Here is a 243,793-nt window from a genome sequence, read left to right as displayed (position 1 = left end):
ATATTATATAATTATTTTTATATTGTGAATAACTTTGTATATTACATTTGTTAAAAAACCAAACCAAACAACAACCCCCCCAAAAGAACCCCCAGAACAGCCCAGTGGTAAATATTTATCCAAACAATCCAAACCATAAGGTTTTCTAGGGCTGGGGGGGATGAGTGGGAAGTGGGGAATGAGGGACAAAGTGTTAGGTGGAAGAAATGGCCGTGCATTTTAGAAACAGCAGTAGTCCTCTAAAATGTCCAAGTTTGATTTTATAAAGGACTAAAATCTGTTAAGTCTGCTGATAATTATTCAGACTTAAATAAAGAAAATTGTGATAATTATTGAGCAGAAGTATTTACTCTTTATGAAAACGGAGTAGGGGATAGCTGTAGCTTTTCGCAAGGTATTGTACAGCACAGAAAAGAGAGATTTGTCTGTCCTATTTCCTGAGGTGTTGCTCTGAGTTGCTTTCTCATTTTTTTCTTATTCCAGATGAAGAAATGAACACATCTTTATTCTCCTGTGGAAGAATCTACTAAATGCATCCTAAAACCAAACTAAGCAGTTAGTTTACTCTTTATTTTTTCAGATCCAGGTGCTCACAGGAAATATTCGGTGGGTGGCTCTTGAGAAGGAAATGGATAGAAATAATTTGGGCACAGAAGTGGTTATAATACATGTAAAACTAGATTGAAACATAAATGGGGACATTTTCAGGTTTATGTTATTATTAGTTTTCCTGTCTCGAGAAACTCCTCAAAAATGCCCCTTCCTGACTTTGTTGTGTTTTACTGTGAAGTTCTATGAGTTTAAATTCCACTTTTATGGACTGTTGGAGATCTAACGGTCAATAGTTTGATTGCTGTTACCTTGCCACACCTAAAAGGAACTTTTGTGCTTTTAGGGAGCTGAAAGGAGTTTTGAAATTCAAAATAAGCAGAATCAAATCAAGGAGTTGTGTATAAGCCTTGAATTTGTATTTTGTTTTTCAATCCAAAAGTCTAAATCTGTTAGTTATCATCTCTAGTGATAAGTCATTGCCCCAGGAAGCATCTTGTAAATTGTGTCTCAGACACTCTGTATTAACAGATTCATATTTTGGCATTACTTTGCTATTCTAGAAAATTATCCCAAAGCTCAGCTTTTATCTTAAAAAATATTAATAGCAAATTGTACTTTAGTAGTGCCCAGTGTCTGCTTCAGTTAATGGCTTGTTGTTCACCCCTTTCTATTGCTTTGCACGTCATTTGTTCAGTAAATTTGATCAGTCTCTGTGGAATTCCTCAGGTTTTGACTTGAAAAGCTGCTGTGTCATTTTTGCAGTACCCAAAATCAGCCTTAAGCCAGTCAGACTGACCTCAAAGCAGGGCTAGCTATGCACACTGAGTTCACTTCCTCTCAAGAGGAGAGAAATAAATAAGTTCCACTTTCATTTAAAAGCAAAAGTTGAATTTGAAGATGTGTTTTTGTATCCCTGATCCTGCCAAGAGTGCTACTTTAGTAACTGAAGGTCCCCTCAGTGCATTTCTATCTGTTACTGATGGACCACTGTCTGCTATGGAACCAGAGATATCAACACCTGGTGCAGCATTTTCAATTCTTAATTGAATTTAAATGGGAATATCTTTCATCTCCTGTAATGGAAAGAGCAGATCTGGACTCGAGCATTGTGTTCACCTCAGCAGCCCACTTTAGGTAGTGTGTTGTTACAATTTCCTTGTAGCTACACACCCCCAGGTTTGTTCTCCCAGGTTCTAGAAGAAATAGCATTCAGTTGTCCTTCAGCTACTTCTGGGAACGCTGGTTCTGTGTCTTCCCTCCCAGAATCAGTAACTAGGGAGACTTTCTGTCTAATGCAAAGACTGAAATTATTTCTAAGGGTAACACTTTACCTCAGTGTCTTGACTTAAAAATTCAGCTGGTTCAGCAGCCTATGACGAGGTGACTGAGTTCAGCTGAGCTTCAGGAATTCTGAGTAGTCACTCTGTCTTTTTAAAACGATTTACCCATCTATATCACAAGGATTTTTTTCAGTCACATATTCTTAGCTTCCTCTTTCCTAACCCAAGTCACAACCTGTAAATACTTGGCAGCTGTTGGAAGGCCAAAAAGTCTGTTGTTCTATATGAGCACTAGTATGTGGCTGGTACAGGTCTGTTGAAGAAATCCTCTCACGTTGTCCATGAATGCTTGTCCAATTATGACTTCTGGTCACTGTTGCTGAAGGGAATGTGTAAGGTTTCTTTGCATATGATCACTGCTTTTGTCAGATTCAGTCTTCACTTTTTTTCAAAAATTCATCTCCCACATCCATAATACTAAAACAATGTTTGTATATGCTAAGACAGTTTTCTTTGCTTCATTTATTACACTCAATGTAGTTCTCTGAAAGCTTAGTCTCTCTGTTGTCCTTAAAATTGCTTTGAAGATCAAATTGATCTTACAATTATTAAAATTTAAAAAAAAAAAAAAACAAAAACAAAAACAAAAAAAAACATCCAGAGGAGGGCAAAAAAACTGGAGGGAGGGCTGAAAGGAATGTCCTGTGAGGAGGGGCTGAGGGCTTTGGGCTTTTCCAGTTTGGAGGAGGCCATGGGTGACCTCAACACTCTCTACACCTTCCTGAGGAGAGGAAGGTGCTGAGCTTCTCTCCCTGGTATCCAGTGACAGCATGTGTGGGAATGGTTCAAAGCTGCACTGGGGGTGGGTTTGGGTGAGATATTAGGAGCATTTCTTTACCAAGAGAGTGGTTGAACCCTCAAACAGGTTTCCTAGAGGGGTGGTCCATGCCCCAAGCCTGTCAGTGCTCAAGAGGCACTGGGAGAGTGCCCTTAGGAACAGCTTTAACATGGTCAGCCCTGAATTGCTCAGACAGTTGCACTGGATGGTTGTTGCAGGTCCCTCCCAACTGAAATAGTCTAATCCTGTTCTACTCTATTCTATTCTATTTTGATATGGGGTTTCACAGAAGTCAGAAATCATTTATCTAATAGATAGTAGTCTAAAGCTGTGTATTATTTCTGTTATTTTCTAATTGTTCATAGCATTTTTTCTTAAATTACCTCTAGCACTGGAAACAAACCTTCAGAAGGAAAAATGGATCACTGGTGTTGGCCATCAGAAACTAACAGCTTTCGACGTTTCACCCCTGAGTCCTTGGCTGCAATTGAGCAAAGAATTGCTGAGAAAAAAAAGCAGCCAGACAAAGAAAAAGAGAAGCATAAGGACCAAGGAGTTGAAGAACAACTTACTCCCCGGCTTGATCTGCAAACCGGCAAAAAGGTGCCATCCCTTTATGGGGACATTCCATCAGAGCTCATTGGGGAGCCCCTGGAGGATTTTGATCCATACTACAGTGACCACAAGGTTAAAACTTCCAAAAGCATTTCTTTGATTTAACTTTGTCTGCTGAACTCTTAAGAGATAGTAAAAGCTCTAGCTGGGAGATGCTGGGTTTTGACTGTTGTGCAGACAGGTCTTTCAACATTCCTGACATCTTTTGGAGTGCTAAGGTGTGCTCTGCTCTATGCCATGAAGAGGTGTCTTCAGTTCCAGTCAGCAGTCAGATTTTAATGATGAAGACATAATTGATACACTTCTTCGGGAAATATATTCTGGGATAAAGGATGCTTTGTTTTGCAGAGCAATTTCTATGATGCCTGTGAGGCTGAACTCCCTGTGGTATAAACAGGGCCTGTCCAAGAGTAGATCATTTTCAAATTGCAGATACTTTCACTGAATTACAAAGATTATACCAATTAGGGGAAACATATTTGAGATATTTCCAGAACTCTGCTTAGCAAACCCATGTATTTGCATTGTTGTGAATTAATTTTCTGTTATTTTATGTCTCGTTGGCTTTGTTTATTGTGCCATATTTATATTGCAAATCCTCCATGTGATTGCAAAGGGGTTGGTGTTGTTGCCTGTGGGAGTGTCTAAAGTAGATGCTGTAGGAATCCCTCCTCAGTTAAATGTCTGTTGTATGATTGCTTACTGTTGAGGGGGACTTGACCTGAAGAGCTGGAGGTTCCATGCAGTGCTGTGCTGCTGTCTTTATGAAATGACCAGCAAGGCATTGGAATATAATAATTGAAAGGGAGAACACGCAGAAGACTTTGTTCTTCCAGAGATTTGTTTTCTCCAAGTAATCAAAGCAATAGTGTTGATGAAGAGAAATTGAGGCTGATTCAATTGAAGAATGTACATTAGGAAACTGTGTTTTTCATTCATGATATCTCATTTTTACATGTAGCACAAGTACGGAGCTGCGTGGAACTTGAAGTAGCTTGAAAGGAATTTACAGTGTTGCTTGATAATTTGGGGATACTTTAGATTTTTAATTTTTCCTTTGGATGTCTGGGGTTCTGGCAGTTCTACACAATGTGTGTTTTGTAAATAAGGTTTTGTAGCCTATGAAACTATCCAAGAGTGAGATACTTCTGAGTATGACTGTGACTATTGTTACAGTCCTAGAATAGTAATTACTAGTTAATTGCTTTAAGTAGTTTAATTACTTTGACCAAGGGAATATGATTGCTTGCTCTTCATTCTTGTGATTGCTTCTTACTCTCAGACAATAATGCACTTTTATAGAGTTACTGTCTTTCCTTCCAAATATGTATGGCCAGGTCACAGCTCCAAGTAAGAAAACAGGAAAGTTTTACTCATAATTGCAATTTGATGTAGTTCTAGATACAGACTTGAAAACCTGAATATTTACTTTCTGGGGAAATTTAATTAGTTTAAACATTTCATATCCTATGAATCTTTTCTTTGTAGACTTTTATGGTGCTAAACAAACAGAGGACTATTTTCCGGTTTACTGCCACACCTGCCTTGTGTATATTTGGTCCTTTTAATCCAGTCAGAAAGGCAACAATTAAAATTCTGACCAATTCATATCCTTTCATTGGTTTCCCTTATTTGAATTTTAAAATATTCTGTACCATTTTCTGTCATTCTGTTCCTTTCTTTATATGAATGTGAACATAAACTGTGATATATATATGGCTGTGATAGAGATTTTGTAAAAGTTATATTGAATCTAATGTTACAACAGCTGAGATATTTCCATGATGTTGGTACAAGCTGATATTTAAAATCAATTTTGCAGATATTGGTGTGAAACCACCTTTAGAGGCTATTGTATGATAGTGTAGCCCTTTTCCAGAACTTGTTCGAAATCTCTGATGTGGTCACAAGGTTAAATTAAAACCACACAAACAAACAAGCAAAGCAAACCAGGGACTCCCTAGTTATTAAGATATGAAAGATGGGATTTATGGTGAACCTTTACTGGAAGCGTCTCCTGTTCTCCTAAGTTTAGAATGTTCTGAAGAGTGCCCATCTTTCATATTTTTGAAACAATATAACTGTTGTTTGGAGAATGTCAGAATGTGAAGGATTTGCAGATGCAAAACCACCAAGTGAGTAGTTTCTGCTTTTTCTGCTAAACATCTCTACTAATTTGGAATTATTAGTTCTTACAAACAGGCCCTTTTAGTGGAACTTATGTCAGACTTTGAATGTGTATTCCTAGTATTTGAAATTACTAAATTTACTATTCACTTTCAATTAAACCTTACATTTAAGGGCAATGTTAATTTAAAAAACACCCCAAACAGTTTTATTAGATGGTAGGTGAACTTTTATGAAAGAATGTTTTTTCTTATGCACGTTTTCACTGCCTACCACATAAAGTGAGAAAGCTTTCTGAACTCCTGCAGAGCAGAGGGGTGTTTTGATAATGTGTGGATATGGAATCCCAGTTTCAAAGAACATTGGTTATTATTAATGAAGCTTTTTCAACTGGTTTTCATTAATTTATGTTTCTCATCTCTTCTGTTAAACGTGTTATGTCCCACTTAAGTTCTAACTTAATTTCTCTGGAAAACACATGAAAAGTCCTGAGCATATTCAAAACCAAAGTCATTATTTGAATGCCTGTATGCTTTCTGTGTGGAAAACAGGACCTACTGTGAACTTCATTGTTTTATAATGTAGCATTTTTTCCTTAACTTACTATTCACATGTTTTGCTGTCTTTATTTTATGTACCGTGTTATTTAATTGTGTGCTTATGGCTGTACCTGATATTCCACTACCACTCATCTGGATTGAGTAAGTATCTCAGTGGCTCTGTGTTCCCTCTTTTTCCATGGATATTCACATGCAGGACCGAAAAATTTAAACAATGTGGTGATCTAATTCAGGGCCTTGAAAATTCTCAGTCAGACCTCTGAGGAAGATTGAGGATTGTTATTATATCTCCCAGTCTTTGGTGGAGCTTCAGTGCCTTTTCTCAGAGGCTCACACCATGTGCCCTTTCCTCTGTGTTGGCTAATTTTGCCATCTGCTGTGACATAGAAGGTTGCCCCATTTTTTCTTTTAAGGAATGAGCCTTTTAGAGAGACTGTGGGGTAGAATTCTAACTTAATATCTCTCCTTCTACAGCAATAACCTGAATGTCTGTTATGGTTGGCTCATGCAAAAACTAGAAAGGGATAAATGTCCATTCTGTTCTTTCTTCCTGTTTCCTGGTGACACTCCTGGGTCAGTTGTTCCCATTAGAAAGGCCTCTCTTTGTAATGTCTTGCTACCCTTTGTACTTGTGCACTGTATCCAGTGCAACTTGACTTAATGTTCTAGAATTAAATCTTGAAAATGTCCCCAGAGCCCCTTTTATCTTGGGGTAAGCATGGTGATAAGAAGAACTTAATTTTCTGTAGGTTTGCTTTCCATGATAGAGTTTTTCTCAGACTAAATATGTAAAATGTGTAAACTTTACAGGCTGAAAGTTTTGTTCAATTTTTTGTTCAATTGCTTTTTTGTTCTATTGTTCTGTCAGAATGTTGAGGCCTTGAAATTTTCCAGCCTGCTTTAGAACTCAAACACAGTGTTAAAAATGTTTGCTAAGGAAGTGTGAGCTGTCCACCCAGAAATAGTATCGTAGGCTTCTGTGAACTGTTGTGTTTACAGATTCACTATCTGAATCTTACTAGAATAAAGGAACACATCTTCTTACAGCCATGATGCTTCTGAAAGTAGTGTAACCAGCCTATTTTACTTCACATTGTCTACTTTTAGTCCATGTAGGGGCTAAATCTTAGGAAATGCCTGAATGTGCCTGAATGTGAATCCATCTCTTTAATATTTTTATTTCTATAATCCTAATATACCCTTTCCTCCTCAGAAATGTTTTTACTGCCATATATTCTATTGAAATATTGATAAAAATAGTAGCAAGAGGATTTGTTTGGAACGAATTTACTTTTCTTCGAGATCCGTGGAACTACTTGGATCTTTCTAATATTATCCTAATGTAAGTAAAACTCAGTTTTGTTTTACACTCGAGGGACAAAACCACTGATAAAATACTATCTGATGTTGCTGAAATTCCTGAGAGTGTTTGGCATCCTACCTGCTAATGAGTTACTGTGCTTGAACCACCATTTGCATATGTGCAAAGAGAAAAATAGTCATAGACTGGCTCAACATGGTTATGCTTTGACAAGTTACATCCTTGCCGTTCAGTTACATGTGGTTTCATTTTATAGGTACATTGCTACATTTGTAGCATTAGGCGGTCTTCCACTTTTTGCATCTGTCAGAGTACTGAGGACTTTGAAAGCCATTTCAGTAACACCAGGTAAAGAACAATCTTACTGCTATCCTCTCCATTTCACCAGTCTGCTGATTCTGATTCCTCTCCTGTTCTTGTCCTCAGCTTTCTGGTCACCTTGTGTGACTGCTGATGGGATCTCAAGGTGTGACTGTTTTACAGTCTGTAGTAACTCTCAGCAGCACCCTAACAGAATTATTTTAATCATCTTTCCTCCAAATGGTTTTGACAAAGGCAAATTCATTTTCTGCATTTTTTATCCCATCACTAATGTTCAATTTTAATTAGCCCGGTGCCCTTGCCTTTTTACCTTAGTCTTCCTGGAGCAGCCTCCTCTATTTGATGTGTTCTCTTAACATAATATGGTTATACCCCAATATTTCTGTTTCCTTAGCTTAATTAGCTTGCTAAAATTCATTGGCTTAAACTTCTCTGGTTTCTTCCCGAGAATGCTGACTTTACAATATTTGAGACTTTCATTTGTTTCCTTACTGACCACAGCCACTATCTGGATTCAGAGCAATACTTTCAGCAATATGTTGCATATACCATCCAGATACTTGATATGTTTCCAAGTCATACCCCTAACTAGGATACCAAAGGATGATTTCAGGGTCTACCTGCAAAAATTCATTTGAAAATCTGTCAATGACTATATATATTGTCATAATATATAGTAACTTTACCTCTTCTATGTAATTGCAAATATTGTTTTGATTTAACTCTGGAATTGTAGCAGGAATTAAACATTGAAAGTGTTTAATTTTATTGCCAAACCACACATAATACTTTTCCTTTCATATTCAGCATGGAGAACAGAGATCAAGTATAATTTGACTTTTTTTCTTATGAAAAATCCTGGATATCCCTGTCTGCTTATATCATATCTCAGATTCAATTATTCTGCCTCAGTATTGGGCTTAAGTTTATATATAAGGTATTTTCTCAGAATCCCAGAATGGTTGAGTTTGAAAGGGACATCTGGAGGTCGTCTGGTCCAGCCTCACTGCCCAAGCAGGGCCACTGAGAGCTGGTTACCCAGGACCAAGTCCAGACAACTTTTGTGAATCTCCAAGGATTGAAACTCCAGAACCTCCCTGGGTAACCCATGCCAGTGCTCAGTCACCCTCTCAGTAGAAAAGTGGTTCCTGATGCTCAGATGGAACATCCCATGTCTCAGTTTGTGCCCATGGCCTCTGGTCCCTGCACTGGGCACCACTGAAAAGCACCTGGATCCATCCTCTTTGCACTCTCCCTTCAGATTTGTGCAGACATGGAGGAGATCCCCTTTGAGCCCTCTCTCCTCCAGGCTGACCAGGCCCAGCTCAGCCTTTCCTCATGGCAGAGTTGCTCCAGTCCCTTCCCCATGTTTGTGGCCATTTGCTGGACTCTGCAGTGTGTCCATGGGCCAGAACTGGAGCCAGTAGTCCAGCTGTGGCCCCACCAGGGCTGGGTAGAGAGGAGCAATCACCTCCCTTGACCTGCTGGCCAAGCTTTGCCTAACACAGCCCAGGAAACAGTCACCCTCTTTGTCATTGTAATGTGTCTTTGGCCCAGGGTGAAGTACTTGTTTAGTGTAAATCAAACACAGAAATCTGTCCATGTTCATTAAAGTTTGTAAGACTTTGTTAAGATACCATCTTAATTTAGAATGTGCAAGATAGCAAAATTAGTGTTAGTACTAAACAGAAGCCAAAGAAGTTATGTTTCGGAAACTTAGGGAAAAATGCTTTACTCACTCCTATGCTTCGTTTTACCTCATTTAATACTCAGAAGTTACATACCAAGTTACTCTGATTGTTTTTAACATCCTTGCAACTACTGTGTCTTGTCATATGGGAATGTCACTGCATTCCTCTTCTCATTTTGCATATTATTGGATCTTATTTTTCTAGGTCTGAAAATCATCGTAAATTCACTTGTTGAATCTGTTAAGAAACTTGCTGACATGATGATCTTTACTATATTTTGCTTGAGTATATTTGCCCTAATAGGCCTCCAGCTTTTTATGGGCAATTTAAGATTCAAATGTGTCCTCAATAATACTGAGTACAATGACTCATTATGTAAGGATCCCAAGATCTATGTACCAAGTGATGAAGGTAAATGTTATTCTTTTCTCTCTTTACATAATTTGTGTATCTTCCTATGACTGTCTTGAATTTCAGAGGTATGTTAAACTATAGTTGCATGTATTTCTCCCAAGAAGGAAAACCCTTTCATTTACACGAGTCTTAATAGGAAGTCTGTGGGACAAGTGAATGTGAAATTAGTGAATCTTGGATTTGGAGAAAGATTAGCAGTCTGTGGGATAGATGGGGCTAAATTTTCTATAAGCATTTGCCTTCTAACCTGTGCATTGCACAGGGATCTAAATTTTAGGGGTACTGCACAGAGTATGGTTATTTTCCCATCACTTTTTCTGTATTTCAGGGATTTTGCCTACTTCTCACAGAGATTCTTACTTTTACCAGAGACCAAATGAAATCTTACATTGTGAGTTGTGCAGTAGAGTTGCCACTTTTTTTAGTCTGTCACAGAGACAGATCTGCTGAGAATCAGCCCTATACATCCTTTGTTGTGAAAGGATCCTTCCCAGAGCTTTGATCCATCAGGGTGTTTATCAAGTGCAGTAAATGTATGGTTTCCTGTCAGAAGGCTGTGCAAACTGACAACTTCTGATTTTATGATTCCTTGATTTATTTTTTATTAGATATCTGCCACAGAATGAATGGCTCTTCTGACATATTGCTCTGTGGGTTCAGTTCAGATCCTGAGTAAGTGAACAAAGCAGTTTTAGTACTTTCTTAATTTGTTCCTCCAGATGTCCTGTGGTTTAATTTCTGGTCTAAAGGAATGGTGAGGATTTTTCAGGACGATAGGGTGCTTATGTATCATTAAATTAAAAGGCATATATTTCACCTCAGAAAAAGAATGAAGTACAAGGATGCAACCAGTTATGTATGTACTTTGTTGCTAACCATGGGGAATGTAATGGTAAGGTAGAATGATATAAATGAGGAGAGGAAAAGATCAGTAAAGACCTGTTAGATATTAATAAACTCTCCTCTCTTCATCTTGGTGAATTATTTAAAAGTAAAAATATTTCCATTTTCCCCCTCTCTGTGTATTTGTTTGCACATATCCTACATCAGGGTAGAGTCCTAAACTAAGATTTCTGTCCAGTTTTCTCTGATTAGACAAATGGCTTTCTAGGATGGTTTGACATAAATCAGCCCTTCCGGCAGAATTAAATTGGGGAATAATGAAATGGACTTTCAGATAAACTAAACAAATCTGGTGTTGTCTATTGGGTGCTTTCAGGTACCGTTAAATCTCCAAGTAAATATTGTTTAATCTTTATCTTGGGGTTAGGAAAGAGTGCCCAGAAAACTATACCTGCCAGAAGATTGGGCAGAATCCTGACTTTGGTTATACAAGTTTTGATCATTTTGGCTGGGCCTTCCTCTCTGTATTCCGTCTGATGACACAGGATTCCTGGGAGCGTCTCTACAGACAGGTGGGTACTTCTATTACCTGATAGAATGACTTGACACATGCAATTCAGAGCCACTAGAAAAATCTCTACTGGTTTTAACCTTACTGACACCACATTTCCTTTAAAATCCATGTAAATATTAAGGAAGTAGGTTCAAGTGACTAAGTTGTAACACCTTCTGCAAGGGACATGGAATGGGAGCAATCCTGCTGGGAATGCCCATAGTTCTGTAGGAGAACACCCTGGGGTCAGTGGTTAAGAGTGAAATATGAGTATGGAACCACCCAAGGATTGGGATATACAGCAGATCCAGCCAGTGAGCTCACTGTTGCTGCAGGGAGCGTGAGGACTTGTTGCCTTCTCTGTTGTTCTTCCTTTTAAGTCCTGACTCCTCACCAAACCTTTTGGCTCAGCACATTAGTTTCAGATCATTTTTGACAACTGATACTAAAAATTTGGAGGCTTAATGTTTTGATTCCCAGAGTTGAATGTACCTTTTGAATTCTGGTGTGTTTTTTTATCAGAAATGCTATAAAAATGCATGCAGACAACTTTCTGGATCCCTTATGTCTATGCAATGCCTTTGCTAGACAAGAATTATCCTCTGCCTTGTCCATTTTAACTTTTTTTCCCATCAACCTTTTTTAAGACTTCTTTTTTAGAACAGATATAACTTCTTTTTGTCATTTGAATGTCTCAGAGCTTAATTTTGAGCCATCTCCTCTGCTGCCATTTAAGCAAATGTAAGAGTAAGATAATCACTCTCAATATTGACTCCGATTCTGTAATTATAACATCTTTCATGGTTGTTTAGATAATCCCATCTTTATTTCTGAGTTTCATTAATTTCTTCTGTAGTCACCTCTATAGCTCTTCACCGCTGAAGTTGTCTTCTCATCACTTAACCTTTGATGTTCATTTACCCGATTTGCTGAGAGATATTTAATTAATTTAATTTTAAGAATGGGTCTTATTAATTCTTCTGTGCAGTTTAAGGTATTGTTATGAATATTTGAGGTGTTATGCTAGAAAGAAAACATGGTGTGAACACAGAGAGGATTTTAAGAGCTGAAATCCATTTACTTCAAGGCTGAGGGAACTTTTGACTGGATTTATTTCTAGACCTTCTGTATAACTTGGACCAGAGGCTGATCTTAATAATTTAATAAAAATAGTTGTTTAATAAAAATAGTACAGTATGTTAACCTTTGTATTGCATAGGAAAAGAAATTGTTCAAAGTTAGTTTGAAATTGTATTGTAAACGTTAGTTTGTTAAGAATATATCACAACTTTTACCTTTTCCTCACAGACTATCCGTACATCTGGAGTGACCTGCTTTTTTTTTTTTGTGGTATTCATCCTTCTCTGCTCATTTTATCTCTTCAATCTGATCATGGCTGTGGTAGCTACGGCATATGAAGAGCAAAACAGAGATGAAAGAGAGGCCAAGAAAAAACTACTTCAGGAAGCCCAAGACATTATAAAGAAAGAACAGGTTTGTAAATTATTACATATAATAAGTGGTTCCTTCTGTTTTCTTCTGTATGTGAATTAGAGAAATGATGTTTTGAATTAAACATGTGCTTCTTGCAATACTTTCTCACACTTCATTTCTCTTTATGTCTCTATAAATGCATGTGTGTATCTATATATGTATATATGTATTTGAATATATAAACATTTCTGTGATGCAAAAAACCATCATTGAATTTTAGGATTTGCAGACCTGACATTTTACAGGAATGGCTTGCTGGCCAGTTTGTACCTTTTATGGTATTGCATAGGTGCTGCACTCCATGGTTTCCCCGTTCTTGTACACTACCATTATTGCTGTGGACAGAAATTCCTTTCTCTGGGTATTCCTTCTTCCTATTACTGTGTAGTCTCATGAAGGAAATATGAGTGGATACATTTACATCCATGAGAAAAATTGTCATTTCTGCAGTTCCCAGAAGTTGGAAGTTCCAGTGCTGACAGAGTTCAGGCCTGATTAAAAAGCCTTCCAAGAGCCACTGTGCTCAGCACTTTAAAGGTTGTCAGGCCTCTTTCTGAGTGATGGGATGCAGGAGGTCTATCAGTTGACAAGAGCAGGAATAGTCTTTAGACAGGATAATGCTGTTTGTTCCATATTAAGTTCCTTGTTGGCATCCAGGGACTGCATTAGTTTCTTTGCTGTTGTTTTGGAGAGTTAATAGACACACATCAGATTTCCACAGTGTTTCCTCTTGGCATAGTATTGTTCCAGTCATTCATACCTTGGTCTGTAGGGGACCAGGGATCACCTGTTTTTATTTCTGATAATCATTGAGTCATGGAATCATAGAATGGTTTGGATCGCAAGGGACCTTCAAGATCCTCCAGTTCAGAATGAGCTGGAACACCTTCCACTAGACCAGATTGCTCCAAACCCCATCTAACTTGGCCTTGAACACTTCCAGGGATGGGGCATCCAGAGCTTTTCAGGACAACCTATACCAGTGCCTCACCACCCTGCCAGGAAAAAATTTATTCATAACATCTAATGTAAATCTCTCTTCTTTCCCTTTAAAATCTTGTAAAAAGTTCCTCTCCAGCTCTCTGAGCCCCTTTAGGCACTGGAAGGGGCTCTAAGGTCTCCCTGGAGCCTTCTCTTCTGCAGGCTGAACGACCCCAACTCTCTCAGCCTGTCTCCAGACTAGAGGTGCTCCAGCCCTCAGAGCATCTCCGTGCCCTTGGGCAGGTCCATATCTTGCTGATATTGGGGGGGCTGGAGCTGGACACAGCAGTGCAGGTGGGGTCTCAGGAGAGGGAAGCAGAGAGGGAGAATCACGTCCCTTGACCTGCTGCCCATGCTTGTCGTGATGCAGCCCAGGACACAGTTATTTCTGGGCTGCAGGCCCACCCTGCTGGGTCATCTCAAGCTTCTCATCCACCAGAAGTGAAACTCTAAGCCAAGGCAGCAGGATGGGTTGAAAATTATTGGTAAGACCTATTGTATCCTGTAGCTTTTTATAAAAGAGACCTCTGATTTACTGCTTACAGTCAAAAATGTCAGATTTGTAGGGGGCCATGTGAATATTCTCTAACAAGTATCCAATTTCCTCATTAAGGTGTAAGGCATCACCATTTTACCAAGTTCCTCCTCTAGAGCTGTTGGCAGCTCTGTAATGTTTCCCTGCCTGACATTCCAGCTTGCCAAGCTTTACTTAGGCTTTTCTTCCTTCTAGTTTCCTTTTGACAGGATTAGTATTTTAGAAGAGTTGAACATCTTAGGATTTAGATTGAGCCCTTAGTGTTCTGTTGTCTTTGGACTCAAGGTCCTTTTCAAAGCAAGAAAAGGGAAGTAAAAGGATAAACCATAATATTCTGTAATTCAGAGACAAAACACAATATCTAAAGTGACAAGAGCAAACTTACAGCAGCTGACAAGTAACCCTGTTTGGTCTTTCCATATTGTGAATAGGATTTTGTATTCCTGTCTTTTTATAGCAGTTTAATATTTGAAAGCTAGAAATTGTTAGTGTAAAACATTCAGAGAGTGTAAGAATTTAATGAGTAAAAACTAAATTGAATATTATCCTAGTCCATGTGTTGGCATTTACCTTGTGTTAATAGACAGACCTTTGGCCTTTTATTTTACAGGAGTTGGCTGCAGCAGAAAGCAGTAAGGCCTTGCAGGTTGGGTCTGAAATGCCAGTTGGTGACTTGAAAAATTCGAAAGGAAATGAGAGTAATAGAGAAATACCTATTTTAAGACAAAACACAATTTTAGGTGATCAGGAGAAAGAGGAGCAAATATTTCATTCACAGCCTGGTCACTGCCACAAGAAGCTTGTAAGTACTTGAAATAGAAAATATATTCATTAGACTTGCATGTGATATGACAATTCTATAAGCAGAAAAGCTTTCTTTCTTTGAAGTTTTTTCCCTCTGTTGTTTTTTCTTCTTGCATTCCTTGGAATAGCTTGTTTTTTAAAACAATCTGAAAATTGTATTTTGGGACGTTAGGGAGACAGCACTATTTGGACTTGAAAGGGAAGTTGGAAGTGGCTGTCAGTAGTACATATTATTTCATATTGAAATGACTTCACATTAAAAAAAGAAAAAAAAGAAAGGAAAACCTAGAGCATGATACTGTGTGAGATGCTCTGACATAAAGTTCTTTTATTAGTCAAATAAACATAAACTGCAAGAAATATGGCAATTACCTGTGGCTCTCCTGGAGCTGAGGACTCTTCAAACAATGTACTCTCAACTTTCATTGCAAAAGAGACTAAAGATGCTAAGTCAAAGAGAAAAAAGTATATCAGGTAGAAACATTTTGGTAGGACTTAATCAGTTGATAAAGACTTGAATGGATCATTCCTCTAGTGCATATTCCTATTTTAAATCCCAGTTTCTCATCCCCAGTTAAAGACAGATGAGCAGCAGTAACGAGGTCAGTGTTGTATTTTTTGTTTTATATATTGTCACCAAAGTAAAGCTTCCTTCAATGTGTATTTAAAAAGGCATATTTATGTCATGCTGGACATAATTTTTGTATTGCCAGTTTTTCATATTCCCTTGCTATGTTACCTTCTGCTGTCTTTCTAACCAAAGAGGCAGATCCTGCTGTCCTATGATGTGTCAGTGGACTCTATTAATGATCCTTACAGAAGACAGAGGTTAATGGGTGCAGCTGCTATTCTTACAGACTTTTCAGGTTAGTCATTTTTCCTATGGGTTTGTGTAATGTGACCTGAGAGATCAAACTGTCTCAAACACTCAGCATTATTTTAAAAGCCACTTGGGGAAATGATGCTGCAAATGTAAATTTCAGGAAAACAAATATTCTCATATCTCATATAATTGTGACTGTAACTCACAGTTACCAAGGGTAAATCATGCCTGACCAACTTGATTGAAAGAAGAGAATTTCAAAGGGTGTAAACAGAAACGTTGCCCATTTTCAGAGGAACAGGTTGTGCAGTCTCTGACCTGATGGCTGGCCCTGCTTGGAGAAGGGGGTTGCACTACAGATCTCCTGAGCTCTCCTCCAGCCTCACTTATAACCCTGTCCTCAGCTATGGACACCTGTGGCTGGGCAGGTTCAACTCACAGGAAACAGGTTGTCATTGTCCCAGAAACAGTGATTTCTCTCCTTAATGCAGATCCTTTATCATCCTTTAATCGTGTAATCATAGAATCATGGAACTGTTTGTGTTGGATTGGACATTAAGGATCATCTTGTTCTTCCCCCCTGCCATGGTCAGGGACACCTTCCACTAGACCAGGTTGCTCAGAGTCCCATCCAACCTGGCCTTGAACACTCCCAGGGATGGGGCATCCACAACTTCTCTGGGCAACCTGTGCCAGGGCCTCCCCGGCCTCACAGGAAAGAATAATAAACATATGAAGAGGTGGGGAATATCCCCTGTTTCTGTCATTATGACATTTGTTGATGGTGACCTGCAATAGCCTGTGATTAGTGTAGCCTATTTTGTGTAGTAGGAGTGAAACAACTCTTTTCAATGATGCCATTCTGCTCACATGAGATTGATTTTTCTTTCCAATCTTTTCTCTGACTGATTTTCTTTTTCTTCACACTCTGATATTCCACATAGGATTATTCATATGCCACTTTCTCTCTTTCTCTGCTAGAGTCAAAATTGAAATGTCCTGCATTGTGGAAACGTTTTGCTCCAAAGTGTCTAGTTTGGAATTGTTGTCCCCTCTGGAGAGCAGTCAAAGAGAAGGTGAAATTGGTGATTTTGGATCCATTTGTTGATCTCTTTATCACAGTTTGCATTATCTTGAACACCTTATTGATGGCTATGGAGCACCCTGACATGTTGCCAGAAACCAGAAAAATGATTGCTACAAGTGACCAGGTAAGTGAGGTCTATGTTAGGGTGAATATGGAATTATAGCCCTGTATTTATACTGGAACAGTCCCATAAGGAGACAGACTTCTTGAATGACTTTTTTCTGAATTTCTTTATTTTCTTTCCAGGTCTTCACTCTGATTTTTACACTAGAAATGATCTTGAAAATCATTGCTCTAGATCCTTACTACTATTTTCAGAACAAGTGGAATGTTTTTGATAGCTTGGTTGTTTTAATTGGCATAGTGAGCTTTGGAACCAATCTGTCACCTTTCAGAGTGGTAATGATTTCTTTGCTCTTTTTTAAAAGTACGTGTATTGTATAGATTTGTGAAAGATTACAGTGAAATATCTTGTCATTATTTTCCTGATGAATCTGTTAAATCAGTTCTCTTTGTTGGTAAATAGTAAGCCAACATGAACATTTCATTAAAGCAAATATTATCTAATATTAAAGAATACTTTAAAGTATGTTTATTATACTGTGTATATTGGATACTACAAATCCTCTGGCACAGTGTGCTGCCAGGGAGATCTGACTCAGCAGAGAGTTCACTGGTTCTCTGTTAGGTCTGTACAGTGGCACTGCTCAACTAGATTTCAGAGCTACAATCAGGAGCAGATATTATCTGATTGTTTTCCTGTGCTATAGGATAGCAATGATTCCTTCACAGCTTTTCCTTTTGAGCTGAGATTTGCAAAATAACAGAGCTTTCCTCTGGGCTTAGTCTTGGCCTTGAGGGCTCTTCAGTGCTTTCCTCCATTTTGGGGAGAAAGAGGAATCATTCTGAGATGTCCATGTATAACATTGCTTTTATATTTATGTCCTTACTGCATATTTTCAATGTTAAATTTACTAATTATTTCAAAAATCTTCTTTGCATTTCAGTCCACAAGCCTAGAAATGCAGTTGAATTGTGTTTCCCCTTGTTTATCATGACTGAGAGATTTTCACAGCCCTGAATGCTAATTTGACTAAATACCTCCTTTTTACTCGTGGGGGTACATAGAGTAGGTCCCGCCTGGCTTTTCAGATCCTATTTTAAGTCTGTTTGGTGAGAAGTATAAAAAAATATTTGTCTTATTGCATTTGACCAAAACTCAGTAATTTCATAACCTTTTCCAAGTACCCGTGACCTACTTAATTGTATTCCTGTACTTTTTATTGCTATTAACATTATTACACTGGCACACTCTCGTATCTAACTTAGCACAAACAATTTGAAACCTTCCTTTGATACTTCTCTGCTCTCAATAACATTAACTGTTGGAGCTTAAGCACAGCACTTTTGCATCAAAACAATTAAAAACCTTTCTTGGGGAAAAATGACAATGTTACTGCAGTAAAGGCAGCATGATAAATGCAGGGTCTGGTTTTTATGTGGGCTGTGCTGTCTGGGCTGTGTTTGATCTTTATTTTTCTCTTGTGTTTTATTTACAGATCAGGATCTTCAAATTGGCAAAGTATTGGCCAGCCTTAAATACTCTTATGAAAATAATTCTAAACTTATTTGGTGCTCTGAGTAACCTCACTCTGGTTTTGGCTATCACTGTATTTATTTTTGCTGTACTAGGAATGGATCTTTTCGGCAGATCTTATGAAACAAACTTCTGTAAAATAAGCACCAGTGAGGATTTACGCTGGCATATGAAGGATTTCAGTCATTCAGTCCTGATTATATTCCGAATCTTATGTGGAGAATGGATTGAAATGATGTGGGAATGTATGGAAGTGGCTGGACAAGGGATCTGTATTACCTTTTTCTTGCTAGTCCTGGTGATAGGAAACCTGGTGGTGAGTTTTAAGCTGATTCCCAGTCTCTACTGAATGCATCCAGTTACACTGGCAACTGATTTTTGCAGAGGGAAACTTTATCATTTCAAGAGTATTCACACTATTCTCTTTTCTGGATGTCACTTGGCGTGTTTTTCTTCTATCTTTCTTTTTTTTTTTCACTTTTCCCCTGTCTTTCTCTTTCTAACATAAGAGGTAGAAGCAATACAAAATTATTCCCTCTACCCACAGTATAGAAGTGCAGTGCTTCTGATAATGTGGTGTCTGATGTCTTCATCTTTTGTGTTGATAGGATCCAATAACCAAACTGTTCAGTGCTTTTAATGCTTATCAACTTGTATTATCAAGAGTTTACCATACCCAGATTTTCTGGTTTGTATGACATATAGTAGATGGAATGTAAATGTACTGGAAGACAAAATCTTTTCATCTGCTTGGTTTGTTGGTCTATACCAGACCCTTTTGGATGGTGGTGTTATTAAAATTCATCTTTGCTGTTTTTCAACATATCTGTCTCCTCACACGTTATGGACATCAGAGCAGGTGAAAATATATTTGATATACCCAAACCCTCACTTCCTTCCTTTTTCTCCTGCCATTCCTTCTAGAAGGGGCCAGATGGTCCTATAACAATATTGCAATATAATAGTAAATAATTTCATGGCAATGTTGCTGAAAGCAAGACTGAGGGTTTCTGAAGTGTCTTTTCTGTTAGCGGTGGTGTCCCTAACTTACTTTAACTATTTTAAGGTGGTCAACTTGTTCATTGCCTTGGTGATGAGTTCATTGAATACTGATACCTCAGGAGGACAAGAGGAACCTGGAGAAAGGACTAAATGTCAGATTGCCCTTGCACAGATTCACCAGGGCCTGAAGTCTTTGAAAGACAGAATTCTGGATCCTTGTGGCAGAAAAATGAAAGGAAGCCTCAGAAAAACAGATAAAAAGAAGACTTTGGAAGAAATTTCTGGCAAAAACATAGAGGATAATAATTATGCCATGACAGATGTCAGAAAATACATAGACAATAATTGCTTTGACATAGAGTGTTACTATAATGAAGAGAATTCCTCAATATCAAGGAAATATGAAGATCTTTCCAGCAGTCACAGTACCTGTGTTCCCATTGCAAAATCAGAGAGTTACAGTGACAAAAGTGATGATGAGCACTCTGTAGTCACAGAAACAGAACACAGAAAACAGGTAAGAACTGTTCATATTTAAAAAAATACTGTAACTTACATCTGTAATTGCCATCTCAAAGACTCAACAGTAAATATTATCCCTTCTGTCATTTCTGCCATTTTACTTTGTTCTTCTAGTCTCCATTTTCCAAAGACATTTTGACTATCAACTTTTTCACCGTTCTCTTCATGGATAGCCCTAATTCTGCTTTGGTCTGTTTTGTTTCCATCTATTGCTGTCAACAAATAAATGAAGTTTGATGAAGGCAGACATTGCTTCTTTTTGTCTCCTTTGCCTTACACATTTTGGAAGGCAGCCTCTTCTGATGCTTACATGTCTCTTCTCAGTTACCATTTGCTGTGGTTTGGGTCATATTAGGGAGCATTGCCAATGGCATGTCTTTGGACAAGTTCTCAAAGAAGGAAAAATTGCGGATCACCTTAGAATCATCTGTGGTCATTTCAAAGATGTTATCCAGAAGCATTTGATGACAAAAAGTGCTGCAGTGGAATCTGGTCTTTCTTGGAATTTGTGGAGACAAAGGACTGCGAACTGATTGGGATCACTTAGGTCTTCTGCCTGTAACTGGAAGCATGAGGCTGTTGGGGTCCAGCTGCAAAGGTTAATTGGATACAGGAATCCATCCCTGGGCTAAATGTGTTTCTTGGGGAATGATACATTTCCACAGTAAAACCTCAGGAGGACACTGTTTGAAATCAAGGAAGAAACCATTCTATTACAAGCATTTTATGGATATCATTTAATTATCTGTAAAAAGACAAACAGGCTAGTGGAAGATTCTCTGCCCATGACAGGAGGTTTGGAACTAGTTGATCTTTAAGGTCCCTTCCAACTCAAACCCTTCTGTGATTCTAAATTTTGTGGATGTTCTGTAAAAGAATTCTGACTTTTAAGAATGACTGTCGGAAAGGTTTCCATTATTTCCTGCAGGGAGACAGATTAGAGAACAGCATAGAGAACAGCAACAGAGTTCAGGCAGCTTCAGTCAGATTTCTAGGACTCCTGAAACCATAAATGTTTTCACAGTAACACATGAAAAGCAAGAGCAAAAAGAGGTAATTCTAACTTTTATCATCTTGTGGAATATGCTAGAGATTCAAACTGTCACAGCTGTTCTCTCATTCAGCAGTGACAGGACAGGCTGGGATTTTCTGAAGAGTAGCAAATATAATGCCTGTGGAGGTGGTATATCTCTCTAGAGACAGTAATAGCATGGAGGTTTGTGTCTCATCAATAGCCATGGTTAATGGTGTAACTTAATGTATAACATTGGTAGTTCAACAACAGTAAGGTAATTTATAGACTGCAGAATTCTTTTGGGGAGGAGGGCAGGGGGATGATAAATTTCATTTATTTTTGGGTTTTTAACCTTATGAATGAAAAGCAAATAAGTTCTCCTCTTTCTCCTTCTCCCATACAGAAATGTGGTGCTGCTCACAGCTTTTCTGAAGCCAGCAGTGTGGATGCAGCTGTTGGTCTGGAGATGTTTTCCCAGACTGAAAACTCACACCTTCCTAAGGACTGTTTTGGAGAAAGTAGGAATCTTTTCTCTATTGTGCTAACACCAAATGAACCAGTGTTAAAAAATATCCACTTGGAACATGTCCAAATTAGCAGAATCTGTTTTCCTGCTCATCCCAGTGTTGACATCTGTCTTTGATTACCTGACCATCTCCTTAGACTCCATTGCCTCTCATGCTTCAATCCTGCTGCCTTTACAGATTCGTGGAGACTGTTTCTGGTGCAAAGCAGTGAACAGGAAGTTGTAATGTCTCTGCAGTGGAAAAAAGTGTAATAATCAGTAAAAATATTAATTGACTAACCTACTAGTAAGATACCATCTCTTTTCAAAACAAAAAGGAGAAATGCAGAAAATAAAGGTGCTTTTTTTTGTGCCCACAAGCCTTCCTGCAGAAGGGCACAAAAGCAACTCTCTTTTTCCCATGTATGAGTTGCTCTATTAAAAGAGTTTTGTCTTTTCTTTAGCTTTAGATCATTTCAGCCACAGCATCACCTCACAGGCAAAACAGCACATTCTTTCTCTAATCTGTAGAAGCTCTCTTTAAGATGCCCTATACTGTTTTGATTCCATGTCTCAGCATTTTCCATGGAACCAATATACTGTTCTTTCTCTTTTCAGATTGTGGTAAATGTTTCCCATGTTGTGTAGTGGATATCACTAAGCTTCCAGGCAGAACTTGGTGGAACTTCAGGAAAACCTGCTACCGAATTGTTAACCATAGCGGGTTTGAATATTTTATGATTTTTGTGATAGTATTGAGCAGTGCAGCACTGGTAAATTGCATTTAATGTCTCTAATTTTGAATCGATTGTTGTCAATAAGGAAAATAATAGTATTTGATTGATTTCTTCTACTCTGACATTCCTTCCCACAGGGAGAGATAAGAGTGTAATAAATGCATCCCTTAAAAGTGATAAGGCTTTTCCCCACTTTATTTATATATTAATATAAAATCTATATTTAAATATATGTATTTAAATATATGGAATTGTAGCTTTTCATGGAACACAGTTCTTCATACATTTGTGTGTAAATTACAAGACTAAACCAGAGTCTGAAATTACTTAGCACTTCTAAATAAAATAACACTTCTAAATGTTGAAAGTAAGGTAACTGCTCAGTAAAAATGTAGATTCAAAATCATCCAAACATTATGATTAGAATCGAAAAGCGAAGTTGGCTGTAAACTGATAGGTGAGGTAACGTTTCATTGCTGCCCTGATCAGATCCATTTCTACTCAAGAATAAGGGAATTTCTATGATTTGAAAGCATATTCACTCTCGGCTGAAAATAGTTTGTTAAATAAAATGTTTTTAGTGCAAAAGGAACATAACCAAATAGTCTGAAAGGGATCTATGGGGTAAATGTCAGAATTTTCCAAATAAAATCTGCTCTGTGTACATTAAGTTCAGGTTGTTCACTGAACTATAGATTTGAACTGCCTGCTTTAGAATTCCCATGGCAAAATCGCCAAGGGAAATCCCTGGGACTCCTGTGAGGGCTCCTCTCTATTTATGTGGAACCAAACTGAAGTAAGGAAGGAAACTGAGTCAGATCCTACAGCACATTAAGGAATAAACTGAACACAAAGCTAATTGGTACCCAGGTGCAAAATAACAAAACAACAACATCAAAGATGTTTTGCAGTGAGAACTTTCACATGTGTTGTCCTTTTGCAAAAAGGGACTTGTCCATTTTGTTTGTTTGTTTTCTTTGTTTATGAAGTTGTATGCTGGTAGGGAATTGTCTGAACCAGTTAGAACAAAGGGACACCATGGTGTCCTTGCCTTGAAAGGAAATTAAATGAGATGGTGATGACAGAAAGAATGCACAGAATTGTGAGTGCTCAGTGCTCAGAGCAAAGGAAGAGTAGTGAGGAACTCAAGTATTCCTGACTTCTTTAAGTAGCAGCAATTAAGAGTAGGTAGACACTTTAAAAAGTTAGAAAAACAGTAGTTAAAAGTATGAAAAAACATCACTGCTAATGAGCAGGTGGTTTGACTGGTAGATGGAGATCAAGGTAGCCAAGGTTTAGCAGGGAATAAGAGGACATACGATCAGACTTGCTCAAGAAAAAAGGTCAGAAATGGCAAATAGGTTTATGTACATGAATGCCAGTTGTTCTCATTTACCCACACTCAAATGAACAGTCCCATGGGCACAGGGACAGCTGTGCTCTGGAGGCATTTCTCCTAATTGTGGCACAACTGGAAGACCCCTGAGGTCCAGAAGCAGAATCACTTTTCTAACACTGCAGAACAGGAGTGCATAGGTTTTATTGGATTATACCTAGGAGCATCTCTGCTCCTTGTTTTTTCAGTGCTCTATGCTCCTGCTCCACCTTTTCCATGGCTTTTTAGACTGGATTTTTAGGCATGTCTTACGTGAAGGGGAGCAAATCAGGTCTGCTGTAATACCTAAATGAAGTGGAGATGGGGCTATAAGGTAGGGGAGAAGTGCTTGAAAGGAGGAATAAATACATTTCCAGAGGCTTGGTGAGGAAATAATGCAAGATGTAAAAGGAATTGGGAGTAGATTGGCAATATCAAAAACTTAGCAAGGCAGAGAATGCATTAAACACAAGCAAACACTGATGTGAACAGCAGCAATCAATAAAGCATTTTCCTCAAACCATGACACAAGGTTTAGGTGAAAAAACTTGTAACTCCAGGAATGGACAGTTCCAGATAAGGAGTTTGTCATTCTTTTCAATGTGTGTATTACAACTCTTCAGGCTGACTAAAGACGATTCATTTGGAAGGTCAGAGCCTGAAAGACAGTGATTAATGTGTTCAAGTCAGGCTTTAGTTTTTTACTTCTAAGTATAAAACTAAGTGGTGGTTGCCCATAATTTAGTATGAAATGGTCGTAATAAGACAAACTGTAATAAGACAAACTGTGTATTCTTGTGCAATTTAAGAATAATTTTCCATGCAACTACTGACCTGTTTTAAAACTGAATTCTGAAATTCCAGGCATTTGAAGATATTCACCTGCAGAATAGAAAAACAGTGAAAATGATCCTAGATTATGCTGATATAACATTTAGCTACATCTTTTTGATGGAGATGCTTCTGAAATGGGTAGCTTATGGATTGCGCAGTTACTTCACAAATTCCTGGTGTTTACTTGACTTTGTCATTGTATGTGTAAGTATTATGTTCAGCTTGTCATACATTTTGATTTTTGACATTTTCTATCTGGATGGATCTGGACATGCAAATTCTGATTATGAGTGAAAGACAGTTTCCAAAAGCTGAAAAACCTGCAATCCAAAGAGACCTTAGGACAAATTTAAATGGAAATTTTCAGCAGTAATCAGAAGTTACTGAAGAAACCTTTATTAGATATCTTCTCTTATGACTATTTATAAAGAACATGTAGCATAACTTCAGCAATTAGGGTTTTCTAATCTTAATAGCAGTGCTGTCCAAATCAGAGGAAAGGCATGAAAAGATCCAATGGCTGGACAGCCACACAAGAATTTCAACTAGAAGAGAAATAACAAATCATGAACAGTCAAAAAAAGCCCTAATTATTAAAATATTTTTATAATATTTTCATTTAATTTTCACTCTTAGAAAAATTTAAAATATTGAATAAATTCTTAAAAATTAATTTTTATTTCCACATCCCCATCTTAAGTCACAATAAAGAATTACTGTATATCCTCCTGAGAATAATGATGGAGCAAATGGGAATGTTTGATTTGAAAAATCCTTTCTGGTCTGGCAGTGTATATAAGTACCATAATTATCGACTTGGTTATTATATTAGCAGTAAAAAAAATTATATGGACTGGTTTTGAAAAAAAACCAAAACCAAACAGGAAAAAAACTCATTTTTAATTAGAATGAAGGAAATCCAATTTTTTTTTTCACATATTAGAAGAGAATGAAGTAAAATTATATTACAATAACTTTGAATGTGTATTTTCTTAATTTGGCTTACTGGTCAAAGATCTTGTAATGCTCAGATACTAACTGTTTGCTAACACAAACAAGGAAAATTTTGTTTACCGTTTAATAATCCCAGTTCCAATTCTGTGAACACAGCTGTCATTTGTTTCCTGGGCACTAAATCCTGACCCCAAAGATGTATCACCTTGTTCCTCTGGAAGTGGCCTGAAATCTCTCAGGACTCTTAGAGCACTGAGGCCTCTACGAGCTTTGTCAAGATTTGAAGGGATAAAGGTAAAGATATTGGGGGTCGGTGTGAATTTTTTGTAATGGCTGCATTTGAAGATTTTTTTGAAAATGACAACATAAAATTAATTATTATTTTCATTCATTTTGTCCAGGTTGTTGTCAATGCACTCCTTGGAGCTATCCCCTCAGTCTTCAGTGTTTTGCTCGTCTGTGTTGTTGTTTGGCTCCTATTTAACATTTTAGGAGTAAAATGGTTTGGGAAAAGATTTTCAAAGTGCATACTCCAGGAAGGAAATATCAGTCTCATTAATGACAAAAGTGATTGTGAGTCTCATGGTGGAAAATGGACAAATTCTCCTGTAAACTTTGATAATGTTGGGATGGGATACTTGGCTCTGCTCCAAGTGGTGAGTTCTATAAAAACATTCTCAGTTTTTTTTCTTCAAGGAAATGGGTGGAGTAGCCCAACCATGGGACACTCTATGCTTCTGTTTATCCCAGTGAAATTGGGGATATTTTTTAGCTTCCATATATATTTCCCTATAATAATGCATTTTTTTTCAGGCAACTTTTAAAGGTTGGATGGATATTATGTATGCAGCGGTGGATTCACGTCAGGTATGTCACTAAAACGCAATTTAGTTCTTTTCCCTTTTCTTCTTCCCTTTTCCATCCATGTAATTACTTTTCATCTTTGTTTGCAATATCAAATCAAAAATACAAGTGGTTGAAGGCATCAAACTACACAATGAAACAATAATCCTTGGAGTACCAAAAATCTGGAACTTAGACAAAAGAAACTGGTCAAAGTAGAGTGACACCACAAAAAGCTTGCTATGTCAGGAATGCAGAGGGGAAGATGTTGCAAGCTTTGTGCAAGTCTCTTTTGGAAACAGAATACAGAAGCTCTTGGAGGGACTGTGCAAATTTTCTTCCTTTTTAAACGTGTACAGGAGCATTGAAACAGCATGCAGCTAGAGCAGTTATTTCAGGAGTTTTTCTTCCCTATGTTTGACATCCTCACTATTTCTTCCCCCTTTGCATGTGCTGTTCCTCACTCTCTTACCAGGACAGTGTGTTTTAACTTCTCTATGTTTAACTGAATTTACATTTTTCTCACTCCTTCAGTCTCTGTGCTCTTGACTGCAGTGAAATAGCTGCTGATTAACGTGATTGCTCCTTGTAGGGCTGATCTTAGTGAGCTGGGGCTTTAGAATTGCCTCTTGTCTGGGACAGCATTCCAGAGGATGGCTGGTCACCACTGTGTTTAGTCTGAGCTGTTGTTTTTAATCAGGGCATTCACAGGATCCCTTCTGATTGGAACTGGTTCTTTATTACTGAAAAATTTGCTGAAGCTGGATTTGTCTCTATAGCTCTGTTTGTCACTATCTTTGCAATCAGTAGCAAGATAGAACAAGAGAGTGGTTCTACCTGTACATCCAGGTAAAGATGTAAATGCGTGGAAATAATTTATCTCTCATGACAATAAAAGGATCTCTTGTTATAAATTGGAAATGGTAAAGCTGTGATTATCTCATTTTTACTAATATTATTTTTCTGTTTTGTTTTTTTTTAACAGATCAATGAACAGCCAAAGTTTGAAGCAAGATTATATATGTACATATACTTTGTGGTTTTCATTATTTTTGGATCTTTCTTCCTGTTGAACTTTTTTATTGGAGTGGTTATCAACAATATTAACCAACAAAGGAAAAAGATAAGTACTAGTTGAACTCACTCAGGGTCTCCTTTAATCCTAATTTGATTAAGTGAATGCTACTTTGATGTGTAGATGTCTAATATTTTGAAATAACTGTTTAACTGGATAAATTTAAAGTAATAACGGGAGTCCTCTTTTCCTCAAGGCTTTTAGCAATTTACCTGTAAACTCTCTTTTCCTTCCAAGTCCTTAATTTGTTCCAAGTAGAGGAGGAGGAGGAAGTGGGACGTAGCTTCAGAAATGAGAAGCCAAAAATGAGTTCTGTTCTGATTCATTTAGATGTTAAAGTATCCAGAATATAAAGAAAAACTGACTAAATTATTCTACTTGGAAGACTTAAAACAAATTATCATCTTGCTCATTCAAAAAAAAGCAGACCCCAACAGGAGGTTTACAATTTCAAGATTCACTTTTGGAAGACAGAATCTCAACAGGAACCCTTTTTTATTTCCATAGCCTGATTCATACACCAAGTGTCAGAGCATTGCTGCTCTGGGTAGAGAGAGAGAGCAATAAAGCCCACAAGAAATTCTTCTGCTCTCTGCATTTGAACAGAGAAAGGATATTTGGGGGTTGAGGAACAACAGTCCAACTTCACTCTAAGAATTTCCTTTTCTAACAAAGTCCCAGTTACAGTAATCCAAACAGATAGAAACAACAGTGGTCAAGTAGTTTATAAGCCAGAACATTTACTGGAAGTTTATGGGGATGTAATCCTTTTTTCTTAGTACATGCTGTGATTGACATTTTTTTTGTCATTTTTTTCTCTGTCATTTTTTTCTCTTTCATTTCTTTGCTGATTCTCAGGAATTTTCCGTGTGATTCCATATAGTGAAGTCAAGTGGAATTTTCAGAGGTCTTTCCAGAGTGATTGAAATTGCAGATGCCCTACTGAACATTGTTGCATGTTTGTTGTAGAAAATACTGATCACTCATTGCTTTTATGATTGATAAGTGGCTTCTGAATCCTGAGTTCAAAGGGATTGCTAAGTAATACAGGGGGTGTAGATGGGAATAAGAAATTCATTGTCAGGAACCCCCTGTAGAACTGGGTCCCATCATCCTCTATTCACTTGCTTGTCCAGCAGTACATTTCTATTTCTACCTTCCCCAAAATAGAAAGTGTTTCCCTTCTTGATGAATCATATGTAATTTTTAAAATATAAAATAGATTTCTAAAACTTCAGAAAGGCTCTCCCACTTGAGGGAACTGACTTGAGAACACTGCCTAGACTAGACTTCCATGATCAAACCCCGATCAGCTCTTTCCAGTACAAAGATCAAGGGGAAAAGGAAAAATAGTGAAGACACAGTTTGTCTCTGTGCTGTCTTAGGTCCCACTCAGGACAGCTGTAACTTACTCTTTTTTACAGAAAGTTGCTGGTATTTAGGGAACTGCTTAAACTTCAGCTAAAGAACAATATTCTTTCCCTTTACTTAGGTGGAAAAGATTTATTTTTGTCTAAGGAACAGGAAAAGTACTATAATGCCCTAAAAAAACTTGGATCCAAGAAACCTCAAAAACCCATCCCAAGACCACCGGTGAGACCATCTTAAGTAGAACATGGCAGAAGATACAACGATGGTGACCATATTTGAACTCAGTAGCCCAGGCACAGGGAAATAAACTTTGCCTTAGAGCCCATCATCTTCCTCATTCAATGTAGTATTTACATTTTTATCTCTCTCCCTTAATTCCATCTAACACAACTTAGTGGGCATTACTTAGGGAAATTTATATCCTATTTGTGATCTATTCAAATGTGCAACCTGTTTATAAAGGTGCATATTAAGTGATATTCCTACCATGACCTTGGTTACTTAAGTTGCATGACATTGTTTCTGCCACTAGATTGGATTATTGCAAGTGAGAATGAATAAAAGAAATCTCCTCAAAATTCTTCTAGTAGCTTATAGTTGAATTTATATTATCGCAAGTTCTCTTTCTAAGCACAAATTACTGATTAATATTTGAATGCAGGCTGAGTCCTAGAAGTAGCATCAAGCATTTCTTGTTCTCTCCACAGAATGCGTTCCTGGGATTGCTGTTTGATATCATAATGCACAAAGCATTTGACATCATCATCATGATTTTCATCTGCCTAAATATGTTTGTTATGATGGCAGAAAATAACCAGGAAGGCACCAAGGAACTTCTTAATAAAATCAACTATTTTTTTGTGGCTGTATTTACAGCAGAATGTGTCATAAAAATGCTGGCCTTAAGACAGCATTACTTCAAAAGCGGCTGGAACTTATTTGATTTTATTGTTGTGGTCCTTTCAATAGTCAGTAAGTACCAATCACTAAATCAGGTAATGTGTCTTACCAATATTGAGCCAAATTTCAGTATGAAGTAACCACTTAGATATATTTGATAAACAAAGTCCAGATCCACTGTACTTTTTCAAACTATATGCTAATGAATTCCTTCTAAAAGGATGTATTTTTGTTTTCCCTTATATTTTTACACAGTACTAAGAGGTAAATGGAGTTTTCAGTTTTTATTTTCTCAAAATTTGTGTTTTTTGAATAATTAACAGAGCAGAATTTAATTAATTAACATCTCCAAATTACTGTACTTTATCTGTTGTCTAACTGGCTTTATGCTTTTGATGTACATGTTAAAATGATAACTGTTGTTTTCACAGTAAAAGTAAATTCATGCTAAAAATATAATTGCTTGAAAAATGAGAAAGATGTATTCAATTTTTCCAGGACCTACTTTAAAGAAGGTAGATCCTGATTGCTGATTTAGAAAGCTCAGGAAAACATAACTGCTCAGCACCATTCTAAATCTGGACCACTATTTGTGACTGTGAAAAGTCTCACTAAAACTGGCTTGGGTTTTTTTGGCTTTTCAAATAAGACTAGATGCTGATCATGTCCTCTACAAAGGGTCATAGATAGCTCTAGTTTCTTGTACACTTTATTTGGTCTGTACTTCCCACTCAAGCTCAGGTTATATCACAGAATAAAGGACAGGAAAGAAAAACTGCTCTGAGTTCTCTCTTTTGTGCCTAAGCACAGTAACCCTTTGCTGTCCCGTGCAACCCAGGAAAATGATGACTCCTTAACCCCTCTGTTTGCAATCATTTGCATTGCTGCTGTACCCTTACTCTGTTAGTGGGGTCAAAGAACGGGGTGTAATGGGGGATAAATACCAAAAGACAGTTTTTCTTTAGAATCCTCTTGGTCTTCTCTGATCTCCTTCAAGTACCAAGCATTAGTCAAAGCCTCACATTTAGCATGTGCTCAGGCCTGTAAAGAAGCAGCAGACAGCAGCTAGGAGGCAATTTCCACAGCTTCCAGTACAGGAGCTGAATGGAGCTAAAAGCATTTTTAAGTACTTGAGCAATGAATGTGTAACTTCACCAGCCCTGAATTAGAGGAACCTGGGAGGATGCAGTTTCCAAACTATGCATAATATTGATATCTTTTTAATATTGTAAGGTATTATGATTTGTCTTTCCTTTCTTAAGCTGTTTTATAAGCAGTTTCAGTATTGATGATGTTTGTGTGGAAAGTGGTGTAATATGGTCAGTGTTACTTCTGACACCTAAAGCACAGAATATAACAAAGCAGAAATAACTTTGACTAATATGCCTTGACAACACTTTGGTTTTTCTCTTCCTTCAAAGGTATTGGAGTTTCTGAAGCCTTTAAAAAACTCATCTCTCCTACACTTTTGAGAACTATTCGTTTGGTGCGAATTGGCCGAATCCTGAGATTGGTTCGAAAAGCGAGAGGAATTCGAACCCTTCTCTTTGCATTACTGATGTCTCTTCCTGCACTGGTCAACGTTGGCCTTTTGCTTTTCTTGATTATGTTCATTTATGCCATTGTGGGCATGGCAAACTTTGCCTGTCTTCCCTGGGAAGGTGGGATTGATAACATTTTCAACTTTCAAACCTTTTCTGGTAGCATTCTCTGTCTCTTCCAAATTACAACCTCAGCTGGCTGGGATGGTCTTCTGGCCCCTTTGTTAAGTGAATCTGATACATGTGCTCCAAACTTAGATTTAGAAGAGGAAGATAAAACTAACTGCAGTAATAGAATATTTGGTATTTTTTATTTTGTAAGCTATGTCATCATAAATTTTCTTATTGTTGTAAATATATACATAGCTGTCATTTTAGAGAACTTAAATGTTGCCACCGAAGAAAGCACAGATCCTCTTTGTGAGGAGGACTTTGATATGTTTTATGAGACCTGGGGAAAATTTGATCCTCTGGCAACACAGTTTATTGACTATTCTGCTCTTTCAGACTTTGCAGATGCTCTGGCAGAACCCTTGCGCATTCCAAAGCCCAATAACATCCAGCTCCTATCCATGGACCTCCCTATATTTAGTGGAGATAAGATCCACCACTTGGATATCTTGCTTGCTTTCAGTAAACGAGTCTTGGGAGAATGTGGAGATTTAGATAGTCTTGAATTATTCATTGAAGAAAATACTGTGGTTGCCAATCCAATTTCTTCCACTCTTAAAAGAAAACAAGAGGAGGTATCAGCAGTTATTATCCAAAGGGCCTTCAGGAGGTATTTGATACAGCGTTCTTTCAAAAATACATCTTTCTTATGCCGTCACAGACAGACCAGTGCTGTCTTTGGAGAAGAAATGCAGGATTAGCAAAGGCTTATTGTATCAATGCTTAATGAAAGTAGTGGCAGGAAGATACATAAATCACGGTCTGTTTCTTCCACATCTCTCCCTTGACTTTATGATGCTGTTGCTGAAACAAATAAGCTGGACACATAAGGTTACCTCAGGCTGCAGCATTTTTGACATTTAAAGCAAAGTCACTGATTTTCAGATGGAGACAATGTGTGAATCCCAGAGCATAATACTCTGAATTTAGAATAATGATGGCAGCCTTCAAGCATTGTGATTGTTCAAATTTTCAAATTCTCCTTCAAATGATTAAGATCTGAACAACTATGTCATAAATATTGGAGAAAAATCAAACCATAGAACTTTTTTCTCTGCTACTGGAGTAGATGGGTTAATTCTTTCACCTGCCAATTTTGCCCTAGTTCATGTGTTTACGGAAGAAATTCTTAAAAGATCAGTTGTAAGCACAGATTTATAAACACACAAGGCTCTAGAATAATGTAAATCTCTTTAGAGATAACCAATATTTCCAACTAGGCTTTATTGTAGCAAAATGAAATAATTACTGCACTTCTGTAATAGAGCTGATTCAGGACACTCGAGTATAATCAGCCTCTGACTTTGATGGTTTTGGGACCATCTTCCTCCCAGCATGTTTGGGTGGATTTGTTTATGCTTAAGAATTTTGGAGGTGTGTTTATATATGCACCTAAGTTTCCCAACCAGGCTTTATTGTAGCAAAATTAAATAAGTACTCCACTGCTGTAAGAGTGCTCGCTCAGGACACTCAAGTATAACCAGCCTCTAATTCTGATGTTTTGGGCAATATCCACCTCCTAGCATCTTTGGGTGGTTTCGCTTATGCATAATAATTTTATATGTGTACTTAAATGGATTTACCAGATCATCCTCAGTTGCCTGTGCTTGGAAGTTCTATATAATTTGTTCTTTGTATCATTCAGCATATGAAAATTGTCATAATCATAGCTACCAAGAGATATAACTTGAGAAAATAATAAGAATTACTGTACATAAATTTCATCATAATACTTAATTCAAATGTCATAGAAAGCATTACTTAGTATTCTGAAAAGGAGTTCATGGTATATCTTATGAGACAACATTTAATAAAAGTTAGAGGAAGCGTTTATTTGATTGATTCTGAAAAAATATACATGAACGATGTGTAATAATATTTTAGTGATTCTTTTGCAGTTTAGGTTGTTCAGATGAAGTGTCATGGTGGATTCAGAACTACTAATAAAATGTGACTGGTTTAGTTCTTCAATAAAGAGTTCAGATGCTTAACATGTTTTTGTCTGTTTTGTAGGGACTATATTCAGTTTCATTTATTAGAGGACATAATCTGTTCTTGGAGGGGTAATACAATTTTCCAAAAGTAGCTACCTATTAGCACAAGAAATGAAAATGTTTCACTTTTTACAGGGAACCAGAAAAGATTTAACATTTTGAGACCAAGAATAGCAGGAACAATAAGGTAATTACTCATTTTTTCTGTCATTTCCTGGTTTAAATACTATTAAATATGACAGTCAAATCTAAGTTCTTTTATAGACAAATAAAGGCACAGGAAAGCTAAGAGTTTAAGAGTTCCAATACAGTATGGTTTGAAGGGGCTTTGTTATGATTGAGCCTCAGCTGCCCAGGGAACTGGTGGAATCATCATCCCTGGAAATGTTCCAAAAACAAGTGGATGTGGCACTTAGTACTGTGGCTTAGTGGGCATGGTGGTGTTTGATTAAAGGTTGGACTTGATGATCCTAGAGGTTTTTTCCAACCTTAATGATTCTATGATTACTTCCAGAACCGGCTGCAGTCCAGAAAAAAAAGGTTGATGAAGAAGGTTTGCAGACCTCTTAGAATAACTCAGGAATTTGCACTCAGGAGCTGCCACACTGGGCAGAGGGATACAGAGATATTTGGTGGCTCTGCTTGAGACCTGCTCCTGTCCAGCTTGTGTTGTTTCATGCAGAGTGATGCTTGTGAGGTGAAACTCTTTATTTTGTTCTTTGAGAGCTGGTCTGAGCCGACAGCTTTTGTTCAGTGATCAGGTACCATTAGATGGCAGCATTTAGTGTAGTTTAAAATGTGGCCAGTCTTTGGTGAAAGGTGACAAACTTGCACACTTCAGCAAAAAGGTATTACATTGATTGTAAAAAAGTTAGAAAAAAAGTCTCAAAACTCTTTTTTTTTCTGTCTTGGGCTTTCAAGTTAGCCCCAGTTCTCAGTAGGTGCTTGTTCACTGACTGTTCTGGCTTTTGATAGACCTTAAGGACTGGGGGGGGGGGGAATTCTCCTGTGTCCTTGGGCTTTCTGGAAGGGTAGTTTCAAACATATCTTTACATCACTGTAAAAGGAAATGTTTCTTAGGCAAGAGGTAAGAATGCTTTGTTCTTGCGCTTTGGAAAAAAAGAAAAGATGGGAAAAGCCATATAAGAGACTTTTAAACACAAATGAATCTTTGCAATTCAAAATTATTTGTTTGAATGCAACACCAGGTTCTCTGCCCTGGATCATAATTAGAATTACTTCAAAGATGAACACTTTATTTCCATTGTAGGGGCAGCAATTCTGGACAAAATCGTACCTGACATGAACACATCCTTAGTGATTATTTTACTTCAGCAACACACAAAAGTGCCTGAATTCACCCCACAGCAAATTTAGAAGTCTGACCAATTTTTTACTATTGCTTAAGCATTAAGATAGCCTTAGCATGCAATGGCAGGGTTGAAAGGAGAATGGTGATATCCAGCTGTTGCAGCTTCTTTGTGCTACAATTGTCCAAAAGGCACTGCTGAGGCAATGTAGAGTTTCTTTAAGAAGTCCTTAAGGTGGTGATGAGGTAAGAGCAGTGAAGAGGTGGGAGCTTTTGGCAATGCTGGTATGTGGAACTGTGAGTTCCTCCAGGTTAAACTGCCTGGATATATGTGAACTTCATGAGAAGTGGTCAGGCACGCTTGGAACACAGCAGAAGAATATTCCCTTCTGTTTGTGAAGTTTGACACTTAAATCAGAGAACAGCAGAAACAAAGGAATACTGGGTGACTCCAGGTAGGAAACACTGTGAATGTAAAGCTCCTAGGAAATTCCTGAGGGCCAGCAGCATAATGCAAGCTAACTTTTCCTCCTTAATGGTGGTGCAGACCTTCATTTTACATTTCCATCTATTGCTTTTCCTGTGTAGAAATAGTATGAACCTGACCCCTGGTAAGTAAAAGTTTTTTCCTCCTTTTATGTAGCCCTGTATCCCTGAAAAACAGGCTCCACGAAGGGATTGTGAAAACTGTCCTTTTACTCTCTGGAGTTCCTCAGTTACTGCTCACCTTGCAATGTTTGCACTCTTCAGTGTTTCTTCAGGACTCAAAGAGAGCCTGTATGTAGTTATTTGAAAAGAAATAACCTCTAGTGGAAGGTTCCCTGCCCATGGCAGGGAAATGGGAACTGGAAGATCTTTAAGGTCCTTTTCAACCCAAACCATTCTGTGATTCTGTGAAAGGTACCAGAAGGAGAGTCCCATCAGGGCATCTTTTCCCTGGACAAAACAAAATATTGTGTTTGAAAAGTGTGTCATCAGCGCCATCACTTTCCGAAGCCCTCGGGGAGGTAAACATTCTGTCTCAACATAAGAAATCCCCATAAGTTTCATCTTGCAGGAAGACATCTCAAAATACATTTTTTTCACTCATATTTACAAAGAATATTTCCATAAGAATAGCATTTTCTCTAATTACCAGTCTCCTGTAATCAGACATACTATTTCTCCCTTCAGTCATATTCTGGTCCCTATTAGGTCGTACTGTGGGAAATTTCTCATCACCAGGGTCTTGTCCCTGAATATTTGGTGGATTTTCCCTTTCCCAAATCCTTATTCCTGCAGTCTGTATCATTTGCCTTTCCTCTGGAGTAAATATGGTCTCCAGAATGCACTGCATTTCCTCCCAGATGTAGATATTTGGACCTAAAAACTGGTCTAATTGTTCTGACAAACCTAAGGGCTCCTTCAACATATTACTCATTTCCTTTTCAAATTCTCCAACCTCTACACTTGTTAGGGGTACATTGACAAATCCTACCTGCCCTGGTGCTCCATGCATGGACACCTCTCACAAGGAAAACATTGATGTGGATGTGCTAAAACTAGGGGTTGTTTCTGAAGAGGGGAGTGAGAAGTTTTGAATGTCCTTTCTTCCTTGTTCTAACTCAGCGGTTCAACTTCTCTGCATCATCTGACCTGCCACCTCATGGGGACCTGCCATTCCATGAGGACCTACATTTCATGAGGACCTGCCATTCCATGAGGACCCGCCACTTCATTTCCTTTCCTTACATTATAATTCCCCCCCTGCTCGTCAGCTCCTTCTTCCAAAGCTGGGGCATTCAGTTCTCCATTGGGTACATGGGGAGGGGGTAAACGGTCTAAAGGGATCCATTTTTCCCTTTTTCTCTCTTCCCTACTTTCCATTTTCAACCCAGACAAGTACCCATTCCAACAGGAGGCATCATCACTCTCTTCTTGGTCAAAAGGTCTCTTAGCATTCACGTACAGATTTAGAGCTTGAAATCCAATCCTCTGATGACCCATATTTCATTCAATTTAATGGATTGAACCATTCAAGTCCACTCAAACATACAATACCATATCATTTTCCTTTTGTCTTTCCCCTGGCTACAAGGTATTCCCTCTTGTCCCCAGTCTCTGAGCATCACCCTCAAAGGACTGGAGCGAGGTATGCTCAGAGTGGTATCTTTAGACTCCTGTCCCCTCTTCTAATTCTTTTTACTAGGCCTTTTTCCCATATCTTAAACTCCCACAGGACTTCCTTCTCCTGGAACCGTCTCACTTTGTCCCATCACTGACCGTTTTCCTCGTGGAGAAATGGAACCTCAGTTAAAAGGGCCCCATGCTCACTTCACAGGCAGTTCTGTGTCTCAGACACACACAGTCAGTCCTGCTACTCCCATCTGCCCCAGTAGGACTCAAGGGTCGATGTTCTTCCCTGGGCCCTGTGCACAGATATTATCGGTTGCCGCACATATACCTGTCAGAGACCGGATTCGTATCTCACCAGATTGTTTGATTAATGGGTCGAAAAAAACATGTTTTCTGTTTGAGCAGGGGGGAGGGAAGGGATAGGTTGGACCTCATGGAGGTGGGATGGTGTCATATCCCTCATGACAGGCCCACATGGAGCCCACATAGGGAAGCCCTGGAGTAGCTGTCAGTCACAAACAGCCTGGGAAAACTATAACGCCCAACACCTCTTGGAGCTCATAACCCAGCCTCAGATTAGCAGGGACTGTGGGAACACTGCCTCTCACCCTGGTCTGGACCCCCCAGAGTGGCTGGTGGGTCAGACACCCCGCCTGGAGGGGTTGGCCATAAGGATGTAGCTGGTTGTAGTTGGCTTCCTGCTAAACCCCACAGACTACAGTGAAAACCTCCCAAAAGAAAAAAAAAGTGAACAGCAAAAGCTATAGCAAAAATATATATATTTTTACATATATCATAGATATATACTGTTAAAATGCTATGAACATATAAACACAGGAACCCCAAACTGCTCCCAAAAAGGGGAAGGGGAAAGAAAAAGGGACAAAAAGGGACAAAACCAAAACAGATATGCACAATCAAAAACTCAGGAACTAGCAAAATAAAGAACTAGCAAAATGAAATCTCAACACTTCCCTTAGAAAACAGAATCACGCCACACCACCAAACCGGTTCCCGGATCGGAAAGAGAAACAACAGGCCTGAACTAGGCCTCACTCCCACACGAGCAGAGCTGGCTACAGGGAACCTGTTGCCTCCAGACCTCCCTGGAAGAGAAGAGAGCGTCAGTCCCTCCTCCCCTCATATTTATAATTCTGTTTATGTAAAGGAATAGCATGGAATACCGGGAACATAGGGTACTTCCCTAGTTACAGACTGGTCTCCAGGAAGGCCTAGACTGAAACTATCACAAGGGACCAGAGCAGACAAAACCAAAGGCATGTGTTTACATCGTGTCACGATCCTGCCATTGGACTTGTGAGAGCTGGTCTTCTACAAGGCTTCGGTTGTAGCTATCTCTTCTTTTTCTTGTCTCCTCTTGCTCCCTCTGCTTCTGTTTCTTTGCTCCTTTCTTGATTCTTAGGGTGGTTTGGAGCTGGAGGGACTGGATCTTGATTTAAGTGTGGTGGAATTGGTTGGATTTTGCCTTAAGTGTTGTGGATTTGTGGTTTTATTGGAAGGGTTGTGGATTTATTGAACCTTGCCTTAAGTATTGTTGGTTGATTGGATCTTGATTTAAGTGTTGTGGATTGGCTGGATTTTGACTTAAGGGTTGTGGATTAGTACGATATGCTGGGTCAGTACTGTGGTGGAACATTTTGTCTACCTTGTATGGTGTCCTTTTGATCTTTGGCCAAGTTTCTTTATTTGCTCCCCTAAATTATTAAAGAAATTTCTTGGGAACAAGTCCCTGGCTGTGTGAACAAGCTGAGTCAGATGCACCTGCATTCAGTTAATTAGAATCAAAAAGGAGTATTTCGGCTTTAACTATGTTTTGGTAAAGAGAGTGCTGTGTTCCCAAAGCGGAAAATGGCTCAAGAGTCTGCATGAGAGCATGCATGGTTTATGCCGTGATTGAAAACAGTCGCAGAATGATAGCGTGTGAAATCAAGACATCAGGTCACCAGAGTTTTGGGAATTCTAGTTATAACTGAATGGCAACACCGAGTGCTGTTTACCTGAAGAGGTTAATAAAAAAGGAATGCAGAGGGAGCTCTGCGGAGAATCCCAAAAACCGAATTGTGGTTTGTGCAGCCTCATTTCTTTATTTCCCATACGTGGCTTATTCTCTTGATGCTGTCTCCAGGTATTAAAGAACCATAGCCAAACCATGGAGCTGGCAGCTCCCGGGGCTTGGAGTCTTACAATACCTAATCTTTTCTCCTTTTTCCTACTTCTCCTTCCCCTTTTGCTTTGAGAGTCCTCCATCCGGGTCTCACCTGAAGTCCCCACAGGGCATGACAACAAGCTGAGGGCTGCTGAAATCAGCAGGGTACACCTTCCCGTGCTCCCATTGTCCCGCTCTGCAGGGTCAGAGGTCAAGCATTTGGGACGAGCCCCCAGATGTGAGAAATACTCACTTATTGATGAAATTGAGAAATGACAAAGTCATTGAAGCAAAACTATTTATTGATAAGAACAAGTCAGCTGAGTCAGGTGCATCTCTAGGGAAGCACACCTCTCCTCAGAATGGACTACCTTTTATACTCTTCCCCAGGTGGTGAGATCCCTGTCACTTTTCCCATTGCCTATCTATTCAGGAACTTATATCCCTTCCCAGTTGCCTACCTGACTTGAACTGTCCCTTAACTTTCCCCCTTTTGTCTTTGCTTCCTTTTTTTGGGCAGGTTTTCAGTATCACCTTTCCTATTGGCCCTAGCTACTCTTTGCACTCAAGCTATAAACAGGAGCTAACTTCCCTCCCCTTCTCTCTCATGTCCATGAGGTTTCATGGTTGAACCAAAACCTTATTTCATTTCTCACAGAACCTTCCACTAAAGGTTATTTCTTTTCAAATAACTTAACTGCAGATGGGCTCTCTTTGAGTCCTGAAGAAACACTGAAGAGTGCAAACATTGCAAGGTGAGCAGTAACTGAGGAACTCCAGAGAGTAAAAGGACAGTTTTCACAATCCCTTCATGGAGCCTGTTTTTCAGGGATACAGGGCTACATAAAAGGAGGAAAAAACTTCTACTTACCAGGGGTCAGGTTCATACTATTTCTACACAGGAAAAGCAATAGGTGGAAATGTAAAATGAAGGTCTGCACCACCACTAAGGAGGAAAGGTTAGCTTGTATTATGCTGCTGGCCCTCAGGAATTCCCTAGGAGCTTTACATTCACAGTGTTTCCTACCTGGAGTCACCCAGTATTCCTTTGTTTCTGCTGTTCTCTGATTTAAGTGTCAAACTTCACAAACAGAAGGGAATATTCTTCTGCTGTGTTCCAAGCGTGCCTGACCACTTCTCATGAAGTTCACATCTATCCAGGCAGTTTAACCTGGAGGAACTCACAGTTCCACATACCAGCATTGCCAAAAGATACCACCTCTTCACTGCTCTTACCTCATCACCACCTTAAGGACTTCTTAAAGAAACTCTACATTGCCTCAGCAGTGCCTTTTGGACAATTGTAGCACAAAGAAGCTGCAACAGCTGGATATCACCATTCTCCTTTCAACCCTGCCATTGCATGCTAAGGCTATCTTAATGCTTAAGCAATAGTAAAGAATTGGTCAGACTTCTAAATTTGCTGTGGGGTGAATTCAGGCACTTTTGTGTGTTGCTGAAGTAAAATAATCACTAAGGATGTGTTCATGTCAGGTACGATTTTGTCCAAAATTGCTGCCCCTACAATGAAAATAAAGTGTTCTTCTTTGAAGTAATTCTAATTATGATCCAGGGCAGAGAACCTGGTGTTGCATTCAAACAAATAATTTTAAATTGCAAAGATAGATTCATTAGTGTTTTTAAAGTCTCTTATATGGCTTTTCCCAGCTTTTCTTTTTTTCCAATACGCAAGAACAAAGCATTCTTACCTCTTGCCTAAGAAACATTTCCTTTTACAGTGATATAAAGATAGAAAGCCCAAGGACACAGGTGAATTTTTTTTCTGCCTCAGTCCTTAAGGTCTCTCAAAAGCCAGAACAGTCAGTGAACAAGCACCTCCTGAGAACTGTGGCTAACTTGAAAGCCCAGGACAGAAAAAAAGAGAGTTAGACTTTTTTCCTAACTTTTTTACAATCAATGTAATACCTTTTTGCTGATGTGTGCAAAGTTTGACACCTCATTCACCGAAGATTTACCACATTTTAAACCACACTAAATGCTGCCATCTAGTGGTACCTGATCAATGAACAAAAGCTGTTGGCTCAGTCCAGCTCTCAAAGAACAAAATAAAGAGTTTCACCTCACAAGCATCACTCTGCCTGAAACAACACAAGCTGGACAGGAGCAGGTCTCAAGCAGAGCCACCAAGTATCTCTGCATCCCTCTGCCCAGTGTGGTAGCTCCCGAGTGCAAATTCCTGAGTTATCCTAAGAGGTCTGCAAACCTTCTTCATCAACCTTTTTTTTCTGGACTGCAGCTGGTTCTGGAAGTAATCATAGAATCATTAAGATTGGAAAAGATGTAAGGGGGGTACTTTTGAATTAGATGATCTATGGAGCATAGAGGCGTGAGAAAGAAATCATATTAGGATGTGAAACCAGCTAGAGTATTGTCCCATGTAACTTTATGGCACAAGTTAACTGTAAGGTCCGTTGCGCTTTTTAGCAAGTCAACTTGATATCCCCTATTTTCAGAGCTGAGTTCCTCCTTGGCTTTGCTACTGCAAGATGGATACAAATACCCTTGAAACACAATGGTAGAGGTCATACACAGGGGTGAGAAAGATAATGGTGAGAGGAAGATTATGTGGGCAGGGGTCATTCGCCCCTTACCCTACAGCAGGGCATGGGCAGACTGTTGCTATTACGTAATGAATAGGTGGGGTTTGGCTGCCACTCAGGCATCATCTTATGCTGTGTACTGGCCCTACGTGGTGTAATGTAGAGCTGATAAAAATGGGGTGTCAGGACTGCTGGGGTGAGCGATACTCATCCTTCCATGGAGACAGTATTGCTCTGTGGGGACGCCTGCTAAGCATGGGCACCGACCAGCTGCTGCAGATCCTGGTAGCCCTGGCCTGTCTGTGTAGGTAAGAATGGTTTATTGATAGGAAGCAACCAGGAAAGCAAATGTTTTAATATCCCTTTTATGTTCCTTTTAATTCCCCTCTATTTGGTTAATATTGTAATAAAAGATGTTCATAATGTTTTCCCTTTAATACCGCTTTTTTTACCAATTAATATTGTATTAAAAGTTGTCCGTAGTATTGTTTTAATATCCTTTTTTGGTATTCCTTTAGTTCCCTTTTTATTAGTTACTACTGTATTAAAAGCTATTCATAGTATTGTTTTAATGCCAACCGATAAAATAGTTATTTTGTATTCTTTTTTAGCTTTTGATTCTCTTTGCTAGTTTTTTTTTTTGTTATTATTCTCGCTGCAGTAAAAGATATTTTGCGGTGTTTGAATGTCTGTAGTACTTGTCTTTATTCCGGGCAGGTATCCTAATGGACTGTTACAAAAGACCTCCAAGATCATCAAGTTCGACCTTTAATCAAACACCACCATGCCCACTAAGCCACAGTACTAAGTGCCACATCCACTGGTTTTTGGAACATTTCCAGGGATGGTGATTCCACCAGTTCCCTGGGCAGCTGAAGCTCAATCATAACAAAGCCCCTTCAAACCATACTGTATTGGAACTCTTAAACTCTTAGCTTTCCTGTGCCTTTATTTGTCCTGAAATTATTTTAGATTTAACAATATTTAATAGTATTTAACACAGGAAATGACAGTAAAAATTGAGTAATTACCTTATTGTTCCTGCTATTCTTGGCCTCAAAATGATAAATCTTTTCTGATTCCCTGCAAAAAGTGAAATATTTTTGTTTTGTTGTGCTAATAGGTAGCTACTTTTGGAAAATTGTATTACCCCTCCAAGAACAGATTATGTCCTGTAACAAATTAAATTGAAGATAGTCCTTAGAAAACAGACAAAAACATGTTAAGCATCTGAACTCTTTATTGAAGAATCTAAACCAGTTGCATTTTATTAGTGGTTCTGAATCCACCATGACACTTCATCTGAATAACATAAACTGCAAAAGAATCACTAAAATATTTTATTACACATTGTTCATGTATATTTTTTCAGAATCAATCAAATAAACGCTTCCTCTAACTTTTATTAAATGTTGTCTCATAAGATATACCATGAACTCCTTTTCAGAATACTAAGTAATGCTCTCTATGACATTTGAGTGATGATTAAATTTTATGTACAATTTCCATACACCGAATGATACAAAGAACAAATTATATAGAACTTTCAAGCACAGGTAACTGAGGATGATCTCTTAAATCCATTTAGGTGCACATATAAAGACACCTCCAAAATTCTTAAGCATAAACAAATCCACCCAAACATGCTAGGAGGAGGATGGTCTCAAAACCATCAAAGTCAGAGGCTGATTATACTCGAGTGTCCTGAATCAGCTCTATTACAGAAATGCAGTAATTATTTCATTTTGCTACAATAAAGCCTAGTTGGAAATATTGGTTATCTCTAAAGAGATTTACATTATTCTAGAGCCTTGTGTGTTTATAAATCTGTGCTTACAACTGACCTTTTAAGAATTTCTTCCATAAACACACGAACTAGGACAAAACTAGCAGGTGAAAAAATTAACCCACCTACTCCACTAGCTGAGAAAAAAGTTCTATGGTTTGATTTTTCTCCAATATTTATGACATAGTTGTTCAGATCTTAATCATTTTAGGGAGAATTTGCAAATTTGAACAATCACAATGCTTGAAGGCTGCCATCATTATTCTAAATTCAGAGTATTATGCTCTGGGATTCACACATTGTCTCCATCTGAAAATCAGTGACTTTACTTTAAATGTCAAAAATGCTGTGGCCTGGATAATCTTATGTGTCCAGCTTATTTGTTTCAGCAACAGCATCAAAAAGTCAAGGGAGAGATGTGGAAGAAACAGGCCGTGATTTATGTATCTTCCTGCCACTACTTTCATTAAGCATTGATACAATAAGCCTTTGCTAATCCTGCATTTCTTCTCCAAAGACAGCACTGGTCTGTCTGTGACGGCATAAGAAAGATGTATTTTTGAAAGAACGCTGTATCAAATACCTCCTGAAGGCCCTTTGGATAATAACTGCTGATACCTCCTCTTGTTTTCTCTTAAATGTAGAAGAAATTGGCCTGTGAGATCTTTTTGATGGATTGGCAGCCACAAATTTTTCTTCAATCAGTAATTTAAGTGTATCAAAATCTCCACATTCTCCCAAGACTCGTTTACTGAAAGCAAGCAAGATATCCAAGCAGTGGATCTTATCTCCACTCACTAGAGGGAGGTCCATGGATATGAGCTGGATGTTATTGGGCTTTGGAATGCGCAAGGGTTCTGCCAGAGCATCTGCAAAGTCTGAAAGAGCAGAATAGTCAATAAACTGTGTTGCCAGAGGATCAAATTTTCCCCAGGTCTCATAAAACATATCAAAGTCCTCCTCACAAAGAGGATCTGTGCTTTCTTCGGTGGCAACATTGAAGTTCTCTAAAATGACAGCTATGTACATATTTACAACAATGAGAAATGATATAATGACATAGCTTACAAAATAAAAAATACCAAATGGTCTATTTTTGCAAGTAGTTTTATCTGTCACATTTAAATTTAAGTTGGGAGCACATGTATCAGATTCATTTAACAAAGGGGCCAGAAGACCATCCCAGCCAGCTGATGTTGTAATTTGGAAGAGACAGAGAATGCTACCAGAAAAGGTTTGAAAGTTGAAAATGTTATCAATCCCACCTTCCCAGGGAAGACAGGCAAAGTTTGCCATGCCCACAACGGCATAAATGAACATAATCAGGAAAAGCAAAAGGCCAATGTTGACCAATGCAGGAAGAGACATCAGTAATGCAAAGAGAAGGGTTTGAAGTCCTCTCGCTTTTCGAACCAATCTCAGGATTCGGCCAATTCGCACCAAACGAATAGTTCTCAAAAGTGTAGGAGAGACGAATTTTTGAAAGGCTTCAGAAACTCCAATACCTTTGAAGGGAGAAAGAAAACAAAATGTTGTCAAGCCATATTAGTCAAATTGTTGTCTGCTTTGTTATATTCTGTGCTTTAGGTGTCAGAAGTAACACTGACCATATTACACCACTTTCCACACAAACATCATCAATACTACACTTGCTTACAGAACAGCTTAGGAAAAGAAAGACAAATCGTAATACCTTACAATATTAAAAAGATATCAGTATTATGCATAGTTTGGAAACTGCATCCTCCCAGGTTCCTCTAATTCAGGGCTGGTGAAGTTACACATTCATTGCTCAAGTACTTAAAAATGCTTTTAGCTCCATTCAGCTGCTGTGCTGGAAGCTGTGGGGATTGCCTCCTAGCTGCTGTCTGCTGCTTCTTTACAGGCCTGATCACATGCTAAATGTGAGGCTTTGACTAATGCTTGGTACTTGAAAGAGATCAGAGAAGACCAAGAGGATTCTAAAGAAAAACTGTCTTTTAGCATTTATCCCCCATTACACCCCGTTCTTTGACCCTACTAACAGAGTAGGGGTACAGCAGCAATGCAAATGATTGCAAACAGAGGGGTTAAGGAGTCATCATTTTCCTGGGTTGCACGGGACAGCAAAGGGTTACTGTGCTTAGGCACAAAAGAGAGAACTCAGAGCAGTTTTTCTTTCCTGTCCTTTATTCTGTGATATAACCTGAGCCTGAGTGGGAAGCACAGACCAAATAAACTGCAAAAGAAACTAGAGCTATCTATGACCCTTTGTAGAGGAAATGATCAGCATCTAGTCTTATTTGAAAAAGCCAAAAAAGCCAAGTCAGTTTTAATGAGACTTTTCACAGTCACGAACAGTGGTCCAGATTTAGAATGGTGCTGAGCAGTTATGTTTTCCTGAGCTTTCTAAATCAGCAATCAGGATCTGCCTTCTTTATAGTAGGTCCTGGAAAAATTAAATACATCTTTCTCATTTTTCAAGCAAATGTATTTTTAACATGAATTTACTTTTACTGTGAAAACAACAGTTACCATGATAACATGTAAATTGAAAGCATAAAGAGAGTTAGGTAACAGGTTAAAGTACAGTAATTTAGAGAAGATGTTAATTAATTAAATTTCTGCTCTGTTAATTACTCAATAAAACATACTTTAAGAAAAGTAAAAATTGAAAACATCATTTACTTTTTAGTACATATAAGGGAAAACAAAATACATCCTTTTAGAAGGAATTCATTAGCATATAGTTTGAAAAAGTACAGTGGATCTGGATTTGTTTATCAAATGTATCTAAGTGGTTACTTCATACTGAAATTTGGCTCAATATTGGTAAGACACATTACCTGATTTAGTGATTGGTACTTACTGACTATTGAAAGGACCACAACAATAAAATCAAATAAGTTCCAGCCGCTTTTGAAGTAATGCTGTCTTAAGGCCAGCATTTTTATGACACATTCTGCTGTAAATACAGCCACAAAAAAGTAGTTGATTTTATTAAGAACTTCCTTGGTGCCTTCCTGGTTATTTTCTGCCATCATAACAAACATATTTAGGCAGATGAAAATGACAATGATGATGTCAAATGCTTTGTGCATTACGATATCAAACAGCAATCCCAGGAACGCATTCTGTGGAGAGAACAAGAAATGCTTGATGCTACTTCTAGGACTCAGCCTGCATTCAAATATTAATCAGTAATTTGTGCTTAGAAAAAGAATTTAAAGTCATATAAATTTAAGAATTAGTTACTAAATCATTTTTAGGGGATTTCTTTAGATCTTCAATGAAAACTCGCAGTACTTGGCTAAGTATATTCAGGCATCAAGCAAGAACATTGGTATATATATACATATTCTTATATATATATATATGTATTTATATACATCAGGAAAACATCCAGAGTACATTGTACATTGTATCGCTCTTTTAACAGAAATCCTTACTGAAGCAGATATTTTACTATAAGTAACTCTAATTAAAATGTCACAAGCGAGAAAAACTCTGAATAGTTACTATGAAAAGCCAAGCCTGGAAATAAATTTAAGGAACTAAAAGAAATAAAGCATAAGATTATCTAAAAGCAAATAACTGCCATGGGGGCATGTACTACTCTCTATTCATTTTCACCTGCAATAATCCTATCTCGTGGCAGAAGCAACATCATGCAACTTAGATAACCAAGGTTATGGTATGGTTATCAAATACTAATTTTGAACCTTTATAAACAGGTTGCACATTTGGATAGGTCATAAATAGGATATAAATTTCCTAATTAATACCCACAAACAAAGGCTCTTTTAGATGGAATTAAGCAAAAGAGTAAAATGTAAATACTACATTGAATAAAGAAGATGATGGGCTCTAAGGCAAAGTTTATTTCCCTGTGCCTGGGCTACTGAGTTCAAATATGGTCACCATCGTTGTATCTTCTGCCATGTTCTACTTAAGATGATCTCACCGATGGTCTTGGGATGGGTTTTTGAGGTTTCTTGGATCCAAGTTTTTTTAGGGCATTATAGTACTTTTTCTGTTCCTCAGTCAAAAATAGATCCTTTCCACCTAAGTAAAGGGAAAGAATATTGTTGTTTAGCTGAAGTTCATGCAGTTCCCTAAATACCAGCAACTTTCTGTAAAAAAGAGTAAGTTACAGCTGTCCTGAGTGGGACCTAAGACAGCACAGAGACAAACTGTGTCTTCACCATTTCTCCTTTTCCCCTTGATCTTTGAAAAGATGTACTGAAAAGAGCTGATCTGGGTCTGATCATGACAGTCTAGTCTAGGCAGTGTTCCCAAGTCAGTTCCCTCAAGTGGGAGAGCCTTTCTGAAGTTTTAGAAATCTATTTCCTAATTTAAAAATTACATATGATTCATCAAGAAGGGAAATACTTTCTATTTTTGGGGAAGGTAGAAACAGAAGAGTATTGCTGGACTAGCAGGTAAATGGAGGATGATGGGACCCAGTTCTACAGGGGGTTCCTAACAATGAATTTCTTATTCCCATCTACACTCCCTGTATTACTTATCCCCATCTACACTCTCTGTAGTACTTAGCAATCCCTTTGAACCCAGGATTCAGAAGTCACTCATCAATCATAAATGTGGCAAGGGAAACCTCCTTTCTTTATTGGACATGGTGGGGGGAACATAATTTTCAAAGATGAGGAAAAGGCTGAGGTATTTAACATCTTCTTTACCTCAGTTTTCAACAGTAAGACAGGTTGTCCCGAGGACAGTTGGCTTTTGGAGCTTGTAGACAGAGATAAGAAGCTGAATAGCCCCCTGTAATCCAGGAGGAAACAGTTTGTGACCTGCTGAGCCACTTGGATCCTCACAAGTCTGTGGAGTCAGATGGGATCCATTCTAGGGGGATAAGGGAGCTATTAGAAGAGCTCGCCAAGCTGCTCTCCATCATTTACCAACAGTCCTGTCTCACTGGGGAGATCCCAGATGATTGGAAGTTGGTGAATGTCACGCCCATCCACAGAAAGGGCTGGAAGGAGGACCCGGGAAACTCCAGGCCCATCAGCCTGACCTCAGTGCCTGGCAAGGTTATGGAGCAGATCATCGTAAGTGCAATCACACAGCACCTACAGGATGGACAAGGGATCAGACCCAGCCAGCACGGGTTTAGGAGGGGCAGGTCCTGTCTGACCAACCTGATCTCCTTTTATGATCAAGTGACCCGCCTGGTGGATGAGCGGAAGGCTTTGGATGTGTCTGTCTGGACTTCAGCAAAGTCTTTGACACCATCTCCCATAACATTCTCCTGAAAAAGCTGCAGACTGGATGGGGGCAGTCTGTGCTGGGTCAGGAACTGGCTGGAGGGCCAGGCCCAGAGAATGGTGGTGAGCGGTGCTGCATCCAGTTGGCAGCCAGTCACTAGTGGTATCCCCAGGGATCAGTGTTGGGCCCAGTTCTGTTTAATAAATTTATTGCTGATTTAGATGAGGGGATTGAGTCCACCATCAGCAAATTTGCAGATGACACTAAGTTGAGAGCAAGTGTTGATCAGCTGGAAGGCAGGAGGGCTCTGCAGAGGGACCTGGATAAGCTGGATCCATGGGCTGATTCCAACAGGATGAGGTTCAACAAGGCCAAGTGCCGGGTCCTGCACTTTGGTCAGAACAAACCCCTCCAGTGCTACAGGCTGGGGACAGAGTGGCTGGAGAGCAGTCAGGCAGAGAGGGACCTGGGAGTTTGGATTGATAAGAAGCTGAACAGGAGCCAGAGTGTGCCCAGGTGGCCAAGAAGGCCAATGGTATCCTGGCCTGTATCAGAAACAGTGTGGCCAACAGGTCCAGGGAAGTGATTCTTCCCCTGGACTCAGCACTGGTGAGGCCTCACCTCGAGTGTTGTGTCCAGCTCTGGGCCCCTCAGTTCAGGAAGGACATTGAGGGGCTGGAGCAGGTCCAGAGAAGAGCAACAAGGCTGGGGAAGGGACTGGAGCACAAGTGCTGTGAGGAGAGGCTGAGGGAGCTGGGGGGGCTCAGCCTGGAGAAGAGGAGGCGAAGAGGAGACCTCCTCACTCTCTACAACTCCCTGACAGGAGGGGGGAGCCAGGTGGGGGTTGGTCTCTTCTCCCAGGCAACTATCAGCAAGACAAGAGGGCATGGTCTTAAGCTGTGCCAGGAGAGGTTTAGGTTGGATACTAGGAAGAAATTCTTTACAGAGAGGGTAATCAGGCATTGGAATGGGCTGCCCAGGGAAGTGGTGGATTCCCAGTCGTGGTGGTTTTTAAGATGAGACTGGATGTGGCATCAGTGCCATGATCTGGTAACCACAGAGGTGTAGGATCAAGGGTTGGACTTGATGATCTCAGAGGTCTTTTCCAACCCATCTTATTCTATGATTCTATGATTCTACTCTATGATACGGGTAAATTGCTAAAAGCAATTGAGGAAAAGAGGACTCTTGTTTCCAAAACGTGGTTTAAAATGTTATTAGTTTAAATTTATCCAGGTAAACAGTTATTTCAAAATGTTAGACATCTAAATGTCAAACCAGCATTCATTTAAATTGGAATTAGAGGAGATCCTGAGTTAGCTCAAGTAGTACTTATCTTTTTCCTTTGTTCGTTAAAATTGTTGATAACCACTCCAATAAAAAGGTTCAGCATGAAGAAAGATCCAAAAATAATGAAAACCACAAAGTATATGTACATGTGCAAGCTTGCTTCAAACTTTGGCTGTTCATTCATCTGTAAAAAAAAAAGGCAAACCAGAAAAATAATATTGGTAAAAAGGAGATAATCACAGCTTTACCATTTCCAATTTATAATAACAGATCTTGTCATTGTCATGATGGATAAATTATTTCCACGCATTTACATCTTTACCTGGATGTACAGGTAGAACCACTCTCTTGTTCTATCTTGCTACTGATTGTAAAGATAGTGACAAACAGGGCTATAGAGACAAATCCAGCTTCAGCAAATTTTTCAGTAATAAAGAACCAGTTCCAATCAGAAGGGATGCTATGAATGCCCTGATTAAAAACAACAGCTCAGACTAAACTTAATGTCCTGGTAAGAGAGTGAGGAACAGTACATGCAAAGGGGGAAGAAATAGTGAGGATGTCAAACATAGGGAAGAAAAACTCCTGAAATAACTGCTCTAGCTGCATGCTGTTTCAATGCTCCTGTACACGTTTAAAAAGGAAGAAAATTTGCACAGTCCCTCCAAGAGCTTCTGTATTCTGTTTCCAAAAGAGCCTTGCACAAAGCTTGCAACATCTTCCCCTCTGCATTCCTGACATAGCAGGCTTCTGTGTGGTGTCACTCTACTTTGACCAGTTTCTTTTGTCTAAGTTCCAGATTTTTGGTACTCCAAGGATTATTGTTTCATTGTGTAGTTTGATGCCTTCAACCACTTGTATTTTTGATTTGATATTGCAAACAAAGATGAAAAGTAATTACATGGATGGAAAAGGGAAGAAGAAAAGGGAAAAGAACTAAATTGTCATTTTAGTGACATACCTGACGTGAATCCACTGCTGCATACATAATATCCATCCAACCTTTAAAAGTTGCCTGAAAAAAATGCATTATTAAGTTTGTTATAGCTAAGAAAAAGATTACGTATAGCTAATATAAATATGTTGATAGTTGTGGAAAATGAGCAGTATGCTATAAAAAAATATGTATCACTTCTAAAGATCTGCTGGGAAGTATGATTCACTGGAGTTTAGTAAAGAGAAAAAAAATACTTCTTGAAAACTAAACAAAAACAAACAAGCAAACAAACAAAAATATTTCCTGAAAACAAAAAAAAATCATGATGCATGTGAAGTGTCTTAATGTTAATTCTTGTTAAATTAATTTTTTTTTGTAAAAAAAATAAAATGGTAAAATTTTCAGCTTAACTTGCAAATATAATGTAAAAGCATAAAAACAATTTCTAAGAAAACAGTTGACAATTCCTGCAATTTTTAGCAACTCTGCAGAATCATAGAATACTTTGGAGGATCCAGGGCATAGAACTTCAGCTAAAAAAGATACAGGCAAAACAAATGATTTGAAAAATTGCCTTTCTCTCCTTTGTTGTCATGTTAGGGAGCTCAATAAATTAGTATCCCAATCCTGCATGACTTCTACAGCAAAAGAAAATATAAATAAACTGTGCCCTGATTTTCTTTCTCATCTACTCTGAACTAGAGAAAATGAGAATATTTTTAATTCAGTAACCTGCAGACTATTTCAGGTTTAGAGTGTTAATCAAAATTAAAACAAAATTGAAAAGCCATGAAACAGAGTTCTTGATTTTACGAGTTCTTGAGTATATGCTCAAGTGTTACTTAGGAGGAACTGAGCAGGTCACCAATAAGGAAAATATATATGGAAGCTAAAAAATATCCCCAATTTCACTGGGATAAACGGAAGCACAGGGGTGTCCCATGGTTGGGCTGCTCAACCTGTTTCCTTGAAGAAAACAAAACTGAGAATGTTTTTATAGAACTCACCACTTGGAGCAGAGCCAAGTATCCCATCCCAACATTATCAAAGTTTACAGGAGAATTTGTCCAATTTCCACCACAGGATATACAATTATTTCTGTTATTAATGGCACGGATATCTCCTTCCTGGAGTATGCACTTTGAAAATCTTTTCCCAAACAATTTTACTCCTAAAATGTTAAATAGGAGCCAAACGACAACACAGACGAGCAAAACATTGAAGATTGAGGGGATAGCTCCAAGGAGTGCATTGACAACAACCTGAACAAAGTGAATGAAAATAATAATTAATTTTATGTTGTCATTTTCAAAAAAATCTTCAAATGCAGCCATTACAAAATATTCACACTGACCCCCAATATCTTTACCTTTATCCCTTCAAATCTTGACAAAGCTCGTAGAGGCCTCAGTGCTCTAAGAGTCCTGAGAGATTTCAGGCCACTTCCAGAGGAACAAGGTGATACAACTGTGGGATCAGGATTTAGTGCCCAGGAAACAAATGACAGCTGTGTTCACAGAATTGCAACTGGGATTATTAAATGGTAAACAAAATTTCCCTTGTTTGTGTTAGCAAACAGTTAGTATCTGAGCATTACAAGATCTTTGACCAGTAAGTCAAATTAAGAAAATACACATTCAAAGTTATTGTAATATAATTTTACTTCATTCTTTTCTAATATATGAAAAAAATTAGGTTTCCTTCATTCTGATTTAAAATGCATTTTTTTCCTCTTTGGGTTTTGGTTCTTTTTCAAAACCAGTCCATATAATTTTTTTGACTGCTAATATAATAACCAAGTTGATAATCATTGTACTTTCATACACTGCCACACCAGAAAGGATTATTCAAATAAACCATTCCCATTTGCTCCATCATTATTCTCAGGAGGATATAAAATAATTCTTTATTATCACTTAAGATGGTGATGTGGAAACAAAAATTAATTTTTAAAAACATACCTGATATTTTAAATTTTTCTAAGAGCAAAAATTAAATGAAAGTATTAGAAAAAAATTTCAATAATTAGGAGTTTTTTTGACTGTTCATGATTTGTCTTTTCTCTCCTAGTTGAAATTCTTGTGTTGCTGTCCAGCCATCGGATCTTTTCATGCCTTTCCTCTGATTTGGACAGCACTGCTATTAAGATTAGAAAACCCTAATTGCTGAAGTTATGCTACATGTTCTTTCTAAATAGTCATAAGAGAAGATATCTAATAAAGGTTTCTTCAGTAACTTCTGATTACTGCTGAAAATTTCCATTTAAATTTGTCCTAAGGTCTCTTTGGATCGCAGGTTTTTCAGCTTTTGGGAACTGTCTTTCACAGTAGTTATTCTTTCTAGTTATTCATAATCAGAATTTGCATGTCCAGATCCATCCAGATAGAAAATGTCAAAAATCAAAATGTATGACAAGCTGAATATAATACTTACACATACAATGACAAAGTCAAGCAAACACCAGGAATTTGTGAAGTAACTGCGCAATCCATAAGCTACCCATTTCAGAAGCATCTCCATCAAAAAGATGTAGCTAAATATTTTATCAGCATAATTTAGGATCATTTTCACTTTTTCTCTATCCTGCAGGTGAATATCTTCAAATGCCTGGAATTTCAGAATTCAGATTTAAAACAGGTCAGTAGTTGCATGGAAAATTATTCTTAAATTGCACAAGAATACACAGTTTGTCTTATTACAGTTTGTCTTATTACAACCATTTCATACTAAATTATGGGCAACCACCACTTAGTTTTGTACTTAGAAGTAAAAAACTAAAGCCTGACTTGAACACATTAATCACTGTCTTTCAGACTCTGACCTTCCAAATGAATCGTCTTTAGTCAGTCTGAAGAGTTGTAATACACACATTGAAAAGAATGACAAACTCCTTATCTGGAACTGTTCATTCCTGAAGTTACAAGTTTTTTCACCTAAACCTCGACCTTGAGGTTTGAGGAAAATGCTTTATTGATTGCTGCTGTTCACATCAGTGTTTGCTTGTGTTTAATGCATTCTCTGCCTTGCTAAGTAATTCTAAGTTTTTGATATTGCCAATCTACTCCCAATTCCTTTTACATCTTGCATTATTTCCTCACCAAGCCTCTGGAAATGTATTTATTCCTCCTTTCAAGCACTTCTCCCCTACCTTATAGCCCCATCTCCACTTCATTTAGGTATTACAGCAGACCTGATTTGCTCCCCTTCACGTAAGACATGCCTAAAAATCCAGTCTAAAAAGCCATGGAAAAGGTGGAGCAGGAGCATAGAGCACTGAAAAAACAAGGAGCAGAGATGCTCCTAGGTATAATCCAATAAAACCTATGCACTCCTGTTCTGCAGTGTTAGAAAACAGTGATTCTGCTTCTGGACCTCAGGGGTCTTCCAGTTGTGCCACAATTAGGAGAAATGCCTCCAGAGCAGAGCTGTCCCTGTGTCCATGGGACTGTTCATTTGAGTGTGGGTAAATGAGAACTTCTGGCATTCATGTACATTTGCCATTTCTGACCTTTTTTCTTGAGCAAGTCTGATCATGTGTCCTCTTATTCCCTGCTAAACCTTGGCTATCTCCATCTACCAGTCAAACCACCTGCTCATTAGCAGTGATGTTTTTTCAAACTTCCAACTCCTTTTTTCCTAACTTTTTTAAGTTTCTAGTTACTCTTAATTGCTGCTACCTTAAAAACTTAGAATCTACTTAAGTTTCTAACTACTCTTCCTTTGCTCTGAGCACTGAGCACTCACCATGGACTTTTCTGTGCATTCTTTCTGTCATCACCATCTCATTTAATTTCCTTTCAAGGCAAGGACACCATGGTGTCCCTTTGTTCTAACTGGTTCAGACAATTCCCTACCAGCATACAACTTCATAAACAAAGAAAACAAACAAACAAAATGGACAAGTCCCTTTTTGCAAAAGGACAACATAGGTGAAAGTTCTCACTGCAAAACATCTTTGATGTTGTTGTTTTGTTATTTTGCACCTGGGTACCAAATAGCTTTGTGTTCAGTTTATTCCTTAATGTGCTGTAAGATCTGACTAACTCAGTTTCCTTTCTTACTTCAGTTTGGTTCCACAGGAATAGAGAGGAGCCCTCACAGGAGTCCCAGGGATTTCCCTTGGCGATTTTGCCATGGGAATTCTAAAGCAGACAGTTCAAATCTATGATTCAGTGAACAACCTGAACTTAACGTAAACAGAGCAGATTTTATTTGGAAAATTCTGACATTTACCCCATAGATCCCTTTCAGATTATTTGGTTGTGTTCTTTCTGCATTATAAAACATTTTATTTAACAAATTACGTTCAGTCGACAGTGGATATGCTTTCAAATCATAGAAATTCCCTTATTCTTGAGTAGAAATGGATCTGATCAGGGTAGCAACAAAACATTACCTCACCTATCAGTTCACAGCCAACTTCACTTTTAGATTCTAATCATAATGTTTGGATGATTTTGAATCTACATTTTTACTGAGCAGTTACCTTACTTTGAACATTTAGAAGTGTTGTTATTTTATTTGAAAGTGCTAAGTAATTTCAGACTCTGGTTTAGTCTTGTAATTTACACACAAATGTATGAAGAACTATGTTCCATGAAAAGCTACAATTCCATATATTTAAATCCATATATTTAAATATCTTATCTAAGGGGGAAAGCCTTATCACTTTTAAGGGATGCATTTATTACACTGTTATCTCTCCCTGTGGGAAGGAATGTCAGAGTAGAAGAAATCAATCAAATACTATTATTTTCCTTATTGACAACAATCAATGCAAAATTAGAGACATTAAATGCAATTTACCAGTGCTGCACTGCTCAATACTATCACAAAAACCATAAAATATTCAAACCCGCTATGGTTAACAATTCGGTAGCAGGTTTTCCTGAAGTTCCACCACCTTCTGCCTGGAAACTTAGTGATATCCACTACACAACATGGGAAACATTTACCACAATCTGAAAAGAGAAAGAACAGTATATTAGTTCCATGGAAAATGCTGAGATACAGAATCAAAACATAGGACATCTTAAAGAGAGCTTCTACAGATTAGAGAAAGAATGTGCTGTTTTACCTATGAGGTGATGCTGTGGTTGAAATGATACAAAGCTAAAGAAAAGAAAAAACTTGTATGCCAAAATTAATCTCTTTTAATAGCAACTCATACATGGGAAAAAGAGAGTTGCTTTTGTGCCCTTCTGCAGAAAGGCTTGTGGGCACAAGAAAAAAGACTTTACTTCTATCTAAAAAAATGTTTATTTTCTGCATTTCTTCTTTTTGTTTTGAAAAGAGATAGTACCTTACTAGTGGATTAGTCAATTATTATCTTTACTGATTATTACACTTTATTCCACTGCAGAGACATTACAACTTCCTGTTCACTGCTTTGCACCAGAAACAGTCTCCATGAATCTGTAAAGGCAGCAGGATTGAAGCATGAGAGGCAATGGAGTCTAAGGAGATGGTCAGGTAATCAAAGGCAGATGTCAACACTGGGATGAGCAGGAAAACAGATTCTGCTAATCTGGACATGTTCCAAGTGGATATTTTTTAACACTGTTTGTTTGGTATTAGCACAATAAAGGAAAGATTCCTACTTTCTCCAAAACAGTCCTTAGGCAGGTGTGATTTTTCAGTCTGGAAAAACATCTCCAGACCAACAGCTGCATCCACACTGCTGGCTTCAGAAAAGCTGTGAGCAGCACCACATTTCTGCATGGGAGAAGGAGAAAGAGGAGAATTTATTTGCTTTTTATTAACAAGGTTAAAAAACCAAAAATAAATGAAATTTATCATCCCCCTGCCCCCCTCCCCAAAAGAATTCTGCAGTCTATAAATTACCTTACTGTTGCTGAACTATAAATTAAAACCACAAATAATAGGACAGAAAAAGCCAATCCCTACTCTTTGTTTCCATGGTTTTAATTTAAGAAGTTTCTTGGTTTCTTCTTGTCATCTAAACAGGACATGCAAGAAGAAGAAGACTTTCTTATGCTACAACTTTGGACAAAAGTCTGACGTCTTCAGGCCAATCCAATTCTCTTTTCACTTTCAGATACAAACCTTGTCTCAAAAGGCTTGAAGATGGGAAGGCCTAGCAGGATAGAAATGCATGTATGGTCTTGTAGCGAGTTTCTGCTGCTGGGTTTTGGTAGAGGGGATGGGGGGGCTACAGGAGTGGCTTCTGTTGGAAGCTGCCAGAAGCTTCCCTTTTTCTGCGGATCCAATGCCAATCAGCTCCAGTTCAGACTTCCTGCCACTGGCCAAGGCCGAGCCAGTCAGGAGTGACAGTAACGCCTCTGGGATAACATATTTAATAACAAAAGATTGTTGTGCAGAAGAAATTCCAGCCAGGGAATAGCAGAGTGAGAACATGGGAATAACAATGTAGACACCAAGGGCAGTGCAGAAGGAGGGGCAGGAGCTGCTCCAGGAGCCGGAGCCGAGGCCCTGCAGCCCCTGGTGCAGAGCAGGGTGGGGCAGCTGTGCCCCTGCAACACATGAGGGACCATCAGGGTGCAGAGACCCCCCTGCAGCCCATGGAGGGGCCCACGCTGGAGCAGGTGGATGCAGGAAGGAGGCTGTGACCCCTTGGGAGGCCCAAGGTGGAGTAGGGTCCTGCCGGAGACCTGCAGCCTGTGGAGAGGGAAGCCCAGGCTGGAGCAGGTTTCTCCTGGGTGGGACTTGTGGCCCCTGTGGGAGACCCACGTCAGTACAGCTCATTTGTGAAGGACTGCACCCCATGGAGGAGTGACCCATGGGACAGCAGTTTGAGAAAAACTACTGCCCAAGAGGTGGACTCACACCAGAGAGGTCCATCAAGGACTGTCTCCTGTGGGAGGGACCCCACGGGAGCAGGGGAAGGACTCCAACTCCTCTCCCTGAGCAGCGGCAGAAACAACAACTGACCACAACCCCCATTCCCGTCCCCCGGTACTGCTGAGGGGGAGGAGGGAAAACATGGAGGGAAGGAGGGGTGGGAGGAAGGTGCTTTTAAGACTGTTTTATTTCTCACTCTTTGGTTCTTATCCTGTTAGTAATAAATTTAAGTACTATCCCCACTTTAAGTCTGTTTTGCCCGTGAAGGTAATCAGTAAGTGACCTCTCCCAGTTGTTATCTCAACTCATGAATCCTTAGCTGTTTGTTTTTCTTCTCTCTCTTCTGTCCAGTTGAAGAGGGAGAGTGAGAGAGCAGCTTTAGTGGGTGCCTGCTATCTGGCCAGGGTCAACCCACTACAGGTCTACACATCTCAAAGAATTGTAATCACCGGTAGGTAACCTACACACTTATAAAACTAAGTACAGTAAGGAAAGTAAGTATAAGGAAAAAAGAATAAAGAAATCTATCAGCCATAATGTGTAAGTGCCCTGAATGGCATGGAAAGGGAAGGCATGAGGATAGGGATAAGAATGGGAAGCCAGAAGAAGGGAGAATTTCCTCTGTCGACACCCATGATGCTCTACACTAATCTAACGTCCTAGGGAATCTTCATCATATATAAAAATGCAATTATTTACATTAATGGGCACTTCAATGTTTTCAATATTATTTTTAAATATAAATATATTTCAATAAAGTATAACAAAGAAAATTTCTGGCAACTGTGCCTAAAACCAGAAAATATTAATGGGGTTGGACTTTTGGGGGTAGTAATCCAGAAAGATGCTGAACTTCCATTTAATTTTCTGGGTCATCAGAGCCATGATTCTCCACCTTTTTTTGATATGGAACATTAGAATGAGATGGGTTTCCATACCAGAAAAACCATGGTTGTTTAGGGAACCATTTCTAGAGAGCACATTTTTGTATCCAGGAATGACAGCAAACAGAATTATCCATAGAAACAAGTAGCATGTATCAGACATGCTTAAAGTCATTGTGTTTCCTGGTTAATTTCTGTTTCCTTATTTTGTACAAAATTATACATTAAGTTACACCATTAACCATGGCTATTGATGAGACACAAACCTCCATGCTATTACTGTCTCTAGAGAGATGTGCCACCTCCACAGGCATTATACTTGCTACTGTTCAGAAAATCCCAGCCTGTCCTGTCACTGCTGAATGAGAGAACAGCTGTGACAGTTTGAATCCCTAGCATATTCCACAAGATGATAAAAGTTAGAATTACCTCTTTTTGCTCTTGCTTTTCATGTGTTACTGTGAAAACACTTATAGTTTCAGGAGTCTCAGAAATCTGACTGAAGCTGCTTGAATTCTGCCGCTGTTCTCTGTGTCGTAATCTGTCTCCCTGCAGGAAATAATGTAAAACTGTTGATTTTTCACATTTTTCCTTCCTGACAGTCATTCTTAAAAGTCAGAATTCTTTAACAGAATCTAAAACATCCACAAAATTTAGAATCACAAAAGGGTTTGGGTTGGAAGGGACCTTAAAGATCAACTAGTTCCAAACCTCCTGTCATGGGCAGAGAATCTTCCACTAGCATGTTTGTCTTGTTACAAATAATTAAATGATATCCATAAAATGCTTGTAATAGAATGGTTTCTTCCTTGATTTCCAATACTGTGCTCCTGAGGTTTTACCGTGGAAATGTATCATTCCCCAAGAAATACATTTAGCCCAGGGATGGATTCCTGCATCCAATTAACCTTTGCAGCTGGACCCCAACAGCCTCATGCTTCCAGTTACAGGCAGAAGACCTAAGTGATCCCAATCAGTTCTCAGTCCTTTTGTCTCCACAAATGCCAAGAAAGACCAGATTCCACTGCAGCAGTTTTTGTCATCAAATGCTTCTGGATAACATCTTTGAAATGGCCACAGATGATTCTAAGGTGATCAGCAATTTTTCCTTCTTTGAGAACTTTTCCAAAGACATGCCATTGGCAATGCCTCCTAATATGACCAAAGCCACAGCAAATGGCAACTGAGACATGGAAGCATCAGAAGAGACTGCCTTCCAAAATGTGTAAGGCAAAGGAGACAAAAAGAAGGAATGTCTGTGTCAATCAAACTTCATTTATTTGTTGACAGCAATAGATGGAAACAAAACAGCCAAAGCAGAATTAGGGCTATCCACGAAGCAAATGGTGAAACAGTGGATATTCAAAATGTCTTTGGCAAATGAAGACTATTTGGTAGCCCTTGCACTAGAAGAACAAAGCAAGTAAAATGGCAGAAATGACAGAAGGGATAATATTTACTGTTGAGTCTTTGAGATGGCAATTACAGATGTAAGTTACAGTATTTTTTTAAATATGAACAGTTCTTACCTGTTTTCTGTGTTCTGTTTCTGTGACTACAGAGTGCTCATCATCACTTTTGTCACTGTAACTCTCTGATTTTGCAATGGGAACACAGACACAATTATTATCCTCTATGTTTTTGCCAGAAATTTCTTCCAAAGTCTTCTTTTTATCTGTTTTTCTGAGGCTTCCTTTCATTTTTCTGCCACAAGGATCCAGAATTCTGTCTTTCAAAGACTTCAGGCCCTGGTGAATCTGTGCAAGGGCAATCTGACATTTAGTCCTTTCTCCAGGTTCCTCTTGTCCTCCTGAGGTATCAGTATTCAATGAACTCATCACCAAGGCAATGAACAAGTTGACCACCTTAAAATAGTTAAAGTAAGTTAGGGACACCACCGCTAACAGAAAAGACACTTCAGAAACCCTCAGTCTTGCTTTCAGCAACATTGCCATGAAATTATTTACTATTATATTGCAATATTGTTATAGGACCATCTGGCCCCTTCTAGAAGGAATGGCAGGAGAAAAAGGAAGGAAGTGAGGGTTTGGGTATATCAAATATATTTTCACCTGCTCTGATGTCCATAACGTGTGAGGAGACAGATATGTTGAAAAACAGCAAAGATGAATTTTAATAACACCACCATCCAAAAGGGTCTGGTATAGACCAACAAACCAAGCAGATGAAAAGATTTTGTCTTCCAGTACATTTACATTCCATCTACTATATGTCATACAAACCAGAAAATCTGGGTATGGTAACCTCTTGATAATACAAGTTGATAAGCATTAAAAGCACTGAACAGTTTGGTTATTGGATCCTATCAACACAAAAGATGAAGACATCAGATACCACATTATCAGAAGCACTGCACTTCTATACTGTGGGTAGAGGGAATAATTTTGTATTGCTTCTACCTCTTATGTTAGAAAGAGAAAGACAGGGGAAAAGTGAAAAAAAAAAGAAAGATAGAAGAAAAACACGCCAAGTGACATCCAGAAAAGAGAATAGTGTGAATACTCTTGAAATGATAAAGTTTCCCTCTGCAAAAATCAGTTGCCAGTGTAACTGGATGCATTCAGTAGAGACTGGGAATCAGCTTAAAACTCACCACCAGGTTTCCTATCACCAGGACTAGCATGAAAATTGTAATACATTTCTCTTTTCCAGCCACTTCCATACATTCCCACATCGTTTCAATCCATTCTCCACATAATATTCGGAATATAATCAGGACTGAATGACTGAAATCCTTCATATGCCAGCGTAAATCCTCAGTGGTGCTTATATTACAGAAGTTTGTTTCATAATCACTGCCCAGAAGCTGCATTCCTAGTACAGCGAAAATAAATACAGTGATAGCCAAAACCAGAGTGAGGTTACTCAGAGCACCACATGAGTTTAGAATTATTTTCACAAGAGTATTTAAGGCTGGCCAGGACTTTGCCAATTTGAAGATCCTGATCTGTAAAATAAAACATAAGAGAAAAAAGGTAAGGTCAAACACAGCCCAGACAGCACAGCCCACATAAAAACCAGACCCTGCATTTATCATGCTGCCTTTACTGCAGTAACATTGTCATTTTTCCCCAAGAAAGGCTTTTAATTGTTTTGATGCAAAAGTGCTGTGCTTAAGCTCCAACAATTAATGTTATTGAGAGCAGAGAAGTATCAAAGGAAGGTTTCAAATTGTTTGTGCTAAGTTAGATACGAGAGTGTGCCAGTGTAATAATGTTAATAGCAATAAAAAGTAAAGGAATACAATTAAGTAGGTCACGGGTACTTGGAAAAGGTTATGAAATTACTGAGTTTTGGTCAAATGCAATAAGACAAATATTTTTTTATACTTCTCACCAAACAGACTTAAAATAGGATCTGAAGAGCCAGATGGGACCTACTCTATGTACCCCCACGAGTAAAACGGAGGTATTTAGTCAAATTAGCATTCAGGGCTGTGAAAATCTCTCAATCACGATAAACAAGGGGAAACAGAATTCAACTGCATTTCTAGGCTTGTGGACTGAAATGCAAAGAAGCATTTTGAAGTAATTAGTAAATTTAACATTAAAAATATGCAGTAAGGACATAAATACAAAAGCAATGTCATACACAGACACTTCAGAACGATTCCTCTTTCTCCCTAAAATGGAGAAAAGCGCTGAAGAGCCATCAAGGCCAAGATTAAGCCCTGAGGAAAGCTCTGTTATTTTACAAATCTCAGCTCAAAAGGAAAAGCTGTCAAGGAACTTTTACTCTCTATTCTTTGAAATATTCCTGTTGGCTTACTATTTACCAGCAAAGAGAACTGATTTGACAGATTCATCAGGAAAATAATGAGAGGGTACTTCACTGTAATCATTCACAAATCTATACAATACACGTACTTTTAAAAAAGAGCAAAGAAATCATTACCACTCTGAAAGGTGACAGATTGGTTCCAAAGCTCACTAGGCCAATCAAAACAACCAAGCTATCAAAAACATTCCACTTGTTCTGAAAATAGTAGTAAGGATCTAGAGCAATGATTTTCAAGATCATTTCTAGTGTAAAAATCAGGGTGAAGACCTGGAAAGACAAAAAAGAAATTCAGAAAAGGTCACTCAAGAAGTCTGTCTTCTTATAGGACTATTCCAGTATAAATACAGGGTTATAACTTCATATTCACCTTAACATAGACCTCATTTACCTGGTCACTTATAGTAATCATTTTTCTGTTTCCTGGAGACATGCCAGGGTGCTCCATAGCCATGGATAAGGTGTTCAAGATAATGCAAACCATGATAAAGAGTTCAACAAATGGATCCAAAATCACCAATTTCACCTTCTCTTTGACTGCTCTCCAGAGTGGACAACAATTCCAAATTAGATACTTTGAAGCAAAACGTTTCCACAATGCAGGACGTTTCACTTTTGACTCTAGCAGAGAAACAGGGAAAGTGGCATATGAATAATCCTATGTGGAATATCAGAGTGTGAAGAAAAAGACAGTCAGAGAAAAGACTGGAAAGAAAAATCAATCTCATGTGAGCAGAATGGCATCATTGAAAAGAGTTGTTTCACTCCTACTACACAAAAGAGGCTACACTAATCACAGGCTATTGCAGGTCACCACCAACAAATGTCATAATGACAGAAACAGGGGATATTCCCCACCTCTTCATATGTTTATTATTCTTTCCTGTGAGGCTGGGGAGGCCCTGGCACAGGTTGCCCAGAGAAGCTGTGGATGCCCCATCCCTGGGAGTGTTCAAGGCCAGGTTGGATGGGACTCTGAGCAACCTGGTCTAGTGGAAGGTGTCCCTGACCATGGCAGGGGGGAAGAACAAAATGATCCTTAATGTGCAATCCAACACAAACTGTTCCATGATTCTATGATTACACTATTAAAGGATGATAAAGAATCTGCATTAAGGAGAGAAATCACTGTTTCTGGGACAATGACAACCTGTTTCCTGTGAGTTGAACCAGCCCAGCCACAGGTGTCCATAGCTGAGGACAGGGTTATAAGTGAGGTTGGAGGAGAGCTCAGGAGATCTGTAGTGCAACCCCCTTCTCCAAGCAGGGCCAGCCATCAGGTCAGAGACTGCACAACCTCTTCCTCTGAAAATGGGCAACGTTTCTGCTTACACACACTTTGAAATTCTCTTCTTTCAATCAAGTTGGTCAGGCATGATTTACCCTTGGTAACTGTGAGTTACAGTCACAATTATATGAGATATGAGAATATTTGTTTTCCTGAAATTTACATTTGCAGCATAATTTCCCCAGTGGCTTTTAAAATAATGCTGAGTATTTGAGACAGTTTGATCTCTCAGGTCACATTACACAATCCCATAGGAAAAATGACTTACCTGAAAAGTCTGTAAGAATAGTGGCTGCACTCATTAACCTCTGTCTTCTGTAAGGATCATTAATAGAGTCCACTGACACATCATAGGACAGCAGGATCTTCCTCTTTGGTTAGAAAGACAGCAGAAGATAACATACCAAGGGAATATGAAAAACTGGCAATAAAAAAATTATGTTCAGCATGACATAAATATGCCTTTTTAAATACACATTGAAGGGAAGCTTTACTTTGGTGACAATATATAAAAGAAAAATACAACACTATCAGATCTTTGCTATAGAAGGCAAAGGACATTTCATCAAAACCAGTAAATTTCTTCATGAAGTTGTTTCCTTCTGAAAATATTTAATAACAATGTCATTATAGAAGAAGCATAGAAACATTAATGGGGCAAGGGAAAAGAATCCTTCCATCTTTCCAGTGACTGATGAGAAGAACAGACAAAAAGAACACTGGTCATCAGTTTGAATAAACTATTGTCTATTTAACGATGATAATTATTGATGATTAATAAATAATATACATTTAATAATAGGAAAAATAGTCAAGTAGTTAATAAAAACTAATGTTTTTTCCAGCACTACTAGGCCTATCTAGATCTCGACTAATATTGAACTGCCCAAAATTAGGAAATGCACTACTTTTGTTTTCATTAGAAGCCACGGAACGCTCAGCTCAGCGCTCCTGATGTGAGCTCAAGGACAGACAGGTCAACACTTGTATCTTATGGGATACACTGAATTATTATCTAATATTCAGATCATGATACATTAAAACCCACATGCTTTCTCAGGATTAAATAGACCATCATAAAGCATGGGCTACAAAGAATATGTGAGACTGAGGTAGAGAGAGTCAGAAAGAATTCCAGAGAAAGTTGGAAGGGTATATAAGTAAGGATATATCATACTATTACTTCAAACTCTTTTGATATTATGATTTTTATTAACATATTCTAGAAAGCTGTTATTCAGGGAATTAAACTGATATTCTTGGCCTCAGGGGTTTCATAATAATTATTTCTCTTTGTCATTCTGATATTTTAATGAAAAAATACTCAAAACTTAGCTGATAGAACTGTCATAGAATGGACATATCAAATGAATTTGTAATATAGTGTTAAAATGCTCATTTTTCTCTCTGTAGTTTTTCTGAGTCTAAAAGGCTCATTTAGACTATTCTAATTACATCCCAGTTACCACTGCAACTTGTCCTTTCATTCCTTTCTATTATGTTTGGTGTAAGACAGAAATACATAAAAATGTGTGTGCCAGCCTGACTAAAGTCCTCGGTTGAAAGTCTTGTTGAAATTCACAGCTGTTCAGAAGCATTCAGAGTTAGTGTTTTTAGAAAGGACAAGGGTGTTCCCCAACACTGACCTGGTTACTGCTGCTCATCTGTCTTTAACTGAGGGAAATTGGTGGATGAGGGGAAGGCTGTGGATGTGGTCTATCTAGACTTCAGCAAGGCCTTTGACACTGTCTCCCATAATATACTCCTGGAAAAGCTGGTAGCCCATGGCTTGGACAAGTGTACCCTCTCCTGGATTAGGAGCTGGCTGGAGGGTCGGGCCCAGAGAGTGCTGGTGAAGGGAGCTGCATCCAGCTGGCAGCCGGTCACCAGTGGTGTTCCCCAGGGGTCTGTGTTGGGTCCAGTCCTGTTTAACATCTTTATTGATGATTTAGATGAGGGGATTGAGTCCATCATCAGCAAATTTGCTGATGACACCAAACTGGGAGGGAGTGTCGACCTGCTGGAAGGCAGGAGGGCTCTGCAGAGGGATCTGGATAGACTTGAGAGATGGGCTGATTCCAATGGGATGAAGTTCAATAAAGCCAAGTGCCGGGTCCTGCACTTTGGCCACAACAACCCCCTGCAGCGCTACAGGCTGGGCACAGAGTGACTGGAAAGCAGCCAGGCGGAAAGGGACCTGGGGGTACTAATTGACAGGAAGCTCAACATGAGCCAACAGTGTGCCCAGGTGGCCAAGAAGGCCAATGGGATCTTGTCCTGTATCAAAAATAGCGTGGCCAGCAGGACCAGGGAAGTGATCCTTCCCCTGTGCTCTGCGTTGGTGAGGCCACACCTTGAGTATTGTGTTCAGTTCTGGGCCCCTCAGTTCAGGAAGGATAGTGAGGTGCTGGAGCGGGTCCAGAGAAGAGCAACAAGGCTGGTGAAGGGACTGGAGCATAAGTCCTATGGGGAGAGGCTGAGGGAGCTGGGGTTGTTTAGCCTGGAGAAGAGGAGGCTCAGAGGTGACCTCATCACCGTCTATAACTACCTGAAGGGAAGTTCTAGCCAGGTGGGGGTTGGTCTCTTCTCTCAGGCACTCAGCAATAGGACAAGGGGGCATGGGCTTAAGCTCCGCCAGGGGAAATTTAAGTTGGATATCAGGAGAAAATTCTTTACAGAGAGAGTAATCAGGCATTGGAATGGGCTACCCAGAGAGGTGGTGGATTCACCATCCCTGGAGATTTTTAAACGCAGATTGGATGTGGCACTGAGTGCCATGATCTAGTAAATGGACTGGATTTGGACCAAGGGTTGGACTCGATGATCTCGGAGGTCTTTTCCAACCCAATCGATCGATTCTATGAAATAACTGGGGATGAGAAACTGGGATTTAAAATAGGGATATGCTCCAGAGGAATGATCCATTCAAGTTTTTATAAACTGATTAAGTCCTACCAAAATGTTCCTACCTGACATACTTTTTTCTCTTTGACTTAGCATCTTAAGCCTTGTTTTGTGATGAAAGTAGAGAGCACATTGTTTGAAGAGTTCTCAGTTGCAGGAGAGCCACAAGTAGTTGCCACATTTGTTGCAGTTTATGTTTATTTGACTAATAAAAGAACTCTGTGTCAGAGCATCTCACCCTGTTTGGATTATGCTCTAGGTTTTCCTTTCTATTTTTTTTCCTTTTTTAATGTGAAATCATTTCAATATGAAATAATATGTACTACTGACAGCCACTTCCAATTTCTCTTTCAAGTCCAAATAGTACTGTCTCCCTCACATCCCAAAATATAATTTTCAGATTGCTTAAAAAAACAAGTTAATCCAATGAATGCAAGAAGGAGAAAAAAAATAAAACAGAGAGGAAAAAATGCAAACAAAGAAAGCTTTTCTGCTCATAGAATTGTCATATCACAAAGAAGTCTAATGAATATTTTCTGTTTTGAATACTTACAAGCTTCTTGTGGCAGTGACCAGGCTGTGAATGAAATATTTGCTCCTCTTTCTCCTGATCACCTAAAATTACATTTTGTCTTAAAATAAGTGTTTCCTCATTAATCTCATTTCCTTTCGAATTTGTCAAGTCATCAACTGGTATTTCAGACCCACCCTGCAAGGTCTTACTGCTTTCTGTTGCAGCCAACTCCTGTAAAACAAAATGCCAAAGGTCTGTCTATTAACACAAGGTAAATGCCAACACATGGACTAGGATAATATTCAATTTAGATTTTACTCATTAAATTATTATGCTCTCTGAATGCTTTACACTAACAATTTCTAGCTTTCAAATATTAAACTGCTATAAAAAGACAGGAATACAAAATGATATTCATGATATGGAAAGACCAAACAGGGTTACTTGTCAGCTGCTGTAATTCAAGTTTGCTCTTGTCACTTTAGATATTGTGTTTTGTCTCTGAATTACAGAATATTATGGTTTATCCTTTTACTTCCCTTTTCTTGCTTTGAAAAGGACCTTGAGTCCAAAGACAACAGAGCACTAAAGGCTCAATCTAAATCCTTTTCTAAAATACTAATCCTGTCAAAAGGAAACTAGAAGGAAGAAAAGCATAAGTAAAGCTTGGCAAGCTGGAATGTCAGGCAGGGAAACATTACAGAGCTGCCAACAGCTCTAGAGGAGGAACTTGGTAAAATGGTGATGCCTTACACCTTAATGAGGAAATTGGATACTTGTTAGAGAATATTCATATGGCCTATTACAAATCTGACATTTTTGACTGTAAGCAGTAAATCAGAGGTATCTTCTATAAAAAGTTACAAGATACAATAGGTCGTACCAATAATTTTCAACCCATCCTGCTGCCTTGGCTTAGAGCTTCACTTCTGGTGGATGAGAAGCTTGAGATGACCCAGCAGGGTGGGCCTGCAGCCCAGAAATAACTGTGTCCTGGGCTGCATCACGACAAGCATGGGCAGCAGGTCAAGGGACGTGATTCTCCCTCTCTGCTCCCCTCTCCTGAGACCCCACCTGCACTGCCGTGTCCAGCTCCAGGCCCCCCCCAACATCAGCAGGACATGGACCTGCCCAAGGGCACGGAGATGCTCTGAGGGCTGGAGCACCTCTGCTCTGGAGACAGGCTGAGAGTTGGGGTCGTTCAGCCTGCAGAAGAGAAGGTTCCAGGAAGACCTTAGAGCCCCTTCCAGTGCCTAAAGAGGCTCCAAGAGAGCTGGAGAGGGACTTTTTATAAGGGCAAGTAGTGACATGACAAGGGCTAATGGTTTTAAAGGGAAAGAAGAGAAATTTCGATTAGATGTTATGAATAAATTCTTTCCTGGCAGGGTGGTGAGGCACTGGTATAGGTTGTCCTGAAAAGTTCTGGATGCCCCATCCCTGGAAGTGTTCAAGGCCAAGTTAGATGGGCTTTGGAGCAATCTGGTCTAGTGGAACTAGACCTCCATCCCGAACTGGAGGATCTTGAAGGTCCCTTGCGATCCAAACCATTCTATGATTCCATGACTCAGTGATTATCAGAAATAAAAACAGGCGATCCCTGGTCCCCTACAGACCAAGGTATGAATGACTGGAACACTACTATGCCAAGAGGAAACACTGGAAATCTGATGTGTGTCTATTAACTCTCCAAAACAACAGCAAAGAAACTAATGCAGTCTATGGATGTCAAGAGGAAACTTAATACGAAACAAACAGCATTATCCTGGCTAAAGACTATTCCTGTTCTTGTCAACTGATAGACCTCCTGCATCCCATCACTCAGAAAGAGGCCTGACAACCTTTAAAGTGCTAAGCACTGTGGCTCTTGGAAGGATTTTTAATCAGGTCTGAAATCTATCAGCACTGGAACTTCCAACTTCTGGGAACTGCAGAAATGACAATTTTTCTCATGGATGTAAATGTATCCACTCATATTTCCTTCATGAGACTACACAGTAATAGGAAGAAGGAATACCCAGAGAAAGGAATTTCTGTCCACAGCAATAATGGTAGTATACAAGAAGCATGGAAAACCATGGAGTGCAGCACCTATGCAATACCATAAAAGGTACAAACTTGCCAGCAAGCCATTCCTGTAAAATGTCAGGTCTGCAAATCCTAAAATTCAATGATGTTTTTTGTATCACAGAAATGTTTATATATTCAAATACATATATACATACACAGATGCATTTATAGAGACACAAAGAGAAATGAAGTGTGAGAAAGTATTGCAAGAAGCACATGTTTAATTCAAAACGACATTTCCCTAATTCACATACAGAAGAAAACAGAAGGAACCACTTATTATATGTAATAATTTACAAACCTGTTCTTTCTTTAAAATGTCTTGGGCTTCCTGAAGTAGTTTTTTCTTGGTCTCTGTTTCAGCAAGACTAGATCTGTTTTGCTCTTCATATGCCATAGTTACTACAGCCAAGATCAGATTGAAGAGATAAAATGAGCAGAAAAAGATGACTCCCATAAAAAAAAAAAAGGAGGTCACTCCAGATGTACGGATAGTCTGTGAGGAAAAGGTAAAAGTTGTGATATATTCTTAACAAACTAATGTTTACAATACAATTTCAAACTAACTTTACACTTTTTTAAAATGGCAGAAGAGGAGATGGCTCAAAATTAAGCTTTGATACAATAAAACCCAAAAACCATGTGAGCTTCAAATGGCAAGAAGAAGATATATCCATTTTAAAAAGTCCTAATTAATAAAGGTTGATGGAAAAAAAAGTCAAAATGGACAAAAAGTTACAGAACAAGGTAGAGGATAATTCTTGGCTAGCAAAGGCATTGCATAGACATAAGGGATCCAGAGAGTTGTCTACATGCATTTTTATAGCATTTCTGAAAAAAATCCCCACCAGAATTCAAAAGTTACATTCAGCTCTCTGAATCAAAACATCAAGCCTCCAAATTTTTAGTATCAGTTGTCAAAAATGATCTGAAACTAAAGAGTTGAGCCAAAAGGTTTGGTGAGGAATCAGGATGTGTCAAGTCATTCTATCAGGTAATAAAAGTACCCACCTGTCTGTAGAGACGCTCCCAGGAATCCTGTGTCATCAGACGGAATACAGAGAGGAAGGCCCAGCCAAAATGATCAAAACTTGTATAACCAAAGTCAGGATTCTGCCCAATCTTCTGGCAGGTATAGTTTTCTGGGCACTCTTTCCTAACCCCAAAATAAAGATTAAACAATACTTACTTGGAGATTTAACGGTACCTGAAAGCACCCAATAAACAACACCAGTTTTGTTCAGTTTATCTGAAAGTCCTTTTCATTATTCCCCATTTTAATTCTGCCAGAAGGGCTGATTTATATCAAACCATCCTAGAAAACCATTTGTCTAATCAGAGTAAACTAGACAGAAATCTTAGTGTAGGACTAGACAAAAATTCTCTCCTGATGTTGGATATGTGCAAACAAATACACAGAGGGGGGAAAATGGAATTATTTTTACTTTTAAATAATTCACCAAGATGAAGAGAGGAGAGTTTCTGACAGGTCTTTACTGATCTCTTCTTCTCCTCATTTATATCATTCTACCTTACCATTACATTCCCCGTGGTTAGCAACAAAGTACATACATAACTGGTTGCATCCTTGTACTTCATTCTTTTTCTGAGGTGAAATATATGCCTTTTAATTTAATGACACACACACACCCTATCCTCCTGAAAAATCCTCACCATTCCTTTAGACCAGAAATAAAACCACAGCACATCTGGAGGAACAAATTAAGAAAGTACTAAAACTGCTTTGTTCACTTACTCGGGATCTGAACTGAACCCACAGAGCAATATGTCAGAAGAGCCATTCATTCTGTGGCAGATATCTAATAAAAAATAAATCAAGGAATCATAAAATCAGAAGTTGTCAGTTTGCACAGCCTTCTGACAGGAAACCATACATTTACTGCACTTGATAAACACCCTGATGGATCAAAGCTCTGGGAAGCTGATTCTCAGCAGATCTGTCTCTACGACAGTTTAAAAAATGTGGCAACTCTTTACTGCACAACTCACAGGGTAAGATCTCATTTCTTTACCAGATTCTCTGGTAAAAGTAAGAATCTCTGTGAGAAGTAGGCAAAATCCCTGAAATATAGAAAAAGTGATGGGAAAATAACCATACCCTGTGCAGTACTCCTAGAATTAGGATCCCTGTACCATGCACAGGTAAAAAGGCAAATGCTTATAGAAAACTCAGCCCCATCTATCCCACAGCCTGCTGATCTTTCTCCAAATCCAAGAGTCACTAATTTCACATTCACTTGTCCCAGAGACTTCCTATTAAGACTCGTGCAAATGGAAGGGTTTTCCTTCTTGGGAGAAATACACACAAGTTCAGTTTAACATACCTCTGAAATTCAAGACATTCATAGGAAAATACACAAATTATGTAAAGAGAGAAAAGAATAATATTTACCTTCATCACTTGGTACATAGATCTTGGGATCCTTACATAATGAGTCATTGTACTCAGTATTTTTGAGGACACATTTGAATCTTAAATTGCCCATAAAAAGCTGGAGGCCTATTAGGGCAAATATACTCAAGCAAAATACAGTCAAGATCAACACGTCAGCAAGTTTCCTAACAGATTCAATAATTGAATTTACCAGGATTTTCAAACCTAGAAAAATAAGATCCAATAATATGCAAAATGAGAAGAGGAATGTAGTGACATTCCCATATGACAAGACACAGCATTGCAAGGATGTTAAAAACAATCAGAGTAAAAGGGTTTGTAACTTCTGAGTATTAAATGTAGTAAAACAAAGCATAGCAGTGAGTAAAGCATTTTTCCCTAAATTTCCTAATCATAATTTCTTTGGTTTCTGTTTAGTACTAACACTAATTTTACTATCTTGCAAATTCTAAATTAAGATGGTATCCTAGCAAAGTCATGCAAGGAAACAAATGAAAGTCTCAAATATTTGAAAGTCAGCATTCTCAGGAAGAAACCAGAGAAGTTTAAGCCAATGAATCTTAGCAAGCTAATTAAGCTAAGGGAACAGAAATATGGGGGTATAACCATATTGTGTTAAGAGAACACATCAAATAGAGGAGGCTGCTCCAGGAAGACTAAGGTTAAAAGAAAAGGGCACCGGGCTAATTAAAATTGAACATTAGTGATGGGATAAAAAGTGCAGAAATTAAATTTGCCTTTGTCAAAACCATTTGGAGGAAAAATTATTAAAATAATTCTGTTAGGGTGCTGCTGAGAGTTACTACAAACTGTAAAACAGTCACACCTTGAGATCCCATCAGCAGTCACAAGAAATGACCAGAAAGCTGAGGACAAGAACAGGAGAGGAATCAGAATTAGCAGACTGGTGAAATGGAGAGGATAGCAGTAAGATTGTTCCTTACCTGGTATTACTGAAATGGCTTTCAAAGTCCTCAGTACTCTGAAAGTTCGAAGAGCTGAAACATTGCCCATTTTTTTAAACGTAGTAACGTACCTATAAAATGAAACCACATGTAACTGAATGGCAAGGATGTAACTTTTCAAAGCATAACCATGTTGAGCCAGTCTATGACTATTTTTCTCTTTGCACATATGCAAATGGTGGTTCAAGCACAGTAACTCTTTAGCAGGTAGGAGGTCAAACACTCTCAGGAATTTCAGCAACATCAAATCATCTGTGGTTTTGTCCCCTGAGTGTAAAAGAGCAACTGAGTTTTACTTACATTATGATAATAATAGAAAGATCCAAGCAGTTCCACGGATCTCGAAGGAAGGTAAATTCATTCCAAACAAATCCTCTTGCTACTATTTTTATCAATATTTCAGTAGTATATATGGCAGTAAAAAACCATCTGAGGAGGAAAGTGTATATTAAGATTATAGAAATAAAAATATTAATGAGATTGAGTCACATTCAGGCACATTCAGGCATTTTCTATGATAGGACTGGTTACATTACTTTCTGAAGCATCATGGCTGTAAGATGTGTCCCTGAATTCTAGTAAGATTCAGATAGTAAATCTGTAACCACAAAAGTTCACAGAAGCCTACGATACTATTTCTGGGTGAAGGATAGCTCACACTTCCTTAGCAAACATTTTTAACACTGTGTTTATATTCTAAAGCAGGCTGGAAAATCTCAAAGCCTCAACAGTCTGGCAGAACAATAGAACAAAAGAACAACTGAACAAAGACATATTTCAGCCTGTAAAGTTTGCACATTTTATACAGTTATTCTGACAAATATGCCATAACGGAAAGCAAACCTACAGAAAATTAAGCTCTTCTTATCACCATGCTTACCCCAAGATAAAAGGGGCTCTGGGGACATTTTCAAGATTTAATTCTAGAACAACAAGTCAAGTTGCACTGGATACAGTGCACAAGCACAAAAGGTAGCAAGACATTACAAAGAGATGCCTTTCTAATGGGAACAACTGACCCAGGAGTGTCACCAGGAAACAGGAAGAAAGAACAGAATGGACATTTATCCCTTTCTAGTTTTTGCATGAGCCAACCATAACAGACATTCAGGTTATTGCTGTAGAAGGAGAGATATTAAGTTAGAATTCTACCCCACAGTCTCTCTAAAAGGCTCATTCCTTAAAAGAAAAAATGGGCCAATCTTCTATGTCACAGCAGATGGCAAAATTAGCCAACACAGAGGAAAGGGCACATGGTGTGAGCCTCTGAGAAAAGGCACTGAAGCTCCACCAAAGACTGGGAGATATAATAACAATCCTCAATCTTCCTCAAAGGTCTCAGTGAAATTTTTCAAGGCCCTGAATTAGATCACCACATTTTTTAAAATTGTATCCATGGAAAAAGAGGGAACACAGAGCCACTGGGATACTTACTCAGTCCACCTGAGTCTTGGTGGGAGCTGACGTACAGTCATAAGCACACAATTGAGTAACACGGTACATATAATAAAGGCAACAAAATCTGTGAATAGTAAGTTAAGGAAAAAAATGTTATATTATAAAACAATGAAGTTCACAGAAGGTCCTGATTTCCACACAAAAAAAATATAGGCATTCAAATAATGACTTTGGTTTTGAATATGCTCAGGACATTTCATGTGTTTTCCAAAGAAACTAAGTTAGAACTTAAGTGGGACATAACATGTTTAACAGAAGAGATGAGAAACATAAATCAATGAAAACCAGTTGAAAAAGCTTCATTAATAATAACCAATGTTCTTTGAAACTGGGATTCCATATCCACACGTTAGCAAAACACCCCCCTGCTCTGCAGGAGTTCAGAAAGCTTTCTCACTTTGTGTGGTAGGCAGTGAAAACGTGTATAAGAAAAAACATTCATGACAGTTCACCTGCCATCTAATAAAACTGTTTGGGGTGTTTTTTAAATAAACATTGTTCTTAAATGTAGGGTTTAATTGAAAGTGAATAGTAAATTTAGTAATTTTTAATAGTAGGATTGCACATTCAAAGTCAGATAGAAACTCCACTAAAAGGATCTATTTCTACAAACGAAAACAGATGTTTAGCAGAAAAAGCAGAAACTACTCACTTGATGGTTTTGCATCTGCAAATCCTTCACATTCTGACATTCTCCAAACAACAGTTATATTGTTTCAAAAATATGAAAGATGGGCACTCTTCAGAACATTCTAAACTTAGGAGAACAGGAGACTCTTCCAGCAAAGCTTCACCATAAATCCCATCTTTCATATCTTAATAACTAGGGAGTCCCTGGTTTGCTTTGCTTGTTTGTTTGTATGTTTTTAATTTAACCTTGTGACCACATCAGAGATTTCGAACAAGTTCTGGAAAAGGGCTACACTATCATACAATAGCCTCTAAAGGTTGTTTCACACCAATATCTGCAAAATTGATTTTAAATATCAGCTTGTACCAACATCATGGAAATATCTCAGCTGTTGTAACATTAGATTCAATATAACTTTTAAAAGATCTCTATCACAGCCATATATATATCACAGTTTATGTTCACATTCATATAAAGAAAGGAACAGAATGACAGAAAATGGTACAGAATATTTTAAAATTCAAATAAGGGAAACCAATGAAAGGATATGAATCGGTCAGAATTTTAATTGCTGCTTTTCTGACTGGATTAAAAGGACCAAATATACACAAGGCAGGTGTGGCAGCAAACCGGAAAATAGTCCTCTTTTTATTAAGCACCATAAAAGTCTACAAAGAAAAGATTCATAGGATGTGAAATATTTAAAGGAATTAAAATTTCCCCAAAAAGTAAATGTTCATGTTTTCAAGTCTGCATCTAGAACTATATCGAACTGCAATTATGAGAAAAGCTTTCCTGTTTTCTTACTTGGAGTTGTGACCTGGCCATACCCATTTGGAAGGAAAGACAGTAACTCTATAAAAGTGCATTACTGCCTGAGAGGAAGAAGCAGTCATGAGAATGAATGCGAAGAGCAAGCGATCATATTCACTTGGTCAAAGTAATTAAATTACTTAAGGCAATTAACTAGTAATTACTAATCTAGAACGGCAACAATAGTCACAGTCATACTCCAAAGTACCTTACTCTTGGATAGTTTCATAGGCTACAAAACCTTATTTACAAAATACATATTTTGTAGGACTGTCAGAATCCCTGACATCCACAGGAAAAATTAAAAATCTGAAGTATCCCTAAATTATCAAGCAACACTGTAAATTCCTTCTAAGCTACCTCAAGTTCCACGCAGCTCTGTAGTTGTGCTACATGTAAAAATGAGATATCATGAATGAAAAACACGGTTTCCTAATCTACATGTCTTCAACTGAATCAGCCTCAGTTTCTCTTCATCAACACTATTACTTTGATTACTTGGAGAAAACAAATCTCTGGAAGAACAAAGTCTTCTGCATGTTCTCCCTTTCAATTATTATATTCCAATGCCTTGCTGGTCATTTCATAAAGACAGCAGCACAGCACTGCATGGAACCTCCAGCTCTTCAGGTCAAGTCTCCCTCAACAGTAAGCAATCATACAACAGACATTTAATTGAGGAGGGATTCCTACAGCATCTACTTTAGACACTCCCACAGAAAACAACACCAACCCCTTTGCAATCACATGGAGGATTTGCAATATAAATATGGTACAATAAACAAAGCCAACGAGACATAAAATAACAGAAAATTAATTTACAATGCAAATGCATGGATTTGCTACACAGAGTGATGGAAATATCTCAAATATGCCTCCCCTAATTGGTATAATCTTTGTAATTCAGTGAAAGCATCTGCAGTTCCAGCATGACCTACTCTTGGACAGGCCCTGTTTATACCACAGGGAGTTCAGCCTCACAGGCATCATAGAAGTTGCTCTGCAAAACAAAGAATCCCTTATCCCAGAATATATTTCCTGTAAAATTGTGTATTTTGTCTTCATAATTAAATCTGACTGCTGACTGGAACTGAAGATACCTCTTCATGGTATAAAGCAGAGCACACCTTAGCACTCCTGCCCCAAAAGATGTCAGGAATGTTGAAAGACCTGTCTGCACAACAGTCAAAACCCAGCATCTCCCAACTAGAGCTTTTACTATCTCTTAAGAGTTCAGCAGACAAAGTTAAAGCAAAGAAATGCTTTTGGAAGTTTTAACCTTGTGGTCACTGTAGTATGGATCAAAATCCTCCAGGGGCTCCCCAATGAGCTCTGATGGAATGTCCCCATAAAGACATGGCAGCTTTTTGCAGATTTGCAGATCAAGCTGGGGAGTAAGTTGTTCTTCAACTCCTTGGTCCTTATGCTTCTCTTTTTCTTTGTCTGGCTGCTTTTTTTTCTCAGCAATTCTTTGCTCAATTGCAGCCAAGGACTCAGGGGTGAAACGTCGAAAGCTGTTAGTTTCTGATGACCAAGACAAGCGATCCATTTTTCCTTCTGAAGGTTTGTTTCCAGTGCTAGAGGCAATTTAAGAAAAAAAGCTATGAACAATTAGAAAATAACAGAAATAATACACAACTTTAAACTACTATCTATTAGATAAATGATTTCTGACTTCTATGAAACCCTGCATCAAAATATAATAGAATAGAGTAGAACAGGAATTTCAGTTGGGAGGGACCTGCAACAACCATCCAGTGCAACTGTCTGAGCAATTCAGGGCTGACCATGTTAAAGCTGTTCCTAAGGGCACTGTCCAAGTGCCTCTTGAGCACTGACAGGCTTGGGGCATGGACCACCCCTCTAGGAAACCTGTTCGAGGGTTCAACCACTCTCTTGGTAAAGAAAGGCTTCGTAATGTTCCATCTAAACCCACCCCCAGTGCAGCTTTGTACCATTCCCACACATGCTGCCACTGGATACCAGGGAGAGAAGTTCAGCACCTCCCTCTTCACTTCCCCTCCTCAGGAAACTGTAGAGAGTATTGAGGTCACCCCTTGGCCTCCTCTTCTCCAAACTAGACAAGCCCAAAGCCCTCAGCCCCTCCTCACAGGACATTTCTTCCAGCCCTCCCACCAGCTTTTTTGCCCTCCTCTGGGTGCATTCAAGGACCTTCACATCCTTCCTAAATTGTGGGGCCCAGAACTGCACGTTGTGCCCCATGTGAGGGAGGCCACCCCTGTGCTTGCTCTGTTTGATGCACCCAGGATATAAGGCAAAACCAACTAGAAGCTCATTCATTTAAAAGAAAGAGTAATGGAAAACAAACCCCCAACAAAGATCAACACCTAATTCTTTGAAACACTCTGCATTTTTCATTGCTGAGGTCCAGCTGTGCTATTTCTGTCTTGTGAGCTCACTTATGGACCATAGGTGTTAGAGAATCAACACCCTCTTGCAATTACAGCTCTCTTCTTCAGATGCCAATATATTCCTTTAAAAAGAATATGCAAACAATAATCTTTGCACAACCATTTTGTTTGGGTTTATGGGACTTGGGTGGTTTTTCTTTTCCTCCTCTGGGACTTTCCAAGCAAGTTCAGATCTGATCAGGAACCACAGCTCAGAGATTAGAATTTGTCATGGTAACAAAATGGAAGCATATAACCAAAGAACTGGTACTTTGCCAAACCACACAGACCCATTTCCAATTGAAAGCTCAAAAGATAAAGTGAAAATCAAGATGCTCTTTCTTTTTTTTTAACTTTTAATAATTCTAAGAAGATCGAGTTGATCTTCAAAGCAATTTTAAGGACAATAGAGAGACTGAGCTTTTAGGGAGCTATATTGACTGTAATAAATGAAACAAAGAAAACTGTTTTAGCATATACAAACACTGTTTTAATATTAAGAATTTGGGAGATGAATTTTTGAAAAAAGTGAATACTGAATCTGACAAAAGCAGTGATCATAAGCAAAGAAACCTTACACATTCCCTTCAGCAACAGTGACCAGAAGTCAGAACTGGACAAGCATTCATGGACAATGTGAGAGGATTTCTTCAACAGACCTGTACCAGCCACATACTAGTGCTCATATAGAACAACAGACTTTTGGGCCTTTCAACAGCTGCCAAGTATTTACAGGTTGTGACTTGGGTTAGGAAAGAGGAAGCTAAGAATATGTGACTGAAAAAAATCCTTGTGATATAGATGGGTAAATCGTTTTAAAAAGACAGAGTGACTACTCAGAATTCCTGAAGCTCAGCTGAACTCAGTCACCTCGTCAGCTGCTGAACCAGCTGAATTTTTAAGTCAAGACACTGAGGTAAAGTGTTACCCTTAGAAATAATTTCAGTCTTTGCATTAGACAGAAAAGTCTCCCTAGTTACTGATTCTGGGAGGGAAGACACAGAACCAGCGTTCCCAGAAGTAGCTGAAGGACAACTGAATGTGATTTCTTCTGGAGCCTGGGAGAACAAACCTGGGTGTGTAACTACAAGGAAATTGCAACAACACACTACGTAAAGTGGGCTGCTGAGGTGAACACAATGCTCAAATCCAGATCTGCTCTTTCCATTACAGGGCATGAAAGAAATTCCCATTTAAATTCAATTAAGAATTGAAAATGCTGCACCAGGTGTTGATATCTCTGGTTCCATAGCAGACAGTGGTCCATCAGTAACAGATAGAAATGCACTGAGGGGACCTTCAGTTACTAAAGTACCACTCTTGGCAGGATCAGGGATACAAAAACACATCTTCAAATTCAACTTTTGCTTTTAAATGAAAGTGGAACTTATTTATTTCTCTCCTCTTGAGAGGAAGTGAACTCAGTGTGCATAGCTAGCCCTGCTTTGAGGTCAGTCTGACTGGCTTAAGGCTGACTTTGGGTACTGCAAAAATGACACAGCAGCTTTTCAAGTCAAAACCTGAGGAATTCCACAGAGACTGATCAAATTTACTGAACAAATGACGTGCAAAGCAATAGAAAGGGGTGAACAACAAGCCATTAACTGAAACAGACACTGGGCACTACTAAAGTACAATTTGCTATTAAAATTTCTTAAGATAAAAACAGAGCTTTGGGACAATTTTCTAGAATAGCAAAGTAATGCCAAAAAAATGAATCTATTAATACAAAGTGTCAGAGACACAATTTACAAGATGCTTCCTGGGGCAATGACTTATCACTAGAGATGATAACTAACAGATTTAGACTTTTGGATTGAAAAACAAAATACAAACTCAAGCCTTACACACAACTCCTTGATTTGGTTCCATTTATACAAATTTCAAAACTCCTTTCAGTTCCCTAAAAGCACAAAGAGTTCCTTTTAGGTGTGGCAAGGTAACAGCAATCAAACTATTGACCATTAGATCTCCAACAGTCCATAAAAGTGAAATTTAAACTCATAGAACTTCACAGTAAAACACAAGCAAAGTCAGTAAGGGGCATTTTGAGGAGTTTCTCGAGACAAGAAAACTAGAAGGAACATAAACATAAAAATGTCCTTATTTATGTTTCAATCTAGTTTTAGCACATATTATAACCACTTCTGTGCCCCAAATTATTTCTATCCATTTCCTTCTCAAGAGCCACCCACCGAATATTTCCTGTGAGCACCTGGATCTGAAAAAATAAAGAGTAAACTAACTGCTTAGTTTGGTGTTAGGATGCATTTAGTAGATTCTTCCACATGGGAATAAAGATGTGTTCATTTCTTCATCTGGAATAAGAAAAAAATGAGAAAGCAACTCAGAGCAACACCTCAGGAAACAGGACAGACAAAACTCTCTTTTCTGTGCTGTACAATACCTTGCCAAAAGTTACAGCTATCATCTACTCCATTTTCATAAAGAGTAAATACTTCAATAATTATCTCAATAGTTATCCGTCTCAATCATTATCAGCAGACCTAACAGATTTTAGTCCTTTATAAAATCAAACTTGGACATTTTAGAGGACTATTGCTGTTTCTAAATTGTGCAGCCATTTCTGCCACCTAACAGTTTGTCCCTCATTCTCCACTTCCCACTCCTAACCCGAACCCAAGAAACCTTTTTGTTTGGATTATTTGGATAAATATCTACCACTGGGTTTTTTTGGAGGTTCTTTTGGGGGGACCATTGTTTGGTTTGGTTTGTTTTTTAACAAATGTAATGCACAAAGGTATTCACAATATCAAAATAGTAATATATTATATAATAAAATATGCTATAATATAATCACTCATTACTTCCAAAATCAAAAATGTGTGCAACAAGCTGGACTGTGCATTACCTAAACATCTTGAAAAAAATCACCCTCCAGCATTTTTGTGAGAAATGCATTTCAGACCTCAGCGGGTCCCGCCAAGGTGTTTTCTGCTCCCTGCAACTGCAAGGACTCACTTTAACAGTTTAGGGAATAACACTTTTTATTAATACAATTTGGGACAGGTTAATAAGGTTCAAAGGTTGTCAGTGATAATACAATCTACTGATCCAGATATTAAGCAAGTACAAGCTCTGATACGAAGCAATCTGCTAATATGCTATGGGGTAAGCACAAGCAAAAGCCCTAGTTCTAAAAGCAGCATTTAATGTGTGTAGAGTGTAGTTCTCACCCAAGGCGTCCCTCTGGGGGGAGAGAAGATGGACTCAGCCCGTCGACCGATCCCAGCAGTTTCGGTGGAGGTCTTCTCCCACTTTCCCCCTGTCCACAACCTACTTTTATACTACTTTATTTGTGTTTGGGTGGAGTTTGAGTGGCTCTAGTCAGAAATACCTTTTGTTTCTGATTGGTCTACATAATGGGAGGGGGTGGTGGTTGTGGCTTGGCATCTGAGGAAGGGGTTTGATGTGGCTGTTGGCTTCAGCAGCAGAACATCTTGATTCTCCCTTGTCAGACAGGCACTGTACGGTCTCAGTTCCACAATGTTCTCCCATTCCGCTGGGATCAGAATGGAGGGGGTCACAGAGTCTCCACTTGCTTCCACACTCCGTTCTGTTCCTCTGAGCAGATGTTTAACATTGTATTGGGGAGCACGTCGACCTCAGTCTGTCCAGGGAGTTGCAGCTGCTTTTTACCCTGAAATTCTGAATCCCATCTAGGTTTAACTCTCCCCATCATCCCACAATGATCTCACTGACAACACTGTACAAATGGAAAAAGTGCTTGGGTGATACCTTTGAAGAATAATCACCTAAGTATTAATCCACGATTTTCTTTCTGCTGAAATTATAGTTACATTTATGAAAAGCAAAGAGGGATTTTTGTTCAATTGGAAATATATGTGTAAAATATAAGAAAGCAAAAGGTTCCTTGTTTCAAATGTCACTCTGAGGTTTTAATCAGCTGAACTTTCAGGCATGCATTAAAATATTGGCACCCCATTTACCTTGTAGCAAAAGCTTTTGGTTAGAAATTAGAGTTATATATTACTGTGTTTCATTCCTGAATTTCTATTTTTTATTATTCCCAGGCTATGGTGTATGTTCATTATACCTTTTACAGACAAAATCTTAAAGTCAAATACACTATCTCTTCTATACAAGGTCAGAGCCCAAAATACATTTACTGTCACACTGTGCCATATATTCCATTAAAAAATGCAAGCCTTGTTTGAGCAAAATAAACCCACAATATTTATCCTCAGATCTGAAATTGCTTGTATTTATTTAAATAAATGTATAAAGCCCGCTAGCAACAGGTATTGGACAGTAACACAAACACATTAATGGCAAGACCTGATGGTGAATATTTCTCTTAGTTACATTAACAGAATCCATTACTCTCTAAAGTTTTTTTCTTCTTTATTGAGTAGGATATGGATCTTCTCTGATGATAAGAGAGTTACTGTGGGCTTTGCTGGAAGAATTCTACTGAAGGAACTATGCTATCCTTGAAAGCCAGGCCACCCTAATGCAGGCAAACACACAAACAGTGATCAAACACTTTGCTCGATTGGTACCATCAGTGAAGGAAAAAACTAAAAGTGGTTTTGAAAGAGATAAAACCCCAAGTGTTCTGTGGGGCAAGCAACAGTAAGACGTTTTAAGTTGCAGTGTAAGTTATTTTTCCAGTAAGTAAGAGAATGTTCTTGAGAGAAGTTCAATTAAGAGAGCAGAATTTTGAAGATCACTAAAGCATCACTATAATGGCACCGTAACTGCCATGGTCAGAAGCACCCACATTTATAGGGATGCACCACCTAATGCCATGAAATGAAAAAAGCTCTCTTCCTGCACATATTTATTCTGCTGCATCTTCTCCATCCATCTGTCCCTGTGAAAAATGGGGCTCAGGGAGTAAAGACAGACTCCAACAGAGCCCTCTTTGCACACTGTAATATCTACAATTTCAAAAGAGAGAGGACAGACAACTAGATCTTCATCTGCAGCACTTTAGGACTTGCTGCTAACACCAAAACACTTAGACAGGTATCTTTTCTTGAGCTGGGGAGGGGGGAGAAACCCAGCCTCATAGTAACAAAGTTGTTTACTTCCCACTTTCATTCATTATTCCTCAGAATACTGAGCAAAAAAAGGATAAGTTTAACAACAAAAAGATAATGATCATTATAGAAATTACTAAAATTAACTTCATTACAGAAATTACTGTTAATTTAGTCACCATGGTCCTGACTTGGATCTTTCTCTTCCATTAACTGCAAAGTACAACCCTCTTCTTTTTCCTCCTTATTGCTGGAGCACAAGACAAATATTTTTTGTTGGTAGCACTACATCACCATTAGTTTAATGACTAAGAGCGTACAGATGTCAAGAGCAGATAAAAACCCCAGATTTTTGCATATTTAAATATATTTTGTAACAGTGCCCTAACTCTAAACATTAGTTGCTACTTTAAATTACAGATCAGATAAATGCAGACATTAAAGATATCAAGGCATTTGGCAGTTCCTGCACACTGCATGACCCTCTTATCCTCAAATTCTATCCAGCTGCCTCATCCACCAGCTTCCCCCTACTGAGAAATGCTCTGTGGTACAATCTGAAAATCTGTGTCTCCTGTTCAGTGGGAAAACAGACACTTCACACATTCCTCTCTCTTAGAGGGAAAAGGGTTCATACAAGATTTCTCTTCCTATTTTTCCCATTTTTGGGAATGAGACAGCTACTTCAGTTCCTCACAAATCCAGCAAAATTTACCTCCTTTTCCAATTTGATTGACCCTTTCCCTCAACAGCTCAATGACCACAGAACCCCTGGTATAAGTGAGACATCTGAAATTCACATAATTGAAAAGCTCCTTCTCACTTCAAGATACATTTGTATTACTAAGATATTATGTGTGAAATAGGCTAAAATTACATGTTGGATACAAGATCCCAGGTGGATACAAGAGGGAATAGAACATAAATTTCCAACAAATAAGTCACTGTCATCAACGGATGCATCTGTAAATCTAATCCCAAAATTTGCATACTGACCTATTCTATAGCCTATCCATGTATGATTCACTCAAGCATAGGAAGTTTGAGTAAAAAAGTATTTTACAGAGAGAAAACACACACATTTATCAAAAGTTCAATGGAAAAATAAAACTCATTTTACTTACAGGTTAAAAACTTCCAGTAACTTTAACCATAACAGTTGAAAGGAAAATTACCCAAGCCTGAGAAAAACATTTCATATTTTCAAGGAATGGATATTGCAAAACAAAACCATACCATGCTCAACTAGATCATGTCACCTACTCATGAAAAACTCTATTGAATTTCAAATAAAGTATCTTTTTGTATGCTTTAATTTAGGTTAAGTTTTTCACAGAGACAGATCACGACTGTTAATTACAGAGTTTGTTGCACCTTCTGGTTATGATTTACTGTCCATTAGCCAACACTGACCACAAGTGAGTCTGAGACAAACACAGTGATGACAATGATCCTCCATTAGAATCACCAAATTCAATCACTGTTCACAGAGAAAATCCCACAAAACACAGAAAACTCAGCTGTGCACATAATAACGAACAGGTATGAACACAGACATCAAAATACTCTCCTGAAAGCAAAACATCAAATTCTGGAGAACAGGGAGTGGAAATCGTGTCTGAGGGAGCACAGGTCTGGTAGATTTTTTAGTTTCCTTAAGATATTTACCCCACAGGAACAGAGGATGTGCCTTTTGGGCATAATAAAAATAAGCACAAATCATAACCATAGCAAAAAGCTTTTATTAACAGAAATCAGCTGTTAGTTTTGCCTCCCTACCACATGCAATGAAAAAAGCTTTCCAAGTATCTTTAGAGCTAAAAATCAGAACGTTCCATTAGTGAAGAGGAACTGTTTACGTGTTGTAAACCTGAACAACTGATTCCATGACAGACAGATTTTCTCAAAAGAAAATCATAAAGACTTACAAATGAATGAGAGCTTTAACACTCTGTGGGTCTTCAAGTTGAAGTTAAAACCCGTCAAATGTGGACCAAAAAAATGGAACAAGTATTTAACAGGACAGACAATTAAGTACCAAAACAACTTGTGAACACTTGTGGCCTTCTCAAAAACTCAAAAACATTAGTGTCTCATCACTTTAGACCTTTGTTTTTGCATCCCCACCTGGCTCTATATACATATATACGAACACATATGTACACAGGGAATTCATAACAGATTTGCATAGGGAAATAATTCTTTATAACACAGATCTGGAGCACTGTAACAGTTGTTAACTCTGATGCTTACAGTTCATAAATGATATTTCTTACAAATTTATGTCATGAAAGAACTTCACTGCACAGCAATAAAATTTCATACTCTTTGGTAATTCAAGCATTTGCATTGGATACACTTGCCACGAAAATTATTTGCAGAGATTTCTGTTGACTGCAGCTGCAAATTCAGAGAATTTGCAATCCTTGTTCCCGTCCCTAACCTAAACTGGCATACAGGGAATGCCATTCCCGCAATTTGGGAAACACTATAACCTCTGGCAGATCCCATTAAGAGTGATTTCTAAGTAATGCACACGCATTTATTCCAATACAACCTCAAAGGCATCTTTCATGGGCTGAATTAATTCAATTGCTGGCCAGAAGCTTTGGGATTCTCCTTAATTTCAAGGCTGACTAATTTCAAGAACTAGATGAGATTCCAGGAATGTCTTACAAAATATCATAACCCTGGAACAAAAGTAATAAGGACACCAGGAAACAAACAAACAAACAAACAAACAAAAAACCCAACAAAAACAAGGAGTGGGGAAATCCATCTTCTTTGTTACACTTGGAACACAGAATAACTAAATATTACATACACAATAAAACCAAAAAGGACACACAGAGAAACTGATATCATGCAAAATATCTAAAGGCATGAGTCTGTCACAGAAAACAATGAGGGGCTCTGGCAAATAAATATCTGTGAGATAAACAAAAGGTGCACCCCAGACTGTCTTAGGAAAGAATCTAAGTGTGTAAAGTACATGGTGTATTTGTCCAGACACTAATTTGTGTGATTCTCATTTCCCTTTTTTCATGCTGCACAATGAAATAAGAATCACACAGACATGAAATTTGGTATTTGTTAAATAGCTAATTGACTTTACAGAACAACAGGAAATAGCTTTTATGGGAAGTACACATTAAATGCATTGCTACACAAAGTAGCTTCAATGTGTCAAGAATGAAACTCATAAAAATTCTGTAAAACCAAACAGCTTTACAAATTAAAAACCAACAAAGAATCCATAGATTCACAGAATGGTTTGGGTGGTAAGGAACTTCAAAGATCATCTGGTACCAGCCCCCTGCCATGGGCAGGGACACCTTTAACTACACCAGGTTGCTTGGAGCCCCACCCAACCTGGCCTTGAACACTTCCAGGGATGGGGCATCCACAGCTTCCCTGGGCAACCCTCGCCAGTGCCTCACCACCCTCACAGGGAAAAATTTCCTCCTAGTATCTAATCTAAACCTTCCCTCTGTCAGTTTGAAACCATTCCCCCTTGTCATCACTCATCCTATCACTACCTGGCCTTGTAATTAGTCCCTCTCCATCTTTCCTGTCGGCTCCCTTCAGGCACTGGAAGGCCACAATCAGGTCTCTGCTGTGAGTGCACATCGATGGCTCGTGTCCAGCCTCTCACCCACCAGCACCCCCAAGTCCTTCTCCAGAGGGCTGTTCTTGATCCATTCATCCCCCAGCCTGGATTGATACCGGGCATTGCCCTGTCCCAGGTGCAGCACCTTCCACTTGCCTTTGTTAAACCTCATGAGGTTCACATGGGCCCACTCCTAGAGCTTATCCAGGTCCCTCTGGATGGCATTCCATCCTTTTGGAGTATCAAGTGCACCACTCAGCTTGGTGTCATCTGCAAATCTACTGAGGGTGCACTTGATTCCTTTGTCTGTGTCATTGATGAAGATATTAAATAACACTGGTCCCAGTATGGACCCCTGAGGGACAACACCTATCACTGATGTCCATCGGGACTCTGAGCAGTGGACCACTACCCTCTGGATGGAACTGTCCACGCAATTTCTTATCCATCTAACAGTCCACCCATCAAATCCACCTCTCTCCAATTTAGAAAGAAGAATGTCAAAGGCTGTACAGAAGTCCAGACAGACGATATCTGTAGCCCTTCCCTTGTCCATTCATGTATCATAGAAGGCCACTGGGTTGGTCAGGCAGGATTTGCCTTTGGTGAAGCCTTGCTGGCTGTCTCAAATCACCTCCCTGTTCTCCATGTGCCTCAGCAGAGCTTCTAGGAGGATCTGTTCCATGATCTTCCCAGGCTCAGAGGTGAGGCTGACAGGTCTCTAGTTCCCATAGGCCTCCTTTCTACCCTTTTAAGATGAATGCAAGGTTTCCCTTTTGTCAATCACTTGGGACTTCACCTGACTGCCAAGATTTTTCAACTATCATGGACAATGGCCTGGCAACCACATCAGCCAATTCCCTCAGGACTCTGGGATGCATCTCATCAGGTCCCAAAGACTTCTGTACATTCAGGTTCCTTGGGTGTCATGAACCTGATCCTTACAGTGGGAAACACTTTGTTACAGCAGTGGGAAGCATATGATTTAAGGTACTTTCTGGGGCAAATGTGAAATGTGTTCATTGTTTACTAACCTTTTTTCAAAGGTAAAATGAAGGCTTGTTTTATTCCGTTTAGCCACGTGTTTCAGGCTAATGGTAATTGTCAAAGTGCTTCAGATGCTGTCCTGTATAAATTATGTAGTTCTATTGGATTCTGGACTGGGGAAGAATGAGGCAATGTGAAATTTTCTCTGGAAGTAAATACTGAGCAAACTGCCTTACTACATTCCAGTATGCATTAGTCCATTAGGAGGTTGATGGCTTCTTTTCATAACACAATCATTTTCATGCATACTCTAAAGTAATTTCTTGTCTTCTTTTGAAGGTATTAAAATTCTGACAGTTTTGTGTTATTCTTCGGTAAAATGACACAATAATTTCATTCATAAAACCGAATCATCATTATCCATAATCAGCAATGGATTATTCATTTAGTAAAAAGATAATATTGTGTCTTCAAGGGCAGTCATCATCTTTTGTATATTTGATTTGAAATTTAATTTGCTTATAGAGAGAACCTTTGCTTTTTACACTTTTATACAATTTAAAAATTTGGTTTTGCTTTTTTTTAATGCATAAAAAAACTTTTAGTGGATTGTCGCTGCTATTTATGTCTACAATGCAGCGTTTGCTCAGCCTGTCAGATCAACAATTCATTAAGGTGAAAAAAAAGTACAGTGATCCCTTTGTATCACAGAAACATTGTGGTTGGAAGAGATCTCTGGAGATTGCCTAGTCCAACAAAGATCATATATACTGATGGCTGCTAAAAATGTGAGTATCACAATAATGATAATTTTCTGGTTTCTGTGTGTATGTTTATAAAGCCTGAACTAACTGCAATATTACAGAAAAAATATGGTAGGCAAGGTTTTCTTTGTTATACAGTAAATCTTTCAGTCTTCCATCATGTTTGTGTCATTCCCCAGTAGGAAACTGGTAAGATGATCCAGTCTATAACATTAGCTGTTTGCTTTTGGCTTTGGAAGAGAAGGAGTACGGTGTACATACATGAGTCTAGGGACTATTTTTCAATTTCCATGAAAATCTGATCTTCTTTAGCTAAATTGTGAATTTCTGAGAACGCTACAGTGAGCAAAGAGCTGTTGAGCCAAAAAGGAAGTGGTGGAGAACCCAACAGGCCTCAGGAATGAAGCCCGGATGTTGAGATAAGGAGAGAAGGAAGGATGGAAATGCCCAGAATGTAAGCACTGAGTGAATAATCATTGTAATAAGGAAGAGTATAAAGATTAGATTTCCCTAACCACAGTAGCTTCAAGAATGCTCTGGAACTTCCCAGATTCTTCTGCATGCTGCTGCATTCTCTCTTGTGAGGCTTGACAGTCACAGTATTCAAATAAAATGTTAAAAGCTTTTAGAAATACACTGTAAGAGTGATTTGGAGCCCTTAGAAGTATGAATTTATGATGTAAAGTTCAGATGGATCTTGTCTATAAGAGAGAAGTTGAAAGGAAACATGATAGCAGCTTTCAAATAGTTAAGAAGAAATGTGGAATAAACTCATCTTCATGTCTGTGAGGAGTGAAACAAGAAGTAACAGACTGAGATTGCAGCTCAGGAAATTCAGATGAAGCACGAGAAAAACCTTTTCTTGGCAGTGAGAATAGTGAAGCAGTAGAACACATTGCATATGAAGGTTTTGGAATCACCATCTGTTGCAACTCGAGACTAAACAGATATCTCCAGGAATTACATCGGTGGAGTTGATGATGTTTTGGGCTAAAATGGGAACTAATTGGCTTTAGGACATCACTTCCAACCCCTTTTAAAAAAATGTAATTATACAACCAGTCTACAAGTACTACAACTATATACAACAAGTAGAAAATGTTTTGCATAAACAAAGGCCTCTCTAATCCTCCAGGAAAAGCTCTTTTGGGTTCTGCAGTTGGGATAAGAGCTACATAAATTCAAGATATGAAGAAGACATGCATTTTAAGAGCTGCTAACCACTGAAAAAATCCCCAAAGGACATGGTAGATTTCACATAGCTTAAAACCGAAAGTGTTGTAGCTTATATATAATTTATGGGCATGACTCAGATGTAACTGTTTGAATTTACTGTATTTAGGCTGTCCTTTATGGGATGTGAAACTTGGTGGTTTGAAATCCTATTTAACCTTTTTGTGTGACTAACATTTCCTGGGATATCATATTCTATGTCTGCATATGCAAGGCATTCAAGTAATACAACACACTATTTTAGACTCCATCATGTCCAAAATCTGCTGTAAAAGCCACAAAAACACATTCACAGAACAATGTAAAATGAGCACAATTTTTGCTGTTGGTGTCTGAAAGTGGTGTGCCTGCAACTGCAACTCTTGCTGCTGGATTAAAGGAGACAAATTGTTATCGCAGCATTAAATTTGTCTTAGATTTGCTTAATCTAACCTCTAAATACTTGATTTTAGTTCAGTTATTAGGAAGAAATTCTTCACTATGAGGGTGGTGAGGCCCTTGCCCTGCGGATGTTGCATCCCTGGAAGTGTTCAAGACCAGGTTGGCCAGGGCTTGGAGCAACCTGGTCTAGAGGAAGGTGTCCCTGCCCATGGCAGGGGGTTGGAACCAGATGATCTTTAAAGTCTCTTCCAACCACAAGTGTTCTGTGATTTTATGAAATACTGCAGTTAAGGACCGACTTTGGCAAAGCACATTTCATTTCAGAATCTGACCCTCCACTTGCAACTACGATGAGGACACTGTGCATTCTGCAGTGCTAGAGAAAGTGACCTGTATCAAAATAAGAAACATTTAAATTAGCAGAAGTAATTAAGTAATCATTATGTCTTCTTAGGGTTGCAGCCAGCATTGAAGAAGAATGGCAATACCTGACCCAACACCACTTTGTCAACTAGACTATAGCACTAATTTCCACATCCAGTCTCTTAATCATTTCCAGGGATGGTGACTCCACCACCTCCCTGGGCAGCCCATTCCAGTGCCCAGTCACTCTCTCTGTAAAGAACTTCTTCCTAATGTCTAACCTAAACTTCCTCTGGTACAGCTTAAGACTGTGACCTCTTGTCCTGAAAAAACAAAAAGTGTCCCGGAGGCACTACAACACCGTGATGATGTGCTGAGCAGCAGGAACAACCTCTGGGTCCAACTCCCGCGCCCAAAAATCCATTTAATATAAAGTCCTCTCATCAAGGACACATCAGATATTAAACTGGTAAGAACCGAGAAGAGCACTTGATCTTAGTCAAAAGGCCACAAAGTGATGCTCTAACCAGCACCCCTATCTCTTATTTGGCAACACAACCAGGCTGTCCCACCCCCACACAGGAACCCTCTGGTCATTATTGGCATATGCAAAACTCCTGATTAAAAAATTATCCAATTATTATTGACGTATGAAACTGATTTTCTTTATTCGAGTGGGCCCTTTCTTATTTCAACACAGGCCTTTTGGCGTCGCTTGGGGCAGCACAGAACAGGACGAAGACAACGAATGAACAACAGAAGAAAGGGGAGCGCCCCGACTCGCCCTGAGGGGCTCAGGGGGCCGCGCTGAAGGAACATGGCGGGACCGGCGGCCACGCCTCCTCTTGGCCCCCGCCCCTTGGCCCCGCCTACACCACCGCCTCGTATAAAAGCCGCGGGTGGGCGTGGCCCCGGGGGCGGCATTTCCGGTCGGACATGACGCCACAGTGTCAACATGCAAGATGGCGGCGCATCACCGGCAGAACACGGCGGGGCGCCGGAAAGTGCAGGTGAGGGCGCGGCGGGACCGCGGTGACTCCGGGGAGAGCCCGGCGCCTCGCGGGGCTGCGGTAGCGCCCGCGTGGTGTCAGGGCGTGGGGGTTTCCACGGCAGCGCCGCCGCCCCCTCTTTCACAGCAACGCTGCGGTGAGGGGAGGCACCGCCACACGCCCCCGGTGTCGCTCCCCCGCCTCGCTGGCCGCCGCGGAGGGGGCGAGCGACTGCCTGAGGCACCGCGGGCGATGAGCCGCTGCTCGCTGCCCGGCGGGGTCGGGACCCGCAGGAGGCAGAGCTGGACCAGCCCTGATCCAAAGCACAGCGGGAGGTGAAGTTGAAACCGAAAGAACTGTGACCCGCCACCCTCCCCGCAGCCCTGCCTCAGCTGTAACGTGAATTTCCAGCAGCGGCAGAGCTGCAGGTTCCTGCCGCTCGCTCGGCTGTGTCCCGCGCCGGGGGTTTCCCTCTAGAGCAGGGTGAGAACAGCTCCTCGGGTGTGCGTTGCCTGTCTGGAACAGCAAACCCAAGGGTAAGGCAGGAGTGCCCAGGCTGGCAGGTCCGAAGGGAATTTACTGGAAAGATGGGCAAGATTATTAACAAGAGCTTGTAGTCTCAGGACAAGGGGGAGCGGGTTCAGTTTGAACGAGAGTAGGTTTAAATTAGGCATTAGAAGGAATTCTTTATGTGTGGCTGGTGAGACATTGGAACAGGTTGCCCAGAGAAGCTGTAAATGCCCCATCCCTGAAGTGTTCAGGACCAGGTTGGGTGGGCAACCTGGTCTAGTGGAAGGTGTCCCTGCCCATGGCAGGGGGCTGGTGCCAGATGATCTTTAAAGTCCCTTCCAACCCAAACCATTTTATGATCTGCTTTACATCTTACCACTACTTTGACTTCTGATTAGTATCTTGTTTCTGTTAAACACTGGCCATTTGCACACATGAGCAAGGAACAGGACTTTTTCTGTTTAGAATTCAAAATTTTGTTCTTCCCAGCTCCAAGCAGCATTTGCTGAAGGAAACCTTTGGCATAGGCAGCCTGGAAGGTGTAGAGCACACCTGAGAGAGAATTAGACTCAGAGGTGTGGGCTCGTGTAGTTAGGGGTACATTATTGTAGCCTTAGTGGAGACTGGAATTACCAATGTGTACAGTAAAAGTCATGAAAATGGTTTTATTTTATGGTCCTCAATGCTTTGCTGCTCGTTTGTGCTGCTACCAGCCCTTCAGGCATTTTTACAGCTTTCACTATGGAAAAGATTTAATGCTTTATCAATGTGCAAAGCTGCCCAGTGGCAAGTGCAAGTTTCAGCTGTATCTTTCCACTGTGATCAAATGAAATATTAATTAGGCTTGGAATAGCATTAAGATCCTTCCAAACAGAGGTGGGTTTGGTTTTTGAACACACCTTTTGAGTTTTACCACACAGAGGAAATGTGCACCTCTTTAGAGCCTTTAGTGTTTTCTGTGGTTAAGGGAAGCACTCAGTCAATACTGTATAAAGAATTCGCTTACTCTACCAGAAAATTCCTTGGACATTTTTTAAAATACAAAAAATCCAAAGCATAATATCCCTTTATTGACTTCATTGCCTCTGCCGTAAACAAGTTTTTGCAGGTTGCACTTCTAAGGAAGGGGATTTTATTACACCTTGATATTTCTTTGATGTAGTCCTATTTATGAAGGAGTACTTCCCTGACAGCAGCATGCATCAAAGAGCACATTATTTCCTTTTTTACTACTACATTTGTTTTCTAAGCATTACTTAGCTCAAAAGCTTGTTTTTACAGGTGGGTTTTGTGCTGGTTTATGATGTCTTCTTTTCTGTTCTCATTGTGTTATGTGACTATTTTTTTTTTCACTTCGTGTACTGCTATAGTGATCTGTGGTCTTAAGTGGTGCACCAGAAGTCTAGATCTGCAGTTTTTTGGTTACATGTTTTCCAAAGAAGCTGTGAATGCCCCATCCTTGGAAGTGTTCAAGGCCAGGTTGGATGGAGCTTGGAGCAACCTGGTTTAGTGGAATGTGTCCCTGCCCATGGCAGGGGGTAAGAACAAGATGATCTTTAAGGTCTCTTCCAACCCAGACCAATCCATGATAAACATTTATAAAGCCTTGAACAGAAGCTGTTGGTTTTTTCTTGCCCTCTTATTTCACCTGCTCGATCAGAGACAGGATTTTTTTCATGTAGTTGAATTTTAAGTGGCTGTTTTATCCATCAACTGCTACTGGAAATATAAAACCACTCACAATTTATTTTGCTTCCCAGTGGCTGAGCATTTAGGATGCTGCTACGTGTAACTTTTCAGGGAGAGGCAGACAGAGGGAGAAATTTGTCCCAAACATACAAGACTATGAGAAGCTTTTTCAAAAAACACCTCTCGGGTATGGAAGTACTTGATTACTTACATGGATGAAGTTTATGGAAATCAGAGCTATTAATATCTTGGATGCACTAGTTTTACTGGTAAGCAAAACCATCCAAAATAGTCAGTTTAGGGTGTTTCTGCATATGTTACTAAGGATTTAATCAGACTAGATGCTTTAGGCCTCAAAATAAATTCTGTGCATAGAAAAAGGAAAGAAGTTGAATTATTTAAATGGAAGCCAGGCATTTGAAATGTCCAGTGGCAGGTGTTTCTTAAGCATAGCTTGGCATGTCTGAAGGCTGCAGGAATGAGGTTGTCTGATTTGGGAAGAGGATGAGGATGCAGAGGTGTGTCAGACACTGCTGTTGGCCATATGCTGTACTTTCAGATCTGTTCCTGGGAATTAAATCAAGATGGAGCCACTTCTCAGCAGGTGGCTTGAAGTAGCTGCCCTTAAGGGGTTGCGTTGTATCTGCTCTGCCAAAGTTGCTCCCTGGCCAGAATAAATTTACCCCCACACTTGAAACATGTTGACAACGTGTGGGAATTTTGCCATAACTGTTTTGGATCAGCATCCTTATAAAATTATTGAATTTTAAGTACTTTTTGTCTTTAAGTCTTGTACAGAATAAGATGATCTCATGCCCTGTCCCTAGAATTGTTCAAGGCTAGGCTTGATGGGACCCTGAGCAACCTGGTCTAGTGGAAGGTATCCCTGCCCATGGCAGGGGAGTGGAGCAAGGTGAACTTTAAGGTCCCTTCTAACCCAAACTGTTATAGGATCTCATTGCACTGATTTGGTCATCTTTATGTGCTACTACTTCAACTTACTACATTTTATATGTGTTATTTTTAATATTTTATACATAATAAATATACAAATTATATTTATAAATTATATTTATTTCATATAAAATGCTTAAGCAAACAAATAGCCAGTAAGTTGATTACACTGTAAAAGGATAAAATGATTTTTTTAATGCCTTCCATTACTTTTATTCTAGAGCCTGGGGACCCTGATAAGAATTCAAATAATGTGTTCTTAATTAAAATCCATATTTTTAGGGATACTTATGCTCTACTAAGATACTAAGGCAATAGATATTTCTTTTCTTGCTACTTGACTGCTGCTTTTTCTCTCATTTTGAATGCAATTCCTGTCACATCTCATGGAATCCTCCAGTGATTTTGAAAATTTTCTTTTTTTTTTAAATTGTTCACAATAGTATTTGTCTTGTGGAATTTATTTTTTTTCCACTTAAAACCAAGGGATGAGTGTCCTCAGAGCTCCACTGGTCAGTGTTTCCTCCACATGATGGTGTGGTGGTGTTTTTATTAGTAGATTTTACCCATCTATGAAGGTAAAATCTGTTATAGGCATGTCTTGTAACAAGGGTAACAAGGCTCCAGATCAGCTGATACACTCATCCAGGCAAGAAACACATCGTAGGTCCTACACAAAATTCACTTGTCTTTATGTTCTGAAATGCATCTGTTGACAGAAGCTTTATCTCTGGAGCTTAGGTAGTCATTAAAATGATTAATCCTGATCCATTTAGGGTACTGAATCCCATAAACTCTTTATACTGAGAGCCCATCCCCTTGTGATGTTTGTGCTGTGCTGCTGTGAAAGATTCTTGTTCATGGGGGAGTTTATAAAAGCTGCAGCAGAGTTGCTGTCAAAGGCCTGGGTCATTATTAAAATATCTCACATCCCAGGAGTCCTGTCCCTCTCAGATGGTGGCAGTAAACCCCTGGTGATCTGTGTCACAGTCAGGGTTGTCTCTGGTTTGCCACTGACTCTGGGCACAGCAGTGATGGTGCTCCAGCCTGTCCTGCTTGGAACAAATACCACTGAGTGCTCAGAGCTGTCACTTCCTGGTGACCTCCACAGCCCTTTCCAGGCAGGACACAGGACCTTATACGCAGAGATAAAATGTGTGTGCTCCAGAGCAGGTGAGAATTTTATCACAGCAGTTTCTCCATAGCCAAAATCTTACTGCTTTTATGTTCTTTACACATGCTTGTGTACACACGTACTTGAATATATACATTATATTTTGTATTTGTTTGTATACTCACCAGAGTTACTAACATTTCTTATTTCTATAATCAGTGACACTCAAAAACCAACCAAACAAAAAAGGCACTTTCTGACCTTCCCCCCCCCAAATAGGAATATAAAGGAGAACACGTGGGTTATCAGCAACCTTCCTCTATTCTTCTTAGTGAATTTTTTTAGTTTAGTGGCCTTGGCAGGTGTGTCCATCATGCTTACACAAGTGTCAGCTCTTTTAAATCAAGTTACTGTTGCTTTTATTGATCCTTCTTAAGTTCCCCGTGCATTTCAACAGATTTTGTGAATCCCTTAACTTTTCCCCTCTGTGTTAATATAGAATTAACGCATTTGAGTACAAGCCTGGATGGTTCTGATGTTATATCTCTCTTTCCAAAGGGTTCCTTGAGGTGTTCAGCAAATGTCTCATGAGGTTATTTTTAGTTCAGCCACATATGCCATGAGTCTTGTTCTGGTTTTGTTAATATTCAAGATGTTTATTTCAGTCTCAATGACTGCTTTGCAGGAGTGAACCTTTTAACATTTTTTATTCTGGATGAGAAAAATTCATTAAGCATTTTCAGTATAAGAGTGGGCAATTGCTTGGATATCATTAGGCCTCCAATATGAGTTGGAGAGTTCATTTTTTGCCATAATCATCTTTTTCAATTCATGCTTTCTTCAGGACAAGTGGTTTGCCTTGTCCTTGCCTGACTGCTCAAATCACAGTATTCATGTGAAATGTTGGTGTGGTATCCCATCAACTTGCCAACCACAAAGTAGGTTTCTTTCATCTTAATTTTCTCTACTTGTGTTTTTAGTATTAGAAATTTAAAAAAAGAGAAAAATTACTTTAAGGAGCACGTGCGTAATTTGGATTAGAATCGCTTTTATCACTGAAAAATGGCAGTCACAGTTTCTTCCCGGGACAGGCAGACAGTGATCATTACTGATTCTTTATACAATAGGGATTTCTTTTCCTTTTTGCCCTTATTTCTTAAATTATTGAGACAGTTTATCAGGAAAACTAAGCTACCCCTTTGTGGATGGTAAATAAAACTTTGTAGAATTGTAAATCTGAGCAGAGACAAAAGTAACTGGTTGAATTCTGTGAACAGTAGCAGTTGCTGCTGGGGAATTTTATATCAAGCTTTTTTGTTGTATTGCCGTATTTTTTTCCATCAAAGCTGTCATGTATTTACAGAAAAAAAATGGAATAGTAAGAAATAAGATTTTAATCTTGTTTAATTCAGTTGTTACAGCACAGCTACTTTCTCCAGTTTGTCCCAAGAAGAAGGATGGTGTTGAGTTTGATGCTGAACTGATGCTGAGTTCCAGCATAGATGGACTTGCTAACCCTAAAACAATATAACTCCTCTCTTTGTCCCAGTTCTTTCAAAATAAAAACAATACTTGCCAAGAGATGTTTTACTTAATTCATGTGTGGAAGTTATTAAAAAGAATAAAGGGCTCTGCTTTGCTTGAACTCCTTTAAATTAAAAAGGTAACATTATTATGAGCAAAAAACTCCTTAAAATGCTTGGCTGACTAACATAGTGTGACAGTCTTATTTATGAGTGGAATCAAGAGCTCTGTATTACAGCTGAAGATATAACAAATATGGGAGGTGACTGACAGAAGAGGAGCAAATTCAAAAATTGAAAATTTATCGAAATATATCCTGCTAGCAGTTGCAAGAAGCAAGAGCTGAAGGGCCAAGCTGACTTTGAGTCTGACACTGTATGTCAGCAAGAGATTGTTCTCCCTACTAACTGCCATCAAACCTGATCTACTTTAGGTTTTGAATTACTTTAATTTGTGTCTTATCTGCTCGCACACAGTATCTTTAACTGAATATTTTCATTGGCTTGCCTCAAAGAGTTTGAAAGCAGCATGAGTTTGGTGGTCATTCCTTTGCCTTGTGTTTTGTATCATGTTAAACCTTGACTTTGTAAAATTCTTTTACTCCAGTAGTCTGTGTGCCTTCCAGCACTATAGACGTGATATCCTCAAGCCCAGCTGAGGAGTTGCACATACATCTTGCTCTCTAAAATAACCCAAAACCTTAGAAGTATTTGAAGTGTTTTAACATAAAGCTTTTATATGTGGTTAATGGTGTCTTCTCTCAGTAGTGTCTCCAAAGCTGTGTGTAGGTGGAGCACGAATAGCAAGAATGTTATGGATGAGTCTGGAATGGGTGAGAGCAGCTGAAAGTGTTGGAAATTAGGACACAATCTAAAATTGTGAGGAAGAGCTGTGTCTCTGCAGGGACTGTGAGTGGCTGGCAGAATATGAGCAAGAAGTGTTTTAAGAGCATTGGTACATAAAATTAATAACTCTAGTGAAGGACTTGTGAAATGATAATGGAGAGTATTAAGGCAGAAGGATTCAGAAGGCTTTTAATTTTGATCCTCCTGTGTCGGTTTGTAGAGCTGCTGCAGCTCTTTCTCAAACAAAGTGGCACTGGACATGTGCTTTCTGGAAGCATCAGTCCTCTTACTGTGCTGCACAGGGACAGGGTAGTTCAGTTGAGGTGTTGCTCACATACACCAAATGGACCTGTCATCTCTCATGGTACAGAATCTGAGATGCTGAAAAATATTTCTTCAGTGATAAGAACCACTCACTGAATATTTTAATTTGTTGGTTTTGTTTTGTGTAACTGAGATTTGATCTGGAAAACATTTTCTTTATACTACTGTAACAGTTATTGGAGTGAAAAATTGCTTTCAGATCTCTAGCCCAAGACTACTTGTAAGCATGTTCAAAACACTTGTACTTGTGTATCCAAATGATTCCGGCTCTGAGCAGATTTGATTATACCAAGCATGAAATTTTACCTTGTTCTGATTATAGTTTACAGAATATGGGAAGAGGCATAACTGGCAGCTTCCCCTCCTTTTCCCTAAGTGTGAGGGCTTTCCTCAGAGTAAAGCATATAAACCCTGTGTAAACCTGGGGATCAGGAGAGCTGCAGCACAGTGTGAGTGGAGTAACTCTGAAGAAACTTCAGTGCCTTAGAACTGTGTTTGCTGAACATAATAATGGAGAGTGCTGTGGCCTTTGCAGGGTCTCCGGAAATTTCCTTTTAGTGTTTCTGAACAAATCCACGAAATAACCTTTCCACACAGTACTGTCAAACACAGAAGGAAAAAACCTAAAGGAGTCATTTATCTGAAAGAGCAGTAAAAATTTGAGCTTTCTATTATATTGGCAGATAGGTAGGTTTTAAAAAATCGGTTTAAAAATAATAATAGCTGAAATAGCTTGAATTTGTATCTGCAGTCTTTGAATGCTTTAATCCTTAGTGACTATATCCTCTCCCCTGTGTGAGAATGGGAAAGACTGTCATCCCAGCTATAGAAACTGTGGAACCTTCTTGGGAAGTGAGACACAAACGCAGTGTGTTTTCTAAGAGCACTCACAATGTACACATGAAGCAGGGAACTGAACTAAGAATTCTCTGGATCTAACTAAACTTGAGTTGTAATGATTAAATAATCCTTTGTGCACTGCTGATATGTTCTCTGTGACTCTTCCCCATTAATATGGGAAATGACTGAGGTGGTGTTGGTAACTCTCAAACCTGCAGACTTAATGCTTGTAAAACTCTTGATATTTTCTACCCAAGACCCTCACAAAGATGAAATTAGATGTTTGGGTTTTGTGGCCGAGTCAACACCTTAATACCATAATTGGATTTGTGCAACTGTGTTCTAGGTCTCCTATGTGATTAGAGATGAGGTGGAGAAGTACAACCGGAACGGGGTCAATGCACTTCAGCTGGATCCAGCGTTGAACAGACTCTTCACAGCAGGCCGGGACTCCATCATAAGGATATGGAGTGTCAATCAGCACAAGGTCAGTCACGAGAGGCTTCCTATCTAAACCTTTCTTCCAAGGTAGGCAAGCTCTCCACAGGTCTACATCTGATACTGTTTTTTAACAGCTGCCAATTGTTATGATAGCAAAATAATTTTAACATTTCTCATACTGTGGTACCTTACATAGCTGTTTAGTTCTGTCACAAAAAGGTTCTGGAACAGTGATTTCAAACAAGTCTGGATAAGAGAACTTTAGGTCCATTTGAAGGTTGAATAAAATATTACAACAGGATATGATAGTCATAATCTTTTCCATTTGTGATGAGATTTTTATAAACTTTTTTTTCCTTAATTTACAGCAAGACCCTTATATAGCATCTATGGAACACCACACAGATTGGGTAAATGACATTGTGCTCTGCTGCAATGGTAAAACATGTAAGTACTTGAAAGTTTGAGAACTACAGCATTCAGAGACTGTATGGAGTAAATTGTCTGCTGCTTAAATTATTTTCCATCTTTTTTTTTTTACATGTAAAATTAATTTGTGATGTATATTGTAAATTTGGTAAATAGTGTAAGCAGACATTTTAATGAAAATTGAAATGTGTATATAAACGGTTGTTTCAATCTTTTTTTGTAAAACAGAGTAGTATGAATATTCCCTAAAGTTATATGTAAGCCATTAAAATTTAGTCTTTATTCTTTCCAATTTAGTGATATCTGCTTCTTCAGATACTACTGTTAAAGTGTGGAATGCACATAAGGGATTTTGCATGTCAACACTAAGGACGCATAAGGTGAAAAACATTTTCTGTAAATACTGTGTGTGATCACTGCCATTCTTTCAATTATTAAGATGTAGACTTCAAATGGATGACGTTGTCTGTTCATGTTCTTGTACATATTTATTGTAGGATTATGTGAAAGCGTTGGCATATGCAAAAGACAAGGAGCTGGTAGCATCTGCTGGGCTGGACAGACAGATATTCCTCTGGGATGTAAATACTCTAACAGCACTGACTGCCTCAAATAACACTGTAACAAGTAGGTACCTGGGGAGGGGAGGCTAATGCAACACATTTTATTGAGTAGTGTAATCTGTGAGATCAATTGAAAACCATAGATGCCTCTTTCTGTCTGTACATAAAAAATGTGCAAGAAATTTTAAGGTGGTTTTAGTACATAATCAGTGCATTTGTTGTGTTATATAATAGCTGGAAATCTAGAGCAGCCAGCAGTCATGGCATTTACAATAGAGGACAAGTCTCTTTGAACTTTTTCTCTTGAAATGTGATGTACTGGTTTCTCTGAAACTTGATAGAGCTTTAGCTTGAGAAGCTTTTTGCTTCTCAACTAACCTGTCACAGAAATTTTCTCTTGGATTATATGTCTGTATGTTTTTTGTGTATTATAATTTGGAGTTGGTTTTTTGTTTGTATAGATGCTGAAAAAAACATTGCAGTACAGCTCCTAAAGCAGGACTTACAGATTTATCAAATTTCTCTATCAGAACAATGAAGTTACTAGTTAAATTAGTTAAAAAAACATGCAGAGTAATGCTAAGCACTGATAAGGATCTAAGGATAAGCACTGATAAGGATCTGGTGAGATCTAACTCACTAGATACTGGAAGGCAAGGGGAAGCTGTCTGTAGATTCTACTCATCAGGGTTAACTCCTAATGTCACCATGATCTTTCAGGAAGTGATCTGTTCTGCTTCCCTCTCCCTGTAAAGGCGTTATAGTAAATTATGAGAGCTTTCCTTATGCAGCAATTCCAACACCACTTTCTTAGACTAGTCAGGGTAGAGCTGATTAAGTTTCTCTTCTGGGAAGTATCACACCAGTCTTCAGGTTCAGTTGGGTTTGATTGCTCCAGTGAATAGCATAGATCTGGGTCATGGGCATTCTGGTTTGGATTGGCTGTTTTACAATAGGTTTTTTTCAGAAAGAGGTCTCTGCTGCTTGTTGGGTAGGTTGGAAAAATTTTGTTCAAAGTGACTGATCTCTTTCATTTTCTTCTTAATGTTTGATAGATGTTTTAACATAGCAGAATCTGATATATGTGTTGGGAAAGAACAGAATCAACTTGCACACTGCCACACTTAGGTTTTCTAAATAAGAATAGTTGCTGCCTCAGTCATAGTCTAGGAATAACTCAAAAAAAATCTGCAAAACTAAAATTTGGAAGTGGCACAACATACTCTTAAGAAATTTCAGGAATATGTGGTTCTGTAAGTAGGAGGCAGGCCTGTAGGGGGTTATTTGAATTACTGTATTTGGATGATTCTGAAACGTGTGTTAGTTTTATGGATTTGGTGGTTTCTGAAACCAAAGGTGCATCTGCTGGGCAGAGCTGTCAGTTTGGTATTTGCTCTGTCTACGGGACTTTAATTCAAGTATAGCCTGATGCTGACAAGTCTGAGTAGCCCAATGGAAGAGAGATGGCTTCTAGTGAGCTGTGTTGCCCTGCAGAATAGTGCTGGAATGGCACACAACTGGAGATACCTAAAGAGATTTACTTTATATTTCCCAGAAATATAAAATCATTATATTTATTTATTTACTTGCATTGAATTATTTTATAGCCAAACCTTGCTGATAACTGTAAGTTTTTCCATATTCGACTTGAACATGGAGTTCTTGAAGGAAGAATTTATTTGTGAGCTGACAGGAAAACTCAATTGTGAGATAATAAAAAAAACCCCACAGCATTTCTTGTACACTGCTACAGTGATACAGAACCTAAATGATTCAAGTAAATCAGAGATGAGGAGTACTGTGGAGCCAATGCTTGTTTTTTGCCAAAGATCAAATGGAAGTGGAGACATTGCCTCTAAGATGACAGGGGTAAATTTGCATTTCTAGAGTTAGAACACAAATACTTCATGAGGGGGAGGAAAGGTAAGCAGAGGAGTTGTTTTTCTTTCTTTTTAGTGCTCTCAAATAGTAGTGTTTCTGTTGGGAAGAGCACAGTAAATGTCCTCAAAGAAGCTGTTTTCCCAAGTCCTTTGAAACAGTATCATTTCTTTTTGAGAGTACAAACGAAGCTTGTTCTTGTACATTAATTTCCTATCTGATTGCCTGGAAGCAATGTACACAAGACAGCATTAAGAGGAAGCTTATTTTTAAAGAGTCTCTCAGTCAGCACAGCCATAACTCAAATTAAGCGGAGAGATTTTGCTTTTGACAAGTAGTCCCTTCCAGAAGAGGATGGAGTTGAACTTTGCTTTTGTTATGGCATAAATTTTTCTTCTGTACAGTTTAAGATTCTCTCTTCCATTCCTGGTATCCAGCTTTTGATAACTCTGTGTATCATCCTCTCCTGAATTATAGTGATTGTTGAATAGTGTGCTAACCTCCAGGAGTCTTCAGTTATGCAATTTGCCTTTAATTGTTCTCTGTGGACAGTGGAAGATTCTCACTTAATTTTGGCCATGGGTAATATATTTCATTTGGCAGTTTACATTTGGATAGCCATAACTGGTGACTAAGAGGACCCTGAAGTAAAGCTGCATAATGCTTCACAGAATCGTAGAATTTCCTGAATTGGAAGGGACCCTCAAGGATCATCGAGTTCTGCTCCTGGCTCTGCACAGGACAAGCTCAGAAAATCATACTGTGTGTCTGACAGTGTTGTCCAAATGCTTCTTAAGCGCTGTCAGGCTTGGTGCCATGACCACTTCCCTGGGGAGCCTCTTCCAGTGCCCAACCACCCTCTGGGTAAAGAACCTCTTCCCAATATCCAGCCTAAACCTCCCCTGACACAAGTTCTTCCACTGTGACAACAGGCAATATTATATTATGATATTAGGTTACAATATCATAATATTGTGTTGGAAACTTAGCTCCATGACATACATAAATCATTATGTGAAGTTTCACATTTTTGCTGGCCATGCAGTTTGTTGCTATTCTCAGCCTTCTTGGCATACTGATCATATGGATTTTAGGCTTAATGAAATGCTTGATTGTGCTCTCTAAATAGATGATTTTCATTTGCTGTGTCTGTGCTTTTCTCAGTGGAGGGACTGGTATTTTACTCTCTTCAAAAGTGGATTAGCCTAGATGGCACAGAATTCCTCAACTCTGATGGTAGGTGTGATGCTAAAGAGCTGCCATATGGTTTGCACAAACTCAGAGGCAGCATCTGTGCTCAAGTAACACATTGCAGCACTGCAGTGTAACTTCTCTGCATCTTTGCTGAACTAGGAGAAGAGCCTTTAATATAAAATGTAGAATTTTACTGCTACTTGGCTTGGAAAAAAATCCAAATGCTGTGTGTTACAAGATCACATCGAAGTATCATACTCCAATAAAGTAGTTGAGCAAGAATAGCTTGATGGTCTTGGCACTGAATTTTGGTGTCAAAAGTGCACCAGGACTGTAATGACCATAAATCTGAGGGGTTATTTTCTTTTTCTGCACCAGTAAATTAAGAATTGGGCTGGAGTTTTCCTAGCAATATTCAGACGATAGTCTTTCTTTTTTTTAAAGCAACTCAATATATGGGCCAGAGTGGCACTATTTTCATGGATCAAAGGGTATTAAAATACCAGTTTTGAATGAATAACTACGTGGGTTTTTTTCGAATGACAGCATTAAAATTGAATATGTAATTTTTTTTTTAAATAGCTTCTTCCCTGAGTGGGAACAAAGACTCAATCTACAGCCTTGCAATGAATCAAATGGGAACAGTTATTGTATCAGGGTCCACTGAAAAGGTAAGCAAAATTTGGTAAGGCTCATTCCACTTCAGTTCAAAGTGTAGTATAGAGAGACAATTTTATTCATTTTCAATGTCATGTCTATAGCAGCTTTTGTGGTTTTAATAGTGAGTGTAAACACTTTTTTTTTAGTGGGAATGCAAATCCTGCCTCAGTACAAATCCTGCCTCAGTCTGAGGATGTCACATATCCATAAAACTTTCATTCATAGGGGGGACAATCAGATCATCTTGTGTAACCCTCTCTTTGTCAAAGATCATAGAATCATAGAATAGAATCATAGAATAGGTTGGGTTGGAAAAGACCTCCAAGATCATCAAGTCCAACCCCTGATCCAACTCCAATTACTATATCATGGCACTAAGGGCCACATCCAATCTGTTTTTAAAAACCTCCAGGGATGGTGAATCCACCACCTCTCTGGGTAGGCCGTTCCAATGCCTGATAACCCTCTCTGTAAAGAATTCCTTCCTAACATCTAACCTAAACCTCCCCTGGCAGAGCTTGAGCCCATGTCCCCTTGTCCTATTGTTGGTTTGCCTGGGAGAAGAGACCAACCCCCGCCTGGCTATAACCTCCCTTCAGGTAGTTGAAGAGAGTGATGAGGTCTCCTCTAAGCCTTCTCTTCTCCAGACTAAATAACCCCAGCTCCCTCAGCCTCTCCTCATAGGACTTGTGCTCATTACATTTCACCACAAGAGCTCTGATTTTTGTGGGCACATGACTCAGATGATTATATAAACTGAAGCAGTTGCTGCAGGTAGGAAAGAAACAATGCCAGCAATTTATGAGATCCCTGCAGGAGGTGGGAAATGAAGTGAGGTAGTGAAGTTCAAGTGTCCCCAAGAGACAGCCCTAGTTCTTTGTTGTAAAGGAAGCTGAAACATGCTTAGGTCCCTGCGAGTTGTTTTTTTACCTAATCTAACCTTGAGAGAATTTTATTTCCAAGACAGTGTAAAAATGAAAATAGGATACACCAATGAATCATCTGAGAAGTTTCTCAGAATCTTTTTCACCCACATCACACTATCCTATTTCCTGTTGCTTCTATTCTTTTATTTCTTAAGAAGCCAGAATAAGCCAGAATAAATTCAATTAAAATCAAGAGAAGATCACATCTGATTGCTAGACTTGCATAATGTCTGTCTTTTTCTAATATGTGGTTACAGTGATGTAATCTATGTGTTTGGATTGATTCATTTGGAAAGCCTTAATCTCTGCAGAGGAAACACATTGGTGGGAAGAATGGTATTAGTTCCAGTTATCCAATGTCTGTTTCCATAGGTTCTAAGGGTGTGGGATCCAAGAACTTGTGCAAAACTAATGAAACTCAAAGGGCACACAGACAATGTGAAAGCTTTGTTGTTGAACAGAGATGGCACCCAGGTATGTACTTTAACCTGCGGCAAAGGCATTTTACAGAATGCAGAAGTGTCATTAGTCTTTTTTGATATAATTGTTTTATGTGGTAGATTACAGAAGGTAGCTTAACAAGTATTACAGATATTTAGTGATTAAGGGAGGGAAGCTGTTGGGTGAAGGTTGTGTTTTATTACAGGTTCATCTAGGTATGGAGGGGGTTGTTTACATAAAATTGTGACTAGCCTTGTTATTTGCCAGTCTTTGTTTAGCACCATCTTAATGGAAAAATATGACCATAAGAATTATCAAAGCTTTTTATGGAAAAGACAGTATTTTAAAAGAGTTAAATAGCTGCTTGACTGAAGTGTGATGGTTGTTGCTCAGTGTCTTTCAGGCAGCTCTGATGGGACTATCCGCCTGTGGTCACTTGGGCAGCAGAGGTGCATAGCCACATATCGAGTCCATGATGAGGGTGTTTGGGCTCTGCAGGTCAATGAAGCCTTCACTCATGTTTATTCAGGAGGAAGAGACAGGAAGATTTACTGTACAGATTTACGAAATCCTGATATCCGTGTGCTTATCTGTGAAGAAAAAGCACCAGTTCTTAAGGTAATTGAGTTTAATTCAGAGAATCACAGAGTGGCTGAGGCTGGAAGTGGCCTCTGGAGGTCTGTCCCCCCAACTCAAGGAGGACCACCAGAGCTGATTGCCCAGCACCACATCTAGATGGCTTTTGAGTATTTTCAAGGGTGGAGAGTTCACAATCTCTCTGGGCAACCTGTGCCAGTGCTGCATCACCCTCACAGTGTAAAAGGGTAGTTGCATGTTGTCTAACAAAATAGTGGCTTGAGTGATGTAAGTTGATAGAAAGAATGTGCGTTGGGTAACAAGCGTTTACTGTGTCACATCTTAGTAGATTGGCTTTGTCTCCCATATTGCATCTGAAGCTGAATTGTCTGAAGAAGATAGATGCCTGGCAACTACTGAAAATATGCAAATTCAGGCACTTCAGACATGAAAAGTTGGTTTTATCAGGCTCTAGTACAGTTTTAAGAAACTGAACTGGCGTTGCCAAGGCTTTGTACAAAACCAGATTTTTCTTAGCAGCAACATATGTGCACAGGACTGTGTTAGAATCTGTTATGTACTCAGGGGAACCAGGAGTTAAAATTGATTGTGGGTTTTTTGAACACTGAAACTTAATGTGTTCTTGGAGAAAACTGCACGCGCAAGTCTGAGTTTTTTGAAGAGGCTGCTTTTTGGATTTTTCTGTTGTCTGTAACTAGATGATGTGACCCTGGAACCTGTAGTTGTTTAAGGAGGGTGCAATTGAAACAGATACCTACAGATACAAGCAGTCTGGCTTTCCTTGTGAGTGAACTCTGGCTATGTTCAAATCCAATCTTGGATGTACTAATTTAGTTCTGAAAAAGTAACAATCTGGGAAATTGTTGTTCAAAATGGGAAATGAAAGCTGTGGTCAGCTGTACAGAGATCAGAAGGGGTCTATAATAACTTGGCTGTGGTCATTCATTACTGGCTGAAAAATGTAATGGCCGAGCCAAAAGTATAAAGTTAATTAGTACAAAACTTCTTATGTTCTCATTTTAACCATATGAAGTGTCTGAAAGCAAAGTAGTTCAGAAAATACTGTGCTTATCAAACTATCCATTAGATGAGATTGCATCTTGCTAGAAGCATCTTTAAATGCTGGGCTGTTTAGACACATTGCATCTAGTCTTATCTGTGTCCTGAATTTATTTGTTGAATATTTGAAACAATTTCTCTGAATTTTCAGATATTTCAGCTTAGTTTCTTTTCCTTTAAACTTTGTATTTCTGTAGTAAACTGAAAGTAGTGCTATTCCTGAGATACTTCCAAGTATGGGAGCCAGTCTACACAGAGCAATATTAATTATCAAAGGAAAACTAATTTAAGCATGACTGAAAGTTTCTGTGTTTCATTATTTAGATGGAACTTGATAGATCAGCTGATCCTCCTCCAGCACTTTGGGTTGCAACAACTAAATCCTCTGTGAATAAATGGGTAAGTGATATATTTTACAGTCTGTGATTTCAGTTAAGTGGTCTTGGGAATTGCAGTCTTGGTTTGGGAACTGTTGGGCTGTTCTTGCAATTTGGCTGTGACTTGCTGTGATCTGTGAGGTTTCTTTATAAAAAAATCATAAAATGTTAATATTGAGATTGATCAAAAGGCATTAAGCTTTGAATTACTTCCTTTGCTCTCTATTTATGGTGCTTTTAGAAACAAATTATCTTTCTTGGAACTGAACAGTTAACATCTAAATAGCAGCATGAACTGACAGTTGTTACATATAAAATCAGAGTTTGTAGATTATTATGAATGTGTCATTATTTTGTTTCTTTCTTTAGACTTTGAAGGGAATTCATAATTTTAGAGCATCAGGAGATTATGATAATGATTGTACCAATCCCATACCACCCCTGTGTACACAGCCTGACCAAGTTATAAAAGGTAAACAACTGTTTTTCAGAAGACCTTATAAAATATGGTACCATTAGCAGAAATTATACAACTTTAAGACTGACTCAGGTTTTTAGATACTTGATACTATGATTTGAACTAAAGCAAAGACAATGTAGTTACTGTCTATCCAGTGTTAGTTACAGTTAAAATAGTGTTTACACCTTAGTGACATCCAATTCTTATATAAAAAAGTGAAAGCAAAGAACAGTACAGATGTCATGTTGCACAATTTAATGTGATATTAGAAAAAATAATGACTGTAGTGACCTTAATTCTTGTTTGTTTGGCAGGGGGTGCTAGTATTATTCAGTGCCACATTCTTAACGACAAGAGACACATATTAACCAAAGACACAAATAATAATGTGGCATACTGGGATGTCTTGAAGGTAAGTATATTATTTCAGATTAAGTTTCTACTGTTGGATGATTAATTATTTTTTACTTTTTATATATATATATATATTTTTGTGTGTGTGAGATTCCTGTGAGTCTTCTTTCTGTGTCAAGACATTATGCAAAGTGTGCCTTTTGAAAGGGGAGGGGGCATTTCTGAGCTTTTCTGTGTCTTTGCCTGATGTGAGGCAGACACCTGCATTCACCTGGAATTCAGACCCTTGAATTCACCCACAAATTCACTCAGTGCTGTTCCCATTGCAGTAGTTGATCTGAATTTGCTAGATTTGAAACAAAAATTACTTACCACATAAGTTACTGTTCAATTTTTTGGGAAATGTTTGAACCTTTAACTTTCATGTTTCTGGGCTCCACTATTCCTGGAGAGATCAGAAGCTGTAATCATTCCACATGTATATGAAAGTCAAGTTAAAGATTTGGGTGTTAATATGGCTCAAAACTTGTACTTTTTTTTCGGTGTACAGGCATGTAAAGTTGAAGACCTTGGGAAAGTAGACTTTGAAGAAGAAATTAAGAAGAGATTTAAAATGGTGTATGTGCCAAATTGGTTCTCAGTAGACTTGAAAACTGGGGTGAGATGCAACTCCTAAATCTGTTTTTCTAATGTCATATTTCATATACTGTTTGTTCACAAAGCTTTTAGCTTGTTATAACTTCAGAAGAATGTTCATCGCTTAGCTGATGGGTTAGATTTATTTTCAAGTAAAACAGCAAATTTTACCCCTGTTCTTAATCTGAATAAGAGATTTTTTTTATTATTTTTTCCCTCATGGTATGGTCCACCAATACCAATTATGAATTAATACAGTTTGGTAAACAGTGTGTGCTGCCATGCATTTAGAAATTCATTGGTTTGTAATCCCAGTTAAGTGTGATCAAAATTATAAATTTATAGACTTGTTTAATCCAAAACAACTATTACATTCCTCTCCCTGGTGGTCTTTTGCCAACAGATGTTGACAATTACTTTGGATGAAAGTGATTGCTTTGCAGCCTGGGTTTCAGCAAAGGATGCTGGATTTAGCAGTCCAGATGGTTCTGATCCAAAATGTAAGTTTTAAATAATATTTTTACTTCTAAATAATATTTTTCCTTTTTTTAAAAAAAAGCAGAAAAGTTCCAGTACACATGTTTTGAAGTGTTCAAATGCCTATGTCAGTAGCTGGTTGGATTTCAGGGCTTATTTTCTTAACATCAAATTCTGCAGCGACTTCTCCAGTGACAGTGTTTGCTTTTTTCTGAAACATTTCTATCATGTTCAGGTTTTCTGTTTAACTTGGTTTCAAACCTTCAAGAAACAAAAGGAGAAAAGTAACTGTGACCTAATCTAGAGTATGTTACATCACGTGAGTGACCCAACAGCAGGGATTCTAAAATCATCTTTTTCTGAAAGATTGTAACATAGAGCTCTGAGGTTGTGATAAGCAGATTTCTGTGCCCATAAATAGCTGTAGATCAAATGTAGAATATTATGTTGCCAACATTCTTTCTGTAGCTGAAGTTGCACTTCACTGTGTCTTGACAGTAAACCTTGGAGGGCTTCTGCTACAAGCACTTCTGGAGTATTGGCCTAGAACACATATCAATCCAATGGATGAAGAAGAAAATGAGATGAACCATGGTTAGTATTTTAATATTTTCCTTTTTTAGGATTTGTCCATACTTTCTGTTTATTAATTTCTGTTTCTTGAACAGATACAACATATTTGTTCTCTTACCCCTGCCTCTATATGCATTGTAGACTAATGTCTTTTAGCCCTTTTAAATTCACTTTACGCCAAAAAGTGTGTTGTATTTCTGAAAGCATCAGCAAAAATATTAAGAACTCTGGTCTGTAAAAAAAGCAGGTGAATAGAAGAATTCAAATGATTCTGAAGTTGCAGAAACATGATGCCTCGATGAAAAACAATTACTGGCACACTAAGGCTTGACTTAGAGAAGAAACAGCCTAGATAATGACAGCAAAGAGCAATAGTTCAGTTATTCAACATTAGCAAGTATTTTCTTGACATAATTCCAGTTTTCTTCTAGGTATTATGAACAAAATAAAAGAAAATAAAGATTTATTTGAAAAAATACCTTTGGTATAATAATATGTGAAGTAGGTCTATAGAAAACCACCTTAGAATGGTGTTTTAAGGTAATAATGCTAATCCTAATCAGGCATGAGATGAAAAGCACAGCTATGTAAAATGTAAGATAGTGGCTGAATTTGGCAGAATAAAAGAGAATGTGTAACTCCTAAGTTTGAAATCAATTCAACCCAGATCAGAGTTGACTGAAAAGTCTGGTCTTTGGTGATTAAGAAATTACTTTCTATATATAGATAATGCAATTAGGGAAACTGTACATTCAGCAATATCTTGCCATTTTATGACAAAGATTGTGCCAAGAGTTAGTTACTTTCTTCTTTCAAAAACGATCTCCATGGAGGGTTACAGCACTTGGCAGACTCTTCTGGATCAAGTTGCTGATTCTCATACTGTTGTGTATTGGCAATCTACAGCTTAGAGCCAGACAAGATATGAGAAATACAAAATCAGTCTTCATTTCATTTCAAAATTAAAAAATGAAGAAACTGACACTGAGCAGTGACTTAAGATGTAGTTGGACACTGAAATTTTTGTAGAGAAAATATAAATAAACACACATAAATGTGTGTATATGTGCAGTGCTGTTCCTCTCAATTGGTAAGAGAAGTGTTATAGTTTCAAACTCTAGGATTTTTCACCTGCTGTGACTTCAGTATCATGTTTGTCCCTTCTAATATAGATATTTCTTTTTTTTGTTTCTTTGCTTAATACAGCTTCTGACCTTTCTTTCACTACATATGTTTCTGGTTAGAAAGCTAAGGAATCATTGATCTCATGAGACTGTGCCATCTAAATATATTATGTTGCTTGAGTTCAACATCATGTTCAAATACAGTAACTAGATGCTGTAGTGTAATGGAGATGATTTTTCCCAAGTGCAAGTCAGGCATCTGAATTCTCCTACGCTGTGTTTCAAGATGCCTGACTGACTGGAAGCTGCACTGTTCAAGAGGTGCATAAGTAATGCTGATTTTTCTTTAATCTTATCTTGTTCACTGATATGGAATCAGGTTCTTCAGTGTTTGAAGACCATCCTGCTGTAACTGGCTATAATAAATAGAATTTATAATGCAGGAACTTCAAGGAACTGTGAGTCTGAGCTTTCCTAGTACGCTGTTTTGACATCTGGCAAATCCAGGTAGAAGAGTAAAGGCAATATCCTTCAGAGTTCTGTACTGTCAGTGGAGAAGAGAAGAATAGTCTTGTCTCAGCACAGTCTCTTTAGTTGATTTCTAATATTAGGATTTGTCAAATTGAACAATACTTAGAATTCTATTAAGGAAATGGAAAAAAACTAGTAGTAGGGTTTTGCCTCCTGAGCTCTATTTCCCCTTTCTCAAAGGCTTTTGAAATAGGCCTTACACAAACCTTTTTTGATCTCATTACTCTATACTGTTCCTTCTTATATACTTGCTGCATGTTGGAAATGGGGATTTTCTTGTTTTATGTAAAGCATATGATTTTGCTAATTTATGAAATAAATTAGCTGTAGATGGAAAAGACATGTTTTGGTCTATGAATACCCAGTTTTAAGGCCTACTGCAATCTCACTGCTGTGATGGTTTCTTTTTCTAACAGTGAATGGTGAGCAGGAGAACAGAGTCCAGAAAGGAAATGGATACTTCCAAGTGCCACCACATACACCAGTTATTTTTGGTGAGGCTGGAGGACGCACTTTGTTCAGGTATAAAAACTCAAGAGTGTAAATTCAGTGACTGAACAATCACTTCTCTGCACAAGCAGGAACATTATCAAAATGCAGTGCTTCCATTCTGTACTGGACATTCAAGACATGCCCTTGACAGGCAAAATAAGCAGCTGTTGATGATAATTAGGCATTGTCCCAATGAGTATGTGAGTTTGAACATCAACAAGGTGTGGGGCTTTACAACAGTAAGAGTTGTGTATAGTTCTTAGCTGTGTCTCATAGCTTTGAAATCACTGGGTGCCCTCTTTCTGCAAACTGATTAACTGAACTTTGGTTTAGAATAAAAGTCTAGATTTACATTCTTGTAGAACTTCTCTTATGGGTATGCTGTGCTGGTCTTTGAGAAATAATGGCTCATCCCAGGAGATCCTGCTTACTAGAGAGTTGGTTTCTGCTCCCAGAATTACAGCCAATGATCCATTAGAAGGGCCTAAGCTGTAGCAGGTAGGAGCACAGGTTCTGTGTTGTAATGTTTATATTCTAATTACTCTCCTAGCTCTTCTCATTCTACATTGAAAAAGCCTACTTATGATATGTGATACATAAGAGACACTTTAATAGTGCTGCAAAACAGATACTGAGCTTTGAAACACTGTGAAGTATCTGATATTTACTGACATAATGGATTTTAAATTTAAGGGGTGAGAGATGTTTGGTTTTTTTGATTTTGTTTCCCAGGCTGAATAAGCCCAAAAATGATGTAACTGTCAATCCATGAACTGGTCAGTAAAACAGGGAAAGCAATTTCAGCTTTGTAAACTGACTTTTTTTTGCTGCAGTATCAATGTATTTAAATTGTACCTGAGGCTTAATCTTTGCCTCCATTCTATACTGGTGGATCTTAGCTCTTACACAGCTTCTTCTTAGGAGAACACTGGGAAGACCCCATTGAAGGGAGCAAGCCAGGCTTGTGGGACCTAAAAGAAGGTTTGCAGGACTCCAACAAAATACCTCACTGGAATTTATAAAATTTTATCTGGCTTTGTTTCATCGTTGTTTGTGCACATTTCTTAAAATTGGTTTCATTCTTTCTGCTTGGTGAGGGCTTAGCAGATGCTTTAAATCAAAGTTCATTTATTTGAAGCAGAAAAGAATTGCTTTATGCCAGGTGCCTTTCCCCTTCTCCTGACAGTTTCGTTCTTCAACACACAAACATACACAATCCAGAGCAAAGTAGCTTTTTAAATTTTCTCTGTGTCATGGCCAGAGTTTCCTAGGATACTACTCCCTGTTTCTGCTCTGGGATCTGTTTTCCTACAGCTACCTCTCGTCTTTACAGGAAAGAAGTGATTACTTCCCCAGTAAGTTAGATGTTGCTAACAAAGTTCAAGCTCCCTGCCCATTAAAAGGGCAGGTCCTCTCCTGAAAGCTTTTCAGTGCAACTTAAAATAATTGTTTTCATTCACAAAGGTTATTTCTGTGTGCCTTAGGTTATTATGTCGGGATTCAGGTGGAGAAACCGAGTCTATGCTTCTTAATGAAACTGTGCCACAATGGGTAATTGACATCACTGTGGATGTAAGTGTTGTGTGCTTAAGTGTTGCTTTTTTATTGTGGCTTTTTTTTAGGATGTACTACAAGTTTTTTTAATTGTGCAGTGTCTGAAATTACATTTTAAATTTATGCCCTGTTTGTATTCAAAATAAGTGGCCTCGAGGTCTGTATTCAAGACCCTTTGAGATTCATGATTTTTTTCATGTGTCCAGTTAATGTATTTTTGCTCACTTTTTTCAGACATAAAGTCTTAGAAAAAGAATTCAAAGCCCTGTGCATAATTGGTATCATTTTCAAGTGAGGAGCTCAGGAACAGAGAATACACATCATGTTGCTGCTGTCTTTTGATTTATCTAATTGCCTCTGAAATAACTGATAATTTATATTCAAAAGCTCAATGATCTGTGCATCATCTAAATTGAAGTGTCTCAGGAGTATGAGTAATTTGGAAGTTGGCTGTGGTGGGGATGTTGATTAAGAATCTCTCCTGGGTTTTTATAATTAGGAGCTGAATATACTTCACATACCAGCTGGTGGAAATAGTAGCTGACAACGATTCATCCTAAATTAACACTTTCCAAATGTGTTTCCTTCTAGAAAAATATGCCCAAGTTCAATAAGATTCCCTTCTACCTCCAACCTCATTCATCATCAGGGGCAAAAACTCTAAAAAAGTAAGTAATCCATGTTTGAGTTCGATAAACTGCAGAAAGAGAACTGCATGCTAAAAAACCCCAACAACAACAACAAAGAAAACAAACAAGCAAAACCCAACCAAGTAAACAAAAATAAAACAAAACAAACAAAAAAACCACTCCACCAAACTAATTCTCTGTTTTCTGGTCATTTAAGCAGCATTGCTCTGAAGCATTGAGTTATATCAGAATATTTGAAAGAACTAGAGGTTTCTTTTGGGTTTGGTGGGCAGTTGTTCAAGTTTATGCTAAGAAATGTCTAAGAACTAATTACTGAAATGAGACTGTCTTTTGTGATACTTAATCAGAAAACAAGAGGAACTAATGGATTGTTACCCTGTTCAGAACCACAGTTTTATGTTTCCTGTTGCTAACAGTAACGAATGGTAACTTGTTGAAAGGAAAAGGTACAAAACCTGACAGTAGGCAATGCAGGATAGTCTGCCAGTCACATGAGCTGTAGCTGGGAACTGTGTTGGTTAGAAATCAACAACTCTGATGTGACCTCAGTGTCATAGACAGTATGCCTGCCATTTATATCCAGCAATTTTCAGTAGTTTACACAAATACCTAGTTTCTCTACATGTTTTACTGAGTTTTTCACGTCAGGGACTGTTTGAAGAGGAGTTTCACAGGCTTTTTGTGTCTTTTTGGAAAAAGTGCTGCTGCTTATTACAGGAGAATGTCCTCTGGTTAATATAGTGGGGTGAACAGCATTTTCTGGCTTAGCTCTCTAATTCTGTATCCTCTGACCTTCTACTAATGCCTTTCTATTGAAAGAGTTAGGGTAGTGTGCAATATTCTTCATCTAAGCTTTGATTTTAATCTAATCCTTTGAATATCTTACCACTTTTCTGAGTCCCTTTGGATAAATAGTGGTTATGATCCTGGTATCCTGGATGATCCCGATAATTCACTATTAAACTTATAAAGAGATTATCTGTGTACTTGCATAGTTTGCTACAAACTAAGGTATTGTGAGGGTGAGAAATTATATTTCTCAAGTTTTTTCCTTACAAAATTCTCTCACTTTATCTAGAGACCGACTGTCAGCAAGTGACATGCTTCAGGTGAGGAAAGTGATGGAACACGTGTATGAGAAAATCATAAACTTGGATAATGAGTCTCAGACAACCAGCTCTTCCAACAATGAAAAAACAGGAGAACAAGAAAAAGAGGAGGACATTGCTGTGCTAGCAGAGGAGAAGATTGAACTTCTGTGCCAGGACCAGGTAAGTTCCTTGGGTGTTTTAGCCTGTGATCAAACCCAATGTCTAGCAATGAATAGGTTGTGAATTTTTGAATCCTGAGCTTGAAATGTGCTGTGGATTATCTGCTACCTTTAAAACTAAGGAAATGTTTTGACATCGTGTTAACTTGGAGCTGACACAAGTTCAGACATTTGCAGATAGCCAGAACAAAGAATTGCTATAGTGAGCCTGTTTAATTTGGTCTGACTAGTGGCTTTTTCAGGGTTACATACTCAACAAATGGACTTAATACAATTGCAGAATTCTGGTTTTTGTTTTTTTTTTTTTTTTTATAATACTTGGAACTCTACATTTTTAGCAGTGTTCAAAATTTGTCAAAAATGATAAATTGCCTATTTAAGTGCATGAAGATTAAGTACTGAAGTGCATGAAGATTAAGGAGAGGTGGTTGTGATACGAAGTCACATGTTACATTGCTAAAACCTTTCAGGAATGCATCAGGTTTACTTGCTGGTTGAAAAATCTGAGCCTTTTCATGGTTCATCCGGGTACCAGTTCACCCATGGGAGTGTTTTATCTGGGAATTTCTGACAGTCTAGCAGATTCGTGGAGTAAAAGATGAATTTTTGCTGTTTTAGGTTTTGGATCCGAACATGGACCTTCGAACTGTAAAACACTTCATTTGGAAGAGTGGTGGGGACCTGACGCTTCACTATCGCCAGAAATCAACGTGAGGGGAGCACGGACCCAAGTGGTTCATTATTTACTTGACCATACTGTACTGGTTCCAAGAGTAGTACTATAGAAGCCCACTGAACCCCTAAGGTAGATGAGACTGCTAATGACTCAGTATGGACGGGAAGTATGCATTTAATTGAAGTGACTAATAGATCTGTAATATAGAGGAAAAAAAATCCATATGACTTAAACTAAAGTCTGTCCTCCTCTCAGTCAGTGAGGTGGGAAGTCCCTGAGTGGTTCGTGTTGTGTGAGGTGTACAGAGAGTGGATGATAACCCAGTGCAGACTTTTGCTTCCTCCTTTTTGCTTTTGTTTTTTTTTCCAGAACATAATATAGTCATCTGCTCATGCTCGACATGAAACTGGTTTGGCCATATTAGTTGCTGTGTTCACAATGTAATTCAGAACTGCACAGAAGGTATTTTTAGTACATTCCATTCATAAAGTTCCAGCAATGATTTCTCACAGGTTGCTCAAACATTTCTGCCACTAAAAGAAATTTGGAAAAGAAAAAAAAACAGAAAATATGTATTGTATTGTAATTCATACTTGAATGAATTGGCCCATTTAATTGTAAACAAAGGGTTAACTTTAGAATTGTTGTAATTGCTTTAGAGAGCTTTTGATGTGCAAGATAAGAACACTAGAAAAATATCAGAGCAGGGTGAGTCTAATGATGCTGTGCATCATTATAGAGTGAACATGCTTTGCAGCAACTTAGAGATTTTTTTTTTAAAATATATATAACTACTTCCTGCGCTGTGTCCTAGGTGTTCTAAAGACACACTAGTCTAATTTTTGGTAACTGTTCTCCAAAACTATGTGACATTTTGTTAAAACTTCAAACCATTCTGAATATAACTTAATATGTTTAATGTTAAACTTTAGAAACTTCTCTGCAGATTTCATGTTCATGAGATAAAAATACTGATTTTTCTTTTCTGAAGTTTTATATGCAGTTGTTCTTTTGTTATAGATTTATGCAGATATTGTTTTCCCTGCTATTTCTAAAAATCTGTGACTGTCATAGGCTCATGGTAATCTTTTATAGAGGTTTAACTTATTGGGGGGGAGGGGGGCAAAGGCATTTCAGCTTTTTGTGAGAAAATATGGGGATATCCCAGAAAACCATTTGTAGCCAGAACAAATTACAAATCCTCGTAGAGAAATGGTGTAGAAATGACTTTTGTCTGAAGCAGAAGCACAAGTGCCTTCAAGGGGCAGTATGTTATTGGAGTCTCTTCAAGAGACATAATGATCTTGCCCTTCCTGTATCTTGCTATCAAGGTTTAGGTTGAGGCCTAAAAAGAAGTCCCAATAAATTATATTACTGGGATTGTACTGGTCAAACAAAAGGTAAAATATTTTTCATTGTGTTTTATTTGAAAAAAATAGTCAAATCCTTCCCTTCTGCACTCTTAACCCATCAAAACAAACTCATTGCTTAGAGACAAACCATGGTTCAGAACTAAGCTAGCATGTTTTCCCTGTCTTTTGAGGGTCAGTTTCAGTTTTTAATCCCCATTTCTGCGTGTGCTTAGTTTGACACAACTGTGCTGTAACTGCACATTTTTAGCGCTACTTGTGAATTAAATGGTTAAACAGAACTGTAACTTCTATTGATAAATTGTCCTGACTTGTATTTATTAATAGCAAGGATCTATGCTTATTCCAATAGGCACTGTTTAAGTTTGGGTTTGTTCCCTCGTTGTCTTCCTGTCCTATTGTATACATTGGAGTTGGTCCCAGAAATTTTCTTTTAAACCAGCCAAGATTGTAATTTTTCTTCTTTTTTTTTTTTTTTTTCCTTTCTAACCATCCTGAAACACAGTAACAGGAAAGATTGACAGAAGAGTCTGCAATGCCAGAAGGGTAAACGATGTTTCACAGTTGTATAGAATAAAAGGCTTTAGTTAAAATGTTTTCAAGTCGTTTTGTGTACCAGATTAATGATGCAATTTTGGATCTTTGATCTTTGCTATTGAATGTTACAAAGGGCTTCAGAGTCGTTTGAAGCCTCAAATAATGGAATGGCTGAAGAAATGGCAGTGCCTTAGCAGAATCACATGAAGATGATCATGTAATATGGTTGAATGTAATGTATGTATGAATGTAAATGAATGAATGAATGTATGAATGAATGTATGTATGAATGAAAAAATGAATGTATGTATGAATGAATGAATGTAAAAATTTAGGAGGTGTGCAGACCTTCAAGTGTGAGCTCTGAGCTCCTATTGAGGTGCCAAATGTGCTCAAGTCATGCTGCTCACCTGGGCAGTGCTGCTTTTGTACCATGAAAGTAGTTTGTGCTAACAAGTGACTGGTGCCAGCTGGTGCTGAGTTGTCTGGATGTCGAAAGGTTGTATCCTTGTAAGAGGCACATGGGAAACCAAGGCTGGTTTTCCTGATGCTGAAAAAGCCGGGACAGGATACTCAAAGCTTTTGCCGTGGGGACTGTCAACTGGGCTGCTCTGGTGGAGAATGCAGTAATTCAGTGACCAAATGTCCTCCCAGAGACTCCTAGCATCTGACTTAGATGGAGTATAAAGTGAGAGGAGGGGATTTTTTGCTACTCCCTTTTAATTTCTGTCATCTTTTCTGGACTTGTGCTGTCTGCAAGAGTCGTGAAGGCAAAAGCAGGAGAATTTTGAGTTCATATGGGACTCACAGCTCCTGGGGACATTGTGAACAGAGAGAGTTCCAGTTTGCCAGAATCATAGAAAAGGCCACTGATTTGTAGAAGTTATTTTAATTTCCAAGTTCATGATGGGAAGGAGTTGCAAATCTAGTACTTAGTAGTGTAACCTGTCTCCTAGAAGAGCATTTAATTTGTCTATGACAGGCAATTTTTTATTTTCTTCAGGTGAGGAGGTGCTGAGAACAGAAGAGCTCAGCTCAGTACTTGGCAGCTGAAGTGCAAGTATCATTTTAGGAAGAGAACTACTTGAAGGATTTAGAATTAATTTTTAGAAAGGTTTGAAATATAGTCAAAACAAGCCTTAGGCAGAGAGGTTGTGAAGTCACTCTGAGGTGAATTAGTGTGGAGATGCCAAGGAAGGGGAGAGAATGCATTTGCCAGAGGTGAAGACACACAGTGACTGTCACAGAGACCAGTGCATTACACCAAGGTATCATTTTTCCTTTTGCAGAGGTCATGTTTGATTCAAACATGATCTTACGCTGTACATGTGCTGGTTGCTCCCAAACAGAGCTGGGTGAAGTCACCTCACAGCTGGATAACAGAGCTGTTGGGAGCACATGCACACTTAAAAGTCAAGAATATGGGTTGACTGAAAGTTTCCTTTGCTGGGGTGGAGGTTTTTCTGTAAACAACTGTGCAGACATCATGCAGAGCAGAGGTACTGATTAGAGACTGGGTGGGACACGCCTGATCTCTCTCTGAGGATATTGTGACACTGTTCTAGCCATCCTTTTTGGGGGACTGTGAGTGCTTGATTACTTTTTATAGCTTAGAAATGTAACTTACACAATTGCTTTGAAATTCTGTTACAGCAGAACCACTGCCAAGTTAGTGTTTGCTTAAGGCAAAAGTCAGTGGGGATGATGTGTCAGCATTAGTGGCAGTGCCCAGGAAATGGAACCGGTTGACCCAGTCAAATCAGTGCAGTGAGTAACCTGTAGCTGCTTTCACTTAACAGCCAGAGGCAGTGGTGCCTGTTCTTATGAAACTGCTTGGAGGTGAAAATATTTGCCCAGCTTTGGGGGAAGATGGATAATACATCTGGAAATATATGAGTGCACTGGTACACGAGCGATGCGATCTCTGCTTAGCATTAGAGAGATCTGTTATCCTGCAGCATTTCTGAGTTACAGCTCAGAGAAATTCTGAGATGCCAAGTGTGGCAACTTAGATGAGCAGCCTCTGCACAGAGCCTAGAGCAGTACAGCAGGAGGTTCATTAGATTATCAAGCCTGCTGTGAAAGTTTAAGAGGGAAAACAAAGTCATCACTGCCTGAATTTGGTGTTTCAACGGTTCTTGACAGTAGCTGTTCAACTTAAAGACAGTAAATACATCCATTCACTCATTCCATTCACTCATTCAAGTTCAACCAGAATTAGTTAGCATCCATATTGCTGTTAACAATGAGATTTGTGTGTTTGTATCTGGGATGGTTATTTCCTTATCGTGATTTTTGGGGGCTGTGATCATTCCCAGTACAGGGTTATGGTGTCCAAAGTTCCCATCAGTCACATAATTCCTTGGGAAGGGAGGGATCGGTCCAGCCTGCTCAAGTTAACCTTGCTTGGGGCAGGACCTGACCAAGTTTCTCTGGCCTTTGTTGAGCAGAGTTGTAGTATCCAGGTGGGTGGAGGTCCCACAGCCTTGGAGGGCCCATCCAGGATCAGCCCCTGTCAATCCCAGGTGTCCTGGCTCCTTGGGGTAGGCAGGGCCACGGCTCAGTGGAGATGGGCTTTGCCTAATCCCTGCTACAATACTTGAGCTCCTGGGAGCCTCTTTGGATTAAACATCTGCCAGACTCATGTCCTCAGGCTCAGCTATTAATATGAGGGAGCAGCTCAGGTCTGGAAGCTGATCCTGTTGTGTCTGGCCATAGAAACCCCTGAGTGCTCCAAGGTGAGATCCTCCTCACTTTGTTTTGCCCTCCTTGTGATGCTGCCAAGATAGTCCTTCTTGTGTCTGCAGAAGAACTGCTGCTGTTGTGTTTAGAGGTGCCCTCAAAGTTTACAGAGTGGGGGAAAGGTCATATCCAGCTCCTCCTTACCTGGAAACAGATGTTTGGGACAGCACAGGTTGATTGGCTGTTTGTTTTTGGTTCTGCATCCTGCCACTCTCAGGTGTTTCTCCAACTCTTTTCAGGTTTTATTTTGAAACTAAGAAATTCTAACCATCTTTCTCGCTTCTGTACCCACAAGTAAGAGTACTGCCTACTTACCTTGGCTTCAGCAGTGAGATAGCATCCAAATTATCAAGAGAAAAGGAATTTGATGAGGAGGTTGAACTCTTCATCTCATTTAGCATTTGAATCATCAAGTTTCAGGTTAGGAGAACCCAACATCCCTCTGCCTGATAACCCTAAGGATTTGGTTTTCCAAACCCCTTCCAAGAACCAGTTAACACACAGACTGACTGACATAAGTTTAAGCCATTTATTACGGTGACATATGAAATCTAGAACAAGTTTGACATTCTCTGCTCTTAAATTTCTGAAGGGTGTTAATGGTACAGCATCATTTAAATGAGCTACTACCAGCTTAAAACCAGTTTTGAGAAAGGTGCAAGACTAGAAACAAGTCCTAAAGAAACAACATCAATAAATAGATCACCTAGATGTCTTCAGTCATCAGGCTCCAAGACCAAACAAACTTAGCAATAGTTTAAATTACATTTATTTTTAGTGTTTGGCTGTTCACCCCTGTAACAGTCAGATGAGGAAAGAAAAGAGGAAATTTATTTTAGCAATACAGGAAATAAAACCAGTTTGCAATTAACAGACCATTTAGCAGACTAGAGTTCAAATCTATGTTCTACTGCCTGCAGTTGGGGCTCAATACATTCTTTAAAGCAACAGGTATTTTGACAGTCCTGTTCAGAACTACTGTACTTGCAGTATTTCAGACTAATAACAGAGATGAAGGAGTAACAAGGTCAGATTTTAGCTGAAGACCTCTTGTGGTGTGACTTCACCTGCACCCTTCAGGTGAAGCTGAGCTGTCACAGGCAAATCTGTGGGACTGTGAGTCCCCCCCCTCCTGCCTCAGTACCAGATTTCAGCCCTGGCAGTTGTCACATACTGGTCTGCACAGAGCAGAAACAGAGCAGGAGACAGGGCAGGGAAAAGGAAATCAGGCAATCAGGCAATATTGTACTAAATAAATGTACTTCGGTTTAGCTTCAACACCCCCCATCTCTTAATTCAGGAAGGAGTTTCACCACAGTAACTGTTATTCCCTATCCCTTTGACATTCCATGATAAATCACTGCCCTGAGGGTTATAGAACCACATGCCTTTCATTGTTCATGTCATATTTGCTGCTACATTCAGAATCTATTTGAAGACAAGTGCGAACAAAAAAGCTACAAAAAGCAGTTGATGTTGCTGCACAACAGCCCCATGTCTTAAACTTACAACGATCTGTATAAAAATAGAAATGAGTAAATAGAAAAGCACAACTAAAGAAAAGCTATTTCTCAGTCATTACAGAAGCCAAGACATTCAGCTCCACTGAAAAGGTTCATCACCCCAACTTAAACAGCATTTTCACTTCCATTTGTCTCAAATAACCATCATCATTCCCTCCTCTGCTTCATTTTTTATTTAAGTGTGAGGCCACCACCTGGTCCACAGAAGAGCAGAAGTGAGTGACAGGACCCACCATGACTCTGTCCCATCTCTGTGCTGCAACTTCAAACCACATGGCACTTCCTTTACTGAGGAAGTAGTTGTAGCAAAGGTACCTTACAGAGAAGGGACTTAAAACAAGAAAAATAACAGTCTGAGGAGTATTAAGTAGGAATAAAAGTATCCTGGGGTGAGAAATGCCTTGCAAGTCACAAGAACCGTCTACCCAAGGAGTACCATTAGAAAAGCTTTCTAACAAAACTATAAATATTTTTTTAATGCCATCAATCATACTGATAAAATCATCACTAAGTGTCACTGTTCAGGCACAGTGCCTTCATAAATACATTCAGGAGCACTTGTAGGCAAACGTGAATTCTGGAACTTGACATTCTGCCAGTGTCCAACTTGTTTCTCCATTAATTTCTCCGTTAATTTGGTGATTTTTGGACAGCATTCAAAGTTTGAACACAGATCAATCCATTAAAACAGTGATTGGAAAATACAACAAGATATGTACTTCATGTGATTTCTTTTCTAGTATTGTCTACACTAACAAAATAGAGTAACTAATTCTTTCAAGATCAGAAAAATATTCCAAGCTGCAGCATTTGACAGTCTGTAAACACAAGCAGGGTCCATTTCACTCGGGATCTTGTGCAGCTGCTTCTTCTTTCTGTTCACTTGCTGCTTCTTCCTCTGGTTTCTCTGGAGCAGTGGTTAATGAGCTCTCAGTGCTGTTCACAAGCAGCTTTAATTCTTGGTTATCAGGATCAGTTCCTAGAGTTGTTTTTGAAGAAATTTCATGTGGAAGAGGAAAAGAAGGTAAAGGTGGAATTGAAGGCAGTAGGTCATCCAGCTCTGGCTGCTTGACTGAGCCTTCAGAATACAGAGTTATATCTTCAGGGGCCAAAGCTGTGGCATGTTCTGGGAAATGGAAATGGTTTGTAAGAAAATAAAAACTGGCAAGGTAACAAGCAGCACCCCTGGTTACCCTAGAAAAATCAGCCTGAATCAGACACCTTGTATAGGTACATAAACAGATTCACAACTGTCAAATACATGGGCTGCATTTACTCAGTTCTCCCCAAATCCAGGAACTCTGATGGTGCACACAGGTTTTTAAAAGACCACAAACCTTTGGGTCTGTTGTGTTCTTACTGTTACTGTTATTCTGCGTTGCAACTCTTACAGTCACCCTACCTTTTGGAAGGGAGAGGCGGGCATCCTGTGAATATATTTATTTTTTTTAAATAGAAAAGTGTGTTGGGTTTGCATGGCCAGGTTTTGGTAGTAAGGGGCTACAGGGGTGGCTTCTGTGAGAAGCTGCCAGAAGGTTCCCCCATGTCCAAGGGAGTCAGTGCCAGCAAGCTCCAAGGCCGAGCCCATCAGTGTCAGTAGCAGCACCTCTGGGATAATGTATGTAAGAAGGGGGAAAAATTCCCACTGCAAAACAGCAGCCAGAGAGAGGAATGAGGATATGCAAGAGAAACAACTCTGCAGACTCCTGGGTCAGTGCAGAAGGAGGGGCAGGAGGTACCCCAGGCATCAGAGCAGAGATGCCCCTGCAGCCCCTGGTGCAGCCCATGGAAGCTGTGGGGAAGCAGCAGAGATCCACTGCAGCCCGTGGAGGAGCCCGTGCTGGAGCAGGGGGATGCCCAGCAGAGGCTGTGACCTGGGGGAAGCCTGTGCTGGAGCAGGGTCCTGGCAGGACCCCTCACGGGGGACCCAGGCTGGAGCAGTCTGTTCCTGAAGGACTGCACCCCACGGAAGGGACTCATGTTGGAACAGTTCCTGAAGAACTAGAGCCCGTGGGAAGGACGGATCTCTGTGGGAAGGACCCCATGCTGGAGCAAGGGCAGAGTGTGAGGAGCTCCCCCCTTGGGGAGGAAGGAGCAGCAGAGACCTGAACTGACTGCAGCCCCCATTCCCAGTCCCCCTGTGCCTCTGGCAGGAGGAGATGGAAAATTTGTGAGTAAAGTTGAGCCCAGAAGGAAGGGAGGGGGGGGGAAAGGGGATGTGTTTTTAAGATTTCAGTTTATTTCTCGCTATCCTCCTCTGATTTGTTTGGTAAGAAATTAAACTAATTTCCCCAAGTTGAGTCCGTTTTGCCCATGACAGCACCTGGAGAGGGATCTCTCCCTGCCCTTATCTCAGCCCATGAGGCTTTCACTGGATTTTTTCTCCCCTGCCCAGCTGAAGACAGAGAGTGACAGAGCAACTTAGTGGGCACCTGGTGTCCAGCCAGAGTCAGCCACCACAAAAAGACAATATTAAGATGACTAACTAAAAAACTTCGGTTTTGCTTTACAACTGTGGTACAAAAATTCATTTACACTGTTTTTAGAAATACCTACTTTTAAAGTCAGTTTAATCAATGTTTTCATTTAAAGAAAAAGACACACTTTCTATAATCTTATAAGAAAAGCCCATTAGTTTTTGTCCATTTCTACACCTGATTTCTGCTACTTTTTCCATCTGATTTTTGCCTGTCCTTTCTGATTTTTATTAAAATTCGCTTATTTCCAGAAAGGGTGAAAATGTTGAGCAGGTATTGAGTTGGTGCAATTCCAGAAATAAAGGAAGTCTTTAATGCACTTACCAAAATACGTAGAGGCTTCATCGTTTGACATTGATTTTTCAGGGCCTGCAGAAGCACCTGCTGCTGGCGTGTTGAAGGAGGCAGATGGGGACATGCTGGACACTTCTGTTAAGCTAGTGAGCTCAGAAAATGAAATACCAGACATATCTAGAAATCCTGAAGGAGAAAGCGAATATTACATCACTTTTTTAGATACAACACAAAATTCTAGATTAAAAAAGACAAGTTACATCCAGACTAAAGTCAGTGAAGTCCCCTCCCTGCTAAATGCAAATAAATTTAACTTATGTGGTACCTCAATTCTACAGCTCTGAAATCCAGGGAAGTCAAAAATTTCAAGGAAAACAACCACCAATGCTCACAGTTCTACATTTCAGTCTCAAGCTTGTATATTCATTTCTTTAGATGTCCTCTAAAGAATTGCTGAAAAACCACCTAAGAAAATATACCTGGATCCATAACTCTCTGGAGAGGGGGAGGAGGAGAAAGTGAGCTTTCTGGTGAATAAACACTCATTTCTTGATCTCTGGAATGATCCAAGTTCATGACTGTTTCAGAGCTTTCACTCTGAGAGGTAGGTGCCAACAATGGAGTCTGGAATAAGATAGTAAGAAGGAAAAACATCTTTTTAAATTGAAAGCTTCACCTGAAGCCAACCTTCCTATGAAAGCATCCTGCCTGTTTCCAGATACACCAATTCAGAGAGAATCTGTGATGCTGAAATTGAAAGCCAAACACCAATTAGGACATCAAAGTGTTCCAGTTCAGCTTTTAAAGCCAGTATGTTCTTAGAAGAACAGTCCATGCTCAGTTCTTGTAGGTGGTTTTTTTCCTAGTGAGGTAAGTGTTCTTTTAATGTCATTCTCATTGACTGGTACAGCTGTAGTATAGAGCATGCAAGTCTTGAAAATAGAAAGAAAATACCTGGCAAAAATTTGTATCAGCCAACACTGGTGATCTCACACCTGCTCAGCACCCTCAGCTCTCACTTTCCCTTCACCCAACTCCATTTCATTCAAGCAAAATTAAACGCTGTATTCCAATACACTGTGTTACCGACGTTCCAAAACAGTAGAACATTTTCAAACTCCAGAGAACATGCTAGAGATTGGCATTTATTTCTTACCTACCTCTGTGTAACCATTAGTGGATGGTACAGAAGTTCCAGCTTCTAGTGAGGGTGAAGGTGGTTTGCTTTCTGGCTTTTTCTTTGATGTTATGGATTGTGTTGGAATTCTGTGCAAATAGCCATATCCAATACCACATCCTAAGCTGTACAAGACAAGTAAATCAAGACTTAAAAAAAGGGTGTTCTTAACAAAACTAGTGTTTCAAATTTTGACTCTCCACAACAAGAAGAGTTTGTGTCTTTCTATAGCAGGAAATACCTACCTGCAAGAGTCGTTTCACTTACAGTACTCAGGGAACGCTGTGCAGTTGACTTTTAAAAATACACAGCTTAGCTTTCAGTTGATTGGGTTTGTATCTTTACAGAATATATCATCTGACCTGATGTGGGTTTGGTTCTTGCTTTAGCTCAGTGTTTGACTATGAGAATGAAGACAGTGAATCTGCTAATGGGGAACTCAGCACAGGGTTTTTGCCATTTGATTCAGCTCAAAAGGATTAGATCCAGGACGTGCCCAATTCCTAGTTCCAAGCTTTTTTTTTTATGAAGAGATTAACAGTTTTGTGTGATAAGTGTAAGGAAACAAGGCTTAACTTGAAAACAACAAGCTGCAATTGATAGTAATAATACTCTTAACAGGATCTCATTTACAGCAAGTATATAACCTGTCTTCAAGTGACTGTCCAGAGATCAGTACCTTCCTTCTCCACCCCAAGCTCCATTGGGAGTCACAACTACCTCTCGAATGGAATCTGCTTCAGTGTTATAAACCATCAGCTTCAGCGGCTTCCCCTCATGGGATTCAATCAGGGAAAAGAAATCCTCTGACTAAGAAAAAAAAAAAAGGAAAGACAAAGTTAATAAACTCACATGTGCAAGACAAGGAGCTGGAAGCAAGTCAGCATTTTACATAGTTATTTACTTCAACATGAGACATTAAAAACCCAGAGCCAGAAAGCTCACTGGTGTAGTTTGATCTTTAATGGCAACTTCTTGTTATTGTCACATTAAAAAGACAGATAATGTTTACCTCAACAATAAAGCATCTGTCATAAATACCAACCTCCCCAAATCCCCAAACACCATCCACATCCGTTTGATGTACACCGAATTCGCTTTCTGCAAAATCAAATCCTACACCCCCACTTGGCAAAGACAATCAGTCCCTACTGGAATGCACCCTACCTCCTGGAGAATCTGATCAGATCCAACAACGTAGTCAGTGTAGGGCTGTAAACCAGCCAGAGCTGCAGGAGATGCAGGTTCAACATCCTGTGAAAGAATGACAGTTGTCATCTGCACGGGCAGCAGGATAAACCACCCCGAGATCAAAAGGGAAAGCTAACTCCAAAAACAGCAGAAGGAAAGAACATTTTGTTTATGGGATAAAACAGAAGTCCTTGAATAGTCTATGTCTAGGTGTGACATCTTGTAAAACATGCTGAATAAGAAAGACCAAGATGCTACCAATTTAAAATAAGATACTCCAAAGATGTGGAGAAGTTGCATTTATTTAAACAACCAGAAACATAACAAACAGTCTTTCCTTTTCAGTTCTGCCTCTAATTTTAAAATAAATTTGTGGTGCTTTTTGTAACAATTTAATGGAGTTTAGCCAACACAGAGACACCAATCAGGCCAGAATGTTTTTGCTTTTGACATTGATTCTTCAACAAAAAAACCCCTTCCCATCTACACTATTGGGTCTGGTTGGGATGGAGTTATTTCTGTCACAGTGACAGGCAACACCGACAGACACCTACTCCTTGTCCCTGCTGAAACAGCTCAAACCTTCAAGACTCTGCTCCCTTCCTCTGTGTGATTTCACCACTGTACTTTACATAAAAGTTACTTCTAAATATTACACTGTAAAGCAAGGTTGTATGAACACTGACAAGCCACCAAAGAATTCTCTCTCACCAAAACATGCCACACGTGTTCATTGGCTCCCTGGAAGCTGCAGAACCTCACGCTGGCTCCAAGAAGGCCTTGTCCTCCCCACATGTTACTGGGGATCACCTCCACCTCTCTTATTTTCATTGTTTTGATATTATACACCTCCAGCTTCACTGCTTTCTCAGCATTTGCCTTCAGCAGGTCTTTCAACATATTGTTTTCCTTATTCTGTAGAGCACAGAAAGAGATACAGGATTAGATTAACATTATTCCCAGCTGCACCTGTAACATATGCCACATCTCAGGCAGAATTTGAATACAAAGAACCAAACCCATCAAAGTTTAGACTCTGTGGTTCACAAACAGTCCCAGAAGTTCAATTTTCTTTTATTAGAAAGCAGTCAGTGCTGTCAGCACACGTCCCTTTACATAAGTAATTGCTGTTACTCCATTTCATCACTTGCATGAAATGCTTCACAACTGCTATTAAGTAATACCAGCAACATGAGATGTCAACTGTGTAGTCTAACAATGAGCAGCAACATTTCACTTCATGTCTCTGAGCCCTTCAAAGTCACTGCAAACTGACTGTGAAAGGACAGACTATTTGGGAACAGCTGACAGAACCATCATCGTGTCTGTCATGTTAAAAAGATTAAATGATCTTCCACCACAATCACCATTACAACGAGCACTTCCAAAAAGACATCTTTGCTCATAAAAGCAAGACAAACTTAAGGAATTCAGCTTGTATGGGGTTAGGGTGAAGCATACAGGCAAAGCTCTGAGCCTGTTAAATAAACAAACAAAAGAAACCCAACCAAACCCCAAAAAACCCCACCAAACCAGAACTCAACTCTTCTCTCACAGCTCAACCTATTGTGTTCTTGGTCCCAAAAGTATAAGTATAGACAGGCTACGATTCTTTTTCAGGTTTTATCAAATGCTGAAACAAGTTTGTTTAAACAAATGTTGAGCTCTTACTATTGACTCACCAGTTCAATATTCACCTTGTGGCAAAAAATATGTAGGAGTGAGTAATAACATAAACATTGTGTCAACCTGCTAAGAAGTTAAGGTGAGTAAGGGCATAAATAAGACCCTTTCCTCAAATTTGGATCCAGCCAGAGAAGAGACTTTGAACACCAGAAATTTTACTTTATTTTTAATGCCACATACAATGTGAAAAGCCTTCTTTACTGTGACAGTTTTGGCTTCTACTTTTTAATCAACACAACACCGATAGTTCATGCAGGGAAGAAAAAAAACAACATTAAAATCATTTGAGACTTACAAGTCTTGTGTGTCCAATGGCAATGATGAAATCAAAGAAAGGTTCCAGTCCTCCTTGTTGAGCTGGGGAGTTTTCTTGAACCTGAAAAACATACATTTTATTATTATTAAACACTGATCTCTAGTTACATAAGTAAAAGTGTTAATCTTTACACAGTTCCATATTTACTTTTGAGTTGAACCAGAGATAAGATACCAAATGACAGATTTCAGGAAGCAATCCACAACTGTGAACTAAGTTTTATAAAACTATGAGCAACAGGTGTTCAAATTAAGCTGTAAAAAGCAGGTTTTTAACCCCATAGAAAACACGAATATTGTGATTCAGTGTTCACAGCCTGGAATTTAAATACTGAATACTTTGGAGGAAGGTTTAGTTCTCGAAGTGCTGCTTCAGGATTTTCTTCCATACTTCTAACAGCCTGAGAACATTGAAATCCCCACTTACAGCAGAGCTGTTTTTCCATAAACACAATTTACACCTGGGTTCCCACAGTTTCCAGCCCACTGGAACAGGAACACTTAGATGAGAACACTACAAACGCTGCCTCAGCACAGGTACCGGTCAAGGAAACTGCCACCACTCACAAAGGATTCCTAAGAAATAAGAGCTGCAGCATCTTGATTTCATTATAACCAAGCTGTCACAGGACAGGTGCAATAAATATAGAGAACACTTATTAAAATGCATTCACACCAAGATAAACTTCACCTCGAGTTACACAGTGTATGTACAAATTCTGTGAGAGGCCACCCACTTCCAAGGTACACTAAGAAAGGATGTTAAGGAACCACTGCAAACGTGCTGAGAAGCTTGCACTGATTTTAACTTTACTTTTTGTTATCTCAGCAGCCCTTAACCTCACATATTTGACTCCTGAGGCACACCTCAAAGTTTAAGCACCAAGTTACAACCCAGGCATCATCTAAACTGAGAAGCTCATTGCTAGGAAAGTTTAACTACCATATCTTATATTTGGTCTATACAATATATACAGCACCAAGCTGCTGTATTGGGGGTTTTTTAATAGATGAAGTGTATTGGTATTGGGGCTTTTGCTGGCAGAAGTGTCTGTTAGTTATAAAATACATCAATAAAATAGTTTTATATTTTATATATATTTATATATATTTACATATATTATTGTTTTATAGTTATAAAATAATAGCATAGTTACTTCAGCAAAAGCTTTTAAAGCAAAACTAAGAATAAAAATCATGCTTTATTATTAAACAGTCAAGACTGAGCACAGTAACCACAACTGGAGTAGGAAGTATTAACTTGCATCACAACCCTAAACTGCAAACAGACAGCTTTATACTGAACCAAAGGTTAAAAATGTTTACATACAAATTCTAAGTAACGTTCAAGAAGCCTTAGAATGAAACCATCACGTTACATAATGTCCAGGATGAAAAAGTACACAAGAAGAAGCACGTGAAAGTTACTACAGAGCTCAGGACGTTGGTGTTCGGGTGTCTAAGAGCCACAGAGGTTCCCACAGGGAGCTGGGAGCTGCAAAAAATCCTGCTGCACTTGGTTTTCAAAATGACCCAGCATCAAGAGCTGCATGAATTCCCTGGAGAAAAGAGAAATTACTTTGTCTTCTGCAGACTGCTGGTCACCAAAATCATCCTCCAGTACAGAAACCCGAGCAGTGTCCTGCACTCAGCATGAAAGGAGGACCAACATTCATTTCTGACGGAGCAGGCTCAGTTCAGGAGACTGACACGAGCAGATACAGAGCACCAGTACCCCAAACACACCTCGTGACACTGAGAAACATAAACTGGGATGATGCGTAAAGCAGCACGTGGCAACAACACTTCCACTCTGATTCCAGCAAGGGAGAGCACCCACTAAACGAAATGATAACTCGTTTAACAGCTGTTATCAGCAACACCTCTGTCTGTCCTGAAACGCCGGGATACGCATTTACACCAGCGTGTGTGCAGACTGTGCTGGATATACAGGAGTCAAAACAAACTCGCAAATACATCCAACGCCGGGGGGAGGCTGGAGCAGGAATTAACCTCCGGACAAGATGCTGTGAAGATCCACAGAGAAGGGAGGAGGGAGAGAGCGAAAAGGAGAAGAGAGAGGGGGGAAAAAAGGCGCAAGTAGAGGGGGGAAGAAAGTAGCGGGGAGAGGAGGAAAGGAGCAGGGAGAGGGGGAAAGGAACCGGGAAGGAGGGAAAAGGAGCAGAGAAGGAGAGGAGCAAGGAGAGAAGGGAGAGAAGGTGGGGCACGGGGGAGAGGGGAACAGGGGGAGGAGGAAGCAGGGAGAAAGAGGAGCAGAGAGAGAGGGGAGCAGGGACAGAGGGAGGGCTAGACTACTCTTAAAACTACTCCAAATTTCCCCAGAGCAGCCCCGCAGGCTCCCCCGGGCTGTCCCGCACCAGGACCCGGCGGGTCGCGGCATCCGCGGGCACAGAGAGCGGCGCGGCCGCCCCGCCCCTGCCGGCGTGGCAGCTCCCGGGAGGGGGACGACAGGTGGGAGCCGCGGAGCCTCAGCCCCCACAGGCCGGCGGGCGAGCGGGACGCACCCGCACCCGCCCCAGCGCCCCTCGCGGCTCTCCCGCCCTCCCTCCGTTCCGCTGGCCCGGCGGCGGCCGTCTCACCCCGTGCACGTGGAAGCCCTCGGCGCCGCCGCCGGGGCCCTCGGAGCTGGAGCCCAACCCCATGGCCGCGGCACCGCCACGGACCCGCTCGGACCCGGCCGGACCCTCAGGCGGCGGCGGCGGCGGCTCCGAGCATCGCCCTCGCGCCGCTCCCGCAGGCCTGAGCAAGCGAGCGCCGAGCGCGGCGCCGGCGCACGGCGGGGCGAGGTAGGAGCTCAGCTCCACTCCGCGCCCTGGCGCGCGACGGCGGGGAACGCCCCCTAGCGACGGGGGCGGGGCCGGGAAAGCGAGGCGTTGCCGCGATAGGCGGGGCCAGGGCTGAGGGGGCGGGGCCAGTGTGAGGGGTGGGGGGAGCGGCTGAACCGTAAAATTAAAAAACAACAGCAACAAAAAGAAAATCACAAAATCACAGAGTCTCAGGATTGCTTAGGTTGGAAAAGAGCTCTGGAATCAGCGAGTCCAACCTCTGACCGAACACCAGCGTGTCAACCAGACCGTGGCACTCAGTGCCACGTCCAGGCTTTACTTAAACACCTCCAGGGGCAGTGACACCTCCGTGGGCAGCCCATTACAATATCTAATCACCCTTTCTGCTTCCTGTTAAGAAGTTCTTCCTAATGTCCAACCTAAACATCCCCTACCGCAGCTTAAGACCACAAAAAAAAGAAAAAAAACCCACACAAACCCAAACAGGTTCACTACCGTTTTCGCTACTGTTCTCATTCTTACAGCCTTTAAAAATCATCCCCCTGTTAGTATAACCCACGAAGAGATTATTGTTAATATTTTACCAATACCTACTTCGCATACACATTTCTAAAGAGCGCGTGTTTCTCTTTGTCTCCGTGGGCACATATCTGGTGTTGTGCTCTAGAACGGTGTTTCCACCAGCTGAGACAATTCTTAGCATTAAGAGGTGAAGAAGCAAATCAATGGCCCAGTGTTGTTTTTCAAGGCACAGGGGGGATGTGGGTGATCACCAAGAGGTGGTGGTATTTCAACACCCTCCCCCCCCCCGAAATTTCATGCCTGTGTTTTACTTGGGATGAATTCTTCTGATTCTGCCTCCAGCTCGCTAATGGAAAAGTTCTGAGAGTTTTCAAAGTAGCAGTATTAATTTGAAGCGTTATTGTATTATTATAGATAAAGTGCCAGTTATATTTCCTGTGTGGGTAATTTCATTTCAGGTATAAAAGCATCCATTTCAGTAAAACTCCTTGGTAGCGCTGCTCTCACCTCCAAAATATCATTTTTCCAAAGGATCCATCCACATAATTTCTGTGGTTAAAGTGTGATGCATAAAGACATAAAAGAGCTGCTTCTCCATCCTCTGCCTTTGCTTCCAAGTCAAACTCTTAATTTCCCTGTCGCTTCAGTAGCTAATTATGCATGAAAGCCACACACGCTGGCTTATTTTTCTCCAAAGAAAGATCTAGATATTCTCAGGAGCCTCTTTAAGTAACTTTTTCTTGGAGTTGTCTCTAAGCTGTGACTGCAGATCTGTGCAGCACATTTATTGAGCAGATGGCAGAAGTGCATGTAAGCATTCAGAAAAAAATAAAATTGTGCCAAACGTTTTTTTGTGGGTTTTTTTTTTTCTTGCTGTGTAAATTTAGGAACCTTACCACATAATTGTATTTTTTCTTAAACTGCTTTTCTCCCCCATACTTTTTATAACAGGTGAGCCAATGAAGAACCGTAGTGTGGGTGGTGTAATTGTGTTTCTACAAATAGAAATGAGAAATGTTTCTTCAGTCATACCAAAAGAAGATGCCAGAGAAGAGAGTCTGATCCCAGTATAAAATTAGCTCTTTGGAACTATAAGATCATAGCAAAAAAAAAATATATACAGGAATTCTTTGCATTTGTGTTTACCATGGAAGGCAATGAAGAGGTTCCCATCCCCAAACCTTTCTTTGCATCTGTCTCTTGTCAAGGTGGAGGTCAAAAAGCCCATAAAGAGACAAGACGGACAGTAAACTTGCAGGAATAGGTGATACTTTCCCAATTTCTTTGGAGGAACAGGGGAATGAGATAGCACAGCATAAGAAGTTGTATTGAACTGCTTAAAGCACATTGGCTGCAGGGGAGTGGAAAGTACCAAATACCCTGCTTTTTGGAAGGAATTCTAGTACAAATCTGAAGGGGGGGGGGGGGTCTGTAAGTCTCAACAAAGTAATAGAAGCTATAATAAATAATATTTTTTTCCTGGATGTCTGAGTATTACGTTCTTGGGAAGAGGTCACGTGACCCTGATAAGGGGATATCCCATCTCACACATCTGTTGCAGTTCCTAAAGGTGTTAACAAACACACAGAAAGAAGTGATCTTGTTGCTTAGATTTCAAAAAAAAAAAAAAAAAACTTTATCAGGGTTTTTTAAGGAAACTAAGCAGCAATACTGTAAGATGTATTTACTTCAATGAGTGGTTAAAAGATGATAGATGTTAGAAGCCAACGATCACTGAATGGAAAGAACATCCAAAGAGTGATAAAAAAAAAAAACCCAGACATTGCTTTTCTTCATGTTCTAAAAGCCCTGGAAAGAGAGATAAGGAGTGAGATGACAAAAGGTGTAAAAATATAGATAAGGTGGTCTTTTTTTTCCCCCTGTGCTTTTACATCTTACTTGTCAAAAGTTGCAACAGTTTGAAACTTGGCATTGCATTAGCCCAGTGTTTCATGCTATTATTCAGGTTAAATTAGGAGTTGTAGTATGAAAGAAATCTAGGGGTGATTTGATAGATGTGGGTATGTTTTAAGTTTAATTTACTAAATAGACTAGTACAAAAATTAGTGTTGCTGTCACTAAAGTTACTGAAAAAATCTAATCTGCTCTGGACCACTCTTTTGCATCAGTTTTGTTTATTTAGAAAAATACTTTAGTTCCTTTTTATTCAACACTTGAGCAGTGCTTCCATATGAAATTTGTCAGCTTACCCAAAGCTCAGAGACTTTAATGAATTATTAAAGAGCAGCATTGCATAGCAGAATCTGTAGTGACACATTGTGTACTCTCATGAAGAGAAATCAAGTTTTGTTTTCATGTAGATCCCTTGAAGAGGATTCCGTGCTACACTAAAGATTTACTTTGAGTGTTGTGTGGGTGTTTCTAGAACGGCGGCACAAGAGTATTTCAGACTCTAGAGGAGAACACCAACTAGTAGCTACTTCTTCTGCAAGAGGTAATAAATTTTAGAAATACAAAAATCCTGAAAGACATGGAACACTTGCAGCTCACACAGGAGTGACCCAAGGTTCAGCAGTGGGGACTGAGATGAAGTTCTGTACAAGGTCATGGAAGATTTACATTCTGTGTCAGGGTAGAATTCCATATTACTTTTCAGTGTCCCTGTTTTCAAAAATGATTAATTTTTTTAAGATATACTTTCTAAAGAAGAAAACTTACTACTATTTTACTACCCAATCTGCAAATGCTGAACAATTTTGATTTCAGATTTGACACCATCTGTCAAAATCTGAAAAAAGTATGTGTGTTTCAGGATTGGGAGGCTTTTTTTCATTTGACTGCTTTTGCTATTACACGACTTTTCAAAATTTAACACATTTAGCACATTTTTCTCTGAATGTTTATTTCTAGATTGGTAAGGTGGTTTAAAGCTGGAAAATAAAAGAAGCAGGAAGAACGCAGAGACTAATGAATTATATTTTGCAGGAATGTTTTTATGGCTAACGGATAAAAATGATGAAGGACTTGACAGAAAGCTAGAAATGTCTCCTGGATCTAGGGAAGGAGTGTATCAATGGCATTTCATCTGTAGCAAGGCAGAAGTCCTCACTATTAAAAAAGTAAAATGAGATCATCAGACTTTTATCAAAATATAAGAATGTATAAATATGAAAAAAAACTAATGTATACTGTACAGATTATAATTATCCAGATTTTACATTATTCCAAAACATTTTCTGATGAGCAAGAATTTTTTTTTTTTCTGCAGTGGGAAAATAAAATAATGGTTGGGGTAAAACTGTTTCATCAAGTCTACTTACATTTGTTTGTAACTTTGGAATGACTTTGATGTAGTTATATGCCAGAGGCAAGGAGCCTGGAATTAAAAGGCTTTCTGAACAGGTCTTACAGACTGTTCCACTAACAGGCAAATCCTGACCAACTGACAAAAAGGTCCAAGAAGATTTTCCAGCCTCTTCTTCCTGTGATTATTCTTTCCTCATTAGTTGTGTTGTACAGGAAACAGTTGCATTAAAAAAAGTTTCTGAAAACAGAAAAAGGAGACTGTCTGGTCCCACGTGACACTGAACAAAGGTGGCATATTCGTGTCATGAAAACTGGCTACTCCATAACTGGTGGGTGAAAATTGTTGTCAAGTTTCTGAATAAATACTTTTTGAAATCTTACTTTTTTAATTTTGTTCTGTTCACTGTGTATTAGACAGTGAAAATATGATTGTATTATTGCTAATAAATGTCTAAGAGCTATATTTTAGGCATTCTTTGAAATACTTTGTCAACAGAGGATTTTCATTTTATAATAAATTCAGTAAATTATAAAAAACAGCTAATTGGTAATGCAAGGTTAAAACCATAAAAACTGGCAGATCATAAGAAGTATAGTATGATTGTTAAAGTGCTTTAAGTCACTACAAATACTGCAGTGTTATGGCATTTCCACACAATGATATCTCTATGAGGACTTGGCTTTTGCAGATTCTGGTTTTTGAAAGAAATGTCATTTATCATTCACTGTAATAGAACTAAAACAATATAATACAGAACTGGCAGATTTTGCAGAGAACTGTAAACTTTAAATGATTACTTTTCAAAGCTCTTTCTATGCTTAGCAATTACAGCTTGCCTGCAATATCAGTCTTTTCTAAAGGCTCCTATGTAAATGTGAAATGTGTGCTGACTGTTCTACATTTAGATATGTAGATACAGTTTGAAAAGCTGCAGCTGAATTAGTTGTAGATTCCTTTTTTCTCAATCAGTGGAGAAAAACAGGCAACTCTTGGCTGTAGCTCTTATTAAAGATTTTGCGTGTCCAGTGTACAAGTAATTGTTCAGTATGGCAGAAGGGCTGTGTGTGAATAAAGATCTTTAGCCCCTTTCCAAACTGTTTTCTGTAGAATTCGTCAGAAATTAGAAAGGAATAACCATTCAAACTTTCTAAAGGGTAAATGTTTTTAAATATTAACTGCCTGAACTCAGTAAGGTTCAGAAGTAAGCTTGCAAAATAGAGGAAGTTCCGTGAATGAGCTTAATTAGTTAAATTAAGAATGATGAAAAAAGTTAATGGAAGATTAGTTCCTTGCCATTGTCGAAACAAAATCTTTGTATAATAGTAGGCCTATGATAAATTTTAAGATGAGCAAAGAAGTTGACCCTAAACAAGCATTAATGTTTTGGTAAAAATAATTGGAGGTAAGAAGGAAACATTACTAAGGATAGATTACAGAAATTCAATATTCAAAATTAAGTGGCAGAGCATCTAGTAGATCAAATCTCTTTAAAATGCATTTTCTTAAGGAAATTCATTTCCTCTTGAACTTTTGCAGTTGATTTGCAGGACCTTTATCGTCCTGAAAAAATAAGATCTTTTTCAATCTTTTAAAGATGCTGAACTTTCTTCAAAAGATGCCCTTTGTTACCTGATCTGTTTTGAACAAAGTGGACTTGCTGTTGAGTTGGAAGCTACTTGATGGCAGAATCATTGTCCTTGGTGGAATGGTGCTGACTAGGGTGGTCAGGTCAACATTAAGATCTCTATATAGTGCCTACAGGCCTAATTAATTTGCTTAAACACAGGTTTTCAGTGGCAGCTGAGATGCCTCAGGGTACTTGAGAACCTGAACAAGGCTGTTTGTTGTTACACATGAATGATGTGATGCTGGTGCCTTTCTGGAACAGGTGGTAAAGCTCATCCACAGTGGTATTATCCGCTTCACTGGCAAATATTAATAAAACTGTCAAGACCTCCAGTCACATTTATTTATACCTCTTGGAAGGCATACACAGGATGCTCATAAATGGGAATTCTGAAAGCAGTTGTTTCCCTAACAGTGATAAGACAACATCTTCATATATACCTCATGCATAAACTATTTAAATTATCATCACCTTGTTAACAGTATCACCTCTTCAGAACCTGTAAAGAATTGAATCTTTTATAAAGACAGATATTTGTACATTTAAAAGTTGCCAGGCAGAGACAAGGGTTCAGGATTTTGTGGATTTTTCTGTACTACAATGTTTCAAGCTCCCTGTTGTATTTACAAGAGAGAATTTTCTTTTGATATAAATAACATATTGATGCTCACTGGTAAAGAGAGTTTTGGTGTTTCCAAAGCTCTAGAGTGCTAAATTCAGTATAGCTGTGTTTAAAAGTCTTTCTTATTACTGAGGCTTGCAGAGACTAAGCAGTTTATTCTTTTGTGTCCATTACTGTACCAGTGCTATCAGAACTGCTCGGGTTGGTAGGCAAAGGTATTTCCTGTACAAACAGAGCCCTTGGAAATCTTCCAGCATTTAAGCTGTGCTGCTGGATGCAGAAGCAGCTTAGCTGGGTTGATAGCAGTGGGGCAGTAATGCAGTCACCAGCACACTGAAGTAACTTGAATAGTGTTTGGATTCAGTCACTTCCAAGCTTTGGAAGTGAATGGGTCTCCCACAGAATGGTCAAGGTTGCAAGAGACGTTGGAGGTCACCTTGTCCAACGCCAGGGCTCGAGCAGGGGCTGCCTAGAGCCAGTTTCCCTGGGCCATGTCAGACTGTCAGCCCTGTGAAGATGTGTCAGATACTCTGGGGGACTTCTAAGCCTTTATAAGCCTATGTTTAAGTGACTGAGTCACTCCATAGGGATACAGAGTATGAGCTGATTAACTCTTTAGGCTTCAGCCTCCTTATTATCATCATAGCCCCTTTACTGGACTTGTTCCAGTACATGAATGTTTTTTCTTGCACTGGGGAGCCCAGAACTGGACAGAGCAATGCAGGAATGCACTGCAACAGCTGCTGGATACAGAGGGGGAATTGCTTCCCTTGACCTGCTGGCTGCACTTCAGCTGATTCAGCCCAACACATGGTTGGCTTTATTTGCTGCAGGGCCTCACTGTTGACTCGTGTCCAATTTGTTGTTCACCAGGACTCCCAGATCCTTTTCTGCAGAGCTGCTCTCCACCCAGTCACTGAATTGAGATCTCTGGTTTGAACCAGAGAAAGGCAGTTTCAAGGCAGATGTCTGCTCCTCAGTGGATGCCCAAACAACACACAGACATAAAAGAAACTGCTCTGAAAAACCGCCAGAAATTGTTGCAATTGTAATTCCATTTTCAGGAATCTCTCTTCGTTGTTGCTGCAGGTTTTTGAAATACAACAGAGAACACTGAAACATGATCCTTTGGGGCAACCAGGCTCAATTTCTTCTGAGCAGAAGCTGGCAGCACTGATTATTGTCCAGCACCATCAGAATCAGAAGGACTGTGTACAAGCTGCTGAAAGATATAAAAGTTCATTAACATACGCTCCAACAATAGAGAATGTATTTTTTAAAATCTCAATCAACCTCTCATTCATAATTTCTATATACAAGGTGAGAGTAATTGTTCTCTTGGTATCACATCCTCAAAAAATATAGAAAAGTTAATATTTATTGATTTTTCAAAACCGTGGAATTACCAGGGGGGAATTCTTAAATCACATTCCTCACATTAGAATGGAATAACAGCCAAACAGGAACACAAACATAAAAAGAAAATCCACCCACGCTAGCCACTTTTGTCCTTATTTATCTATTCGAAAAAATGTATCAAATTGAAAAATATTTAAAAATTCATATGTAATACAGCAAATCGTCAGAAGAGAGCATCTTATTACCAATGCAAAAATCGGGTCACACTTAACAAAAAGGAAAATTGCTCAGGTATGGTTTTCTACTTGCAGCAAAAGCCAGTTCTTAAAGAGCATAAAGTACTGGTTTGGAAAAACTCCCATTTACATTTGTGAATGTTTGATTCTCAGGGCCATTAACTGGCAGAAAATTGCACTGAATTAAGTATGAATTCAATCTACACTTTTACTGAGAATTAATGATATGCAACATATCACAAGCTTTAATGTCTTGCAAGCAAGCACATGCAGTTTCATTTAAATAGAACAGCTATGAACATTTTCCAGGATTGCTCTGATTTTCAAAGAGTGGCCATCTCCTTATTATTGTACTTGACTTCCTTTGTGTTTCCTCTAGTTGTTTATTCATGACAGAAATTATGTTAGCCCTGCCACTTCAGATAATTAATGATGCACAAGAAAAATCAGCAAAGAATACCCTTGGCTGATTATTCATAATTACTCGGATACTGCAATAGTTGTGCTAATGGGGAAATCTATCTTTGATTTAATTATAAAAGTAGATTGAAATTGCTTTGGAAAAAATTGATTTGCTCTGTTTCTGTCTTCTGTGACAGAACACAGGAGAGAGAAAATTAGAGGCTCTTGATATTTATTACAATTGTTATCTAAATACTTCTTTTTTAATTACTTCTTATTTTCTCAGATAATAATGAAGTTGGCTTATTTTAATTTGGATGATTGATTGTCAAGATGGAGTAACTGTTCCCCAGTCTACACACCAGCTTGCTATTTTTACATAAAAATACTAATCAGGAAATTGCTTCATGAGATAGGTTGGCATCACTAATGTTTTTTCAGAAAAAGTCATAGAAAAGAAGTAAAGCAATGAAATTATGAAAATCAGAGGTCTGTATCCCCTAAATACAGTCTTTGTAGGACAGAAAAAAATATTCATTCAATACATATAGAAGAAATCTTTGGGGTTTGTGAGTAATTGTCACCAAAGTGGTGACACTGATCCATGACACCCAACAGTGGGTTTGGAACTCTCTCTTCCTAGAAAGTGGAAATGTCCCACATGCTTTTGGGATGGTATTAGTTATTTAATTATGTATTCTGATAGTATTTAAAGTAAAAAAAAAATTGAACATTGTTTAATGCCTGCTCATATGTAGGGCTTTTTATTTGTAAACCTCCTTTTATTTTTACAAGCTTTTGGCAGATCTTATGATCAGAAGTCAGAAGTATGAACAGTCAATAAACCTTTACCAGAATGTTGTGGGGAAAATCACAGGTATAGAACATTAAATAAGATTGAAGGTTTTTTGTTGATTCAGATTTTCACTCCAAGTTTTAAAAAACTTAATCATGACAGTGTGAAAATTGTTTTCTTAATTCCACCAAAATATCCTCTTGAGAGTAAAATCCAGGATTTTATAGAAATTTCTGTAGTGTAACATTAGAGTATGAATAGCTCTGACAGTTTTGGAAGAGCTTTCTTCTTCTAGAAGCTGGAGATGCCAGCAGCATCTGGATCCTTTTTGGTTCTGTGGCTCTGCCATTATTTCTTTTAAAAACCTTACCCTTTTCCCAAGAGATAAGCAGTATTGCTGTATCTGATTAATTACAGACACAAACCAAAACAAAATAAAGTCTGCATGATTTAAGTCAATATTTAAATTTTTCCAGATTTGAAATCATCAAAGTTTTTGTAAGATAGAGATAAAATGTACTTTATTGCTTTATAATTTTTGTGTAACTATTCAGCCTAGGAAAGATGAGTTGATTTGCTGAGAAAACATTAACCTTAATAAAACTACATTTTTCTTTGAAGTTATGAATAAACAATAATTTTTGGAATCTGGCTATAACTACTTCAAAGGACTCTTCTGCTGGTAAGGCATGTAAAAGAATATTTGTGGATTTTGGAATTTCAGAGCAAAACCTCTGTGCAGTTCGTGCGACTGCTTTAAAGCTCAGTTTGTAACCCAAATTGTTTGTAACTGGAGTCTGTTTACACCTTTACTATTTTCTTTTTGTTTGCTCCAGAGTAGGTCTCTATAGGTGAAGGTGACTGGGATGTGTGTGAAGACACAGTAGAGAGTATCTGTCACAGATCTTTCAGCCTGCACAGGACTGTGTTTGGAGCACTGAGTGAAAATAACAGTAAAATGTTCATTATTTAGATGTGCAATATTTTTTACTTCTGAGCACTGATGTCTATTTAGAAATTCAAAGCCCCTCAGGAACTTGCTCTGATGAAATGGGAAGGTTGTACTCTTCCCGTGTCTTGCTTCTTGCCACATGGTCTCACCTGCCTCTTTGCAGAGAGCCTGAAAATCATCCAGTTCTGCACCTGCCCGATTCAGCTTTCCAAACCAACAGAGAAACAACCAGCAAAAATAGGAATATAGTTTCCCCTGGTGTTAGTGAATCAAATCATTTTACCATGTGAGAGGAAAAGTTCCAGAGCTCAAGGCAAGTGAAGAATTTGGTGCCGGGAATAGAGTGATAACAAGTCACTTCTTTTTGTGGGAACAAGCTGTTAGAGCAGCTCAGCCGTGTCTGTAACATTACCCTTGGCACAGCTGATCATCACTTCTGAGCTATGTAAATACCTGTAACTGGAGAGCCCACAAGCCAATGCCCTAATGCTCCTCTGACAAATTATCCTCGCCAGCTGGCTGCCAGCCCTCAAAGGGCTGGTTCCTTCCAGAGCATGGTTGTTAAAGGAAATGCTGTTTATCAATATTGCTCTCTATTTTATTTGCCATCATCACCACAGTGCAGGTGCCTCTTTGTGGATGGTGTTAAACAGCACAGCCAACATCTGGCACGACTCATCGATTCTCTTGCTCACTGCTCAACAAAGGGAGCTCTGTGCATTTAGTAGAGCTCAGGGGTTTGCTACGATCTCAGGGTGAGAGTGGGAGCATCAGTTTGGAGATTTAAGGGAGAAGTTTGGAGAAATGTAGGCATCTGTGTCCCAGAGAGAGATCTGAACTGGCAGCTTTCCAGTAACACATGCCATTGACAGAGTTTACATTTATTTAATGCCCAGCAACAGTACTTCATTAATTGCAGAAGCACTCCTTGTCCAAGCATGTATTCAGAAACAAGGTATTTAAGCAGTCATGATTCAAAGTAAGGTGTTGTGGTACTTGGAGAAAAGTAAACAAACTCATTCTCCTCCAAGGCTAACTTCTTCCTTGGCATAGTTTGCGTGGTTGGTGCCTGATTTGTCTCTTTTTTAAATGGTTGATTTTACATTAATCTGTGCATCAGAACTGCCAAACACATGATCTGTTAAAACTGTAAGAACTTTGAAGCTAAAAATGGCATATGAAGGATGGCATATGTATGAGAAAACCTGTACATCCATTGATATATTAAAAAAAGTCAAACATCTATCTGAAGAAATCCATACACTTAGAGTTTATAAGTTTTTAAGATGTACACTTAAGAAAATATTTCCAAATTCACTTTTTCTAAAAAGACTCTTCTTTTTCATGGCACTTTTTGTAGGTAAATACGGAAACTTCACTCTGAGAAGATTGGTCACTCTTTCCAAATAGGCACGTGGACAATCTGATCAAGCTCTGAGGTAATTTGGTGAAGTTGGAAAGGACAGTGACTGGGGCCAGAGAGTTATGAACAGTATGATTCAGATTTGTCTAAATCTTCTTGGGCTTTGGCTCTTCATGTGCCACATGACCACAACTTTTCTGACAGACTGTTTATAACTTATGGAAGTGATTTTTCTGCTCTGGTGAACTTAGCCACTCCTTCCATTGTTTGGGATAAGACTACATTCCTGAGAAATGCTTTTGTTTCTACCAAATCCAAGACTTAGAATCATAGAATCATGGAATCATAGAATCGATTGGGTTGGAAAAGACTTCTACTGTAGGGCTGTGTAAAAGGTAGGTTGGCTGCTGTCTTGAAGTTTTCCTGTGCATTTTCATTTAATTGTCAAGTACAGCACCCTTTCGTAGGGTCCTTTTTCAATGCTTAAACCAAGTTCTTACACTTTGAAAAGGATTAATTTGATTCACCGCTTCCAGCAAGTTATCCCTTTATTCTCCAGGGAGAGAACAATGTGCCACTACTGCCTCAACCCCTTTAAAGCTCACAGTGTTCTCCCACCTTCAGTCACTGTGAGATCTTCAAGAACAGCACGAACCTGTTAGAAGTGGGCAGCACTGACAGTACCACTGTGCTTTGTGCTTGAGGACCTTGGCATGGCCTTTAGCACCAAAACAAACATTTTGAGTCTTTGTTCGAGATGTCAAAGCCATCCTCTCTTTTCTTTCCATTCCCATCTTTCTGCATCAGTACATGTTCAGTGAAAAGCTGTCAGGTCTGTTACTCCAGACCAGTAGGTGTTTAACATCATACCCTGGAGTTGTACAATTCAGTTCTCCTGCAGTCCTTTTCCTTGAATTTCTCAGGGCAGGAAGGAGATTCCAATCAGAACCTGCCTCCACCGCAGGTGAACATCTTGCCTTAAAATATCAAAACCCATCTGAAAATATTTCAGGACCAAAGTTCTTAATAACTATTTGCTGCTATTAAAGAACAGAGAAGGCTGGGAAATCGCTAAGGATTTGAGGATCTTGAACACAGTATTTCAAAAACTGTTAATAAAGTTTGCCATTGGTAATTCTCATTAGGATACTGGCTTACTATCTTCTGGTCTCAGTCAAGTTAAATTTTATTTGTTTATTAGTCAGAATGATAACCAGTAGAGAGCTCTGTTGCCCAACTGCTTTGCAGCATCCAGACTTTTCAAAAGGGTGATATTGCTCATATTGAGGGTGAAAAGATTAATTGCTTCACTTTGCATCAGCAGCAGGCTCACAAAGGAGACATCTGGACAGAGTTTCAGATGATGAAAAAAAATCATTTTATTAGTAAACCAAATGGGTGGTACCCATTATTTATTCCTGGGTCTTGCTGGCAAGACATATCTCACGTCCATGGGGTTAAACTCTTTCATCTCTAAATCCATTTGTGTGCAACCCAATTGAGTGTTTGAATTGTTTCTGGCCTAAAATATGCACTAAAATGTGACCAAGCATTGTCTGGGACTGTGGTGGCTCACATGGGGCAAAACCACACCAGGAATTGTGTAAACAGTTTCACAATACAAACAGCAGAAAGAAATGCCAAGCCCTAACCTCTGGTGCAGTTTAGTTCTTGATGTAGAAGGAGCTCTGGATCTGAAGACACATGTGGAAAAGTTCCCTTTGAGTCAACCAAACCTCTGGAGTTCTGGCTTTGGCTTGGGCTTGGTGATATTGCAGATGCAAAGCACGAAGTCGGTCAGTGTACCAGCTCTCCTGACCCCTTCATCAGTTGTCGCTTCTGTAGAAAGTCCAGAATTTTATTTGTCACAGGGAAAACATCTTTGCTACCCTGTTTAATATTCACTGTCGACTCCTTGCCTGGTTGGAAGGTTCATCCCAGTGATCTGAAAACTCAAAGTTTGTCATGCCTGGGAATATCCCAAAGCCCTCCCTGGAGAAGATCCATCAGCCATACGTAGCAACAGGTGTAGTGTCAGTGCTATAGTATCAATAGATAAGATACTGCAAGGCTCCCATCTTCTTTACCAGCAAACACTTAGCACCAAGTTTATCAGCAAGTGATTTACTTGCCAAGAGCTCCAAACATACTAATGAAAGTGTTAATTTAAAGCCGATAACCATGAAATGGGGAGTGGGGGAAGAAGGGATGGGGAACTGAATCCTAAGCGATGTAGCAAGGACCTGAGCAGCAGGTCCAATGGGTAGAGACCCGCATGAGGCTTCTCAGGTTTTTTTGCCTTCTTATTTAGCATTTCCTCCAACACAGCAGTTTCCAGAGCAGTCTGATCCAAGGTCCTAGCTCCACTCTATCAGAGCTGACCCTGAACACAGGCAGCTGAGCACCCAAGGCTGTGGGGACAGAGTTGCAGCACTTGCTGGTGCACTCACAACCCTCGCCAGGTGGGGTTTGCCAGTAGGGATTCATATGGCCCTAGTCTGCCAGGGACCTTCTTCTGGCCTGTGAGCTTCTAGTGAGTCCAAGAGCCCTGTCCTTCCTTCCAGCTCTTCTTGTGCTTGTTTCAGGCCAGACTTGCCACCCCAGTCTCTGCTGTCCCTGTTTGACGTACTGGTGTTGGTTGTCCTTCTGGATAAGAGCACACCTGCAACTTTTCAGCAAGAGAAATGCTGATCCTCAGTCAAAAATAGCTTCCCTGTGCATCCAAGTACACGTGTTCTTCAGCTGCTGTCTTCTCAGGAGCCGTTGTTGGTTTGGGTGGAACACAAGGCACTGCAAACACAGTGAACTGCAGCTAAACCAGATGGGCATCTCCACCAAAACAGTTGAGAATACTTTAGCCACCACCTCGACATCCACAAGTGGAGGCACTCAGCCTTTTTTTTTGCCATTTGTGTTGAGTTTCCTGAAATTGGCTGAAACTGTGTTCTTTGAGATATGTTTTTATGTATATTCCTACATTCATTGCTTTGAGGCCACCAGATTTTTCCTTCTTTTCCCTCTTTCCAGAAATTCTGATGTTGAGAGAAACAGGTATTTTAGGGTGTGTGCCTTTCTTTTTACATCAGCATGAATTACATGAGAAAGAAGAAAGGAGGGAAAATAAAAGAGGGTGCCTTAAAGTTGTTCCCTGCGCATATAAATTTCCCTGAGATATAAATTTGTCAGTCTTGAGTGCATGAATATACACGCAGGAAAAGCAGAAATGTACATGCTGACAACCCACTTAGAAAGAGGTATAGATAATTAATATCTAACCATTCTTTTTTTTTTAATCCTCTTGTCATTTTAAAAAATAAAGGAAAATGCAGCACTTCTAAAAACCTCCATGCTGGAGAAGGATGTCATTAGCTATAGAACAAGTATGCATGTAGTAGCAGTTTAAAGGTGATAAATTTCTGGTCTGGGAAACAGTGTGATTTATGAGATGCTTAGAAAGACAAATGTGTAACTGTCCTGTTTACATGTGGGGTAGTTAGAATGTATAGACAAAATTGCATTCCGCTTTATATTAGTCACTATTTGAGAAATTAGGAAATGCCATAGAGAATCTGATGTCACAGTAATTTAGATAAATAGAATGAAGAGGTGCAACAGGGTGTAAGAGCAGTAGAAAAAAAATATTAAGGGAGTTTTGTCCTTGTTTTCAAGAGGGCCCAAATCAGCTAAAGACATTACAGAGATACTGTGTAATGGCTACTACAGACAGACATGATGTAGAAAAAGCTCTCAGTATACTTGTAAAAATTACAAAAAAATAGGTAAAATAGTCTTTAGGTCTTTTCATGCACATTCCTTCCTGTTACAAATTGCAAATAGAGTCCCGCTTTGCTTTTTTAACTATTTTTTTCTCCACAATGAATGGCATTTTCTTCTTAACTTTAAAGTAAAAGTATTAAATTAAATTAAATTAAGAAGCATATTAAAATACAATATTAATGGTTTTTTCCTAAAGTTTTTCTACTTTTTTCCATGTTGAGTAAGGATTAAGAGACAGAATGTAGGCTGTTTATCTTGTACTTTTTCCTCTACTTAAGGTCAAAGTGAGCTTTTCCAGTAAGCACAGTGGGCAAGATTCTGATGTCATTAATACTAAAATTTTCCATTGATTTCAATGAATTTAGGAGCACCGGTGTTTATAAAATTCCACAGACTAATTTTCCTAAATCATGCACTTTACTTACTTGTAGAAAAATCATACTCATAACTCTTAAGTGTTATGAAAACTTTGGATTTCAGTAAACTGCTTTCTAGCACAATGGTTTCTTAAAACACTGACACAGGAGATTGAGTTATGGACTGAATGTTCTGCAGAATCTGGAGCAAGATCAAGCTTCTCTGCTGTTAAAAGTAAATAAATGGGACATTATTTCTCAACACTTTTCTTTCAGTTCTGTGTTGTCCTTAAATAATTTGAATTGTTGATGTTTTGCTACTTTCCTAAGATTTTTCAATGTAGTCAAATCAATATTGGGAAATAACAGTGTGCAATTACAACTGGCTGAGCACTCTGGTCTTGATCCAACAAAATATTTCATTGCAAGCTTTCCCTGCACAGATATGTACACAATGATTTTAAGGGAGCTTTATGAATGCTCAAAATTAATCATCAATCACTAAACATATTAAAGCAGGTATCAAATTTTGCTGCTTAAAGGAGCCCTTTGACCTTGTTTTAATGAGCAGTGTTTGGGATAATTAGGAGTCAAATGACCCAAATTCTTCTACTGCACTGAGGAAACGTTGCCACATTGACAGCACCCAGCTGTAACATGTTATTCCTGAAGCTTGTATCATTGCTTGTACTATGGGAGATGGTTTTATTTTTGTATCTTCTGTGCTCAGACAAACCGAAAAGCTTACACAGTGGTTTTAGTTATGACAACTTCTGATTTGTCTATTCCATCTAGTTTGTCAATAGTATGTTGCCCTAATATAAAGATTTAATATATAAATTTGTCTATTGTGAAATCCTGGAAACCTGTCAGTAGGAGTTCAGGTGCAAGATAAAAAGAGAAAAGTGCAGGTATATATTCAGTGCTTTTTATGCTATATTGAGTGTTTACTTTAAAAGACTGTACTGAGGGTTATCTCACAATCTGTCAACAACCTGTTTGGTTTTGCATTACCTTTTTGTAATACAACAGTGCAAGATACGATATGATCACTAACATAAGAAGGGAGATTGATGTAATTCTTGTGGTTTCTATTTTCATAGAATCCTACGGTTTGGGTTGGAAGGGACCAGAAAGATCATGTTATTCCAACACCCTACCATGGGTAGGGACACCTTCCACTATCCCAGGTTGCTCCAAGTCCCATCCAACCTGACCTTGGACACTTCCCATGTGGGGCAGCCACAGCTTCTCTGAGCAACCTGTATCAGGGCCTCACTACTCTCACAAGGAGGAATTTCTTCCTAAATATCTAATCCAAACCTGCCCTCTGTCAGTTTGCAGCCATTCCCTGTTATCCCATCACTCCATACTCTCTTCAAAAGTCCCTCTCCAGCTCTCTTGTAGCCCCTTTAGACTGGAAGGTTCTCTAAGTTGCTATTTTCTTTGAAGGAAAGCATTCAAGTTATTTTGACAATGATCCAAGCCCATGTGATACTTATAACAAAATGTCAAGGCCAGAATTCAACTCAAACAATTAGCAAAAGTGAACTGGATGTTGATGGATGAGAAAAAACTGGATTTCTAGTTTTTCTCACCTCCGTATTCACTGATCCTTATGTACTGGTTTCTTCTTCAAATAAAACATATACTGAAGTAATTCATCCTTTCCCTCCCCAGGTGGTGCAGAAAGGTTTTAAATAAAAGCAGTAAGACCTTCGTATGCAGTGGTGTGTGATACAGACATTGTAAGATCTGTCATCTCCAGCAGGTTTCAGGACCTGGGATTTCTCCTGCCCAGCTGCTGGAGCCCAGTCTGACATGCCCTCAGTGGGATTCTGGGCCCTTGGACCTGCTATATGATCTCCTACTTGCCACCTAGTCATAGAATCACGGAATCATTAAGGTTGAAAAAGGCCTCTAAGATCAAGTCTAACCGCTTGTCCTGCACAGCCCCGTGAACACCCCAAATCCTGAAGTTCACCTTTTTCCTTTCTAAACAGCATCACCATCCAGGTGAGCTCCCTCCAAAGCTCAGCCTGTAGTTCCACAATGGGCCATCAGTTATGATCTGGAGACTTTTGCCCTTCATCATCACCTTATTTATCCCTTGTCCCTTTGTGTCCCTGCTTTTTGTTTATCCCTTTCCTTTTTATTTCTAATCCCCTTTAAATTAAAACGTCCTTGATCTTGTAACTTTAATGAGACACATGCTCTCACATTCCATGTACCTCCAACAGCCTGTATATCAAACATTTTTGAAAAGCACTTTCCAAGTAGAGTGCATTAGAACTTGCCTGCACGAGTGCATTAGAACTTGCCTGCACCTCAGCAGCCCTATAAATTTATCAGGTAGCATTTCTCATAAATGTGTACAGCCCAGTGTATTCCAACTCTAGTGATACTCAGTCCATTGCCCTTTCCATCAAACATCATCCTGTGAAACATCAGTAAATATGGGGTAACTGAGTGTATTTTGAGAGACTGACTTTAAATTTAGTAAACATTTTTATCATTAAAGTGAGTATACTGGCATTACCTTATGCCATTTTTCATTGTTAGTGCTGAAATATGAAGTTTCCACATTTACTGGTTTAATGTTTCCTTCTTTCTAAAAATTTCCGTTGAGTTGGATGTATTTTACATGAGCCTTCAAAGATATGTGTCAGGATATAGAGATAAATAGTGTGGTCTGACAATTAGCTTTTTCGCATCATCGTTACCTTTTACAGCTCAACAGTGCTCATACTGAAATAAAGGTTTCATCCTGTTGCAGTGAAAAGAAGGAAGGAATTTGTTCCTTTGTCCTCATTTATTGGTTATCCTCATTTACTGATGAATAAGACCACAGGAGTATATTTATTAAGAACTGTGTTTTAGATCAAGGTTTTAATGATGGTTTCAGAATAGTATATGCACAGACTTTTTTACTTTTATAGCAGAAGTATTTCCACTTATGTTGTCCTAACTTATTTCCAGCTGATGATAAGCTAGGAATATTTATAGGTTAGGAAAGGCATGTAAGAGCAGAGCAGGCATAAAGCTGCACAGCAAACATACACAGTGAAGCCTCTCAGCGTCTGGAATTCAGTTTGTGCTTCAGGGCCTCCCTGAAAGATGACTATATCCTCATCTTTGTGCTCAATAGCTCCCAATGGATCTCATCAAGTCCACCCAAATGTCCTTATTTTCTTGTACAGTCCTGGAATCTTTCCCCACCATCCATCTTACCACTCATGACATCCCTTGTGCTTCCCCTCATTCTTAAAATAATCTACGCACCCAGAAAATGCTGCTGTCATCTAAATATTTAATTCAGATCCTATGAGAACAAGGACGTAAAGGCTATATATAATTAAACAGTGCTAGATCACTAATTAACTAAACAATGCCAGAGCACCATTTCACTAAACAGTGCTGAATCACCAACTTAGACATTGTCCCTCTTTTTTGTACAGATAACTGTTAGCACACTCTGACATAACACTGGTTTGCACCAGCCCATGGTTCTTGTAGCAACTTTTACACGTGATTTGGAAAGCCAGCATGGAAGAGACCCCATGCTCCATAGGCAGCATGGATGAGACCTCTCTGGTTTAGAGATAGAAGAATTTTGCCATATGGACACAAACAGGGCCACTTGTGTTTGTGGTGTTGGAGCTGGATGTGATGATCCTTGTGTTGGAGTTGGATGTGGTGATCCTTGTGGGTCCCTTCCAGCTCGGGAGATTCTCTGGTTCTCTAAGACGCCTCATTTTGTTTGCTGGTGAAGACTTGGACCACAGAAATTCCTTTTTACCTACACATGTGAGAAATCCTGAGATGGCTCTGCCTTGAGATTCTCCTTCAAAGAGGAAGAATTCTGGGCTCTGATTCCAGGACTGTTCATGTTCTGAAACTAATTTGATAGCCTCTGGAGGGTTATGGGCTGCTGAGCTTTAGCAGTAGCTGAGATGATGTGTTTTGAATGTCACCTTTAGACTTCAGTGTCTTCAACCAAGCTTCACAACTGGAGGTCAATGGTAATGCTGAGATACCAAAAATAATCACAGAATCACAGAATGGTTTGGTTTGAAAGGGAACTTAAAGATGATCAAGTTCCAAACCCCCTGCCATGGACAAGGACCCCTTCCATTAATCAGCCTTCTCATTGCCATTAACACAAATCTCAGTATTTTTTCATTTCCTCATTTCCTCATTCCCTAAATCAAAATTTTTTCATCCTAGCAAGTGCTTATATATGAAACAGCTTCCGAGTCCCAACGCTTGCACTCCTCTCTTTCCATTCACATATGTCCTGTAGGTCAACAACTTCCACAAACCACATATGTAGAACCCAGGAGGAAACTCAGACAATTCCTTAATAGCCCTACACTAAAACAATGCCTGGAGTGGAGGAATTCTGAAAACAGCTGTAATTCTTCATCCTCACTGTAATTTATTTCTCCTTTGGGCATTTGAACTCAGCCCCACATCAAAGCTGCACAATGAGTATGATACTGTGTTCGTGGCAGCAGAGGACAGATCATGGACAAGCAATTGCTCAAACCAAATGCCACAGTGTCCATAAGGAGAATAAACAACTACATTCTAAAACAATATTTTATGTATAGAACTCATAAAGTCTTTGGAAAAAGAAATTGATGATAAAAAAAATGAGTGAGTTGGCCCAGTCTAACTTTTAGGGATGATGAATGTAGTGAAAGTGAGGGAAGAGACTCCTTGGGTAGGAGGCCACTTTCTGACCTCCTTAGCCAAAACTAACTGGAAGCTAAAAATGATCTATGATGTAAAGGGGAAAATGTGTTTGATGACTTAAATAAAGTCTCAGTGCTGAAATATCGCACTGAACTCTTTATGGCTTCCAGTAAAATAGAAAGGATTTGTTTAAGAGGAATGATAGGGAAAAGGTCCTGATCCTACAGTGTCTTTTCCATGGGGAGTGGATTCCATCAGCATACCTGGGTGGGTGATCCATACTGTCTTTTCCAGCAAAGGGTCACACAGACGATGAAGGAACTGAAACACTGCTCCCACAAGGAAAGACCAAGAGATCTAGAACTGATCAGTCTGGAAAAGGGAAGGATCTCATTAAAGTGCATAAATACCCAAAGGGAGGGTGCAAAAAGGATGGATCTGGGTTCATTCCAAAGGAAGGAAGGAGCAGAAAAGGATCCTAAAAAAGGCTCAGCATGTCCCGCCAAAGTCAGTTTAACATGTCCAGCCTAGGCTGAACCCCCTCATTTTTCCCTGTTGGTTATTGCTCTGTTTATCTGGTTGGCAAAGATCAGTTCGTGTTACATGGAGCTGCAGACAGCTGGACTGACAAATACATTTCTTACATGTGCATCCACAATTGCTAGTCTGGAGTGTTGGCCTTTTGAGCCTGGGTTTGTCCTGCCTTGTTCTTGAAGTGGTCTGAGAGCACCCAAAATTTCTCTCTTTTTTTTTTCCTTTTTTTTTTCCCCCTGCTTCATGGTCCTGTGGGAATTGTGCAGTGTGGAGCTGTTTGTGTAACCTTGGGCTCTACCTTGAGCAGTTTGGGTTTTTCCACATGTAGAGCACTTTTGATCAGTTTAGTGAGTCATGAGTATAGATAAATTGTATTGATACCAAATTTAGACACAGCTTCTTATCAGATATTTTAGTATAAAAAGATATTTTCTTGGAAAAAATGTGACCACTTCTTTAAAGATGCTTTGGTTTCTGGTTCTTCCGAGTTGCCTGGGTAAGATACAATTTATCTGAGCTGGGAAGGGTGAACAGCTCAACCTCTAAGTGATGGAGATTAGAGCATATAATTTTTTTGTTTCTCTGCAGTTACTGTGCTAGGGCAAACCCTGATGTGGCAGGGTTTTCCTCTGTTGCAGAAGCATTATCTCCATGAGAAAGGTCTGGAAGTGCTCTGAGGGAAGGGAAACCTACACCCTAAAAGGAAGAGGATTTAGGTTGGTGCAGCAGGGTGGGGTTGGAGTATGGGGAATGAGTCAGTTTATATAACTTTGTATCTGAAGGCCTGTTTTTGGTAGTTTTCAACCACGGAGGCTTTAAAGAAGCCTCCAGGATGGAGAGTGATCACAGTGTCACCACGTGCAAGTCTCAGTCACTCCATCTTTCAGACCTGGCTGGCTGGGATGACTGATGCTCTTTAGGAGTCCACATGACAAACTGCTCTTCTTTTTTTGTGTGTGTTAGGGGCAATCTCTGGAGGTCCCCTGAGGGGCACTCTTCAGCAGGATGTGCTGACAGGACGAGTAATTGGAGGCCACGAAGCCCAACCAAACAGCTGGAAGTGGCAGGTAATACTGGTGTGTCTTATACTTGAAAAAAGCCTTATATTTGAAAAAAAAAACAACCACAACAGTGAGGAAAGGACAGCTTCTGCTGTCCAAAGCCACACACACTGTTTCTGCAGAGAAATGGCATGGCTTGGGTGTAAAATACGTTGCTGTTTCCTCCAGGTATCACTTCAGATTGCCTACCCTAACGACCCGGGGTACTATGCTCACATTTGTGGTGGAACCCTTATCAGCAGCAAGTGGGTCATGACTGCAGCCCATTGCCTCAGTGTGTGAGAAGGATAAAAAGTGTTAAAACTCCTGATGTGCTCCTCATTCTTGCTGCAGATGGGAGCCAGACCCTTCTCATCCTCCGAGCTCCCCACTGGTGCCATGCCTTGCACAGCTGGACGTCTTGTTGCTCACTTAATCAAGGGAACTGGAAAACTGTTTGCTTTAGCCTTGATTTTACATAGTAATTGCTGACTTCCTGGGAGCGGAAATCAAGCTGATTGCTGATTTGCATAAGAGGAGGTGTATTTGCATGAGTGTGAGCATTTCACATGGGTTTGCATCCCGAGAAACCTGCACAGAGATGGAAAGATGGAACAAAAGGCATGTTTGCTGGCACCTGAGCTGTGCTGTACAACACGCTCTGCAGCAGGTCTGACATGCACCACCTCAGCAATACAGCGGGACACCAACAAGCTGTAACGCCAATAAAGTGTAACAAGCTGGTCCTTCACACTCTGTTTCAGAAAGATGCAGAGATGCAGAATGAACCTTCTTGTTCAAGGCCAAGCTCAGGACTGTGTCAGCTGATGCTGCACCTTCACTTGCTTCACCAGCAAACTGCAGGCAGCATGTTCCTAATTCCACTTAGAATCATAGAGTCATAATTTAGGTTGGAAAAGTCATCTAAAATCATTGAGTCCTGTTGTTAAACCAACATTGCCAAGCCCACCACTAAACCAGGTTCTCAAGTGCCGCATCTACACATCCTTTAAATCCCTCCAGGGGCTATGAGTCCACCACTTCCCTGGACAGCCTGTTCCAATGCCTGACAACCCATTCAGTGAAGAAATTTTCCCCAATATCCAGCCTAATCCTCCCCTGGTGCAACTTGAGGCCATTTCCTCTCATTCTGTCACTAGTTACCTGGAACAAAGACCAACTCCCATCTTGCTAGAACCTCCTTTCAGGTAGCTGTAGAGAGCATTAATGTTTCCTCTAAGCCTCCTTTCTTTTTCCAGGCTAAACACTCCCAGCTCCCTCAGCTGCTCCTCCTCAAACTTGTGCTCCAGACCCTTCACCAGCTTTGTTGCCCTTCTCCAGACTTGCTCACAACAAATTTAGCTACAGTCCCTTGAAAAACCTTTGATGGAAGGTGCTTTGGAAATTATTGCACTGGTGGAAGTATTTACACTGCAAAGCACTTGGTGGGGAGTAGTTTTTACATTAATTATTCTGTGATTGGTTTTCAGGCCCCCAGGAGCATCCTACCGTGTGGCTCTGGGTGAGCACAACCTCCTGGAGGTGGATGGCACCGAGTACTACATTGATGTGGATGCAATCTTCATTCATGATGGCTGGAATCCCAATGACATTGCCAATGGGTAATTATTTTTGAGTAACATCAGATGGTTGAATGTTATTTAGGATCCTGTCCCACTAGCGTGTGTATTCAATCCAATTCCCAGTGAGGCTGGATTTGTGGGAAGCACTGAAAGATGGTGCAAGGGAGATTTCCCAAGCAGCTTCCTCTCTTGGAGGTGTTCCATGGTGTCTGTGTGGACGACCTCAGTCCTGCTTTGTCCAAGATGGAGAAAAGATGGGCCTCTTTTCCCCATCTTGGAAAAAAAACGAATGGATCTTGGATGCACAGTGGATTCAGGGGCTTGCCAGCAGTCACAGCACTGTGTGCATCTGACAAAGGGAAACCAACAAGGGAATGCTGAAGGACTGTCTTAAATCACTCCTCAGAGACATGCCCATCCACCCAAGATGCACCAAAATTCACCCAGAGGTTGGAGAGCTCCAAAGCAGTAGGAGGTTTTTGAGGGATATTAGCCCTTTATCAGTCTGTACTATGGCCTCTTCTCTTCTAATTGCTCCTATTTTCCTCTTGCCTGTGATACCTATAAGGAATAATTAATGATATTTTCAAGGTGCATCATGCCAGGATGTCTGGTTTACGACCGATTCAGGATTTTCAGTAAGGAATCTTTCCCCTACGTCCTGTTTCAGCTATGACATTGCTCTGCTGTGCCTCGAGTCTCCTGCCAATGCCAACGGGTTCATCGAGCTGGGAGTGCTTCCACCTGAAGGAGAAATTTTGCCCAATAACTACCCCTGCTATGTCACCGGCTGGGGGGTAGTTAGTGGTAAGCAAGGGGGAAGTAGGAGTGTTGAGAGTCCCTCCTGATTCCAGAAGGACCACTGTGAAGGTAAAGCTTCCTTCCTCAACCCCTGGAGCTCCTGGGCCATCGTCTCCCCCTTTCCCTGCTAGCAGGGGGCGGCAGCATGGACAGGCTGCAGGAGGTGATGCTGCCGGTGGTCGACCACGAGATCTGCTCCCAGGATGATTGGTGGGGATCCCTGGCAAAGGACACCATGCTCTGTGCTGGTGGAGATGGTGTGAAGGCTGGATGCAGTGTAAGAGCTGTTGTTATCAAAGCATTTTTAAGCTCCTCTCTGTTTTTTCCTATCTCTCCGACCTTGCTGTTCCTTCACTTGGGACCTGTTTTTGCTATTTCTCCACCTGGAATAGCTCTCCTGCAAATCCTGGCCCCTTTGCTGATTTCTGCTGAATACCTCACAAACCAGACCTGCTCCACATTTCTCCATCTCCCCACAGCAGAGAGAAAACCTTCAAGTCCTCAGGGTGTGCCTTTCCCCTCTGATTTTGGAGGGGAGGTTTGCCCTGCCTTCCAGCAGCATGTCCCATGGACCAGATCCTGGGGACTAGGTTGAAACTTTGGCAGTTGCCTCTGCCCTCACCCAAAGGGTGAAGCTGTGGGGAAGTCAGTCCATTCCTCCAACACTGCTGTCACACTGCACCCCGGGCCAGGCAGTGCTTCCCTCTGCTTGTCCACCCTTCCCTCCCCTTCCGCTCTGTTTGCATGGACAGCTGAATTTGCTGGAAGTTTTGGCCATGTCCAACTGCACTATCTGGCCCAGGTTGGGTGGGAAAGGAAGATGCTGTGAGGTTCTCATTATCCCAGAGGTTCCAGGTGGCCCCAACATCAAGGCAAGAAGGTTTGGCTCATGAAGGCAGGGAATACCTGTGACCTCTGCCTGTATTCCCTTTGCTGCAGAGATGGCTTCTGGTAAGAGCCACCATGCAGAGCCCTTAAAAAATTGTGGACAAATACATAACATGTTTGATTATGTAAAGATATGAATATAATAGAGACACATATAGAAATAAAACAGGTTAAACAGTTATACATATTTCAATTACATTATATAAGGTAATTATAGGTCTGTAGATATTTAATGTATTTTTTTTTGTGAGGTTTAATTATGGTAGAACCCTGTTAAAAACCAGGTCCCGAGCCAAGCAAAAGCCTTTATCTTCTCATATATTTTAATCCGAGTTCCTTTCTTTTTCACCACTTTAACTTCCTGGGACTCTTTGTATATACATGTTTGTGAAAAACAAGGGGAACAGCATTTCCCTTCTCCCTGGTCCCTTACAACTGGAGAGTGCACTGATTTTTTAGCAGAGATGCTGGGCAGGTGGACCTTGCAGGAAAGGATTGTGTTTTATGCACTGTGCCCTGGACCATTTGCTTACAGTCACTAAATTTACAATGGTGGTAAGTTAGGGTTTCAGCCCATCCTGGGGGTATATGGGTGTATGTATGTGTGTGTATGTGCATGAGGACTGAGATAACACATAGAGGGGCTGATTTTTCAGCAATTCAGAAGGTGCTGGGCAGTCTCTGCTGTCACACTGCTGGGGACCAGTCAGCCCTTGGAAAAGAAAGCAGCACAAATTTTTATTTTCATGTTTATTTCCATGCTCCTTAATCCTATCCAGTCTTCCAACTGCTCAGATAATTTAGCTCAATATGTTCCTTTCCTTCCTTTGATCCAGGGGGATTCTGGGGGCCCTCTCAACTGCTACAAAGATGATCACTGGGAAGTCCATGGGATTGTCAGTTTTGGGTTAGTGCCCTACTGTAACACCTACCAGAAACCAACAGTCTTCACTCGAGTGTCAGCCTATGTAGACTGGATCTACAGTGTAAGTTGCTTAATGCCTGTGAGGTAACCTGGTTCATCTCCCAAGAAAGCAAGGAGTTGCCAGGGGAATTGGAGTCTTTCATTTATTAGACCATTAGGACTCAAGCTGGGAAATCTGGAGAGGTCTAAAATCAGGATATTTGATGTTACTTCTGGTGTAATCAAACAACAGTAAGGAAGGAGCTGCTGCCTTGGAGCTGCAATGCTCTGCTGAGGACCGTGGACAAAATTCAAGCCAGGCAGGAACTGGGCTCCAAGTCCAAAACATTATCATCATCATTCACCCAGACAAAACCTTGCTGGAGGAAACCATGGAAGGAATCAGCTGAATGGGAAATACAGCAACCATAAAGTATTTCTGCAAGTGCAAGTCCTGCAGTGCTGCACTATCCACCCTCAGCATCACATTGGGGAACGAACAACTAGCCCTTTGCTCCCAGAAATAATGATTGGCACAAGGAGCAACCTCTTCCCAGGCACAAGGGATGGTTATGTGGAAAGGCAGCTGCAAACTATGAGTCATGCTGAAAAGAAAGGTGGAGAGAGGTATTTTAAATCAGTGTGAGGAAGGGGGAGGTTACTGTGGTCCATAAACCATTTTGGGTGGGAACAGATTTTTAGAGCAATCTCCTGGCCCAGCTGGGAACAAACCCTTCTTCAGAGCATCACCTGGGATAGAGACATGCCTTACTCTGGCTCTCTACTGAATTAATCTCTTTTGTGTTTTCCAGACTATGGAGAATAACGGGGGGTTCTAGAGAAGGATCAACTGGTGTATGAATATAAGAGATTAGAATGAAGAATCTCTACTCATTAACCCTCCTCTCATCCCTTCTGAGCTCTCTGGGCTACTAACAGCAAGGTTTGGCTAACAGGGTAATAAAGTCTCAGTGACTGCAACCAGTGACCCATTGCTGTGTTTGCTCAGCCACAGGCACAGCTCAGACCAGGCCAGCAGAGAAGGAGACTCCAGTGAATGCTCCAGTGATGGTGTCCTTAACTTGGGGCTGGGCCGTGGCAGCGAGCACAGCTCTTCAGGGCTGTCATTTTGACACCAAACCCACCTGAAGATGACCAGGATGGGTTTTTCTCATTGAGGGTTTCCTTAGGGATAACCCCACCGTTGGCAAAGGTGGTCAGCTCAGTGCTTCCTGGTCAGTGGGAGCAGAGCAATGTCTGACACTGCCGGGCACAAGTATAAATATTCCTATTCTGTTCTGTTCTCAGAGCAGCCAAGCAGTTTTGCTTGCAGAACTGGGTTATCTTCATATTCCTAAACAAACAGCCTCAATACAGCACTGCTCATACAAAAACCATCTGCCTCAAGTGTAGTGGCAAACTCAACCCACAGAAAGAACAATCCATCTAACTTATTCTTAAATCCACTCTGTACAGGATGACAATTTTTAAAATTAATTTTATAAGACTAAGAGTCCAGAAAAGGGCATTTCTGGAGGGTGCTTTTCTAGAGAGGAAGCAATAAATTCACTGTTAAACAAACCCTTGTGCTGTTAGGTGTGCAGGGGGCTCAGCCAGCTGGGCAAGCCTGTGTGCAGTGCATAATATTTCCAAATAAAAGCCATCTCCCTGTTAGACACACAGCAGGGTTGGTAAAGGGAGGGGAGGAGGAGGAGAGATGTATGTGCACAATAAAGCAGGATTTGTCTTTTCATGAAGTATAAAACCATTCCTTCCCCATCCCTGGACATGTTCAAGACCAGGTTTGATTTGAGCTTGGCCTAGTGGAAGGTGGCCCTGCCCAAAGTAGGGGTGTTGGAACTGGATGATCTTTAAGGTCTTTTTGAACCCACATCATTTTATGATTCTGTGAACTACAAATCACCTTCTTGGAAAACACAGGGAATCCCACAACTTTCCCTTTCCCCCTTTTGCTGTGTATGAGATGCACATTTATGGATGAAGGGTCTTGATTTAGCTCTTCTATCATTCTAAACCACCTGTGTCCCCTCTCTCCCAAACCCTGCACACACCTGGGCCATAGCAGGATTTTAGCAAAATCCTCGCTTTGTGGAATGCACATTTCTCCTCTCCAAAAGCCACTAGAGGGCATTGGCCAACCGAAGGAATATCCAGCACGGTTACCACCGACTGCTAAAGGAGTTTTGCGGGCCAGGAACGGTGACACGGCCTGTCTCAGCCTTGCACTCTGTCCTCCGTGTTTGCTTGCAGACCCACAGATAAGCAATGACGCACAGGAGCTGCTTTTCGCTGCCGTTATCCAGAGCTCTGATCTGCAAACAGATAAATCTTCCTTGTTACAGCAAACGAAAATGAAACCAGTAGCACTTTCTTTAAGGCTTGTGAAGGAGCAGAGTCCTGGCTGTATTTTCGGCTCTCAGTTTTATTGGGCTGCACTTGGTAGTGTCTCCTGGGCACTCAGTACTTTGGCAATTCTCCTCTTCTGACAGGTTAAAAAAAACCCCTGAATCTCAGCTTTTCTACTTTTTAATATTGCTGAATGGTTCTTGCTCCTTGTAAGACAGCACGTGTGATTTCTGCTGCTAGACTATAAATCATAGAAACACAGAATGGTTTGGGTTGGAAGGGATCTTAGGGATCATTTCATTCCAACAGCCCACCGTGGGCAGGACACTTCTGAAAGAGCCTGGAGCTGTTGGGTTCAGTAATGTCCCTTCTAAGAACAACTGCACAGCCATGTGTCAGGAGCACACTGGCACCTGAAGTCTTGCCTGACTACATTCAAGTTTTGCCTCTGAGCTTCAGAAGGAATTAAAAAACACAGATCATAGGCTTTGGGAAATAAGATCTTTTTAAAGGGAACACCTCAAATCGCTTCCAAGAATTACTCAGGTGCTGAGAAGTGAAGTCTTAGAGTGCCTGGTGGTTTTGCAGAGTGCCCGATGCCTGCGCTGGGCATCTAACCCCTTTGTACTTGGTGCATGGGCCATGGGGGAATTTTGGGGATGTCACATGGGGTCACAATTTCTAATCAGCCTCTATTCCTGGCCAGAACTGGGCAGAGCTGGGAACCACTGGGGATATTGCTGCTATCGGGACCACATTAGGAATTCAGTGAGTATGCCTGTGCCTTGACCCAACGCTAAACACCAGAGCCATCCCCCCTCACATCTGTCCCCTGATGTGAGAGTAGTGACAGGCTGCCCCTGCTCCTGCCCACAGCCCTGGTCTCCACAGGGCAACTGTGGTCATCGGGTGCTTGAAACCTCTTGTCACAAGCTGCTCTGAAAGCCAGGCTGGACATTGCTCCTTTAAATTCTTCCTCCACATAAGCAAGACCTGGACCTGTTCCTACAACATCCAGGAGGAAAAACCTCAGGCTGCACCCACAGGAGCAGGAGAATCAGGTGCTGGAGACATACAGCCCTAATTCAGGGTCATTATCACATCCTCGGTGCCAAGAGCAGCGTTTCTTTCCGTGTTTCGATGACAGGAACAGCTTGTGCTGCTCAGCTGCGATAAGAGGGAGGCGGGAGCCTGGCAGCGCACGGGTAGGGCACGTGTTCTTCTCCTGTGCCCTCATTTGCCTCTCACTATCCAAGTGCCTGGATAGAGCTGCTTGTTCCCTGGCTCTGCCGGGCAAAGCTGTGATCTCGGGAAGTCTGTGGAAAATGTGGTGCTTTACACGGGGTTTACTGTGTGGAGATGGCAGGTGTAACAGCAATATGTCCACATCCTTTTCTCTAAAATTGGGAGGTGAGGGTGCAACTAAACCAGGGAATGAACTAGATTTTGGAAAAGTGGTACTCCCCACATCTTTGTGGAGAGCAGAAAAAGGAGACAACCGTGGCAACAGAACTATCTGTTGGTCCCACCACGTGTAGGGTGTTCAATGAGGTGTAGGACCAGCCACAACACATTGAGCTATCTGGGGAGGTAAGGCTGTAGGAGCTGTGAAACACAGTGTGGGGATGCAGGTATCAACTTAGTGCTGTTAGGGATGTCTGAGGACAACCTGTCCCACCCCATTCTGCTGCATCAAAGGGGCACAGATTTGCTGAGGTCCCTTGTCACCTCACCAGCCCCATGGGGATGTCTTCATACCCTTGAGCGCCTCAGCTGGCCCAAAACACAAACAGAGCTGAAGAGTTTTAAAATCACACAGACATAAGCTCAGCAACAGGACCCTCAGCCACACCACAACTGCATAGAGATTTTCTGGTTATAGATATCTCCTCATCCAAATCCTACCCTGGGGCTGCTGTTCTTTATCACAATAACCTCCAAAATCTCTATAGCTGAAATTGTACCACTCCACCAATCATTCCCTTGCTCACTTGCAGGCAAAAGTGATGGATATTGGGAGTGTGGCTACAAGAGGCTCCCTTGCCTCCTGACAGCTTTTCAGCCTTAATTACCAGAGAGCACTTTGGGATGCTTTGACTATGAAAAGCACTTAAGGACCATTAAGTTCTCATCTCTATTTACTACAAAGTAGCAGCCAAGTATTTATTTCCAGAGAAGTATAATAGATAGTAATTTCCCATGCAGTGTATCTCAGGGGAGCAGGTTTATTTTAGAGGCAGATCCTTCTGTGGTATTCATCCTGATGGCAGGGTTCTCCTGTAATATTTTACCCCTGGTATGTAGCTCATGTGGTCCCCAAGAAATCAGGTTCCCAGGCAATTTCAAGTCTTTCAGCCTCCTCAGCTGGACTGACCTGAAAACCCCCAAAGCCTCTGCTTGTGACAAAATATTTCAACTCCACTGGTTGCAGATATTCCCACTTTGGTGAGTTTCATGCACAAATCGATGTAATGGAGTCAGGTATGCCCAGCACTGGCGTTTTGGTCCCTCACTCAGCTTCCCTGGTCAAAATGTAGGTGCACCCAGGGGTTTTTTTTGAGCACTTGCCTTATGAAGATGGTTTCATCCAGCTGAGGATGTGTGTGCTAGGCCAGATGTGGAAACACAGCCAAGCCCCAGGACATGTCCACCTCTCCTCCAAACCAAAGTGTGTCTTTTAAGCCTTATTTCATTTTATTTTAGTGTGATACCTTAGTGACATACATGGTGCTTCTGGTCCCACAGAGGAGGACAAGCATTGCCCAAGAGCACTTTGGCCAGCTGAGAGATTGGGAGAAGGAGGCAGCTGCCCAGTAGATGGCAATACTGCCATTCAGTCAGCAGCAGTCTTGGAGGGATAAAACAAGCTGATGGAAATGTGTGGATTAAGCAGCATTGAAAACTCCTAGTGGTCATAGCTGTGAAGGAGTCACAGAGTCATAGAATCACAAAATGGTTTGGGTTGGAAGGGGCCAGAAAGATCATGTAGTTCCAGTGTTCCTGCCATGGAGAGGGATTCCTTCGACTAGACCAGGTTGCTCCAAGCCCCATCCAACCCGGCCTTGAACACTTCCAGAGATGGGGAATCCACAAGTTCTCTGGGTAGTGTCTCACATCCCTTACAGGGAAGAATTTCTTCCCAATATCTAATCCAACCCTGCCTTCTTTCAGTTTAGAGCCATTCCCCCTTTTCATTTTAAAGCCATTTCCCCTTGTGCTCTTGTCCAAAGTCACTCTCCAGCTCTATTTGAAGCTACTTTAGGCACTGGAAGGGGCTCTGAGGTCTCCCTAGATCCTTCTCTTCTCCATGCTGAACACTCCCAGCTCTCCCAGCCTGTCTCCAGAGCAAAGGTTCTACAGCCCTTGAAGCATCTTTGTGTCTTCCTCTGGACTCGCTCCAGCACGTCCACGTCCTGGAAGCATCAGAGTTTATCACAGCCTCTGTGCCAAGAGGAGTTCACATTTCCTTTGAAGCTGGAGGCTGGAGAAGCCCTGTATGAGTTTCCCGGCTGGTTGGAGATGGTCTCCCTGCAAGGCCCTCTGCTTCAAACCGTGGCCTCTCTGCTTTTAAGGGGCTGCATCTCAGAAGGAGTAAAACCAGGTGCAACCCACAGTTTTCTCCCTAGCCGTGGAAGGGCTGAGACCAGCTGACTGTCTGCACTCACCGCGAAAAACGTGTCCCAGCCCGGTGGCACCGAGCTGGGACTCCCGCCCCGTTTGGCAGCGGGCGGGGCTGCTCCTCCCCATCCCTGGAAATCGATGATTTACTGACCCCAAATAAACCCACCCCTGCACCCCCCACCCTGCTTAGGGCTTCACCACCCTCTTTATTTTCATTTGTATTCTTTTTTTTTCCTCCACGCAGTCACCCCGTCTCCACCCTACTTGCAGCACCCACATCCCCCGCTCTCGTTTCGTTTTTCGGTGCCTGCACGCGTTGAACCGCGTGTGCAGCCACCAGACCAGAAAGCATTCCTCTCCGGGTGGCGGAACAGCCTCCGGAAAAGGGATGAGTCATTTGGCGACCAGGGGCCGGCGGGGACGGGGACAGGCTGTGACGCCAGGCTCGGCGACTCCAAACCTGGCGCCGGGCGGGAATAAGAGTCCCGAGGACTTTTCTCGTCAGGAACAGCTATAAAATGACGGATAGGATGGACTTTATCTCCGTCAGGGGAAAAAAAATACAAACAACAGAACAACCCGGCAGCTGCAGGGCAAGGTCAGGGCAGGGGTGTTGGCTCCGCAGCAGCGAGGGCATTTCCACAGGGCTAGATCCTGCATGCGGTGGGATTGTGCCTGTCTTGGAGGCAGGAGCTTTGGGAAAAAAACCCTTTTCTCATCTGTCTGGTCGATAGAAGGAAAAGGCAGGTTTGCACCTCGTGGCTGAGCAGTGTGACACTGCAGGGAGTAAGTTTGTCCAAGGCCTTTGGCAAAGGCAATAAAAATATCCCAGGTGATGCCTCTGCATCCGTGACCTCTGTCACTGTAACAGGCACTTTCTCTGCCCATGCACATACATTTCTCATGGAATTCAGCAGAAGTTTGCCAGACCTGAGGATTTAACTCAGACCTAGAGACTGGCTTGGCTTTTCCATGAAAAGGGCATTGCAGAATCGGCAATTATTGGAATGTTCCTGCAGCCCACTTGAATCTTAGTCTGTCACGGGTACGTGATGGGAAAAAAAAGCAAGGTCCTGCACCTGGATCAGGACAATCCCAAGCATAAATACAGGTTTGGTGGAGAATGGATTGAGGGCAGTCCTGGAGAGAAGGACTTGGGGGTGCTGGTAGATGAGAGGCTGGACATGACCTGGCAATGTGCACTTACAGCCCCAGAAAGCCAACCATGTCCTGGACTGCATCAAAAGAAATGTGCTGAAAGGAGCTACAAGAGAGCTGGAGAAGGACTTTGGACAAGTGCATGGAGTGATAGGACAAGGAGGGTTGCCTTTAAACTGACAGAGAGCAGGTTTGCATTAGATATTAGGAAGAAATTTTGTATTGTGAGGATAGTGAGATGCTAGCACAGGTTTCCTAAAGAAGCTCCACTTCCAGAGATGCCCCATCCCTGGAAGTGTTCAAGGCCACAATGTATGGGGCTTGGAGCAACTGGGTCTAGTGAAAGGTGTCGGGGGGGTTGGAACTTGATGATCTTTAACATCCCTTCCAACCCAAACCTTTCTAGGATTCTGCAATTCCCCATGGAGATGCCCATGCCAGAAGCTGGTTAATGGGATACAGCACCTTGGGGCTGTTTCACCCCTGTCTCTTGGGGGTGATGCGTCCCTGGGTAATGATGCCCTTTGCCAGGGCACAGCACAAAGTCGTCACTGTGAGCCAAAAACCCACCAGTGCAGCAGCTGGAGTTGTATGCTGGGGACTGTTCCCCTCCCAGTCAGAAAAAAGTTCATGTAAGAGGGAATTATAGACATAAATCCTATAAAAGAAGAAAACTCCACAAGAAAACACATCCTTCTGGGTGGGGAAATGGGCCGGGGTTCACCGCGTGTCCCAGAGCCTCCACAGACGAGCCTCTTTTCAGTGTTCCTGCTTTTACAGCTCAGCAAATAATTTGTAACAAATAGTTTATTCAATTAATTGAGCTTCCCTGCTCTGGGGGCAGATGGCAACCTTTAAAATCGGATTCCCAATGGAAAATTAGACAATGGCATTCTTTGGCCAATTTCCCTTGCTTTCAGGTCAATGGCAGGGGTTATGATTTATGCCTGTGCTGACAGACACAAACCCATGGGAGAGGTGTGCTTTTCCCTATCTAGATTCCTGGGATTTATTCAGCTTTTGCTTTTTACCATGGGCTGGCTCACATGCTCACCCCCTTCTTCTTTCTGTGCGGTTGCCAGAACCAAGAATATTTTTTCTACTTTTCCCCTAGGGTGCAGGACTGTGGTGATGCTTGTTTTTGGCTGCATCCTTCCAGGTCCCATCCTTCCAGGAGTGCCATGGAGTGATGAGAAATGGTTTGTAACCCACAAGGGAAAGCGGTTTCCAGGGTTTCCAAGAGGATTTCCTAAGATTTCTCCTAAATGCTTCTGGGTGATGTGGATGCTGCCATGACTGTTGTCTATTCTACCATCCCACAGAGAGAGGCAGCCACCATCCACAAGCCCAGCAAGTTCAGGAAACACCCCACCCTGGACCTCAGCGCCTGATTTTTACTTTATTTAGGGAAAAGAAAAGCGGTTATTGTGCCACACAAGAAACACTGGTGGAGCAGGAAGCAACTTGAACAGGACGATTGTCAAATGCCACTGCAACGTGATGTGCCGAGGACATTGCCATGGCACAGCTGAGCAGGGGCACCTCAGGAACCTCAGGATCTCCTGGACACGGATCTTGCCAAGAAGCAAGAGGTTACATCTCATTTTTGCTTCCCTGGGATGTTTTTTGGGGGGTGAGAAAAGCAATGGGAGTCCCCAAGCTCAGGAGAAGCCTCTTGGAAGACACCAAGCTGGGACAAGGGCTGCTCCTGCCATGGTAGGATGCTCCCATTTTGACACTTGAGGTGGGAATCCCAGCACACACATTAGCTTCAAAAAGGGATAAAAAGGACCAAAAACAAAGAAAGAAGAGACAACTGTGACATACAATGCACCATACACACCCATCATCCAAATTTCTGAGCCACAGTGAAGGATAAACAGGGTGAAGACGCTGCCATATTCAAACAAAATTCTTTTATTGAAAGTGTAATGGAAATTTCTTCATATTGCTTTGATGAAATGAGAGACAGCAGCTGTAGACAAATATGCTTTTTTATAAACAAATGCAAATGGATAAGGTAAAAATAAAGCATTTTTTTTTAACTTGTACCTTTAAGCAACATAATCACAATATATACACAAAGAAAGCTAAAATAAAGCTATGTTGAAACCAAAGCGTTTCAACCAATACATTAGATAATTACAGATTGTGTCAATAAATACCCAGTTTTTAAACTGTTTAACAGGCGACTTTTTACACAGATACCAAGAAGAAAAAAAAATTATATATTTACAATTCAGTGCCCTGGGGAAAAAAAAAAAAAAAAGAGAAAAAAAAATCTTTTTTTCTTTCTTTTTGGCACCAATACAAATAAAAAGAATAAATTATTGAAAAAAATCCACAAAGGCAGGAGTCAATCCCAATCATTCATTAAAAAAAAAAGTGTGTATATTATATATATAAAATATGTGTATATATTTTATATATATAAATATATATATGCAGAGAAACCTAGGAATGTTATAAAATATATTAGTGCCAATAAATACAGAATGGTACCAGACTTTCAACTGTCAGTATTTCTGATGCAGTCTTGAAGGATAGCAACTACCACCTAGGGAGATAACTGAAGGGGGGATTTTTACAGTCTAAAAGAAACAACGACGACAACAAAAAAATAATAATAATAATAACAATAATAATAATTATAATAATATATATATATATCCAGGAAATCCTCCATCTGCCAGTAGTATTCCTGGCAGAATACAGTCGCCCTCCTGCCCGGCGGGGGGGTCCCCGGGGGCGATGCTTTGCGGGAGGATGCGGCAGCGAGCGCGGGGCGAGGACGTGGCTCCGCTTCCGAGTTGACCGGCTCAATTCCAGAGAAGATGTACAATTAAATAGGAATAACAACGATTAAAAAAAACCCCAAGCAACCCAGCCTTCGCCATAGTCGTACGCCAGAAGTTTCCTAAATTGCCCGCAGGTTTGCGTGAGGCGCCTGTGGATGAGCAGGTACCCAAGAGCACCATCCCTGTTGTCGGGGATAGAAACAGTTCAGCCAATAGAAAAATCCTCGAATCCATATTGTGGGGTTATTTCACCGTGTGTCTCTGCACCCCCGGGAGTTCCTTCCAGCTGCTCCCAGGGCTGTGGGGCTGGGACACCAGAGCTGTGTCCTCCCCCTGTGCTGGTAATGCCAGGAATCGCTCCCATCAACAAATTTTCCAAGGGGGAATTTAAAGCCGAGAGGTTTTAAATCCATTTTGTTTCTTCCATACCACTGGTGTAGGCACTTAGTGTATCACTGACGTACAGATTTTATGTCCAGTTACATCTTGTGGCCAAATAGTGTCTTGTTCTCAAACTGATTTAAATAGCAAAAGGCCAAGGCAGCCTCCCGTATCCTTCCTATACATGATCATTTATCTCATTTTAAAAACCAAAAGCCTTTAGTTTTTCAGCTTTGTCTTCAGGTATTGTTCTTTCTTCCCTCAAAAACCGTACTCAAAGGATAAATAACCCAGTAAACTTCATATCCATCTGTTTTACTTAAATCACCTGATTCACCTCCATAAAAAATTAGTACAATCAGCCTGATCCACTGGATTTTGGAGCTGCGACATCCTCGGTGTTCGGGAGTCCTAAGGAGCACTTGCTGAGGAGCTTGAGCACAGTGTTGCTGTTTTGGCTTTGCTCTCCCAAAGCCCCCCCAAGGGCTGCAAAGGTCCTTATCTTTACACCTCCCCACCACTGCTAACAGTTCCTCTGCATATTCAGGCACCATAACTGATGGGGAAAGATCTCATGGCCAAATCCTCAGGAAATTAAATAAATTATAAAATAATTTACAAAAAGGGGTTGGGTTTTGTTTTGTTTTGAGCTAGTTCTTGTTATTTCTTAAATAGTTGAAGGTTTTGCTTGTTTTGCTCTCCACAGGGATATTACGGAGACCAGACACCACCTGAGGGCTGAGAGAAACCAAGGAATGTTGCACAAACGCTTCCCTTGTCCCTGCCCTCCCACCCACTTGTGTTCAGCGTTTTTAGAAATGTGAAGTGAAGACCAAACAGCCAACATCACTCAGACTCAGAAAAACCAGGGTCATCTTCCTGTTGAAGACCTTATTGCCCTTCCAGGTCATCGACAAACCACAGTGCTATTCACGTACTACAGGTAGAAAATAAATAAATACAGATATATTATGCAAAAAAATATGATTGTACACATAATACATCTGAGGTATTACCAATTTAAATAAGGTTTCATGCTAGTTCAAGCTTCGGTGGCTAGTTAAATTCTGGAATTTGCAATAAATAGATGAAGAATGATTATGTATATAGTGTATGGATCTCTTCTGTAAACCTCGTCCGATTTAAACGCAAGAGCAGGTTGGGCTGACTCTTACGCAAACCACAAATTTTTACAATAAATACAGCTTCAAAAAGTTGTCTTAAAAAGTTCCTGCAACACTGAAACGTTTCTAGAAGGGGCTGTGTGTACGACTGGCAACGTTAGCGAGGAGTATTTCTCAACGGGTCTTTTCATACAAAACACAAGGAAATTCTTACGTGAAAGTCTTTTTGCCCTCCCTCCCCTCCCCATCCCATCATGAGAGTTTAGAAATTTTTGCACAAACAGCGAAAGAACTGATTGTAGCTGCAGTATGTCAAAACGTCCACGTTCTATAAAGACCAAAAATAGTTTATCTGCTTAGAAAGTCTTTCGTTGTTGCTGGGTTTTCCTCCTTATATTTGAGTAGCACAATGTCATCCTTCTGGTGAAAGTTTGCCCATCCAACTGTTCTTCCATTTTCCTTTCAGCTCCAGTCCTTGTTGCCTGAGCCACACGGGTGTTTCACACTTTCACCGTCTCCATCAGCGATGACTTGATGGCATCCTCCAAAAGTTGATTGTCTGTGAAAGGGGCTGGGGTTTCAGGGACGGATTCAGACAAACCAATGAGGGACTCCAAGAAACAGGAGCCCTGATCTCCAGCTTGCGGGAAGCCTGGGAAATTAGGCAACTGAAACTGTAACGCTGAGAAGTTATCGAGGTTCTCGTACTCCTTTAAGGAGTTGTAAAGCGGTCCCAAGTTATAGTCCGAGAAGGACTGGAAGAAATCCAAGGAGTCAGAGGAAAGGCTGAGGTCGGCGTAGCTCTTGGAGCAGGGCTCGGTGGGGGATGAGGCGCAGCAGGAGAGCCCATCACACCGCGCGTGGGCAGCATCCTCCAGCAAACCCCCGCTGTCCTGGTTGGCATTCTCATCCAGGCACTCCGAGAGGTGGGACAAGTGGCCAGGGACAGGCTTGGTCTCACTGCCATGGTCCTCAATGAAGAAGTCAGCAGGGTGGAAGCAGCTGAGGTCATCCTGGCCATGGCCACCCTCCTCCTCAGCATCCGAGTCGTTGAAGTGAAGGATGCGCGCCAAGCCGTCGTCGTCCACATCCGACTGGGATTTGTCGGAGGGGAGGCTCTCGTAGGGCTCCTCCAGGTCTTCACTGGGGTGGGAGGAGATGGAGGAGTCCGTCATGTCACTGCTGCAGCTGTTCTCCCCCAGGGCCTCCAGGTCAGGGCTGAACTGGAAGGCAGGTGCCAGCGGCACTGCGCGCTCCTCCAAGGAGCCCTTCCCTGTCGTGCATCCCAGAGGCGGGAGCCGCTCCCGGAAAGGGGGCTCGGCTTCCAAAACCTTCTCGCTGCTCTGCTGCTGCTTCTCCAGCTCCAGCTTCATGATGGTGTGGATGAAGTGTGTCTGCACACGGGCCTGGTTGAACTCGATCCTGCCCTCGGTGTTGCCACAGCCATCCTTGGTGCAGCCGCAGGGAAAGGAGGTGTGATCCATCTGGCACAGGGAGAAGAAGAGGTGGAGGATTAGGATCAAACCAAGCGGCACAAAGTCAAAACCGCCTGCAACTCACCCACCCCAAGAAACCAAGTAACAGCTGGGGAGACAAAAAAAAAAAAAAATGCCCTGCTCTTTTGAAGGGGTGTCATAAAAAGTTGGATTTCAGTGAAGAAAATCAAAAGATTCAAAAAGAAAGCAAAATATAACGGTCCAAAAGGAGACATAAGGGGGCAAACGTGAGTTTTTCTATTTATTGCTATTTATAGATATCATTATCTGATCTGCAGCAGCCACTAGAGGGGGGCTGTGGCCCACACATGGAGCACCCGTGTGCACCCATCTGACTGCGTGCATCCACCTACGCCACCTCCAGCCTCCAACCACCACAGCAGTGCCCAGAATAGGGAATACGGCTCCTCAAATGCAGCTAGGCAGGCACCCATAAAAAAATAAGCTGAAAAATATAACACACTAACTGAATACAGAGGGATTATCCCACTGTGCAGGTGGCCTGCACAGCTCGCTGTGGGCTGACGCTCAGCTGACACTCCCACGTTCTCCTGAGCGCGCTGGGAGTTGTGACACACGCCAAGGGAAAACAGAATTAAAAATAAAACCAGGGGGAGGGGGAGAAATTGCAGCCTTGTGTGAGGAGCAAGAAGCTTTCCCTTGCAGACATTCCCACGTGGTCCATCTCCAGCAGGAGACGAAGCAGGTACGGGTCTCGTGGGGACACACGTGGTGTGTGCATTCTCGCTGCAGGCTCAGGCACATCCCCACGGTTGCTCCAGCAGCACAGGGATTGCTGCACGTGTGATTTGGGAAGCGGACGCTTTCAAGCAGTGTCTGCCTTGCAGCCTGGGGAGCATCTCCAAGACCTTTCCTAACCTGCTCCACTCCAAGCATAGCTGGGAGCAGACGCACTTTACAGGCTGCTCTAACCCTGTCCTGCTGGCTCCAAACCCCCCTGCTCTAACACACAGCTGGAGCCATGGTGCTTCCCCACGCCCAGAGGTGAGGGCAGTACCTGACACTTAATGCCTGCCAAACTGCAGCTGCAGGTCTCCGGGTCGCAGACCTCCCGGCAGTCGCAGCCGCAGTCCTCCCGGGACAGGCGGATGTTGTGCAGCTCCCGCTTCTCCTCCTTGTCGATCTTCTTCACCCCCACGGCCTTCAGCAGTGCACGTCTCTTCTTGGCAGGGTAGGGCTGCAGGAAGAACCCATCCTCCAGGTCCACGTTGCTGACGTCGATGTCATCGTCGGAGATGTCATCGATGGTGAGCTGGTTGGCCTCCTGCGACTCCTTTGTGCCGTTCATGGTGAGCTAAGGGAAGAAAATGGACAAAGCATTAGTGGCCTGTTGAGGACGCAGAGCCATCAGCATCCCCAGATCAGGGGAAACGAGAAAGGAATGACCTGCCCCCTCCACGATGGCCAACCCCAGGAACAACATCTGCGTCAGAGCCCCCAAAGACCTGACAGGGGCTGCTTTCTGGGATATCAAGTGTCTAAATCAGAGATGAAACAGTTTTGGGAGATGCTGAGAGGAGTCTCAAGTCTAGGAATAGAGAGGTACTACCAAAAGAATGAAAACATCTTCAATGTCTTTTCCATCACTTTTCAAAGATGGAGAACCAAGTGAAAAACCCACACTGGAGCCTGTGTTTTTTGGAGACCCAAACAGGGCTAAGGACTGATGCCTCCAGGTCTCAGAGAGGCTCCTACTGAAAGCTGGCCAATTACTAATGACATCCACCAACTTCTCATCAACCCAGCTCCATGCTCCTACTCACTTTCCATTTCAACGCTTCCAACTTCTCCTCTTTTAATTTCTCTTCAAGTTTCCCCCGACGGACATTTTCCTGCTCCTTTGAAAACTCCGCCAGCGTGAACTGCCGGGAGGAGCTGTGTTTGCTCACCATCCCCAGGGTACAGCCCCCACGACTAGGCACGCTCGTGAACCCCTGGCAGCGTGGGAAGTAAAACACAGTGACCCGGTCAAACTCCACATTGTTCTTCTTTAGTCGCTTGGATTTCTTCAGGATAGACGTGGCTAAAAATGAAGGGGGAAAAAAAAAGGCACAAAGTCAGTGCTGCCATCCTGGAGATAGAATAGAAATGTTACAAACAGGCTGTAAATATCACAAACACCAGGACTTATAATTACCCTCTCAACAGGGACATGATAGGACAAGGCTACATCATTGCTTGTAGCAACCAAGGCTACATCGTTGCTTGCAGCAATCGAGGCTACATTATTGCTTGGTGGTGTTTTAGCAGCTAACACTTCAAAGGTGGGATGAGGATGGAGAGAAAAGTAAGCCAAGTCCTTCTGCAACGGAGTCGCCGATGAGATTGACCCTACAAAACGGCTGCTGCTTCTCCTTTCCGCTTGACTTCCCCCAGGAAACATACATTTGCTTATTCTTCACGTGCAGCAGAGCATAACGAACAAGCAACCAGCCATCCTACACGTCTGTCTCTCTAAACCCACACACCCTGCCCCACATTCAGGAGCCCATGGTCTGCTCCTGGGATGCTGTAGCACCGGCACTCCAGCACCGCATGGCTCCAGCTTTTGTGGCAGGGCAGAAAGTAGCCCAAATGGCTGTTTTTTTTTTCTGGTACTTCCTTTCACCATCCACTGGGAGGAACTCTGAATCTATAGTTTATTCTCAAGAGACTCATTTGAGAGCAGCTGCAAAGATGTTAATCTTCGTGCAGGTGATCCCAGGGTAAACATGGCAACACATGACTCTGGTTTATCTTAAACTGCTGAAACATGCTACACACCATTTAAAGAGGAGTCTCTCCAGAGATACCTGGTCCTGCACATCTGCACATGCAAACACAGCAGATGTAGGGGGACTAATTAGTCAAGGCAGGTTCAGAGTCAGTGAGTTTCCACGAATGTAGCTGGCCAAGAAAGCAAAGTGAGGCACAGCAGTACTGGGCTACACAGCTGCAAGAGAGCGGCAGGGACAAGAGCCAGTTGCACCCAAATTTGGTGGTGGTGGGTATTTTTGGTCTTATTCTTTGCTGATGAATGGGTGCTTTGGTGGCCACCATGGAAATTATGGGAAGAAATAACCCAGAAAGGATGGGTGACTCCTGCAGAGCTGGGACTGACTCCTGTTCTTCAGGTGGAAGAGACATAGGCCAGGAGCCAAAAAAAGGACTGTGAAAACCTGAGGGGCTTGGCTGGTTTGGCTTGGCCCCAAAGGCTGGGAAAGTGCGAGACTGGACAGTTAGCTGCACCCACATTTCACAGGTCTCACTTGCCAAAATACAGCGTTTCAGTTTCATGGGAAAAAAAAAAAAAAAAAAGAAAAAAGAAGTGTTCACCCAGCTGTGTCAGCAGCTTCTGCTCAATAGCTGGGGGTTCACACTGGGTGCTGCAGTCGCTCTGATGATATCTTTGCGCTGCGCGTTGCACTTTCATAATAACCTTGACTCAATCTTCTAAAACACGAGCCCTTTATCAAAAGGCAAGTTAACCACTGCGATCATCTATCGACTGAGCTGCTGCACTTTGGCATTTGCTTCTCTCTCCCTGCACCCCTCCTCTGAAATTGTTTTCCCATTCCTGACCCTTTTCCAATTGAGCCAGGGAATACAAAAAGTTCATTGTTTTGTCACAAAACCTGGGAAGACAAGCAAGAATGAGACTCTTTATTATTACAAGACTTCTAAAGCCTTTTCAGACCACTGCGTGTTTGTGTATGTCTGCTAAGTGGACCTTAACTGCTATATACAGTGGGTGTTCAGTATAATTTACTAGGCTGAACTATTTCTCCACCGTGAAGATGTTCCTCTATTGTATCTTTTATTTTTCCCTTCACATGGCAGATAAAGGGTTTTACAACCTTGCCTCCTGTATGTTTTCCTAAAAGCTCTCAAAACTGATATTGCTGGGAAAACAAAATAGCATTTATCTGTACTAGCAGCGGAGGCAATGTCAAACATGTCATGTTCTTTGGCAAAGTACCCAACTCATGTAGGAAACGAGTTCTGAAATGGTAATTACACTACTGGTTAATCATTTTTGAAAAACAGTGTTATGGGCCTTTGCTGTCTGATTAATTTTTGCCTATGGAACAGCTTGACAGGGAATTGAGGGCTGGTGGGATGGTCCTGCAGCATGGGCTTGGAGGCATCCACATGCCTCTGCACATCCAGGTCCTTGGGTTTCTATTCCTGGAAATTTGGACTTCAGCAAAAATACGAGAAAGCAATGACAAATACTGGGAGGAAGGGCTGAAGATCCTGAGGATGCTGAATGATTATAAATTGGTGTCATGACAGGCATTACAGCCACTTCCACCCACAAAGGTGTGCTCCAAGGGGGGACTCTGCGTGGTGAAGACCCACCAGCATGCTACAAACAAACCATGCAGAGGCATGGCTGATCCCAGGAAAGGGGCTGCTGGAGATACTCACGGGTGAAGCTGGACGTTAAGGCAGAGCTGGGCTTGGGCTCTCCGCGGGAGCTCTCCTCGTCAGTCTCCCAGCCCGAGGATGCTGAGGAGGAGAGGGGGGAGCAGGAGGAGGAGGAGCAGTAGGTACTGTCATCCCCCAGCTCTTCATACTTCCTTTTCAATACTCCGCTCATGGTGACGCCGTATTTTTCATATAACTGGAAGACAAAGGAGAAGAGCAAAATGAAGCGTGGGAAATACTGGTAGTTTCTGATGATGAGCAGAATGGCTTTAGCCCCCCCCCCAACAAGGCTCCTCCACCAGATCCACTTGGCCATGCAGGTGTGATTCCCAAAAAGTGCTCCCCCCAAAATACCACACCTTACTATGCTCGCTGTGAACACCTGCTGAATCACTCTCACATTTTACAACACTGAAGAAAAAACAACTATCCCAGACAACAAACTGTCCAGAAACCAATTCAATCAACACAAATGTTATCAAACAGTAAGTATTACATTTTGCTTACTAATTCTTTTATGTTCGCTCTCCTTACCCAGATCGCTTTCTATGCAGTTACAGCTTTAACGTCTTGCTAATTACAAAAATAAGCCAGTTTGCAGAGAACAATCTGTTGGCATGATTTACTTGCTACAGCCCCCCGGGGAAACAGACTTATTAAATGAAGCACTGAAATACAAATATATCAACTGTGAAGAACAGCCCTTCTCCTCACAGTGCCTTTCATAGTCAGTCCCCCATTCAATAAGCTATTCTTGTTTAGGCTGGGTTATGTATCAAGCATAGTAGCAATTAAAAACAATGCAGCTAATTAAAAACAAAGAAGCTCTGTATTTGCCTAGATTCCTAAATTTCCTTCATGCTTTGCCCCTGCTCATCCTAAAGAGAAAAAAAAAAAAGAAAGAAAAACCCAAAATAACTGTGTTGCATCTTTTTAAACTTTGCTTTTATAAAGTTTGTACAATTTCAGGCAACAAAAACAAAACAAAACAAAAACAAAAACAAAAGCCAGAAAAGCTACAAACTTTGCCTACAATAGGTTTGGACAACACTCTCAGGCACATGGTGTGATTCTTGGGGTGGTCTTGTGCTGGGCCAGGAGCTGGACTCGATGATCCCTGTGAGTCCCTTCAACACAGGATATTCCATTATTCTAATGAATATTAGCTCCCACCCAAGCTGGGATGCTCCTGCACCGATGGTGGACCATTCCACCTTTTAGACACTGGCAACACCACCCCAGCTGCCCCTGCTTCTGCAGAAGTCTCTGCCAGCTTATTTTGAAGCCAGTGAGCCATTTCCAGAACTGAAACCCAGGCTGCTGCCAGAGAGGTGACTTGCTTCATCCCCATCCCACCGGGCTGTAAGACACAATCACAGTGGCAGAGATGCAGTCCCAGCCCAGAAACTCCTTCCAGCAGGGAGGGGAGAGCCCCAGCAACGTGGGATGCTACTAGCCACCCCATAATACACAGAAGCTAAAGCATGCCTAAAATTTGGACAACACAAAGAGTAAACAGCCCCAGGATGGTGACAGCGCAGATATAGGGGTGCCAGACACCGAGCCCCCATCCCCTCCCACCACCTGAAACTCCTCCACAGGCCAAATTAATCCTTTGCAACCTTAACACTTTCTCACCCTCTTTTGCATGTCTGAAGTTAATTTAAGTCCCTGAAGCAGAAAAAAAGAACACTAAATCTGCCCTTCTGACAGCCCTAAGCAGGCAGCACAGACCCCACACCAGCTTCAAGAACCTCCCCATGATGGGATTTTCAATATCCCGACAGCGCTGTGCAGTATCACGTTGCAGGATGGGAGCACATGCAGTACCTTCCAAGCCCTGCACCAACCCTCGCTAATTATGTTTACCATCAGCTTCCCAGGAGACAACAGTCCCCTAAAAGGTCAGAAAAGTCTCCAGATGAAGCAGTTCCCTGGCCTGAAGAAGTTAATCATTTGCTGCAGCACATGTTTATGGGGCCAGTACACCCCCCACGGCCCCGAACCTGGGGGATGGGGAGAGGTGATCCCTCCATCCCTCCTCCTCCTCCTGCAGACCTGGAGCTGCAGGTGGTTTTGCCACAGAGCGGTTGTTGGTTTTTTGGCCTTAATCCAAAATAGATGCAGAGAAGGTGGATTTGGCCACCCTCCAGCCCCAGCAGCACATGTCCTACCCAACACCTGGATTAACCCCTTTTCTGCCTGCTCCACAGCAAAGCTGAGCTCACAGGCAGCCACGATACCCAAACCAACGACCTGGCTGCATTTACAAAATATTATAGTTTTATTATTTTTATATATATGCCTTCTGCACTGTCTCACATTTGCTTTAGGAAAACAACCAGGAGCACACAAACCCTCCAAATCCAAGGCAGGGGTCCGAATCAAAGCCTGGGCTGCAGCCAGAGGTTTACAGACCCCATTGTCCACCTGGAACGGCCAAAAACTTTGCAAAAAAACCCCCACAGCTAGCTTGAAAAAGCATCAGTTTGTGCCACAGAGTGGCCACTCACTGCTCCAAAGGACAACTCTGACACTGCCAGTGAGGGAAGCCACTGTAGCCAAGGGAGGGAAAAATCAGCTCCTCAGAAAGCCCGTAGGGGACACATCCAACAGCAAACAGCCTCTGAGATACAATGTTGATCACATCCAAGCCTCGTGGGAGACACCAGAGGGTGGTGGAGCAGCCAAGATCACTCTGCTGAGACAGGGATAACTCCCAGGTCCGGACCAAAGATGCAACCCTGACACTCAAGTCACCTGCAAACCCACCAGCCCCTCAGGAGGTGCATCACATCCCCCCAGATCACACCACAGGGAAAACCGAAGCACCTTTCTCAAGACAGAGAACTGAGCTAACACAAACACCAAGCCAGAGCCAAGGCAAGCTGTGCAGAAGATGGTGCAATTCCATTTATTTATTTTTTAAATACTGTCATCAGCCAGAAGGATGAAGGGAGGTGTGTGCAGCTCCCATCTATGAGAATGAGCCAAATGCATAGGAAAAAAAAAAAAACAAACACTTCTGGCATGCTGTCTTCTTCAAAACACCTATTGTTTTGTTACTGCAAAGTAGGTGCCGTGCAAACAGGATTCTCAATTAATGGGAAAGAGCTGGTGAACCTGTTGCCCACCAGCCAAATACATTAATTTTCCTCTCTAATGCCTTCCCCCTTATTGCTGATTTATGGCTGTGATGTTTTCCAGGTGATGTTTTCAAATCCTTCTCAGGAGTGATGTAGTTGGGCTGCAGCCATTGGTGCCCACTTCTATCCACCCCCAAAATATCCTCTAGATGGGGGTATTTCTGTCAAAGGCAGGACAATCTTCTCTTCCCCTCCTCACCCCAGCACTTGGGACCAGACTTCCCACCAGCAATTTGGATGCTGCCTTTAAACCCATGTCACCAAAGCTTTTGTCCACTCAGCCAAAAAAGCCCAGAGGCTCATTCAGACACAACGAGGATATTTTAATTGCAGTAATTTTGTAAGGAGCCTTAAATTCACAGCAATGTCTTACAAGGAAGCCCCAAAAACGTCCACAGTAGCATAAAAAAGTAAATATCTATATCTAAGCTTGCCATTGCAAATCTCTGCAGGCACTGCCGAGTGCAGGATTTTACCACCTTCTCCTTCTTTTTTTTTTTTTTTACATAACCTGAAATAAAATAATCCTATCTTCCTTTTAGTTGCCAAAAAAGACATTCTGTTCTTGGCTAAGACTTCTTACTCATCTATTTTACTGAAAACAGCTTTTGGAACAAGTACATAATGCAATGGATCAAACCCGCAGGAATTCCTCTCTGGCACCAGAACTCCCACTATCCTGGGAATACTTTCTAACAAATATTTAGCCCAGATGTGCATTCCTTTCTTTCTCTCTCCCTCCTTTTTTTTTTTTTTTTTTTAAAAAGCATTAAAGTTTGGGTGGGGGAATTAAGGGGGGCTATCTAGTTGGGGGGAAGGGAATCGAATCTGCAAAGTCCCATTTCTGGCACTCAGCAAGTCGCAGGGTAAAGCTCTAATACACTGGAATGCAAGGAATTAATGTTTTAACTATCCTCCTCTTGGACGACGTCTCAACAGTAAATATTTCGAGTAATTTAGATTTAAGAAGGTTTGGCATTTGTTTAGCCAAGCGCAGAGGAAGGCAACTAAAACTCTCCTACCAGTGTCCAGTCTCCGAGAGACTGCACAAAGAGGCATCGTGGCTTTGGGCAGAATTATGAGGAGAAGATGTTTCGGTGTTACATTTTGGGGCTGCAGATGTGCTTTGAAGCGACAGGCGATCGCAGCAGTGCAAGCAAAGCAAAGGAAACTCCTCACAGCGAGTCCAGCAGCTGCCTTTGCTTGTGCCACAATTCCCATGGTATTGCAGGATAACACCTATGAGCAAGGGTATTTTAAATTTTGAGGGTTCTGTTGGTGAAGCATCCTAAAGAATGGAAGGATCCCAAATATTTGCATGAGTTATTGAAAGCAAAGTTTCTTTTGCCAAGCAATTTGGGTAACACCAAGAAAACAACAATCCCTGCTACCCCACAAACCCCAGTGCAGTGCACTGAAAATATTTATATTCCAGTGACTTTTTGAACTGGCTTGCTGACTTTAAAGCACAGCCTGTAGCCCAGGAGACAAAGTGGACTCATCCCAGTGCACCAAGGTGGGCTCTTCTTGGCACACCGGGACGAGGGCTCGGGCGCCGGGAGTGAGTTAACAACTCCGCTGAGCCATGAGTCAGAGCGGCTCCCGCTCCCTCCCCCAGAGCTGCAGTGGCTGTGCAGGTCTAGCAGGAGTAAATATTAGTTTAAAAAACACCACCGCATATTTTAGCCAGGTACGGCTCCGAAGGCGACTCGTGGGGCAGAGTTGAGGGAAGTTTTTGGGGTTGGTGTTTATTTGCACTCCACCATTTATTGCGGGTAAAGCGACCTCGGTGTGAGAATCACCAAAAACTGGTGTGGAGCTGAGCTTCCCCTTTAGCTGTCCCAGAAATTTGATGTCTAACAGCAGTGGTGATTCCAGTAACACTTCTGGGGTTATTTAATAATCACCACACTATCAACACTGATTCACTGCTCGCTCATTTAACTATTTTAATTCTTTGCATATTTACTTAAGTGGTTTCCCCAGTGCCTCTGTGACAGCCTCCACAATGACAACACTTCCCAATTTTGGGGCTGACGGAGCCAAGGCAAGTGGGATCATCCCATTGGGACCCTCCAGGGGACAGTCCCACGCGTGTTCCCAGCCACGCAAAGCTGTGCTTTCCAGTTCAGACCAGATTATTTTCACTCAGCTGGGTCTAAGGTTTCATAACCTTGCTCTGGTTAAAAATAGCCTCTGCCTACTATGCAACAGCACAACCCAAAGTACCCCGTGCCATGGAGCAGGAGTATGAATCAGTCCAGAGCACCACGAGTTTATTCTCCTGTCAGAGACTGAACAAGCAAAGTGCCTTCCCTGAGAAGAGCATCAGAAGTCTTTACTCCATCTCCTAATTTTTAGACGGTCACAAAGAAAAAAAAAAAAAGGCTTGTCAGATTTTTCTACCAAGCCCTTATTTCTTGCTGACAGTTTGAAAGGTAAATAAGAAACATTAGCAAACACATTAAAGGTTATCTGACATGGCCCGAATGAAAGGAGGTTGGGATGCACTCAGCGCTGATTGTGCTGTAATAAACATGAAAACAGCATAGTGTGCTTTGTCTAGGAAAATCCTCTATTTGATCACACCTCATGAATAATTCACACCAGGTTTCCATATTTGTCCTCCTGTAGGTACACGCTGTGCGTTACCTTCCCTGCTATATATACGCACGCATTTCCTGCGCTGAATTATTAAAGGCTTTGCCGGGAGCTGCAGAGTCTCTCCATGCGGAGAGTAAACTCACCCTCCTGAAAATAAACCCAGCCCCCTCACCCCTTGATGGGCTTTATCTGCAAACTGCTCAGCAGAGGAAAACTAAAATAATTTTCATGGAAAAATAAAATAAGAAAATAAAGTACTAATTGATGATGAATTCCTAGTAACAAATGACAAGACTGGTAGTACTGGGTTAAGGGTTGAACTCGATCTTAAGAGGGCTTTTCCAACCTTAACGATTCTCTGATTCTATGACTCCGAGGTTTTTAAATGGTTGTGAGGGTTATCCTCTCCATCCATCCCACTCAGGCATTCCAGGCATTAGTAAGGCTGAACTGCTTTAGGAAAGGGCTGTCCCTATGTGTCAGCCTCTTCCTACAGCGACATTATGTAACTCGGAGGTGACAGACACTTTGGAGTATGCCGGGGGGAGGGGAGGCAAGCAAAAAAAAAATTACAAAAATCTAAGAAAACTTAGTAGTTTGGGGGGTTATTCCTATTTTCCCCCGTTTTCTCAGGTGGGCTGTAAAAGCCGCGATGTTTTATTTCGGGAGGCGGCGTGAGGGGGGGGGTTGAGGGGTGCCCCGCTCCGTCTGTCCTCCCGTCGGTCCCTCCGTGCGCCCGTCGGTAGGTGTTGCTGTAGCGACGGGAAAGCATCCCCAGCCGGGCGGATTTGGGGAAGAGCGAGCCGGCAAGGCTCCCCCCGTCCCCCCCCCAACCTTTCTTTCAACATCAAAAAAATTGGAACCGCAGCCGTGAAGATGGAGCACAGCCTGGACTGACGGAGGGGGGGAACTCAGCGCTACTCCTAGTAAATATTATAAAGGTGTTCGCATGTCCGTACAGCGCTGCCGATGGGAAAGTGCGGGGGTGCCGGGGGCGCAGCAAACCCCCGTACCCCTTCCCACAAGGAACGCCGTCCCGCTGCCTCGGGGGGGGTGGTTCCCAGAGCTTCCCGCCGGCTCACTCCCAGCCCCGGCCCCGCCGGGCTCCGCTCGCCCCCGGGCAGGACCAGCGCGGCCAGACGGCGCCGCTGCGGCGCGACCGCCCGGGCACGGGCGGCGGGGACCGCGGGAAGGGACCCCCGGGCGAAGGAGACCGCGGAGGGACCTCCGGGCGAAGGGGACTGCGGAGGGACCCCCGGGCGAAGGGGACCGCGGGAAGGGACCCCGGGGCGAAGGGGACCGCGGGAAGGGACCCCGGGGCGAAGGGGACCGCGGGAAGGGACCTCCGGGCGAAGGGGACTGCGGGAAGGGACCCCGGGGCGAAGGGGACTGCGGGAAGGGACCCCGGGGCGAAGGGGACCGCGGGAAGGGACCCCCGGGCGAAGGGGACGGCTCTGACCGGGATCCCGACGTCCGAACCCCGCGCTGGGCAAGTACAGACCTGGCTCCGAGCGGACCCCGGAGCCGCAGGGTTGGTGGAACACGGAGCTCTCCCCAGCCCCAGCGCCGCTTCCCCCCATGCCCATCCCGGCTGCCCGCGGCGGTCCGTACCTGCGGCGGCGGCGGCGGGTCTCGGCTGCAGCGGCGGTGCCTGGCGCGGCGCCTCCCGCTCCGCTGCCGGGGCCGGGCCGGGCTGCGCCGCCCCGCGCTGCCCTTTTCCGTCAGTGGAAAACTCCGGGCTCTGACGCAGGCGGTGACAGGAGCGGGGCCGGCCGGCCCGCCCGGCTTCCTGCCCCCGCCGGGCGGGGCGCTGAGTCAGGGGCGGCGGGAGGCACCGCCCCGCACCGCCCCGCATCTCAGCGCACCGCCCCGCACCGCCCTGCACCGCCCCGAACGCCCGCAGGGACCGCGGGCACCGCACAGCCCCGCACCGCTGTGAGACGGTGAGAGGGGGCACGGGCGGGAGGGAGGCCCCCAAAGGGATTTGGTTCCCACGGGGTGTCCCACACGGGCACAGGGTGGACCCCAAAGTGTCTCTGAGTACCACGGGGGCTGGTAACCCCAGAATGGATTTTATTCCCATGGGGGAATTCTATCCCACCAGGAGCTGGGGAATCACAGGCACTGCTTGGACCCCAAAGTGGCCACGGGGGGCTGGGAACCCCAAAATGGATTTGGGTCCCGTGGGGGAACTGTGTCCCCCAAGGGGTTGGGGAGCCACAGGCACAGTGTGGACCGCAAAGTGTCTCTGAGTACCACGGGGGGCTGGGAACCCCAAAATGGATGAGGGTCCCACAGGGAGGTCTATCCCACAAGGGCTCGGGGAGGCACAGACACAAGTTGGACCTCGGGGTAGGTTTGAGTACCATGAGGGGGATGGGAACCCCAAAACTGATTTGTGCCACACTGGGAGCCTGTGTTCTGCAAGGGGTTGGGAAGCCACAGGCACAGCTTGAAGCCCAAAGTGAATTTAAATATCACAGGGGCTGGGGACCCCGAAGCGGATGTGGACCCCAAAAGGAAACCTACTTCAAGGGGTTCAGAGCTCAAAAAGAGTTGGAGACTCAGGCAAAGCTTGGACCCCAAAGCACATTTGTGCACCACAGGGGTCTGGGGACCTTAAAGCAAGAGGGTGTTGGGTGCTTCAAGGAGTTCAGAACCAACAAGGGTTTGGGAGGACCCCAAAACAAATTTGGGCACCTCGGGGTCTTTGGGCTATCACAAAGGGTTGGCACCTGCAGGCAAAGGTTGGACACCAAAACAGATTTAGGCACCACAGCGGTCTGGGGACCCCCACGCAGGGTTGGCTTCTGAAAAGGATTTAGACTCTGCCAAGGGACTCACAGGCACAACTTGGACCCCAGAGCACATGTAAATACCACAGATGGCTTGGGACCCTGAAGCAGGTGAGGACTCCAAAAGGAGATTGGGCACTTAAAGGGGTTTGGAGGCTAGGAAGGGTTGGGGGCCCACAGGCAAAACTTGGGCCGTGAAATACATTTGGGTCCCGCGGGGAGTTTGGACCATATGAAGTTTTGGGGACCCACAACAAAGTTGGATCCTAAATGGATTTGTGTCCTACAGGGAACTTGGGACCCAGAAGTCCTCTGTAAAGGTTTTGGACCCCAAAATGCATTTGGGTCTCACAGGGACTGACAAGTGATTTGGGAGCCACAGGCACAGCTTGGATTTGGGTCCCACTGTGGTTTTGGCACTCACAGCTCAGCTTGGCTCCTGAAAGGGATTTGGACCCTGCAAGGAGTTTGTTTCCCCACAAGGAGTTGGAGACCCACAGGCACAACTCAGGTCTCAAGACGGAGTGGGGCACCACAGGGGCTTTGAACCCCTCAGGGGCTTTGATCCCCACAGGGGTTTGGGACCCACAAGCAAGAATTACCTCCCAAAAGTTTTTTGGCCCTATGAGGTGGTTAGGATCCAGAAGCAAGTTTTCTCCCTCAAAGGGGTTTCTGGACACCGAGGGAATTTGACACCTACACGAAAGTCTTGGGACCCAAAACAGACTTGGATCACACAGCGGTTCTGGGCCACACAAACAAGACTTGGACCACAAAAACGGTTTCAGTCCCCTGAGAAGTTGGGGCACGCAAGCAAAGTTTGGATTCCAAAAGGGGTTTTCCCCCTACCCCCTTGCATATCTGCAAGGTCTGGCCCCCAAAGAGCATTTTGTATCCACAGGGATTTGATCCCCATACAGGCAAGGATTGATCCCCCAAGGACATGTGAGCCCCTAAAAGGGATCTGGGCCCCATGGGCAAGGGTCGATCACAAAAATGGGTTTAGGCCCCACAAGTAAGAACTGTTCTCCACAAAGAATTGGATCCCAAGAAGGGACTTGGGCCCTATATGTGAGGCTTGGCACCCAGGGGGATTTATTGTGAAGGTGAGGGAGGATGGATTGAGGTGTGGGGGGATTTCCCCAAGCACATGTATCTCTGTGCTTCATTGTGAGCTCCTTAGCTCCAAAATGCTTCCCACACAGTTCTGCAAGCTAGAGTGCTGGCACCTCTTTCCAGGAATATTATTTTTCTTGTAAACCTCTTAGGATGCCTTTTATGGGGTTTTTATTATTTATTTTTTTTTTTGTAACACAGGTGTCTTGTTTGGAAGGTGCCCAGTCTGACCATGAAGAGGGGAAAAGGGAGAGCCTGAATGTGTGGCTCAGCTCTTTTAGAGTAGACAGCTGTGAAAGTCTCAGCCTTAGTCCTCTGGCCAGTGAAAGCTTTTAAACTTTGGGGCTAAAATGTTGGGGGGGGAATAATCTGATGGTGAAAAATATCCTCTCTAGTCCCAAAACCTCAACCAGTTTATGCCCCCCTGCTGCCTGCAGGATTTTTCTCCTGGTCTTGCCATGGTGTGTGCCAGTGATTCCCGTGGACAGGGCAGCCCCACAAATTGCCCTAAGAGCTGCAAAGGCCAAGAGTGAGAACCAAGGAGAACTGAGAACATCCTCAAGCCAATTTTTCTGCTGTACTTGATTGGTGCTTCTCCTCTCCAGGTGCTTCACCCCACTACCTGGCTCACCCCATGTCACTCTCTCCAACCCATAAAACAACAGCCACAGCTCCCAGTGGTACAGAGCCACAGAGGGATGAGCTGAGATTTTGCTTCAAATATGCAAATGTCATAGAGGCAATCTGTAATTCTAGATGGTGCCCTGATGACGGTGGGTCCTGTCTTTGAGGCAGGAGGTCCTTCCTGAATATACCAGTGCACAGCACTCGATCGCCAAAGGAGCGGTTTTCCTGAGGTTTCATTTACCATGTTTGGACATGGCCGTGATTAATATTTCCTAACAGGAAGATGTCATGCACGCAGGCTTTCCTCTTCAGGGTTTGGGCTGAGGGTGACGAAGTTCAGGTTGTACACTGGCTCCTCACTTCCTCCACCTCACAGGCTACATCCCGCCGGCCTGGCAGCCGCCCATTGCCAAGCCCAAAACGGGTCCTGGCGCCAGGGAGGTCTCACTACACAGCCCCTGGGGACCTGGAGAGCTTCAGTATGACCAGACCAGGACATAATATCACCTGTCTCTACACTGTATCCGTGCGATGAACGGGGAGTCATTGGCCACCATCCCTAGGCTGAGCTTTGTGTGAAACCCAGGGTATATGGGAAAGGGAAAAAAGCCAGAAAGGCTGCCAGCAACCTCCAGATTACAAATTTTCTCTCTTGCTTCTATTACTTCTAAAGAAAGTAAAGCCACTATGAGATAGAGTCCCACACAGGGCAGAAATTATTTAGCGATTCAGTCAGGCAATGAGCAATTCTGACTCAAAACTGCCCGTAGTTGTGTGTGTGAAAGAAAAGGGGGAGCCAAAACAAAACTTGTTTTTGAAGCAGCAATATTTTTTGTTTTAATATCAACCTAAAAGCTCTACTGCATCAATAAGTAGAAACTTACACACAAGTATAAATAACCCCCAACCAATACAAGACGTTTTCCTGTGTAGGTTAAAAGAAATATCTGTTTGACTCAACACGTGTTTTGTTGTTGCATCTCTGAGCCTCGTTCCTCCAACAACTTAATTCATGAAAGAAAGAGCAAGAGAGAAAAAAAAAATCTGTTTCTCTTTAACCTGAGCCAGGTTGGTTTGGTTTTTAACACCTCTCGAGAAGCAGCATCCTTTCCCTGTGAAGCCAGCACAGCTCGCGGCCCCTGCGCCCAGGAAAGCCCTCGCTTCTTTGGCAAAGGCTGCTGGCAGCACCGGCCTGGAGCTGGTTTCCCTGGCTGGGTGCCACGTGAGCGCTGCTCCGGCGGGAGGAAATTCCCTGCTGACCGACCGTGGCAGGGATAAGTGTCCTGGCAGGGAGCAGCAGCAGCAGAGCAAGCACAGGGAGCAGGGAGCCCAGCGGGAAAGGACCGGGGCAGGATTCTGTGTGACACACGAGAGGCGAGATAAGAGGTGTGAGCTGGACAAGCTCAGGATGTCAAGCTCCTCGCTGCCAGTTTTGTGCTTGCCCTGCAGCTGGAGAAACACTTTCCCTGGGGTTAAAAGCCTCTTGGTGCTTAGGGATGGATAAATTGGGAATATCTGGGCTTGGAGATATGAATTTTTTCCCTGGTTTTATGTGACATCCTGAGTGTGGTTCTGAAAGGGTTTATCAGCTGTATCTGACTGTGGTTGTGTTGCTGGGTACTGTAACAACCCATCTGAGAGTGATGGCACAGGGACATGGGAAAAGAAACCACAGCTGAACCAACGCCCACTTGAGCAATCACATGTCCAGCATCACTCCCAGTGTCCCCAACTCGCCCCCTGTCCCCGACTCCTCCTGTTCACAGTCAGATAAAGTGAACACTTTACTGTTGTAATGTGTTGTGCAATCACAGCGAACTGCTGTGGCCACTTGTGGGCTGCCTGACCTGGTGCCAGGGCTCCTTCCCACCCAACACATCCGAATCACGCGTTGAACAAGGGCATTGAGCTGGTTTGAGGTTTTTATTTCCTCTGAAAGACGGACACAAAACTGGCAAATCAAAGACTCAGTTTCAGCCACTCTCTGGGCTACTCACACTGGGAACCATCAGAAGGACACAGCTGTGCTGGGACAGCCTTGGGGGTGTGAGTCTGGCCATGCAGATGTGATGAAGATGTCCTGTGGTTAGCTCATTGATTTTATACCACCACAACTCCACCAGCTCCTGCTTTGAGCTGATGTTGGAAGATAGTCACATCTATAGCATTTAAAGCCCTGTGCTGTTATATACTGGCTAAATTATTTATGTATTTACTGAAATGTGCTTTCTTCACTGTGCTGTCAGTCCTTGATAGAGATAGGGAAAGAGTAATTCAGTGCTCTCCTACATGTACAGGCACCCTGTACGCTTGAGAGAGATGGAGAATATGACCTGTTTGCCAGTGAGTGCTGGTATAATTGCTAGATTCCCAACAAACACACAAAACTCATCACCCTGAGTGAATAAGTGTTAATTTAAAGTGCAGGCATGAAATGGGAATTGTGGAAGCTCCGTGTACCTCCAGCCACACGTTAGCGATGGTTGGCGGCAAGGAAAATAAGTATGACAAAGCCCCGTGCTATCCAGACAGCTGGATTCGAGTGGGGCACCTGTGTCCTCAATTAACCCAACTACCGGTTAACTTCAGTGTCAACAGAGACCCTCACACCAGGATTTGGAGGTGGGAAGTACAGGAGTGCTGCGTTTTTCGCTCCTTGACATTTCGTGAGCCGTCTGTTTCAGCGCTGAAATGTCTCAAGTGATGGGACCGTTGCAATTTCTCTTTCAAGGTATCGCTCTCACACAATAATTAAATCTCTGGCTTTCAAGCGTAATTGCCAATGACAGAGCCTCCGAAATTGCTTTTTTATGCTCGACTGTTCTGTCTCCTGGCAGAAAGGGCTTCTGCAGAAAATAAAGAAGCCAGGAAAGAGTCGTGAGTGGGTGCAAAGGCAAGGGGAAGCAATACAAACTCCATCCTTTTCCCCGCAGTAGAGGGACAACAACTGTCCTAAACACTGAGGTGGCCCAAAACATATCGTAGTCCTGGATGCCTAACAGGCCCTGAAGGAAATGGTAGCTCACAGTACAGCTCCATCATTACCAGGCTTGCTGGAAAACTGTAATTTTTCATCACTAGGACCTGTCTCCTGCTCCAGGTTGGTAATTGGTGGTGTTGGCAGTGAGCCAGGCAGCACTCACAGCTCTGTCTTGAGAGGACAAAAACCCCTATTACTTTATGCTCTCTAATTCTCCCAAGGTGTGCTGCTGTCTATCAATAGAGTCGCCATGAGGTAATAGAAATTACAAACCTCCCCAGACTTATTTGTCTGAAAGCATTTCTTGTAAAAATAATTATATGAGCCTCCAGAACGGTGGTTCATGAGAATGGCAGAAGAGAAAGTTTGCAAATTAAACTGCAACAAAAGGCTCTTTATCATAAACTATGAGGGAGACTGGGCAAGAGGGTTATTTCACTTCTATTGGATTGGCTGGTGACAGCGTTTAGAGAGAAAAAACAGTTTTTGTTGCCTTTTGTTCGTCGCTTTGCAGTGAAGCTGCTCGAGACCTTGAGCTGGGTAGGGAGATGGGTTTGACCAGACACCACTGGGTGTTCATTCCATGCAGGCCCCCAACAGCCCCTGCCCTCCTTGCAAGAGGCAACCTAAAGCCTTCATTGCATCCCACTCTTGACCAGCAAAAACCATCCAGTGAAGATATATTTGCAGTGATGTGACAGACTGGAGCTCTGGAGGAAATACCTGAGCTGTCTGAAAAAGTTACTACCCCCCTGCCTCAGGAAAGGCTGATGAGTTGATTCCAGCATCTCAGCATGATCCCATTTTGATGCAAAATTGGAGCAAATGGGCTGGACTGTGAATGGGAGCATCTGGGACACCAGCACACCTGCCCCTGCCACTGCTGGGATGAAGCTCCAGTGCAGGAGAGGGCTGCAGACTCCTGGAGGGCTGCAGTGGCTCCTTAGGAGTAAAGAGTTTCAGAGAGAAATCAGGATCTAAAGCCAATAAAAATAACATTATGACTAAAGCTCAATTTTCTCCTCTAACGAAGGTTTTCACAAGCCCAGATTATGGGGCAGGGGTATTGCTTCCCCTGAGCAGCCCTTATGATACTTGAGCTGGGGTGAAACAGCAGCAACATACACGCAAAACTTATATAAATACAAGTAGATGTGTGTGAATCTATTTATATTTAACTTGATTGACTTAATTCACAGCAAATCCCCCAATAAAAAAGTGCTGTTCCCATGTCACCCAAAGCTGAAGCAGCGTTTGGTGGCCACAGCAGCCACAGGTGATGCTTCAGTGCTTTCTTCTCAGTGCCAGAGCTCCAGATGACAGCACTGGTTTAAAAATGGAAGCTACCAAAAGAGCACCACGTCTGCATTTGTGTGCTGGTTTTATCTGTGAGCCGTCGCTGTCCTTCTGACACTTGCAGGATGCCCAGAGTCACTGAGTTTTAACATCAGATCCTGGCAGCATGAAAAGGGCACGTGTGTGGAATTAGGTACAGAGTTAATTACTGTATTTGGTGGTGCTTTATGGGCTTGGTGGCATGTCACACTCCTGAAGTGCTTGTGATCAATGTTGGAGCTTCTGAGCCAAATTCACATCTGCTGTTTAACTCCCAGCAAGGCCACTGACAGAGCTGCCACATTCAGGGGTCTTGATGCTCCCCAGTGTGACTGTGCCACTCTCACTGTTCCCTTGGGAGCAGGTCCTGGGTCTTATCCCTAGTTTTACCATTAGGAAACTGAGGCACCAAACTGGAACCAACCTTTTGGAGAAGGATGGGCACAGGCACGAGGTTTTGAGGCTGAACCTAAGCCAGCTATTGCCAAGCTACTTTAATATCAGTGGGGGAAAGCTCCAGAAAGAGGGAACTCTGGATTACCCCATGTAGGAGTTCAGGTGTTTCTGTAGGAATCCTAAACCCTCACTGCAGCACCTACTGAACACACGTACTCCAGAAGGGCAAGCACTGCCCTGTGAGGTGGAAGCTGAAGGGAAAACTGCCACTGAATAGTTTACAGCAGAACATTGAGCCTTTGGTAATTTTTTGAACACAACCTGTCCCCAGTGCAGCGGGGCAGGTGATCTGGGCTTTGATGTATCTCATCCCACCTGAAGGTTATTTTCCCCAATCATCCTGTAAAACTGAGGAGCTGCATTTATGCTTCTGCCCCTTAACTTTCTCAAGAGAGTAAAAATGTGGATGTGTTATGTAGATACACTTACAGATACACTTACCAACATAATGTGTACTTTGTGGTGACATCTGAAGGTGGTAGAAAACTCTATAAGTCAACAGGATAAATGATTGACACCTCATTTAACAAGAAGGAGAAACAGAGATGAACATTGTCCTGATGGGGTCAAAATACCCACAGACTCATAAGAAATAGGAGCAGCTTGGCCAGGTCCAGCTTAAATACAACTGTACTGCAATTTAGACAGTATTGAGGAAGGGAAATAAACCTGAGTCCTTTTAGTTTCCGTTCTGGTTTTTGAGTTCCTAAACATTTGCGCATACAAGCTTTTCTCCTAAACTGTGGCAGCTGCAAAAATGAGTTCCCTCCTCCAAGATTACCATGTAATGACTTGACCCCAGGAGACAAACTTCTGAGAAAAGGACAAAAACTGTGGCAGTTTCCCTGCATCGGCAATGTGCACATGCCTGTCCAGACATGGGATTTAGGGGAAGGCTTTGGTAAGCCAGCATTTGTCTACACACAATCTGGAGTGCAATGAAAAGAGGAGGTTCTTTTTTTCATAAAACACTATTTATTTTATTTTTGAAATTAATCTACTCAAGGCAACAGAAAGAAAAACGTGGCAAGAATAGTACAAAAAAAAAGGAGATTTGAGTTCAGTTCTAGAAGTTAATATGGCAGGAGGCCTGAAATAGCTTTTCAAGACTCAGCTTCTGCCCACAGGTGTGATTTTTCCATTCATTCATTGACCTGAGGGCTCCCTGCCCTGCCAACAGCGCAGTCGAGGTTGTATCATGCATGCTGGAGAGCATCACAGCTTCAACTCCACAGAGAAACACTGCAGGGGAGAAATAGTTCTTGAAGGCAAGCATTATAATTTACTAACAGGTTTATTAAAATCTTATTAGAAGATTATTTTTTAAAGTCCGTTTTACACAGCTGTTGCCCTTCTGCTGCTGTCTAATCCTGGAAAATCTCAGTGAATGAGTCATTTGCACTTACTATCTATTACACCCTCTTATTATAAGCCTGAGTGTGTTTGCACTTGCTTCAAATAGTATCAATAGAACCATAATAGTGCCATAAAATATCCCACATGTTCCCTTTGGAGTCTCTTTTGCCACTGGAAGAGAGGTTCCTCATCCAAGGGTTTCGTGGAGTGGTTCTTGTGCCCAGAGGGACTCAGGGAGCATTTTGTTTGGCAATAACCTATAAGTCCATTACCCCCAGCCCTGATCCTTAAGAAGAGGTTTTTAATGCATATCTTTTGGGTTTGGTCAGAGACACATTGTGGAGGGTCAAGGATTTGCTTCCTAAAGGCAATCTCAAGCACCAAATACTGTTATCCAAGTGTTGCACATCATGACAAGGAAGATATCTGGCAGTAGTGCTTCAGATATGTCTGAGGGCCACCTTGGTTTCTTGCTTGTTTTTGATATCTGAAGGCTGTTGAGTATTAAACGTGACCTCAGGACCATGCACCTCTGCCTTATTTGGCTCCAGGACATGATGTTCTTACTTCCATGCAACCATTAAAAAGAGGGTGTAGGAGAACTCAATACAAGGACATCAATTTCTCGAGCAATGTTGGTTAGCAGGAGGTGCAAACGTTGTCATATAATAAAAAATAATATTGGTAGCTACAGAGAGTAATTTGATTACAGATTTCATTCCCAGCTGTGTCCTCTCCCTTTACCCCTTGTTGAGTTTCACCATCTCTTTGGTATCGCAGCCACTGGGCCACATTCAAAGGCCCAGACATGCACAAACATTCCATCAGCCCTTCCTCCTCCTCCTCTTACCCACCCAGGAGGACTGATGGGGAACAGGGAGACATGTGAGGAAGCTACCCTGTCTCCAGATGGGCTCTCTATGGTTGAGCAAACCATGTTCTGACATCCCAGAGCAACCCTTTCCTCTGGGACAGTTGGCCAGAAGTCAAGGGAAGAGATTTGCTCTGAATGTAACTACAGGAGGGAGAAAAAAAAAAAAAAAGGCACATTCGAGGTTGAAAATCGCACTTGCTGCAGGGGATGTTTCCATTGGCAGAGTCTCCAGAACCTGCACAAATGATTCAAAACATTTTGTTAAGTGAAATTCTCAAATGATGTCAGAGCTGAGGCTGCTTTAGCAAAACCAAGAGAGAAGGAAGGTTGAAACCAAAAAGAAGAAGAAAAAAAGTTATACCATTTGACAGGGAGGGATTAGGAGCTTAAAATTATATTTATAGGCTATCCAAATATTTGAAAGCTTGGAAATTCATAGTTCCAGTGCTTTAGCTCAGCTCTAGAGGCCTGCCAGCCTCTTAGCTCAAGTCACGCAACGCAGCCAGCTGGGCTGGACTCACTAAACTCGTGAACCCTATTTTCTGCTATCCAGCCCTGGCTCCCATTTCCTGTAGGCTCACAGACAAATCTCACCACCTTTGCCTGCCTCAGTTTCCCCCTCTGTCAAACACAGAGGATTCTATTCTTCACTATAAAGTATTTTGAGATTTGGCTCTGAGAAGAGCAGGGGAGCGTTCGATCTCCTGTCTCATGAGGCTCAGCACCTGTACTGTGTGGGTCCTGACAAAGCAGCAGACTGATCATTCAAAGATCAACAGCAGCTCTTTGTGTGACCTTTTGTTACACCACCCGTTTCTGTCGGACAGAGAAAACCCGTGGCTGAGGATGATGCTGTTGAAATGCTGTTTTCTTTCATGCCTCTTGCACCTGCCTGTTCCTCCAGGGCCGTGCAAAATAATCACGCCTTTGTCACGGTTCCACTAACCCACTTCATCTTTATTGATTAATAGGTCATAATCCTATTTTAGTGAAAACATAATCGTGCCCATGGCTAGAGGATTCAGATATCACCAACGTGAAGATTACAACCTCTTACTCTGAACACAGAGAGTGAGACGGACTGTCAGAACAAGTGCACTTGTTAAGAGGAAAATCAATAGTAAGCTATTTGGGGAGGGAAAAAACAAATCCCTACTACCACAAATGCATTAAACACAGGCTGCAGTGCTCCAACTTTGTATAAGCCCAAATTAAATGTGACCATAATAAACTGTTTACTTTCTTTGGGTTTACCCAGTAGAAAGGAGCTTCCAGTTTGCTCTAACACCCGTGACACTGCAAGTGTTGGGTCTAGTTAGTGGGAATATGGTCAATGGTGTTAAGTTTTGCCAGAAAATACTTCAATGCCTTCCCCTCCTTTCTTTACAATTGTAGTTAATTAAAAAGTGTTGGAGCTGTAGCCTCAATTAGTTACATCCTTGCTAAGGAGCTATGGTGGCTCATGAGGGTTTGGAGATCGGAGATGAGTTGTCCTACCCTTTCTCTTCCCTTCCTTCCCCCTGCTTCACCTCATGTAGATCCTGTGCTTGGACTAAAGGGACATTAATGCCAATCTTTAGTGTATTTTTGATGCCCAGGCAGTGCTTACCTTCTCATCCCCCACTATTTGCAAGCTTCCCAGGGACTGCTGGTTACTGCATGAACATGCAGCCTGGGCCTTCAGGGAGGGATCAAAATTCTGTACTTTTCAGGCAGCCCATGATGTACAGAGTGCTCGTTTCACCCATGGTTTTTAGACAATGATGCTGCTGTGAGTTTCCTAGCAAGGGTGCATTTAAGCACGGGTGACCCTGCAGCTCTGCTCCCTCTCTGGAGCCAGAGAGACACAGATTTAACAGTAAATAATGAAAAAGAACTAGATTTCCTTTGTTATGCAGCTCATTCAATGAGGTTTCCCACATCTGTAGAACTCACCACATCTTTTATGAGATTTGACTGTCAGCAAGATGTTATGAATCCCAGATGTTAAAATATGGATTTATTTATAACTCAGAGCTTATAATAGAGCACTCAAAAAGATTGTATCCAGCCCCCCTCCTCAAAAGGTCTTCCTGAAATAAAAGTCTTAGCTTTTTATTATTTTTAAATTATTATTGCTATATGATTTATCCTTGGTATTACCTCATTAAATGCCCTTTAATTACTATGACTTTAGGACTGGTGTGCATTTGGCTTCAGGGAGCACTGGGCAAGGAGAGCTCAGCACCAGTTCTCCCATCCTGAGCGAGATTGTTGCTGCCTGGAGGCTGGAGGACAGTGTGGGAAGAGGGGTGGCAGGAGGAAAATTCAGCTGCGGGAGTTCCTTGGCAAAACCGTCAGCTGAAGGCACAGCCAGCTCTGGGCACCTGCAAAACTTGGAGCTGGAGGTGTTTGGTGTCTATTGCAGCCCCGAGGAAATGCTCTGGTCAATAAAAAAGCGGTTCCTCGCAGCTGGTGACCATTACGCCGAACACAGCGTTGGACATGCCACAGCTGCTCTCCTGCCGGAAGATGGAAATGTTTTTGGAACTGCTTTTGGAGCATTTGTTCCGTTAATGCTTTCTCCCTCCCTCCTCCTACCCCTTACGTTTCAAATCGCTGCAAGAAAAACCTGCAAGTGAAAGAGGAGGGGGCCTTCATGGGCACAGGCTGCATTGAGGGTCGAAGTGCAAATATTGCTCTGCATTAATTCTCCAGGAACACCTCCGGGTCCCGAAGGAAGCTTGCAGTGCTGGGAGCTGTGCACTTGCACACAGCAAGAGACACTCTCTGTCACAATCATCCCACTCTGCAAACAAAGAGGACAGGTCTGAAGGGAAGTGCAAAGGGTCTCGTTCTGCACATGAGGAACAGAAAGCCAGTGATTTTACCCCAGTTCACACAACTGGGGTTGTGTACATCTCCATGCTGGCAGCAGCCTCAGGATCTATGAGACAAGTGTTTGAAGCAGTGGTGTCTGAGAGCAGCCCTCCTCCCTGTCCTTCCTGCTCCCTCTTTCCCATCCTCCCAGGTCCCTGACACCTCCTGCTGCCACAGCAGCCCCTGTTGCCTTTTTGTTCAGGACCTTGTCTAGATTTAAGAAGCCCTATGTCCCATTCCTCTCCCTTACTTTTTTAAGCCAGGTCATTTCCCAGAGCCAGTTAGGAGATTGGATCCAGTTCAGAGAAAGCAGAGAGCATCTGGCTGGATGTGACCATGCCATCAATCCCTTGGATGCCGCCACTGCAGAGATAAAGGATCAAACCCACTGTCCACCTTGCAAAGGTGCTCCAGCTCCTAGATTGTGTCCAGCACCTTCCAGCTTGCAAGTGATGGGCTGGAGCAAGGTTGGTGCATGGCATCCCAAACTCCTGTCTCCAGGCTAAGGGCCAGCTGGACAGGCAGGAAGCTCTGCTCTCACTCCTCACCAGGTCCATGCTTCACTAGAGAGGGTGTGGCTCTCTGCAGCCTTCTCTCCTGGCCAGGGCAGTTGGGCATTTAAAAGGCGAGGTAGGAAGGAGGATGCCTTGAAGTCTTACTTGGAGGTGGATCTGGAGCTGTGCAGAGCTGGAAACCCGAACCTCGTCTGCACCGCATGGGTGATGAACTGAGGCAAAGGCAGGAAATTGGCTGTCAGTGCTGACACCACACAAATCTCACGGCTCTGTGAGGAGGAACAGCGAGTGGGTAACCGGGAGAAACTTCCTGGGCCTGGCATTCCCTGGCTCCTGGGATATGGTATGGAGAGGACCAGAGCTCTGGTGTGAGTCGGCACAGCTCCTTAAGGAGGAAAATCTTTGGAGGGGGTTTATGGGACACTCATCAGCTTGTAAATATTTTTTCTGTGTATCAATTTGTGTGTCATGAGACTTAAAACCTTCATCACCCTAGCGTTTTCCACCCCACAGAGAGCTCTGATCTGAACATGACATGTACTCAAGAAAGTTTGCCAGCAGTGTGATGTTACAAAACTTGTGAAATGCCTCACTTAACCACAATATTACGCATTTTCTAAGCCACATACCTATGTATTACAAGGTCTTTCAGATGGAGTTATAGACAGCCTGTGGGTCATGAGATCCTGACCTTGGTGTGTTTTTATTCCCTTCTTCTCATGAATTAACTCCTGAACTATTGACTCTCTATTGAATGGATAGCAGAGTTCAGCCACATTTTATATGCAAGATGCTTTTCCATCTCAACAACTGCAAACCCCAAGGACGAGTAAATACTTCAACCTCAGCCATAACATTGATGTGTTGCAAAATGAACAAAATGGGTTTAGTAACTTACAAGGGAGATACCATCAAACCCATAATGAGCCAGTACTGAGTTATGCTGTCCCTCTCCTCAGCAGTGTGGCTGGGAGAGCTGGGAGCAGATCACCCCTTTGCAGGTATTCAGATTACGCCTTGTATCTTGTTCACTGAAAGCAAAATCCACCTGTGGATGTGTCAGATCTCAGCCTCATGACCCCTCCTGAAAGGGAAAGATTGACTTAAGAATCTTCGACTTTAACGTTCTCTTCTTGCCTTCTGGTTTTTGAGTCAGCAGGTTAAGCTTTCCTCCACATCCAGAAAGGCCAAAAATTCATCAATAAAATATAAAGTTCCCAAGATCTTGGGAAGCCCAAAAAAAGCAATAAAAGCACAGAAATCATCCAAGCTCCCAGTTCCACATTAACACATCAACAACCACATTCTGCTGCTGTAGCAGGGTGCAAATGGGTATAGCAAATGGGGCTACAGCTGCAGTTTGAACCCCTATTTTGTCATTAAATAAACAAAAGATCCAGAAATTTAACATATAACACTGGTATTAGAAGCTGTGCAGGCAATTTCTACATTGCACATCCTACTAGGCAGAGCCCTTAAGTCAAAATTGAAAATCTAAAAATATAAGGTACAGTTTTCTTGAAGTTAGAGTTCAGATGGAAAACCATAGAACTTCTTTGGTAAAGAAGTTCTCTTTAATATCTGAAAGTTGCTTGACTGAGGAGTGAAATAGCTTCATATATTCCCAAGGCTTCCCAGCCAGCCTGGCTCTGAAAAACACCCCTCTGTGCTCCTTTGGCATCAGAGATGAAAAGTTTGAAGCTTTTCATGCTGATTCTTCATGTCTAACTGAAAATTAAAACAACATCCGTCTCCCCACTCCAAAATACAATAGAAGCAGTGGTGGCATATTAATAAATATTCTCAGTAGAATATACTATGAAAAAAAAGTAGACTGAGCCTCAAGGCAGAATATTTCCATCATCTTGGCAAGGTAAAGTCACTTTGCAGATTAAACTACAAAGGGGAACAGAGCAGGACTGAACCCACCTGGTGCAGCACAGGGGTGGTAGGGAGCTGGAGAGATGTGTGGGATGGCTTTGCCTGCCTTCCTGTGGATCTCTGTCAGGTATAAACATGGCTTGTCAGGAGAGGTCGATGATAGAGGAACTCAGGTCACATCCAGGCTGCCCACACATATCGTCACTGGGGCACCTTTGCTACAGAGATCAAAGGGGGTTCTGCTACCCCAGGCTGGCAGATTGATTCCTGCTTCCTCCTAGACCTCGTGGAGGGAGGTGATGGCAACACTTGGATTAGGCTTGGTAGTAGGTGGTCTGAACCATCTAGTAATTACCCAAAACCTGGGCACGGGATCAAACACTCTGCCACGGTGACCAAAAGTTACCTCATTCCCTGGCATGTTTTTTGGCCGATGCAAACTCAGGCTCCAATATGGGCACAGTTCAGGGCATTGCATGGGCCAGGGTGTGTAACCTTATAGGCAAGACCACTCACCATGTGGGATTTTTGGAAAGGGGCAGGGAGGAGGTGACTGTGTGGAAATGAGCCATGTCCTTGTACTTATCCTCAGAGCCAGGTGGGTCTGGGACAATCTGCCCCTGCTTGGTTTCCTACTGTAGCCACAGCCAGCATGGCCTGCCAAACCCTCTGACTGGAGTTAAAGATGACCCCTAAATATTAAAAAAATATTAATATGAAAATTGGCAGCTAAATTGACATCATATTTAGCCAAGCATCAGTTCAGACATGTCTCCTGATATCTAGAGCCTTCCTTGAGCTATGGCCAGTCACACTGAACTCCCTTCCCCATTTAAAAGTCCTTAAAAACTGATGTCTTGGTTCCTAACAAAACATCAAGTTAAGGGAATAAAAAAAAAAAAAAAAGAGAGAGAGAGAGAGAGAAATGGGGTAGATTAATATTTCCCCAGGTTTTCTCAGCCAGCCCATGTGTCTCTGAGTGGAGATCAAGGCTATGTGTGTTTGGGATGTCAGACATTTGCCTGGGATTTCAGGCTGCCGCAGCCACAGATGTTCTGCGTGCTCAGCCCATCCATATAGAGCATTTTCAGCAGTCTGACAAGCCCGGGATATTCATGTGCTGCATAATTTTTTTCCCAGGAAATCCTGTGAGAATCCTACAAAGCGGGAATAATAAAATATACATGATACATCGGTGTTCACTGAACGCATTAGCCTTTGCTGCACTTCATCTCACTTCTTGCTCTCTCTCTCTGTCCTGGCTGGAAACTCCTTAGGACACGGAGTGTGCCCCTGAGTCCTTAATATCTGAAGGATGCACTGGAAGTCCCATCTTGTCTTGGTCACCACATGCCTCTACTGAAGCTGGCTGGGCTCTCTGAAGAGGGAAAGGTGACTTAATTTAAACAAGATGGCAAAAAATGGCTCCTGTACTTCAAGGCTTGATTCTGCACTTTAATTTCCATAAAGACAAAGGATGCTAGGAAAAAGGGAGGAGGAACATTTATGGAAGCATATCAGAAAGATCATGCTGAGCATCTGGATTAATCTTGTAGGCTTGTTTGGAAGGTTAATTTTCATTTTATAAGGAGCATTCATGTTGGAAATGCCATCTCAGAAGAACAAGAGAAGGTTTTAAGACGCGTATACAAGGCAAAGCTCACTGAGATTTCGAAGAAAATCAGAATCTTCCCCAGCAGAAGAAAAAGAATACTAAAACTAAGAAAGTAAGCTTAGATTGGCTATTTAGAATAAATTCTTTCTGTGAGGGTGGTGAAGCAGGGTTGCTTGAGAAGTCGTGGATGCCCCTCCCTGGAAGTGTTCAAGGCCAGGTTGAATGGGACTTGGTCTAATGGAAGTTGTCCCAGCCCATGGAAGGGAGCTTGGAACAAGGTGGTATTTAAGGTCCCTTCCAACCCAAACCATTCTATGATTAGATGATAAATCTCTTATAAGATGCTTTCAGACTTTTAACATTTTCATGTAAGTTTGCTTCCATCATTTGCCTGCAATCAGTCATCCCTTTAATAAAATTCATTTTACCAGTAAATCTAAATATCTATTTTTAATTCCGTTCTGCTGAAAATCACTCCAAAAACATCTGGGTCTGTATTACAAGAGGTTCCCCTTCATCCTGCATTGCTCTAGTGACGTGGAGAATTTCCCTTTTCTTCCAAAGTAAGGCAGCTTTGTTGGAATCACTGCTGAGAATGAGAAAATAAGATCTTTTGTATGGATATCACGTGCAACCCGCGCAGACCCTGCTTACCTAATCAAAACCTCAGAGGCTCATAGTTAAAGCTCATTTGGACCTGACTGAAGTGTCTGGAAAGGCCCCTCTCAATGTCCACTGTGAAATATCCACTGTCCTTGCTCCAAGCCCAGCTGGCTGGAAAACTCCAGGGCTCTTCGGGAAGCGCTGTCAACCAGACGTGTGCTGTGACAGAAAAATAGGTCAGAGTCATCACTCTGTGGTCTGATTTTCAGTGTGTAGCCAGAGGCATTTTTGTGACTGAGTCTTTAAATATGAGGAAAAAAAAAGGGGATGAACCTTCGGGATGGTGCAATAACCACTGGCTGTCCTGTGCCTTTTTGGCTGCACAGGAGCCCTCTGGTCAAGATGCCTCCTGGAAACAGCAAAACATCCCAGGAATGGCTGTGGGTAAGTGCCTAGAGCGTATTAGCCAAGACGAAGCCCTTGGACACGAAGGAGAGCTCTTCAAAGGCACAAAGGGAAACCTAACTCCTCTTGAATTTCATGCTTTGGAAAATCTACCTAGCCATAGTATTTTTTGCTTGACAGGCAAAGTTAGGCTCAGGTTTCTCCTTTTTAAAATAAGCTTGACAAACTAATTAATTAAAAAAATCCAGCTATCATGTTCTGCTCTTGCATGTGACACAGTAACCATTAGCACATTGGTAGATAAATTTATCTGAGCTCAGTGGGAAGAAGTTCGTGTGTACCTGGCTTACATTAAATAGTAGGTCAACATGGTAAAGTATAAAGTTAAGCACACAAGTAAGTCTCATCAGGACTAGAGAAAACATTAATGTGATTAAATATGCCATTAATTGATGATTCAGAAGAGCCAGACTAGAGGACACCACAGAAATACTCCAGATTTATTTCACCTTCCATTTGGATGAACACATACAGGGGTTAAGGCACAGAATCTGGCTAATTCCTGCAGGACCTGAAAGGCAGAGTGACAAAACACAGTGGAGACAATGTCCATGACCTGGCAGATAAAGACTGACCTGCAGAAAAACTGATTTAGCAGTGAATTTTTCAGTCAGGTGATCACTTTGATCCTGGCTTGCCATCCCAGGTCTAGGAGGCAGAGTAGGTTGCTTCATGGTCCTTTAGGTATCTCCTGGATTCTGGGAAAATATAAAGCTAATAGATTTATATTTTATTTGGATTTATGAATTATAAGGCCTGTAAGAAATTATTCTTGGTTTTTTATCATTCAAATATATATATTTTAGAAAAAAAAATCTGTTAAAAAAAATGGATGGAAAATCAAATACAAACCTCATAAGTTGATTCCTGAGCTTGATAGTTCTTACTGTTGAAATATATATAATATTGTTTCTGATATGAATTTGTTAATCTTAATTTTTTTTATGTCTGATGTTATCATGCCCATGCCAGGTAAGAAGAATGCCCTTCTGTCATCTTGTGATGACTTAACAGAACTAAGTCACCCTTTAGATGTTTTCTTGCTTTTCTAGACATCTTAAGCCTTTTAGTGCAGACCATATATATTCAAATCCTTTTATTCGTCCTGTGACCCTCCCCAGTGTATTAATACTTCTTTAACTTACCTTCTAAACCCCTGGAAGACATTCTCCAAAATCTCTACTTCCTGGGACTGCGCTGTACAACCAAAGTGAATAAAGTCCTCATTCTTCAAAATATAGATGTACAATATATATTAAGCATCAATTGCCTGCAATGAGAGTAAGAAGTAATCAGGGGTACCACTACCCCAACCTCTTCTTTCTTTGGTAGTTCCCAGCTTTCCCCATCATTTCCAAACACTAATAATGTGTTTCTGTCCAGAATACTAGTAAGAGGTTAAAATGTAAGGCCAAAAACAGCTCTGCAAAATACCACTGGAAGCAGAGGAGCTCAGTGAACTGTCTCCTGTTGCAATTGGGGTTTGAGATCTATCAAATGTCCAGTTCTTAACAGATTTTATGTATGCCAAGTGGATTTAATCAGCTTAAAATACCCTGTGCTACCGATACCTTTATAAAGTGCCAACTCTATTAACACTGTTGTCCCTATCAACAGGGAAAAGGTAAGTTTACTTTGACAGGATCTCCTTTCCATGAACCGGTGCTGAGTGGTATTGACTACATTAGTGTCTTTATTAATCTGGTACATTTGAACTGATGTAGTTATCAGGGGTTTATTATTGTGCTACAATTGATACAGTCTCGAATTGTAACTCACAGACACCCTGGAAATAATGAAATTCAATACTAATAGCCCTTGGGCAGCTTAGTGAAAATCCTGGGGTTCAAGTTATCCATTTAGCTTTAGTCACTTGCTGCTTAATGACCACAACAAGTATTAGTGGAAGTGGAGGTATTTAATTTTCAGCACACACTAAGATTCTGTCACTGGGCTTTTTCACCAATACAGTTTAGACATCTTTACTGAACAATTCTTCCCTCTATCTTTTGCCTCCTTTATCAATATCCTACAATTTCTGACTTCTCCTTTTCACTTATTGTTAAAATCATCTTCTCTTTCCTCCAAATGTGTTGTGTTTGACTTTGTGTGTGGACACTCAGACATTATCCATAGGTAGTGCATATTCATTAGGTTTTGGGGCTAAGGCAAAATATGCTCCACTGAATTTCTAATTATGTTATATTTTTACTTAAATTCTTTATTTTCCCTTTTTTTTTGGCTTGTAACTGATATGAGCCTCAGGAAACCAGCCATCTTTTGCAGTTCAACATTCATAAACATGCACATGTGTGTATATGTACATGCATGTAGATTTTCTTCTCAATCTGCTGATTTTTGTGTGCATATCAGAAAATCTGCATATTTCCAGTTCAATCCCTGCTTCTGTTTAATTCAGTCAGTAAAGGAGTAGCTAGAGATGTCCCAGGAAGATAAGGGAACTGGGCTGGGGAGCTGTAAAAGCCAAGCATCTGTTGGAAAGCAGGACTCTCCCCCCACGGCAGAAGCTGATGCTGGATATCTGCCAGCTTCTCCTGCCCTCCCACACCAGGAGTTTTTCAGCTGTCCCTGCAGCAACAGCAGTAGCAACTTTAACTCAGGGAAGAGAAGAAGGACTCAGAGGTATCTCAGAGAGGTATTTCCCCCATTCCTATGTGCCCGGTGGGAACTACAATAAAACTTCTTAGAGTAACTTTGATGTTAGAATTTATATTCCTATAAATATGCATTCCTGTATATATTCCTCTTTTTCTTACCTGGCAAATAAAATACTTGCCCCCTGACTGGGAGAGCATCTTACTTCCATGGAGAAGGAGCTTCAAAAGATCAGGTTAATTACAGGAGTGACCTAAAGGTTCAAGGTGAGGCTCTCAGGTCACATGAGTGAGCATCTCCTCTGGTCCATGTGGTACTTGAGGTGTGTCTTGTGGTTCTTAGTCTCGGGCAGATTTTGGTACACAGATCATGAAGCCAAAAAGCCAGAAAAAGTATGAGCTCTCCTCTGAGAGCATGGATGAGCCAAGGTGATTAGAGCCCTGCTCTGAACACAAACCTTCAGCTGCTGTTAACACCACGAGGCTGGTACCTCTCCAGGAGCAGTCATACCTCTTCCCTTTTCACTACAGCAAGAAGAAGGATTCTGGTGAAGGCACCAGCCTCGGGCTATTCAACACAGTGCTTGAATAAAGACCTTATCTGTGCAACATACCTGAAGGTAACCACCCAGGTTTGGCCAATGTGATCTCTCTCCAGGCAGCAATGGGAGCTCAGACATATAGCTGACCTACAGGCAGCGTAGAAATAAATTTAAATGAAATGGCTAAATTTAGATTACTTTTTTTTTCTGTGAGCCAAATCTCATCTCACCATGCCTTGTTTCAAGCCACAGTTTACCCTTGGATTATCATATCTACAGGACACCCTGGTATTCTGAGTACAGCCCTTTAACTGAAGGGGTCTAGCCACCACATGGGTGTCCTCTCTCCTTCTCGCGTTTTCCATGGGTTCCTGACTCCTCTTTGTTTTGAAAAAGTCCCCATTTCTCAGATGTCCCAGGCGAGTTCCAAAGCCCTCAGATTTCAGCCAGACTTGGATCCCAGCCCATCTGTATAGGACACCTAAGCTGACACTGCTTGAGTTTTACCAAATACTTTGGCCTCAGAGTACTCGAAGCGTCAATATTTGACGCAATATGGGGGGACAAGCTCCGTTCATGATAACACTCAATGAGTGTTCCAAGAGCTTTCCTAAGCCATTGGGTGTCATCAGTAATGTCAACAAAAAGGTCAGCACATTTTGTGGGCAGAGATCTGACCTCCTGGATCGCTCACGATTTCCCAACCCTCCTGTACTGTGACAACAGCAATACATTAACTTGATAAGCTTGTGCAGGTTTGGCCTGAGGAACCTCTCCAGCTGTCTATCTTCTGCCATTCCTTTTCTTATTAGACCTGGGAAGAAAATGAGTTTTCAGAGATTTCTATTGTCGTTGTAAAACGTAATTTGCTCTGATGCAGAGCAAGCCAGGCAGAGTGAGCTGTGACTCTTTTCCTTCCTTGCTGGCTGCCTGTCTGGCATCACTTTCCCTCATAAGCCAGGCTCTTAAGTGGAGACAGTGCATCCAAGGTAAGGATATTACCTCAAACCTCCTCTCTATAAATAGGCCTGGCTGCCACCCCGAGGTTGCTTGTTCTGCTGTCAGAATATGGCTAAATGGCCACTTACAAATTCCAACATGTGCTTGATGTGGAGATTACAGCTGCTATCCAAAACAAAGGAGCTTTCTCTCTCACAACTGTGCTGCTCCCTTTATGAGGCAGTTTGGAAAACTCACATCTCTTGAGAGGCTTTAATCCATGCCCTGGTGCTTCTTTTGTGTGAGGACAACACAGCTTCCTCCAGACCTAAATGAAAACAGGACCCTTGAGAGTGTCCGTCAGAATATGTTTGGTGTCCTGAGATGCACAGGGGAGGAAAGGTCTGATCCCTGGGAGTTCACCTATGAAGAAAAATGCAAAGATGCAGGGTTATGTCAGTGCAGCACAGAATAGCAGAGTGCAGGGATGCCAACCTGGACCCCAAAAAGGCCTCAGTGTGCAAGTGTGGCATTGCCTCCGTACCCCCCAGGACCCAAAAGAAATCTGCTTGGTTTGGGGTCAGGACCATGCTAATGTGCCAGTGGTGGCAGTGGGGATGTCTGAGAGCTGTAATTAGCTGAAGGTGACTGATGAACGTTGGTCGGTACAAAAAGGTGAGGTTTTGCAAAGAAAATAATTGGTTCAATGCCCCTGCACAGCTGAGTTGTCTCACAGGAGTTTTAAGAGAGCCAAAGAAAACTCTGTTTTTCTTGTACTTTGTTCTTACGCTATTTTTTCCTGCTTGAGGCATTTTGCAAAGGAAGTGGGAATGGCTGTTCTCGCTTGATGGATGTGGGAGCTGGGAGATCAGGTGAAGGGGTGTTTCCTCATGTCCCCCCACAAGTCCAGGCAGGATTTGGAGCAGACTGGCCCACCACACATTCTCTGATACAGGAGAGCTTCCCTCACACCAAGGCATCACGGCCAAGCCTAAGCATGACACAGCAGCAGCTCCTAAACACTTGGAAGCCTTTTCCTTGCGGGCGTGGTGGGGCTGAAGCATGGCTAACGCAGAAATAACTTCTCTTTGAGTTCTGGCAATGGAATTTGGGCCTGATTTATTCACGTATGCTTGGATGGCATCTCCAGCTGCCGTTGTGACTCTACCAAAAATCATAATTAACTTTCTCCATAGCAGCCACAAGGCAGATGGCTATCATGGGCCTGGCAACAGCAAGACAGATGGCACGGTGAGGGCAGTGGCTGAGGGGTGGCCGTGCTTCCCCACCTACCAGCTTTGCTGCTATGAATATTCTGTGGGTGGCCCGTATTTATATTTGCTTGTAAATTATGGCCTGCAAAATGCTTAAATGAGTCTGGCTGCAACCTCAGAGCACAGCCTGGCTCCTGTGACCACAGGTTTGAGTCGTGCAAGCAGAGCCATGCTCACCTCACGGTACAAAAGAGCCCTTTGTGTGCATTTTCTCCTGCTCCTCAGGCTGTGCCCCTTGGCTACTCCACTGTCCCGTGCCTCAGCCCTCAGCCCCATTGCCTCCAGCTGTGCCAGTGCTGGTGACTCAGCTGGACTCAGCTCCCTGGAGCTCTTAGCTATCAATCACGACACCTACCACTCTTCTCCTGCCATCTGCTCTCCTCCTTTCCCGACATCTCCAGAGCTTTGCTCCTCACCCACGTGCCATTTGGTTCTGTGTCTCACGGAAAAGCGTCACCCGGGCAATGCTTCCTCGCTCTCGCTGCCAAAGGTCCTCGCTCTGGGAGAAGGAAGATGTGGCTCTTGGTGGTGGGAATGCCGATGATCTGCCTGTGTTTCAGCCTTCACCAGCAAGTCAATGTCAGCAGCAGTCGACCTCTCTCCACCTTCAACTTCCTGAGGGAAGACTGAGGGTGCACAGACTGAGTCACTAAACAAGGATTGCCATCATTTTAGGAAGGGAGGACTCATCATTCAGGCTCTGTGGATGTTGCCTTCAGCACTCAGCCTGGCATGCTCCCATGTCCTCTATTCCCCTACTTGCTGTGGCTGTATCAGTCCCTCAACCTCACCACATTACATGAGAGGGAAACCTCAGCTCATGTCTGCGACCGTACGCTCGGTTTCCTCCCCGCTGCACTCGTTTCCCAGCCATGGTGACAGGCAGCTTCGATTTACTGGCTCCGAGGGAGTTTTGTTTTAAGTGTTTTATGCAAGCCAGAGCGTGGCTGCAGCCAGGGGCAGGGCTCTGGTCCTGGAGGCCATGGCATCTCTTCCCTCCCCAGCAGGGTTGTAGGTGTGGGAAGGCATCACAGGGAATGTCCTTAGTGTGAATAATCATCCAAAGGGATGTACTTTGCCACTTGTCTCAGGCTGATGCAGTTCTCATTAGCTAATGATTTTTGATGGAGACGTGTGTGCACTAATGGGAGATTGCCAGGCTAGAAGTAATTAAAAAAAAAGTTCCTTTCAGCATGCTATAATCATTCTGAATTATTAAACAGGACAGAATTTTTAAAGTCTAATTCACTTTTCCATTATTTATGCCGTCTGCTTCAGTTTTATTCTGTCTTTTGAGAGTTATGAATTCACCAGAAAGTTTCACTTTCAAATTGTGACGCTGCTGGTGTTGGAGGCTGCCAACACTCCAACACTGCTCGTTTAAAAAGCCCATATGAGGGCTGCATCTTTTCCCATTTCCATGAACAACATTTAAATTTCAGGCCATTTTTAGCACCGCACCTACAAGCGGAGGCATTTTTCCAGTTGCAGCAAGAGGCCACTGAGGATCAGAGGGAAAAAGTCAGCACATCAAAGGTGCAGGGCAGGGAGCAGCACATGGGCAGATCTGTCCTGCAGTAGGTATGTGATCAAACAGATAAGCGTCCCTGCCTGCAACCGGTGCTGTCGTCCAGCCCCTGCTAATACATCCCAGCTCTAGCTGCAGTCTTTGCTCCTTAAATGCTCTGAAACAAAAGGGTTTGAAACCGTAATTTACTGTTTCTTTTCTTTTTTTTTTTGACATATTTCTAAATCGGTTCAATATGGTCTCGAACCACCAAACTGAAGTGTTTGACTTGCTTCCAAATCGAAGCGTTCAAAAAAAAAAAAAAAAAAAAAAAAAAAAAAAAAAAAAAAAAAAAGAAAGAAAAGAAAAAAGGAAAAGAGAGGGCGGGGGGAGAAGAAAATGCAAGGAAAAGAGAAGTGTTCTGGTAGTTTAAATCAGTCAGCCCTGCACAGTGATTTAAAACCAGTGGAGCACTTCAAGTTTTCATAAGCACTTAGCTTTGGAAGCAGTCCGAGCCGGGAACACGTGCGTTTGCGGAATCATTTACCATTATTAGCGAGTTTGAATGGTGCTTGAGCTCTCCCTCTGCCCCGATAAGCACTCCGGCTGCCTGTGATTAGTAGGGTGGTTTCAAGCCTGTGCGCAGTTGAGGGTGATTATTTTCCAGCGTGCCATCGCCTGTCCCTGTCTCCAAAGATCTGAGATCTTCCAAATTCACTAATTCCTTCAGCTCATCTGAATGGAAATTAGTAACTAGACGTAGTTCCCTCAGTGCAATTTTACAGCATGTGTCACAGAGAATAATAAATGTTTGCAGCCAGGGCAGATGGAGCAATAACGTGCATGCCACAGAGCACTCCTGTGCTGGGTCAGACCTGTTATTAAGATATGTGATTGTGGAGCCTCTGTGCTCCAGCCACGGACTGGCAAATTCTGGTTTTAGATGCCCTGATGCTTCCCTGAGCTGGAAAGGGCAGAAGGACAGCACTTGATATTCCCATGTGTTTTATAACGTTGTGCTGCATTGCGTTGCTGGACAATACTTGGCTAACCCAAGTCCAGGGTCTTGCACCAGCACGTAGGAAGTTGAGGAGGTTGCCAGACAAAGCTGTGCAAAGAGCTGATCTTTCAGGTTTACTGGCTGACCTGAGGAAGTTTAAAAAAAAGTAAAATTGTAAGAACTCAGTTTGACTAAAGATGGAAATGTTTTGCTTTTCTGGGCTGAGGAAAAATCAGAAAGAAACAATCCTGTTTCTTTGTTTTTCACTTGTAAGCTTTTTGGTTCTTAACCGCTCACAAATTTTGTAAGAAATTTCTGTTGCAATAAGAAAAAATGGGATTGCTTTGCCTTGAAATCATCTCAGCAATTTCCCCCAGGTCTTTTGGTGAGGTGGTAAAAACAACAAAAAATGCAACGCTAAATTCCTAGTTTTCCATGGAAATTTTTGACTAACGAAAAAACACACATGGTCCCATGTAAAAAAGACATGAAATATCCAAATTTGTGCATGAAGCAAGCTGGGTCAGTGACGCTGTTGTGCAGCCCAGCTCCCCGAGAGACAGGGCTTTGCAGAAGCTCAGAGCTCTGCTGCTGCCTGCAGGGGAGACCTTGGGAGTTTGAACTTTCGAGAGGGTCCCTAGATTCCTCCATGTGGAAAATCAGAACAATCTGCTGGCAAAGAGGTCAAATCGGAGGCATAAGAAAGATAATCCCCACCCCTGCCTCCTCCCAGACGTGCAGCCAATGGTCTCCAGTGCCCTGGCCCTCTCCAGAGCTCCCCCAGCCCATCTCAGGACACCAGGAGCTGGCTTGGCTCTAAAAAGAAAAAAGAGAGGGAGTTTTCCCTGGTAGACAAAGGATGAGAGTGCTGATGCTCTCCCTGTCTCTGGGACCACCAAGTCCCCCACTGTGCTGTCTAAGCAGGGCATCAGGGGCTATGAGGGTCCCACCACCAGGCTTGAGTCCCCCCAGCTCTTGGTCAGGTGTCATTTCATGATGGTTCCACCCTTTGCTGATTAGTTTGCAAAGGAAGGGCCAGGGGAGGACCAGATACTTGGGTGTCCCCGCTCCATGGGAGGCTGCAGTCCCTGCTGATTCCCCTTCTCCAAGGCTCAACCTTGGGCTTGCGTGCCCAGCCCATGGCTTTGTAGAGAAACAGGTGACTCCAGAGGATATTTCACCTGACCTAGACCCCTGTTTTCAGTTGATTGTTGTCTCTGTTGCCTGTAAAAATTCAGGGACCCAAATTTCAGTCTTTCATTCCAAATACCTGACTGAAAAAACTTTTGTTGGATTTATTTTATTTTTTTTTGCAAGAGCAAATTCTGAGAATATTTTTGAGAGAGCTGCCCAAAGGAAACCTCAAAACCATTGATTTTACACATCCAAGATTTCAGTGTCCTAAAGAAATGCATAGCAGAAGGTCCTCCCCCACCCCTCCATACATTTGTGAAAAATAAAACAATTTTGGGCCAGACCTAGTAGGCATTTCTTGAAAGGAGAAAGTCATATATTTACATACTGCCTTGATATTCTACAAAACACTGAGAAGATGGATCTGAAGAGGGTTATTGCTTTCTGGAAATAAGAAAAAGAGTTTGAAATATCAGGACAGAGCTGAGATGAAGGGTGACAATCTTTGGGTAGCTGTGCTGGTGTTTTTAATTACAGAAGTGCAGGATGGAGTGAGATCTGAAGATGTGGTTCATATGCTGGCCACTGGCTTCCTGGATGATGCTTTTCAAGCTATTTTATAGCTCTGTGCCTCAGTTTTCCCTTCTTCAAGTTGGTGGCTGGGATTCAGTCCTTCCCTGCAGACACCTTTGAGCTGTGCTTACACTCTGCTGTAAGGCCTGGGAAGTGTGTTGGGTTGTGGGTTTTTTTGCCCTTAGGTGCCTGGATCTCTTTTGTCTCATTTTACAATCCTGATGAAGGGGAAAAATACACCTGAATTTGCCCTGGTTTGGAAGGGGAAAGTCATTCTCATTATTAAGCTGTTATTTTTATGAAGCTGTAACTTACAGGCTCGCAATACTTATGTTATAGTCGTCAAAAACCAGGATGAGATCCTGTAAACCTTTCTTTATAGTAACCAGATGGTCATCAAGGCTGCAAAGGTACCTGACAGTGCCTATTACAGGGAAACACCTGCATGTACCTTAACCACCTCTGTGCAAGTTCTGCCAGTGGGGTGACCTCTCTTGCAAAAGCTGGGTAGTTATTTGGGGGACACTGTCACACTTTCCCCCCCCCCAGACCCATTAACAGAAGCTGTCCTGTCACTGGGATGTGCCACCAGCCCTGATTCCCTTTTATTTTTAACCTCTTCATTGGGCATAATGTGAATAGGTAAAATAACTACTCCAGCCTTCCCCAACTCATTAGAAAAATTGGTTGGCTTTTTCTTGGTTTCCTACTTTATTTCTGTCTTCCCTTAGGAGATGTCACTGGGAGGGATCTTTTGCAAGTCCCCAGATCTCTGTGGACAGGGCTCACACCCCCTCCAAGACTCTCCATGCTGGCAGAAGACACCAGGTCCCACCCAGCCTTCCCCATGACACCGAGTGTAGCCCCTCTTGGAGGCCACTTTCCTCCCCATTTTGGAGCTGTTGGCCTTGTACCTGTGAGAGCCAAAATGAGCTTGTGTGAGTATTAGGTCGGTGCTAACTCATGTCACCTTGACCAGCCATCAGCCCCTGGGGCACGTGGGCTGGCTGAGGGCAGGAGGATGCTCACAGAGGGTGTTGAGCAGAGGATATCCAACAAAAAACATAACCCATCCAGGCACATCAAGTCCACTGACAGCATCTACATGACTAATAATTCCTAATGGCAACAGGTTCACAGCACCAGGTGTGGCAGGGAGGTGCTGTTACTGAAAGGCTTATTTCATCTCTCCTAAAAATCAGAGATGGACTGGTTTTGCTGTCTGAACCAGTAATTAAGCAGAACTGGTGGAAAAAAAAAAATTAAAACCCTATAGGGAAAGACACATCATTGGTTTTACAAAGGGAAATGCTGCTGTTTCAAACCTGTTTTGATCCATGTGTATTCCCAGCTTCCTTGCAACATCCTGCAGCAGTCGAACACTCGATTAAAATAATACTGTTCAAAACAACCCTTTCAGGAGAGACAACAATGTCTGAGAAACAATTTCATTTTATTTGGTGTTATTTCTCTTTGCCCAAAAAAGGGCTTTTATAACCAAAATCCCCCAACCACATCATTAAACTCTGTGGCTTCTGAGAAAGGGGGGAGAGCTGGAGCTCCTGCAGTGCCCCTCCTCCCTGACAACCTGATGTAGCCTTCACTGATGTGCCCCTGTTCTGCATCGACCAATTCCCCTTGAAAATTGAAAAAAAAGGGAGGAAAAAAAAAAAGCCCTTACTCACGGGCTCTTTCCTTGGAAAGCCACACCATGCTCAGTTTCCCAGAGGATGAGTCACACGCTGACGTCTCTCCGGCATCCTGCCTCTGACTGCTGAGCCCAGGGCAGGACAGAGGAAGGGCAAAGAGAATTTCCAAAGAAAAAGCAAGCATGTCTTGGCACCGGAGTTATCAATGCCACCACTGCATGGACAAGCTTTGTAACCTTATCTCAGTGTGCTGGTGGTAACTGGTGGTGTGGAGATGCCGTGCTGAGCACTGTGGAGGAGGAAGTGCAGCCCGTCCTTCCACTAACACCTTGATAGTGGGATTGCTCCTCTAAATAATAAACATGAGCAAGCAGGTTCTTTTGCCCTAAAGCAGCAGGTATGCTGTAGTCTTAAAAAGGGACATCAAATGGCCCGGGAGATTACTATAACAAGTAGATCTCTCTACTTTCTGCAGTTTTTAAATTGTGCAGGCGTCTATTTTCATTATTTGGTTAGAGATATACACTACTGATTTCTTTTTTCTAAATGCTCAGGAGTGACTTTCTAGCCTCAATTTTTTGATGCCTGGCTAGTATCGAGGCTGGTCAGAGAAGCGGTGGAGTCACCATCCCTGGAGGGATTGAAAGGACATATAGATGTGGCACTTGAGGACGTGGTTTAGTGGTGGCCTTGGGTGAATGGTTGGACTCAGTGATCCTAGAGGGCTTTTCCAACCTTAATGACTTCATGATTCCGTCTGCCCTCTAAAAATCATGGGTTACCTCTGAAAAACGCAGTCAGAAGTGATCAGAGTGGGTCTGATTATTCACATCTGGGGATGTTTTTGAAGGTACTTTGGTGACCATAAGTTGAAATAACTTCAAGGTTGCCTCTCCATGACCGGCCTTTCCAACTTCTACCTCTCCATACCCTGTCTCTCCATGCCATGCCTCTCCATCCTCTGCCTCTGCACCCCCTGCCTCTCCATCCTCAGCCCCACAACTGAACTTCCTTTACGCACACCATTTCCAAAAGTGACACATCCAGCCCACCAGCTACCCCTCAGAAGTGCTCTCTAATGTCTTTAATCCACCACAGAAGGACAACTTTGCATCTGTCCACCAGCATCTCCACTTCTATTTTAAACTGAGCTTCCAGACACTTCCTGAAAATAGTTGATGGCTCATGTCCCTTCCTGAGCAATCAAGTGCTGTGAGCTATCTGCATTGGAAAGTGCAGATATCCAGAAACAAGGAACAGTGGAAAGTGTTGATTTCCAGGCTATTTCAGTGTGATATCAAAGCATGATGGAAAAATAGATGCTTTGGTGTTGCCAATGCTTTTGAGCTTAGGGCTGGTAGCTATAAATAGAAACACCCAAAATTATTCTTAGAAATTGAGTCATTAGTTTGTAATATTTCTAGTAAGTCAGTGGGAGTTGTGCTACTTAGGACAGAGGCAAAAAAGTGGGTAAGCCCACACAAAAAAAATCAGCTTCTAAAAGCTATTACTGGCCTTTTCTTGAGCAATGTTTTCACTAACAGGAAGATTTGCTTAACAGTGAGATAACTTACCCACATCAGCTGTGCACAGCCCTTTTTAGCTATAAAGGCACAAAATTAGGGCCTCCCCCACAGTCCTTGACTGCTTCCCCATGACACTTACTGAGGTTTTTTTCTGTTGTGTTTCTGTCCCCGGGGCAGCTCAGCCTTTCTGAAAGCACTGGCCAGGGTGGGATGAGGGGGTGGTGGAGGAGGAGATGGTCTGTGAAGCCTTGTCACCAGGATTAAGGAGGTGGTGTGGGTCCAGGTGTATGGCAAAGGGAGGTTTGATGTCATCTCATTGTGCAGCATTTAGACCCATGCATGGAAACACATGTGGGTGTCCCAACACTTTATTAGAAGAAGGTTCTACACCCAGAGGGAGGTTGGGCACTGTAACAGGTTTCTCAGGGAAGAGGTCACAGCACCAAGCCTGACAGAGTTCGAGAAGTATTTGGAAAATGCTCTCAGGGACATGGTGTGATTCTTGGGGGTGTCCTATGCAGAGCCAGGAGCTGGACTTGGTCCATGTGGGTCCCTTCCAGCTCAGGGTATTCTATGAACAGCAACATTTTCTGTTGTCCTCCAGTGAGTGTGTGTCAGCACAACCGCAGAGCCCAGGGGTGATTTTCACCTTGTTTTCTGCCTCTTCCTCCTTGGCTGCAGCCAAACATCTTCAAATCGTGTCTCCTCCATGCCAAGAGGGAAGCAGGGATTTCCCTGCCACTCTTGCAGTGTTGACTCCTGCATCTGGTCTGCAAAAGTCACTCCATTCACACAGGCAGGAAGAGGATGAGTAACAGAGCCCCAGAAGTTCTTCCTCTCGCAGATTTATGGTCCTTTCCCTGCATGAGGGCTAAGTTCTTTCCCTGAGCAAAATTCCTAAATCAATGGCTTGATTAATAGCTGAGAAACGTTTTTCCCACCAAATCTGGAAGGAGTTTTCACATGTTATTAGCCAAAAGAGCCAGAGAAGACATACAGATTTTTTAATTGTACATTATTGTTTTAAATTGTATAAAGTAATCAGTTTTAAGAGTCAGATGAATAAAATGACCTTCCTGAGTGTTCAGTCATACAAAGGAGAGCAAAATATAAAACAAAAGATCTGAGATACTCTGTAAGTCAGAGCCTTTAATTCACAGCATGCCAAAATATGTGACTAATGACCATCTCAAATTGCATAAAGACCTAAACTAGTAGAGGTCACCTTAATTTCCTCTACCTTAACTAGTGCATCTCTGATAAGCAGTGTGTGTGTATTAGAAGATGGGAATAAGCCAAAACAGAACATTCCTTGTCTTAGTATGCACAGGATGGGGGGGGGGGGGGGGGGGAAGGAGGGAAAGTCTCTCAGAAATTAGTATGTCTGTAGTGTGTTTCCAAGAGTGACTCCTGTTCAGACAAGCATAACATTTGCAATTTCCCTCTAAGATTTTTGAATGGGTTAAGGTTTCTCTTAAACAAACAAACAAACAAAACAAAACAAAGAAACCCAATCAGAAATAACCCCAAATCTATTCAGAATATGAGGCTAGTCAAGATCAGATTTTGAAAAGTCTGATGCTACATGAGTTTCAGGTTCATTTATAAGCGACACCACATTGTGTTAGAGGATGCAAAGCATAGGGATAAGACAGACAATCTCTGCCTCACCAGGAGAAAATATATGCTGCACCTTAAGTCTTTGTGTAGCCCAAATACAGATTATCACCACACGAGAAGAGCAGGAGGTGAAAATTGTGGTGGATGCATTTTGGTGGATTTCAAAGCAATGCACGGGTGAAAATTGGACCTTTTGTCCATCAAATGCCCAGGTGTGGTGACCACCGGGGACCATGCCAGGGTCAGGGCTGGAGAGTAAGGGGCATCAGGCCAGGTTTAGCTGCCTGCCTTGGAGGAGAGAGTCCTGTCTCCCTTGTTGAGATCTCCAGCGACTGCAAAGGGTGACCGGGGAGACTCGCTCAGATGGGCAATTTGGGTGTCTGCTCTTGTTGAATGAGTCACACCTGAAATATTCAAAGGCATCCTACCTGCTGCAAACAAGCTGCCTTTCCCATGAAACCTCCTGTTTGCTATTCGAATACTCACACCAGAGCTGATTTTGCATGATAGAAATCAAGGCTGCGCTTATTTTAGTGTGATGAGTGCTGTTTATCAAATCAGTTAATTTCTTTATGTGAAGTAAATTTCAAGGTGTTTATGGCAATTAAAGTTTTGTGTGGGAACACCACAGAAGCCCCAGGAATAACATCAAACTAAAAGAAACTTATCTTCTACCAAGACACAAATGATGATCAGAGAAACACACCAGGAGAAAAGATGAATACCCAGCGGTTGGAGATAACTGCACATAATCGCCCAGGTGGTATTCCACCTCTAGGAATTTAAACCAGAATTCAGATTTTTGTGCAGAAAACAAATTAAGAAATTGTTTGTTTCATTTCCTGGCAGTTTTTCCAGCTGAATTGCATTGTAATCCACTCTCCCTGGTTGAGGCGAAAGGAATTCTGTTGAAAGTGTAGACAAGCATGGGGGTGAAAAGAAAAAGGCAATGATCAGAAACTGTAATTTCACTGCACAAGGGCAGAACAAACAGGATATGTAGAGGATTGCATCCATCCCCTCTTAGATAGTCACCACCATGGGGAAGGTGAGGAAGGGAAGCTAAGGTTGGACGGATCTCGGCCCCAAAGTATCCCAATGGATGTTACTGACCATTGCGATCCCCTCCCTGGTCTCCATGCCTTTTTGCTCCTAGTAGGAACTGAACTGGTTTTAAGGATGTGCAGAAAATCAGCAGCACTGTTCAGAGTCCTACAGGGGCTGGCTGTGAACACTGAGTTTTCCTGTTGTGATATTGCTCATGGTGTAACCACGTTTTGTTAGCTGATAAGACATGGCAGCGTGATCTACTGTGCTGAATGGTCTCCTGAAATCTGATTAGCAAAGCATGACACTAGAGCTGGGAAACATTTATTGAATCAAGTGATTTTAGACGGTTAAAAATGACCTTTCCCCCAAATTAAAGACTCCCAGCGGCATCTTATTTCGACCTTTTTTTCTGTTTCAGCAAAACATGCCCCAAACAACAACAACAACAAAAATACATCCAGTTTTCATTCACCCTCCCTTTCTTTTTTTGCAAACAGCAAGAAAGAAGTTTTCTGTGTGTGAAAAACTAAATGGATGGATGTTTGCACTGATACAGCTGAAAAATGTCACATTAACAAATAGCTCTTGTCTAAAAATTGTTGAATGAAAAGATTTACTATTCTGTTCATGAAAAGATCTCTATGTGGATAAATAATTCTATGTAACTGCTCCTAACTGCTGACTGCCTTTACAATACAGCCAGCTCCCACAGCAGGGAAGGGCACAACCTATGAATGGATCTTGTCCTGCCTTGGGCAACTTAGATGAGGGATAGCTTAGGATATAAGAGATTTGCTCATGGGGATCTCCAGTCTCATCTTCTCTGGGTGGTCTCCTCTGAGTTTTTTGAAGCAGGCTTTGCTTTCAGGAAGGCTGCCATCATTTTACTTAGACTCAAAATGTCACTACCATGCTCTTCTGTGGGAGAGGGCTGGCATGCCATGTTCTGGGACTGTGGTTACCATGCCCTGAGGCTGCACAGACCTGAACTCCCTCCTGGTCTCCTCCAAGTCCTCTCCAAGTGATCTTTTTTTTTTCTTATTTGCTTGTTTGTTTTCCCAAAAGAATAGCCCCAAAACAAGTCAGGCAAAGAGCAAATATCAAGATTTTTTTTCAGCTCCTGTTAGACTCAATTATTTGAGCCTGTCACAAGGGGAAGAAACCTGTGAAGGTTGTGGGGGACCTGCTGGGGAAATTCCATGGGAGTTTTGAAGTGGGGTGACCTACACTCCATTTGGAGGAAGGGAGTTGCATCCAGCAAACCAAAGTGGGAGCAGACACATTCCTTTTTCTCAGTTCCTCTCTTTTCCTCTCAGTCTACAGGAAATTTCTCAGTTTTCAGGTTCAGGGGATATTGGAGAAGTTGACAGAAAAGGACTATTAAACACAGAAAACTCACATCCAGCTAAGGAAGTCCTTGAGCTGCAAAAGGCTGAGGCTGGGGAAGATCCTGGTGGCAGCATCACCTCCTGCCCCAATTCTTACATCCCTCTTGTGGCATTTGTGCTTGGCTGCTGCTTGGTTCTAGGTTGGCTGGACCCTTTTCTGGCCCAGTTCAGCCACTCTCTCATGTTCAGCACAGCTTCTGCTTCGAGGTACCTCTAGGACCTGAGCTCCTGCAGGGTGGGTGGCAGAGATGAGGGTAGGTGGTATTCACCACTAGACCCAAAACATCAGTTATTCACCTTTGTTTACACCAAGTTCTTCAAACAAAGACTGGCCCTTGTGCACAGCACTTTGCACAGGATGGAGATCATAATTTTTGCTTTGGAGCAGAGACTGTAGAGTTTTGTGGTTTTATACTTTTTTTATTAACCCAGTTGGCTACAGGGTCAAGCCCCTGTTTGTGTATCTGTGAATATATATATATATATCAGTATGCTTGTGTGTTTGTGTGTGTGGCACATATCAGCTCAAAACTGATTTCTCCCAAGCTCGTTTACTGAATATTTTTAAGAAGTAAATGAATTAGGGAGAAGCTGGGAGTAGGTTAGAAAAGAATAACTGGGGTTTTTTTCTGTGCAGCTCCAGAAACGAAGCACAGTTAAAAGCACAGAACAAAAACCACCAAAAGACCAAGAGCAACAATAGAGTGTTTTCCTTCCTGTATGTTTGTTACAGTTCTTGCTGGCCATGCAAAAAAAAAAAAAAAAAAAAAAAAGCCCAAATAAAATCTGGCACACAGGTCATTATGTTCTTTGGAAATCAGAAATAGACTGAGTGGGCTTGGTAGGCAAACACACATTTCACAAGCTCCTTCTTGTCACAAAGCCAATATTTGTTCAGGAGAGAATTCTTCCTTTGGGTAATTAATATTTTTTCGCTATTTATTGCTCACTGGATGGATGTTTTGGAATGTGTAAGGAAGGGGGGAAACCTGGCAGTGTTCCTTGCAGTTATTACACTGCTGCTGAGGCCTCCAACAAAAATCACAGCACCGAGCGTACATTCCTTTCGTAAGCAAAATGGATCATCAGGCGATGGAATGGCTTCAAAGGAATGCGTGCATCATGCCTTTGACATTTTGCTGCAGCTAGAGCAGGAGGGGCAAAAAAATGCTCTATGGATAAACACTTTCCTCAGATTGTACATTTGTTCTTGCTCGTCCCCTGCAAAGGAAGATTTCCACTTGGCACCTGGGAGGCTGGAGCTATTCCTCTTCCAAGCCACACGTTCAAGAAAAGCCAGAGAGTTTACATTAGAGAGGAACAGGAGGTGAAGGAAATTGTAAACTCTAGTGAGATGTTATAGGGCAGGTTAGATGCTGGTGGGTAGACTCACAAAAGTGGAATGTTATTGCTAAAATCTGGCTCCTTCCAAAAAACCCGTAACATTGTCAAAGCCTTGAGTTTCGTCTGCTAGTTTCAGACATTCCAACATATGCTTCTTATTTTGTTTTTAATACTTACAGTCCATCCAGAGACAATTCATGGCAACTGTGGCTATTGTAACACTATATAAAACACAGGGTTTGATGACAACTGATATGAAGTGTGATTGGAAAAAATAATGCCCCCTGGTAATGATAATATTTCCTGCTCAGATTGGTCTCACGATAATAGGGCTGCTCCAGTGGTGTTTTCAGAGTTATATACAGGACTCTGGTATTACATTACAGCTGCTGCCTGGTTATACATCCATGTGAATAGGAGGGAATAAATGCACATGCAGAAATACTAGAATGCTGGAAATGAGGGCCAAAAAGTGGCAATTTCTTGTATGGCTTGGGGTGGGGGTGGGTGAAGCATCGTCCGCTTGGACCCGGCTGACCAGGGATGCATCCTGGGGTAGTAAGCAGAGGATCTTTAAGGTCCCTTCCAACCCAAACCCTTCTATGATTCTATAATCTTGCTTTGTTTCAATGAGAAAAGTAATGCAGTCTTCAGTGTGTGTCTCCAGCACCCCGAGATCTGCAGGTCCCTGCCCTGTCCCAGCAGCCCCCCTTGGCCAGCTCGTCCTTGGGCTCTTGACAGCCTGACTTGGGAGGTCAGAAATAGCCCAGAGCAGGAAGCCTGGCTTTCAAAGGGGAGGGTGGATGTGGATGAGAAGCAGAGCTGCTGCTCTGCATGGAGGCAGGGAGAGGGGAGATGACAACCTGCCCAATGGATGGGGTTGCAGATGGTTTGCTTCATCCTGTTCCAAGAGGAAACACTTTTGAATCCTTTGTTGTAGCTCCACAAGGAGTCCAGCTCGCTGGCTTGGAGGGATTACTCTCACATAGGAGCAGAGCCATCTCTGGCTTGGGATATCAGTGCTAATTCAAGCTTGTTTATCTTGGGTTTCCCCATCTCACCCTTCTAACTCCATGGCACTTAATTCCAGCAGTGTCAGTGGAGCTAGGGATCCCACTGGCTTTTAGCATTTAAATCCTTGCTTTTTCCAGGGAGTTCCAGGTTTCAGAGGTCAGTGGGTGTAAGGAGACTAAGCTGAGGGACTGGTTTCCTCATGCAGAAGTGCATGAATATCTGCATTGGTGAAAAACATGCCCAAGAGGCTGATGCCGCAGGACTAGGACACCCCAAGAATCTTGGAGTTATCCACTGACTTACTGTGACCTGCAGCAAATTCCTTCCCAGATTAAAGACATAGATCAGTTGGATAAGGGCAACTCCCCTTAAATTTGGCTCTGAATGGGAGTGAGCTCTGCATGAGGGTGAGCTCTGCACACTCACTGCAACTGCAGGATGGACATCGAAACCCAACATGTGGCTTGTGCAAGCCTTGGGCAGTATTGAAGAGTTCAAATCTGATTCCTGCTGTTGAAGGTGACCACGGCGGCCCTCAGGACACAACTGCAGCTGGAAAAGTTCTCCAGAAAAGATGTGAGCAAAGGAGTTATTCCTGAAGGAAGATTGAAAAGGTCAAAGGTGTTTTCTTATGACTCTGGGAGACATGTTTTGGTTCTCTCAGCCTCATTTCAATCCCACACAGCAAAACTGAGAGGAAATGAGGGATAAGCACTCTATTTTCTTGATTGGTGGGAATCCTGGGTATGAAGTGGGGCTGTAGGATTTCACCTCCAGAAAGCAGGGATGTCTCAAAGACCCTCATACCAGGGAAATGTGCTACCAACAAGAAGGAATGAGATGATGCTGGTACATGCAGAGTCCCCCAGAAATTCAGAGCCCTTGGACTTGGTGGCCCAAGACTGCATATGTGGCAGTTATCTAAGCAGGTGGACATAAGACAAAGCTGACAAACAAGATCTGATCTGGCTCGGAGAGGGAGGGAATAGAGTCACCCAGAAACTTCAAGGGGAAACTTCAAAGAGGCCAAGAAACTTCGGCTCAAGGACTCCAAGGAAATATCTTCAAAGGCTGAGCAAACTGACCCTGGGGCTGGGAACAGTGCTAGTGTCCTCCCTCTTCGGGAGGACGGCAGAAGGGGAAATTTTGCAACTCTCAAAAGTCTGCAAACGTGCGCACAGACATGTGGAAGCTGGGGATCGTGCAAGACAGCTGGCGTCACACCTTGGGAGCAAAACCAGCTGAGGTCCCAGCGCTCTCAGGAGGGATCAGACAGGACTTTGTCTTGCCAAATCCCAGTGGCCCAGCATGGCTCTGTGTCATGGATATTGGTAGTGAAATTTCCAACTGGGTTTTTATTCCTCCCAAACTGTCTTTTGCAGCTGCTTCCCTGCCCTGCGAATTGTGTTGAACTGGTGCTGCTGAAGAACCCTGGTTCCAGTCTCAGTGATGTTGCACAGGGACAGCAAGTGTGGGGGGCATTGAGGGGAATCACTAACACATGGGGTCTTCCCAGGTTATTTTGCATCCTTCTCTAGAGCATTACGTTGCTGAGTTGACAGTCACACTCTGTCCTTCTTTGTGTTTGTCCTCAGAGGTTTCCTTCACTCTGAAGTGGAAGATATCTAGCATGAGGGGATGCAGTTTGCTCCAAGTTTGTTGGCAATGTCATGGAAAATCATTTCCCCATTGAAAATTCCGATACCAGTGCAAGCCACTGCACTTCAACAGGTTTTGGGGGCAGCCCTGCAGCCTGACTTACTCCAGTGCACAGTGGGCTAGCAAAATAACCAGGAGAAAGCCTCTGGAGAAGGTGGCTCTGGAGCCACTTTCCCAAACAGCACCTGAGGGCAAATTTACCCAGCACCAGAGGGAATGAGGACATTTTCCACTAGCCAGGATGCCAGGTCCCAGGAGGAGAGGGAAGAGCCTAAAAAAGTTGAAGCACAACCAGCTGTATTCCTGGAGTCTGCACATGGGTCTGAGCCTGACCCCTGCAGCTCAGAGAGAATAGGAAGAGGGTCTTGGACACCCCAGCATTAGTGACATCCAGCCTTGGTGTGTTCTGAGTGTGGCCAGGGCCGAATGCTTATGGAAACCCCCCCGGGCAGGTTTTACCTGCACTAAAGCTCCAGCCTTTACACTGTGAAGGCACAGCACTGGATGACAGGTGATAGGAAGAACAGCTCAAAGGATGAAGATGCTGGGACCAGGCACCCTGTGCACCCAAACACTGCAGAATCATAGAATCATTAAGGCTGGAAAAGACCTTTGAGATCATTGAGTCCAACCTCTGACCAAAGACCATGTCAGCTAAACCACAGCACTAAATGCCATGTCCATTCATTTCACGACCACTCCCAGGGATGATGAGTTCACCACTTCCCAGGACAGCCCATTCCAATGCTTGACAACCCTTTCAGTTAAGAAATCTGAATATGGTAGTTTGAGGCCATTTCCTCATGTCCTGAAGAGAAACACTGACATTGTCATCCCAGTTTTGCACACTGGGCAAGGACCACACGCCTCCCCCTGTCACTAAGCACCACAGACCACATCCCTCTGTGCAGCCTTGACACTGCAGCTCCATCCCCTCGGTACTGAGGCCGACTCCATCCAGCTGGCACAGGACTGTGCAGGATTGGCTGAGGGATGTGATGGCAACCACCATGTGAGCTCTGGGGGCTGCCGCTTGCCAGGCCCTGCTGCAGCCCACGCTACCTTGCCCTGGCTGCTGTGCTCCCCTACACAGCCAGCACAGGTAGGCACGTTGCCCAGACCAGCCCTTCCCTTCCCCTCCCAAGCAGGGCAGACACCAGCACCCAGCTGTGTGGGTTTGCTGTCTGCCCGCGATAAAAATCGCGGAGAAGAGACGGCTTTTTGGTAACGGCTGTGATATTTTTTACTCTTTTATGCCTACAGCCCTACAACTCTCTCCTGAGCACTGCTGTGAGGGGCAAAAAAATTCCCAGTGACAGGCACAGAGAGGGTGGTTCACCCAGCAGCAAGCAGAAAATGTTTTCATGGCCCTGGAACCAAGCAACGACTAGAGGCCAGATTATGATTTTAGTTTTATTGGCAGAAACTTGGAAGAAATCCACTAGAATAACCTGGGTTTGCCGTGGTGTAAGTGGGATCACAGTCCCCTTCTCTGCTGCCTGCACCCTTGCTCTGATTCTTGGGTTCAAGTTTGGCTTTCTGGATGGGAATGCAGCCAGTTATTGCCAGCCAGGAAACCAGCTCGTTTGCCATCAGTAGCAACCGGCTGCCAGCACTGCGACTCGGTTTTTAGCCAATATGTGAATTTATTTTTTTTCTCAGTGGTAAAAAGAGCTCTTATTACTCAGAGTGTGTGATTTTGGGGTGTTCCAGGCGCAGACATCACTGTGCATTCGTTTCTCAGCCTGATTGCTACTTGGGACCAAACACAAGAAGCACAAGTGAGCTTGGTCTCCTGTTTTCCCTTGGCCAGAAGATCCAGGCAGGAGCCATTTACAAAGCAGGGCTCTGAAACAATCTGCTTGCCAGCAGGCATGGGCTGGCTTCTCCACCTAGGCATTGGGTAGGTTGAAATGTTCAAACAAGGCTCATCTCCAAGTGCTGGACAGACACAGGGAAGCTGACACCCATTTTGAGTCAAACCCATGGCTCTGTCCCAGGAAAATGTGGAAAGAAAATTTCTTAAAATTGATTAAGACCAGGGCTGAAGTCGGTTGGTGGGACCATTTAGAGATTACTCCAGTAGCACGGTGTGGAGGCTGAAAGGCCAGAAGGAGGAGGAGCGGTCCTGGTAGGTTGGGTACAAAGACTGAGGAGACCTCATCTCACATCCCTGCTCCTCAGGGAGTTCCTAAGTAGGTCACTTCAGCTCTCAGCACTTCAACCAGGGACACCTGCAGAAAGAAGGCTACAGGGTGCAATGTGAGGCCATGGGGGTGTGGGGCTTTCCTACTGGCAATACCTAAAAAACTCTTTGCAGAAAGATCCTCACTGTCTGAATTCCTTGGCTAACACCTGGTCTCTCTCCAGGCCTCCTACAATCTCCCTTCTAGCCCTGACAGAGGAGAGTAAAGCTGCTTTTGGCTGTTGTTACCTTTCCTCCCTTGTGTTTGGGGGGTGCCAAGCAGAAGCCCTGGCTGGAGGGAGCTTCCACTTTGTGGGAACTTTGCAGCCATCCTGTCTCTTCTCACCACACAGCCAGACTTGCAGCCGGCACAGCTGTCTCCATCTTAATCCCTTTCCTTTCAGGTGGGTTGGGAGCAGAAAGGAGGAAAACAGGCTTTGCCAAAAGAGGCAAAGGCTTTGGGAGGCTACAGAGGAAACAAGAGAAAAAGGTAATGCTATTGCTTAGACATGATGATGCTTATTGCCTGTAGAAACCATAGCAGAACCATGGGAATAATTATGCCTGCGCCATAAAGAAGAATAAATTAGAAGACTGAGGCAGAGAATACACCTTGAAGCATGTTTTATGCAAAAAAAAAAAAAATTGTTCAAATATCTGCGGAAATAACTAATTTGGTGCTTTTTCAACACAATAAATGGGGTGCTTCTAGTTTGGGCAGCATTTGCCTGTTTTACCCTGAGTCACATCCCATCCATGCCACACTAAATCCAGCAAATATTAGCAGCACAAAGTAGGAACGTGCCCCTGGGCAGAGGACCTGAAACAAAATCGTTTTGCCCAACTTGATATGGATTGTTCATCTCTGAAACTGTTATGCAATTCTGAATGTTGCGTGTCTGTATATGCGGCTTATTATTAATTTATCCTTTGGGATTGCATCGTGCCAGGACGAAGTATATTTATAAAACAGTTATGTAGGTGTATGGAGATGGTGTGTGCCAATGTCAAGTGAAAGTGTGTTGCAGCAGTGATTTAAATGACAAGGTTCCATGCTGATGATTTGGCCTGATGTTCTCATAGCAGGGGCTGAAGGACTCTCATCCACAGATTTCTGTATGAAACCTGTAACTTCTGGTGGAGGATTTCCATTCCTTCTTACAAGCTCCTCTGGGCCAAGCACACTGTAAATTAAATTGCCTTATTTAAGGACTAGAACCAAAACCCTGGAGCCAAACACCTTCTGTCTTCATTCATATTTGAATTTGTGGCTTGGGCCCATCTCCAGCTCTATTGTAGAGCGTCTTTTACTTTTCTCTGTTAAGGTGTAGTCAGAGCCAGTGCAGGAGATGACATCCAAGGTGTTGTGTTCCACTTTGACATTCAACAGGTCCTTTGAGATCCATGTACCCATATGCAGAAGGGAGTTATTTAGAGGAGTAAGAGTAGAATACAACACTGATGCCCTGAGTTTTCTAAAGGAATATTGTACAAGATTTGTTGGGTGATCAGGCACATTGACTTACAGGAAGGAGAAGGAAAACCAAAGCCTGAGGTCTGAAGGAGGGAGGATCTGCCCTAAGTCCCATTAGGCAGTGAGAAGGCTGAGGTGGGGGACTCCCCACCTCTCCTGCCTGTGCCCACAGCCCATGGCATTCATGACTAACAAGGCAGCACAAAACCTGGAGAACAAAGAAAAAATCTGCCCAGAGATACCAAAAACACTCGGCTGCTTTGCAAACTGAAGTGCAGCAGCATGTGGGTGTGAGGACAGGGCAGGGGTCCCACCTACGTTGGACCCAGCCATTTTCCTGCCCCAAACCCACACACCAGCACCAGTGATCTGGATAGAGGGTAGAGGGGATTGCATCCATCTCAGGGCAGGGTTTCAAACATTCACGCCATTTTCACCTTTTCCATGGCATTCTCTTGTGAAGCTGCTGTGAGTAGCCAGGTCAGCCTGTTCACTCATGGAAATGACCCCTGGCCAGTAGAAAGATAAGCAGATAGGGTGAAATGTGACTTACTGTTGGGACAAGCAGGGCATAGCTCAACTTCCCCCAAATCTGATTTAGGATGCAAGGCAGGAACCAGATAACGAGGGAATCTTATGGGGTGCTTTCAGTGAAGGTGACTGGACATCAAAGGGCTGAGAGTCACATGCTAGGAAATAATAAAAGACACAAATCCTTAGGTTGGGAGAGACCTCAGCTCAAGGGTACTGAAGCTCTTGAAACTAATAATTCCTTCCTCATAATTTTGCAGTATTTATGATGAAAATTGGGTGCAGCGTGGGTAAAGACATAGCTCATGGCTCCCCGAAAAGCCAGTACCAGAAATAGGAGCTCTTGCCCCAAAGATTGTTCTCTGAAAGAAGGGTTTAGGTAGAGAAAGCATGGAAGACACCACTAATACACTGATTTTGGTCATAGCCTGCTGAGTGCTTCTACCCCACAGACGGGCTTTCCTCTGTTCCTCATGTGCCTCTGGGAAAAAACACAATGTCTAAAAAGGATTATTATTTCTCTGTCTGTGTCCAGGAACAAAGCTGAGCAGCTCAACTCAGATGAGGGGATTCTTGGGATTGTCCTGTGCAAGGCCAAGAGTTGGACTCAATGATCCTTGTGGGTCCCTTGCAACTCAGGATATTCTGTGAGTCTCTGATTCTTTGACTGGTGGCAGATCTCCAAAAAACAGCAATCTGTTGCCCCTTTGTCTCATCCTTTTGCAGGTTTCCACGTAGGCTTCTCTAAGCAGAGTCAGGCTGGATTTACATGCCCCGCAGAAATGACAGAGAAAATGGAAATAATTTTCTCTGGGATCCGTGTCCCTCCAGTAAGAAGATGAATCCCTCTGAAATGCACTGGGATGCAGGAACACAGATGCTGGGACTATCACACACCAGCTATATAGAAACATTTCCTTATTTCAATTGCTCTGGCTTTTGAGGCCACGAACAGAGTTGTTTTTAAGGCACAGAGGGGCTTAGATCAAGGAGGAAGACTTAAGCTGGAGCAGGAATAATATTTGAGTGTGTCGAATTGGTTTGTGAAGGGCATATCACCCCGTGTCTCTGTATCCTCCTATTACACAGAAAATCCCAGAGGTTTGAAGAGAGAGAGGCTGGGTCTTTGAGGAAAAAAAGATGGGAAAACAGTATTAGATGGGATATTACCCACTGACTATTTCATTTCTCCAGAGAAATTTACAATGTGATCATTAAATCCTCAAGAGAGAAACCTGAACAGTATTTTCTTCCTTCTGGGCAGAAATCTTGGAACTCTTAAAAAGACATCGTATTTCACAGCTCAGCAACCCAGCAGCATTTTAAAAACTAGAGAGAGAAGAGGAATTTTTAAGCGAGCAGCCTTTTTTTCTTTTCTTTCTTTCCTTTTTAAAAATTCTATGCTGTCAGAGTCCTTTTCAGGAAAAATAAATAAATTCTAACATCTGGTAATTAATAGCTTTTGAGCCAGAGAACAGTTATCTACAGAGGCAGTTCAGGAGAGCACAGTGTTTGCCTTGCCCCTTATCTCTGAGGATCACTGCTCGCTCACTACAGCAAAAGCTCTCCGGATACGGCACTTAAAGGCATTTCTGCTGCTGAGCTTTAGCAAGACAAACAGTAGGATCAATGTAGAAATTGTCCCAGTACTCAGGTTTTCTGTCTCAGTTTTGTCTCCAGCTGTACACCTTCACGACTGTATCAACCTTTGCCACTCTATCTTGGTAACAGCAACTCATAACACAGATGGTTCCCCATCTTGGTGGCATCTAAACCTCACAGATACCAAGAGCATCTGTCCTCAGAAGCTGTTCCTGGTGCAGGGAAGGGTTGGGGTTTTTTTCCCTTGTTTTATTGTGGAGAGCTGGTGCAGGCGGATGAAGCAACTTGCAGAAGGCCACAGAGGCAAAGTGAGTGTCTACCAACTGCAGAACTGTAACCACAAAACCTTCCACTTTACCCTGATAATGCCACTGAGGAATAGAAATAAAACACAAAACCCTGGTGTAATATTCAGTCCAGATATCACCCAAACATTACATACCTAAAAATGCCCAGATCAAACTAAAATTTGTGGGCCTTCGATAGTTGCAAAGCAAAACCTCTGAATTTCTGAAATGTGCAGATCCATTTTTATTTCCATTTCTAGGAGCTGCAGTTCCTTAGTACAAGAAAGGCCTTTCCCTTGGTATTTTCAAAGCAGTCCCATGCTACTCCTCAGAAAACTGGGCCTTCCAGGAGAAGACACTATGAGAGGAGAACATAGGATTGCTAGGACATCCAAAACTCATGCCTGCAGCACTCAGCTCTGCAAAATTTGGCAGCGCTGCCACTGGTGAGAGCCTGAGAGCTCTCACACATCTTTAGATAACTGTGCTTCCTTAAATTTCTGTGGATTTCCTGTGTGATAACCTGCAAATCTGCACATCCCTATTGCTTAAAGATATTTAAGTGCTTAAACCCACTTGAAACACACACCTCACCTCAGTGTTGCTCAGTGACAGCACCATCCTCCAGATGCAGTGAGGATCCACACACCTGAGGATGGTAGAGAATTAGGTACTCTGCAAACAAAGGCAGTGGGTTCCACCCTTCAGGCCCCTCATAGTTTTGGAGTAGAAAAAAGCCAAGTCCTAATGAGTTTAAACCTTACACCAAATTTCAAAGAGCCACAGGGCTTTGCAAAAATATTTGTGGCACCTGTACAGCCCAAAAGGTACTTTTTCTCTGGCATGAGTGAAGATTATACAGAAGGTGAACACCCTGCTCATGCAGCAGGGATGCCATACATAAGTGCCTGGGCAAGATGTGGCTCCATGTAGCTATTTAAATCTGACTTGCTCCCTATGCAAATGGCTCTCCTGTTCTTTTCTGAGCTGCCCTGGGATGGACCTGCTACAAGCAGAGGGATGGGGCACCTCATGGCTCCCCCACTCACTGCTGCTGGCTCATCCTTGCAGCTCCAGGCTGTTCCTGCAAGATAATTTATCTTTGGCGACACTCTTGAGTTTCTCCCTGTTGTGTGAAAAGTGGGCTGACATCCCATGCTGTGGAGATGAAGTTAAATTGCTGTGGTCTTCCAGGACAAGGCAAAGTACGGAGAGGTTGGGTTCAGTTTTGGGCCCCTCACTACAAGAAAGTCATTGAGGTGCTGGAGTGTGTCCAGAGAAAGAAACAGAGCTGGGAAAGGGTCTGGAGCACAAGTCTGATGAGGAGCAGCTGAGGGAGCTGAGGGGGTGTTTAGCCTGGAGAAAAGGAGGCTCAGGAGAGACCTTTTCACTCTCTACAACTACTGGACAGGAGGTTGTAGACAGGTGGGGGTCAGTAACCCCCAGGTAAAAAGGAGCAGGATAGGAGGAAATGACCTCAAGTTGTACCAGGTGGGAGGCGGAGTTAGATTGGATATGAGAAAAAAATTTCTTCAGAGAAAAGGTAGTCAGGTGTTGGAACAGGGTACCTGGAGAAGTGGTGGGATCACCATCCTAGAAGTGTTAAAAAACCATGTAGATATGGCACTGAGGGACATGGTTTAGCAGTGGGCCTAGCAGTGCTGGGTTAATGGCTGGACTCTGTGATCTTAGAGGTCTTTTCCGATTTAAATGATTCTCTGATACCTTCCTAGCTGCGTCCAAGCCTTCTCAGGCTGTCTTCTCCCTTCTCCCTGAGCTGCTGGCTGCACTGTAGTTCAGCTGGGAAGGAATTTATTCCAAGGAGGTGGGAGAGGCAAACTGGAATTAGTGTTGAATCCACCCAGGGACTGAGTGGCATGCAGACAGCTTGCATTCCTCACAACCCCATCCTCTGCAGTCGTGCAGCCAGGATGCCATATATTGTCCTATTTAACCTCAAGACAGAGAGGATGGAAGTTCTACCCTGACACCACACCTCAGAAATTAAAGAGAATTGACAAATAAACAGCAAATGTGTTTTCTAAGAGGCACATGCTGTGACATTCCATAATTTTCAAGAAACTACCCAAAAATGCAGCCAGGAAACTAACTTAAATTTTTCTTTGACCCTTCATGCTCTGAAGGGCAGCTAACCTCAGGTCAACCTCTGGGTTAACATGAAAGAGCAGAAAAAGAGTGTTCTTCACCCAGACCTTGGCATTGTCAAGTATTTTGAGTGCCTTGTGTTGTTTCAGGACGAAAACACTATTATCTCATTCTCCACATCGTGGTCTGGTGACAGCACACTAAATTTTGAGTAGCTGGAGTTCAAAGGAGACAGATTTAGGTGGCAGAGGGATCTGGAGACTCTGATCAGCCAAAATAAATGGTCAAAATCCCATGGACTTAACGCCAGAGTCCTCAGGGAAATTGGTGGGAGTTTTCCCATAGAATTGCACCGCGGTAACTTAAATTAAGCAAGGGAACAGTTTCTTAGTCAGACACTAAAAGAAAGAAGTCTCCTCTCAGCAATTAAAATATAGAATTCTACTTGAAAGTGATTAATATTTCTAGTGTCTACTTATGGTCAAACCATGTATCCCCAACCCTACCAAATATGAACTTAAATACACAACACTCTCTGGAGTTACTTCTCAGTTAATAATTTATGTATTCTGGCAACAGATCAATGCAACTAGAAACTAGTTTAGTAACTTACCTTCGGGGTTGTCTATCTATAAACACTGCAGATTCCTAAGTTAAACAGAACCCAATTGTTTTCCCGTGTAATAGAGGCCAGGGCCTGATTTATATAGTTAATTTAAATGGTAATCTGAAAGAATTGGGAAAAAAGCAACCTGCATTATTAAGGGCTACGAAAGAGGGAGAAACTGTTTACTACTGGGTTCAGAAATATGTGATATAAATGAAGATAAAATGCAAGTATCAAGACAAAAGTAATAAAATTATATGTGTTGTCTGTGCTTATAAGGGTGCGTAAGGCCTGGCTGATTTTTCCCGAGGTTGCCCTGCACCCACAGAACTGCCTGATGCTGGGATTTTTGTGCAAGTGTGCAGCCCAAATTCTTGCCTTTTTTACACAGCGCTGAGTCCAGTGTCAGAAAGCAAAGCAGGGATCGCCTTGTTGCAACTAAACTGGGAGTTTAAGGGACACAAGGGTGTCCAGGCTTGTCCTTTCTCCTTAGTCATGCCCAGGGAAGAGAGGGGACAGCAGCCTTTGTGGATGGCTCGTGCACCAAAACACAGCTCACATTTGAAAGCTCCTCGCAGTGACTAATTAACAGGCATCTGTTACAACTTGTTGAGCCTTATCTTCATTTTCATACGCGCTATTTTGGAATGAAGTTCTATTTAGGCTCCTAAGCGTTGCTCAAGAGTCACATTACAGGATTAGCCTTCCTGACAAAGGGGAGGGGATGCTTTGTGGTTAGCAGCACGGGGTAGGAGGCAGGAGGCTTGTCCCTGTCCTGACTGCTGCCTCATCACCTGCTCTGGAGCTGCTCACTGGACTCTCGCGGCTAAGCCTGCACAGAGAGAAAGGCTTCCTTGACACCCATAGAGCACTCAGAAATCCTCTTTTAAAAGCTGCCATGCAAATATTGATATAGTTTATATTGTAAATAGTTCTCAGATGCCACTGAATTGCTCTTCTGCAAATATCTGCCCCTGCAGACTGAGCTTCACCATGTCCCCCTGGCTGCAGACACACATTCTCAAGGGCAAAGATTTAAAAAAATTGTGGAATCACAGAATGGTTTGGTTTGAAAGTGATCTTAAAAATCATCTTGTTCCAACACCCCTGCCATGGGCAGAGACACCTTCCACCAGACCAGGTTTCTCAGAACCCCATCCAACCTGGCCTTGAACACTTCCACAGATGGGGCAGTTACAGCTTCTCTGGGCAACCTTAGCCAGGGCCTCACCACCTTCACAATAAAGGATTTCTTCCTAATATCCAATCTTAACCTACTCTCAGTTTAAGGCCACTCTCCCTTGTCCGATCACTGCATTCAAAGTCCCTCAAAGGCTTACCTCTGCTCCATCAGGGCTGCACCTTGGCTAGAGTCAAGGCAACCAGGGCAGGAACCTCTGGGTGTACAAACTGCAGCCCATTGAAGCTAAAAGCCTCGAGATGGGATAATAAAAGATACCCGCTTTGTGGGTCAGCATGGAGGATTACAGATGCTCGCCCACACTGTGTAATCTTATCTCTGGGTGTTGCTTATGTGAATTGTGAATTCTTCAGCTGCGTGTGCACATAGACTGAGGGGAACTTCCAGGTCCTGTGAACTGACTCATCTAAACCCTTCTTTTTTTGTCTTTATCAAAGTAAAAATAACAAAGGCTTCTCAGAGGAAGATGTGTGAAAATTTTGGGGATACTGAGCCCCATGCAAAGCTTGTCTGCATGGGAAGTTTCATGGCAGCGATGCAAGTGAACACAAAACCCCTTAACAGGATTAGTAAAGGCTTCCTTATATTTTGGGACCTGGTAATAGAAGTGATTGTTCTTACAGAGTATGTTCAAGGCCAGTTGGATGGGGCTTTGAGCAACATGGTCTAGTGGAAGGTGCCCCTGCCCATGGCAAGGGGGCTGGAACGAGACAGTCTTTAAAGTCCCTTCCAATCCAAACAATTGTGTGATTCTGTGATTCTAAGGTGAACAGCAACAAAAGCCATCTTGGCAGGGAAGGCAGAACCCATGCCTTAGCCTCTGTTGAAAGACCCTGTGGATCTGCACATTGTCTCCTCCTGCTTGGGCACTTCAGTTATGAATCATCCTCATTTGAGACACCTTACGGTCAATGGAGAGGAATGGGCACTTTGGGGTGCAGTTCCTCTGCTATATCTTAGTCATCTGTTGTAGGAGGAGATGAATTGTGCTCCAGACCTCAGTGGGCTGGTCTTTAAGAACTAGTCAGGTGGGGGTGACTAGCTCGGATGATGCTGCCTGGATACAGGAAGCATTTGGGTATCAGTCTGTTTCTCTGGAATCGCAGTCACTTCCTTGCACTTTGAATTTAAAATGTCGTCGAAGAGAAACCAACTAAAAAGTTAAAAAAAAAAAAAAAAGGCTCTCATTTCAGAGACACTAAAGTAAGTAGGAGTGTGAACATATGTGTGTGTCCACATGGGAAACTACTCTGGAGTCTCTGCAGTTCTCTAAATACACAGTGAACACGATGCCAGGTTCACCTCCCCTCCTGCACATGCTCTTCCATACACGTAGGCTGCGCACTTCTGGTTTTCCAGTTTTAATGGAGGGGACTGGAGAAGAGAAAGCTGCTGATGAGCTCTAGGCTCCTGCAGTGAATAATGCCAAGCAATCCCACTCATTTACACTCATTTATCATGTGACAGTTGGCCTGACTGAGGAGTGAGGGCAAGCTGCTCTCAGTTGACATCCACTAAACCATGTACTGTTCTAACAAACACAATTAAATTCTTTTATAGACAGGATCCCTCAGCTTCTGTATTGGTGCAAGAGAGCTGAGTAAGAAGATAGTCCATCAGTGTCTTATCTTATTTCATTGGAAAAGATGAAAAATCATATCCTGCATGAGCTCTGCCTTCCCTGCCAAGATGGCTTGTGTTGCTGCTCACCTTAGAATCACAGAATCACACAATTAGCTACACTGACGCAGATCTAGAGTCACTCCAGGTGAGCCACCATGGCTGAAAACTGGGCATGATTAGGGTACAGTTCGGGCTCTAAGTGTTTCACAGTACATCTTGATAGCAGGGGATGTGTGTGTGCATTAAAGGAAACACAAAACCTTCAGATTTTGAGAATGAGATAAAAATTCAGCTCCTCTGCTGCCTTTCCTGGGGTGGCTTTGAACTGCTCCTTGCAGAGGTGAAAAGAGGGTGTTGTAAAGTCACTTGCAACGTTTCCCACCAGCCCTACTCGCTTCCAGGGGAGGTCAGCTCGTGTCACCACGTCGTGTGGTTTTCATCTTGCACGTCGTGACCTGCGGTGTGACAGGCGTGGCACCAACCACTCCAACGTCTGCTGATGCCAGCTTCTCCTTCAGGCCTTTCGGGGGAAATTCTCGTTTCTCTTCCCTCAAGATAAAATAAACCACTAAATAAGTATTATCAAGAGAGTCCCAGGTGAGAAAATGGCCCCCAAAAAGCCCAATGCTACGATGCAGTCTCAGAAAAGGGATGTTAGTGGATGTGGACTCAAGCGAGGGAGGGCAAATTTGTGGTTCAAATTTGCTGAAATCCCCTCACATTAGCTGTGAATTTCAGAGCTCATGGTCATGTCCCTGATGTACCACTGACTTCTGGTAAGGAGAGAAGCTGTTCAAGGCTCAGTTTGATAAAGGAACCTCCACATTCCAACATAAGCCACTGTGGCACCTAATCTTTAGAGACTGGTACAACACGAGACATCCCAAAACTCCTGTTAGAAGGAAGCTCTCCCAGCAGTGCAGGTAGTTCTGGTGCAAGGGCCAAAGAGCTGCCACTTTTTTCTCCTTTGCACCTAATTGTATTTTACTTCTTTAATGTGCAACATCCCAATATCAATAGATGGCCTCCCTGGGTCAACCTACTGACATTAGGGGACATCAGTGGGATGAGGAGAATTGAGGTTGTCCTCAGGAGCACATCAAACACCCACTTCCCACCTCCTGGGATTTTCAGTTTTATGCCACAGGAAGATTTAAGACAAAAAGGGTATCCGTGCCCAGTTCTGTGGGCAGGCTGATCCTGTCTGTGTGAGTGCATGGAGCACTGACTGGGTAGGATCCCACCAGGACATTAGTCAGAGGAATGGCTCATTTCTGGATGCTGACAGAGCTCATCATGACCCAGGCACAAGGCCACTTTCCAGCTGACTCTGTCCAGGGGCAACTCTGGGCCCCAGAAGATATTGCGAAACAAAAAATGAGGTGCTCACCTTCAGACTTGAGTTTCTGCTAAATGGACTCTTCAGGCTCTGTATGTTGAACTTAGAGGTATTTTTTTTCATGGCCCTTAGTGCCTTTGATGTTTAGTTCCCAGTAGTAAAATGAGGATGTTAATATTCAGCCCTTTGCCTTCCTTTTTTTTTTTTTTTTTTTCTGGACAGCATTCACCTCTGCTCTCTATTGGACCTGCAGTAATAAATGCAAAATAATTATACCCAGAATAGATCTGCAAATTAATCTATCATGAGCAATACAGACTACAGGAATTTTTTAGAAAAACAAATTATTCTTTAATGCATCAGATTTTCTAAATAATATGACCTAATAAAGCTTCAGAGAAATACCAGGACACAACCCTTTCATGTCCTGCTTGTGATACCAGGAAGCAGTTTGAGTCATTTTACTCTTGAAACAAATCTTCTTCCAGCTGCCTGCCTGGATGACCCTGTGCAGATCTGACCAGTATTGAGAAAAATCCAGTGAAAGACAATGTTTTGTAGTCTCAGAGAATTAAAGAAGCAGGACAGTGGTATTTGTCATTCCTTGAGAGGAAAAAAAATATAAAAATTAAAAAAAAAATCCCAACAGTTTGAAGATCTGAACAAGCAGAAAAGATTATAAGAAGTGGGTTAATCAAATTTTATGCCTGGACATTGATATTGCTTTGTCTGAGCAGTGTGTCTGTCCTAATTAAAGAAAACTTTTCCAGGGGGTAGAAATGCACTTGAGCCCTTGTATGTTTGTGTTGGTCACTTAATGAACATGGGAAGTTGTGGCTTTGCTTTTTCCTTCAGTGGGGATAAAAATACACATATTGCATTTTTGGCACTGCATTTCTCCATCAGTGGAGAGGATAAATTTTCAGCAGACAGCAGTACTTTCTTTTCCTTCTTTTCCCCCCCCCTCTTTTCTTTTTCTTTAAAAGGAGCATTTGATACTGATTAAAGATGCCAGAATGGCACCTCTTTTTCAGAGACCAGGGGATGAGAGGGTGCCTTGGGCAGCTGTAGGGTGAGTTTCTCCACGTGTGCATAACTCCAGCTTTGACATGACTCCCAGCAATTTAGAACCTCTGGATCCAGAGTGAGCATGTTGGGTTCCTGATCCATGAGGGTTTCTTGGAATCAGTAGGACTTGCAAAAAAAGAGGTGTACTCACTGCTGGATCAGGTACTGACTGAGCAAAGAGATCTCTGCTCACAAGGACATCCCAGCTGTGACACAATGAGTGCAAGCCCAGATGGTGGCAGGGGAAAGATCTAGCTTCATCTTCACTATCATGAAAAATACTTTATCTGTCTTCATTCTCACCATCACAGAGAAACCCTTCTACGAAGCCACTGGTTTATCATGAGAATAAGCAAGAGGAAAGTCTTTCCCTTAAGAACATGCTAAAAAAAAAAAAAAAAAAAAAAAAAAAGAACCTAAACTACCCCCCAAACCCCAAACCTGAATCTGAGGGTCTTTTCTTCTTTCTGGCCTCTCCTGACTTTAAAGCTCCTGAAGCAAAGCTCCTGAAGCTCTGGCATTCTTGTCCCAGCGGTCATATCAGACCTGAGGAGATGGTGCCGAGGCCAACTACTGTGCTCTGCCGGGCCCCTTCTCTGTGAGGGGACATCTGCTAAAAACAGCTGTGGCAGTGGCTTGTGAGTGATGGAGAGCTGGACTCGGACCGTGATTCAGCTCATTAAAAGCACCCCGGGAGCTGCTATGGTTATTTGCCCCCTGTAGTGCTGGCATTTTTGAGGCCAGGTCAGAATTCACTGCTCCGGGCGCTGTGCTAAGGGCCCTCTCTATATCCTTTGTCAAAGGACACGTATTTAGCCTGTCCCTCATCTTTATCCACCATGTCGAAGGCAGAGACCTGTGTCTGAGCAGAATCCTATCCCTCGGCTCCTCTCCTCTGAACAAATGTGGTCAGCGTGAAACAAAGCCCAGAGCAGCAGCACGTTCCCCTGTGAGCAGACGGAAAGTTTCAAAGGCACAAAGGGTATTTAGGCACCGACTTCAAAGTCAATAAGTTGGATGCTGAAAAAAAATCTCCCCCGTAGCCTTTATGTCATGCCACTTAATAAGTAATTAAAAGCTCAAAAATCATGAGTCTGCTGCTTTCATTACTTCCTAAAGCACACTCGATACATCATCACTCTGTGAAATGCTTCACATGTACCGCATCCTACTTTAAATATGCCAAACAGTGAAGTGCTTAGCATTACAAAGGCAAAGACATCAAGGAAGCTTTGATAAAATCTGCTGAGCAGACAAACATCTCTTTGGTTGGCACTAGCCAGGCTAGGTTTTTTATTCCACAATGATTAAAAACATTTCAAGTGAAGGCAGCTCGGCTTCTATTTTAGACACAAGACCATTAGGTGACAAAGAGTGAAACCTTTCATTACTGGGATGTTGGTTAAAGGGGATTAACCCATTCGGCATTCACAGGATATTGCTGGTGTAAGGCAAAGGTTTCTCAGGGATGACTCTTTTCTGGGAAAGGGAACTAAAAAAAGGGATGGATGGCTTTGCTGTGTTGTTGGTGGTGAGGAGATTGGCAAGGTGATGCTCTGTTTCCCAGTCCCAAAATGATGTATCTGGCATAGGTTTATAGGGTAGGGCACAGCTCTTCTGAAACAGTGAGGCTGACATCTGTGCTGTTGCAAAAAGCTGCCTGCAAAATAGGCAGGGCTTTATTTTTCCCTCTCAGGCTGTTTGTGGTGGAGCACGTCTGGCTGTGAGCTCTGGATAGTGCTCAACATAGTGAAGTCCCAACAGTGACAGGGTGTGTTCCCGTGATATAAATAGACATTTAAGATGAGCTAAATTTACTCAGTGAATCATTTATTTGCTAAAAATGTGGTTTCAGGGTGGCCACTGTTATTTGCCAAATATGATGCATATTCTCAAATGTTTTTGGATCAAATGAAAAAAAATAATTGGAAATGTTGAAGCATTTAATTTCAGCATTTTCAGAAACATGCACACACAGATAAACATCTATCTCAGAGTCTATTACTCTCATGAATCTGAGGAACTATTCAAAAAATGAAGGAGAAAACAATAACATTTCTCTTCCCAGCTTCCCCCATACCCCAGTGTTTTCAGCATCTGATTGGGAAATCTCATGTCCTAGGAGAGTGCTCCCTACTGTGATAATGATGGGGTACTCTGACCCGGGTGTCTCTTGTTTTCTTCAGTTGAAATTACTTCACTTTGTAAGAATAATTAAATACCCACTGGACGAGAGCAAGGGTGAGGATCGTTTTGTGGTTGGAACACTCCCCTGGGATGTGGGAAGTCTCCCAACAGCTGCATCAATGAGTGGTGTTTATACGGAGGGGAACAGCTCCAGAAGAAAAGGATGAGGGAGGCTGCAGATTGCCCTGTAGCCCGGCTGTGGGACACACAGGAGATAACGACAGCGTAAGGGATGGAGCCCTTGTTGCACAGGGCAGGTGATTGTTTTGCAAAGTGGGATGCAGACCTTTCAGGTAGGTTACAAAACCGTGGCAGTTTGGTTCTTCTGCCTCATGCCAGTATAAGCACATTTCTTAAACTCAGAAAGTCTCTCAGGATGGGGAAAAACCCTTCCCACTTACTTGGAGGTCCCTTGTTCAATTCCCACTGCTGCCCAGTAGGCCAACTGGTGTACCTCTGCACCTGAGGGGGGTTGGACCTGGGAAGCATTGATATCTTTTTATTCCATGGTTGTGATAAGCTCCATTATCAAACCTCGACTTCACCAGCTCTTCCCAGTCTTCTAAGGAAGCTGTGGGAAAACTCAGCACACACAAGTCAGTCTGCTGAGATGCAAGGACTGCGTGTCTGTCACAGCAAACAGAAAAGAATAATTCAGGTCTCATTTTCTGGATTTAGAGCAGAAAACTATAAACAAAGAAATCACAAGTACATTATTATTCCTTATGGTGCTGCATAGGGGGTATATTCAGAGTAGGTCAGCAATTGCTTGCCTTCAGGAGACAGGGATGTGAGCAAACTATCAAGTAACATTGAACATGCATATTTTCTAGCACCTGAAAATCTGAGGTTTCTTCAGAGCAAGCCACCACATACTTGTGGGATTAGGCATGTTAAGGAAAATGTACTCTGCCAACCAGGCTATATATACAGCCTGACAAGGGCTTGTTCGTCTGCTTTGGCTGGTTGATAGTAGACGAGAAGGGAGGTTCCTTTTTGCTCCTCGTTTGTCCTTGTGTAAGACTGATAAAAACAGAGAGTGAGCTGAAACCAATGTTATCACCTCGCAGAATAAATAGTAAGACAGCTAAAGAAATACTATGTGGAAACTTTTATGCTTATGGACTGTTGCTTATGAACAATTAACTCGAGCTGAGTGCAAACAGAGTCTTTGGGAGAGGGTGTGTATTGGCAGAAATATTTAACAGGCCATTGAAATCTGGCTGGAAATTAAGCAGTTGGGTAGGAGAAAAAGTCCTGAATGCAGTGCTCCTATTCCACTGGTTTTAGTGGAGGAAGAAGGCTCACAACTCTCATGACATCCATCTGCTGTCCTGTCCTCTACACAGTGGGATAAAGAGGCCTGGTGGTCCTTCCAGGAGTTACATTTTTATCATTCTCTCCAATGATGTCCAACTTAACGAGGTCATTTGGCCTTTCTGTATGTAATGTGTGACTCACAGAGCAAGCAGAGGTGCAGATGTGGGAAAGGGAGACCCATCTGCACCCCAGGAGGGTGTAATTCAGGATCACTTGGGGAGAGCATTTAGATCCATGCAAAACCATGCTTATGCAGGATTTTATTCCTAACACAGCTCTGAACTGATGCTGTGAAGTGCTTCTAGACGAGCTAGTGTGTATGGAACAGGTCTTAAGTAACAACCATGTACATATTTTGGGCTGATGCTCCACCTGTCACTACATCCTGCTGTCAGGGGAGCTGCTGTGCTGGGCACGTGAGATCTTATGTTGTTTCTCAGTGTGAAGGGAAACAGAGGAACGGTGAAACCCCTTTGAGCTGTTCTGGCAAGTCAGCCCTGGAAAGAACTCCAAATCTGCAGGGAGCTCTGTTTCTCCTCCTGCAGGGAATGGATGTGTTTTTTAAGTGTTCTCTGTGTAATTGTGACCAAATACCACAAAGACGTTCTCTTCAAAATGCATTTCATCATCACAAATATGATGTAACACGACGCTTCCTAACCAAACCGTCCAGGGGCTTGTCTGTCATGAAGTGAAGTTATTCCAGAAGAGCTACTTTACCTTAAGTTCCTGTGCCATCCTAATCCAGATTAATTTTTGTGTACAGACAAGCCCTCAGGTCTTGACTCAGGGAGAACTGCAGTAAATGAGAACCTCTGTGCTGAACCTTGGATTAAGCCTGAGGTGCTTCTGGCTGCCTCTGCTTTAGCATTTTGGTTCAGAGCAGTAATGCTGTTTTATAGCAGTTCTCTGGCTTGGCCTTCCCCACTCCACAGTGATCCAGTTTGCAAACAGCTGTGATGCACACAATTCAATATTTTTTATCTTTTTTTTCCCCCTCACAGTGGAAATGGAACCAGAAGCTCTTCCACAACCCCTCACAGGAATGTAAGATAATAAATGGGTAACTGGTCCTTCAGCCAGCCTCAGACAGTGTGCAGAGTTGGGATTTTCAGTGTAGGTGAATGAAATAAATCTCACCCAGAGTAACCACTGCGAACTGCACGAACTGTAGATGTTGAGCTCACAGCACCAGCCTGTTTGATCTCCTGATACTCTCCTATTGCTCCCTTGCTAATCTAGTTGTAGCAATTACATGTTAATCTAGATATGGCCTGTACGATGCATATCACTGTTGTATCTGACTCCTCGCAGCCCTACACACAAGGCAAGATGACAACCTCTGCTTTGCAAATGGAGATACGAAGCAGTCTGACGAGATAGGAAAGTTGTGATCAAGTTGCAGTCTCCTAGATGTTGATTTGAGGATGGGCTCTCATCTCCAGCTGGCCCCAAATGCCCACAGACTGCCCTGAAAGGATGATACTTGTGATGTGGGGTTGATGAAAAGGGACACTCAGTGCTTGGCTCTGCTCTGTGCTGTGCCATCAGCTCCAAGGTGTGGACTTCAGGCTGTCTAAATGGACAGATGAGGAACCCAAAACTGGAACCACATCCAGTGCCCATTTGCAGTCTGAAAAGAAAATCTGGAGGAGGTAAAGGCAACTTTCAAAGCTTGTCCTCTGACTGAATGACAAAGAATGGTGAAGAACCAGTTCTTGCTCTGACAGAGACTTTCTTTAGGATCTCTCTCAAGTCACTCCATGTCTCTGTGCCTTATTTCCCCCCAGTACCAGAGGGTGGGATATGAGCCTGGCTCATCTGCTGAGGTGATGTCTCTACAATTAACCTGTTTGCCAGGGTGTGTTCCTGAGGACTGGATCTGACAGCATCATCACCAGCACAGCCTCCAGCACTTCTGCCCTGTGCCATTCACCAGTGTCCCAAACAGCTCCTCGGGACAGTTTGCAGATTAGCACAGATCAGGGGCCATTCCCAACACAAAGTTTTCATGTGGCTGCCATATTTCAGAGCCCTAAAGGTGCTTAATGGACACATTAATGGACACATCTGTACTTGTGGTTTGACCACAGATAGTCCCAGGCACTTTTAACTTACAAGCCCAGATGTAGCATTATCCAGTAGCCCTTGGGCCCCAGTGTCTTTGCTGCTTTGTTAGCAGTAGATCAAATAGAATAATGTCCAGGCTTAACTGGGGACTACCTTCATTTAATGAAAAAGATTAATTTTTGTTAGACTTGCCCTGAGTAATCTCCCTGTCCCCACTATAAACACCATTTTGGCTTGGCCTGCCTCTGCAAGCCTCAGCCTTTTCTTCTTGCCATCCCGAGGAGCAGTAAAAATAGGTAATCTTTAATGAAAGGTCAGCTATTTGGGTTAAAAGCCGTGCTGGGATCCTGGGGGAGGAGGGAGCCTGCAGCTTCCCAGGGCAGCGGTGCCGCTGGAGCGGTGCCTCCCATTGTGGCAGCCGCAGCTCCCCGGTGGGGCCGGGGCAGCACCAGCCCGTGACGGTGCCGTCCCGCAGGCGGGAGGGGAGGAGAGCACAACGAGACGTACTGTACGCTCCCGGGCTGATTACTGCATTTATCATCCTCGGCAAGCTCCAGGAGCAGCCAGGCCCTGTACCCTGCGTACTCTTACAACCCTTATTTCTCTGTGAAACTGGAAGCGGGACAAAGTCAGTTACGTTATTTTCCAACGGCAACCCCCTGAGGGATAGTAACTCAGATACTGGCAGCAGCTCGGAGAACAGCCAGAGTCCCACTTGAAATTTTCTTAACTGTGGGGACACGGTCACAGCGATGCTTTATTCCACTGCATTAAACACCATAAGGATTTTTATACCTGAAAGTATAAAAATCCAAAAGAGAATAAATCACTACATTGCCTCTGCTGCAGCCTGATGAATATCTGAAATTCATCTCCTCAAGCTCTCTGGGAGAGATACCTGTTTTTTGTTGTGTGTGGGTATTACCTCCTCTGGAGGGAGAAAAAGTGGTTCAGGATTGGCATCATATCAGGAGGGCTGAGGGCAGGGGTGGATCAGATAAGCAGAAATCCAAGACCATAAATACCTCCATGTCACTGCAATACAAACAGCAGCAAATCCCCCTGGAAAAGCCAAGTTGATGTGTAACTAAAAGCAAGTTGGACAAAAGTGCCCCGATTTGGGAATTCAAGCTTTGAGGCCTCTGAGAAATGAACGGTGCTCTGAAGTTTCCCACTCATGCCTGTTAATTACTGAAGATATTTATTTTTAACCTAAGGCTGGCTCCCTCCACTTAGTAGGGGACTGACATGGCGCAATCAGCCAAAAATCAAAGCTGCTTGAATGAAGCTGTGCCTGCCCTGTGGGGATGTCCCTGGCTTACCCCTCATGCCATGAGGCTGCTGTGCCCACGCTGGTAAAAATCTGAGCATCTTCTTTGTTGGAGTCACAGAGGCCTCAGGGTTTATGAGCTCAGAGCTAAAACCAGGGAGAGGAGGGACTGGGTTGGGGTGGGTGAGCTCCTGGAGCGGTGTGGTCGGCAAGGATGACCCTGCCAACTCCTCCGTGGTTTCCCCCATGGGTAGCCAAGGGGACACATGGTCTAGCCTGTGGGACATTGATCATAAGTCACAACACTGGGTACCAGCCAGTAACATTTGGAGTCCAGGCCTGTCCCATCTCACATCACAGAGCAACACAAACCTCTCCTCTTTCCATCTTCTGTCCACGCTTCTCTGGGTGGCTGCCAGCTCCGTCTTGGCTGGGAGGTCAAGACACAAGCTGAAAGACCCACTCCCCAGCTCCTGCAGCCTGTCTTTCTTTCAGGGTGACACCTTATGTGATGGAGAGGAGGGAGAACAAGAGCTTTGCCATCCTGAGTAGGTTACAAATGTTACTGAGACCTCAGAGAGGGAAGGGAAGTCTTGCAAAAACCAGACCTCTAGTGAACACCTCTGATAACAAACTAAACAATGACATCTCAGCCAAGAACATCCATTGCTGAAGAACTATATCTCCAACACATGTATTTCATCTCATGATGGAATTTTTCTCCCTAAAAACTGCTATCCCTTCCCCAGGAGCAGGGAGCAAATAACTGCCAGTCTTACAGGGGCAAACAAGGAGGTGTAACACTTAACTACATCTTTCCTGTTTTGACTTGGTGTGCTGGAGACCACAGTAAAGTGAAGAAGTCTGTCTGCTTGTGTAGTGGCAGGTGAACATGGATGGTCTTAATGGCACATGTCATAGAATCATAGAATCTTGGTTTGGGTTGGGAAGGACCTTAAAGATCGTCTAGTTCCAACTCCTCCCACTAGACCAGATTGCTCAGAGGCCCATCTTGCCTGGCCTTGAACACTTCCAGGGATGGGGCATCCACAACTTCTCTGGGTAACCTGTTCCAGCGCCTCACCACACCACAGTCACATCTTGGACGTGACCAGAAGGCAGTTTGTACCTCACTGACCCACCTGTACAAAAGATCTGGATCATCCCGAACCAGGACATCATGGGTAGCTTTGTCCTTGGTAGAGAAGTTCCTCATGATGTGTCCCCTTTCTTCTCCTGAACCTCCCATCCTTGTGCCATCTGAGGACTTCACCCATTTGGCCAAAATTTCTAGGCATCCCAAAATCCCAGACAACTATCCATGATGTGTGGTCACCCTGTAGCCCAGGGACATGTATTTTGACACATTAAACCCCAACTCCTATTTGTTTGCTGTGGCCATGCCATAAGAACATGAACAGGGCCCTTGGCTTTGGCAGACCATGACTGGCACCCATCTGTCCCAGTGCTGCCCCAAATAAAAACACTGACACACACAAAGAAG

The 243,793-nt window shown here is 41.9% G+C and overlaps 6 protein-coding genes and 1 non-coding gene across 7 annotated transcripts; 3 read left to right on the top strand and 4 right to left on the bottom strand.

Annotated features, from left to right (window-relative positions):
• Positions 1 to 574: 574 nt before the first annotated feature.
• On the top strand, positions 575 to 33,232 carry LOC113986459 (sodium channel protein type 5 subunit alpha-like). The gene is given in 27 exon segments (XM_039380733.1): positions 575 to 606; positions 3,060 to 3,357; positions 4,774 to 4,906; positions 5,108 to 5,139; positions 5,998 to 6,113; positions 7,186 to 7,314; positions 7,550 to 7,641; positions 9,510 to 9,716; positions 10,328 to 10,391; positions 10,990 to 11,134; positions 12,424 to 12,609; positions 14,736 to 14,927; positions 15,693 to 15,795; positions 16,734 to 16,963; positions 17,086 to 17,238; positions 18,399 to 18,752; positions 19,503 to 19,970; positions 21,397 to 21,493; positions 22,099 to 22,253; positions 24,457 to 24,630; positions 25,537 to 25,674; positions 25,782 to 26,036; positions 26,194 to 26,247; positions 27,209 to 27,350; positions 28,791 to 28,891; positions 29,377 to 29,641; positions 30,991 to 33,232. Coding segments are annotated over 26 exon segments (5,376 nt in total). The 5' UTR covers positions 575 to 606; positions 3,060 to 3,087; the 3' UTR covers positions 32,112 to 33,232.
• Positions 33,233 to 42,925: 9,693 nt separating this feature from the next.
• On the bottom strand, positions 42,926 to 79,907 carry LOC113986460 (sodium channel protein type 5 subunit alpha-like). The gene is given in 27 exon segments (XM_039380646.1): positions 42,926 to 44,718; positions 46,062 to 46,326; positions 47,157 to 47,257; positions 49,754 to 49,895; positions 50,673 to 50,726; positions 51,656 to 51,910; positions 52,018 to 52,155; positions 53,082 to 53,255; positions 55,455 to 55,609; positions 56,249 to 56,363; positions 58,784 to 58,903; positions 59,884 to 60,219; positions 60,969 to 61,322; positions 62,270 to 62,422; positions 62,544 to 62,773; positions 63,709 to 63,811; positions 66,898 to 67,089; positions 69,227 to 69,421; positions 69,937 to 70,081; positions 70,682 to 70,745; positions 71,339 to 71,545; positions 72,286 to 72,377; positions 72,607 to 72,735; positions 73,741 to 73,830; positions 74,945 to 75,063; positions 76,488 to 76,785; positions 79,866 to 79,907. Coding segments are annotated over 26 exon segments (5,340 nt in total). The 5' UTR covers positions 76,758 to 76,785; positions 79,866 to 79,907; the 3' UTR covers positions 42,926 to 43,576.
• Positions 79,908 to 90,317: 10,410 nt separating this feature from the next.
• On the bottom strand, positions 90,318 to 90,503 carry LOC113991478. Its single transcript, XR_003541921.2, has one exon. It is a non-coding gene; the product is annotated as a U2 spliceosomal RNA (small nuclear RNA).
• Positions 90,504 to 90,925: 422 nt separating this feature from the next.
• WDR48 (WD repeat domain 48) lies at positions 90,926 to 118,102 on the top strand. The gene is made up of 19 exons (XM_027727844.2): positions 90,926 to 90,994; positions 99,120 to 99,260; positions 99,583 to 99,661; positions 99,941 to 100,023; positions 100,141 to 100,270; positions 103,861 to 103,949; positions 105,237 to 105,338; positions 105,699 to 105,923; positions 107,286 to 107,360; positions 107,708 to 107,810; positions 108,113 to 108,210; positions 108,703 to 108,810; positions 109,192 to 109,288; positions 109,764 to 109,859; positions 111,910 to 112,015; positions 113,470 to 113,557; positions 114,131 to 114,207; positions 115,268 to 115,460; positions 116,078 to 118,102. The coding sequence occupies exons 1-19, from the start codon at positions 90,947 to 90,949 to the stop codon at positions 116,171 to 116,173; spliced, it is 2,034 nt and encodes a 677-aa protein (XP_027583645.1). The 5' UTR covers positions 90,926 to 90,946; the 3' UTR covers positions 116,174 to 118,102.
• Positions 118,103 to 121,299: 3,197 nt separating this feature from the next.
• On the bottom strand, positions 121,300 to 132,197 carry GORASP1 (golgi reassembly stacking protein 1). Its single transcript, XM_027727841.2, has 9 exons — positions 132,048 to 132,197; positions 129,428 to 129,508; positions 128,158 to 128,361; positions 127,423 to 127,509; positions 126,935 to 127,065; positions 126,239 to 126,380; positions 125,558 to 125,702; positions 125,109 to 125,264; positions 121,300 to 123,433 (listed from the first exon to the last, which is right to left on the bottom strand). The coding sequence occupies exons 1-9, from the start codon at positions 132,108 to 132,110 to the stop codon at positions 123,150 to 123,152; spliced, it is 1,293 nt and encodes a 430-aa protein (XP_027583642.1). The 5' UTR covers positions 132,111 to 132,197; the 3' UTR covers positions 121,300 to 123,149.
• Positions 132,198 to 152,224: 20,027 nt separating this feature from the next.
• Positions 152,225 to 158,838, top strand: LOC113991465 (elastase-1-like). Its single transcript, XM_027727834.1, has 7 exons — positions 152,225 to 152,260; positions 153,996 to 154,101; positions 155,308 to 155,428; positions 156,060 to 156,196; positions 156,322 to 156,467; positions 157,915 to 158,064; positions 158,795 to 158,838. The coding sequence occupies exons 1-7, from the start codon at positions 152,225 to 152,227 to the stop codon at positions 158,819 to 158,821; spliced, it is 723 nt and encodes a 240-aa protein (XP_027583635.1). The 3' UTR covers positions 158,822 to 158,838.
• Positions 158,839 to 167,029: 8,191 nt separating this feature from the next.
• On the bottom strand, positions 167,030 to 182,848 carry CSRNP1 (cysteine and serine rich nuclear protein 1). Its single transcript, XM_027727833.2, has 5 exons — positions 182,720 to 182,848; positions 175,359 to 175,554; positions 172,712 to 172,971; positions 171,946 to 172,242; positions 167,030 to 170,915 (listed from the first exon to the last, which is right to left on the bottom strand). The coding sequence occupies exons 2-5, from the start codon at positions 175,528 to 175,530 to the stop codon at positions 169,932 to 169,934; spliced, it is 1,713 nt and encodes a 570-aa protein (XP_027583634.1). The 5' UTR covers positions 175,531 to 175,554; positions 182,720 to 182,848; the 3' UTR covers positions 167,030 to 169,931.
• Positions 182,849 to 243,793: the final 60,945 nt, after the last annotated feature.

This window comes from Pipra filicauda, unplaced genomic scaffold, assembly GCF_003945595.2.
Source record: "Pipra filicauda isolate LSUMZ 115617 unplaced genomic scaffold, ASM394559v2 scaffold1_size10287979_pilon, whole genome shotgun sequence".
Lineage (NCBI taxonomy): Eukaryota > Metazoa > Chordata > Aves > Passeriformes > Pipridae > Pipra > Pipra filicauda.
This window is presented reverse-complemented; position numbering and strand designations above follow the sequence as displayed.

Coding starts and splice junctions, on each gene's coding strand:
- WDR48 (XM_027727844.2), top strand. CDS start 90,947: ATGGCGGCGCATCACCGGCAGAACACGGCGGGGCGCCGGAAAGTGCAG. Junction 108,211..108,702: donor CATACTGGGATGTCTTGAAG/GTAAGTATATTA, acceptor TTCGGTGTACAG/GCATGTAAAGTTGAAGACCT. Junction 109,289..109,763: donor AGATGGTTCTGATCCAAAAT/GTAAGTTTTAAA, acceptor GTGTCTTGACAG/TAAACCTTGGAGGGCTTCTG.
- GORASP1 (XM_027727841.2), bottom strand. CDS start 132,110: ATGGGGTTGGGCTCCAGCTCCGAGGGCCCCGGCGGCGGCGCCGAGGGC. Junction 129,509..132,047: donor AGGGCTTCCACGTGCACGGG/GTGAGACGGCCG, acceptor TATGTTTTTCAG/GTTCAAGAAAACTCCCCAGC. Junction 126,381..126,934: donor GCTTGGGGTGGAGAAGGAAG/GTACTGATCTCT, acceptor TGTCTTGTACAG/CTTAGGATGTGGTATTGGAT.
- LOC113991465 (XM_027727834.1), top strand. CDS start 152,225: ATGAATGTAGTGAAAGTGAGGGAAGAGACTCCTTGG. Junction 155,429..156,059: donor CCCAATGACATTGCCAATGG/GTAATTATTTTT, acceptor GTCCTGTTTCAG/CTATGACATTGCTCTGCTGT. Junction 156,468..157,914: donor GTGTGAAGGCTGGATGCAGT/GTAAGAGCTGTT, acceptor CCTTTGATCCAG/GGGGATTCTGGGGGCCCTCT.
- CSRNP1 (XM_027727833.2), bottom strand. CDS start 175,530: ATGAGCGGAGTATTGAAAAGGAAGTATGAAGAGCTGGGGGATGACAGT. Junction 172,243..172,711: donor TGGAAGCGTTGAAATGGAAA/GTGAGTAGGAGC, acceptor TTCTTCCCTTAG/CTCACCATGAACGGCACAAA. Junction 170,916..171,945: donor TGGCAGGCATTAAGTGTCAG/GTACTGCCCTCA, acceptor TCCCTGTGCCAG/ATGGATCACACCTCCTTTCC.